Raw genomic sequence first — 264,576 nt, forward strand, 5'->3', positions numbered from 1 at the left:
AATGATCGCATTGAGGGTTTTCTAAAATCTGAGATAGATTTGGGTATTTGTTGGGTTAAGTTTGGTTATGTTAAGTTAAGTTAGGTTAGGCTGAATTAGGTTGGGTTAAGTTTGGATTAAATTGTGTATATGTTGGGTAACTTAGACGAAGGTATTTTGGTAATCATATTAGTGTAGTTAACTTAACCGTGGGGTTTAGTTAAGTTAAGCTAACATAACTAACAGCAGGGTGTTTTCTGCAAATATTAATTTAATCATAAGGCTCGATCTACAAATAGTGAAAACGTAGGGTGTAAATACAAATTTAGCTAAAAGGCAGAGTGTTATATACAAATTTCCCAAAAAATTATTTACTTCTAGGCGAATATCTAAACTATAACATTGTAACACCAAAGTTAGGGCTTTCGCGAGGCCCTCTTTTGTATCTAACACCACCGCATCTCCCATCTCTAAGTCGAGATCGACTCACTACTTCTGGTCAACATTTTGAAGGGCACTCACCTTGCTTCTCGGATTGTCTGCTCCGTATCATAATTTGTATGTTAATCGTATCAATTGAGACGGCAACAAGTCCACGGAGTGACGTTTCGCTTACTAGCTATGATAGAAATATGGGTTTTGATCTCGCATGGCAAGGGTTCTTCCCCAACCTTTTTATCTCTTTGCAAGGGAGGCGACCAAATAGTATATTTTTCTTATTTTGAAGGGAAAAAACACGGGCAAACCCTTCACAAAGTGGAAATTATAATATTTTAAATAATTAAGAGGGAAAATTGTACATTTTTTATAGTTGAGAGGGGTAAAGTGATATAAAGTAAAGTTTAGGGGAGTAAACTGTAATTAAGAAATAAAAAACAAAAGAGAGGCTATTGTTACAGTAACGGTAGGGTCCATTGAACTTTCCACTCACAGTCAAGCACTCGTCGGTGTTCTTCAGATCTGGATCTTCCTCCAAAGAAGCGCTCCGGTCTCACTGAAGCATTTCCTCGAACAGCACCATTGCAATCATCCCCACCTCACTCCCCATCGAATCCAACCAATTTTTGTTTCCAATTGGGTCGTCTCCTCCCCCATCATCATGGAAGTGCACCTCAAGGACCTCTTTGCTCGCTTCCACGAGCAGTTCAGCTCCTCCCCTGGCCTCGGCCCGAGCTCCGGCACCTGCCTCCTCAAAGTCGACGGCATCTCCAATTCCTTGATCAAATCCCTCTTCGCCGCCGCATCCGCCCTCCACCGTACCAACCCCTGGAACCGCCTCCGCCCCGACCACCTCTTCGCCGTTCGAATCGGCAAGGACGGCGATTGGTCATCCAAAAAGCAGCCTTTTTCATGTGCCCAATTCGTCGGCGGCGACGGTGGCGACCTCGGCTTCCATTTGTTCAGATGCGAGCAAGATGCTCGTAAAATTTCCTCGTTGAGGAGGGACACGAATCCTCCCCACAGTTTGGAACTCTTGAGGGTGTTATTTGTGAAAGAATCTCTGTTATTCCCATCGAACAAGAGAATGGTCGCATCGTTGCCGTTGGAGTCTTCTGGGGACCGTTGGTTTCCGGTGATCGACGTCGCCCGGTGCACGTCGAAGGGTGGGTTGCGGTTTAGAGACCCAATTCTTGAGGAGTTGAAGTATGTGTATGCGTTCATGAAGGCGGCCGCTCTCGTGCATCCATTGCTCCAATTGGGCAATGACAGTGTTCCGAGAAGAGGGAGGTTGGTAAGCTTTGAGCCATTAATTGAGACTGTCGATGTGCAGTGGCCAGTGGAAATTTCTAAGGGCGGAGATTTTGTTGCGGTTACTATTTCGCATCCGCCTGGTGAGATCCATGAGGAGAAGAAGTATCTGGAGCCGCCTCCAAAGGAGGAACTTTTACAAATTGAAGTGATGGGTAATTGGACTAGTTTGACGAGGCAATGTGCAATGTGTGAGAAGCAGATGAATGGGGATCAGTCTTTATGCTGCGGGCGATGCCGCGCTGTTGTTTACTGCGGGCCAGTATGTCAGAAGCAGCATTGGAAGGAGACCCATAAGAGTGTTTGCGGACTTTATAAAGCTATGATGGAAAGAGAGGAGGAGTTGGCTATGAAGATATTTATCTTCCCTTGCTTTGTTGACCATCCTTGCAAGTGGCTCGAGTCGATGGGTCTTCATCAGAAAGGGATGTGGAGGAGGAGCTGCAGTTGCTATGCCCACTGCCCATTTGGGCTCCTTCCTGCGAAGGCCGGTGGAATTTGTGATTCGTGGGGAGGTTTGAGTGATCGAGAGTATCCTCCTGATTCTTCGTTTCCGAACTATCTAAATGGAGTTCCAAACCAAATATTTCTCTCTGGTTGGTCTGAGTACTATAATCTTCGATCTCTCCCAGTGTCGAGCCCGGTTGCTGCGATACTTTCACACCCCTTGACGGTCTATCACATACTAACTGCACTTGTTATAAGTTCCAAGAACCAGCTTGTTAAGGGAAAGGAAGTAATTGTGCATTACCTTGGACCAACAGGGGAGCTTGACTGGATGACGGCTTTTGCTGAGATGGGTCATTTGCTTAATGGTTTGGGTAACATACAGCTCATCATGATTGGTCCAGAGGTCCCAAGTAATTTATCAGGGACGGTTTCGGGGATCAGTGGTAGGTTGAGAGTGAACTTAGTGAGGGGCGTATATCAAGAGCAAGCCTCTTACCTGACTTCTCCTCATGTTGTAGTTGCTCTAAATTGTGGTTTGGAGAGCTATGGGAGTTGGATAGGAGCTCTTGAACTGATTAAGTCAATGAATGTTCCAGCCTTCTTCACTGAAAGGTCTGAGATCTTGTGCACAAACGCCAAGCAGGTGCTTCGTGGAGCTGGACTGTATGTTACTCACCCTGTGACGCCAAATCCATTTAGGTCACCGTTAAAGGATCAAGCACCTTCAACTAATTTGCCATCATTCAGTAATGGTTTTGTTTTCGGGGTTAATACATGAATCCTTAAGTTGGACAGGTTCTCTGAAGTGTATTTGCAGCTGATTCCATCTGCTTGTTCGATCTTTAGATCCAGGAAGTAGCTCAAAGTTGTAAAGGAACTCTTATTGGACAAGCAATTCAATCCCTTTATTAGCCCCGAAAGCAAAATCTGAGATATTGTGAGTAGATCTATGCAGTTGATACACAATATATGTATTATGTTCTATTTATGTTATCTCAGTATTCCATTGCTTGTTCAATTGTCATCAATGGGTGATTTCTGATTTACGTTGCAAATTGATACAAATGAAATCTCATCTATGACTATGCAGAAATATAGAAATTTTAACTACGATGGAAAACAACTAATATTTGTCCTAATATGACAGGCTTTTGGTATTAGATTCCTAAGCTTTTCTTAAGATCTTTCGGTCTTTCCAATTTTGCTCCACATGTTACAGTAATTACTTAAGTTTTAGGCTCGTGGAATAAGCAAAGTGCTATAGGTGGCCTACCGATCATAGATAGCTTTTTTAAAACCATGGATATAGATGAAATGGTAGCACAGACTAGTTTAAATGTGGACTTGGTTAATCTATTTCCATCTCTTAGATGGATTGTTTTTTAGTCTGTTCTCTTACTAAGGACTTGGAGATTTAAGCAGGCTTGTTCACTGCTAAGTCGACTGCAACATGCTTCCTTATTAGTTACCTTTTCTACTGTGGACTTCAAGTTTGTATGAAGCTGTGAAGTTATATCTTTGGCTCCATCTCCACATGGAGCATGCCAAATCCTTACCTTTAAATCTGATCAACTGTTGAATCTGTCAATGATTTGGGCTTATCTGATGATAATGAAAATGATGCTTTAGAATTTTAGTTAAAATCCAACCCATCGGAAGGAAAATTAAGGGATCATAATATAACATAACATGAAGTGATATTTCTTTAATTCGTCGTTGTGTTGGAACATAAATTGGAAATTCTGTCTTATTGTATGACTATATTATGCCTGGTCCTACATTCTCCTGAAATCCACCTTAATACTTTTGCAGACATTGATTAATTTGATGCTTACCGGAGTATGGAGAACAAAGAGGATCATAATGTTTTATGTAGGAGAACTAAAGAAACAGGGAGAAGCGAATCTATGTGACCCCTATCTTGTAGTGTTCTTGGTCCACTATAATTTAGGCAAGATTATGAGAGTAAAAAATCAAATAGAAGAGATGCACTTAAATTTTAGTTAGAATAAGCAGTGAATGTAGTAGTCAGCTGTCGATGGTTCTTTAAATTCTTTCTGGTTGTAATACTGAACTAGTTAATTGGAAAATGTGATGACTGTAGCTGTGGTTATATCTTTTTTTTTTCTTCTTCAATATCCATTTCATTTAAGTTTCAATGACATATTCAAGGTCCTGTATCATGATTGAGAAGTTAAGTGAAGGATTCTTTTTTCCCATAAAGTCTGTTGTTAGCTCTTGATAGTGGATATCTGTTAGTTGGCCTCAGTTTAGCTTATTCAGATGACTTGCATTAGACAAGACCAGATTTATCATGGCCCATTCAAGCTTGCATCGAGTTGTCAATCCCGTTGACAAAATTGAGCTTGCGCAAAATCTGGGACATCTATGCCCTACAATGTAAGGCCTTCAAGAACTTCATAATGAAGTGAGAATTAGAGTGGAGTGAGGAAATATAGCTAGTATAGAAGGCACTTTTAATTTCCAAGACATTTTATTTTGCATTTGCTGTAACCGATGAAAAGTCCTAGAACCTTATTGTTATTTGAGAAGTTAATCAAGCCTAAGAATGCAGCATCAGCACTGGATGAACATCAGAAATATCCACACCGGTGATCTGCAAAAGGTATTAGCCATTAGGATTGCAAGGTTAAAAAAACTTTAGAGATGTTGATTCAAAAAAAATTAGATTTTACTCAACTTTTTGACTTCAGATTTAGATGAGTATAAGGCTGAGATTATATTGAGTTACAGATAGCAATATTTAACTTTTGATTTACTTTTCTGATGGGGCTTTTATCAGTAGTACACAGGAATTAGGGGCAGATAATGTCTACATTTCTGTTCCATAAATGATACTCTTTAACAGTAACAGTGGATAAATCTCTTCATTCTCTGAATGAAACTTTGGCACATAAGCTTTATCTAGGAAGTTGAAATGATCAAGGATAGAATTGGACTACGGCTAAAAGCCATTACTAAGTCCAATGAGTCCCCTAGAAACTTGAATTAGAGATGATACCTGTAACTGAAGTAATCTTGAAGTGAATAGGGTTTTAAATTTTGAATTAGGTAAACAGAGACTAGACAAAACTTCAAATCATGCTTCTAAAGAAAATAATACCAGTAGAATAAGAAACTTAAACTGATTAGGTAATAAACTAACAATGTATATTATATCTTTAGCTCGAACCATACCTCTTATACTTAGATTCATGCTTTGAACTTTGTTAGGCTCTTATTACCCCGAATATCTTCTTAACTACTGAGTATCAAGCTATGAGCATGAAACTCTATTAGGTTTGAGAAAAAAATTGTAGGATAGAAGAAAGAAATAATACATGCATTTATACGATTTGCCACCGAAAACTTTCAAAAGACGATAAATGAATATCAGAGTCATCATTATATTCTTAAAAATATTATAATTGTCACTAAATTATTTCACTTTTTCAGAATTGTTATTATTGTTAGTTTTCAGCAAAACATTTATTATTAAAGTTAACAAATACATATAAATAACTAGAATACCCTATTTATCCATGATCTTTGTCTTGCATAAAAGAAATAGTTTATCTTATGCTAAAATATTGGGGAAAATACCAAATAGTTTTAAACTATTTTAAACAATTTATACAAAGTAAAAAATAAATTTCTTTAAATATTTTAAGTTCAGTTTTAATCGTGATTAGTTAGATACTTAGATTCAACTAACACAATGATATTTTAAAAGAGCACATCAATTTGAGCTGCAATTATAATATTTTGAAAGTTTTCAGTGCCAATTATGTAAAAATACCCCTTTCTTTTGTGTTTGTGATCAAAAGGCAAGATTATTTATTGATCAAATAGAAGCACCTTAGACATCAGCTTGGGCAAGTCTGTTTCCTGTTAGCGACACAACAGCAGATCCGACTTGTGAGAAAATATCTGCCGACCAAGCCTACGTGTCTACACAAAGATCATCTCTCTCTCTCCTCTCTCTCTCTCTCCTCTCTCTCTCTCTCTCTAAAAATCTAAATATAAGTAATAAAAAATTCTAGAATCTTTATCTCGTCATGGGCCACAATTAGCATCTCGAAAATTGGAGGCTTTTTTTACCAACTAATACCTTACTCATGACGAAAGAGGTCATGCGTTCTAACTCCAGCCCCAAATAATATTATGGAGAAATTGTTTAGTAGTTGGTGATTTAGTGGCTTGACTCGATTTGGTTGATGGCTCGACAGTGCGATTAGCTTAGAAGAACAGCTTGGAGCAAGTTTTGGCAGCGTTTGATTCGAAGCAATTATTCGGCAACGCATATAATTTAAAGTCTAGACTAGACAGCTAAAAGCTCAGTGGGGCCTAAAGTGTTCCTGTATCTAGGGATGGTTGGCCTTTTGTCCAGCCCATATCTAGCCTTAAGGGCTCATGAATGATAAAAAAAAATTAGAGGATTTTAAAATTTACCCATAATCCAATGGTTTTTTTATTAATTTTTTAATTAGAGTTCATGGTATATTATATTATTTTCCTGAAAAAAAAATTCAAGAAAAGAATCTTCTTTTTATCATGATATATATATATATTATCAAAACACCTCTTCTTTCCAAATTCCTAGGCACTGTCCCAAGATATTATAATAGAGGGAAATTTGCAAAAAAGCCCCTACATTATGGGTTTTATTATTCGAAGCCTACCTTATTCCTTTTTCTAAAAAAGCCCTTCAGGAAAGCCCATGAGTTAATTTAACCCCATATTAACTTAATAAAATAAAAATATTCTGTCTTATTTAGATTAATAGTTTTAAAATTCTAAAGTTTACCTTTACGATCTTATTATGTAGAAAATGTTAAATAAAATATTGAGGATAACTTTAGAATTTAAAAAAAAAAAAGAGATTTATTAAGCTAATATCTCAAAGGCTTTTTTGAACATTTTTGATTGCTTGAACTATGGAAAAAAAACCCATAATGCAGGGGCTTTTGTACAAATTTTCCTTATAATAGAAGACAAGTCAAATAAGAGACTGTTCTTCCCATCTCTGTCCCTCTCTCTCTCTCGTCTCTCTTCTCTTATCCAAATTAATGGAGATATACCCAATTGAATCCACTCCATGGCCATTCTTTCTCTCCTTCCATTATTATTCAATTCCACCCAACTATGTGCACTGGAGTGAGACACCCACTTCCCATCTCTACACAGCCGACCTCCCTGGTAAGCTAAAAGCTCACTGTTTCCATGGTGGTTTATGTACTAAGAATTATAATAAGGGGGGTTTATTCTTGCATAAAGTTTCTTTTCGGAGCTTTGTGTTAAGAGTTATCAGAGATTTCTTCTTCAACCACTTCTTTTCCAGAGGGATAATATAATGAGGTTTATTCTTGCATAAAGTTTCTTATCGGAGCTTTGTGTTAGAGTTATCAGGGATTTCTTATTCAACCATTTCTTATCCAGAGGGATAATATAATGATCAAATTATGATAAAACTCTCTCTCTCTCTCTCTCTCTTTTATAGATCAAATACTTAGCGTAGTATTTCAATATATATTCTCTTTATAACGATTATATATTCGAATGTTTCTACTTATCTTATTTTAATTTAGACTATTGAATTTTCTTTTATCTATGGCTTAGATTCTACTTTCCTTTTTGTTGATACTAATTCTGAGGACATTTATTTCAATCACATCAAATTTTTTTTACTCTTTCATAATTACTTTTTAACATATTATTATTAAAGTTAATAACTACATTTCAGATGAGTATAAATGTTTATCCATCTGAGATAAAATAAATATTTGGTAGCTTTTAAACTAATTTTTAATAATTTATGTAAAAGTGAAATGGTTTTTTATCTTAATTCCGTTTTAATTATAAGTAAATGATTTCGGTGGCAATTATGATATTTTAAAATTTTTATAGGTAATTATATAAAAAAATTTATTAAAACTTAGATAACTACGATGCAGGCATAAGGAAGGAGGAGATTAGGGTGGAGGTGGAGGACTCACTTTACCTCGTGATCCGAACGGAGTCGGTCAACGTGAATGAGAGGGTGACCGAGGCAGAGGGGGGCCGGCGACGGCAGTTCAATAGGAAATTCCGGCTGCCACGGATGGTGGACGTCGATGGGATCTCCGCGGGGTACGATAACGGGGTGCTCACAGTCACAGTCCCAAGGATGGTTGCTATGGGGAGGTTTAGAATTGACACCCAAGAAGCCGCCCAGGCCCACAACCCTGTTGCTCGTGCTGCTTGAATATTAGTCTGGGGGAGTTATTTGGTACGTTTCTTGATGGATGAATTGATCATATGTGATGGATTAGGGTTAAGAGTATTGGTGGTGATCATGTTGACAAAATGTTTGCTTTCCAATCTCTACCCTTCAAATATAGGAAGTGGATGAGTAGCTTGAGCTTTTGAAGTTTTTCTTTTAGTAAGTTTTTAAACTAAGTATCCTTTTAAATGAGTTTTTTTATTGAATAAGAATTAATTTTGCTATTATTTAATTAATTAAAAAAGCAATGACATATATATATATATAGTAATTATGTGAAATACTTAAAATAAATGGAAAATGCAAGGATGGACTTATAACCATTATCAAACATTACATTCCACTACTAAATAGAATTTTATAGTTCAGACTGTTCCCCATATCAAGATGAATAAGTTGATAAGCCACTTGTTGAGGAGAATAGGAACCACAAAATCAAGATTTGAAGCAAGATATATTTAGCACTTGAAAGACCAAACTTACTATTGCAAGACAAATACACAATGTTGACTCTAGTAAAAACATGAACATACATAACATGCACTGGCCTCAAAGCCCCCTCTTCACATTGAGGGGCACATTATGACATACATATTACAAACCCTTCTCTTTTTTTGTTCTTTTTTGGCAAAACTCTTGATGCCTCTACTAAAATACATAATAATACATGCATTTCCAAAGTATTAGGCAGAAGATGGTCTTGTGGGCTAGCATTCTTTTTGGCCCCCAAGTACCAGGTCTTCCTATTGGAAATGTAACCTAGATGACAGAACTTCCAAGCTTGCGCTTCATCCAGAATTATGTAACAAAAAAGAGCAGACCCAACACCCCCACATAACTTGTATGTGATATTTACTACATCCGCAGAAGCCTTGAACTTATTGTCTCCATGCGTGGCTTACATGCCTTCTTTCTCGCACAGGTCTAGTAGTGACAAAGTCTGGACATATAGAACGAGAGAGAATATTAGAAATAAGAATGGATATATGAAGTAATTCATGGCGCATACAATACAATGATACATAATTCTCAACTCTCAAGATGAGGTGAGCTACTAATAACAGAGGGGAAGATATATTTATCACTGCATACGAAAAAAGGTACCAAGTAAAGATTGATGCTTATAAAAAAGGAAAGCATGTATACCTCTGCTATAGAGAGTTCAAGACGAAATTTTGGACCATCATAATGATGCAAAACTGGCCTAAAAGCATCCTCTTCTAAAGGCTTGCAAAGCTTCCTAATGCGGATCCTCACCTAATGTGTTGCAAAATGAGAAATGAGACAACTCAATACAGAAATAGAAACAACTATAACTTAATTTTCAACATTTCCCTCTACCTGTGCAGGAAATCTGGACTCGCCTTTACACTTTTTATCTTCCCAGGCAGTTGGATCAATGTTGGATCCCCCAAAACTAGCAGCCTGATTTGAAATAACAAGGTCAAGTGGAGCATGATAAGTACAAGTAAACAAACAATGCTTACTGTGGCATTTGTTCACAGTAGCGTGAAGCAATAATTTGTCTTAAATAATAACAGAAATTGCATTAGGTACTGAAATTCCATAATAGGAATGATCAAAAGAATAATAAAACACAGAGAACACTAGAACAGTTAGTACAAATCTGAGCATCAGCATCTATCTTGAAACTCAAGAAAGAAACTAATACATACCCCCCAAAATCTACACTCTGCACAACTAGAGGAAAATACTAGAAACTTATGCATCAGCAACAACTATACAAATCAATAAATATGTCAATACTAGCAGTAAAATCTGGATAACCATCCTCACCATCTAAGTGAGAGAATCAGTGAAGATGCTATAAATGGATAACCCAGAGAAATGTTATATATTAGCCAAAATCAGAAGAAATTATAATTAAATAAATAAGGAGAGAGCAATAAACATCTAAAATAAAAGAATTTTTAAATATCGTACCCTATCTTATACCTATTTTGTGATTCACACTCCATATTTAAAGATTTTGTAATCCGACCCCTCAATTTTTCCTATAATTCTCATTTAACACCCTAGATTAACTTAGACGGTACTAGAAAAAAAAATTCATTATAATATATTAAATAATTTATAAATACTTATTTATCCCTGTCTTCTTCATCCTCTTTTTCTCTTCCGAAAAACGAAGAAAAAGAAAAAGAAAAGGAGGGGGAAAATGATGAAAGGTGGTGGTCGCGGCGGCGACAACGACGGTGGAGATAGATAGAAAAAATGATGGAGGGATATAAAAAATAAGAGAAAATGATAAGAGTGTTTTAGTAACATGGTCGACGTTAGTTAGGCAAAATAACATTAGAGTGTTAAATGAGAATTATAGAACAAAAGGAGAGATCTGATTACAAAATTCTCAAAGACGGGTGTAAATTATAAAATAGGTAAAATATAGGGTGTGATTTTGAAAAAAATTCCTAGAAAAAGTCAAAGAAGAAAAGAGTACCATGCCAAAGAGAGAAAAACAATTCAAGTTGCCTATAGAAAACAATACAAAAGCCTTAAAAGTATACATGTGTTTCCAAGAACTAATTCCTTACATAAGTTTATTCAAATGCCCAACTATAAAACTGAAAGTCCGAAATTGTGATAAGTGTACACACCTCAAATATTCCATGGAGCTGATGAGTGGTATAGTTGTACAGGAAAAGTGGTAAACCTGGAGTTATTGCCCGAACAGAATCACGATACCTTGGAGGTAATCCTACAAATGAAGAATATAAGTGGAAGACACAATATTATGGAGTAGCTATTAAATGAAAAATCATGAAATTTCATGGCGACACTGCAACAAATTGGAAGCTAAGAAGTATGCCAAGATACCCTAAGAAAGAACAAGATCCAGAAAATCGGACAAATGGAACACTACTGGAGTCAACTACAAGAAAGGATACTAACTAAAACCTTCAAAGAAGAAATCTTGTAGATAAACTAGCTTATACACTTTAGAATGAGTATCAGCACTACTCATGAGCCGCTAACTTACAAATTCACATAATCTGTAAACACAACATCTAGCGAGATTCACAACATCTAGATATCTGACAGTAACACTATGTAAGAACTTCAGTATAAAATTTCCCCAAATAATAACAAGTCAAGGGCAGGCAAATAGATCTCAAAACAGGCTATCTCATTAAGCTATCCAAAGTGCAGAATGCAGAGTACTATATTCCACTGTCTTGGAGATTTAGCAATCCCAGTTTTGCAGTTATTCAGGTAAACATTGACTTGTCATACAATGGATATTTTGTTTTAACTTTAGTGAGAGCTAAAGTATAGAAATTGATGGAGGCGATTAGCATTTAGCAACTGAAATGTCCTTTGTGTTTTAACATATAGGAAATTTAAAAAATATAATGTAGACAGAAACACTGGAAATATATACATACCAAAAAGTTGTCTCTTGAGATCTTCTAGCATCGTATCATTGTTGCAGACAAAGATATAACCACCAAGAACTTCATTCCTCGGAAGCATCTCAGTTGATGGTAATGTCTTAAAACGTTTGTCCACAACAGTATTGTTGTTGTTGTTGCTATTGTTATTATTGTTACCATTGTTGTTGTTGTTGTTGTTGTTGTTGTTGTTATTGCAGGCATTGTTACTGTAAACCTCTTTTCCACTGGAATTATTAGTATACTTGTTGATGCTGCTGTTCAACTTGAAACTGTTGATATTGTTGTTGATGTTTTTCTGGTACATCATATTCATATTGTAGTTTGTGTTGCAAAGATGACTCTTCACTGGAGCCTCGTTCATTTTGAGATCTAGATTCATTAGACCAAGACTCAAATTCCCAATCTTATCGTCATCCTGATAACCAAACTTGTCCCATGATTTTGTTTGGACAGGGTTCCTATACAAGTCAAGACTGTTCATCCTTTCATCCTTTGACCTTGTGATCTCAGCCAGTTTTGAAGTGATAAGAGACCACTGATGGTCCTCTGATACCTTTGATTGCCCTCGGAACTCATCCCCTAATTGCCAGAGACCATCCATCTTGTAGAGATCTATCTGTGCCGAGAATAAGAAATAATTATAATCAGACGAAAGAAAGTGTATAAGTAGATCTATTCAGGATCGACCAAAAAAATGAGAAGTTTTCTTTTATACAAATGTCTTGCTGTTCTATTATTCTATCTAACCTCAAAAGTATCAGACTATTTGCCTACTTTCCTTTAATGCCGATGACTTAAGCACGTCAATAGCCTCAAAATGTTCACAAGTGCTAAAATGAGAGTCAAAAAACAAAACTTTCACGTTTTTCTGAAATGTATCCCCAACTGGCTTGTAGTATAATTGATAATTCAAATTTAACCTTCCAAAATTTTCTTCATCCTGCAACCATCAACTCATATCTCAACTATCTAAATCTCACACGGTCATATACAGAACCTGTTGACCAAATACCAGCATGAATGGCCTCGCATTTTTTACTCAGATGCAATAATTTGATCACATCTTCAAGCCCAAAATCAGAAAAACAGAAAGCACAAAAAGTATAAATCCCCTACTAAAGATTAGATGAACAAATTGACCAATAAAAGCGCACAAAATCCAGCTGCCAGACCAATTCAAAGAGCAACGAAAAAACCCCATCTCTAAATCTCACTAAAATACTCAATTTTTTTTATACCAAATCAAATCTGGAGGAGTCCAACCTGATCTCGAATGTAGCGGAAATGGTACTAGAGCAGAAGAGAACAGAATGAGACTCACCTGAGCCGATGCCGAAGATTGTATACGAGTATCTCGGACCGGGGAGGCTTCCAGATCGGATCAGAGAGGAGAATTTTGAAACCCTAGATTTATGGGGTACGGAAGTGGAAAAGGGAAAGAAGGCAACTCTCTCTTGCCCTCTTTTCGCTTCTCCCAGTCCACGTCTTATAGGAGGAATTTAGCAAAATGACCCCCAGCTTCTACTGGAACCTCGATCTTGCCACTACGTTTTTGAAAGTAGAATTATTTTTCATTTCAAACCCTATATTATTATGTATTTATTTCAATTTATACCCTCTATTTTTCACTCGATCGATTTTTATTATTCTCGTTGCACATTTTGCATAAGTGATGCATAACATTTTTTAGAACACTTAAATCTTTTTAAGATTTATTAGGACTAAATCAGTAAAAAAAAATTCAAGAGTACAATTTGATAATAGAAGATCTATTTCTAACAATTAAAAAAACTAAAAGATTTCTTACTGCAAATCGCTCGATCTTCTCCTCCGATAGCAATAAGGCTATAATATATTAATAAATAGTTTGAAATCTATAGCATAGTAGTAATAAATTTTGTCATTAGATGGGTCAAAAACTCTTTTATGACTCATCAAAATAGCAATAATAATGTTTGGTCAAACCATAAAAATAAATAGTCATCACATGCCCTTACCCAAAAAGTCCATTTAAATGAAGCAACTCACATGTGAATTTGTTTGGAATGAAGGCTAAGGTGGAGCAGTTGACCATGCACTTTAAAGAAAAATAAATAAATAAATAAAAAGATTGTTTGATGGAATTAAGTGATGCTTATTCTAATATTTCTTCATTTTTTAATGCCTTTCACAAGCATCCCATTAGGGTTAGGTGATTTGTACCCTCTCTCTCTCTCTCTCTCTTTCCTCATAAGAGTTGCATGATAGCAATGGTGAGATGTCACTTTTCCTCTAGTTTGTGCATGCTTTTCCTTGAGTCACACCAATGGCAATTGAACAAGGAGTGTTGTCAATTTCTCAATTTAAAACAAGTTGTTGGAGAATATTTATGGCTGCCAATCTTTTAGTATTTTGCTTTGATGTTTGATGGTTACCATTCCTAGGTATGTGAGATGATAATCTGACTCTCAAACACATAAACTCAACTTTTAACTTTCATTTACAAAGAAGCACCATGGCTCCCACCTCTCCCTCTCTTCTTAGATTATAAAATATAAAATTTATCGTTATCTAACTTATTAGATTGAAGTATCGTTAGTTCATCAGTTAATTCATATTACGATCCGACTACATAGGTTAAGTTGAGTTGGGTCTAGTTTAGTCATGTATGCAGCTAAGGCAAGACAAGATAAGTTATGACAGCCCTTAAGGCAAATCTAGTTAAGGCAAGTCTAAATAAGTCACGACAGCCCTTAAAGCAAATCTAGTCGAACTTTTAGGGCTAAGTTCAAGTATGACTCATTATACTCCACCTCTATATATATATGGGCAAGGCTTCTTTGTTATTCATCCAATAATCTAAGAATCCAAGCATTGAGAATTAATTGATTTTAGTTTTTTTTATTACTGTATTTATTATTTTATTATAGTCGTTAAATCGTCTTTATTTTTCTAGTAGTAGATCATAGCCGTAGAATCTCCAAAACTTCCAAACCTTAGCCACCACCTTTCTCCAGCAGCCACCTCACTCTACGGCCATCCACCACCACCTTTGGCCGTCCGTCACCCTCTAACGACCGCTGCAATGTCAGATATTTACTATTATATCCTATTCCGATCTTGCTCCACTATTTTAATTATATCTTTCCATCCAGACATCCAATTGATGTGAAATGAAAGTCATTAGAATTCTATCTCATGAGGTTACCACCACCTAAATTTTTATAATTTTCTTACATTCGGATCGATCCAGATCCAGTCCGTAATAATTTATGTATCAACGGTGTACTTAGCAGTTGGAACAAATTGAATCTGATAGAGTCCAATACCATATAATGCTCCATTTGATCAACTTAACTTCTCTGAAAACTTAAGCTGTTAAGCAACATACCGGTAATATATACTATATATTTAATACCATCAAACAAACAAACAAACAAACAAACAAACAATATTGCCATGGCAATGTGCACTGGTGACAGATCTTATATCCAGTTCGCATGTCAGGGAAATTTCACCTAATCACTTTCAGTGAATCCCAATTGTAAGCTTTAAGAGAGAACATCATATCAATTTCAAGTAGGATATGACATGAGATGGTTTAATTTTCAGATCAAACAGCTCCATCTGACATAGACATTTGGATGGAAAATAAGTATAATGTTGTGAAAATTTAGCCCAATTGGCCAATAGGGGCAAATGCCTTGATAGCAATTTTACCACAACTCTAAGCTATGTGCCTTACCAAATGAGAGAGACTCACCTTGATATAATTGAAGATGAACTAAAAATGATGCAAGAGAAATGCTATGAAGCTCTTGGATCAGTAGGTGAGGAGATTTAAAAGAGATGGGGTGAGAAAGAACTTTGAAAGTGATCTTAATTTGTATTTTTTTTTTTTTTTTTTTTTTTGCTTAAGCTTTTAAATTTTGTACTCTTTAAGAGCAAATTTTCTATATGAATTATTTTAGGAGAAATTATAATTTAACCCTTGCCGTCTGGCTCAATGTTAATTTGCATTTCCGTATTTCAAACTTAAAGCACTTAATTTCCCTGTGTAGTGAAATATATCGGTGCCGGTTAAACATCATTACTTCTAATAGGAACTCTAATAGTTGTAATTTAACTTGGATTATAAGAGAGTTAAGTACTTAAATTTAAAGTAGAAAAAGGTAAGTTAAAATTAAACTAAACCAGAAGAGTACTGTAATTTTGCCTATCATTTTAAATGAATTTAATGTTTAAAATCACAATTTAAACTTTCTTGCAAAGGGTTAGAGGATATAGTAAATCACAAATCAACCTGAATCCTAATATCTTTACTAATGATTGCAGAAGGTTATTTCCCTTCTTATATTAATTGCCAATAAGCTTGTAGCTAAGAGAAAGTCATGAATAGTTTAATGATAAACTGTTGATTAAAATAGTCTTCAAAGGTTCTCTTTTAGTAGGAATTTGTTTACTTCTTTTGGTTTGATTAAGTAAGTAGTTAACTAATTCTATTGTAATGCTTGAGAAATCTAGAAATCTACATATAAATATGATTGGTAATGAGGATGTTCCATATGATGGATTTTAATCATCAACCTTAGCTTGACTGCTACTAACAACCTTCGCGGGCGAATTATTTTGTTTAGTCTACGATTAGTCTACAGATTTATTATTGATTTAAAGAAAGAAAAAACTAACAATCTTCATATGTACTACATTTTTTTTTCATTTGCATTTGTTAAAAATTAAGCCCTCTAAATTAGGAATTGGTAAATTGACTATTGCACCTATATTATATCTTTTAGACTCTTTCTACACTATTAAATCATTTCCTAATCAGATTTCATGAAATTGCTTAGAAATCTCAAACTCCCCTCAATTATTAATTCTTATGGCAAGTCATGTTCCTTTTTTATATTATTAATAGAGAGATGGAGAGGTGATGCCATTAGGGTTAACAATGTTAGTGTAATTTTATGTAATAGTAAATTCGTGAATACAAAATACTTAGAAATATATTGTAGAAGAAAATCGAAGAACATAATCAATTCGAGTAAAAAAAAGTCACATTAAACATTGCTATAATGTTGCAAAGTGATGCACAGATAGTACTCAAATGGAATCTAGAGACAGACCAAATGTATTCTTCCATCCAAAAATTTCGCTCAAAGGAGCTTCAAAATTTTAACATTATATGAGGTACTATTTGAGTTCGAGTGCGAGTCAAATGCCCACTGCAACTTGTAGCACATTAGAAAGCTAAACTAGAGGCTAAGGGATTTTATCTAACTCAAGTGAATTTATAAGTAAATCATCTATATGCTCTAAGATCCCTAATAGAGTATAAGATTATTTACATATGTTCGATATATATATATATCATTATACCATTTTTGTGCTCTAAAATCTCTCACACAGTATATATTTTGTCAATTATGATGAGGGTCATTTACATGTATGTTCAATTACTAGGCTATAACAATGGTTGACCATCGAGCACCAAAGGAGTTGAAGCCAGTTGTCTACATTGCCACCGCTATAATGACACAAAAATTAAAAGTTAATTCATCGCTCAAGTGCTTACCGAAAAGAGTCGTCAGATAATTTTTATTCAAGATATTACTTAAACACTATAATATCAACAATGTGTCGGGAGGGATTATAAGTAAATTTCAATTTTAAGCACGGTTTTGGGAGGCCCATGGGCTTTTTCTATTTATATAAGAATTTATTTTTCACATTTAGAACAGTATTTCTTGTTCTTAACATACTGTATTTTTATATTTCTTTCTCCCACTTATTTTTTATTTTTTAAATATAAAATTTGATTTATTTTTCTAAATATATACTTTTCTTGTAATCAATTCACTTTTTTTTTTTTTTTAAATTTAAAAATTTATTTAACTCTGTATAATTTCACATAATATTGGGTGTTAATGAAAACTTCTCTATTGGAAATTTTCCCCCTATTTTAGTTTTAACTGAAAGAGGGGCGTAAAAGTACAACGCCTTCGCCGCTCCTTTCAATCCTCCATCCGTTCGAGCGGGAAAATCCAAAACCAAATCTCTCTCTCTCTCTAGGGTTTCAACTCGAGTTCTGAGAAACCAGTACCAATCCTTCCCAAGAACTCCTCCAACAATCCCTCCTTCGAGCTCCCTTCTGGGATCTAGGGGTTCGGCGTAGTTCTCCGGAGATACCACCGTCGGATGGGCCTCTCTTTGTGTCCGCCGTCGCGTCGTCCGAGATGACCGACCAAGAGGGGTTCGCCGGAGTCGACGACCCCGGAGAGGGCCCCACCAAGTTATTCCACATCCTCCAACCCAACCGCGACCTCCAGTCCAATTGGGAGGTCGATCTCGCCAAGAATCTTGAGGAGTACCTCCTCAAGATCTGCTCAGGGGAGATCTCCGCTGACCAGGACCATGTTCTCCACTCGGTGAACTTTGCGGAAGGTTATATTTCGAATCTTAGTTCGATTTATAATTTTTATGAATTTTTTTTTGAGTATCTTGAATTTTTGTGCCTTATTCTTTCTTTCTTTTGTTGCTTTTGGGTGATATTGGTCCAGCTGCATTGCTCCTCCAAGGTTCGGTCCAGGTGTACAGCCGGAAAGTGGAGTATTTGTATTCCTTGGTTTTGCATGCCTTGGAGTTTCTTTCACAGAAAAGGTCTGAGTGCTGAATTATGTTGTCTTACTTAATGCCATCGAATAATGGAATTTATTTCCTCTTTCTGAGTAAAGATTATTAGGGAAGGTGGGATAAAGTAGATATTTTGATTGAACTTGTTACATATTGTGGAAAAGAGAACAGAATATATGGGTTTCAACGGGAAAAAAATCAAGATTTGGTGGAAGCTTGATTGTTTGGTGAAAAGAGGGGGGGTGGTGGTGGTGGTGGTGTGTGTCCAATACCCAAAAATTGTTGAGTGCAGATACTAATGGCATACTGATTGCATCTCATTTTGACACAGGTTATTTAGGGAAAACAAAATCATCCCAGTAACATAGTTCACTAATTGAAATGAAGACAACTCAAGTTGATTTATGTGTTTCACACCTAGATCCTTGTCCTCCATAAACTCAAACAATTAAGAGATGATATGTTTAAATCCACAAATTTGAATACAATGCTTAATTCCAAATCCAATTTGTATCAAGTATGATGCTTTTAGTCAAACCAATAAATTGGTTTTGGATTTTGATTGGGTTGGTGCGGCAGAATTTCTGTTTATCTATTCTATTTCTTGTGGGTTGGATCTGGAGCAGGTTGATAGGTATGCTTTGTTAACCCTTTTATCTCTTGTACTTCCAACTTTCTTGTCATTCTATCCCTTTTTTGCTACTACTTTTGGCATATCAAGCACCTATGCCTCAAATGATAAGAAACATATAATGCTAAATCATGCCATGTTTTGTCAACTTAGTTTCATGATTATATCTTTATTATAGGGAAAGATACAATTTCAGACCCCGTGGTTAGACCAAAATTCATAGAGCCTTTATGACCTTTCGTTTATGTCACTTAACCCCTTTGATAGTTTTAACCTATATGTAACTGCTTGACAAACATTATTTTTAATATAAAAAGACCAAAATGTCCTTTTTATTTAATAACAACCAATTAAAAAATAACTTTTTTTTTGAAAATTATTTTGTTTTATGCTTCTTTATTTTCAATCTGTCTCACCTTTATATTTTAGACATTACAAATATTCCAGAACAAGATAATATTGAAGGCAAAATGGTTAAATGTTTTAACAATTTTAATAGCAAATTATCTTTATCGTTATTTTTGATAGAAAAACTATTAGTTTTACATAGATTAAAACTACAAGGTGGTTAAGTGACACAAATAAAAGTTTAGAGAGCTGTCTTGGAATTTGACCTTACTACTAGAGGGTAAAATATATTTTCTCCTAAATTTTATTATTATTTGTTAAATTAAGCACAACCCAACCATGAAGAGGGCTCTCAGTTCACATTCTTAATATGATACACTAATTCCCTTTCTCTTTCTTCATTTCTCTCCTCTCTTAATGTTAATCCGGCATATTGTCTAACTTCTAGTCATAAGTATATGGAAGCTTATTAGCCTCAAGCACAATAACTATAGATAATAGAAGTTTGGAATCTATGAAGTGCAACAACAATGCTTATTGCTTAAGCATGAAGGACAAATTTTTTTTGAGAAATTTCAATGAGACAAGACGAGATTGTAAGATAAAATTGGCCTAGGATTTAGTGTTGACCATCCTATTTCGGTAGTGGAAGTCTTATGTGGCCTCAGGATGAAAAAACACGCTGATATGAGAGCGATAAGGAGGAATTTAGATCCACACGTAACGAGGAAAGACAAGGCATCAATGAATCTCTTTTTCTACCTTTAAGTGCTTTTTTTAAGTATTTGTAATTTTGTATGGCTAGATAAATAAGAAAAATAGAAAATAACCCACTAAATCATGCGAGAAAGAAGATTAATCCACTTGGCTTATGGGGGAAGGAGAAATACCACCTAAATATGGGGGTAAACAAGAGGATATAGAAGGCTCGACAGCTTGGTTACCAGCTATCCTAAAGATATACATATGCTTACCACTCCATTAGAATAGGTGAGAAGTATTCGTAAAATTTGGCACATCGATAATGTCAAGTGGAGTCATGGGCAAGAATCCTTTGTTTTGCAAAAGCTAGATGCTTTCAGGGAAATTAGACTTTGGCACTTCTGTAGACATGAACAAAATTTTTGAAAAATTTACATATTATCCTATGTTCTAGTGATTCATAAACTTATGGGTTCAGGTTTTTAAAATGACTATAATTTCTTTATCACTCATTATTTTAGAGAAGCCAACTAAGCTGTAAATTACTAATCACGAAATTCTCTACAACAATAATAAATTTCAATTTTCCACGATTTTTTCTTATTTGTAGAACTCCCATAACTTCTTAATAAAAAGATAAGGAGATTATATCAAATTACAACTTAAATGATCTAAATCTTTTTTAATACAATCTATAACCAAACTAATTTCTTTTACCTTAAAATTTCAACCAAATTGTAACAAAACTCATCTAAAGATAAACTAACAACCAACTCTCCTAGATCCTATGATTTTAATCAGATATGACACTATAAAAACAAATCTAATTTTTGGATAAAAGATACATCTGAAATAAAATTAATCATAATCTAATACTCATGTCTTGTTCCCATCAAAGTCTCTATTTGCCGGTTTTTTCTACTAGAGGAAAAAGCAAGAGTGTATTTGAGTCTTTAAGGGCTTTCATTTTTCTAATGGTCATCTAGCTTGTTTTGCATTGACTTCTTTTTCAATTGAGCAGTCAGAGTAAGTGATACAAGAGCAATAACAAAATTACTATTCCTCTTTGGTTCTCTTTGTCCTCTTTTCTTTATTAATTTACCACAAGCCAGGTGGGGTTTCTTCTTCTTTCTCCTTTCTCTCCATTAAAAGGATGGATATTTCTGTTTTGTTCTCTTCTCTTGCCTTTCTATTCTTTACTGCATTTTTGCTCTGAAGTCTCCAATGACGCACACTCACATACCAACCCTTTGTTTGGATATTTGACCCCCTTTTTTTGTGATGAATTTAAGTTACAGTTCATGGGTTAGGTGTTTGCCTTTCTTTGATGTTTCTGCCAAAAATTGAGAGCTTAAGTGTGTTAGGATGGATCTTTATGTTTTGTTCTCTCCTCTTGCCTTTCTACTCTTTACTGCAATTTTTTTTTGCTGTGAAGCCTCCACTATTGCACACATGCATACCAACTGCAGTTTGGATGTTTGACCTATGATTTTATTTTGATTAATTTAATCTACAGCTCATGGGCTAGGTTTGCTTTTGTTTGATGTTTCTGCCAAAAATTGAGAACTTTGGTATGTTAGATAATAATTAACTCAAAAGCTTAAGTCATCAGATAATAGGCCAACAATTAATATCATACTTCTGACATGCCCCTACACTTGCGGCCCCAAAATACCACGTGGATCCATCCAGGTCATAATTGAACATATAATATGTATCATGCCATGCGAAATGACACTTCATCACACCATAAACTTGTATAATTAGTGAACCTAATGCACATGCCCATATATATTTAAGACAATTACAGATCTTGATTCTAGATGCATCAATACTAAGGCACTCAACCTTATAGGAATAAGTTGTAGTTTTCTTGTATGCAGATTTGAGGCCAGATTGACACCCAACCTGGAATTAGTTGTTACTAATATGATACCCAATCAAGGTATCACATGAATATCTAAAGAAACCTAGATGCTCACTTTGTTGAAGTCATGATATACATTGTTGATTTGTTATCTAACAGTCAGGCTTTTCAGTCTAGTTATTCAACATATTATCAACACTCTTTTTTTTTTTCCTTTTTTGTTTTTGATTGAAAAATAACGGATGAGATATATGAACTATTATTCATAAACTACTACGTGTATCTGTGTATCTCATTACTTGATGATGTTTAGGGTTAATTATATTTTACCTCCCTCAACTATTGCTCTATATAGCTTTCATCCCATTGAGAAAACAAGTGAACACATACACCCCTGAATTATCTAATTATATCACTAAACTTTCTCCGCTAATATTTTATTTAGGAATTTTGGTAGGAATAATCTTAAAAATTTAACGAACTTAATAAATGGACAAAAATAACCTTGTTTTCCCTCTATATCCTTCCATTTTCTCTTTTAGTGGTATCTTAAAAGCTTCCACAATTATTAAACTCTAAACTGATTTCTCTAATTACTTTAAAATCTACTTTAATAAAGGGAAAAGGAAGGCAAGGGTATTTTTATTCATCTAATTTATTAGTTAATTTTTGAACAATTTTTAGCAGAATTTCTTATGGAGGGGGCTTAGTAATACAATTAGATAATTTAGGGGATGTATGTGTTCACTAATTCTCTTGAGGGGTTGAAAGTGATACAAAGTGATAGTTAAAGGGGTCAAAATATAGTTAGTTCTAATGTTTAAGGAGGTCATGCCTCGACTATAATATAAAATCAATAGGATTTGGATCATTCTAAACTCAGCCATATTGTGGATTATAAAAGGTAGATTCTCCATTTAACTCTTCATTGTTGCATCAGCACAATCTGGATATGCAAGGTATCTTACATAAATTTGGGCTTTCCCTCAATTCTGGCTGTGGAATTAGTAATCATTTTTTATCTTTACTGTTTGATCCTTAGAGATGTGGTTGTGATTATTAATTTGCATATCTAACTTGTATGATACCAAATGAGGAATTTTGGTGCTCTTCTATTTTGTAAAATGCAATTAGCGGTAACTTAAATAGTTCCTCTTTCTGAATCTATTTGTCTATCTTCTAAAACCTTCTTCGCTCACTACTTTATTTTCAAGTTTCTAAAACTATTTCAGCCAGCAACCTTCAAATTATTTTATGAGAAGCCATACTGTTTTCACTGTTTTGTAGTTTGCGGTAAAAAAATGATACTCATTTATAAAATGTTTGTAATTTTCTATAGGCAAGATCAACAAGAAAAATCTGGAGTTCAGCCTGCCGGAAATGAGTCCAGTCCAATTGCTGATGAAGATAACGAAATGTTTCTGGGGTTAGATGATGTTCCAGGTGAGGATAATTTTCTATTCTTGTTGCTTATTGTTGAGCAAGCTCTCTGTTTATTCTTACTGACATAATATCTAAACTAGCAGTGGATACAAAGAATAGGTTAGATGGTGGAGTTGATAAAGATGACTCGTCACTTCAAATTAGGAAGCCCCCTGCTAATTTACTTGTACTTGAAGGAGATTGTCTGGATACCTGTGGTGATGCTGGTGAACTAGAGTCATATATGGTATCTTGATCTCTATACACTAGACTGCTGTCATTTTTTTTAAAGTCAATGCTCTCTTGAATCTAGTTTGGTCCTTTTTGTCATTGCAGTTAGCAACCTGTGACTTTTATGGTGATTTTCTTCTGTTAGACCCTTGTGATGCGGGAGCTGTTCATGATTTCTTGCAAGCAAATATTGTTGGCAAAGAACATGTTTCGCTTAACAGGGGCAGCTCAGTGAGGTCCAGAACACATCACAGTGTCATAGCTTCTCCAAGTGGAAGATCTGGCGGGACTGCTCGCAAATCCACAGCTGGAAAGAACAAAGGCATCAATTTGGGTCAAAATCTAGAAAGCAATTTCAACTTTGAAGTTGACAACAATTGTCATTGGTCCGGAGCCCATGCTGACCATGATTATTCTGATGATGGGATGTGCCAGCAGGAGGAGCAACATCTTGGATGTTCAAATGCTATGGATGGTTCTGACAATGATTATGACGATCCATGGAAGCCTTTGAATCCCCATGAACCTGGGAACTTGAAAATAAAACCTTTTAGAAAGGGTAAACCTATTGGTTTATTTTATTAACACCAGAACTCCATTTTCTTTTTCTCTTGTAAATTGAAGTGTCCTCTTGTTCGTGTTCACTTGAACAGTTAAGGCTTCTACAAGAAAGGTTATTCATACTACCAGACAGCAAACTCTTGCTTCTCAGTTTCCTATTGCGAAGTTGGATGGTGTCATTATGCCAGAGTTTGCTTCCCTTGAAAGACAACTTTCTTTGCAGGAAAAACTACATGCTTCCAAGTTACCACCTCTCTATGAAAAGGTGCTTTCTCATTTTGTACCAATTATTTGAACTAGTTGTCTGTACTTTAGCTTTAAAGACTTTCTTATATACTGCCAACTTCTTACTGCAGCTTAGGAGGTCACTTACTTCTGGAAAACAAGAAAATTATGATAGCTTTGGTTATTTTGAGGATGACAACATAGATACAAATAGCTCTCCTGATTATGCTCATGCAGGAGATGATCTAGTGAATGATATGTGCAACATGGATTCAGATTTCCCAGCATGTCATGAAAAGGTTAGTCTTAAAGATTTAGTTTCTGCTTTGTGTTTTTACTCCAACTTATGCTTCATATGATATGTGTTCTGTCTTACATTACACAGCAAAGAGATGGTCTTACTTTTGATGGGGTCGAGGAGTTTGCACAGGAGAATTTAGATTCACATGAAAGCCTTGAAGACTTGTGTCGCTCTCATCTGGTAAAGCACTCGTGCATGTCAATATATGTTTCGGTTTTGGTTGATTTCAGTTTATTCTCTAGAAAAAATGAATATTTGGCCGATATGGATCTGTTTCAGGCTTCAAGCCCCAGGTAGTGGTCTAAAGCCATGGTCAAATCTTGTAATCTTGCTAGTTTTGATCTTGAAGAACGAAATTAAGCCTTAGTTTCCAATAATTTCAGCTGTTATTGTTCCATTTCGGACACAACATTAGACTGTTTTCTGTTTAGTAACCAATAGATTATGTATCTACCATCTCGTATCAATATGAATCCAGTTATAATTTCTTAAAGCCATCACTATTGTCAAAGAGGTTTTTAAGGTTGCTTTGGTTGAAATCGGTTAGATGATGATATAGGCTGTCACGATCCGAAATAGGAATCATGACCGGCTATGCATCTCAATATGTTTGAGATACACGAAGTCTTATTAATACTTCTACATGTACGATGGCAAAATAAATAAGTAAAATGAAGATCTGCTTTATTAAATTTAAAACTAATCGCAATAAAGCATAAAACAATGTTATTCTAATCTAAAGCATAAAATCCAAAAGAGCGAAAAAGTAAATAGGTGAATCCTAAGTGGAGGTGGAGTCCGGGTACATCTCGCTCAGTTGCTTTGCTGACTATTACCTGAGATAGATAAATAAATACAAAAAAAGAATTCATGAGCCAACAACTATAGCTCAGTGAGTGGAATTCACTCAAAAACCAAATAAATTTTAAATTATATTAATGCTGAATAAAATTAAACTAAAAGCAATAATATTCATAACAATTTGCAATAGGCATGCTTTTTAAATAATAACAATGATAACAATAGAGAGTCACAACTTGTAACCTTGCATGGTTTTAACATATTAACATCTTTTCAATATTTATACTGTTATATGTCTTAATGGGTCTAAACCTTGTGGGTCCACATCAATTAAAAGTCAAGATGACGCTCGAGACTTTTCTTCATAGCTGATCGGTTAAGGTCATCAGATGGTATCACCATCTGATCAACACACTCTGTCTTTTCCTCTAACCGTTGAGAGAAGTTAGAGTCACCTAGGAAATTTCTCATTCATCTTAGGACTGTTCCCTAATCCCGCCAGAGTCACCTAAGAAAGTCATTGCAGTGATCTGATTTAGGACTTTTAGATAGATTTGAGCCACCACGAAAAATCGCAAGCGATTTATATTGAGACTGTTCTCTAAGTCGTACCAATACTAGTCTCATTTTCCTTTTCACTAAATTTAATATTTGCACAAATTATGGTGATGCACTGAATATAATGATTAAATGCACATAGAAAATATAATAATTAAATTTTTACACGGAAGGATGAAATAAATAAATTTGCACAGAAATTTTACATGGTCTGATAAAGGTACAAAATATAATAAAACAAATATGTAAGTGAACCCACTTATTTGAGTCTAGGCAAGACAACCGAAATCTCAAATCTCTAACTCACGTACTAAAAATCACCACTTTTAATAATAAATAATAATAAAATTTTTAATTTGAATAATATCAATATTTCTAAAATTTAAAAAAACTAAAAAGAACTAAAATGGGTTAAATTACCTATTGGATTGGGCTGGGCTACTGCTGGCCCGGCCTATTCCAAAAAAAAAAACTACTCGGGCTGCAGCCCATCCAAAAAAAACTGGTTCGGGTCAAGGTTCCCAGTTTCGGCCGATCCCGAGTGGGATCGGCCCTAGCCGATCCCGATCCCAGCCGAAACCAGTCGGTTGTTTCGGCCGATCCCGACCGAAACGGGTGGGAACTGGTCGGATCCGACCCGGGGGACATCAATAATTGATGTCCCCACCCCCCCACCTGCCTCTCTCCCTTTTCTCTCTCTCTCTTTCTCTCTTTTCCTCTCTCTTTTCTTTCTTTCTCTCTTTTCTTTCTTTCTCTCTTTCTCACGGATCTCTTACTCTTTTTCTCACCGGTGACTGAATAGTGAGTAGATCTCCATCTCTCCGGTGATCTCGACCCCTGGCGACGTTATCCGACGACCTCGATCTCCGGCGACCTTCGGTAAGTTTTTTTTTTTTTTCGTTTTTTTTTTTTTTCCATTGTGCGAAATTGCACACACCGCACATGCAAGCGGCTCACGCAAAGATTGCTGCCTGCCGCCGCTTGCAAAGCAAGATGCAAGATGCAAGTGCAGAAAGTGTAAAAGATGCAATGCAGAAGTGCGTAAAGATGCTATTGCAGCAAGCATCTTCCGCTGGCAAAGAAGAATGCTTGCTCGCTCTTCTTCTTCTTGTGAGCTGCGCGAGCAGAGAGACTTCTCTCACATTCTTCTTCTGTGAGAGCTGCAGCGAGAGACTTCTCTTATTCTTCTTTGCATGAGAGAGTAGAGACTATATTTTATTTTAATTTTTATTTATGTTTTTTAGTTGCAGAGCTAAAATATCAATGGCTCCAAAAGAGAAGTCATATGATACCGACATTGGGTGGCAACATTGCAGCACTATTGGGCAAGATAAAAGACGCGTTAAATGCAACTAGTGTGGAAAGAAAATGAGTGGTGGTGTCAGCCGTTTGAAAGAACATTTAGCTGGAAGACAAGGAAATGTAGCAGCTTGCACTCAAGTGTTTTTGGAAGTTAGAAAGCAGATGTTGGCTCATTTAATTGGCAAAAAGAAGGATAAACAATCTGCACAACAAAGAGAGTCAATGATTCGTGAAGAATTGATGCATAATCCTGTACACATTGATGATGATAGCAGTGAGCAAAGTGAGGAGGATGAGGACAGACAGATGAGGAGGGCAATGAAAGAGAGCAGAAATATGCATAGAGAAGAGGAAGAGATGAGAAGAAGCACTGGTGGTAACTTTCAGAGATCTAGATCAGTTAATATACGAGGAGAGAGAATATGGGGGCAAGCAGTTCTACCCATAGGACTCCTGGTGTTACAGCAGAGTCTAAAAATATTGGACCAATGGATATATATCTTCAAAAAAAAGGGTCGTACACAGACTTCAATCAAGACAGCTCTCAAAGGAATTAAAAATGCAAAAAAACACATTGGTAAAGCTATCTCTAAATTTTTCTTCTACAACCATATTCCTTTCAATGTAGCTGATAGCCCTTACTATCACACTATGGTGGATGCTATACAATCAGTAGGGCCTGGTGTTCCCCCTCCTAGTTCAAATGATATTGCTACTAAATATCTTGACTCAGAGGTAGATGAACTTCATACTTATATTGAGACATTTAAACGGTATTGGAATGAATTTGGTTGTACACTGATGTGTGATGGGTGGAGTACACAAAACAGAAGAAATATAATTAATTTCTTAGTGTACTTTGGCATGGGGACAATATTTTTGAAGTCTGTGGATGCTACTGCTTATTTCAAAAATGCAGATTATATTTGTCAGTTGATGGATGAGGTGGTATAAGAAATCGGTGAAAAAAGAGTAGTCTAAGTGGTTACTGATAATGGAGCAAATTATAAAGCTGCTGGAAATTTACTGATGATTAAAAAACCTCATTTATATTGGACGCCATGTGCTGCATATTGTATTGATATGATGTTAGAGGATATTGCAAAAGAGCCTGAAATTGACATGGTCATATGTGAAGGTCAGAGGTTAACAAATTTTATATATAACCATGGTTGGGTTCTTAATTTATTCAGGCAGATGACTGGTGGTAGGGAGATCATCAGACCCGGCGTCACTAGATTTGCCACTCACTTTTTAGCCTTGGAGAGCATCATGCGCTACAAGGATGATATTATGCGGATGTTTACATCACAGGAGTGGTCTATGAAAATTAAGAATATGAAACCTAAAGATAAATCTTTAGGTGAAACTTTGAAAAATATGGCTCTTGGAAATACATTTTGCGATAATATTACAATTGCCACCGCAGTATTTGAGCCTCTTGTCAAAGTATTAAGACTTGTAGACAGTGATGACAAGTCTGAGATGGGTTTCTTATATGAGGCAATGGACATAGCTAAAGAATCAATAAAAAAAATGTGGGCCAAAGTTATAGGAAGTGGTGGAAGATGATTGATTCTAGATGGAACAAACAACTACATAGAGATATACACGCTGTTGGTAAGCATGCTTTTAAGTTTTAAGTTTTAATTTACTTTTATTTATGAATATTTAAAAATTTGAATGCTTACAATTTACAAATTTTAAATTTCTACAGGGTATTTTCTTAATCCAAGATTTCAATTCTCTAAAAATGTCAATAATGATAGTGAAGTCTTGTTGAGGGTTAGAAAGGTAATCAGCAAGCTTGAGCCCGATATTCATAAACAAATCCTGTGCGATAAAGAAGTGAGTTATGATTCAATTAAATAATTTTATTATTATTTGTTTCAAGTTTTAACTTTCAATATAATCAATAAGCTAATAATATATTTCAAATTTCAGATGGAGAGATATAGATTGAGAGCTGGGCAATTCAAGATTGCTAAAGTTCTTTGCAGCCTATATCTCATAACACTCCAGCTGAATGGTGGTCTATTTATGGATGGGAGGAGGCACCAAATTTGACGCCAATAGCAAAGAAGATTTTAAGTCAAACTGTGTCTTCATCACAGTGTGAAAGAAATTGGACTACTTTTTCCTTAATCCACACAAAAACACGCAACCGATTGACAATGGAAAGATTGGAGAAGTTAGTTTTTTGTCATTATAATATGAGATTGAGGGAGAGAAATTTAAGAAGAAAGGCAGAAAATGAACAACTGATTGATTTAAATCATGTTTTTGATGAAGAAGACCCCTTGACTCTATGGATCAGAGAAATAGAGGACAGGTTATTAGATGACAGAGATAACCCATGGTTAGATGAAATATTAGGAGAGACCACGACGAGGGCAGAGGCTGGTACGAGTCATTCAGCAGCGAGAGATAGTATACCTACTAGTACTAGTCATAGTCTTGATGATACATATGGTGGTGAGATCGTTCCATCTACATTTGTTGAGGAAAGTCAAGGAGGCATAAGGAGTGAAGACAGAGAAACTGAGGATATATATACATATCAACGACGTCGTCATGAGATGCATTTTGGTTCCTATGATTATGGTACATCGAGTATTTCTTGTTTGGAGCCATCACAAGATCCATATGCTAGTTATTATCCTCAGTATTCTCAGGCACAAGATCCAAATGCTGGTTATTATCCTCCTCAAACGCAAGTCACACAACAAGATCCATACAATATGACTAGTATGATGGAATCACTTTTTGGAGCATCAGGTCCCAGACATCAATATTTACAAACTTATGGTGATTATGATGATGAAGACTATAGAAATTTACGAGAACCAGCTCGGTATTCAACAAAGTTTTAAATTTTGAGTAAGTTAATACATTTTTTTAAGTTTTTAGATTTCATATGTGAGTAATTTTTGTTTTCTTATTTTTTGTCATTTTTTCTAAATTTTTCTGCATTTTTAAATAATATTTAGAATTTTATATAATTAAAAAATAGTCCGATCCGATACGAACGGCCGATACGGCCGATACGTATCGTTTTTCTGGATGGTCGATATCGATCTCGATCCCGATACTGGGAACCTTGGTTCGGGTCGGGTCTGTGGATTCGAAATCCAAACCCGAACCGAACTCGAACTTAAAAGAAAAAGGGGTTGGCTCGGGTTAAACCCGAGCCCAGCCAACCCTTTCTTCCTTCTCGCGACCGACGCGAGAAAGAGAAGAATCGAGGGGGAGTGTGACCGCCGGCGGCGGTTCACGACCACTCTCCACCACTCGGCTTTCTTTTCTCTCTCTCTCTCTCTCTCTCTCTCTCTCTCTCTCTCTCTCTCTCTCTCTTCGTTGTCCTCACGAGGTGGAGAACCCACCACCGACAGCCGACTCCGAAGCCAACGACGATTGGAGCCACGAGGGCTCTTCTAGAAGGCAACCATGGCGCAAGGTCAACGGCTTAGAGCTCTTGAGCATGAGCAGCAGCAGCCCGAAGCTGCCGGTCGGCGAGAGTTGCTGGCGAAGTCGAAATCGCCCAAATTAGGTATCTCTAATTTATTTTATTAAACTGAAATTAAACTAGAGGGATGAGAGAAGGCTCACCAGGGAGGAGTGTGATGGTCCCAATTTCCTCCGGCGATGCTCTGACGGGCTGAACCCACGTCGCAATTCCGACGGTAAGAAAGTGAAAATGAAGGAGGAGGAAAGGGAAAATGAGGCTGGGGTTGAGGAGAGAGAGAATTAGGATTTTATTTATAGGGCAAAGATCCAAATCTGGAACAGATTTGGATTCGGCCGATCTCTTGCGCCTCGTCGCGTGCCGGAGAGGGAGAGGGGAGGGACTGCATGGCACCCTCCTCTCTCAACCCCAAATTAATTTTTTTTCCTGGTTCTTACATAGGCAGTGTTGCCTATCCTTTTTGGCTTTATCTATAATTAGATTAGCCCCTCCCACGCTCATCTTCTTTGTTCTCCTTCCACAACCAGGGGCTATTACCATCCCTTTCCCTCTGCTTCTGTCTTCTTTAGTCTTGTTCCTCTTAACTCCTCTTTCTTTGTGTTATTGCTCTATTTTTATCCTTGTATCTGGTGCTGCCCCTGCTGCCCTCCTCTCCTTCCCACTGCTACCTTCTATCTCTCAATTTTGTTGTTTCGCTTTAGCCTGATTCTCAAAGGAATTCTTGTTTACATGTATTGGATGCCCTAAAGTGAAGAGGAGGAAGGTTCATGATCAGCATCTACATATTGCTAAATCAAATTAGAGTTATGCCTGAAAACCTCTCACCGAAACCACTTTCTGGATTGTATTGCTTCCTAAATATTGCTAAGGTTAAATATTTGTTATTCTGATCCCTAGGAGCAAGTGTTTATCGTAGACTTTAAAAATTGTCCTCTTAGTTATTGCATGTCCCTAGAATGTTTATCATTTAATACACGTACAATTCTCAATTTTTGTTTCAGATATAATGAATGGAATTTAGTATTTGACTTGATATACATCCTTTCTGGCTCTTCCACAACTTCAGATATTAATTTAATCGTTCTTCTAAAATTTATTTGCTTAAGATGATATCAAGGCAGTTTTAGAGTAATTTGGTATCGTAGCCAGGTTTGTCCTATAGAATTGTTGTATCTCTTTCATTATATATTACATATATTCTCTTCTTCATCTTGTCTTCAATTATGCATAATCTGATCCTAATTCCAAATGTAAACAGGGCTTCTAATACCTTAGTGTAACTAAGCTTCTACTGAAGCAAATGATAGTCTTTTCATAAAAAATCCAAATCATGAGGAGATTGGACAGGAGGCTATTGCACATATAGCAAGATTTCACATCAGAATCTGATGCAATATTTGATAAATAGCTTCCAATATGTTATTAAATACACTCCAACTTTGTGCTCAATCACCTTCAAATCGTCCAAGGATATACAGAGAGTTAAAATGGACTGCTAAGCTTATGTAATCTTTTATACTCACAATTGAAAAAGCCTAAAACTCCTGAAATAATTGTGGATTTTCCACCCGTGGTAGATATTTGCGCTCTACCGCAAGTCTAGAATCAACTGGTGATGATCATGTGATTGAAGACTTCATAGTGAAGGAGTTCACAACTCATAGGCAAGTACATAAACTCAGAATCCGTTGGTGTTCCTGTGAAGGAGTCCTGCTTCCAAGATTAACCAGAAGAATCTTTTATCACCTAGCTTTCTATTTGAAAATTTGTCATCTTGAATTCCGCAAAGGCACAAACAATCCTATTAGGGAGACACTATTAGTGGAAGAGTTTTTGTGGGTCTACACCATCATTCTTGAATTTTTCCTAGTTGATTCAGATCAGGATTTTCAGTATTCCACTCGAGATAATTTTGGTGGGTCTACATGAACTGCTGTAGGGGTGAGAAAAACATTACTTATTTGCTATTCTGTGGGCATGCAGAAGATCAAAGAGTCCATTTTCATCATCACTCTGATGGTTAACTAGGATTTCTGAAGGCAAGATTTAAACCACTTTCCTTTGGTATGAGACCCTTTTGATTATCTTAATTTAAAACAACGGATCTGGATGATATTTGATTTCAGTGGCATTGTACGAACTTACATTTTTCTATTACATATTCATGCTATGAGTTCTATAATATAGGTCCAGATCATCTCTATTAACAACTACTGTTAATTTGTACCTTAAGCCACCAGTAGTTTACAATGCATTAGCTTGTTACCTCATTATCTATAAGGGTTTGCCCATGTTACCTTTTGTAGTCTGCTGAACAACTAGTTCTTCATGTAGGATGCTCTTCTTGCCAGCATAGCTGAGACTGAGAAGCAGACAGAGTTAGCTGCACGGGTTTCAACATGGACACAGCGAATTGAACATACTCTGGAAGAGCAAGTGAGTTGTAAAATTTGGCTAACAAAATATATGCTGGATAATATGCCATAATATTTTAATGTAGACGGCCTAGTTTATGTTTTTATAAATTTGACTTTCTACAGGATATGCATCCACCTTTTGATATTCAATTATATGGGGAAAGAATCCTGGATAAACTTACCTCAGAAGCAGAAGATAAGGGAATAATGTCTTTTACTAATGTTGCATTGAGCCAAGAAAGCCATGAGGTTGCAAGGACATTTTCTGCTCTCCTCCAGCTGGTATAAACCCTTTACTTCTTTCATGGTTCTATCCTGATTTCTTTTTCGTTTTTCAATTCGCACAAGTTGCATTATTGCAACGACAAAGTATGCCTAAGTACAAATTATACTTTGTGACTTATAGATCAAGTTTATTTATTTTTCTTCTCTTTTCCAGGTGAACAATGGAAACATTGATCTCCAAAGAGCCCCGGGGAGCAATGAGTTGGTATGTCATACAGCCAATAATCCATTTTATATCAGGCTAATTTGCCAGGATCAAAGAGAAGTAATGAAGAGTCAGTTGGCAAGAAAGAGAGTCAAGTCCCCTTCAAAGAAAGGTTGCAGCAAAATAAACTCTTCTGTCGTGCAAGCCACATCTCCCTTGAAATCATTGCAACAGAATGGCAAGTTCTCAGTTAAGCCAGGTAAAGGAAAGGTCATTAGGTGCACTCCTGAGGGAAAAAGAAGACGAAGGTCAGCCCGGTTTGTAGATCCATTTGATTTGCAGTCTTCTGGGTGAGTCAATACATCTCATCTTTGGAGTTTTGAATACTACTCAAAGCAGCATTCGGATTAGCAGTGCTATGGAAGCTCTCATTAACTCAATGATTGAGGTCCCAATAACATTTGTGGGAGAATGTAACTGTAATTTAAATTCTTAGGTCTAGGAAGGTATATATTTTTTAACACACATACTTGTAATTCTTGTATGTATTATCAATAACTAGATTAATGTTATAAGCTATCTGTTCTTGAAATATGTTAGTAGGTGCTTTTGAATCCTTTAATTGAGACGTATTACTGGGTGGGATGATATCTGGGATTGAAATTAAACATCCATCTAGATTTATTCCCCCATTAATTGGTTCACTGACCTATTCATGATTTGTATTCCTAAAATGCAAGATCCATATTGCAGAAGCCTGGATGGCAACTCAAATTTTTTTTTTTTTTTGTATTTATTTTGTGAGAGACATGAGATTTGATTATGTCCCACTAAATATCGATGAAAATCTGGATACTCTTATATAGCTGAGCTTTGTGCCTCTTATCTTATTATCGAGCAGCAACTCAATTGGCTAAAAGATTTAAAATACCTATTTTATTCATTCTATTCATACATTGAGAGTAAGACTGTCGTCATATTTAGAGAGACCAACATTTATAGTTTCAGAAATATTCAGTAAATGGTGAATTAGTCTTTTAAGAAAATAGTGTCTAACATTAGACTCAACTGTACAAAATTTTATATTTTGTAATATGTAAATTTATATATCTTATTTAATTATTTTTTATCAGATTTTTGTGACTTTTAGATACAGGTTGCCAACAGAGAAAAAAAATGGGAAGAAAAGGGGCAGCTATTCTAAAATTATTATTATACAACTTTGAAAATTTATTAGGACATAATAAATTTTTAGCAAAAACTCAGCCTGTTTGTTTGGAAAGTGATGAAGGTGAGGGCAATAGAATGGTAGATATGTTTAGTTGTAAATTGAAGAACCTGCCCGTGAAGTACCATAGGTTGCCTCTTCATATTGCTAAATTGAGAAACATGATTGGTAAATAGCACTGTTATTCAAAAAAGTTTAAAAAATAACTTTTGAGTGCTACTCCGTTATATTGCTTCTTTTTTCATGCCTACCCAAATGGGGTTCGCAGAAGCCTGGACATGCTATTCGCAATAATACGGTGGAAAACCTAGTAAAAGAAATAATTTGAATCTTTCAGCTCTCGGTTTTGACTGCTTCAGGCTTCATAATTGAACTATCACACATTTGGAGGAATAGAAGTTGGAAATTTTATTACCCTTGTACGAGTAATATCTCTCCTTTGATGCCTTCTCAACAATCTATCAACTGCAATTCCTGCTTACATTCATCCACTTCCCTTCTTTATATCTCATGGTTGTACTTTCTTACACTCGATATTACAGACACACACACACACACTAGATTTATCTCTATGCTTCATTTCAAAAATCTTTTCTAACTTTCAGGGACAATCCTCAAAAGAGGTTATAAGGTATTAAATTCAACAGCATATCAATGTAAGCAGTCAGATATAAGCACACTCCTCCCTTTGTCAGAGCAGCAAGCTCTGAATGCTGAGAAAGATGTTGGATATTAGCTTTCTCAGCAGTGTATGCTGTGAACAGAGTAATTGTGTAGAAAGTAAACCTTTGGTTGGGTGTTGCTTTACAGTACTACTATCACTTCAGGTATCATGTTAAGCTATCCAAGTCAATCTCTGTGAGTTGTTGTAGCTTACAATCATTATATGCATAACAGTTATAAAAGACAAGACAAACATAGATGACACAGCAGCCTTTTGACTACCCAGTTTTCTTAAAGAGGAACAAATGAGATAGCATCTGTATGTTGCATCAGTTTGCTAAAGCACCAATATCAGAAACAGTTGATGACACAGGCATTGCTAGCTCTATACTGGCAAAAACTTATTTGCCTCAAAAAGGAAAATATAAGAACACAACGGTTTTATGCTTCATTGGCGACTATCAACAATTAGAACTAGGAGATCAGTAGCCTCTCTATGCCTTTGTGCAATAAGGTCTCTTCCAGCTCCTAACCGAGCGGTCCTACATGAGAGGAGATAGCAAGGGATGAAGGATAATACAATAGGTCCACATGATAGGTTATGCACAAGAGCAGGCAGCAAAACCAACTGATATGAAATTTTTGACTAACCTCTTGTCAAGCTCCATCTTCCTTTCAAGAGCTTGAGCAAGAATGCTTAGCCTTCGAACATGGCCGTGTAATTTACGGGTAGCTTCGAGGCCTTCTTTTACAGCACAAAGTTTCTTCAGAAGATCACATGCAATAGAAAATCCATCTGTTTTATTCCTGAGGCAATAAATCAAGAAGGGAAATATTGAATGAGAAACAAAAGTGCAATAGAGATTTTATCCAGCATTGCAGTAATTCAAAGCTAACATAACCTAAAAGACACAAAAGGTGAACAACATGGCGCCTGGATATGTTAGCTGACAATGATGGATGAAAGTTGTGATGTATGTAAAATCATCCAGGAATAACCTTAGTAATTCTTGAAAGATGATTTCCACAGACTGAGGGGTGTCAATTAACACTTGTAGCAGTTTTGGGTCTTGTGATATGTTCCGCAGTGTAGAGAGTACATGTTTCAGGACTTCCTGGTCGGGGATCCCACGATTAAGTGAGTGGATTTGCTTTAGTAAAATCTCTACCGCACCAGCAGCCACCAATGTTTCACAGCACTTCTGTGAATGCTCCGAAGCAATACCTGCAGGACCAAAGTAAGGGAGAAATCTAGTTGCCAATAGATTAATGTGATTTTATAGGCTAACATCATAACAGTTCCAAGGGGATGGAAAAAAGAAATATAATCTCATGGTTTACATCTCAGAATGTAAGAACAAGTTTTGATGGTAAAATGTGTTAGGAAAGCAGCTGAGGTTACATTACAGAGCTTTTAAGTGGGGAAGTATAAAGAATTTTAATATGGTGTGCTGAATATAGTTATTTTTTGCAGCAGTTGTAACTAAGGTTTGAAAAATCGAGATCGGGATCGAGATCGGCCGTATCGATCGCTTGGATCAGATAGAATTTTTTAATTATGTAAAATTCTAAATATTATTTAAAAATGCAGAAAAACTTCTAAAAATTTAGAAAAAAAATTACCAAGAAGGAGAGATGGTGCAAAGAAGGGGCGGCTATCATCAGCTATGTTTGCATATTTGGAGGTGTCGTTGAAGGATATTTGTAGCTTGGAGGATGTGAAGGAGAGGATGGGAAGGTATATGAGAAGGGAGGGTTGCAAAGATGTTCTTTTGATGATGTATCGAGTTTGCCAGGTCAGTGGCCAAGTTACTATTTTTCCGATTTTGGACACTTTCTTCTTGCTCAGATTAATTTCATGTTTAAGAAGGCAAATTTAGCATAAATTGGAACAGAAAAGCATTAAGGTTTAAACCAAGGTTCAAAAAATTGGGATCAGCCTTCCGAAAAAACGATACCTATTGGCTTGATTGCCTGTATCAGTTACCTAGATCGGATTGGACTTTTTAATTACATAAAATTCTAAAAATTATTTTAAAATACAGGAAAACTTCTAAAAATTTAGAAAAAATTACCAAAAATAAGAAAATAAAGAAAAAGAAAATATAGTGCAAATGAAAATTGAAAAGAAAGATACCATGGTGTAGTGAAGAAGAAAAAAAGAAAAAAAATGGTGAGTGGAAGAAATAAAAAAACTGAGAGAAAAATAAAAAAATAAATTAAAAAATTATATACTGGAGCTCGCCAAAACTAGATCTCTCCGTAAGAGAAATAATGGTTATATAAAAAGGAGAGAAAGAGAGAGAGAGAGAGAGAGAGAGAGAGAGAGCAGATTGGAATCGGTCGATTCGACGAACCATTGTTGTAACAACCTATAATTTATTAAATAAATATAAATTATAGAGATAATCATTTATATAATTAGATATTTAGTTTTATCTTTCATATTATAGAGATAATCATTTGGAAAAACACATCCATTAAAAAAACTTCCTAAATAAACGTTAAAGAACTTTGCTATAGAAGTAAATAAAAAAAAAGAAAAGAATAAATTTACTTAATGTTGCACAAGTTTGTCGAATGCTGCTAATACTTCTGCAAGCAAGGAGTTGTGAAAGTGCAGCAACTAATCTGTTAATTAAGCGCGTGCCATCATCCACATTAGCAGCACATTTCTGTAGCCTGTACCGTAGGTCAGAAACCTGTTGCTTTGAATGTTTCCTAGCAAGGTAGCCTTTGCAATAAGACTGTCGACAAGAGAAAAGGTAACATGAGTGAAGCAAGGAAAGTAGCATAAGGTAAAGGTAGAGAGCATATATTTGAGAGCTCAATCAGAACACTGTTAAGCAGAGTAAGGACTAACAAATTCCAGCATGTTTCAAATTTTCCCAATAAGTAAAAATACAAAAATTGACAAATGAGAAAATTAAATTTACTTTACAAGAGCTTATATAAAGGAAGCTGCTGTTTTCCAATACATAGCAGCATTATGACTAATCCGCCTTATCCAACTCTATATGTATGTGCAGGTGTCATTCATCTTATGACAAGAACCAAAAGCAGAAGTACAGCGTGATTATAGTGAATTACGGTAGGAGGAAAAGAACAAAGCTTGAATAAGCCAAATATTTGCAGGTCTCCATCAATAATAATAATTGGTATAAAATGGATAAAATATATAATGGAAAGACTGAAAACTTCACAATGACAAACTACCATAAATTGCAAAGAGGAAGAAGTAAAACACAATTTTGAATTTGCAGCAAGTTATCATTCTTCTTTTAGCTATATTACGAAAGATGACAGGTAACAATATTTATGAGGCAAGTGGTTTACACTGGAATTTTATAAGAAAAACAAAGTGGCATTTGAATGTGTTGAACCCTAAGCTAACTACAAATATACAAATATACAATAGGTACAAATGAAAATTAAAGAGTGCACCTTCTAAAATTGTTAATACTTAAGCCCCGTTCACTTTATGAATAATGTTTTTCTTATTCTGAAATACAACTCACTATTTCAGAACAACAGCTAAACATCATAATAACCACATTCCAAAATACAAACATTATTTATCAAAATTATATCTTATATTACACACTAACTCAAATTACTAGTTTACCCTTAATATCTATTTCATCAACATACTTTTTTTAAATCAAATGATATTTATGGTAATTTTATAAAAAATAAAATACCTTTTTTCTATCTTTTCAGTTACTTTATACTACATCAAAGATAATTATTACACCATTATTTTAGAATACAAGGGAAAATAAAATAGTTATTCTAGAATAAAGACCTTATTTTAGGAATAACAAAGAGAAATACCTATTTTGAAATTAACTTTATTCCTAAAGTAAACAAGGCCTAATAGATAACACTCAAAAAAGTTTTCTAGTGCCAATACTTCTGTCTAGTGCATTCATTAGTGAAACACCAAATTGGATCATACTCAAACATCCAGAATGTCTACATCTAAGAAAACCTCAGAACTGAAACATCTAGGCAATAAAGACTACAAGTATCTAATAACTTAATTGTAAAACTACACTCAATTATAGGCACATAAAGGAGGTTTCAGATGGTAATCATATATGGGATTCTTTACTTCTTTATCAAGTGGTGCTACAAGTCCAAGATTAATATATATCTATATATATATATATGATTACATGATCTGCAACTTTCATCCTTACCCATAAATTATGAAAAATATATAAGACATTGGCAAATGACAGATTAAACACTTACTTGGATTACAACAATGCGCTTCTTTTCTCTAACCGCTGCTCTTCGAGCTATCCAACCACGCACATAAGCTTGAATAATGAGCACTGACCTTTTCTGTGATTTAAGGAATAAGAAATTTCTCCACCATCTCTGCGAATGAAATTTTTTACCATATATAGGTATGTTCCTAAGGCAACTATGCATAGTATGAAAAGAAGCCGAAAATTGACGTACTTGAATAATAGAGATGCCACAGCGCAATTTATTAGCATCTCTACGAGAAATCCAACCACGTATGGCTGATTGAATCAAAATGGCTGACCTCATTCTAGATCTGTGGGACAAAACTTGCTTCCACCATCTTTGTAACATTAAAATTGAGTGCAATACAATCTTCAGTTCAATACTTTTTATTGACCCGGCACTATATATATCATTAATTCTAAGGTGCTGCCAATCTGATTGAAGGGAATAAGCACCTGCATAGGTGAGACTCTTAATTGAGAATTTTATAGAATAGAAAATCAATGTTTAAAAAGCGCCCAAGGTATGCAGGCAATCATCTGACTGCATAGCGTCAATGCAATATGTGAGTGCATAAAAGGCTGGCGCATAATCTAGCGATAAAAAATATTAAAAATAACTTGTATATAATTTACATATCTAGTTTCTTGGATCTTTTAGCATAATAAGCTAATAAATAGGTAAAAGTTGCAAAGTAAAATATCGAGAAACATCTTCATAATATTTTAGCCACTAAGGAATGCTACTTTTTACTTATATAATCAAAATAAATATTTTCAAGTATGATAAGTTACACTAACAAAATGAATCAATACAAAATTACTATAAAGGGCTATAGATATCTCAATATTACGACATAACGCTTTCATATATATATATATGTGAGAGAGCAAATGCATATGTGGTGAATATGCAGGTCAATATGCGAGTGCGTATGTGTATGCAGTCAGTATGCAAGCACAAATGTGTATGCAGTCAATATGCGAGCGCATATGTGTATACAATCTGCAAACGCATGTGTATACAATCTGTATATGTTGTATATAAATCTACATGTGATTATACGGCATATGAAAACCGCATAATGATATGTGGGGCAGTTGACCCACCGCTACCGCCACCGCCTATGTAGCCACATATGCAGTCTATGCAGCCGCTTTCCAAAACATCTATAAAATAAATAAAAAGCATACTAATGAATCATCTATAAGTATAAATAGCTTCATGCTAAGTGAAGTACAAAACCTAACAGCTTCTTTCGAGCTAGCCACCCCCTGGCAAATCGTTGGATCACTATGGTGGCAAGATGACAACGTTTAAATGCCTTCCGACACAAAAAACATCGAACTGTAGCCTGGATTTCTATGATTGCTTGGACCTGGCTTATAAACCACCTCCTTATGGAATAACCATGCCATCGACTCTGTATTCTAACTGCAGCAGAAATTTTCTCCAAGAGAATTTTATGATATACATATCTTTTCCATGCAAGCTGTATTGTTTTAGCGGCCATAATTTTTTGACGCTGAAGGATATCTGCATCGTCATGTAAGACTAGGTGACTCTGGAACCGAGCATTCAAAGATGTACTCCTGCAGCTGGCAATCCCACCACAATTATATGACTGCATATAAGTGGATGCACATAAATTGTCTGAGAATTTATTGCTTTGTGAAGGTTCAGTTCCCTCGTTGTGCTGCCTTCTTGTTATCCAAACCCTCACTGCCTTCTGAATCAACAGAACAGATTTTTTTGTGCGCACAAAGTAATGTCTTTCCATCATGAACCTGAAATATCCATAGTAGTTTCCTGAAGTAGTAGTAAAATTTAGATGTCAGTAGTGCTAAAATGTCACCAAAAAAAAAGAATCCTGTAGACACATTTGCAAATAGTACTTACCAGATAATGCCCGTAGCACGGAGCAAGCACCATTGACAGAGTCAAATTTATTAATCAAAGTCACGGCTAACCAAGCACGGATGGCAGACTGCAGAAGAGATGTCGCAATTTTCATCTTCAAAAACTTGGTTCGCACATTGATTTTTCTAATATGGCATTGTATAACCATTGCAGCTTGTTCTGGAAGAAAGAACATAGCCCAACATTAAACAAGAAAAGGATTGAGGATATTTATAATCCGAGATGCCAATGAAATTATTAACATAAAATTCAACTAGGAGATTGTTTCTTACCCACCATAATTAAGCAAATATTGCATTCAAGATTTTATCATAGAATTATTGCCAGTGGTCCACCACAGAATACAATCAAATTTCTTTTAGTTCTGACGCCCTTTGTTATATGCTAAAACTATTAATCGACTAAACAACACCAAACAGAGCAGTTATAGAACTCCCAACAGCATTCAGTGAACTATTTCCAGTTGATCTCTTGCAGGTATATGGAAGGAGAAGTCATATTTGTTAAGCCCTTTTATTCTGTGCAAATCTACCATCTGAAAACTAGCACTAACACCAAAACAGAGAAATGCACCTTGATCGCATGAAAACAATTTTAATGCAACATCTCAGAAGTAAATGTAACAGTCTAAGGGATTTAGAACAGCTCAGCATATCTACATCAAGTAAATGAGGAAGTGTTGTATTTCAAGGTGAAATTCCAAGAAAAGGTCAGTGTAGAAAAAAGTTCTCATCAATCACTTTTTCCAGTCAAAATAAAGCTACGGACAATACAAACATGCCAAAGTTTGCTAGTAACATGATTCATAGTGAAATGAGGCATCTAAAATTGAAGATTTATTATGTAAACAATAAAGTGATAAACAGATTCATCTAAATTCAATCATGTATGACAATGAATTTCTTAGGTGAATCTCCCTTCTAGTAACTAGGGGAAAAGAATGAACTTTTAAACATATATTTACCAGACCTTCCTCTTTCTGTGAAGAAACACATTTTGGTTCATTCTTTCCTCGGGAGCTGCATCTTCTAAATGAACCACTTGAAGAAATAGGTGTTTGAGAAATAGCTGTAAGCTTAATACCTGGACTTTGATACTCTGATCGTCTAGTTATGGTCTTTCTTAAATGATCCTACAGTTTATAAAACATGAAATTTATGCACATTTTAGTAACATATGCCACAGATGGAGACAAATTAACAGAAACTTACCATTTTTTTACTGTTAATCAGTTGTGGAAATAAGAATGCAAGGAGAATTATGACACTCCTTTCCTCCATGGATGCATCATTATCCAGAATGTCACTTAATGGCAATATCTGACGAGTAAACAAAAGCATCAGAAAAGAAAACCTGGATGATGTGCAAATGATCCATATCCTACCTTGAGAAGATCACTTGGCAGTTCGCTGATCCTATGAACTGCAAGAGATTTGCAGATGGCAATAGAAGAATCAGCATGAAGACATTTGTTTAATTCTTTATTATACCTGTTTTGGTTTTCCTGATAATTCAACAAAATCCAAATATAGAGTGAAGCAGTAATGAAGGGAAAATAAAGAAGTGATAGTGAATCAGGATAGATGCCACTAAGTCAACCTTTAGTGACAAGCCATGATGGTTGATGTTCAAATAATAGTTGATCAGGCAACATATCGCATCCCCATCTAGCAGAGAAGACAGACTCTCAGCCTTTGCGCTATAAACTACCTGTAGGAGAAGTACAAGTAGACGTCATATTAAAAACAAAAAGAAAATACTAGTGTTCATTGAAGTAAGTTATCTTGCAAACTGAGAGTTCATAAATGTGGATCATAGGGCAGCCCATGAAATACTGTGGACATGGGATAAATCAGAAATGTGAAGTTTAGATGGCCATTAATCAAATGAATACTCCTGGTGTCAAATATGGAATTTAAATCTTACCAAATGGAAAGAAGCATAAAGATGTCCAAAATCTGAACATGAAAAAGAACAGAGGACAAGATAAAATAAGCTTCTTAAACATATTCACAATATTGTTTCTCCCACCATGTTAGTTCATGATGATATTTCCAGCATTATGTAGGATAGGAGAGGAGAGCTGGGCAGTAGTTCTAACTCAAGGAAAAGGGGGAAGGAAGATGAAGGAGGTCAGTCACATTTGGGTCAGACTTAATCTGAGCCAGCTTGAAAGCCTATGATGTAAAATACTAAGAAAATAGTAAGATGCCTAGGAGGTCCAGTTGGTTCCACTTACACCTAAGGTGAGTATCTAGGTAACCAGCACAACCGTTTTCTAAAACAATGGTTTCTTCTCGCTAGAAAACCCATCATATAGAATGCTAAAACCAAAGTAACATTAAATAACTCGCTTTTCTTAGATAAAATACATCTACTAGCCATTTGTTATAATTCAAATGATAAGTATTAAAACCTGCATAAGATGTTAGGGTTGCTCTTGGCCTTCCCAGCCAATTTGAGACAAAAAGTCTGAAATGAGGCATATTAGGCATTAGCCACTAGGCCATGTCAACTCATGGCTATTGCGGTACTTAGTGATTATACAACGATCTACAGTTCCTGCAATTTGGAATGAGGTTGTACTGGAATCAGAATCTGTTTCATCTTAATGCGGAGCACTATAATTCAGTTTTAGCTTTCTCCCTTAGCTTTCCAATTTGTCCTAGTATCATTTCAAAAGGGTACATTTAAGAAAACTGAAAAGGTGGAAGAGACAATAACGAATAAAGTATACAGCATACTAATTTATATGTATGATTCCTGCATTATATATTTGTCTTCCAACTGAAGAACAAGTTGCAAGGTTTTTGTTGCATAATTTGAAAATAAGGTAGCCAAGATGAATGACACTAAACCAAGGTATAATATATTGACAAAGAGGGGGTGTGCATTGATGACCAGAACAAAAAATTTGATTGTAAACAGAAGTACCTGAATCCACTCAAGAAGCAATGCTGTATGTGTCATTGTGTTGTACTTCAGGAGATCCTGAGAATCAAGATAAAAGGAAAAAGTGAAGAGACAAACCAGAGCTCAATCAGGATTTAGTATGCAAAAAGAATCAAAACTATTACTTCACTAGAAGGTAATGATTCCAGTTTGCTTCAGCAGTTGAAATGTTTGGATAAATTGGGTCATGTTATTGTTTCATGAAATGAAGGGCTAAGAAAGCTGATTCTGCTAGACAACTCAAGGCCTCTAAATCTAAATCCTTAAATAGACGAAGTTAAGTTGTGCCCTAAATCTTTGATACAACCATCTAAATGCTTCTAATTATGTCTAATAGGAGAAAAGGTAACAATAATCTTAAGTAGCCAAAGTAAGCTAATTTCAGCAGAAATTTTGAAGTACAAAGCAGAATACACACCATATCAGATGATTTTAACCTTGTTATTTCACCAACGAGTGAAGATCTCTCAACTAGTAAGGGCAACTGCAGAAGACAATCCAGCATTTCATGTATTATTTTATAATCTAAAGACAATACCCCCATAAACTTGCAAAAAATAACATTCACCATTTTTATGAGCACCTAAAAGATAAGGAAAATAACACAGCAAGGATATAAAAGAATCATCATGAAATAGAGCCTAGCCTAGTTACCGATCACTATTTTCAAGTTTGTGAACACCAATGCTAGAAGAACAGTACTCTTATAGTCTTATGAGTACCAAGCACTTTGGAACGAATAATTTTGGAATACCTTTAGGTTGATTATCCACTACTGTATTCTAGATAGAATAATTAGGTTACCTCCAGAGAGTTAGTTGCCCTTTGCAAACCCCGAATTGGCAAGAACCTAGTGCATTAGAATGCCCCTCTAATCTTCAAAATATAAAACCTTACCAAAGGATAATCTAATGCTCGCTGTTGTCTGAACCGATGCTCGACCATCGGATCAAGCTCACTGTCAGACTCGAAGTTGTCCACAGGTGGGGAAGCTCACCGGGCCCTAGCGCGCCTATCTACCTAATCAAACTGAGTCTCGACCTATCCTCCTGGTGGTCCGATCGTGGCTCCTGAGGATCGGGGAGGAGAGGCTCTCAAAAGGGAGGGCCTGTCACGATCCAAAATAGGAATCATGACCGGCCATGCATCTCAATATGCTTGAGATGCACGAAGCCTTATTAATACTCTTTACGTGTACGATGACAAAATAAATAAACAAAATGAGAATGTGCTTTATTAAATTGTATAACTAATTGCAATAAAGATAAAACAATGTTAAAGTTTTTGAGTCTCTAAACTAAATAAATAAAACTTCTAATCTAAAGTATAAAAATCTAAAAGAGCGGAAAGGTAAATAGGTGAATCCTAAGTGGAGGTGGAGTCCGGGTACATCTTGCTCAGTCGCCCCGCTGACTATTACCTGAAATAGATAAACAAATACAAAAACAATAGAACCCATAAGCCAACAACTATAGCTCAGTGAGTGGAATCCACTCACTAATCAAATAATTTTAAATCATATTAATGCTGAATAAATTAAACTAAAAGCAACAATATCCATGACGATACGCAATAGGCATACTCTCTAAATAATAACAATAATAACAATGGTTAGAGGAAAAGACAGAGTGTGTTGATCACAGGGTGATACCCTCTGATGACCCTAACCGGATAAGCTATTAAGAAAAAGTCCCGAGCGTCATCTCGAGGTGACTTTTAGTTGATGTGGATCCACAGGGTTTAGACCCATTGAGACATATGACAGTATAAATATCAAAAAGATGTTAATATGTTGAAAACGTGCAAAGTTACAAGTTGTGACATTTCTCTATTGTTGTCATTGTTATTATTTAGAGAGCATGCCTATTGCATATTATGATGGATATTGTTGCTTTTAGTTTAATTTATTCAGCATTAATATGTTTTAAAATTTATTTGGTTCGAGTGGATTCCACTCACTGAGCTATAGTTGTTGGCTCACGAGTTCTATTATTTTTTTTGTATTTGTTTATTTATTTCAGGTAATAGACAGCGGGGCGACTGAGCGTGATGTACCCGGATTCCACCTCCACTTAGGATTCACCTATTTACCTTTCTGCTCTTTTAGATTTTGTGCTTTAGATTAGAAGATTTTATTTTATTTTAGAGACTCAAAAACATTAACATTGTTTTTATTTTAATTGCATTTAGTAATAAAATTTTAATAAAGCACATTCTCATTTTATTTATTTATCTTGTCATCGTATACGTAGAGAGTATTGGTAAGGCTTCGTGCATCTCAAGCATATTGAGATGCATGGCCGGTCATGATTCCTATTTTGGGTCGTGACAAACGAGAGATGTACCTGCTTCAAATAAAACTCATTAATATTTGAATTTTGTGAATTGGTGGTTCACCTATGCATTTTGTGCATTAAAATGGTCTCCCAAGTTGAAACCTTTTGTTCCTTTCGGTTCTCTTTTGTAAGCTTATAGGTGACCTTACACTTAATTTCTATACTTTATTTTTACCCTATTTGAATATGTCACGACCCAAAATAGGAATTATGACCGGCGATGCATCTCAATATGCTTGAGATGCACGAAGCCTTATTAATACTCTCTACGTGTACGATGGCAAAATAAATAAGCAAAATGAGAATGTGCTTTATTAAATTGTATAACTAATTACAATAAAGATAAAGCAATGTTAAAGTTTTCGAATCTCTAAACTAAATAAATAAAACTTCTAATCTAAAGCATAAAATCTAAAAAGAGCGGAAAGGTAATAGGTGAATCCTAAGTGGAGGTGGAGTCTGGGTACATTTCGCTCAGTCGCACCGCTGACTATTACCTGAAATAGATAAACAAATACAAAAAACAATAGAACCCGTGAGCCAACAACTATAGCTCAGTGAGTGAATTCCACTCACTAACCAAATAATTTTAAATCATATTAATGCTGAATAAACTAAACTAAAAGCAACAATATCCATGATGATACGCAATATGCATACTCTCTAAATAATAACAATGGAGAGATGTCACAACTTGTAACCTTACACAGTTTCAACATATTAATATCTTTTCAATATTTATGCTGTCATATGTCTCAATAGGTCTAAACCCTGTGAATCCACATCAACTAGAAGTCACTTCGAGATAACGCTCGGGACTTTTCTTCATAGCTGATCCGGTTAGGGTCATCATAGGGTATCACCCTGTGATCAACACACTCTGTCTTTTCCTCTAACCGTTGAGAGAAGTTAGAGTCACCTAGAAAATTTTCTTACCTACATTCAAGTATGGTGATGCATTGAATATAATAATTAAATGCAAACAGAAAATATAACAATTAAATTTTCGCATGTACGGATGAAATAAATAGATTTGCACACAGAAATTGCAACAATTTAATTTTTTTACACGTAAGGGTGAAATAAATAAATTGCACACAAAAAATTTACATGGTCTGACTAAGATACAAAATACAATAAAATAAACATGTGAGTGAATCCACTCACTTGAGTGTAGGTAAGACAACCGAAATCTTAAATCTATAGCTCACGTGCTAAAAATCACCACCTTAAATAATAAATAATAATCAAATTTTTTTATTTAAAACAAATATTAAAATCTTTCTATAATTTATCCCAAAAAAATAATTAATTTGGGCTAAAATAAGCCCAAATCAATTGGGCTGCATTTGGCCCGCAGCCCACCCAACTATCACCTAAATGGATTGGGCCAAGGCCCAATCCAATTAGCTAATGAAACCGGGTCGAGTTCCTTGGATTCGGATCCAACCCGACCCGAATCCAAACACTAAAAGGGAGAAGATCAGGCTCGGGTTGCCCGAGTCTGTCTTCTCCAAACCGGAGAGAGAGAGAGAGAGAGAGAGGGAGAGAAAAAGAGAAAGGAAAAGAGAAAGAGAAAGAAAGGCGCCAGCAGCCACTGCGGCGAGTCACCTAACCCCGCCAGAGTCACCTAAGAAAGTCACCGCAGTGATCTAATTTAGGACTTTCCCCTGGACTTCCAGATAGACTTGAGTCACCACAGAAAAATCGCAAACGATTTATACCGAGACTGTTCTCTAAGTCGTATCAATACTAGTCTTATTTTTCTTTTCACAATTTTTCAATATTTGCACGAAGTATGGTGATACACTGAATATAATAATTAAATGCACACAGGAAAATAAAATAATTAAATTTTCGCACGTACAGATGAAATAAATAGATTTGCACACAGAAATTGTAACAATTTAATTTTTACATATAAGGGTGAAATAAATAATTTGCACACAGAAAATTTACATGGTCTGACAAAAATACGAAATACAATAAAATAAATATGTGAGTGAACCCACTCACCTGAGTCTAGGCAAGACAACCAAAATCTCAAATCTCTAGCCCACGTACTAAAAATCACCACCTTAAATAATAAATAACAATAACATTTTTAATTAAAATAATTATTAAAAATGTTTATATAATTTAACCTAAGAATAATTAATTTGGGCTAAAATGAGCCCAAAACAATTGGGCTGGGCTGCAGTTGGCCCGCAGCCCACCCAATCCAAATAGATAATGGAACCGGGTCGGGTTCCTTGGATTCGGATCCAACCCGACCCGAATCCAACACTAAAAGGGAGAAGATCAGACTCGGGCAACCCGAGTCTGTCTTCCCCAAACCGAAGAGAGAGAGAGAAAAAGAGAGGAAAAGAGAGAGAAGGAGGAAGGCGCCGGCGACTGCCACGGCGAAGGTTCGCCGGCCGCACCCCGGCGTCTCAACACCCATACGGTGCCGCCGTCCTCGCGAGGTGGAGGAGAACCCGCGAACGGCGGTCGATCCCATGACCGACGGCGACCGGAGCCACGAGGGCTCCAACGGTGACTGCCCACGGCACGAGGCCAACGGCAAGGCGCTTCCAGAGGTAGCGGCTGCGACTCGAAGCCGCCGACTGGCCAGATTTGCCGACGAGGCCGAAAACCCCTCAAATTAGGTATTTCGGATTTACTTATTTAATTTTAAATTAAACTAGAGGGATGAGAGAGGGCTCACTGGGGAGGAGTGTGGTGGGTCCAATTTCCTCCGGTGACGCTCCGGCTGGCCGATTCCACGGCGACGACTCCGACGGTGAGGAAGAAGCGACAGAAGGGAGGAAGGAGAGAGAGAAGAGGGCTGGGGGTTATAAGTATTAAGCAGAGAGAGAGAGAGAGATTAGGGTTTAATTTATAGTTTAGATGAGGATCAAATCTAATCCGATCCGGATTAGATGAAATCCCTTCTTTCCCGCTGCGCACCAGAGAGGGAGAGGGGAGGGGATGCACGTGCAGAGCACGTGCACCCTCCTCTCTCAACCCAAATTTTTTTTTTCCCTGGTCCTAACATCGTTTATGTAAAAAGTAATACAGCATCTAGCATTACTTTTATTCCCACATCATTTGCGAAACGAGAACTGCATTAAATGTCTAATGTAGAACCCAAAAAATGACTTGCAAACAAAGAATAATGGTACAAAAACACTTTAAACTCGTCAGGGTACTATTGCAAACTCAATCATCAAATACATTAAATAAATGGAAAGATACATGGCATAAATAAGATAAAAAACTTATACAAACAAACCTGTAAATGCGTAAACTTATTCCAGAGCAACGACAGTATCAGCTCTTTGTCCGCATTGGTAATGTCCTCTGCTTCTATCACAATTCCATCTCCATCAGATAACAGAACACCAGCGTTCTTGAGATATTGAAGAGCAACAGTGCAATTCTGGATTTTCTTCTTATGTGTATCACATGGAGTAATTAATTTCTGGACATGAGAAAGATACCGAATTATATATTGAAAGAAAATATGATTTGTATAACAATAACTAGGGTGGCATCAAGGGGACCATACTGAGATTAGTGATGCCTCAGATAGCAAGAGTTGAGTAGCTCTGCAAAGCAGTACGCCATCTTGAAGATCTTCAAATAAGTTTCTTATGGTAAAATCGTATTCAGAAAGAGGGAACTGTATTTGTAACAATTGCAAAAGGATAAAGACATAATACACATTAATTATAAATAATGCTTTAGACTAAGAGTAGCAACATAGCATATGTTAGTAGCATAAAATCTTAACAATACCTGCTGATAGCTTAGTTTGAATCCCAGAATTGTGAGATGGGAAAGAAGATCACCTTCTCCATGCATTACTTCTGCTAAGCACTCTGAAATACAGGAGAAAAGAAAGGCAAATGATACAAACCACAAGTATAAATTGGTTGCATCTTGATCAATGAAGATAACCTAAAGGAGATGAAATTTCTAGATCTTACCATAAATAATTTGTCGGCTTGATTTAATATGAGAATGGCAACAAAATAACGGAGCAGAACCACCATCTACACCATCAATTCCATAATTTATAGGAAGAGAACTTTCACTTTTAGCTCTGTCCAGTGACGATACAAGCAATAGAAGTCTCTTCAGTATGATATTTCCAAGAGATTCAAAATAGCCCGGCCTGTGGAGACCCTCAACCAACTTACTGTAAGAAAAAGCTTTTGCGATACCCATATGAGAAAAGAGCTGCTTCTCTATGATCATTTTTATGAAAAGATCCTCCTGCTCCCCTTTTCTTTTCTCATTCTGCAATACCGAATCACCGCCGAGTACAATATGCAACCCAATTCTAAGCCACACTGGATTGTAACACATGAGGACTCTAGTTGACTTCTCCTTCAGCCTAAGATCAGTTGCAATTGGACAAAGGACTTTCATTTTCAATCTGCCATTGTCAATGTTCTGAAATGTAGATTCATTAGAATTAAAAGTTGATTATGTCTATACAGCCTATACTCTATACACATAAAATAGGTGGTTACATAAATATTTGTTACAACCCTAGGATAGAATTCTCTGAAAAAACCCAGAGACAGGCCGAAACAAAGAAGAACGGTGAACTTGACATTGGGCACTGTGGTCTAACAGTTGGACTGATTTTGGCCAACTAGAGCTTTATAGTGTCTTGTGCCTTTTGGGTGCAAATCTGGGCTTGCCACTTGACAAGAGGATGGGTGTGAGTCTTAGTGAGAGTTGATTATGGAGAGAGCTCAAGGATTTAGCTAAGAGATAGCTCAAATAGGTGAAAGCTTTGGACTGGTCGGACTGACATCTTAAATACACGGAACAAGACAAAGATTCTAGAAGTTCAACAAATAAAGATAAAAGGGCAGTAAAACATAGGCCTTGATTCTCAAAGCAGGTACATCGCTTACTATTAGATCTATTTGTCCAGACCGCAAGATGATTGATCAAATATGTTATCAGATTCAAGGGTCAAAAAGTCATTAGGCTTTGGTTCAGGACTAGAAAAATGAAAACATGAATATAATCAAGCGATCTTGAGCTTGGACTAGCCTAAACTCACTAGAGGAATTCTAGATGTTAAACATGTCAGTGTTAATGCATACAATAAACTTAAATTTCCTAGGTATCCAATGATTTAAGTGGATGACTAGAATGTTATCTGTCAAGAATCTAAATTACTCTTTTTTTACTCCAATCAGCCACCACCTACAAAGATTTCCCTCTAACAGCTAATGCTTATCCTACAACACATGTGCCCCTTTTCATCCTCAGTCTCCTCTGGTCTCAGTCTATTGGCCTTCAGCCAATATGGCACCTACTAATATCAAATAATCACAATAATACAGTATAGATAAACAACAATTTTTGCATGGAGAGATCTAACAAACTAAGGTTATTTGAAGACACGCCTTGAAGAAAAGGAAAAAAAAACTTTTAATTTAACTAGGTTGTTATTCATGCCTCGTTTACTTTAGGTAGACGTGATCATCAGGCCTAGCCCGCCCGTGCCCGACCCGACTCGGCCCGATTTGGACCGGGCTAAGGACCCGGTTTGGGCCCGGCTCGGCCCGAGCCCAAACTACCAACGGGCGGCACGGGCCAACCCTTTGCTCGCCCGGCCCGGCCCGGAAGCCCGCCAGCCCGTTAGGCCCGCCTGCTACAGTAAAAACTAACATGAAATTTTGTACACTGTACCTGTAAGAACCAAAAAAAAAAATTTATTTGGGGTTGAGAGAGGAGGGTGCACGTGCAGCCCCTCCCCTCTCTCCCTCTCCGGCACGTGACGCAAGAGATCAGCCGAATCCAAATCTGTTTCAAATTTGGATCTTTGCCCTATAAATAAAAACCCTAATTCTCTCTCTCCTCAACACCCCCTCCCCCCAACCTCCTTTTCCCTTTCCTCCTTCTCCTTCGTTTCCTTCTCCCTTACCGTCAAAATCGCGATGTGGGTTCGGCCCGTCGGAGCATCGCCAAAGGAAATTGGGACCATCACACTCCTCCCTAGTAAGCCCTCTCTCATCCCTCTAGTTTAATTTCAATTTAATAAAGTAAATTAAAAATACCTAATTTGAGCGATTTCGGCTTTGCCGGCAACTCTCGCCGGCCGGCGAATTCGGGCTGCTGCTACTCGTGCTCAAGAGCTCAAAGTCGTTGGCCTTGTGCCATGGTTGCCTTCTGGAAGAGCCCTCGTGGCTCCGATCGTCGTCGGCCGTCGGTGGTGGGTTCTCCTCCATCTCGTGAGAACGACGAAGAGAGAGAGAGAGAGACAGACAGACAGAGAGAGAGAGAGAGAGAGCCGAGTGGTGGAGAGTGGTCGTGAACCACCGCCGGCAGTCACTCTCCCCCTCGATTCTTCTTTTTCTCGCGTCGGTCGCAAGAAGGAAGAAAGGGGTTGGCTGGGCTCAGGTTTAACTCGAGCCAACCCCTTTTCTTTTAAGTTCGGGTTCGATTCGAGTTTGGATTTCGAATCCACAGACCCAACCCGAACCAATTTTTTTGGATAGGCTGCGGGTTGGCCCATAGCCCAATCCATTATTTTGCCTAGACCTTAGCCTAGCCCGATTGGTTTCTTTTTGGATGGGCTGCGGTTGCCCCGTAGCCCAATCCATTAATTTGGCTGGGCAAGGCCCAGCCCAATTAGTTTTTTTTTTTTTGGAATGGGCCAGGCCAGTAGTAGCCCAGCCCAATCCAATAGGCAATTTAACTCATTTTAGTTCTTTTTAGTTTTTAGAAATATTGATATTATTCAAATTAAAATTTTTATTATTATTTATTATTAAAGGAGGTGATTTTTAGTACGTGAGCTACGGATTTGAGATTTCGGTTGTCTTGCCTAGACTCAGATGAATGGGTTCACTCACATATTTGTTTTATTATATTTCGTACCTTTATTAGACCATGTAAAATTTCTGTGTGCAAATTTATTTATTTCATCCTTTCATGCAAAAATTTAATTATTATATTTTCTGTGTGCATTTAATTATTATATTCAGTGCATAACCATACTTTGTGCAAATATTAAATTTAGTGAAAAGGAAAATGAGACTAATATTGGTACGACTTAGAACTGTTCATCCTAGGACTGTTCCCTAATTCCGCCAGAGTCACCTAAGAAAGTCATCGCGGTGATCTAATTTAGAAATTTTCCCTAGACTTCCAGATAGACTTAAGTCACCATAGAAAATCACAAGCGATTTATACCGGGACTGTTCTCTAAGTCGTACCAATACTAGTCTCATTTTTTCTTTTCACTAAATTTAATATTTGCACAAAGTATGGTGATACACTGAATATAATGATTAAATGCACATAGATAATATAACAATTAAATTTTTGCACGTAAAAATGAAATAAATAAATTTACACACAGAAAATATACATGGTCTGACAAAAGCATGAAATATAATAAAAATAAATATGTGAGTGAACCCACTCACCTAAGTCTAGGCAAGCCAACCGAAATCTCAAATCTCTAGCTCACGTACTAAAAATCACCACCTTAAATAATAAATAATAAAAAAAATTTAATTTGAATAATATTAATATTTTTAAAATTTAAAAACTAAAAAGAACTAAAATGGGTTTAATTTACCCATTGGATTGGGCTAGGCTACTGGTGGCCCGGCCCATTCCAAAAATAAAGCTAATTGGGCTGGGCCAAAGCGTAGCCAAAAAAGGAAAACTAATCGGGCTGGGCTAAGGCCCAACCGAGAAAATGGATTGGGCTGCGGTTTAGTCCACAACCCATCCAATTTAATTGGTTAGGGTCGGGTCTATGGATCCGAAATCCAAACCTAAACCTGAACCCGAACTCAAAAGAAAAGGAAGGGGTTGGCTCGGGTTAAACCCGAGCCCAACCCACCCCTTTTTGTCCTCCTCGTGTCCGACGCGAGGAAGGGAAGAAATTATCAAAGAGAGAGGTCGCCGATGACCCTGCCGGCGGCGGGTCACGACCGGCTCCCCCCCTCTCTCTCTTTCTACTTCGTCGTCCTCACGAAGTGGAGGAAAACTCACCACCGACGGCCGACGCCAATTGGAGCCACGAAGGCTCCCTAGAAGCTTTCGGTGACGATGCGGTTGCGACCTGAAGCTGCCGACCGGCCTGATTTGCCGATGAAGCCAAGAACCCTAATTTTTAGGTATTTTCGTTTTACCTTATTAAACTGAAATTATTTTTGAGTGGTGGGAGAGGGCTTACTAACGAGTCGTATAGTGGTCTTTCATTGCTCCGGCGACGCTCCGGCGATCCAATTCCACAGCGACGACTCCGACGGTGAGAACAAAAAAAGAAACGAAGGAAGGGAAGAAGAAGAGAGAGAAGGGGGGAAGAGATGGTTAAGCAAAGAGAGAGAGGGGATTAGGGTTTTTTAATTTATAGATAAAGGAAAAATCCTGATCTAATCCGATCCGGATTAGGCGCGATTTTGCCCTGCGCCTCATCGCGTGCCGGAAAGGGAGAGGGGAGGGGCTGCACGTGCACCCTCCTCTCTCTCAACCCCTAAATTTATTTATTTATTTTATTATTATTTTTTCTTTTTTTATTTAGACAAAAAGTCCTGAGGGTTATCTCGAAGTGACTTCTAGTTGATGTTGATCCACGGGGTTTAGACCCATTGAGACAGATGACAGTATAAATATTGAAAAGATATTAATATGTTGAAACCGTACAAGATTACAAGTTATGACTCTCTATTGTTATCATTGTTATTATTTAAAGAGTATGCCTATTGCAAATTGTTATGGATATTGTTACTTTTAGTTTAATTTTATTCAACATTAATATAATTTAAATTTTTTTTAGTTTTCGAGTGGATTCCATTCACTGAGCTATAATTGTTAGCTCATGGATTCTTTTTTTGTATTTATTTATCTATCTCAGGTAATAGTCAGTGGGGCGACCGAGCGAGATATACCCGGACTCCACCTCCACTTAGGATTCACCTATTTACTTTTCCGCTCTTTTGGATTTTATAATTTAGATTAGAAAATTTATTTATTTCGTTTAGAGACTCAAAAATAATAACATTATTTTATGCTTTATTGCGATTAGTTTTAAATTTAATAAAGCAAATCTTCATTTTCCTTATTTATTTTGCCATCGTACACGTAGAATTATTAATAAGGCTTCGTGTATCTCAAGCATATTGAGATACAGGGCCGATCATGATTCTTATTTCGGGTCGTGACAGTACCGTTTTATAATTTTGTTAGCCCCTCTCTTATCACATATCAGCCCAAGTGCAAGTACTGTTTACATTTTTTAGCCCACCTCTCCATCTCCCATCACATATCAGCCCAACATGTAGTATTTAATTTTTTTAATATACTTTCTTTTAAAACAGAGAAAAACATAAATATTTAAAAAAAATATGTAACGGTAAAAAATATTCTAAAAATAGCTAAAAATTCTAAAAATTAGCAAAAGAGGGACTCCACTTTTTTTTACCATTTTACCCTTTTAACATAAATAAACAACTAGTTTATAGAGGTATTTTGATAATTTTAACTTTTCTTATGCTTATAAATAGATGATAAATTTTCTAAATTCATCACACATTCTTAAATTCTCTAATCTCTCAAGCTCTTCCCAAATTAAAGGTTTCAACATTTTTAATCTTCAAATTAGCAAATTCTCTCTAATATGGATTCTTTTAATGATCATATAAAATCACAATTAGAGGGCGAAGATTTAATTAATCCTACACCCACATCTCAACCTCAACCTGATCTAGAAACTCTGATTTCAGCTTCATCATCAGGCAGTTCTAAGAGATTAAAGTCTGAAGTTTGGAAGTATTTTAAAAACATTGAAACAAAAAATAGCCAAAGTAATGTTATAAATTGTAGAGCTAAATGTCTTTAATGTAATCATGATTTTTCTGCATTAACTAAGAATGACACTACTTACCTAATGAGGCATATTAAAGACAAGTATAAAAAAGGTCAACTTGATATTGGTCAAATGTTGCTTAATCAAGGTGCTTCTGAAAATATTTCTAATTTTCAATTGAATTATAAAAATGCTCGTAAAGAAATAGTTAAATATATTATTCGTAGAAATAAACCTTTTGCTCTGAGTGATGATCCGAAACTTAAAGGTTGTTTGCAAAGAGGTTTTAATCCGGCTTATAAAATAAGGGTGTAATATTTACCTTTGATGTGATATAAAGTGAAAAAATAGAAAAAATTATTTATAAAATTACCACGAATACAATTTGATTTGATATAAAGTAATTTAATGGGACAAATATCAATGTTAAATTAGTAATGTGTGATAAAATATAATTTTGATAAATAGTATTTGTTATTTAGAATGAGGATATTATGGTGTTTCACTATTATTTTAGAATAAAGAGTTATATTTTAGAATAAAAAGTTATATTCTAGAATATATTCCTGAAGTGAAGGGGCTTAAAGTTAAAACCATGGTTCGTCGGATCAGGATTGGCTGAATAAGATCCCGATCCAAGCCCGATCCAAACTCTCTCTCTCTTTCTCTCTTTCACTCATCACTCTCTTTCTCTCCTTACCATATAACAATTATTTCTCTTACGGAGAGATCTAGCTTCAATGAATTCAGACAACACAAGTCTAACTCCGACAAACTACAGTATATAATTTTTTTATTTTTATTTTATTTCTCTATTAGTTTTTTTTATTTCTTCCACTCTCTATTTTTCTTCTTTTCTTCTTCTTCTTCTTCACTACACCATGGTTTTTCTTTCTTTTGTTTCGTTGTCTTCCACTCACTCTTTCTAATCTCTTTTATTGCATTATAGTTTTTTCCTTCCTTATTTTCTTATTTTTGGTTTTTTTTCTAAATTTTTAAAAGTTTTCTTTAAATAATTTTTAGAATTTTACGTAATTAAAAAATCTAATCTGATCGAGGCAACCGATATGGCCGATACATATCATTTTTTTCAGAAGGCCGATCCCAATCCCCACCCTGATTTTTCAAACCTTGGTTTTAAACTTTAAACCTTGATGCTTGTCTATTCCAATTTATGCTAAATCCATCTTCTTAAACATGAAATCAATCTGAGCAAGAAGAAAGTGTCCAAAATCGGAAAAACAGTAACTTAGCCACTGACCTTGCAAACTTGATACATCATCAAAAGAACATCTCTGCAACCCTCCCTGCTCATATACCTTTCCATCCTCTCCTTCACATCCTCCAAGATACAAACATCCTTCAACGACACCTCCAAATATGCAAACATAGCTGACGATAGCCGTCCCTTCTCTGCACCATCTCTCCTCCTCTTAGGGCCCCTCCATTGCCCACCCACCCCCATTTCCCTCTCCCCTTCCAAGCTCTCCCTTTTCCCCCTCGAAACTACATCGTCCTCCCGGTTCGTGACTCCAAGATCGCAGCCGCAAGCCCTAGGGTTCGAGAAGAGTAGATTCAGCCAGGAGGTGAGGGATCTGGAGAAGGATTTCAAAGCCTTCTCACGGCGGATCTGGGCCTTGCGGGAGGACTTAGATTGCTCGTGTTCGAGTGCCTTGAGGCGGCGCGAGGCGGCAGCGGCGGAGGAGGAGGGGCGACGGCGGAAGGTGGAGGTGGCGTTGGTGGAGGAGGTTGAGGAGGAAGGGGCCTTCTTGGAGGCGGTGAAGAAGAGGGGTAGAGGAGAAGGGGAAATAGGGTTAGGGTTTCGGAAGGATGGGTAGGGGGTTTTGTAGTTGGAGACGTCGCGGAAAAGGTTAGGGGAAAGAGAAGGAGAAAGAGAAGGAGGGGAGGATGGAGGAGATACGGCAGCGTTTCGCCGCGCCGCCGCCGCCTCCGGCGGCGTCCGGCGGCGTCGATCCATTGGGTCCGGAGAAGAGAGAGGAGAGTGGTGTCGGAAAGAGAAGGGCTCTTTTGGAATTTTATTGGGGAGGAGCGGGAAATGGGATAGGGTGTTCGTTCGAATTGGTGCGTGGATTGTCTGTACGTATGATTGTTGGGATTACTACAATTCATTACGTGGCTTTCTTTTATTGGCAGCTTAAGTCGGAGATACGAGAATAATAGAATCTGGTCATGCCTCTTCGAAATTTTTTTTACTGAAATAAACTACTCTTAATTCATGTTCCTATTGTTAATTTATATTTTTATATCGCTATATGCATCTATAAGTATTTATTCAAATAAAATTATTTTCATAACTAATAAAATAATAAACTCTTAGGACAAAGCCCAGACTTTCTTTACGCCATGCGAAACAACATGGTGGAACAATGGCTATGGCTAGAAGCCAATATCGAAATTCTCACTCTTTGTTACGCCTATGGTGTTCATAAATTATGGATCGACAGCAAACAAGTTCATATTCATCAATAAAATTATTAGTTCTTGGTCGCTGTCCTCTATGACCAGAATTTTTGGGAGGAGGAATGCGTTAAGAGTTAGCAAGAAAGAAACACAGTTTCAAGCTTGAGGTGTTGAAGGAGTAAGTAGGAAAGATTGATGGCGAGGGCAAGCATCATATTAAGATGAATTTGATTCATCATAAAAGGGTTATGTTTTATCTTTATTTCTCTTTTGCTTTTCAGTACTTTTTAATCTCAGCTATTGTTGTAGCTAGTCTTTTATGATCGGATGCTGTTATTACTATAACAATCATTGCCATCATCATCATCATCATTGTTGTTATCGTCGTCGTTGTCAAAGCCTTCCCTAATAGGTTTCATGGCCAATAACGCTTCTGGACATTAACTTGCATGCTAGAATATCTCTTCACGTAGCTTTAGAAGAATACCTTGCTCCAAATGTATAATAAGAAACTAAGATATAGGAGGAGATAATCTAGATGCCAGTGGAGTTAACTACCCATGGTCCAGAAGAGATAGAAGAAAAACATTTCACATGAGACTTTTCATTACGCATTCAAATTCCAAAGTACTTCATAAGAATCCTCCTTTTGTAAGAAGACATGCCATTTGTATTGCTCTATAATAAATAACTAATTTAGAGCATGAAGAGATTGCTAAGAGCAAGGCCTCAGGTTATGTCCTAGCCTGGGATGATCTAAGCTTGCTAACATGAAGTATGCATGCCATGGAGACACTGAGAATGATTCCTCCACTGTTGGTAGCTTTAGGGAAGCTGTTAGAGATGTCAAATTTGAGGGAAACCGCATATCAGAAGGGTGGCAAGTAAGGGCTCAACACTTGAAGGAGTACTGGTTAGTGAATTCAAATAATTTCTATGTAATGTCTCTTTCTATCTTTAAAAAGTTGGATAGTGTGTTCTTCTTATGCTTTAGGTGTTCTAGGACGCAAAGCTCTTGATCATGTGTGATTCGAGTCTTCGGTTTCGACATATTCTTTTGGCTTTGTTTGAGATTAAGCTCCGAATTCGATTAGTTAGTCTTATTTTTTAATCTTAATTTTTTTTAAGAATAAACTTGATTAGATATACAAAAGATAAAATAATGTTTAGTTACTGAACCAGTTCAGGAGTTCTTAAACCAATTCAGAAGAGGTTTCTAAACTCAAAGCAAATAAGGCTTAACATTTGGGGCAGAGCCAAGAGTCTGTGTCTAGAAAATGAGTTTGCAAGGGTAGGAGTTTGATGATGATGCACTAGCTTGTCACACAATCAAATGGAAGCTATGTTGCAGAGGAAATATCTTTCAGAGAGATCCGTTAGCATCACCTCCACAGGGACTTCCTATTGAGCTTGAGCCTAAGAATTAAGTTTTACATCTGCTCATGGTTGATGATAAATTAACATGAATAGGTGAAGTGTATGTCATACTTTGATGTAGTATGTTCCATGAACATGAAAATTAACAATATATAGTATCAGTATCCTCCTTCATTCTGAAGTGCAACTTCTCTAAGAATTATAGGTTTGATTACTCCTCTGTAGATATTAGAGTTGATATTTAGTAGATTTTCTATTACAGTATTATATGCGTATAATTTGACTATTCTGACTAACTATATTAAGAGAATTGACTCAATTGTTTAACATATATATTGAAAGGACTAGGCTCATAATCTGGCCGAATATTATTTTTATGTAGGGAAAATTTAAATAACATTCTATCTTTTAATAATTTTATGGTTAAAACTCATCTTTGAGTGTTCTTTACTCTAATACCTTTGTTCTATTATAATTTTCATCCGATATTTTTTGATAATTTAAACCAACAATTTCTAACAAAACAATATCAAAATAGGAATATACTATTAGAGATGCAAAGATTAACTCTAAAAATATATAAAATATCCATATGACATAGTATATATATAATTTTAAAAGAAGTAAAAAATTTAATAGTGAAAATTGAATGATATCCTAGTTAAACATGTATAATTAGACTTGTATTGCCAACAAATATGATGCGAACCAGGTCAGATTGGATCACATCAAAGGGAGATTAGGTTCAATGGATTGAGTCTAATTATCTTATTTGATTATTTGATTTAATTAGAGTCTTAGTAGGTTATGATTTTATTTAATTAGCTAAATCTAGCTCTGTGCAGTTTTGGGAAAATATTCTCAGAATATTCTTTACATATCTAAATAATATCAAACTACTTGAATAAGGTCGCCAACCTCCAGATCTACAACTTTGATATTCATGACTTCTCTAGATTTAGAATCTACGATAAAATGAAAGCTTAATCCGAGAAGATAAGCAACGAAACAAAAGGTTAATCCGAGAAGATAATTGATTTAGTTGGTTTGTTACGGTTTTAACTTAGTTGTTGGTTTGTTAGGATTTGTTAGAGTCGTTTGTCTTAGTTGATGAGTTCCAAGGGTGAGCTTTTATAAATATGTAGAGGAAATCTTTATTGGAGAAGAATCTTGGATAATTGAATTCGCTTTGGCATTTATCTCATTCTTTACTTGTCTCTAGCCATTGACACACTCTCCTTCCTCCCTTCTTCCATTGCTTAAGTCTTTGATCGGCTTCTTTTAGCTTCTAACCCCCATCTTCTATAATAACTTCTCCCCCTTCACACCAAGAACTAAACATAGCATCTATCTAGCCATTAGTGAGCTATCAAACTAGGATCTAATTGACCTCGGCCATTGTTTGGTCGATATCTTAAAATCTAACCGTCCGAATCTCATGATCTTAGATTCGTTGGAAATCTCTCTCTAAGAGCAACAACATATCCAAAATTTAGGGGGATTCGTTAGATTGATTGTTCGCAGATTTTCGTAAAAATTACATGCTTCATGGAGTCTAAAATTGTTACGGATCGGATTAGGTCGATTCGTAGCGAAATATCTCATGTTATATATCTAGAGACATATGCCTATGGACAAAATAGTATCAATAAATATAACTAAAAAGAAGATTAAATATATTTTACTTTCAGTACTTTAAAAAAATTTCAAACTAGCCACTGTATTTATGATTAAATTGATACCGTTAATTTTTCTATCAAAGTTAATAGAGCACGTTAAAAAATTAAAACTTAAAAATAGAGGGAATTTAACTCGACATTTAATTTTTAAAATTCTTTAGACACACTCCATTAATTTAGATAGAAAAACTAGTATAAAAACTGGTTTGAGATTTTTTAAAGTATAAAAATATTTTTATCTATAAAAAATAAAAATAGAGGAATTTAACTTTTAATCTTTTTAGTATATTGACTGATTTAATAACTGTATTTAAGTACAGTGTATTTAACCAAAGAAAAAAAAAATTTGGCGCACGCTCGCCACTATTCTTCTTCCTCATCCTTATCGGAGACGGATTTAGCGCGTTTTTCCCAGCATTTCGCCGGAGAGATATCGGGGTTAATCCGATTAACCTTCCCCCATAAGAACCCTCCAGGTCGTCTCTTCTCGGGGAGTCTCGTCGCCTCTTTATTCTTCTTCTTCATCGCCTTCAGTCTCGCCAAAGTAGCGTTGTCAGTTTCGGACTGTCGGAGCGTCGCCGGAGCAAGCTAAGATCACTCTTCAACTCGCTGGTGAGTCATCCTCCACCTCCGGAAGTTAATATCAGTTTATTTGAGTATGCAATTGTGTAGCCTTGTGGTTATACCTTCGGCTTCGTCAGTGAGGTTCCGCCGACTAGTAATTAATTTTGGGTAATCGTGTGGAAGACCTCATGCTATGAGTAATCGTCTCGGCTACTCGGGGTTCCGAGGGAGGCTACACGATCTCTCGGCATGGTTCTGGCCATCGCCGCCGCCTAACTAGCTAGTCGTTCTTCTCTCCATGAGAGTAATGTGTCGATGCCCTTTAGTTGAGCTCTCGTGGCTCCGTTTGGGAGATCGGCTACCGCCATGGCCGCCGGCCATGGACGACGCTCTAATCGTCGCCAGTCGCCCCGATCGGCTTCCCTTCACCTCCTGCGCCTGGCCTCTCGGCGGCAGTGACTGTCGGCAGCTATACTCCGTTCTCGTCGGGCTCCCTTTGAGGGAGACGGTGTGAGCTATATCCCAACCCGAGTTGGGTAAAGATTGTTATATTCTTGTCTCTCTTTCTTTAGAGATTTGAAGAAAAGAATGGCTTACAGCTAAGGGTGAAAATGGATCTGATAGTGCTCAATTCATATTTGGATCCATATTTTTAGTTCCGATACGAATTCGGATACGAATATTGGACGGATAGCAAAATTTAAAACCATATTCTAACTAAACGGATACGAATAATCTTCGAATATAGGATCAGATCTTAAACGAATATTGATTGAATTTTAAACGAATTATAATATTTTATTTAGATATAATTAACACAAAAATATTAAGATTTTTACAACAAATACATTTTTTGTATGTCAAATATGTAAAATTAGAGAAATTAATCTCTATATATAATATATAACGTATTATTAATAACAATATTAATATTTACTATTTAAATAAGTAAACTAAAAATTGTAAATCATTCAAAAAAATATACGAGTAAACGGATATCCAATATCCATATCTGAATCGAAAAAATATATCCGACCCATATCGTATCCGATTTTTTTTTTAAACTTTTACCTATTTCCGAATCTGTATCCGAATCAGATATAAATTTTTTATCTGTATCCTATTCGAGTTGGGTTGGATAACGGGTCCGGTTGAAGCTAATCCGACCCGTTTTCACCCTACTTACAACTAATTTAGATAACTCCGACCCGTTTTCACCCCTACTTACAACTAATCTAGGGTTAAGTGATTAATTTAGGTCTATGAACCTAACTCGGGTAAAACTAGCCCTTGTGTTCGATCAGACCATCTAATTGACCCAAATAGTGTTCTGATTAAATCGTAGCTAATCTATGTGAGTCATAACATCAAAATTTTCTGAATTAGACTCAATTGAATCTTATCTAATCTACATGGCAATTGGGTTTTAGATCTGACTACATGATCAAGACCGCAGGTTCACTAATCAACCTGCCAGAACTTCGTGTCACTATTTGGTGTCCTAATTGAACCTACTCGAAATAAACACTTTACCCCTGCATTAGCATTTAACCAAACATTAGAAAGATAAAGTAATTGGTAAACTTATACAGCATTATGCTACATCTATAATCATATTAAATAAAATTGTTCTCTAATTCTAGTAAAAAAAAGTTTCATAATTGAAGAAATTTTGAGTTATTGCAAACCAATTTCTAATAGAGGTGCTCAAAAAGCCTGTTAGTCTGAAGCTCATCCTTCTCCAACCCAATAAAATAGGCTAAAGTTTGACCTAATCAGAAAGTCTATTGAACCGACTCGAGTTAAAGTGTCTAATACCCAACTCGACTTGAACCCGTAGTGTCTGGCCTGTCCATTGAGGCCTACCTCTATTTGCTCAGACCATGTCTATTAAGTTTAAATTCTTCAAATCCTATTTGAATTCGTTAAATTCCTTTAACTTATTTAATTTCCTTACTGGAAAGCAATGGCTACTGTTGACTTCTTGAGATTGAAAGTGTGGCACATTCATTTTTGTAAAAAAATTTATATGAGGGATCGATACTTAATGTCCAACAAAATATGATCAAATTAAGGCTCTAAATATACTAAAATCACATTCATACACTGAATCCCATATATCAACAAATCCAAAACTATTGTTTACGTAATTTCAAAGCTCATATTAGAGAAGTGTAAAGTAATTTAAGAAATATAAAAATTATCATTTGAAATGGATAAAATATTCTACTTTTTATTGCATCGCATAGGTGCTTATTAAATTAATCTTAACTCAAGGTGTTTACTTAATATTCTTTTGGTAAATAAGTGGCTTTATAATATAGTGAAACTGTAGTGTCTACTTGTAATTTTCTCTAAATCATTTTAAGTAAATACATTATACCATAATTCAAAGCCAACTGATTTATTGTCTTTTCTCAGTAGGTATCTCTGGTTTCCACAACTTCTTAGATACTCATTTGCTATCTGAACATATAAATCAAATTATCTTTACCTGTTTATAAGTACCTCCAATCATAGGCTTCACTCCATCCTGAACAAAAAACAATGACTACAATCATCTTCTTAGTTCTTCTCCTTGCCTTGCTCCCCATCTTCCATCTTCTCACCAAATCTACCACCAGATCATTTCACAAGCTCCCTCCTGGATCTCTTGGCCTCCCTCTCATCGGCCACAGCCTTGGCCTTCTCCGCGCCATGCGCAACAACATCGGCGAGCAATGGCTAGAGGAAAAGATCAAAAAGTACGGGCCGATATCGAAACTGTCTCTTTTTGGGACCCCGATGATCTTTCTGACCGGACCGACGGCCAACAAGTTCATATTTTTCAACAAGGCATTAGCCCTTCAGCAACCAAGATCAATTACAAGTATACTTGGGAGGAGAAATATGTTAGAGTTAGTAGGAGAGGATCATAAAAGAGTGCGAGGTGCTGTCATGCAATTTCTGAAGCCTGAAATGCTAAAGAAGTACGTTGGAAAGATCGATAATGAAGTCAGGCATCATATAAAGATGAATTGGACCGGGCGGCGGACTGTCATGGTATGTGTATCTCATGTTCATTTAAGTTTATACAAGCTATTGCCACCCTACCATTTGATAAGAGAATTCATGGCATGCATATACTATCAGAAGAATATGTATCATTTCAGAATTTTACAGTCTCGTAGCATGTTCGTAGTTTGTTGCATTTCTCTTATATTTATTTATTTATTAATAATTACAATGTGCATGGCTTGCATCTCTTCTTTTTGAGATTCTTCATAGCAGTAATTTATTTTGCTTTCCATCTGATGATAGATCTTCCTAAAAATTTAAGCAGATAATACACCAAGTTATTATCTATCATTGAGAATTTGCACTGCAACTCAAAGATCAATGTTATGATCTAATATCCAATCTTTGTAATATACACAGGTATTGCCTCTAATGAAGAGTCTCACATTTGACATCATATGCTCCCTCATATTTGGGCTAGAGAGAGGAGAAGTTAGGGAAGGTCTAGTTAAGGACTTCGACGAGATGGTAGCTGGAATGTGGGCAATTCCGGTGAACTTACCGTTTACCGCCTTCAATAAGAGCCTGAGGGCGAGCTCTAGGGTGCGGAAGGTGCTCGCCGGAATTATTAGAGAGAAGAAGGCCAAGCTAGAGCAAGGTCTCTGCTCTTCTGATAAAGACCTCATCACTTATTTGTGTAGCTTAGGTGGAGCATTAACTGAGGAGGAGATTGTTGACAATGCCAGGCTTGTCATAATTGCCGGCCATGACACGTCATCCGTTCTTATCACATTCATGATCCGCCACCTTGCTAATGATCCAGATACACTTGCAGAAATTATTCATGGTAATCAGCAGATTTTATATAATTTACTGTAATCTAGTTAGCTTTTTATTTATTTATTTTTAGTACAGAGATGTCTATGCTGATACTGAATTTAATGCTTAGTATAAGAGCCGCAAATTAATAAAATAAGAATCTCCTAAATAATATCAAGTACTAGTGATCATCAATATAACAAAAAGAATTCTTCCGTATAGTTCTGTACTAAGTTTCCATCTAGAAAATACTATCAAGAATGGAACATAAAAGGAAATTCCAGTAATTAATCTCTAGATATCAGTGCAATTAATATTCATCCAGAAAAAATAAGAACAGTAAATTACTTAAAATTGAGTCATCCTCTAGGCAAGTATGCTATTTGTACTAAAAGATCATCATAGAAAAATGAGCCAGGAATGATTGCATCATTGCATATTATATTTTCAGCAAACATATTTGAAAACAGGTGTTCTAAGTATTTTACAGGAACCCTTCTTCTGAAGAACCATTACCATCTTTTGCATCTCAATTACTCTCACACCTCATCTTTCTTCTCGAGTCCATGTACCTCACAATTCCTATTTCTTTGAAACAAATAACTCATTACTAATTTGTCATAAATTTTAGAACAAGAAGAGATTGCCAAGAATAAGGCTTTAGGAGATGCTCTAAATTGGGATGATCTGGCTAAGATGAAGTATACATGGCGCGTCGCAATGGAGACACTGAGGATGATTCCTCCTGTGTTTGGTAGCTTCAGAAAAGCTCTCAAAGATCTCGAGTTTGAAGGGTACTCCATACCAAAAGGCTGGCAAGTAAGATTGAAATACCTGAAACTTTAATTACTGAAACTGAATCTCAAGTTTACAATTTTGTTATTTTGATACAATAATCTAGGTCTTTTGGGGATCAAGCATAACACAGTTGGATGCAAAAAATTTCCATGAACCAAGAAAGTTTGATCCTTCACGATTCGAGAACCAGTCTTCAATTCCACCATATTGTTTTGTGGCGTTTGGAGGGGGGCCAAGATTATGTCCTGGAATTGAGTTTGCAAGGATAGAGACATTGGTGATGATGTACTATCTTGTCTCACAGTTCAAATGGAAATTATGTTGCAAAGATGATACCTTTAAGAGGGATCCAATGCCATCACCTAAGCATGGACTTCCTATTGAACTTGAACTTAAGAAATGTCATGCAAAAGCTCATGTGTGATATTATTTTTGCATCAACAAAAGAAGAGTCTGTATTATATTATGATGCAAAATTATTATGTAGAATTATGCTATCAGCGTTTGTTTAACTATCCTTCTATGAATGACAATGAGAAGTATTTTATTCCAATATGTGTACTCATGGAAAAGTTCTTGAATCCTATAATAGCTGAATAATCTTTTTTTTTCCCTTGGCAGTAGAAGAATGGGATTCTTTTTTTGACTAGGGTATACCTCCTTTAAATCAATTGATTAGTTGACTCACAGTGTTGGCATTTTTTTTGTAACATTTGTATTTAATATTGTGAATTGAGTATAAAGTTCTGTTTCTATTCTTGTTGGGCCAAGAATATCACACCTAGATACCTAAGAACCTAAAAATTTATAAGAAAAACCAACATATAAATTGTAGCAGAATATAAACTTACATTTCTTTCTTGAAAGTAATTTCTTTTCTCCTTCAGTGATATGATATCTTTTGCTCTTAGCAATTGCTTCTGGAATGATGACAGATCTGGTATACTACTTTAATGCTCTCAATACATCCTATGATCCTCCTGTTTATAATAACGGATCTGATTTTTGAACATTTTTATTTCTCTTATATTAACTTAATTTGTTCTACTGCTGAAGATTTAGAGTACCAAAATTTTAGTCCAAGTATAAATCAGACTGGTTTCAATCACCAAATGACAAGTTCATATATATATGGAGTAACAAGTATCATCTCAATGCATTTGACCATTTATTACAACTGGAAGCCAGTGATCAATAATTGAGGCTCTTAGATTCCTGCAACAAGCGAGACAATGTGCAATTTGGGACGACGGAGAACACATCGCCGGTGTTCAGCAACGTGTCGGCCCGGAGAACCAGCCGCGGTCCTGAAGGGACCCATGCCAGAGTTCCTTGCTTTCCGTGCCATGACCTCGTACACCGCCCAAGGCTTCCGGTGGACCTCCATGAATCCCCCAGGGCGGATGATCCTAAGCGCCTGCGCACGGCCAGCGGCTATGGCCATGGTAGTGCACACCCTCTGCTTAAATTTGAACTAAGAAGTGGAGGGAATGCATGGAGTCCTAACTTTGCAGTGGTTCTTTTATAGGTTGAGGTGGGCAAGTTAAGACAAGTGAGGTTACATTGGATTTCCAACACATTGGCTTTGTTCAATGAGACTTACAAGGCTAAAGTTTCAGGTGATTAGGTTTTATCCACAACTTTGTAACTATCTATCCTAGATTTGATAAGCTTATGATTGCATTTGTGTCTTGGTTGGATTGGCTCTTTTGTCTTCATCATGATTCTGGAAGCTAGCCTATGTATGATATATTTTGAACGATCAAATTCTGAATATTCTCATCCTGAATTCATGGAATGAAAATAAATTAATCATGAATAAATGTATAATGTGATTTTAATCTGGAATAGGCAAAGAAGTTGAAGCTTAACTACTTACTGCAATAAAGGTGATGAGTATATATAGTTGGCAATACATTATGCCATGCTTATCAAGCTTAATTCCTGCATATAAAAAGCTTTAGCTTCTACAGGGTCATATATAATTCTGATTAAGTAAGACTCATGCAACTTCTCAGGACCAACAATTCCGTAATCTATTCTTTTGAAAAAGAACACAAAAAGAAGTTATTGAAGGAGAAATATATGCAAGACATGATCAAGCCAAAGAGACAAATGAAGCATGTTGCAAACCAACATTAGCACAGCTGAACTGATTTATTTATTATATCTGCAAACTTAATGTAGTAATCTAAATACAGTTTTTCTAATAAGACAAATTGTAGAATACATAAAGTGATTGAGAAACCACTGTGAAAAAAAAAAATCCATACTTGCAAAAGAAATGAACTATAGTTAGTGAGGACCTCTCTCCTTAATGGCACTGAGTACTAATGTTCATAGTTGAAATGGAGCAAGGCCACTTGAAGGTATCTGTGAGCATCCTAGGAGTGAGGGTGATCGCTTTCCACGGCCCATGGTAAACCCACGCGTTCCATCAGGCATTCTTGGACCCTGGTGGAGTTGTTTGTTGCTGAAATTTTCAGACATGCCCAGGTTTCCTGATTGTGGAGAATGGGACAGTATACCGCGCCCGTTGCAATTCTGAATTAGTCCATGGGGCTTTGCACGACCCCGTCCCCAACCCTTCTTCGCGCCACTCTGGTTATCTTCCATCTATCAACACATGTTCAATGATATCTGTTTAGATATTGCGAGCAAGTCGAAATGATTCTACCATAAGAGGGAGGTAGTAAAGATTATGATACATTACATACGTTTTGCTGAAGTAGTTGTTCGATTTTGCTGTAGCCTACTGCTGGCGAGGAAGGTGATTGATCATCGTCAGAGACCATATCGAAATGATCAAAATCAAGCCTTTTGTTTCTTATGACTGATCTTGGCTGTAACAAAAGAATTCAGAAAGTTTACTATCAGAAGATTGATGAATTATTGCCTACAAAATAGAAGTCATGTATTGAATGGAACAGTTTCCTAACTCGGTCTATGCAAAAGGATGTTTACAACTCTAAGCAGGATAAGTCAAAGATCGGCTAAGGGGTCCTTTATCAACCTACCGTGCGTCTAACCATTGTGCGAACACGAAGACCTTTTCGCCAATTCCTTTCATCATTTAGCTTCTCAACCTACTCGATAATAGATTCACAAGTTATGTGCAATTAGAATAATCAGAAAGATTAAAAAAAAAAGAAGCAGACAGAACAATTAACTTTCTTTAGTTTCAAATAGTTGACTTACAGCCTTATCAGCTTGTTCTGATGTCTCATACTCAACAAATGCGTGCAACTTCGAGAGTATTAAGTTATGAAAAAAATGAAGTAGTTAGTGCATATGCTGACAGTTACAATTATACACTACATTTTTTCAGACCAACATTAAATTATGTAATTAAAGGTAAAAGATTAAATTCAGAAAGAACTGTACCTTGTTGCTTATTGGCACATCACCTTTTGAAGTCCTTGCAGAATTTGGTTCCTGTGGATGGCATATCCGGATGTTCTTCACGCTGTTCAATGGACAACAGATCATTGCTTAATACCACAGTACAAGTTTGATCTATTTAGAGGGCAGAGACAAATTTATAAATGGTTATTAACCTCCCAACGGTACAAAATATCTTTTCCAGATTTTGCCGAGAGTAATCCTCAGGAAGATTTTCTACTATGACTGTTCGAGACTGCAAGTGGCAGAAAATTTTAGAAGATGATAAAGATGATAGTATCTGAGATGGCAAAGTAAGTATGATTTCTCGGTTAAGAACCTGAAGTTCCTCTTTTTCTCGCTCGGTAAAGGGCTGCTTGCGCCTCACCTTCTTGCCGTCATCACTGACAACCTGCAGTAGGACAAGAATTAACTGCACATTTCAACAGACATTGAAGCTACACATTGTAGAGCTCTCACCACAAATAAGTGAATAACTTGACTGTCCTACTAAATGATAACAAATTGATAGGAAATATAGAGATTGCTTACAAGTTTTGTGGAGGTTCGGAGTGCCTTAATAAGCATATGATTGCTAACACCAAAGGACTTTATCTTCTTCCAGGATGCGATTACAGACATTGGTACTGTAGAAAAACGTCATATGTTGGACTGTAAGAGAAACTATAGCATCTTTTATATTTGCTATGTATCTGAAAAGAAAATCATCACTTTTCTTAATTCTAAAGATGCGCATCAAGGATCTGCATGTCGATGCATTCTTAAGTTTGTTCAAATTATTCCCTTACCGTAACCTTCAGGCTCTTTGTTCATAATCTTCGTTAGAAAATCACTTGCAAGCAAGTTTGTGTCACTGAATTGATATTCAACCTGCAAAACAAGATGCATATTATGCCATGCTAAAACAAAAGCTAGAAAAGAACAAGGCTGAAGAAGAGCAACTGAATTATACTTGCTTCACTTCCTATGACAAAATGAATTAATAAATAGCAAAAGAAACAAGAGAAGAGGTACATCTAGCTATTCTTTGATCCATAAATATATAATTATAAGCAATTTAAGGACATTCACCATTTCCATTTTCATGTACCATTTGAAACACAAAGGTACCAGTATAAAAGCAAGAGTACATGGTGGATCTAAATACATCAGAAATTATCATCAAAAGGTATGTACACTGTAGCAAATAAAGTTATCTCCAAGAAATCCCAATGGCATTTTTGTTGCAGAATGCTGACCCATAATTTTATCTAAAAAGTGGAAAATAAGAATGTTGTGGATATGCCAATAACCAAATATTGCGTTTCAGGGTTGAGCTAAAAATTCCTTCCAGTAAGCAGAAAGTAAGTAGTATCGATTTCAACTTGAAGCTTTCCTGTATACCAAGATATTGAGAAGTATCAAAACGTTAGTTAATAATAAAACCATAACACTGATCATGTTCAGACTTCTACACTAACCACACCTTATGAACCAATTAATGTGGAGTGTATGAATGTTAATTGTTAAAAATTTCAAAGAAACTGTAAAATATCGATATATGATTTCATCTTCATAGTGAGGAACTTAGTTCGACCCCTTAATCTTATAAGCATTATGACAACCACCTTTCGAGCATGATAAGAGTATGTAGACTCAAAAATTATGAATCTAATTACTGCAAGAAACTACATTTCTGAAGCCAAACCTGCTTGACAATCTTCTGAATGACATCTGCATTGCTCTTGAACTGACCAGGGACCTTGGCATGGAAATCAGGCAAGAAACAAATTGGCTCACGCTCCGCAAAGTAAATCCAATCTGACCCGACCCCAACTCCGCTGTTCCCCGGAAACTGGAGGTATGGATAGTAGTACCCCGACATCGACATCGGCAGCATCTGGCAAACGGATCTCGGCACGAATTCTGGTGCATCGACATTGAATGTAAACCTAGCTGCAGACCCATTAGCCTCTGTTTCCTTATTTGTTCCCTTAATTTCTCCTTCTTTGTTCTCTTGAGACATCTCTCTCTCTCTCTCTCTCTCTCTCTCTCTCTCTCTCTCTCTCTCTCTCTCTCTCTCCTTCCCCTCCTTCACTAACTCTATTAGAATTTCTCCGCTATCCAACTCTATGTATCTATTTCTCTGTTCTCTCTCTCTCTCTCTTTGTCCACTTCTTTCTCTTGTCTTGTGTGGTGAGAATGTTTCTTGCTAACTGTTTTCCCTCTCACTTGACTCCAGCTTTCGCGCCAATTCGACCGTTGGAGGAGAGCACGTTGACCAAGAACTGGGGTCTCTGATCCCAGACGCATTAACAAAGTCATATTTCCCTAAATTCCCAAAATACCCTTCTTCTGCGGATTATATTCTGGATTCTCCTGTTGAAGATTCATTGCCACCCACATTTTCAAGTATTAATTTTTTTTAGACAAAAAAGTTACAAGTTTTATCAGATGCAAAGTTATAATAACATATAGAATTCCATTTGATCCCGTGCAGGTCAATTCTAACGCGTTGTTAGATACACGCTAACGCATCAATTACGTGCATTCAGTTGTTTATGTATCCTATATTTTTATAATTTTTTATATTTAATTTTGATCATGATCAGAACTGTCAACTATGCGTGATTAATATCCTAAGATGCATAAAGTGCACAGAAATCAGAATCTTCTTCTTTTCTCATAGCCCGACTCTGATCAAACTTTGCCGGAAGTGTACTTTGGATCATATAAATCACATTTTAAAGGCTCAATTTGATCAAAGACAAAAACTAGGATCCACCGTGCAAAAGCAGTTTAAAAGGGAGTAAGAAAAAGAGAGATGGAAAAAGGATCAAACTAGTATTAGTTTGAAACCATGTTGAGTCTATTGAAACTCAAATTCACCCAAATACAAGCACATCTCATAATCCCATTGTAAGTAAACAACACTTCTGGTTCACTTTTGGGTTTACCTGCACATCGATTCTTGGCGATATAAAAGAGAAATTGGACAATGGAAAAAGGTTACAGAATATGTGTATTTCTACAAATCAGTAGTCCATGGCTCCATATATTCCCCCTTGATTTCATTACATGTGCTAATATATGTTCCCAAGAACAAAGCAAACAAAAAAAAATTTAAAAACAATTAGCAAGTGACACACCCATCAAATCGTCTAGGAACCTAATTGATAAGCTGCTGTAAATTTATTCCCCATGATGAGGCTAACTGTGTCAATATCTGGTCCGGCGTTGCCCCTTCCCAATCCTCCGGAATTTCAACAGCAGGAGCTTCATGAAGGTTCAGCAAGATCTCTCTCTTCCCTTCCAGGGGGATTCCGAGGAAGTTGGCTCCATTCTCTACAACCAGATCAGTCAACTGCAAGAAAAAGAAAGATGTGCAAAAGTTAAATGACAAGTTCAATACGTGCATATATTCTGATACCACATAGATACCGGATGAGTTCAACTTGGCATGCACACTGTTTTGACATAAAGGCTAAAGATTTAGTTTTATCCTCTTAAGATAAAAAGTAATAATATGATATACAGCATTATCTTTTGTACTTTCATGCTTCCAAACTCCAAAGCAATGACTGTTCAAATCATAAATTCTGAGAGCACAAAATATATAAACTAAATTATTACAATCCATTTAAGTTCGACGGCATTGGTCACAACAAGCTTAAGGCCACCTGGGTAGCAGGAACTTCTTGATAGTTGATTCCTGTTATTCAGAAAAACTACAATTGATAAGAACTGCCTTCCTTTTCCACTTCACTAATCTTGCTATTCCACTTCCTCCCTCAACAGATATTCTTTAAGACGTTCTCAAAACTTTTCTTCAAAATTTCTGACAAGTGTTTAAGATTTTCAGAATTTGTTTTCCTTAATATGCAATCATGGATGAGAAACTTCAAGGATCTCTGGCATGCAATAGTTGCTTAAAGGGCATTAAATATGACATTAGATATACAATTTTTTCCTCTTCCTTTCTATTGTTTTCCTCATACTTTCAAGGATCTTTGGCATCTATTTTGCTCTTCCCTTCTATTGTTTTCCTCATCTTTTATACCTCAAAGCATTTCAACAAGAATCACAATAGAAATGAAGTTTTCAAGATTGTACTTGATTCTACTATAGCTATAGCCTCCTGTTCAGTTATAGAGTAAGCCTATTTATTCTAGTGTAATAACTAAACAACTTACTTACTTTAGTCGAGGTAGTAATTTATCATTCTCTCTTATCTTATACCATTCAAACTTTACAAAATAATTTAATAATAATTCGTAATTATTATTTTGCTCCTAATTAGATAGTATTTAATTATATATCACCTCAGCTACGATTGAGATTTCCTCACTATCCTCTATCTTTTCTCTTAAATATTAATTATCCTAGCTTTTTTAGTTAAGATTTTTTTTCTTATCTTTCTCTTCTCTTAAATATTAGTTATAGCCTTGCACTGGTCTAAAATTACCCTACAATGTATGATTATTTCCTTGTAATATTAACAAATATTATTGCAGTGTGGAATTATTTTCTCAGTGTGGACTTATAACTACGTAATGTAGAGTTATAACCACGTAGAGTGGGGTTATAACCTTGCACTAGTCTAAAATTATCCGCAATGCATGATTTCTTCCTTGCAATATATGGTTATTTTACATACAGTGCAAAATTATTTTTTTGCAATGCGAGCTTATAACCCTACATTACCTCACAGTAAATAGTTATTTCCTCGTAGTGTGGATATATAAAGTATTTTCAGTCTGTAGTTGTAATAAAAAATAGTATAATTTTAGATAAATATACATTACTATTACTACTTTACATCCAATCAAGGGTATTTTTGTCATTTTGTATAAAACATCACCAATTCTCAATACAAATTTATTAGTTTTTCAATACATTAGCATTAACTTTATACTACATTAAAATGTCATTATTACTCCTTATACTAATATTGAACTAAATATTGATATAGCTTATACCGATATTAGCTCTCTTCTTTTAATATTAAAAATTAGAATACTTATTGAATAGACCTTATTTCACAAGTGAACAAGGCCATAAGGTTTTAAGTAACAACTACAAACTTAAGGAAGCTACAGTTTTAACTTCGGTTCTAATTTGTACAATTAACACTAAATATTATCCAATAATTACCAAAGTTGGTGTGTACAATATTCTATCAATCTAAGTTTAGTTAGCTGAAGCTTGAGGTATTGCCGCTAAAGTCATACGAATCAATGCTCCTCTAGGGCGAATATTAGAAGGCCAAAATGGTTTGCTACAGTGCACATTAAAGGGAAGTCTTCAACTCTTGATGCATTGCGAACCCATCCACTCCAAGGTCGGGGGCAATAGGGGAAGGAGCGGCAACACAAAGCAATCTAACCATATTTATTGGAGAGGTTACTGCTGCAACTTGAATTGTGCCACCCAAGGATTGGGATAAGCCTTAGTCATTGCATAGAGTGATGCCTAATGGGTATCAGATTCAAGACTAATAAAGATTGAACACATCAATAGCCTCACATAATGTCAATATGATGGTAAGTCTTGACTCTTGAACCAAAGTGCTTATGTGTTTGAGCCACCGAAATTGCCTACCCAGTACTGGGGAAAGGCTGCATACAACTAGCTCAACATTGCACTGGCAGTCTCATGCATTGGGATGGATGAACAAAAAAATGATGCAATTCGCATATTAACATATTAGCATGTGTGTTTTCTCAAAAAACATGTTAGCAAGTGTGGAAGTAAATTATAAGCGGCCTACCTGTTGAAGCCAAGACAAAGATATGTCAAAGAAGCTCTCTTCCAAGAGAAGTTGCCCAACTGCATGTAGAACCTCGTTTGCAATCTCACTAGAAAGTTGATCGATAACTGGGCCAGTTTGCTCCATCAATTTCACAAGTAGCAGAGCATCACCAGTTGAAAGAACCTCAGCAAATGCTGAATCCACGTCACCAACATGAAGTGAATCCATTGCATGGGTCCAAGATGCCCAAAGTGCACTCCTTTCTTTTCCTGTATTATCATCAGTCAGTGCTTCACCATCAAGTTCAGGAATAGCTGCTCGTGTTGCAACCCTAGAACTTCCATTATCTTCACCAGCCACTCTGATGGCTTCCAAGGTTGCCTCATCCTTGGAGGCTTGCCAAGCACTTCTTGCAGAGGGACCCTCACCAAGCCTAAATGGTCCTTGTCCCTTGTCCCATGCTCGTCTCGTGGCAAATTGTTCACCGTCACTTTCAGTTCTAGGTACTCTACCTTCAGCTGAAACAGAACTTAAGCCTCTCCTAACATTCGCTACTCCATTTCTAGGGGCAGCATATCCATATGAATCCCATGCTTCGGGTTCTGACCTCCAAGAAGAATCTCTTCCTCGTACTCCAGAAACCATACCATCTGATGAGAGATACCTATCTGCAAATCCACCACGCCCATCACTGCCCCTCCCAAACTTTGAGCTAGAGTACTCATGAAAACCATTATATTTGCTTGTGGATCTACCAGGTGATGATTCAAAACCCAGCATAAAATTACCACCTCTCCTTCCAGATGATAGTGTCAGATCTCTTGCCATCTCCTCGACAATTCTCTCAAGGCCCCGCACTCTGTTTTCTAGAGTAACCATGCTATCACGGGATCCTCCCATAAAATCCTGAAATTTGTCAAGTGTTAAGGTAACGGTTGAATGTACGTAACACATAAATTGTTATATAAAAAGAAAGAAGCATGAGCGCATAACTCAAAAAAAGATTATCTTTTTATTCACCATAAAAAAGGATAATCCTTTTATTCTCAACCTAAAAATTTACATCAGGATGATTTATAAAATGAAAAGAGAACTTTTCTTGTGAACAGTTTTAGCAGTGCGGAGAACAAAGCCATCTGAGGACATGCAGCATCAAGTTTCAATTGGTGATAAAGGAAAATGCTTTTTGGCTTCAGCAATATTTATGTACTGCTTGAAGATCTTACTCAGAAACAAATCAGTGGACAGTTTAGACATAAGCGAGAAGTGTCAACATGCCAATGTTCAAAGATTTGTGCAAAATTACTCTTATAGGGGAAATATATGAGGAATTCAATTTGGAATATATAATGCAACCTAGTGGCAGCTAAAATTACACTGCTCCTGATGAAGTAAATTTCAAGTTGCCTGATGGATCAAATGGAGCAAGGGAGTCTCCTGCCTCCTTTTATGGTAAAGAAAGCCGCACATAATAGATATCAATTTTTTCTATATATAAGCCGCATGGTCAGGTCCTGATACATTGACTGGCAAGCTACATAAAATTCAGCTGCTAAAAAGTTGGAATGATTTGCACGAGTCACACTAAAATAGCCATCAAATATTCTCACCATGGATAGATTCTGAGTCATAATCTCAATCAGTAAATTTCCATCAGTCTTTGGTCATCAGCATTGCATCATGGACACTTCAAAAGAGTCTGGGATGAAACTTGCAATGCAAAGCAACATGTGGGCTCAAGATATTGCAATTAGGTGGTTAGACTGATTTAGAAAGATAATCAGAACTAAATCCATCATAGCAGTTTCTGTTTTCCTAAGACAAAGAAGATGATCATCTATAAAGAATTGTGTCCAACATTCTTGAAACAAGACCTTGACATGTCATGCTCAACATTATTGAAACAAGACTTTGACTAGTATCATAGCAGCATCAGAAACATTGGCATGCAAAATGAAACATATGATAAAAGGATTTAAAAAAATAAGAAAAGTAATACAGTTGATGAAAGTAAACTTATGATCCACTGGATCTACAAGAATACCTTCTTTTCCTTTCACTCCTTTAATGAAGAAAATTGGTATGTCTGAAAAAATTGTAATGGGAGCCATAAACCTCTTCTCCATATTTTACTCCCAAAAAATGCAACTATAAATGTTCCTTCAGTTCTAGTTCTAAGGCATCAACTAAATCTCTCTTCTTGTTCAATTCAGGTTTACAGTCAAGTAACTTTGTAACATGTGAAGCATGAAACATAAAGAATTTAATAGCCCAAGAATCATGCCTATAAATCTTATCATTTATCAGCAACGCTATGGTAAAATAACTGAATCAAGCAAACGAGAGAGGGAGGGGAAAAACACTAATCATATTTGGATTGCAAGGTCATCATGCCTCTATAACATCACCAACAATGAAGTTGATCAATCCACCCTAATTCATAAAAGGAATGGAGATTAAAATGAGATAACAGACCTGCAGCATGTTCATGAGACTAGCTTGCTGCCTCTCTAATTGTGATAACTGCCTCTGAATGGCCAACCAATTGCCCCTGTTGTTCACAAAGGACCCTTCTGCCTGGCCATCAGATCTAGAAAGACTTGCACGTGCAGCAGAGGGATCTTTAATGCTAGGTTCAATCTTATCATCAACATCAAATAACCTTGCTTTTGAGTCTCTGTTCCTAATTCCTCTTTGTTCTGTCCACTTATCTCGAGAATAGTCATCTGCAGTTTGCAGCTTATTATACAGCCCTATTCTTTTCTCAGCACTCTGATAACTAGCACCCACACGCCCTGGAGTCTGATTTAACTTCCGGTCTACTGATTCATCATGGTTTGCTGGATCCCTTGAATCACCATCTGTTGACTCTGGTTCTTTGCCACCTTGTGATTGAGATGACTGAGTAGCTTTGCGAGGTACTACCACTTCTACAAGCAATTCGTCAGAATTCCTTGTTTCTAGCTGTTGAAAAAATTCTGGGTTTAACTCTTTGTCAGTTAAAGAAGGCACTCTTTTCTTCAAAAGAACTGCTGCTTTTTCTTGAATGCAACTGCCTTTTTCCTTAGATGCAGCACCATTTTTGGTAGGTGATGAACCAGCTGATGAGTCTTTTGACTCTGATTTTCTACTGCTGGGATTTGACCTCTTGGAATCTAGATTCTCTTCAGTATCAGCTGATTCACAACCTTTACCATCTGCAGCATAGTGCATAGATCTAAAGTAAACTGATGGAAAATAAGCCAGGAAAAATATCTTATACAAACTATACAAGAATGATAAACACCTTTTGGCTCTTCAGGCACTGCATCTTCTCCTGAAATCTTTTTCCATAACTGCAGTGCCTCTATCATGCTATCTCTAACAGGCTTCACCTGAAAATGATTTAAACAAGTGAGTAATCTAACATGATGTCCAAAGCAAGATATTAATTCCAGATGAATGTTTTGTAGAATGCAAATCAATATTATAGTTTCACTCTCCAACACATGAACTTACAAGAATCCATAGTATAAGGTGTAGGACGCATAATCAACCTTGGAAAAAGTAAAGTGCTCATACCTTATCAAAGCGACAAGCTTCAAGACTAGCTACTGTTGAAGCAGCCCCATCACCAACCAAATGACTTGAATGAGAGGACAAAACACACAATGTATCAGCAGCAGCCTTACGGGTAGCCCAATCATTACTCTCAAGACAATCATGAATGCTTTGCAGCACCTGTTGCATATGCTGCTGGCTAATTGCTCCTACCTGAAATATATTTACAGCGTAGAGATAAGTTGAATATAAAACCAACTTCGTAGATGATTCAAACTAACTTTGCCCCAATCAAAATAAAAAGTCAAGATCAATTCAGACCTGCAATTATGCTCAAAACAGAACTTGAAAACAAAAGTAGACCTTTACAGGAAAGATCTAGCTATCCATCTGTCTCCTATGATCAGGACTGTTTCCTTCTAATGTGCTAGAGCAAATGAAACTTGGAACTATATAAAGAATGGAGAATAATATCAAAGTCCTCTTAAGCATGAATCTAAATATTTGCAGTATTTCGATTCTGAAGATTGACTTGCCATCATTTGTACCATGTCCTACGAAGCTAGATATCTAAATCAGCACACAAAAGTTAAAACTTCATAAAATCCAGACACAATCAGGACAAACATCAGATCCCATTGAACAGCACAATATGATTTATTACCCATATTAGCAACAAAAAACTGCTAAAGATCATAACTTTGAACTTACAATCACAGGGAATGTTAATAAGAACATAATTCCAGACCTGAGCCAAGCTAGAGATTACTGAGAGCAGCGCTCCCTTCGCAAGAAAACTCTGCCCTCCAAGCATCTTACAGATCCGAGGACACAGCCTCGAAAACATTGAGCTGCCGGCAGATCCATGCCCTCCTTCCCCACTCTCTCTGGCCCCGGCGCACTCCACCACCTTTGCAAGACACATTGCCGCGCCCGCCTGCGCCGCCTTGTTCTGCTCCCCCATCGTCTCGAACAAGGGCTTCACGAACAGCGTTACCACCGGCGACGACCCACCGCCGCCATCCCCGCAAGCAGCCGCCACAGCAATTGGGCGGAGATAGAGCGCAGAGAGCGAACCCGCAGCGTCTCGGCAGGCGTCGCGCACGGAGGAGTCGGACGCCGGGTCTTTGAGCCGGCGGACGAAGTGGGCGACGATTTTTGGGAGGTGTGTCGCGGCGGCGTCGGGGTGGAGGGCGCAGAGCACGGCGAGGAGGCGGAGGGACTCGCGGCGCACGGCCAGCGGCGGATGCTTGGAACTGGGGTCGGGGGCCGGGGGGTCGGCGATGAGGGAATTAAGGAGCATCGGGACGCCGTCGGCAGGGAGGGTGCGGATGATCTTCTCGAGGTCGTCGATGGCGATCTGCTGCGTGTCGCGGTCGGAAAGTTTCGAGAGAGCCGCAAGAACCCGCGATTTGAGCTCCACCATTGCGAGATGGGAAGAAAGGGAGGACGAAGTGGCAGAAGAAGAAGAGGAGGAAGCAAAAGACTTGGGATTGGAGGTGGGTGAGGGTTGGGTTGGGGATTTGGAGAGCCTGGAAGAAGGTTTCGAGATGGAAGTTGCCATCTTGGCAAGTATTTGGGATATGGGTCTTGGAAGGATTGGAAAGGAGGGTTTAGATTAGGGGGAAAGATGGGATTTTGATGCACATTTTTACAAAGATTTGAGATGGGTTTTGGTTGGAGAACGAAGAAGAAGAAGAACGAAAGATCTTTGAGTAGGGATGCAGGGAAATGATTGGATTTTAGTAGAGAGGTGAGAGAAAATGGAGATGGGATGTGATTTTGGAGAGAGAGAGAGATGAAACTTGGGAGCAGGAAGAAGAGGAGAGAGAGAGAGAGAGAGAGAGAGAGAGAGAGAGAGAGAAGAGAGGGAAAAAATAAAATAAAAATTAAAAATGGAGTGGGTCACAAGGTAGTGAGAGCCCACAATGTGCTGAGAAGGTAAAACCATCAAGGAAGAAGAGATTCTAGCACTAAATTGAAACCTAGACAATTTTAGTAAATAATAAAAATTAATATCAATTTTTTCTATATCTATATATTTATTTATTTAGTAGATGAATTGTTTTGTTATTCTATAGGGTTAAATATATTTTACTTCTATACTTATGCTCAAAATTACTTTATCCAATGTATTTTAAAATGTCTCAAATCAGTTCTTATGCTTATGACTAAAGTAAGACTATTAGAGACTGTTTGATTTCTTGTATTTAAAAATACATATACATTAAAAAATATATGTTTCACTAGATATTATATCTAGAGAAATAAATAAATTATTTGGCTGATTGTATTTTATAATACTGTATTTGTTAAACACATGTCTGATTTATTATATTTGATAAATAAGTATTTAGTTGTTGTATTTTATAATAATATTTTTACATTATAATTATAAGTATTTTGTTGTATTTCTTAGAATCAAAAGATTGCAACTGTATTCTCAACTAAAAAAATAAATAAATTTTAGTTGAAATAGAAAATTAAATTCTAATTGAAATGAGAGAAGAGAATGAATCAAGTTAGGCTAGTCTTTTGGCATCCACTTGGATCAAATGGGTGCTAAAAAATTTCGTCTAACTAGTTTTTAAAAGACAATTTTTTACATTTGTTACTCCAAACTAAACAATGGTTTTTGGATTAAATACTGTATCTCTATTAATGCAACATTTATAAAAACCTCCAATCAAACAGCCCCTTAGTTTTTATATTAAATTTAACCGAGTATTATAACTATTGTGGTAATTTTGCTGCATTATATCAAAATCTGTATATCTTCTCTAATAAACATGATAAGAGCATTTTTGTTATTTTGACATTATTTAATTAAGTTTAACGAAAAAACTAACGGTTTCACTTTAATCATAAATATAAGAACTTATTTGATATTTTCTAAAGTACAAAAGATAAAGTGATTCCGAGTATAAGTACAGAAATGCAAAATATATCTAACCTTATTCTATATCATAACTTTTCTCATGTAATTTCAAAACTTTGTTTTCTTCAAATGACCTTTAACTAATTAAAAAGATAAAATTAATATATACTTTTTCTATATCACCACCTGTATTATTGTCATTTTATGACACTTCTAATAAAGTTTTTCTTTTATTTTTATTTATTTTTGCATGAAAATCCTAGATGTATTGTGAAGCTAACGTGCTCCCAAGTTCAAGATCAAATCATGCTGATGGAGAATAAAAAAAAATAAAGATTTATTATGCTAAGATAGTTGCTGTTGAAGTTTTATATGTTTATAAATATAGTGCAGAAAATGATAATATAATATCTTATTAACTCTTAATTTTTATTTATCCACAAGAACTTAGAACAGGCAATTCTTTTGATTAAAATATATTTTGTTTCTTTTTTTTTCCTTAATCTTGATTTACTATCAAGAGAGAGAGAGAGAGAGAGAGAGAGAGAAAAGGAGAGTAGTCGATTAGAATAAAGATGGTTTATTTGCAAAAGAAGACTAAAAGGCCTACAATAAGATACCATATTTCTTCAAGAAAGCTATACCATTCCTGCAAAGTTAATTTAGGCAAAATGAGTGCACATTTGGGTTTAAAGATGAGGGGGTTCAAAAGATATTTTGAACTTTTAGAAGGACATCTTGGCTACATTTTAAGGACAAGACCTATCTAAAGATGCAACCATTTACATCAAATTAATCTATTTTATAATGAGTACTACTTACTTTTAGTTACTGAAATTCTTAGTATAAAATGTATATCGATTATAAAAAAATATATACTCCTAAATATTATATGCTAAATTTAAAAAAATTAAATATAATTAAATTACAAAAACCTCACTCTGGAAGGGCTCATCTTGCATTTTGGAATGTACTACAATTTGGATTCTCTATATAAAGAGTAACTTTGTAAAGGTTAATTTTTTTTCAAATAAGGACCGACAATTTGGGTTTTTGGGTTTATTGCAAAAAAAATAAAAATAAAACCCCTCTCTTATGAATATATTTGTAAAAATATTAGCTCAGCAGATATATAGTGGGAATATTCTATATATTTTGCAAACATATCTTTCAAGAGATTTATTCATAAAGGACAGAAAATAAAATGGAGAAAGAAATAAAAAAAAAGTGTATGTTTGTCCAAAAATAAAAATATGCTTTATGAGCTAATCAAACGTGGTTATTTGTATTTTAATATCTTTCTATGACAGGCGTAGGTTATATTTAGCAAGTCGTCCATAAAGTAAGACCAGATCTTTAAATACAGAAGTACTTAAACTCTACAAAGCTATAGCAAACACAATGAGCCGCTTAGTCTAAGCTTTAAGCTTGTCATACTATTGCTCCAACATTCGCATTGTTGAGACATTGATCTACACCACCTACTTCGATTTAAAGACCACTGAGACATTCGCTACAAGCCACTGCACTGCTCCTATAAGCCGCCACACTACTTTTTGAAGCCACTGCACTGTCGAGCCATCAGTCGATTCACCAAGCTATCAAATAATTTTTTACATAATAATTACTTAAGATTAGAGTCGGAGAGATACTTATTGACTGCTAAAGTTGGTTGATCAGTTTAGAAATATTTAATACAAAGGTTCAAACTATAAAAAAAAAAATTTAAGAATGAGATAAGATGAACAGCTGGAAAGGTTGTTGAAGCCTGTGAAGTTGTTAAAAAAGAGGTTAAAATTTTACAAATTACACCATAATTGTTTTATATATATAGGACCACATATTTAAGGTTTGACGTTGCTATCATCTCTAAGGTCTCCATCAAACCATTATAAAAGCATATATAAGATCTTCATATTTGAAACTCTATTACCAAAAGATAGCAAAAGATGTCAAAAGAACCAAAAGGAAAAGGGATTAACTAAGTAGGCAATAGTGATAAAGGTAAGTTACATATTCACTCCATGAACTATCACTTAGTATTTATTATATACATTTTTTTTTTGGAAAATAATATAATCGTTGAATTTTCTAAAATATTATAATATCTATACTTCAGTATATTGTTATATTTTCAGTAGTATAAGAGACGAATTGCGTGTTTTTATTTCTCCGAGACTTGATATGACATTAGGTTATCGAAAGTAGTAGAAGTGTAATTTAGCCGAGAGATTATGTATAAATAAACTAACCATTATCAAATTAATTTTATGTATCATCTGTATTTTTCTTTTTTTTTCTTTTTTTTCTTTTTCTGTGTGTATAGGATCATCTCTTGTATCGAGCTCTATCAAAAATAAGATTGGCCCAGATATCCAACCTATGTATCGATAACGGATGAATTCAATGAACTCGATGGCTGATTAGCATTTAATGCCGATCGCTCTAAAAAATTTATAGTACTAAAATATTAAGTCATCATAAATATGATGTTGGAGACAAAAGAAATAATAATAATAATAATAATAATAACAATTTAGCTAAATCAAGATTTAATAGTCTTCATGTTTATTTTAATAATAATTTTTTGGTCCTTTGATTTTATGGAAGAATCTAAACCTAAAATCTTTTATAAAATATTTTTTTGGGAACTGCTTTGCAAAATGATATTCTATTTGTTTGACTAATTGGAGGTATTGAGAAAACTAAAGAATCCTAAAGTTATAGTTTTACATGACAAATTGGACCCTTATTATTAAAGCAACAAGGCAAGTTGGTTAGTTTGTTTCATAAAGAGAGAATGCCTACATTTTAAATATTTCATAATTTTTTTTTCTTACAAAAAACAATTTTTTTTTTTGTTGTATACTATGATATGGCTTAACATTAGATAAATTTAAAACTATTTTAGGGAATTCATATAAGGGCAAACAAAACGGTTCTTTTTAACCTAAATTTAGTTTTAACAGTGAGTAGTTAGATTTATTAATCGGCGAAATGGAATTTCTAAAGTGTAGCGATATGTTTTTTTTAGCGACAACTATGTCAAAATCCCTCTTTTATTTTCACATTGACAAGAATTACTACATCTAAGTAGACATGGATTCAAGGTTATGGTAAATGGGAAAAGTTTGATTCCTTGTTCATTTGAGAGACAAGGTTGGAGAAGTATATACATCATCAATAGCTGTTTCCTTTGTATCTTTTTGGGACAAATTAGTTGTGATATATGCTAGTAGTGGGTGGCACATCCTAATAGCTTAGCCCAAGGACACCTTAACTTAGATTTGAAATGTTTGGTTTTGGGCCATAATGAGGTCATTGTCATCAAAATCACTCTTAAAAGTAATACTTAACATCATTTTTACTTGCCCATAATTATTTGAATTCATCAATCAAAATTCAAGTATTTAAATAGAAAATAAAAACACCCTACTTTAAAGGTATTTATTTTTTCGATCCTTAAAAACACTTCGTCGTTAATATTTATAAGTTTAGTATTATTATTTCTTCGAGTATATACTTTAGATGTATTAAAATATCAAACAATTTCATTAATAATTTTGATTTTTAAAAATAAAATGCAGGAGTCGAATGGAAAATACTTATATGATAAGATATATATACTTTAGATGTATTAATTTTATTATTGTCTAAAGTAACAATTTCATTAATAATTTTGATATTTTTTATTTTTAAGATAATAAAAATAAAATGCAGGAGTCGAACGGAAAATACTTACATGATAAGATGTTTCTTATAAGTTCTCTATAATATTATTATTATTATTAACCTTAAAAATAAAGTGCATGGGTCTAATGATAAATACTTACATAAGATGTTAATGATAATAAAATAAAATTATAGTGTGATTTTTTATAAGTTCTCCAATTATTATTTTTTATATAATTTCATAAAATTAATTAGAAATTTATTTACTGTTATGCAAAGATAATAAAGTTTTTTTTTTTTTTTGTCGTTCTTCATAGCATGATCACATGCTGAAGTACGTCAACCCATGAAGGATGTCTTATATGAAAATGTACACCTGGCAGTCCCAGATTATGCCACGTGTCACAGGTGATTATAGAATTATTAATTATATGAACGTCCAAGTTATTTTAAATTTATATAAATTATTACATAAATATATTCGTATTATAAAAAAAATATTCAATTATTTGAGTCATAATTAGATTATCGTATTATAAATGAGTTGGTTGGTTATGTCATAAATAGGGTTGAAAAAATAAATATAAACATAATCTGTTTAATAATTGAGTCAATTAAATCAACTTATTTACAATCCGAATAAAAAAATAATAATATATAAGAAAATGATGATTATTATTTAAGGTAAATAATTAGGAGTTTTTGACCAGACTAATTTTTTTTTTATCGATTATCTGTTAAACTTATTACCAAATGGGGTCTAATTTACTATAACCTTAATAAAAATATAAAACTAATTAGCATTTTTAAAAACGTTAATTAGTTCAGCATTTTTATCCTTACATAATTTTTTTTCTTAACTACTGAAAGATTAAGTTAAAATAATTTATGTATATAAAACGCTAAACTAATTAGCATTTTAGGACAAGACAAAAACGCTGAACTAATTAGCGTTTTATAGTTCAGCGTTTTTATTAGAGCTACAGTAAATTAAACCCCATTTGGTAATAAGTTTGAGGGATAGTCTACTTCCGTAAAAATAAATTGGAACATGGCTAGTTTGGTCAAAAACTAAATAATTAGTTAGAGACAATCTAAACATAGTAACATTTACTTTAATGTTAGCTCCAACATGGTATTAAAGGGAAGAATACAAAGGTTGGCATGTCATAAATAGTCTCACTAATGAGAGAGATTGATAATGTTACATGAAGTAATGATACCTCACTAGTAATTGATGCTAATATTTAAAGTTCTTATGACCATATGCATAGAATATTAGTTACATCACATCTCTTCCTAGTTGCTTGTAACTTAGGAAGTGAAATAATATGAACATCTAACTTAGATTGGAGAGAGTAGCTCATATTATTTTCTATATTTTCTAGAGAAATAGGTAAAATTATTTTTGATAAGAGTTATTCAATATGTTAGTGATTCTTGGATACTCTCTAGGTGTTATTATCTATTAGTTATAAGATTGTCATTATGCATGAAACCAACAACATTTTATTAAAGAAAAATTTATTGTGCATAAAAAGTTCAGAATCAATTAGAATATATCTTTAATAAGAAAAATAAATCTCTTCTTATTCTATTTTTGATGTGAATTATAGGCCTATATAGCAAAAATAAGAGTAAAAAAGGAGCCAAAAACTTTGATTCATTCAATAGTTTCCAATTTAATTTGGGCTTTTCACTAGCCATCTCTAGGGAAGCTTAATAGACCATCTCTTCCTCTTATCAATCTTGTTAGCAATTTGGGGATCTAATTTGATAGAAACCAAGATTTAGGTCAACCTAGAAAAGGATGACCATCTTATAAACTATGGAAATTTACATATAATACTATGTCTTTTAACGAAATTGTGGTTTACACCCTATATTTTTATTATTTATAAATTTGAGCTTTATAATTTAACGAATATGTGTCACTCTATTGTTAGATTTGTTATTTAAACTTAACTAAACATTTGGGTTAAGTTAATTATATTAAGAAAATTATAAAAATACCCTCAACCAAGTCATACAAAGGGTATTTTAGAAATTAGAGCATTTTAGTCATTTTAAAAATAAGAGCATTTTAGTCATTTTAGAATTAGGGTATCTTGGTCATATTAGAAATAAAATATCTCTACTTAATTGTTACGGTGGCTTTTGGTAAAGATGAGTTTCTATCTGAATTGATAATCTGGATAAAAATCAGCACGAAACTTGCTAAGGTAAATGAGATCAATATCGTTGGATTAATTTGAGATTTGGATATGTTGTTTATCTATGTGTCAGGAATCCAACGCAACCGGATGGATGTGGAATGCATGGTTAAGGTTATGGAAGATGATTATGGTATGGTGGATGGATTAGTGCTTGGAACTAGATGAAGGGGGAGAAGAGAGCTTCTAGGTATAGCTAGTCGTTAGAGGGAGGAGAGAGATAACCTTGGGTGTAGACGATAACTTGGGTTGGATACTAAGAGGGAGAAGGAGGAGGGACAAGATGACTCAAGCATAGATGAAAACCAATTCCAATGATCAATAATTAATAGAGTATTCTTTTTCACATATATAGAGGCTAGCTAAATATTCAAAAACTCTAAACAAATTCTATCACAACTCAACTTGTTTGTCGTGTGTTCGAACGCACCGCGATCGCGTTCGAACAGCCAAAACGTGTTCTCTGTATGTACGAACGTGAATCAAATGTTCAAACATTATCCATTTGCATTCGAGTGCACCTATCCAAAACTATTTTATTTTCCTAAAATATAAAAAGAAATTGATACAAATTGAAGTAGTCTAATTATGTTCACTTTGCACCTAAATCAAGAACCACAATAATCCATCACGCTTCCCTCACCTTATTCTCAAGGTACAAGGTGAGAAAAACGATCCATCAAGTCATCCTTCATCTTTCACGTCGCCTCGTCGGTGATAGTCATGGTACTTGGTTAAATTTAACAGAAAAATTAATAGTCCTACTTTAGTCATAAGTACTGGGACTAGTTTGAGACCTTTTGAAGTAGAGGGAGTAAAGTGATTTTAGGTATAAGTATGAGGGTAAAATATATTTAACTCTTTGCTAAACCATACGACTCAATTTGCAAGTAGTAAAAATATAGACTATAATCTATAATTTCATTAAAAACCAAGGTATTATATATAAATTTTCCTATAAACTAAGCTTGTTTCCTTCTTCTTCTCTCTATATATAAATGATACAAAGAATCATGTTGCAAAGGAGGTCTCATTTACCAAAGAAAAAAATAATGTGCAAAGTTTTAATGATGTATTGGAGACAAAGGATTCTCAAAACACTAAATAAAAACAACAAATGCATGTGCAAATGGTTTGTGATATTTTGTAGTTATCATCGTGCAACCGTTAGTTCTTTCATCCAAACTAACAACGAAAAAAATTAAATATTATTTTGCCTTTATATTCTATTTTTTGTTCGAAATGTTTATAATATCCAAAATGCAATAATAAGAAGGATTTGAGAAGAAAGAAATTTAATGGTTCAATTGATGCGTAAAAAGGGCATTTTAGTCTTCTTACATTAAATTAATATTTATCGGATAGTTATATTTTACCTACTTATGATTAGGCCAAGATTTAAAATGAAGTCCAAAAAGTGTTAATAGAGACATAAAAGGATTATAATGCCCTTAGGGCAAAAGTTAGATTTGATAGATGAGCCCCAAAAGAATTATAGTGCCCTAATTAACATAATTAAGGATTCCAATGTTTTTAAATTTGTTAGCTTTAATTTTATGGTAATACTATAAGAAGGGAATTTAAAATATTTAAAATTATTATTTTATCTTCCTTCTATCGGCAACCTAATGATTGCACTTTAGTCTGAACCATAGAAATATTAAGTGCTTATGTTATGTACCGGATCTGGATGCATGTAATAAAATTATGATATTTTTATGAGTTGTAGCTTTGTAGGCTTGTAGCCTCGTGAGTTAGAGTTTTAATGGCTTTCGTTCTACGTGAATGGGATGAAAAATTAAAAACTAAAACAATAGAAAAAAAAGTCAGAATTAGATATATTAGTAATTATCCAATATTGTGGCGGTAGTCGAAGGGTGGCGGACGACCAAGTGTGATGTTGGACAGCCGTAAGGTAGGCTGGCTCGTGGAAGTAATAATGGCTAGGGTTTGGAGGTAGAATTAGGGTTCTAAGTTAAATCTACTTTTAGATAAATAAAGATAGTTGGATAATTAAACAAAGCAGCCCATCTCCTTTATATATAGAGGTCGAGTACAATGAATCTTACCCGGACTAGTCTTAAAGGCTTATACGACTCAAACTAAGACTTGTCTTAGAAGTTTACATGACTTAATTAGATTTGCCTTAGAGGGTTACATTACTTAATTGGACTTGTCTTAGTGGCTTACATGACTAACTAGACTTGCCTTAAGAGCTCATATAAAAGATAAACATAAATTAATTAAAAAATAAATAGACTTGATATATCGAGCTCAATGTCTTCATGATGTGATTCAATCTGACCACCATGCCCCTAAGGCATCCATGGTGATTTCCATATCTTTCGTTGCTCTCAAACTGCATATCCTTGATTTTCGTGTAACTCCCATCTACCATGTGAAAGAGGGGCTAGCAGTGGGTTCTACTCTAGTGCCCACTTGTTCAAGCTAGTCTGCCCTAGCTGCAAGTGGCCAAGTCTTAGCCACTAGTGGTTCGAGCTAGGGTCTTAGTGCATGCGGTTTGAACCTTAGTTTCCACCACGTGCGAGGAAGAAGATCTTGGCCCTTGTAGTGGCGGTTGCTCCGACACAGCAGCAACAGTTGTGAGGCTCTATAGTGGTGGAGGGACCCCCACCGTCGTCGTCGGAGGGGTCGAGGCTGCAGTTTGGGCCGGCTTGTCCCCTCCCTCATGACTTGGAGTTGGTGGCAGCGGCTAGCTGGTTTCCGCCGTGTCTAGTAGTGCTGGTGGCATGGGGTAGCCGTGTTGGGTTAGGAGAACCGTCATTAAGGCTTGGATCGCCTTCTTGATCCTATTGGAGCTTTCTGTGGCTGTCTTCAATGATTCTATCAATGCATTCACCCACCTGGATGGTTCGTCGTCAGTGATTGCCGGTGGTGATGGTGGCACAAGGGAAACACTCACAAGATTGGATGAGTTCCTGGTCCTCCACGGTTGCTCCTTCCTCATTCATCTTCTTCGATCTCGTGCTAACCATCGACCAAGGCATGTTGACTTTGATACTACTATTACAAACTAGATCTGAAAAAAATCTAAGCATAATAAAACTATGATATTTTTATGTGTTGTAGCATCATGAGTTAGGGTTTTAATGGCTTTATTTTCACATAAATCAGATGTCGAAATGAAAAGTTAAAATTAGTAGAGGAAGGTCAAAACTAGATAGATTGGTAATTATCCGACATTGCGGCGGTCGTCAGAAGGTGGCAGATGGCTAAGGATGGTGGTGGACTGTTACGAACCAGATCTAGAAAGATTTGGACATAATAAAATTGTGACATTTTTTATAATTTGTACTCTCGTAAGTTAGGGTTCTAATGACTTTTATTTCATGTGAATTAAAGATTGGATTGAAAAGCTAAAAACAAAATAGTAAGGAAGGTCAGAATAGGATAGAACTGAAAATATCTGATATTGTGGCGGTTGTTGGACGGTGGCTGATGACCAAGGATGGTGGTGAACGACTATATAGTAGGGTTGCTCATAGTAGTGATGGTGGATATGGGTTGGAGGTAGAATTATGGTTCTAAATTAGATCAACTCCTAGGAAAATAAATGTTATAATTAATTTACTTCTACTCCTATATTCATCTTACTCTTTACTCCTAAGATAAACTCAAAGCTAAAATAATTTCTTAATGTTTGAAGGCTTGGATGATCAAACAAAGAAGCCTAGCCTCTCTATATATAGAGGTCGGGTATAATCAGTCCTACTCGAACTAACCCTAAAGGCTAACATAACTCGAACTATGACTTATCTAATAGGCTTACATGACTTAATTCGCTTTGCCTTAAAGGCTTATATAACTTAATTGGACTTCACTTAAGTGCTCACATAAAAAATAAGTATGAATAAATTAAAAGATAAATAGACTTAAATATGCGATATCCGATTCTTATAAGCTTAAATTAAAAGTAGTCATGCAATTAGGTCAAACCATGGGAATGAAGTGCAATGATATATTTATTCCTAAAGAAAAAAACTAGGAATAACATTACTTTTGCTATGAATTAATCCCAACAAGACAACAAGACAAAAGAGGAACAACTTTTAGCTCTCCAACATAGAAATAGCTCTGGATACTTTGTTCTCATATGCATCACAGTAAAATGACAGTTGCATAGTTATGCCATTACTTTTCTTTTGTCAGGCATGTCCAAGCAACTCAAGTAGATTGAGTAGGAAATATTTTTTAAATGTTCTCAATGGCATCATCCCCTCTATGGAGATCTGGATCTAAACAGTTAAACTTCTTGGCTTAGTACCCAAAAAATAAAATAAAAAATGATTGTTTTTAAGAAGAATTTTTAGGGTTTCACAAACATGTGGAATAATTTTCTTAATTTTATTTGGTCTCAGAATCTCACCCCAAGATTAAAAAATGTTGATATTACTCTCTTTCTCTCTCTCCTCTTTGTACATATTAATGACAGTAAATATGTTAAAATTATTTCAAATTGACTTAAATACATTTCACCCTCCTGGATATTAGATACAAATCTAATCCTATGTTTTGACTTAATTATAATTATTAATTTTTTTTTCTAACAGTGTCGTTGGTTTTTTTTTATTGTAGAAAATATTATATTTCTATTGTATGCTAAGCCACTCAGAATCATTCTCCTAATATGTTTTATGAGGTTTTTTTTTACATAATTGCAAAAAAATTTAAAATATTATCCTAAATATTTTTGTGCTGTTTTAAAAATAATATTTGATTAGTAAAATTTAATTAATCATAATTAGAACTAAACTTAGATGTAAGGAAAGAAAAACATAGTTTGCCCTTGCATAAATTATTAAAATAGTTTAAAACTATCTAATATTGTACCAGTATTATAATATAATAAAGTATATCTTTGTGAGGCAAAAATTATTGATAACTATTTTATAGTCTAAAGTTTAAAAAAAGGAGGTATTTTAACCCTCCACGGAACTCATGCCACTCTTCAACTATCACTATTTTTTATATACACTTCTTAGAACCTTTTATTATTTTTATAGATCCTCTAAACTAAAGAAAAATATCTATATAAACCTATTAAGAAAATATTTATATTAAAATTAAAATGTTAACAAGTTTAGTATTTTATTTTTAGATAAAAATGGCAAAAATTTGTTTTATAAAATGCTATATTATTCAGCGTTTTATATTCTAGGTAATACTAAACAGTTCATATTTTATTAGAAAAAAAATATAAAAAAATATAAAAACAATTTAGAGAAAGTATTTTTTTTATATTTTGAGTGAAGTTTACTACGAGGAATCGATATGTAATTATTATTTTTTCTTTTAAAACAAACATATTATATTAATCATCTTGTGGGAAGTAAATTTTGCTCACATCAACGAATGAAAGACGTATAAGTGGGAGATGGGAAAAACCTTCCAAGTCCAACATAGAGTTCCTCTCTATAGCTTTACGATAGTATTTTTTTTAATTAAAATAGATAAATGAGCACAAACTTTCGATGCTATAAATTTTTTCTTTATATTTTTATTCGGATGATCGACGAAAATTAGTAACTCAATATCTTAATAAGACGCTAAATAATTTGATATTTTTAGTAAGAAGACACTTAACTATTTAATATTTTATATGTATCATCTTTTCTTAATAAAGTGTTTTAATAAAAATGCTCACTTAGGAAAATACTGATATGGTCAATATTTTATTTTTAAATGAGTAAAATATTTAGCAATTCAATGTTTTATTTAGAGGAGTGAATTTGATATTAAGTTCAGTTTCGTCTATATTATTCAATAAAGCTTAGAAGAGGGTTAGTTTGGTAAAAAAACTCCTACTTTATGCGTAGTAAAAAGTTTGATTAAAATATTCATCCCATCATTAGTACATGTTAAGAAAAAGAGTTCCACAGGGACAGAAAATGATACGTACAGGCAGACAGTGGAATGAGTATATGGGAGGCAGAAGCACGAATTCCACTCCACGAGACTGAGATGAGCTTGACTGCGACCCTGCGCTTTTAACATTAAATACTGATTTTTTCCCTCTAATTTTTCTCCATTTCTTCCTCACTTCATTAAAGAGCTCAGAGTTTATGTCAGAAAGAAGAGACTGAGCTCAACTTGGTATGTCTCCAACTTCACCTCTTTTTTCTTTTCTTTGGTGATCTTGGTGCTTTATTTGCTGAGGATTTGCTAATGGATGGTTTCATGTGCAAGTTTTATGGTTTTGGGGAGATGGGTTCTTTTTTATTCTTTCTTTTTCATACTAGGCATCAAGTGAAAAAGGTAGGTCTTTTTTTTTTTTTTTCCTTCTGGTTTTCTTTCTCCTTGGTTATTGCAAAGAGTGAGATTTGGGGTCTTTCCATCAGAATGTGGTGGTATATTGTTGCTCATTTCTTAGTAATTTTGCCAAATGTATGCAATGATCTTGTTTGAAGGAAGAAGAAGCCATGGATAATGGGTACTTGCAAGAGATAAAAGAAAAAAACTTTATGCGTATGAACTTTGGTGTTGTTTATACATTATTGTTGTCAGATCTTGAAAATTACTATTGCTAGTTTCAGATTAGCCATTCTATTTTGTGTTCAAACAAAAGAAGTGAGAAATCTCTCTCTCTCATAGTTTATCTAGCAGTAGGGCTGAAAGTGATTCAACGTATTGTTCATCTAATCCAGCTTTCATATCCTTAGTTTAGCTGGATCAGTATTTGGAGAATGCTACCCGATGCACCCAAGGATTCATATAATTTATCCAAATTCAGATCTTCTTACATAATGCCCAAGAACATAAAAAATAACAAGATAGTAGTCAGTAGTTGCTGCTTGCTTCATTTCTTTAGATGATAGGGATTTGCAGCTATGTGGACTTTTCCCTGCATATTTTATTTGATGACATTTCTATGCTTAATGCTACTGGCTGCTCATTGCGTGAGGTTCTCACCAATGTGGATTTTTGTAGGACGATCTTAGGCAAGATTGCGTGGAGTTTCCGTTGAAACAATTGAGTATGCATCCCAAACTTATTATAGTGTGACTTAAATTGTAAAGGCATCTTGCTAATTCCTTTTCTGTCTCTATACATCCTAAAACCTGAAGCCTTTTGATTCAAATGCTTCTTGATCTGTATTTTGTCGTGTTGGTTGACAAATTTTTGGTTTGATTAACTTTTATAGTTTATGTAAAAATCTTCTCTGAAGGCCTCTTTGTTGTTAAGCATGTATCCTTTAACTGGTCATGTAGGATCCATGGGAAGCCTATTCTCTAGTGAGATTTCCATTTGCAAAGAGGCATATGGTAATTATAGATCACTGATGTAATGGTGATAAGATACAGATCGTGAAAATTGAACTTTAGTATCCAGTTCCTACTTGCATTCTCTTTAGTTCTTGTTCACTGACCTTTTGGCTGAAATCGAAGTAGTTAAACTTGCAACCTGGAAAAGTTCTATGTCAAAACTATAACTCACGGCTTACTTCTATGTCCTGGTCCTTTGTTTTTATACCAGAATCATGGCCTATATAGAATTGAAGCAACTTATATTCATACATCAATTCATTTGTTACCAATATCTGAATTACTCTTTTCTTTTTAATTAAGAACAAGACAATGCCAAGCACAGCAGAACCTGTAATTGCAAATGGAGGCTCAATAAAAGTGGGCAGCACTGGCACAATTGGCTCTCTTATGTCAAGGGAATTGGAGAACATGAAAATTTCACCCCAAGCAGCTTCCTCTTCTCAAAGAAGATATCAAACAAGCCCTGTTTCAGTACCTTGTGGTGCTAATCCTAAGAAAGCAATCCAAAGGAAGAATCCACCAAACGACTCTGGCAACAGCAGCAGCAGCAGCAGCAATGGCAGCAATGAGCATGGAAACCCAGGAGATACCCATAAGCCTAAAAAAAGCATTCGGAAAAATGGGCAACGAGTTCCAACACTACGCCCAAATGATGTACTGACAGATAGAAATCCTAACGCAGATGAAGTGCAAAAGAAAGGACACGCTTATGTGGTGGAAGTCGTAGATCTTAAGTGCAGCAACCCCATGAGTAACCGGCTTAGGAAGCTCGGCTTCTCTAAGCTCTCTGAGTCCATAGCGTAGCCTTGAGGTTGATCCTTCCCATCTTTTTTCAACTTTTTATACCTAAGCCTTGTGATCCTGTCATTCTGGTTGGTCTCAGTTATCTCAACTGCAGAGCAGATGCTCGGCAAGAATCCTCTACTTGCTGCTATCTTCTTTTTCTTCTTTTTCTTCTTCTTAGCTCTATTTGTACTTGACTTCTGGGTGGAGTTTGCAGTAGTGAAGGATGCATCTCTCATAACTATCTTCTGCTTGTTGTGAGAGACATGTTTGAGTTCAAGCCTCTTGAAGTACTCAATTTCCTGAGAGATCAGGGTAGCAAAGGTCCCTCGTGTTCCAACCTTGATTGGATCCGGAGTTGCTGCCATTTTCTTGAGGCAATTTGCTGGTCATGGTCTTTGGTTTTATGGCATGATAATGGAGAGTGATGGTGGAGTAGCTTTGAGGGATGCTCTAAGTTGGTGAATTGCTTTTGTTCCTTTAAAGTAGGGAGATGAGATAGGAATCTTATCTTTGTGTCCCTATCATGCAAAGGAATTCTGCCTTAGAAAAAATATAGTGGAACTTAGTGCCAATGTATCACCTTTTCTATTTAGCATTTCCTCTTGAAATATTTGCTAATGTCTTCTGTTAGATGGATTCTGAATCATTTCCTTCTATTGATCAATTGATTGCCTATTGTTAGGTGTGGTTGCATGGATCTTATCCTCTTTTTAGAGGGAGAAATTTACTATAAATCTTCTGTTGATTTGTTTAAAAGGGGTAGATTGATGAATCTGAACATATAAAGAACATCTTGGATGGGCAAAATATACAGCTTTAACCTTATTTTGCCATTTTTCAATTGGATGCAACTTTTCATGCTTAAGATAGACATTACCTACAAAGCTTTTGTAGATGGGTCTGTGGCAACTTGATCAACAAGTTTATTAAAGATGAAGCAATCTGGTATGAGATTAAAAATGCTATTTGATCATGTAGTGCCAAAATTTCTTGCAATGCCACTGAGACTTTAACCTTTAAAGACTGGAGGCAGTCTGCAATTCCAAGCTATAGTACTTCACGTTTGTCTTTGCTGATATCTTTTGACTATTAAAAAATTGTTCAGAGTTCTGTGTCAAAGAGAGAAAAATTTCTAGAGATATGTGAAATGTAGTGATAGTTCTAAGGGGTTTAAATGTAACTATTCCAATAGTTTAAAAGTTATAGTGGAGCAAACTGTATGTTGCTTGACTAACCATTGCTGCTGACAATAGTAGATAAGAATCCTTAATAAAAGAATAGTAGCCAAAAGAAATACCCAGATGTAAGAACAAGATGGACATGCTAGTAACAGAATAAATTGTTCTTCTCTTCACAAAAAAAGAAAAAAAAAGTTCTTGCATGAGTCAATTATCATTTATTTCTCAGCTTCCACAGCCATTTGCAAACATAACAAGAAAAAAGTGAATCCTTATCCATCACTCAGAACTTGGTTTGAAATAGTCCTGGAAATCTTTCTCCCATAAACATTTCCAGTCTTCATCTCTTATACATCATATAAGAGGCTGAACTTCATAACAACTGGAGTCAACAGTATAGCAGAACCCAAGGCAGCTCCAAATATACGGTGCGATATCGAATATGTTGCGCTCAGCTGTGGTTTCTTTAGAGGTAGATGAGGTGATAATGGCCGATTTGAGACGGCTCCTTTAGAAGGGGCAGATAAGATCCGGCTCGAGTGCAGGGATCGGTTTCCATTAGGAGATATTATTGGCTGGGCAGTCTTTGAAGGAATCGAAGCGTAAGGAAACCTTGTCTGAGTTTTGTAGCCCCTAAGTTGCTCAAGGCTGGGTAAGGGCCGACCAAACCCATCTATACTGCTCCTACCAAGGCTACCTGAAGTATATAACATGCTGTTAGTAAATTAGTAAGCCTACTTATAAGAAAGAGCAGATGACCACTTGGTGAAGTATAAGATATCAACATGTAAATCTACAAAACTAAGCAGTCAGTGGCCCTGTTCCTTAATTGGGTGATAGGAGCCAGGCACAGTGCTAGCTGAAATCAGTGGAAATATTTTAAATCTTAAACACAGTAGGGTTGTCTCAGTGCAGGAGTAGCATATAATGTTGCAACTTATCATGGAAACTGACATGTATAGAACTCAAAATGAGAGGCCCAGGGTGATGAAAATTAGCAACTTCCATGAGATGCCAGTATGCCACCAAAGGGATTAACCGACTATAGAACATACAGTCAGATATATCTCTAGACAGAATTCGAATATGTTGTTCAAGAGGGTCTACTTATCTAGTATTCATCAAGACTCGATTTTTATCTTAGAAAAATAAGGATTAAACTCATGAGAAGAATATGTTCCAGGTAAAAGAAGAAATAAATTTCTCACCGCGAAGTGCAAATGGAGCATCTCTCTCGAAGGCAGAACGAGCATTCATCTTAACCTTTTCTGCTGCAGTAAAACAAAGGAATCAAGTCATAGTAGTCAGTTATGAATTGAGAGTCAAAGAAACCTAGGCGTTGCCTAGCATATTATATGACATTATGCTACGAGAATCCTCTCAAACTTCAAATAATAAAATTAATTATAGATATCCTCAAAATGATAGCTTTTAATGGTTTGTTCCGTTTTAGTAGTTCGTAATACTACAATTCCGTTTTAGTAGTTCGTAATACCACAATTCTTCGCCATTTTGGGTTTTCGTGCATTAATTCTCGAGGGGCCTATGCTACCCAACTGGCAAGTAGGCACTAAATAGTCCCTCACCACCAGTCCATTGGCCTACAATCTCCAGTGCTTTGCTTTATCAAATGAGCATGGCTCGCTATCTCAAGTTTTCACACTATGGGAATGTTTAGTTACAGGGAAGTGAGAGAAGTGAAGTTCATAGTTTCAGGAACTGTCTCAGTTTCTATTGTTTACTCGCAGGAAGTTCCTAACTTGTCTAACTTCCCTAAATCATATGAGTTCCTATTTCTGCCTAACCCGCTTCCTCTCTAGATGAGGAAGAATCCACTTTCCAACTCTAATTTACACTCAATGCTTTGCCATGTGACCACTAGTTGCTAATAATTTATATCTCAACACATATTATTTATTTATTTATTTCAATTTTTTTCCCTACATGTATCTCCTTCTAAAATCTCCTATCTATATGTAGATCCCTCTAAAATTAATATTTATGTTTATATCCTTTAAAACGTTTAGTTTTATGTGGATACCTTTAAATTTTTTTTTCTAGGTATGAATATCCCTCAAACCTAAAGGATATTCATCTGCATGTGATTCATCCACCAAGGATATTGGCCATATCCCTTGCCACTGTTCAGATACTCTACATCATCTGGAACAGTTGTTTTGTCATCTAAAAATTCCTTCTGTTGAATTAGCCGTAATATTCTTAAGTCTAAGGTTATGTTCCGTAATTTCCTTAGGAAAGGGGGGAACTAGTCAGCCTTAAGCCCAATAATATCCCATGGGATAACACATCCAAAGGGATCACTAGTGCTCTCCCTTAATTCATTGTATCTTCAGTTTCACTAGACTATATACAGGATAATCAAAAGGGAGGAAATTATTCATATGAAACAACAGATTCTGTCATTCAGATTTATGCCAAGGATATGAATAGTTACAGAAAAAATTAGGGCAAAATAAAAAATTCCTTATCCACTCCCTCTGGACAAAGAGTACCACCCTCCTCATAGGATGCTATATCCTCACTTTAGTATGATATAGCATCTGGTTTGGATTACATACATGATGCACCATCTTTTTCATGCCAAAGATGATATATGTGAGATCTACCAGATTGATACTCCAACTGCACCTCCCATCCCAAACAATCGAACCAAATTAACATAACTACATTTGATCCACTTAATACCATAACTGAAGTTGCTGCTGCAAGGACTAGTTTCAATTCTACTTGACTACTTGAGTGGCTTTACCTTAAGCAAGGAGACTAGGAGTTCACTGAAAGAACTAGCAAATTACAAGCTCTTTATTCATACTACAATTCAAAGCATTCATAATTTGTCAGATAGCCCAATAGCCCATCAAACATCTTTGCATTAGACTTACTTCTATTGCATATAATACGAATCAATTGCTCTCTATGTCTTCTTTATTACATCTACTTATAGCTACCAGTGGCACTCAAAATCGTATTATTGCTTTTAGAGGTTGTCTCCTATTAAGCAGTGGCATATATCATATTCTAGTATAGTCTTTGTTTGGCGGATATGGAATGGGAGGTTGGATTATCGATTTAATAGGCCACACGTATCTTATAATTGAGACAAACAAGATGAATGGGATATGAAATCCAAATTTTATGCCATGTCCAAAGGATAGGGGATATAGCAACCCATGGGAGAGGTAGCATTCTATATCCAATGAGGTAAGAAACACGACTTATTAATAAAATGGAGCAGCTCAGAAAATAAATACAGTAGTTGCTGAACTTGTGTAGCTACAATGTTAAAGCGACATCAAACTTCTCAGCAAAATGAGACAAACTGGCAAACCACAGTATTCAACTAGACTTCATTACAAAGCATCATTTTACTTTCCTACTTCCCAATGTAGCCTTTTTGATGAAAAGGATTGCAGATTCACCAACAACTCAGTAACAAAATGAACAAAGAAGTTCCACAAGATGGCCTTAAAGAAGGGCTTTCACTTTTAGCACAGATTTGAGTTGTTAATTGTAACAATTTAAGATAAGAATCTATAAGCCATGTGTCTAATTAAATCCAAATCAATGTACCAAGCCCAACTTAATGTAGGAATTAAGAAATTTCAGATTTCGAACTTAGACCCAAATTCAACCTAATAGCTAGATCATGGATCTTAGGTTCCGAATCAAATTATAAGATATACTGTCAACTCTTTCATGTGTAGGGATTAAAAATTATCTTCCCTCATACATATTATAAAAATACTCGATAGTCATGAAAATAGTGCCCTCTACGACTACATATACCAGATTAGTGGGAGCCTCGTGCACTAGGATACCCTTGTATGGTTTAACATCAGACACATGCTTAATTGATCTGAAAGGTTTACCGTCATCTATCAGGCAATCTTCCTTGACATCCAGCACAGATTACTTATCAAGAACTTCCTGATTGCGAGGAGATTATCACGAACTTCAACCATGTACATCTAACAAATATCAGGCAACAAATAATGGTATTCAAGCATTTTTCCAAAAGTACCTCTAAAGAAAAGGTTCTCATAAAATTAAGCCATAAACAGGGAGAGGATTCATCAAGGATACCAAGCATATAAATCAAAATCAGTTGAAAATCAGGTCTTGGGATCATATCACACTCATCCATAACACACTAAACCAATTGCATTGACAGAGAAAAAAAAAATCAAATCAGAACTTCACACAAATCATGGTCCGTTCTTACCTTCTGCCATCATAGCGTTCATTTGCATCGCCATCCAAAAAGACCTACCAGAACCTGCAACAAGAACTCAGGTATAGACTAATATCCCAGCTAAATCGAGGATTCGCGATGAGATCTAAGGTTCGGATTTTGACCTACGTTGGCAAAAACCTCGTTTAGGAGCAGAGCAGAGCAGCCCACAGGATTTGTGTTCTCTTTTTCCCTGTAACTTGAAAATGATTTGTATTCCAAGGGCCCACAACCTGTTCGACGAAATTCCCCACCGGACTTCATAGTAAACGGTTCAGGATCCGAGAAGGCCACTCGTGAGTCGTGACCTGACCGGACCAAAACGTGGGTCGGGTTTGAGTCTTCAACCCGACCCGTTTTTTAAGCCCAGTTACTGTTTAATGACTCATGAGGTCTGAGTATTATGCGCAAAAAGCCCTTTAATTTTTTAATCAGCAGAAGAAATAGGTCCTCTATTTATTAAATTATAATTTCAGATTTTTTTTATTAATTTAGCCCTAATAAATTCTCAAAAGACTACTATGTCTATTATACAAAATATACGCTCTAATTTTTAAAAAAATATGTATCGAGATTAAAAAAGAAAGGTCACGCATCACTTATGTAATTTATACGCATCGCCTATACAAAAGGTATGCTCTAATTTAAAAAGGAACGTCATGCATCACATATGTAATATAGATGCACCATTTATGTAAAATGTACGTTATAATTTACAACGGTGTACGCATCGATATTTTTAAAAAGATGTCACGCATCACTTATGTAATTTATAAGCATCGCTTATGTAAAAAGTACGCTCTAATTTTTAATAATATACGTATAAAAATAATAAATTAGTCTAAATCAGTAAAAAAGAACCCAAATTTATAATTCAATAAATGGAGGATCTATTTCTACTAATTAAAAAATTAAAAGATTTTTTGCTGTAAATTACTAAACTAATTTTGGACGTAAGAAAGAAATATAATCATAGCATTAATCGTAGTCGAAACTTTATATTAAAACTTTGATGAAAATGCCTCTTGCAATCCAAAAGGAGTAAAAGATAAATAGAAACTTTTACAAAAAAAAATATCATTTAACACCATATACATCATGAGAGAAAATTACAAATAGCACCCTACATTCTGACTATATTATAAATAAAACTCATTTTCGTAATATTTATAAATAAAGTCTCATATTTGTTAAAAATATTGAGCAACACTTGGAGTTAAGTTTCACAAATAAACATACGTTGGAATGGAAAAAAAAAGTGAAATATTGTGCCCATTTCAAATAATATTTTTATACTTTCTAAGTTATTTTTATCTCACTCCTCTGACATAACATTTAAGATTAAACAACAATATATTTTTTTAATCCATTGATCTTATGAGATTGGGTATTAGGATAAACTTTTTAGATTCTAAATACTTGATTTGATCCTATCTGGTTAGAAATTAGTGTTTTAGTCTATCTCAAAATTATTTTTGATTCTAAATTTGGTTATGTAATTAAGTTAATCAAGTTAAATAATATCTACAAGGGTGTGGCAAGCTACTCTATTTGTAAATAATAATAAAAGAATTTTATTTATAATATAGTGAAAATATAGAGCATTGTGTGTAATATCTTCTAATATTAATTGCATATAACTTATCTAATAATAAAGAAAATATTCGTATAACACTCTATCTCTAATGAAATTGTAGTTGACACCCTACGTTTTTACTGCTTACAAATCGAGCTTTATGATTTAGCGAATATAAACGGAAAATATAGATCAGTTAGTTAAACTTAACTAAATCTATGAGTTAAGTTAACTATATTAAAAAATTACAAAAATACCCTCAATCAAGTCATATTAAAAATAAGAGTATTTTAGTCATTTTAAAAATAAAAATATCTCTATTTAATGGAATATTCTCACGATGGTAGTTCAAATCTAACACATGATATTTTTTTGCATATATTTCCTAACTTATAGGACCCGATTTATAAATAGTAAAAATATAACGCGTACGTTATAAAACAATGTGTTATATACAAATTTTCCAATAATAAAAGAAGGGGTTAGGGAATGGGCCAACTTCTTCCAACATCCAAATACTCTGCCCACATTCTATGCTACACCTTGAGACTTCGGGCCGAGTCGAGTCGGGTTCGGGCCGAATCTCGTTCTTTTTCTTTTAATAATTTGTCTATAATCTTTTTAAATTTTGTATTTATATGCGTAGAACTATATCTAACATACCCTAGTATAAGCCGATACATTTATTAGACATTTTGTCACAATTTACTCTGTAGTTATTATACATAATAAAAATAGGTGTAGAATTACTCTATATAGTAAGTGCGAATTTGAGTTTTAGGTAAATTTTAGTATCAAATGTCATAAAAAAATATACTGTATTAGTGAGTATATCTCGTATATAGGTTTTGCATATAATAGTAAGTGAGGATTGAGCAAAAAATAAGTAAATTTTTTTTAGTATTCATGTGGAGAACCAAATTTAATGCAATCTACCTTATCCCATCACATTTGAGATCAAATTCTTTGGTCAAATAAGAAATCCTGTGATTATACTATGTCAATACGAAAGAAAGAAAAAGTATAACTATTACCCACATGTAACAAAAACATTCGAAACCTAGTATCAGATTCGATGTGGGTGAACCCAGTTTAACCGTCAATTGAATGTGCATCAGATCATCGCACTAATATTTGCTCTAATTCGTCATTGCTTTATGTATCTCATTTAGAATGTGATCAGAGCTGTTGGATACAAATGATTTAAATGAGCTAACTCGAACTAAATTAGTTCTCAGAAAATGTGTTTTGAAACCTTCAATGTTTTTTTTTTTTTTTGCCAACCAGGAGCATTAAGAAATTTTCAAATTGAGTGACTTATCACCATGGGAGAAGTTATCAAGAAAATTCTCAACTACTACACACAACCAGACAAGTAAACTTGATCTCAAAGCATAAGCATAGGAAGGGGATAATGATAATCTATTGTTCTTTTTTTTTAATTATCATCCATGCAAATTCTAGGCATCATTAGTGCATCCAGGATTTATAAAATATGCTAATTAAATAATCATCAGTGACCATGACTTTGAAAGGATGTTCTGAATGTTGAAGTCTTATATATTTCTTGTTTTGTGTAGTGCTAAAGTCTGACTAAATATGATTATGATCATTTGTAATTTTTCTTAGGGACCAAACTTTCTCTCAATATTTTCTTAGTTGCTTTTGGAACTAAATTTTCTACGTAATAATGTATATCATAATAATGTATATCATGGCTTTAACATGTCTCCTTACATCTCTGATATCGTATGTACACAGATGATAAATAACAGGATATCCGACTCAGTACAGCGATGTTAGAAAATAAGAAGTAAAAAGAGCTAAGAAGATATAAATCTAAACACACTAGCTATAATATAATGTATATCATATATTTAACAAATAATACAAACAACTCCATCTTTTTAATGTCAGAAATCAAAGTTGATGAGATTGGTGATCATTCTTTATCAAGTAGTGTATGATCACTTTTCTGTGCAAATTTAACTGTTTTATAATTTGATGGTTGGCAGGAAGAGCACATCTCCAGTTACTTTTGTTCTCCTTGAATTAATTCAAGTGGCCTAAATGTCCTTATCCAATCCAACCTCCATTTGGCCCTTAAAATGTAGTCTTCTTCATGGTGTTGAAAGAATTAAAGTACCCTTAATTAGCTTTCATAAATTGTTTATTATAGCTGAATGGAGCATGTACATTGCATACAATAGAGATATGCCTTATACTAAACTATGGAATAGTATATCAAACTTTGTTCTTGTTATATATATTCTATTCAGCTTAGAGCATTTAGGTATGGGTTGATGATTGTGATGCTAGATAGTATATCTTGAGAGGGAAATTTTCTAACTATATAAAACCTTCTAAATATTCTTTCCATTACTCATCCATTTATTATTATTTTTTTGTTAAAAAATATCACGCGATCAATTTTAAACTTTGTCCATACCGTTTTATTTAGTATTAGAGATAAAATAATTATTTAGCATTTTCCATTGATGACACTTAATTAAGATGCCAGTGTCACAGAAACTAAATAAGAAAGTTAATATGAAAATGAGCAATAGTTCGAGTAAAGGTTTTAGATGTAATTATCCTAATCCATGAAATATTCCCAAGAAGCACACTAATTCAATAACAAGAACTTGGTGCTAGCTTATTGAAAATGTGTGCTTCTATTTTCTCATCAACTATTTGAGTTGATATATATTAGACAAACTTGAACCTTAAAAACTTCTGAGTAGATTAATGAACATATCTTGGTGAAGATAATTAATACAACTTATGCATTACAAAATAGGGTGTTTAATTCATGATAACATAATTTTTTTTCTGTAATATGATTCATGAAAATGACCTAAGAATACTATTTTATTTATATATGTAAAACTTACCTTCCTCATGCTTTATTTTTTTTAATAAAAAGGTCAGTCTAATATATTGCCAATTGTGATTCTTTTGATGCTACTTTTTAATCAAAGGTTTAATTAGTTGAGCTATGTGCATGCAACTGGAGCTTTTGGGTAAAGCTGCAACTTCCTGAGTTGATGTAGATGGCATACAACTTTCCTTTTATCTCTATCCAAGTTGTAAAGAACTTTTGAGAGGGAAATCAATGCAAAGCTTTCCAACCAGTGCCCAGAATGAACATTGTGAGTTGTAATTGTACATCTCTGTTGGCAAAACAGTGCAAGGTGTAAGTACTTTGGCACAAGGAAAGAATAAAGGTTGTCTTGTCAAAGGTTGGCATAGTTGGACTAGGAAAGCTGGAAAGGTATGTTCCAATGGGTGGTGGGTATTGTGACATCCTTGTAGAGTGAACTATATATATATATATTAATTGCAGTTGTGCAAATTTCTTATAGGAGCTATAGTATAGCTATACTCATTTGTTATAGAGTTATTATAGTATTTCTTTATAAATTAGTATAGTGTTTAATAATTATATTTGATGTGATATAAAATTAAAATGATAGTTTAGCATATGAGTAAAATAGTATTTATTTATAGTAGATTGAAATGATATCTTTTCAAATATAACATAGTAATTGGTAAATGTAAAAATATTGGATGGAAGAGGATACGTGAGTTAAAGGGTGAAAACGGGTCAGATTAACTTCAACCTGATCCACTATCTGACGTAATTCGGACTAGATTAAAAAATCGAATGTGGATTTAGATAGGGGCAAGAAATTTGAATATGGATACGAATACGGGTTAGATATAATTTTCTAATTATCGGATATCTATTTACAGAGATATTGTTTGAATAATTTATAGGTTTTAATTTTCTTATTCCATATAAAATGTATAGGAATAGCACGTTAGGGTTAATGAACAATTAGCTCATAAACCAATTCAATCAATCATGAATCTACATAAAATATAAGTAGGAATGCAACTAAGACAAATATCATATGAATTGCATCTTTGATAATGCAACTAATTAAACCTATAACATAGTAGAAAAAGAAGATCAAATCATACAATCTAGATTCTTTGAGGTTTTCAGGTCAACATTTTAGGTTCCAAATTTCTCCATGCTTGGATTAAATTAAGCTAAGACTACAATATCTTATTCTACTAGGGAATCAAATCTATGACTAATTAGACAAGGGTGATGATTCATGCAAGAGCCAAAGAGACTATTGTAGAATAAACACAATTCATTCTAAAATAATAGCAAATGGGCTATTGCTTCATCTTGTTTCACTCCTCATTATTGCACCACCTCTTTATAGGAGTACTTTTGCCACTAAAAAAAAAAAAGAGATAATTTCTCAAGCTTGAAATGATCATTTTGATATACCCTAGTCATCATAATTGATCTTTACAAAATACATTATTTGGTAATTACTATCCACTAGTTGATCACCAATAGACCTTAATTGAAGATTAGTGACAAAGATGTTAGAGTGATATTTTAGCTAACAACTTGCTCCTTTATTTGCCTTCCTTGCCATTTTCCCTATGCCAAAGTCCTTTAAACTTTCAACAACTTTCAACTTTATCTTTTTCCTCTAACCCACTTCATGAGAGGCTTGTGCTTTCTATATGCATGAACACAAGTTCTATGGCTTCTTAAAGAAATGGATAGAAGTGGGACATCTTAACCACCAAGCCAAAATACACAAGCCACTCAACCCAATGTATAAAGTATTGTTGTTGGTCACCTATTTGTCCATGCCACCAAATCAATTAAAAATCAAGGATAAGGATAATTGATTGAGCATTAATGACACCATCCTATTGAATTCATATGGCTTGCTAAAAGAATGCAGTTAATTACATATGCATCTCCTGAACTATAACTCAGTCTTACGAAACATTTCTTAACGACTTAAACATTACAATCTCCGCCCTTAGATAGTATAAAGCGTAATTCGCATAATATTATATCAGGATGTGTAGTGTGATTATGATAATAATGCAGGAGGTAAAAGTATAATTGACCCTTTCTCTTAATTATGATTTATTTTCGTCTGCCGACGGCTAGTTTTAGCATCAATCGAGATTATTAGTATTCATTTAGGAGATAATTGAGCAGGGATTCCTAATTTGCACCTAGCAGCTGGTTTGGCCTATTAAGCTACTTTGCTAATATCTCTAGCTTTGTCCTAAGCATTTGCAAGACAATTGGCTTCCAACCTTGCAAATTTTGTGAGCTTAGACATGGCTACCTATTTGTTTGGTACAAAAGCAATATCAAAAGCTAGCATAAAAAAATTTTAATTTTTTTTACAATACAAAATTCTATAAAATATATGCCGTCAGTTATCTAACAACTTAAGCTTGCGACCAGCTATCGAAGTTTCCAAGATTTACAGTAGGGACAGGGAAATACTAATTGTTTCTCGATAAAATAGTAAAAACTATTTGTAATCATAAAGAAAAAGACATTCTTAACCTACCTATTCCTAGTGGAGCATTGTATGCATTTCCTTTGATTCTATCTAACCTCACTTTGAAGATACCACCAAATGTTGACACCCTTGATCTGAACTAACTCATAGCTAGGTGAGCTAGGAGCATGAAGAAAATAATTGTCCTTATATAAGCCTCAGAGGACCAAAATTATGTACAATTATTATAAGAAACCAAAAAAATTCTAACCATAGTGATACACATAAATATATCCTTTGAGATTTTTCCAAGGAGTCATTAGGTCTTCATTCCCTTGAATTATTATTCTTTGGAAATTTCTCATCAAATGTCTACTTAGAATGAGTCCACTTGATTTATTTGAATTCAACCTATTTCTCTTTTATAGGTCTGGAATTAGACAATTAATTAGATACTATATTTTGGCACTTGAATTAATTCCATCATCTCTCAAATCTGGTTTACTTTACATCAAAATAGGTTTTTTTTTAATGGTGAAAATAGGAGAGGAAAAAAAAGAGAATTAAATATATATTTTTTAATTAAAAAAAAGGATAAATTGTATAATTAAGCTAAAAAATTTAGACACATTATAAAATCGTCTCTATATAACATATATTATAATTTACCCCAACGTAGTATGATCTGATTTTAACTTATTTTTAGCTCTGCGTGCTTCACACGGTGTGTTTGGTTGATAGAAAGTAAAGTTTAATAAAGTATTTTTTTTTTCATAAAAAAATAATAAAATTATTTGTAGTAAGTAAAAAAAAATTTTAATTTATTTTTTATTACTAAATATAAAAAATAGAGAAGTCGTATAAAGTGGATACTTTTTTCTCCAAGTTTCTAATAACTGAACTTAATTTGCGGCGTGTGGTTCAATATTTTTGCAGGGGTAATTAAGTCTCCTCATATTATGATAGCATTCTTGCAGGGGTAATTAAGTCTTTTCATATTTTCGAGCTCGAAGAGAGTAAACTATAGGTAGATAATTAAATTTGCATTGTAAATCGTAACCAATGCTTTAGGATAAACGCCAAAGCGGGTTAGCATGGGGTGATTCCAGATAGCCGGCATTTTGGACCGACCAATCCCATCTCTCCACGTGCAGTCAACTACCCCGCGCCAAACCCATTCGTCTCCCTCCTCCACAAGCCGTCAATTTCGTACCATCCGGTCGTTACCACCCCCATCAACCAACGTCAGAGAGAAAAATAAATTAAAATTAAAATAAATAAGTTATAATAATAAGTACCTAATTATGCCATCACAAGGAATAGTTATATTAGAGAGAGAAAGAAGGAGAGAGAGAGAGAGAGAGTAGTGAGAGAAATCAAACACCACTACCTCCGCCTCCTCTGTAGATGGCCCGGCCGAGATGACTCACCTGAGTCGGGTCATCGTCCGGGTCGACCTCCGGTGGGCTCGCCTCGTGCGCCGATTCTTCCGCCTCATCCTCGACCGCTTCCTTGCTTGCTCCGCCGGCCGCTACCGCCGCCTCGGCTCCCGCAGCTTGTCCTCCCCGGCACTTCTGGCCGTCGTTGACGACGTCCCCGATGAACCACCGCCGCCCTCCTCGGTGTCCGCGCCGCCGCCCTGCTGCGCGGATAGTGAGGCGGACGCGGCCGCCGCCGACCTGGTGTCCCTGAAGGTCAGCCTCCTCGGCGATTGCCAGATCGGCAAGACGAGCTTCATGGTAATTATCACTAATCATCTTGTGCTACTCTTGGTTAATTATGCCGATTAGACATTAATTAACGTAGTTAATTTGCGTTAAATTGAAGGTTAAGTATGTGGGGGATGTGGAAGAACAGAGAGGGCTAGAGATGACAGGATTGAATTTGATGGATAAAACTTTGGTGGTCAGAGGAGCAAGGATTGCATTTAGTATTTGGGATGTTGGGGGTATGAGTTTTAACCTCTCAAATCCATTAATTTGATCATCTTATTGTAGATTAATAACCTATTAATCTGGATTAATTTCATGAAGGTGATAGTAGATTTCTTGATCATGTACCAATTGCTTGCAAGGATGCTGTTGCAATTCTTTTCATGTTTGATCTCACCTGCCGTTGCACTCTAAATAGGTTAGTTTTTCTTTTCTTTTTTTAATCTTATTCAGAATAGTTCAATGAAAAACTTATCAATGTGGTGATTTTTTCTACTTGGCTCAGTGTTATAAATTGGTATCAAAGGGCAAGAAAATGGAATAAGGTAAGTTTATTTTCCATCTATTTTTCACTATTTCTATGTTTGAGTTATATAATACTTAAAACTATTTTTCTCTTTCTTTTTTCATATAGGCTGCTATTCCTATCTTAATTGGAACAAAGTTTGATGACTTTGTTCAGCTTCCTCTTGAGATGCAATGGACTATTGTTAATCAGGTAAACTAAACTTTATTCCTCTTTGAAGCATTTATCAATGAAATTATTATTATTGTGCCTTCTAATAAGTTGGATATATGTGAGCATAGTGTTCATATTTGATTCCATTTGATTTATTGTTCTGAGATTTATTTAAGCATCATACTAGATATTCTAGTTGTTGTATGGATATCAAACTTGGTGAATTGAATGCTATCTAATTAGCTCTTGCATTTAGTGGGAGCCATAACTTCTATTGCAGATCACATCAATAATAGACATTGATGGAGACTATGTGCATTTAATCATGATTGATTCTTTAATGCATTGGGGAATGGATGAGTAGCTACAATAAGAAATTAAGAATGTGTAACCTTTTCTTCTTGCCACTATATTCTTTAGGATATTATAATTGTTACTAAAATCTTTTGACTCTTTCAAAATTATCATTACGGTTAAAGTTTAACAAAATATTCTGAGAATGTTCCTAATTGATGTTTGTTAAAGTCAACAAATACTTGCAAAGGACTAAAATACTATCGTTTCTTAAAGCTTAGGGTGTAAACTATTTATCACAACTTTTTTATTTTATTTTCTTATACTATAATATGGTTAATATAAAATATCTTTAGTACCAATTTAAATAAGTTATATAAGGACAAAATGGCCTTTCCATAATTTATATAAACAATTTCAAAAATATAGCAGCAATTATAAATAATATTTTGAAAGTTTTTCAGTGGCAATGATATGAAAAATACTAGCCTACCAACTATTTGGACTATGAACATTTCTGCATAGGAAAAATAAATTTGATATTATTGCATATGGCTATTAAAGTGAAGTAGTGGTCCTCGTTTAGTCATGTAGGCCATTTAAATTGTGGTATTGGGAAGTAGAATACTCAAGAAATTCTATTGAAGGGGTCCATTCTGGAAATAATTGAGTCACAATGTGTCCAGAGGAGTCCAATTTTGATTGCAACTCTTTTCTACACCATAATTTGTATCCAAGTCTATCATTTATAGCTACTCTTTGATCTCTCAACTTTCCATTTTGATCATTATAATATAATAGAAAAGTATATGATATGAGAATATTGAGAATGATTTTATGTATATGTCCATTTGCAGGCCAGGGCATATGCAAGAGTGATGAAGGCAACTCTCTTTTTCTCAAGTTCTACTCACAATATAAATGTTAACAAGATTTTCAAGTTCATCACAGCCAAGCTCTTCAATCTGCCATGGACTGTAGAGAGAAACTTGACGATCGGAGAACCGATCATAGATTTCTAGTTTCCTTTCTTTTTTTCTGTTTCCTCTCTTTGATTTCTCTTGCTGATGCAAGATTGTATATAGCGAAAGTTGGGTGATAAAAATCTCATGCACTCCTCCCTTGTTCGTCATTTTTTCCTTTTTCTTTCTTTTTTCGCTTTTGGTTTTGGTTGATTGGGAGGGGAGGAGGTGGCCTAGAAGTGGATAGATATAATCCATTTGTGTACCTTCATATTCACAGTTTTCGAATAAAGATATGTATGAGGACATATTTCTCAGAAATGCATATGGAAGTTTCCGAATATATCTGGTAGATATTGATATAGATATGAAGTTATCATGGTATGTAGAAAAAAAAAATGCTCTTAAGCATGTGTGTATTAGATACAGAGAAATTCAACACTAGAGTTTACAAAAAGAAGATATCTGCATATGATTAGTTTTCTTCATACTTCTGTTATGATATGATACGATAGAATTGTCTGAATTTTCCACAAATTTACAAGAAAAGAAAAGAAAAGAAAACAAGCTACCAGTCAATAAGAAATCTTAGTGGTCCTCAAGATCCACTGCTTGGTTCTTCTAAGATGCGGCGAAAGGCTGACTTCTCACATCAAGCCCTGAAAAGTAGGAAAACTAAACTTTCTGAAATCATATAGCTAATATATTTAATTCATTTCATTTGTAATTATAACTGTGAATAAAAACAGTCTCTAGAAAGTGTTTCAGGGATCAGACAACCAAGAAATCTACTCATATCTAGTGTGACCACAAAGGTGAATTAGAGTGTAATGAGCTGCACATAAATTTTTCTGCGAAATTCTCTCTGAATATAGTATAGTGTGCATAAAGTAGTATCTTGATCTCTGAAAGTGATATGCTACAAAAAGTATGAAACAGAGAACTGTTTCTGTTAAATTCGTTCTGCGCATAGCGCAATTTCTAGATCTTAATTGCAGGAAAAAAACTTAATATGGAATTAATTTGGTATTTGTCAGTATAAATGATCTAATTGGAGTAGCAGATACCCCAAAATGAGGAGCAAACTTTTACTGACTATATTTGATATTAGATTTCTGTTGCCAAGTTCCCTGGATTATGGGAATAATGCAATTTTTTAAGATGTTCTAAACTAGCTATTAGAGGAATATCCAATAAGGTCCTCATATTTCTTAATTAAAACAATTACACTTTTATACACACAAGGCAATCAACTATCAGATGTAGACAACCAATTAAATCTTGTACTCTCAACAAGCTAAGATCATTTAGCACTCCAAATAACACCTACTGCAGCATGCCAAAAGTGATGGAATAATAATCAATCATTAAAGTTGAAAGCTAATAAAATAATTGGAGAACAAGAGGAGGAGCAAGAAATGTCTACTGAGTTGAAAACACATCTATAATGTGCTATAATGAGTATGTCATACCTTAGAATGCTACAGCTTGATGTAGGGAATGTGACAAATATTTGGCCAATAAATTCCCTCCTCTGGACGACAACGTTGGACCAGCATTCCAAAAGGCATGGAATAATAATCAATCATTCAAGTTGAAAGCTAACAAAATAATTGGAGAACAAGAGGAGGAGCAAGAAATGTCTACTGAGTTGAAAACATATCTATAATGTGCTATAATGAGTATGTCATACATTAGAATGCTACAGCTTGATGTAGGGAATGTGACAAATATTTGGCCAATAAATTCCCTCCTCTGGACGACAACGTTGGACCAGCATTCCAAAAGGCATGGAATAATAATCAATTATTCAAGTTGAAAGCTAACAAAATAATTGGAGAACAAGAGGAGGAGCAAGAAATGTCTGCTGAGTTGAAAACACATCTATAATGTGCTATAATGAGTATGTCATACCTTAGAATGCTACAGCTTGATGTAGGGAATGTGACAAATATTTGGCCAATAAATTCCCTCCTCTGGACGACAACGTTGAACCAGCACGTCAGAACATCTGAACAGATGCAGTTCTTCGAGCATTGATGGCAAACCGTACTCCGGAAGCGAATCAATACAAGGGCAATTACTCAGAGTCAACTTCTTCATAGAGGAAAGGCTTGCTAAGGTTGAAGGAAGGCTTCTGAGATTGTGACAGTCGGAGAACTCAAGCTCTTCCAGTGATGTGAGTTGCTCGAACCATACCTCATGCTGCGCTGAAAATTCGACAATATCAGAGCACTTACAAACCTTCAAACTCTGCAGTGAGGGAAGTTTTCCTAGCATGAGAAAGAGGTTGTTGGCAAGGAGACTGCTATCAGTGCAGAGATGAGTGAGACACTGCAAGTTCTGCACCTCAAGTAATTGATCACCTATAAACTCTACGGAATTTAGACCTTCCACAGATAAAGATTTAAGAGCAGAGAGCTTCCCAATAGGTGGAAGAGTTGCCAGCGTAAGGCAATTTCTGAGATGAAGAGATTGTAGATTGGTGAGATTTTGTAGTATCCAAGATGGCAAGGCAGTTCCCTGATATCCATCAATCATCAACTCTTTTAGACTCATGTTTGGTTGCAGACCTTCAATTACCTCCATGTTCTTTCCAGATGCAGATTTGGTTTTTGAATTCCATCTCAATGCCAAGGTATCAAGGTGTTCTTTATTCATTAGTTTAGCTTCAGTTGCCTCTTTTTTGCTCACCACCTTTTGAAGATTCATGATACATAGTTTTCTGAGCTCATTCAAATCCTTCAACTCTCTTATCCTGTGTCCCTCCTTATTTCTAACACGGAATTCTTCGATTTCTTGGATGTTAGTTAGTCTCCCTATTCTGGATATCAGAGAGATAGTTGTGCCGTCCGCGTACAAATGTCGCAGGTTGATCAACTTGGTTATACCCTTGGGCAACTTCTTGAACTTACACCCTTGCAGACCAAGAACTTGTAAATGATACAAGCTACAAACCGACTCTGGTAATTGTCGAATTTTAGTGAAGGAGAGATCCAAGAAGCAGAGATGCTTCAAAAGACTGATAGACTGAAGAAGTTCTTTCGTTATTCCCATGTCGATACCCGATAAATCCAGCACGCGCAGGCTCGTCGATTTCTTTAGAAATCCATCAAGTTTATGATCATAATGACCCATGAGAATCAGAGTGCGGAGATCCTTGCAATCGTATATGTTGCCAATCGCATTCCCCATAGTATTCTGAACAGCTAAGTGTCGAACAATCTGCAAAACTTGTATATCCTCGCTACCAAAGTTAGAGAACTCATCTGATGAAACAGAAAATGCCAATTCTCTCATCAGATCATGCATTGTGTACTTGCCACCATCAGAGGTTGGCTGCAAGAAGAACTTCTCCTCTAGTTCATCAAACCATTGCCTTCCAATGTCCTCCAAACTGATCACTAGGTGAGTGCTATCTTTTGATTGAACAAAGCCTTGGGCTATCCACATCTGAACTAATTTATCCTTTTCAAATCTGTAACCTTTAGGAAACAATGAGCAATAACAAAAGCACTTTTTTAGCCCTGCATGGAGTTGCTGATAACCATATCTCAAAGGAGACAAGATGCTGTATGAACCTTCTTTCAATTTGCAGATATCAGACTCTGTGTACTTCTTCCACAAATTTTCGTCGAAATTTCGAGCCAAAATTTTCCCAAACACCTTTGCTGCTAAAGGTAATCCGAATAGATTCTTGGCTATTTTCTCACCTATGGGTAGTAATTTCTCTTCCCTGCTGCCGATTTCCGACCCGTAAAACGCGTAGTACTTAAACAGCGACCAGAGGTCATCCCATGGCAAGACACCGAGGACTACCGGAGTCGTCGTCGCCGTCGTTCTCGCAACCTTCTTGCTTTGAGTTGTGACTAGGATTATGCTTCCGGGTGCTCCTTGAGCTAACGCGGGGAGTAGATCACTCCATGTAGAAATTACCACTTCATCCCAAACATCGTCGAGAACAAGAAGATACCTCTTTTTGGCTAGATGCGCGGCGAGGCGCCGCCGCACCGTGGCGTAATCCGTCACGCCGTCGAATCTGCGCTCAAAAGACGCGACCATCTCTTCCATTATACTGCCGGCGTCGGAGTCTCTCGTGACGTGGATCCACCCCTGCAATGCGAAATATTCCTTCACAAACGGATCGTTGTAGACCAACTGCGCAACGGTCGTCTTACCAACACCACCCATCCCGGCAATGGCGATAACACCGAGATCCGTGCCACTGCGTATATAGCGTAAGATCGTATCCAATTCTTTCTGCCGACCAAACACCATATGCTCAAATACGAAGGAGATGGTATGTCTAGAATCCCATGACGTCGTCGTCGTCGGTCTTTCGATAGCATCGACCATGGCGAAAAGCTTATCGAGCGTGCGTTTGATGCGGTCGTCGAAGAGGAGCAAACCCCGGACGGCCTCGAAGGTTCTCAGATCATGATCGCCATCGGACGAGCAGAGCAAGTAACAGCCGAACTTGCCGGTTTCGAGCTCCAAGTCTTCAAGAACGTCCTCAGCATCATAAGCAGCGTCCTTTAGTTGCCGCAGCAATCTCCTCATGGCGATGACGTAAGAAGACTCCGACCCCGATTCTTTGAGCTCTCGGATCGAGATCGCCTCCAGCTCGTCGGCGGCCGCCGTGATCCGAGGGAGCAAGAGCTCCAACTCGTCCAGGAAGTCGAGTCCGTTGGGACGATGAATGTAGTGGTTGTTGCGGAGAAGAGAGCGCGCCATGGCGACCACCTTGCGGATGAGCTCCGTTGCACCATCCATAGCTTTGCCGAAGAGAGCAAACGGGAAACGAGGGAGGAGGGAAGAGACGACGATATATACTTTTCCTTTTTCGGTACGTTTCTTAGTCGGAGACGAGAGTTGGTATAATTCGACAAATTTAATCTAAAACGGGACTCTTTTTACCAGTAGAATTATTGAAATAATTAGTTAGTCCGTCCATTTAACTAGTTAATTAGATTAATTCCCTAGCCTAGAATTTAAAAATAATTTAATATTAATGCTTTGGTTTCGAGATAATCTTAGTCTTTCTTTATTGTCTTTAAATTATAATAAATTTTTAGGTGTTTTAGATGTAAGAAATCAAAGAGTTATATAATATAAGTAAGAGTTATGTAAACTATTATATATATATATATATATATATATAGTTTATCTTATGTAGCGTGAGCAAGTGAAGTAAAAAAGTTTAAAATTTTTATCCACTTTATATTATGTTAAATATGAAGGGAATAATCTTCTCCTCTTGAGTTTTTCTACTACATTCTTCTAAAAAAAATTCGTTTATAAGTTGTAGTTGTTCAGGAGTAAAAAGGTAGATAAAAAAATTATTAGAGGGATATATAAGGGTGTAATCAAATCTAGCTATATCTAAACAAATTCTGTTTTAAAGATTGAAATTAGTCTCAAGTCTAACCTAAAATATCAGGCTTGAATTATTTTGAGTCTAATTTAAATATCGGCCCAGGTCAAAGCCTATTTCAAATGAAGCAAGCATAGTTCGAGCTTGAATAATAAATCTTAAATTAAATCTTGAACGTTATACACTTAAATAAAATAAAATTAAATATGTAACCAAATTAAACTTTCTTTGTTATTTATAATATATATTAATAAATATAGATCGAGTATTATTGAGTCGGTATGCGCCTAATTTTGAACTTGATCTAATTGATCAAACTTGACTTCTTTTTAAATATAGAGCCAAACTGAGTTCGAGCTAAACGCCCTGATGTGCAAAGAAAATAAGTTTGAGGCATAAACATGCGATGATACCTTTTGATTGTGGGTTTTTTTGATGGCATCGACTATGCAAAAAATACGTTTTTTTTTTATAAATGACCACCTATATTTTAAAAAATCTCCTGTGTTCTACATATTCACTTAAGACTTCAAAGAAATAGGGGCATGAAAAATTCATAATAGAGCAGCAAGAGAGAAATTTCTTATTCACTTGAATTCAGAGTAACAAGGGCAAAGGACAGTCATAACTCATGACAGAGCAGCAAGGGAGAAATTTTTTATTGTCCATGAAAGCTTAAATTCAATGGCAACAAGGTCAGAACAAATACCCAAGTTATATATAAGCTTCATCATTCATTAGGAAGAAGAGGCAAAAGCAATGCATCAAGCTTGTAATATAGAAAAGGTTCAGTTGCAACATCAGTACAGTAGTAAAGTTCTGAGTCATGTATTTGCATAATGAATACAAATAGACATACAGTACAGTAATTCGTAGTCTTAGTAAACAGAAGAGGTATCCAAAAGTAACTAAACAATCAGCTATCTTTCATAAGATGATACATTAGACAAACTGATGTTTTGATTTTGAGTAAGAAAGCCAAAATGATTTAGCAAAAAGAGCATAAGATAAGGCCATCAATCACTAAGAAATATTTGTATAACGTTTCGCGTATCTGCTTCTCCAGCATGAAACGGGGCCAAGGTTATAGTGTATGGAAAGACACCACAGACATCCTCATCACGAAGAGTCGGACAAGCAACTCTACTCGTTGCGCTTGCAAAATGGTATGCAAGCAAGTCACCAGGGGAATCCTCATCCTGGAGGATCACCAGGTCTTGTGTTGAATCATAAGCAAGTAGTGGATAACAATTCTTTGGATAATCCTTGGATGCTTCTCTTTCCAAGACCCACTTCTTCTTCCCTTCCAATCTCCAGCATGATATTTTGCACTCTTTGTCTATGATGAAGTAAACAGACCCTCCTGATCCCACCATATTACCACAGAAGTCTCCTCCCTTGTCTGGTGGCACTTTCGTGCTCCACAACTTGTCGGTATCAACCTCATAGCCAAACACAAGCTCGTATTCAAGATCGTACCAGCAAATTGCTCCACCTCCAATATTTAGAAACTGATAGCGATCTGAGTAGAACAAACAAGCGTCTCCCCATGCAAGGGCAAATTCCGAGGATGCTCTCCATGAGGACATCTCTGAGGAGAAAATATAGAATCGAATGCTATCATTATCATCACCATCATCAACATGACCATCATCATCATGAGGGACTTCATCCTTAATTCTAACCATGATGTAGATCAGCTTGTAATGGAGAGACTTGGCTGGCTCAAACATGAGAACATAACCATGAGAGAAGTCATAAGGCCTCCGAGAAACATCATGTTTAGGTAAAACAGACCACTGCGAGGTTGCCGGATTGCCCACAAGCAAAACTTCATCTGAATGGCGGTAGAGACATACAAGTCCATTAGAGGAGGCAACAACCGAGAACCCTCGCGAAAAGAGCCGTGAGGTGGTAGTAGAGATTCCCGCAGCATTGCCAAGTAATGGTTTGAGACTCTCTGGCGCTGGATTAAGAAACCACCTGATGAAGACGCCTGAAAAGGACGCAGGGAGACAAGAGTGCCGACGAGCGAAGAATGGGTCTGCAATCAGCTTATCCCAAGATTGGCACACCGTCTTGAACCTTAACAGGGACTTGGCAGGGAGACAGGAGAGGATTCTGAACATGATGTCATCGTTGAGATGGGGTCTTGCTGTTGCACACTTCATCTTCCGTCTCTCATACATATCGTCAAACACCTTAAGGGCATGACATTCTCGCAAAAAACAATCACACCCGCCTTCGCCCCACTCCACTTCTACAGTACAGTGAAAACAAACTCAAACAAATAACAACAACAACAAAGATAATATTAGTCTATTGGTACTACACATGAAGAATATACTGCTCTAATTTCCTAAGTACGGAAGTATTGAATTCAACCCAAGAATCGAATTTGTTGACCTTTGCAGTGCAAATCAATGGCTAGGGCAAGAAATGGTGCAGAGCAGCAGATGCAAAATTGCAAATTGATAGCGACCAAGTTTGGAGGAAAAGAAAGTGGGAGGAGGACGATGGATTGCTTTCGTTTTGGTATTTTATTAGGAATTCTAATCCATGACTGAAGAAAATTACAAATAACACCCTTACTTTTGACTATATTAATAATAGAGCTCTCTTTATTTTTTACAGATAGAACCCTTTATTTGCTGAAATAAATAAGTCACACCCCATAGTTCAGATTTTCGCTAGGTTTCTTTTTACCAAATATGAGGATCTATATATAAATAATGAAAATTGAGAGGTTTTTTTAATATATAGTGTTATTTGTAATTTGTAATTTGCTCCAAAGGTTAAAATACATCTTACAAGTAACACCCCATAGTTCAGACTAACTATATCCCATGGACTTTCTTTTGTATTACTTAGCTTGTTTATTAGTTATCTTATAGGGTTCTCTGTGCAAAGAATGTATTAAAAGGGCATAATACATAAACGGTAGTGTTCCATGTTATCCGCTTCCGGGATGGAACACCGCTGGCCTTAGAAAAGATAGGAAAGTTTCCCTTGGAGCAATTTATGACCTTTACCTGTTCGAAGTATTGCCCCAATGGCTTTCTCCTCTGCTCTAAAATGCCATCCTTGTGTTTTTGCTCCCAAAGCAACCTCGCCATCTCGTTCTCTACCACGGAAGCCATCGATCCATGTTCCATTTGCATCTCTACCATCTCACCGAGAGCTCTCCACAGCAATTCCACCTCAAAAAGACCTCCTTTCCCTTCTCCGCAGCCAGAAAGATGCGGAATCGTCTCTCCGCTTACTTGACTGGGCGTTGGAGAAGAAAGACTTCACACCCAATTATGCTATCTACGAAGAAGTTCTTCGCCAGCTCGGGAATTCCGGAGCTTTTGAGCAAATGAAGGGTCTCATGCAAGAGATGCAGCTCTCAGGCTGCAACATTGAAGTCGGTGCTTTTCTCATCTTAGTTGAGAGCTACTCAAGATTCCAACTTTTTGATGAAGCTGTGGATGTAGTTCTTAATCAAATGCAAGAATTTGGAGTTGAAGCAAACACAGATGTTTACAATTTTCTGCTTAATGTTCTTGTGGAAGGAAGCAAGATAAAGCTAATTGAGTCTGTGTATGCAGAAATGGGCAGTAGAGGGATTGCACCAGATGTTTTTACTTTTAATATATTGATCAAGGCTTTGTGCAAATCTCATCAGATTAGGACTGCAGCTTTGATGATAGAGGAGATGGGTAGCTACAATTTGGTGCCTGATGAGATAACATTTACTACCCTGATGCAGGGATATATTGAGGAGGGAAATATGGATGGTGCTCTGCGAGTTAAGGCAAGGATGCGGGAGATGGGATGCTCTCCAACCAATGTGACAGTGAATGTTTTGATTCATGGGTACTGCAAGCAGGGTAGAGTTGAAGAAGCCCTTGGATTTATACAAGAAGAATGTGTTAAGGGATTCAATCCTGATAAGTTCACTTTTAACACTCTGGTCAATGGGCTGTGCCAAGCTGGGCATATCGGGCATGCTCTTGAGATCTTGGATGTCATGCTTCAGGAAGGCCATGATCCTGATGTCGTCACTTATAATACTCTGATTGCTGCTTTGTGTAAAAGTGGAGAAATTGAAGAGGCTAGGGGAGTGTTGAATCAGATGATACGTAGAGATTGCTTGCCAAATATGGTCACTTATAATACATTGATTAGTACAATGTGCACGGAGAATCGGCTTGAAGAGGCAATGGAACTTGCCCATGGACTCACACTTAAAGGTCTTTTACCTGATGTATATACTTTCAATTCCCTAATTAGTGGTCTCTGCAGGGCGGGAGACCATGCTATTGCTTTGCAAATGTTTGAGAAGATGAAGGATAATGGATGCTCACCTGATGAAATCACGTACAATATATTAATCAATCACCTTTGTTTCCATGGGAAGTTACGGAAAGCTTTGAGCTTGCTGAAGGAAATGGAATTGAATGGCTGTGCTCGAAGTGTTGTGACCTATAATACTCTCATTGATGGGCTATGTAAGAACATGAGAATTGAAGAAGCAGAAGAGGTCTTTGACCAGATGGAATTTCAAGGTATTTCAAGAAACTTGGTCACCTATAATACCCTTATTGATGGCCTGTGCAAGAATGACAGGGTTGATGAAGCTATGGAACTTATGGATCAGATGGTCACGGAAGGATTGAAACCTGATAAGCTCACATATAATTCCATGCTCACACATTATTGCAAGCAAGGAAATATAAAAAAGTCAGCTGATGTAGTTCAAAGTATGACATCAAATGGCTGTGAACCTGATATTGTTACATATGGAACTCTTCTGAGTGGTCTGTGCAAGGCAGGCAGGACTCAGGTTGCATGTAAGCTCCTTAGAACCATACAGATGAAAGGGATGGTCCCAACTCCAAAGGCTTACAACCCTGTGATACAAGCACTTTTTAAACAGAGAAAGACCAAACAAGCCGTGAGGCTCTTTAGGGAGATGATAGAGAATGGCGAGCCTCCAGATGCTATCTCACATAAGATTGTCTTCCGTGGCCTCTGTCGTGGAGGAGGACCTATTAAAGAAGCTATTGACTTTTTGGTGGAGATGACAGAGAAGGGATTCGTGCCAGAGTTTTCATCCTTTTCGATGCTATCTGAAGGTCTCTTATCTTTAGCCATGGAAGATACTCTCAACAACCTAGTTGAAATAGTCATGGAGAGAGCTGTATTCACAGAAAGTGAAGTTTCCATGGTAAAGGGTTTCCTTAAGATCCGAAAATTTCATGATGCACTGACTACCTTTGGCCGTTTCCTAAATAGTAGGAGGCCTGAAAGGAGTTACAAGTGAGGCTGCAAAAAAAGGAAGAAAAGGTAACTGACAATTATGGAAGTTCATCTCCGTATATTGAAATGCTTTATCTGTTGAGAATTATATGCGGCAGCACCGCACGGTGATGGTGCAATCTGCACACAGTATTAGGAAAAGCATCTGAATGTAGGAGGAAGATTTTTGGCTGTCAAGGTCTTGAAATTTGTTGTTCTAGGAGTCTCTTTCTTTGCCATTACACATGAGGTTGTCAATTTGAATTAGTATATCTCATCAGAAATTTCCTGGAGAGTAGGTTGATTTTTTTAATGATCTATTGTGGGTTCCTATTATGCTATCATTGCTTTCTAGTTGTTTATACTTTATAATTGTTTATACTCAGGATCATACTCAAAATATGAGTATGATTTCGAGTGAAAATGGAATGTGGGAACTCTTACAGTTCCAGATGTTGAATTTTTACAGTATTTATGAGAACTTTCTTTAGCAAGTGCATCTTGAGCAGGCCCATTTGTACAGAAAGTACCTGATATTGCTCTAGATATACAAGTAGATTACTGGCTGACCTGCTTTTCAGTGTATATGGTCTCTTTTCTTGATAACCTGCTGCGAGTTTTGCGGCCATGGTTGTCGGATCTTCACTAACAAAGAACAACCCTGAACTTCTATAAAAATCCTAAACCCTAGTGACACGCTCTTCTCCTCACGCTGCCATCATATTCTTCTTCATCCTTACTTCACCAATACTTGAATCCTCAGATCCGGCTGTCAAAGCATTGCTGGAGCAATCGGAGACCACCTGTCAACTCACCAATGAGTCCTCATCTATTTCCTACATTAAATTTCAGTTTAATAGAGTAGATAGTTGTGTGCCTGTGTTTTATTCATAAACAAGTTTATATTTTAACTTAACCGCATTCGTCTCACAATATTCTGTGAGCAAAAGCTCTATGGTTACGAAGGACAGGAATAGCCTATTTTCCTTCACTGCCGATTCTATATGTTACTGACTTATTTCACTGTCTATTCTATATGTTATATAAGTGCAATTTCAGTGAGTTCTACCTTCAATTATCATGATAATGGGCGCAATATCTTTTTAGATATGCTTCAAATTGGTTTTCAGTGGCCTCACAAAGGCAACTCACATATAATTATCAAAGTAGATCTTAATGTGAGATATGGTTAAGTTTGGTCTTAGAATGTACAGATCTTTTATTACTTGTTTGGGACTTTCAAGTGAAACCTAGAAAATTATACTAGTGAAGTAGCACAAATTTCAGTTTGTAGGCAGAACAGCCAATAAGATCGTGTTGAAGCTGAAATGTCAGATCTGCAAACACTATCCGCAGCATCTGATTTTTGTGTCTAAGATTTTATGCTATTTATTGACTTTCTAACATTTTGTCTTCTTATTTTTCTAGTAATTAGTCATATTGGAATTCTGTTTTGCAGAGATGCAAGCATTTTATGGCTGTTAGAGACAAGAAATATGAAAGGGCATCATTTGCATAATAACTCTTTTTTATTTCAGATTCAAATCCATTTCAGTTGCTATTGAGCTACTTTCTCTCTGAAATGTCCAAAGCATGGTTCGAAGGATCAGCTGGGATCGCCGAACCTCTTTCACCCTTTCTTTCTCTTTCTCTATTTCTCATTCTCGCTCTTTTAGTATTTCTCTCTCATTCTTTTTCTACCATAGCTATTGCTTTTATGACACAGAAATCTAGCTTCGACAAACTCCACCAATACAGATTCAACTATGATGACCTCGATTATGTGATTTTTTTTTTAAATTTATTTCTCTCTATCTTTTCTATTTCTTCACCGTAGTTTCTTTCTTCTCTTTGGCGGCAGAGTTTTTTTTTTCTCTTTTCGTTTCTTCCACTCTCTCTCTCTCCTTCATTACAGCAGTTTTAAATAAGTACTGTTTATAGGTTTTAGGCGTTATATACGAGTAACTATTATTTTCTATTTTTCTTAATTTTTTAATATTTTTAAATAATATTTTAAATTTTATATAATTAAAAATAAGTTGATCAAGTTTAGAGAGGTAGATTCGGATCCCGAATTTTCGAAGTTAGGGTGTGGACTGCTTTCACAATATTATGCACTTCTTAATCAATTATGCACTGCATATAGAATAGAGTGCAAAAGATAAAGATAGTTCCAAAGGGATTTATTTTGCATAAAATCTTCTTTATAATACATTTAATATCCCAATAATTTTGATAAAAGAAGACTGGGAAAACTATCAAAATTGTTATCAATTATCATATTATAATTATACATGTAAAATTATTGACTTTAATCGTAATTTGCTTTCATAAAAGCGGTTTAATCTATTTCTCTAAATAGTTTGGAATTTCGTCTATTTGTCTAATAAGTTTGAAAAATAAACCTATTAATATGCAAAAAAAGTTCACAAAAAGTCACGAGGAATAAATATTCTCTCTCAGCATGTCATATTTTACTCAAATATATTGAATATACGAAGAATATTCATTGAGAAAATAAATAAATAAAGAGATGCTCTTTTTATTTTTATTATAAATGTAACATAAAAGTGGGAATTGATAGCCTACAACAATCTTAATATCTTTAACTTTTTCTCTCTTTATTTTCTTTAAATAAGATAAAAACGTAATGAACATTTGGGGGTTTTATATATAATTGAGACTATCAAATGTCATTAAAAAGAAATTGAGGGCGTTTATGAAAAATTAGCAATAGTTTTTTTTTTGGCAAATGATTTAATAACAACTATATTAATTTCTCGGTTGAGATTAAATAATACTAAATAAAATTAATGGGAGATATGAACAGAGTAAATTAGTCATATTTTATTTCTCTCTTTTATCTATATATATTTTTTTATTAAAAATAAAAAAAATAATAATTTGGTATATGTTTACGCTCTTATTATTAAGAAAACACAGTTATAAAAATAAACTATAAAAAAATAATTAAATTTTAATATTTTTAACAATTAATCTAGTCCATATGTTAAATGTCTTATATACCCTATAATTTTTTAACAAATAAAAATTATTTTTATAACTAATTGGGTGATATCGAATCATTTCTCTTCAATTTAAAGGGTCGATGTGTAATTATCCTTTTTTCGTTAGTGTCATTTTCTTAATAGGTAAGGGTAAAATAGGGAATATACGACCTATTTGAACCCTAGCTAATAAAAGCCAGAATACTTCGACCCACTCCGATTAGGGTTTTCGGCGGCTTGCTCAGAGAAAGGGGAAATCGTAGGCCTTGGAAACCCTAGCCGGACTTGAAATCATGGTAATTTTTCCCTTCGATCCTTGGTCTCACCTTGCCGATTGGAAATGAGAGAAGTTAGAACTCGATGTATTGTTTCTTGCGATCGGATACTGTTAAAGGAGTTGTCGTCTGCTAGAGTTTGGATCTGATGGCAAAATTAAGTTTCCGAGGTTATTGCATGCTTATAAGGGATCTGAGATATTGATCATGTATTTCATATTTTCACGTTTGGTCTATTAGAGCTTGGATCTGATGCGAGCGTGACTCTTCTAACTATTTTGAATGCAATTGAGTATATTTTTAAGAAACATCTGAGACTTGTTCTGCCTTTGTTTGTTTTGCTCAAGTTTTATCTGTGTTGATACAAGCTTCTTGTGTTATCTATTAATTTCTTTGTTTTGAAGCTGAATGAGATTGTACTGTAGCTTAGGACCAGGAAGAGACAAGTAAGATGTACTGTTTTTATTTATTTTAAATTATCGATTTTGCTGTGAAGAGACATGACGACTTTACTAAAAGTTATCATTTATGTTAATTACATGTATTGTTTGGTCATGAGACATTTGGCATTATAATTAAACTTATTCAGGTACAAAATCTGGTTATGTTATAACCTTTTATCTGCTTGCAATCTTTTCTTAAAGAGTTATGTCTTTCTTATTGGTTTTCCTCTGCCTAGAAATGGCTCGCTCCATGCTTACCAACCATCGTGATAGTATTTGATAATATCATCATAATGAGATTAACAATGAAATCCAACTTATAAACTATAAAGTACAGTACTGAAATGGTTTCAATATGGTATGTTAATTAAACACACTTTGTAGACAAGTGTATTACTATATTTTGATATTAAATTGTTTATTAGGATAAAATGCACACGTCAACTAAGAGTAGTTGTTTGATCTGTTGTTGGGTTAGCAATAACTGGCCTCCTATACGAACAAGATACTTATCAGAGTGTTGGAGTCATATTTAGACATCTTGGCTCTAGGGTACAGGTAACAGTGACTGGCTATAATTTGGGTTTAGGTTGTCAATTGCGTGCTCTTACATGTAAGGTTGCCTGGGAAATGGAAAATTTCCATGATAAGAGATACTGGCAAGGTTTGGAACTTTGTACAAGTATTGGTGGCATGTCTAGCTTACAAAGAGGTAGGAAGTTATTGACTTATTCCTAATAGTTATTTGATGATTTACAAAATCAAATTGGGAAACTGCTTTTATGCTATTAAGAGTTACAGTCAATTGATTTGTAAAGGTTTTGAGTACATTTATATGTCTTAGTATTTCTGAAGTAGTAAATAATTATTGTTTTGAGATAATATACAAAAAATGTTTGTTAGTGCATAATGCTTCATTGCAATATCAACTTGCCAATCATAAATTCAGAAATGTATGGTAAATCCTTTGGCCAAATATTTCTTTGGTTATAGCTGGTTACAGTATAGCCAAACAACATTCTAGCGGGAAGAAAGAACAAGAATAGAAGAGCTAGGGCTTAGTAAAATTAGATTGAATAGGTTTTGACTTTCTATTTTGTATTGGGTAAGCATGTCTTGTAGGTGAAAAATATTGATCAGTGTGCAATTAACCATTAGCTGTTATTTAAGTTTTTTCTATTGAATAATGTACTTTTACTGATGGTGTCCCCTGATTTGTTTTGTAGGTGAATGTTCCAAAGACAAAGAAGACTTACTGCAAGAATAAAGAATGCAGGAAGCACACTGTCCACAAGGTAACTCAATATAAGAAAGGTAAAGATAGTCTTTCTGCTCAAGGAAAACGTCGTTATGACCGAAAGCAGTCTGGATATGGTGGACAGACAAAGCCAGTTTTCCATAAGAAGGTAATATTTCCTGTTCTCTTATGCTTTATGAATGAGTGTTCAGTACATTTTACGTTTCATTATCTTTTAGGAAACTAATAGTTGATGCAACCTATCTACTTGATTCTTGTTTGCATTACAAAGAAGAATTTAGTTCCTAGTGTGAAATATGGTTAAGTTTGATGTTAGGACTAACATTTGGTTTCATTTCTTATTTGATCATCATTATTATACTTGTGTAGCATAACAATTTTCAATTTTGCAGGCAAAAACCACCAAGAAAATCGTGTTGAAGCTTCAATGCCAGAGTTGCAAACATTTTTCACAGCACCCAATTAAGGTTACGATCTTTATATGTTATATATTACTTTCTAGTATTCAACTACATTCCTGAGAATTTATTCATTTTGGATCTTTTTTCTTTTCACAGAGATGCAAGCATTTTGAGATTGGTGGAGACAAGAAAGGGAAGGGAACATCACTTTTCTAATTTGCTTCCATTTTATTGCTTGTATTGCTTTGCTTTTTCTCAGGACTTGTTACAAGTATTAGAGAAAGTTCTCTTTAAGTTTTTAGTTCGTTATCCTGGGTTGACATTTTCACATCATCATGTACTGAACGTGGCACCTGTTCTCAATTTTGTAGCTAAAACTTTGTTATCAACTTGATGTTTGTTTAGGTACTGTGCTTAATTCCTGGTAACTCCTGCTCCATCTCAGTCATTGATCATCTGGACAGCATTAACTGGCAACTTAATTGAAGGCATCGATGATATTGCTTGATATTATCTAACTCAACTTTTGTTTTTAGTTGAGAAACTTTATGTGGTTGAGATAGTATTTTAGCTGCTGTACAGCTCGTTTTTCTTTTCTTTTGATGAAGACTATCAATATTTTACTAAATGCAGCTATCTCTTGGGGATGCTTTTTGAAATCTGTTTATATGATCTTCAACAAATGAGAAGTACCTCTTTGTACAACATGCTATTTTATAATGTAGAATTCACTCTTAGTGTTCTATAATTTTTTTTCTTCTAAATTGGGGGCTTATATGGTTGAATTTTTCAGATTGATTCTTGATCAATATCTATTTCACTTGTGTCATCCTTTAAACCCATGTTAGGTTAAAGACCTTCTTATCGTTCTACTTGTGCTTTTCTGAAAAAAAAGAAGAGAAGATTTGGTCACTATTTTTTGTTTGATTTCTGTATACTAGAACCCAATGCTTAGCATCCCCTGTATGTCAGCAAACTTTCATAAAATACCCTGAGTAGGTTATCTTGATTTAATTGATGCTACTGGGGCCCAGTTAGAAATAGTGAAAAGAGGATTTAGTCACAATAAATGCATAACCAGTGTTTTATTTGATTCTATTTTGGATACTTTTTGGCTGGTGAATTTTGACCTAGGATTTTTACACGGTATCCAGCAGATAAATTGTGTAAAAGAGATTAAGTTTGTGAAGAATTTTTTTTATTTTTTTGCCTAACATGTTATGTTTCACAATCCTTGCTGCAGGAATTTCTTGCAACTGAGCTACTTGCAGATTTATTAGATCAGGCCAAGATATTTTACTATTTTACTGTACAGTTGCTGAGTATCTATCTCATTGATAAAACTTACTTCAAAATAAAGAAAATATAATTGCTATAAAAAAATCTTAGGGATAATTAAACCTAAGCTTCTGAACTATTATTCATTTTTATATAGATCTTATCATATTTTGTGGCACATTGATCCCCTTTACCATTTGTTTGATATCTGCATAAAAATGTATCAGAAAATAAATAAGAGGGTATATGTGAAGATAGGCAATGGTTTGATGGGTTTGGTATAATTAACCCAAATTATTATAGGACACAGACGACAAGAGTATTCATATCTCTGAAAAATTCCAAGATGTCTAGTAAACATATTCCCCTAATGAAGTAGAAATTTCACCCAGAGCATCACTGTATCTTAATCCTAGCTTAAGACTTTTGAATTCAGTTCTCTACTTGGCTTATTTTACAGTGGGAGATCCTGCCCTTCACTGAACATGGACCCAGAAATCTCAGAACTAATGTAGCCCAGATACAGCAACAAGTAGCAAGAATCCAAGATGAGATCCATCAAATGGATTGCAAGCAGACCAAACACCATAATCTGGACAAGTTCTCCAGCCTTTCAATTAATGGCAAGGCATCTCATGCTGCTTGTCAAATGCTAAACAACAAATCATCCTACTAAACCTAAGGGTCCAAAGTTTATCCCTTACTCCATTTCTCTGGCTGTTCCCAGTGAGGTAAGGACAATTAGTTGTGTCTAAGCCAATACATTCTGCGACAAGAATCATTCATTTTGAGGACCACAAGATCTCAAGTGTTAGACAACAACTAGGTTTTTATTTAATGCTTCTCTTCACAGGAAACAATGAGAATAGATATGTGCCTCTGGACACTAATTACATAAAATATGCGCTAAGGCTTTGAAGAGATAATATCTGTGTAACATGCTACAGCTATTGCTCGCTATCGCTAGAGCTCACAAAATTGGTTCTGCCATGAACAATCTGCATAACCTACAAGGAATACATATCGGACAGAGATCTTCGCATAGCATCTTCCAGGTACCTGTGAAACTTTACTGCTTTGCCTGCAAAAAGATGAACAAGATGTGATTAGTCACTACATAGAGTATTATTGCGCAGAATCAGAGGCAACAAGAAAACTCAGATGTTGAACACCAAAACTTTAGTAGTAAGATAATGGCAAGGCTGTTCTGATTTAACTTTCAGATGACTATTTAACAGAAGTATCCTTAATATCCATCGAAGTTGATTCTTAATAATACAACATAAAGAGTGTGAACAAACAATAAACTGGTTATATAGTATATTAGGATTATAGAAAGTAGAGCCACAAAACACAATCATTTTAATTAGGTCCTTTAATCAGATGTGGCAGAAGAGTGACATTAGCATATGCTTCATCAATAACAATTCAAGTAAATGATGATCACTTAAGTTTATGTAATCCCAGCCTGGTTTCTATAATCATTCGACATCCTGCATCATATCTCATAAAAATGAAGGAAAAACACCACCTCTTAATTTTGTTTAGGAGTTCAAAATTGATCATAAACTTCAGATGCAATGGAAATTTTACATATAATGATTCTCAGAAAATTAAAGATCTGAAATTACCTGGGAATAGAGGAATGTTCCAAAAATTGCAATGGCAGCTCCGAGGGCATTGATGGGTTGGACAGGTGTATGGAAAATTATGATCGATGCGACGATGACGGTTATGCGCTTCATTGTGTTCCCAATGCTAAATGTCAAAGGAGAGATTTCATCCAACGACATGTACGAGACCTGGTTGTACAAATGGTAAAATACACTTTGTGCTGCTACCCACCTGACCATTTGGAACCCATAAATGAACTCAGGTATTGAAATAGAAATGTAGTCCAGAAACAATGCATTCTCACATCAGTGATAGCTAGATTATATCTTGTAGATGTAAAATTAAACTAAACAGAAGCACAACCAAAAGTATCTGATCATCTTATGCATGCTATATCTCACAACTATAACCAACAGGAATGATGAGCAAGATAGGTGGTGAATTCTGATGATTTCATCACTCACCAAACAAGAAAGCAAACTATTAGGAGAAATTTCTCACAAAAGAACCAGTTGTTCTAGTCTCTTTCTATTCTCTGGAGCAAGGATAAAGTACAAAAATTGAGCCAACATTGTAAAAAAGAAATGTGAACTGCAAGAACTCATATTTAAATGGCAAGAGTAAGGTGTTTACTTTTTCTCCTAGCTAGTAACAAAACAATGAGAACTCCAGAGAAGAGTGGCATGATTACCAGATGAAATTGGGACCAATTTGAGAAACAGCCTTCTCCCATCCAGCTGCCCACATCTGGGGACCCTCAACAGCAATCGCAAATGGGGTGAGAATCAACAAAGAGAGCATAGAAAGGCATGCATAGTAGTTCATCCCACTAACTGATTTGCCCTTCATCCCTTTCTTTGAAAATATATTGCGGAAAACAAATGCGAGGTTTGATATCATGGCTCCCATGAATCCTGCATGTAATTAGGAAAAAAGATCAATAAATATTTCACCCATCTAATGCCAAGTTTTTAATCCAAATAACTATAATAGTAATACGAATAATGACTAACATCTATTCTAATCAAGAATCTCCTGCAAGGTTTGACAGGATTTGAACGAAGAATAGCGAGATACTTATCCCCCTCAAGTTTCCAAGCCAGATGCATGCCAATTAATGGAAATACGTTTAGACTTATCAGGTATTCACTCTTGTAAAAAAAAAAGAGTTATCCTAATCTTAAACCAAACATTATAATTTGGAACAGTTAAAAACTCATCATTTTACCATTTAATTTCTAGAATGACAAGAGATGAAATTTATCCTATAATGCTTCAAATGAAACAGACAACCACTTCTTAACTCCTAAATCATAAATCTCATCAAAAGTCAAAAACATATGAGAATTCAGCAAGTAAAGCATTAAATTTTTTTTGTTTTCCTCTTCATCTACCGTGCTTACCAGTCATGTTAAAGTTCAGCTCGGTCACCGCCGTGAGAGCACACCCCCCGATGATCGGCAATAGCGACAAATAAACCGGCACTGGAAACCTCTCGCCGAGGAGAAATCTCGACACCAACACACTAAACGCCGGCTCCCCGCTCTTAATTATATGTGTAAACGAGACCGCCACCTTCGACATGCTCACCGTCGCCGCCACATGCCCAATCGTGTGCGCCACCGCCACCTAAGCAGAACCCAAACAATTTAAAACAAAAACATCAAGGAAACCCCCAAAAAACCTCGAATCCGATCTAAAACTCAAATTTTTTTTTTTTTTGATTTTTACCGGAGCAAGAGCTTTCCAGAAATTGGGATCAGTTTTGGGCGCCTCAGCGATCCTCGTAGCCCAGGAGACGAGCATTATGAGGGAGCCGGCGGCGAGCGAGAGGGTGGAGGTGAGCCAGGGGTAAGGGAAAACATTTAAAACCTTCTTGTTGTAGATGTTAAACACCACATTGAGAGCCCACCAAGTCGCGAAGTAGATCCCAATCTTGAGCCTCTGGGCCGCGGCCTCGGCGTCTGGGAGAATAATGCCCTCAGATTGATCGGCTTCATAAGCTCGAGTCTTGACGGACACGGCTCGAGACTTAGAAGGCGAGAAGAGACCATCTTGGGTTTGGACGCTGGAACGCTCGACAGGCGTTTGATATAATGGCTTCAGAGAAGAAATAGAAGTGCGAGCAGCGAAGGAGGTAGGAGGAAGAACAGAGGATTGCGGCGGCAAAGAATGGGATTTGGGTCGGGTAAGATTGGAGACGGCAAAGGCCGACAAGGATTGTTTTACGGAGATCATGGTCGCCAATTGAGGTTTGCTTTGGCCTGTGAGGACGACGTCGAAGATGAGAGAGAGAGAGAGAGACGCAGAGAGAGAAGAGAGCTCTGTTTCTATTTATAGGAGGAGGGAGGAAGCTGGGGAGGGTAAATTTGGAATTTCCAATATTAATTTTTATTTATTAATACGAAACTCCATAAATATTGCTTTTAACTAAACTAGGTGTCGTCATCAAACTAACCTAACTCCACAATTTAGTGCCACTTTAGGCTACTCTTGTCACATCACATATCATTTTATTTATTATCTAAATAATCTTAATTTATATATGAATTCTAATTCCATGAGCAATCTTTATTGAACCAAAATTGCAAATCTTAGATATTTCATACTTCATAGGGGCTGCTTCAACTCTCCACTTAATAAAGGCCAAAATGGAATCAAATTGCTATGATAAGTGGATTTGGTTTTTAGCTAATATATCAAACCCAAAGATCTTTTTAGCTATAATACAAACAATAATCTGGCCCACTGCTATTAGAATAATATGTTATTAGTTTCATAGAATGCAATTGCAATTCCCTCACTTTATAAGTTTGAAAATTTTGAGAATATGAAGGTCAATTGCAAAAAAAGGTTTATAAATTTTTGGGAGAAATTATTGCACATTTGGTTTCACTTATTTAAAACAAAAATAATGTACTAGAGTGAAGTCATTCCACATCCTAATTTTTTTTTTCACAATTTAATAATTTTTATGCAGCCAATAGAAGCTTTCTACAATATAAATTTTATAGAAATTCCTTACATTTTTGCTTTTTTACTCTCATTAACATTTTACTAAATGAATCTATACATTTTTATTATATATATATATTTTTTAAAAATTTCAAATATTAGGAAAATATGTGAAATTTCCCAATTAAATAATAATTCTTTCATTAGGTGTTCTTTGTTGCTTTTTTCACATATTGCTTTCAGGAAAAGTATTTTAATTTATTAATATTAAAATTTAGAAACTACCAAAATCTTCCTATTTTGCAGGACTATTTTAAAATTACTATCTCAATTAGCGATTTTTTAAAACTTAAAAATAATTTTAAAATTACTATATAAATTCGATTTAGTTTTAAAGTGCGCTAAACTCTAAATTTTTTTTTTCTTTTTAAGTGAAGTAGTAATCAATCATCTCATTGTAGGAATATAATTGAATGGTTGAGTTAATATATATATTTAAAGCAAGTTAGCAACGGTTCAAAATAGGCGCCGTACGGACCTTTCAATTCCCCACCGTTGAAGGGAGCTGCACGTGTCGGAACGTTGGCGAGTCGGGTCACCACCAAAACCGGGGCTCCGGCGTTGGTCACCGCTCGCGTTCTCTTCTCCGGGCCGTCGCTTTCTCCGGCCCACGCGCGACGGCCCACCACCCGAGATCGGTGACCGTCGCCATGCGCACTCACGGGTCCACCGACCGGTCCGCGGACACCGGGGCAAGCCCACTGTTATTTCCCGGACAGCAATGATAATTTGGACCAACGAGAAACCTCCGCGTGGCTTTTGTACGGTTAAGAGGGAGGGAGCGCAGGAGAAGCTGGCTGCTGTTCGGATCTAAACTCAGGCTGAGTCCGGCAAAACAAAGGGTTAGGTTGAGTGGGACTACATGAAAATTGTTATATTTTATTGGACGGTTATCCTAACTCGTGTACTTAGGGCTGTCAAAATAAGCCGAGCCGAGCTTAATCTTGAAGTTTATATTCGAAATTAAATTCGAGCCTAGCTTGATCTCGAGCCTGCTCAAACAAGTTAGACTAGATAAGACTCGATATATATATAATGTTACGAATCAAATTTGGAACGATCTAGAGATAAAAAAATTATAAAAATTTATATGGAGGTAGCTTCAAAATTTAGGGTTCGAATGGATCTAGTTTTATGAGAATCCAACTTATAGATGAAAATAGCTCAGCTTCTTCTTCTCTTTATAGTTGAATTAGGTTTTATTTTAAGCTTCATTCAGGCTTGATTCAAGCCTAAATTAGTTCAAGTTTACTCAGGCTCGAAAATAATTTGAATTGATAATGCTTGAAATTGCTAATTGAGCAGCTCATTAAAGCTCGAGCTCAGCTCGAATTCGAAATACGCTCAAATTAAAATGATTTTAATTCAAGGTTGATCATAAATCTAGGCTCAAAATTTATTTCAATTTAAGCTTGATAAAAGCCAGGCTCAATCAAGCTCGGCTTCATTCACACTCCTACATGTTTGTTTAAATATTAAATGTAAAATTTTGTTATAAATCATGAGTTTGTAACTAATCACAAGCTTGGATTGACAGGGTTGTAAGTATTCATTGATGGATTCGTCTTCCCAGATAATTTAAATTTTAAATGCAAATTTCCATCGTGCTAAGGTACATATGCACTTGTTAAATACTAAATATATATATGAGATCAGATGATAATAGAAGTGATACCATTCCAATGATTGGGCACCCAGCATAGCCTAAGGGCGGAGCTAGGAACGAGATTCGCTGATCCAAGCTCTCCCATTGGATCGATCTAGCTCGATGAGCCTCTCGGGCTCGATCTAGATTTAGGGGTAGCAATCAGGTCGGGTTAACTTGATTCAATCTTCTTCTCTATTTTAAAGTTAATGGCTTAAACTCCAAATGTAGTTTAGATCAAACTATAACTTAGAAATTTTCTCATTTAAAATTAACCGTTCAAATACCGAAAATAATAGGGTTCGTTGCCATCAATATTTCTCGCTAAATAACTAAATTATGGAGGTAGTTTAGTCTTCCGATCCTACGCCTATTTAAGTCAAGCTCTAAATTTTGGGTATATCAAAATATCTCAAATCTAAAAATAAAGCGAGATATTAAAATATTAATTGTTAAGTTATTTTCTTCTAATAACTTATACTTTTAGACTAGTCGATGAGTTTAACGCGTTTATATTTGAAAGAAAGTAATCCCTATTTTTATTTTTATTTTTATTTTTTTGAGAAAGAAATCCCTAAATCTTATGTGATCACCAGAAGCTTTGACATGGTAGCAAGGAGGTTTCCAATAAAATTGCCATCTTTCCCCCCCTTTTTTTTTAATTACTAAAAAGATTTTTCCACAATTATAATACTACTTTCCTATATTATTCATTTTCATGTGTGAATAGATAATATAAGTATGTATACTAAGGGATATCTAATATAAAATTATAATGTGTTGGATAATTGCACAAAATCTTTATTCAAGAAAAATTGAAGAAAAATAATTCATCAATGAATTGGAGAGCACTTATCATCTAAGCATCTAATCCATTTTAAATAGGAATGAATTCTTTCATTTATTCTTCGGTCTTTATCGTATTAATTTTAATTTAATCAACATAATTAAGTAGGCAATCTATCTCATTTGTCTAAGATTACATATATAGTTGTTTTGTTTTAATTTATTCTGAATCCAAATATTGATTTAGAAATCAAACTTCTCATGGGTTTGGATTGGGTCATCCATTGGATAATCTATATCTTATTACAACCCCAGGGGTATCCCTTTTCATTAATTTATAAGAAGTTTGATGACTCATAGTAAGATCACAAAATGGTATAAGAAAGATTAATACTTTATCATTTTATCTTAATCATCAATCTTTGCCACTTGACTAATGGGCTATTACTGGGTTAGAAATATCTTAGATCTAGGGAAAGAGGATTAATTAAGAGATTTTGAATGACTTAATTAATGATTTACATAATATATATCTACTGGTTCTTAATATGGTCCTAAGTAGTTTATTTAATATCATATTAACTTATTCATAATCGAAGAAACTAGCATACATTTTGTTATTTCTTTGAGAAATTTGATTTGGTAATGTTCAAAGAGGATATGATAATAGAGAGATTAGTTGATATAATGCAAGTATACCTTTTCTTAATTTGTGGGCACACTTTAATGTATACAAATAATAAATAATATTTGTTTTTCAATTTTATAGCTATAATAGCTAGTATTACTCATAAGCGTTGTACTTTTTTCTAGTTAAATAAGCATTGTACGTACTTTTAATAGCTATAAATATATGATTATCAATCTAAACTAAGTTCATTATCCTGAATGTTTTATAGATCATATATTAACTACTCTTTGAAAAGAACTAATTTATAGAATCCACTTCAACTTTAGCACGAAGAGAAGTTGCCATTCTATTACAATATCTAGAATACCATTCAACGTATCAAATAATACCACTATATATTTGATGTAATGCAAGTTAATCACACCCTTAATGAGCATAATTCTCATTTATGTCATCATGTGTCGGATGGTTGTGATGTCATTTTCTTTGAGAATGCCAATTCTTCTCTACAAAACACAGTCTTAAGCATGCTTCTCAATTAAGAATGAGACTAATTTTAAGTATTTTTCATATCAAATATTTGAATTTGAGAGCGCACGTTCGAGTAAATTATTATAATTTTCTTGAGTGAGGAACAAGTTCTTTGATTCCAATACATTTTCGCAATTAAAAAGCAAGAATGAAGGATGATGGTGCGCGAATTCTATGTATATATATATATATATATATATATATATATAGTGAAGAAAAATTCCTTACAGGATAATTTTTGCAAGACATGGAGGCCACAACTTCCTATTTTTAACTGTAATAACTGTTCAAGCAACCGCCACAATGGCGACTGAGGTCATAACTTCCAAGTCTACTTCTATGTTGTACAAGATAAGGGGATGATGGTTTTGGTGTAAAAATTTCTACAACTTGTTGTTCAGGTCAAAGCATCCCATTGTTTCTTATATTTTCTATGCAGCTTATGATTCCAACTTCCTAACTGCCTATACACCAATATATAATAATCACTATTATACTTTTTCTTCTCTCTCTATTATCTCATCTGGTATCTTCTATAAATATCTCAAGAGACACCATCTTTAATGTGCAATATAACTTTCTCAAAGATCTGGAACTAATGGAGGAATCAGCTAACTCTTCTGTCTACAGTGGTGTTTGTTCCAGTGGGAGCCTAACTTCATCTGAGGAGAGTAGTTGGACCATGTACATTGAGCACTTCAGAGCATCAGAGGAGAGGAGAAGAGCTGCTATATCTTCTAGCGATGTCGAAGACTCTGCCATGATCTCGTATGCCTCTTCATGTGCTTCGTCGATCAGCTGCAAGAAATTAAGGCCACTAAAGAAGAAGAGGGGGTTGGGGCCTTTAGATGATGAGGAATTGGTGGATACTGCTAGCTCTCCTGTAAATAGTCCTAAGGTTGGAGGAACCAATCTTTGTTTCGATGTTTTCTCGAGTGAGTTTTATATAATTGGTTTGGTATTTGTTTCTGCTTCATTTGTTGTAGGTCAGTGCTTTAACTAACATGGATGGCAAGGAGATGCCTAAGGTAATTTGTTTGTGTTCAATTTTCAATTTTAATTTTTTTGTTTGGTTTTGAGTTTTGTTGTCTTGGCTGTAGGAAGAGAAAGTGGATCCAATATTGAAGGGGAAATTTGTGCATGAACTGGATCTAGTTGGTGGATGCACAGAACTGAAGAAAAGGGGGCTTTGTTTGATTCCTTTTGCAATGCTACTGAATCACTATGGTGGATAGCTTTTGCAATCAAATAGTACTGTCTGTTCTTGGTGTGGATGGTTCATATATTATGTGGGTTTTCTTCTAATAATTTTACTCCATGTTATATTATGTAAAGGATTGCTTTAGTTGCATAGGAATCAAGCAATCCTCAACATGGAGAATTCCCTCTTGAGCAGTGCCACAGTGAAGCCAACTTGTAAGATAATACTAGTAGTTGCCTTGTTAAAAGCGTGAAAGCTTAGTTTCTGTACAAATGACTACACAATCATGCATATAGAAGATGACATTTCCTTTGTTCCCCTATATTCTTGTAATCTTGTCGTTTGAGTTAGTAAAACTGAAAGTAAGATCATGGTAGTGTTAATCAGATGGTACTCAGATTGTTAGCCTAATGGCTTCTGCAAGTCTGACAAGTCTCTGATCAGTTGTTTATCTCCTCAGCTTGCAAAAGTAGGAGATGATGAGTAAACAAACAAGAATATAGACAAGTATTATTATGATTAGTTTGTAGAATAACTTATAATCTTCTTTATTTCTGTTTTGATAATTAATACCTATAGTTCATATGAATTCCTTATTGTCAGGTATATCTCAGCCAAGAAGTAAGCGTTCACACTAAACTTCTTTGTCGAATCCTAGTCTCTAATACCTAACCGAGAAGATGCACCCAACCATTATAATAAGATCCAAATTTATATATTAAGAAAATCCAAAGAGGATCTGATTTGATAATGTGTGCAAACGGCGATATTTGGAGAAAACCTGGAAATAAAAATAACAGAAAACTGCATGTAGTACAGATTGTGATCGTAAATTACGCCAATTGGAGAAAACTAGTACTCCTTATAGAATGGAAGGTTGATTTGTTCAGAATCAGACCCGTCTATTATCAAATATCAGATTATCTTTTTCTATGTTGCGATATATTCTTAGCGGTGTTGAGGACCAGTTTGGGCTGCCCATTATGGATATAAAACCACCTCCATTCACAAATAACAATATAATTAAGATAGAACCTACAATGAGACATAATATAGTAAGACTATTGCAGGCCTTGCATAATATAATTATGTATAAAAGATTGCTCAAGATGATACCTCTCCATGTGCAAAGAATAAAGGTAGGTGCATATAGAAGACTCCATGGTCTTAAAACTTGAGAAAATTAATTAGATTCGAAGAGCCCCTTAAATCCAATTAAATTCAACTTGTATAGAAGGATAGGTGTTACTAACAGTGACCCATGAATGCATCTAGCTTAAATCTGATGAATAGTCATAGTCCTGTGATGTGGACCTCAGCAATCAATGGCACAAGTTAGTTGGGATGTCATGTTGCTATGGTAGATATAATAACACTTTATGTCTCTATCTTCTCTGATACAATACTCTTGAGCGGTAGATTAGATATGTTTCGCGAGACAATCCTCGATAACCAAGAGATGAATCAAGGATTGTTAAAAGATCAACCAATCAGCTAACAAGAGAGAATTTTACCTATTTCACTAGGATTCATTCAGGTCTTAAGGTTAAACCAACTGGAATAAAAACAGTGACATCAGAAATAGTTCATAACAGAGTGGATTATCAAATATTCATACATTTAGTAGATAGACTCTGATTGATCTGGATGACGTTTCCTGCCTCTTTTAGGTGGAATATTGGTTACATATGTATTGATGCTCGTTTCGCCTCACTTTTCTTGTATCAAATTTTATCGTCGTTAACTAGATCATGTCATGTCAATTACTAGGAAATTAGACATTTCATTAGACCTGGCAGCCTGCAGAGTTATGCTTTATTTTAAAAGTAGTCGGTGTTATTAATATATTAAACATGAAGCTATGTGCTTGCCACAAATCAGAACTTCTATACGATTTCTGAAACCTAATTTTTGTGATTACACCTGACAATATATCTAGTGATCATCTGAACAGGCCCTCTTCAAGTGTCAAATTTTCTTGTAAGATCTTGTATGAAGAATGCATCAATGCAACAATATTGCTCTCTTTCGCTAAAATCAATGGCAATAATTGTTACAGTAGGTAACAAGGAAAAAAAAAAATTACAATACAGTAAATAAACTTCAGAAGATAAAATTCAATCAATCATCCTTATTTCCCATAAAAGTAGAAGTAATCCACTGAACCCTTATTTCTGAACTTTAAATTCTGAATTGCATGTCGAAGTGCTAGTTGCAGTGAAGATCCAAACACGCGAATTACACTCTATTTTAGCCGATGCGTGTAACTTAAACATTCCCAAAATGATCACCTTCCCATCAATAGTTGTCGAAGATGTAAAATCCAATCCCTTGGAAACATCAGAACGGAAGGAGCTGCTGGCCATCACCTTGGATGCTAGAATTTCCACCGAGGTGCTAATCGTCTCTGTCTTACGTGCATGAATCATGCCGGCGTTGATAGGTGCAGAGCCAACAAGATCTCCATGGTAATAGATTGTAATCATCGAGCTGCCGTACTTAAATCCTGCAAAGTTAGGATTCTTGATGACGATCTCGACCGCGAGAGTGAGGTTGAATGTGAGGGGAACGAGAGTGAAATCTACATGCTGGACATTCACAACAGAAGCAGTGGCTTCTGGCGTCTTTGGTTTGAAGACTGTGAAGTATAGGATGACAAGAAGTACAACAAGGAGGAGGATGACAATTGCTGTCACAATGCTGCAGATCTTGATACTTCTTTTCGACATTGATGAAGAAAGTTAGAGAGCAAACGAGATTAGGGATGTTAAATTGTGTGCTTGTGAGCTATGTTTGGGAAGAAGGAAGCTTGTGGTATTGGAGTTTTAATTTTTGAGTCTTTGTGTGTTGGAAGAGGAAACCAAAGAGGTTTGAGGTCAAAGGAAGGAAAGAGTTTGTGGGTCGCAAGTCGCAGCTAGCCGTTTGTTCCGCGCCAGTAGGTTATTCTTTTGGGTTGATCATTTGCAAACCAGAAGCTGCAGGAACTTCCCTGCAGACACTGTAGCTGGCGCCTCTCGATTGGTTCGTTAAAGAAGTTGGAAATTCCTGCATCCTGGGATGTAGACAATCTGCTTGCTTGCTTATTCTACCTAAAAAGACTCCCCGCCGGTTTCCAACTAACTCTAACTGAAATGGAGAGTGCCATTTCTACCAAAGTGGATAAGGTTATTATCCAGCTTAACAAGAAGCACAAACATCACGGTAGATATATAGACATGTCCAGGTTAAGCTTTTGCTTGAAGTCTAGACTAGACAGCTAAAAGCTCGGTGGGGCCTAAAGTACCTCTGTATCTAGGGAGGGTTGGCCCTTTGTTCAGCCCATATCTAGCCTTCGGGCTCATGAATGATAAAAAAAAAAAAAAAGATAAAACTACCAGGTTGAGGATGGGTTTGCTGGGAGGCAAATCGTCGCCGGCGACTACTGGTGGACAAGATGTTCAACAAAGGAGGGCTTCGTTGAGGAAAGGAAATCTTGGGCCTTGGTGGTGGCAATAGCAAGATTCCGGAAGAGATACTTAATAAGCTAAAGGAATAGACGGATGACTGTGTGATAATCGACCTGACCATCTTGGCCAAGTGTAGAGAACGTTGGCGACTAACCCTCTTTGGAAGATTTCTTCGATCATATATTCCACTATACAAGCTAAAAGTTAATATTTGCTCGACTGTGGAATGGAATTGATGGGTTTGAAGTCTCAGACATGGCGGATTCTATGCATTCAATTTCATCAAAGAGGAGGATATGCTCTACGTTATATCCAACAGACCATGGACGATAGGAGGGAAGGTGCTAAACCTCATAAAGTGGAGGAATGACTTTCGGCTAACTGCAGCCGCCTGCACAACTGCCCCGGTATGGACTCAACTCCCAAATCTACCTAAGGAATATTGGGAGCTAGAATCACTCATACCAGTAGCGGCCTTTTTAGGCAAGCCATTAAGGGTGGATGAGACCACGCTCGACCATAATAGAAGCCGATATGCTTGAGTGTGCGTGGAGATTGACCCTAGCAAACCTCTAAAGCAAATAGTTTGGCTTGGCCCAAAGACCAACAATGTGGAACAAATAGTGGTCTATGAAGATATACCAAGGGTGTGCTTCAGTTGCGAAAGGCTTGGACATGAGAAATCCTCTTGCCCGGAGCGCAAGAGGTACTCATAGTGGAGATACAACTGCAAAACAGATAGGTAGGGAGGCGACATCATTGGTGGACGAGTCGGACCTGTTTGGGCCATGGCTAAAGGTGGCCAGAAGATCAAAGATGGCTAGCCAGGGCTGGAGAATGGATAGTCCGGTAAGTCAAGGAAGCGGTGGTCCAGCAAAGGGTGTAATCGGCCAAACTGAGGCAACCTAGGGAACCTGGTCAGAGGATGGCCTACGGCAGCAAGTTTTGAGGAGGCAACCAAGGAGTGGCAAAGAGACCAAGGAACGAAACAACGACCTGAAGCAAGCCAAAACAAGGAAAGAAGACAAAGGAAACAAGGAAGAAGAACAGTCAAAGAAAGCTAAGAAAGGCATGGGGCATGTGAGCTTTGATCGTAAGCTTGGGAGTCAATGGGAGAAAGGAGAGCCATCACAAAAAAAATATCAACGGGTTCCAAGAAGGGCAAAAAAGACAGGCCTAGAGACAGATTCGCTATCAGCTTCTAGAGACGGGGCTTTAAATGCGACAAGATCTGATAGCAAGTTGTATGATATGAATGGAAGGATCGAAGAGAACGAGGTGCAAAAAAATATCTCTCGTAGGATGGATGGCACCAGTAGTGAATCGTCATGTTAGAGAAGCAAGTCGGTTCTAATTGGAGGGTTCAACATACATATGGGTGATGGAAGAGGTAAAACCACATCCTTAGCTTACGTAAAAACCATGCAAAATCTTAAAACTAATTTTTTTTCCTTGGAGGCTGAGTTCCCTAGAGAACTGATAATTGAGGGGGTAGCCTCAAGTTGCTCAGCTCTTAATGGACATGAACAATAGGATCCACCGGCTGAGCATGAATGGGCGGTAGCTCGGTTGAAGGGTAGTATCACCTCCGGCAAAGAGCTGATGGATACGGAGGAAATGGAGCATGACTACCAAAGCTGCAAAGCCCTGGTGCTGTGCGATACGTGTAGTACGCTAATTATTGGATCGATTGATAGTGCAACAGACCATATGGAGGACAAGAGGGTCGATGAGGATACTCCATTGACGAAGAGAGGAAGGAGAGACTGACTCTCCAATCTACTGTATATTAGTGCTTATGTTTAAGATAGTAGTTTGGAATTGCTGAGGAGCTTTAAAGAAAGAGGCTTTGAATCGGTGTAGGGACCTAGTAAGGGAACACAAATTGGAAATGGTGTCTTGCTGAGACTCATGTTAGCTGAAGGAAGAGCAGTAGTGTTGGTAGAGCCTTGGGTCATGGTTGGACACATTTTTGTGTCCCAGCAATGGGCGCATCAGGTGGCATAATTTTGCTTTGGAAGCCCTACATTGGATAGGTGGAGGTGGTGGCAATATCTAGATATGCTACGCATGCAATTATCACTACGCTGAATGGAGGAACCTGCATGCTATCCTTTTTTTTTATGCCAGCAACTACCACTATGAACAAGTTAAGCTTTGGAGTGAATTATCCAGCATTGCTACGACTGATCTACCTTGGGCAGTGATGGGAGACTTCAATGCCATTCTATCACCAAAAGAAAAGAAGTCTGGGGTGATAGCCAGGCTATGGGCGAAGGATAAAGCCTTTAAGGATTTTGTGGATAGGGTTGGACTTTGCGACTTGGGGTTTGAGGGTGTTCCTTACACCTAGTGCAACAACCGACCTAGCATGGATTGAGTCTGGGTCTGTCTCGATAGAGTACTATTTAACTCGGAATGGTTGACACAGTTCAACAACTGCAATGTTTCTCATTTGGATAGAACTGCCTCTGACCATGCGCCACTCTTAATGACCTTTGGTGAGGATAAGAGGCATGGGGTTAAGCCTTTCAGGTTTGAGCATATGTGGATAGAGTATGAAGAAAGCAAAAGTCTAATGGTCCAAATCTAGAGTAGAGAAGGCTGTTGGGGATTCATGCATAGCTTCTCGCACAAAATCTTTGCCACTCAGAGGGCCTTCAAGGAGTGGAGCAGAGGATGCGTCGGGAATGTGGAAGCCAAACTCCAAGCGGTGTAGTTTGATATTGCGAAGCTAGAAGAAGAGGATGATGTAAGGGGGCTAGACCAGAACTGGATAGGCCTGCTTAGAAGTCTATACAACTTAAAGAGCACATTAAGTATACAGATAAATCTTAAGTGGCTGTAGTAGTCTTAGCTTCGGTGGGTGTTAGATGGGGACAAGAAGACCTCCTTCCATCTCATGGCGAATATTAGAAACCAAAGAAATCACATCTCCGGCCTGACGGATGATCTTGGAGTTTGGCACACTAGTTAGGAGGCGATAAGGGCGATGTTCCAAGCCCACTACTCTGAGCTATGGGGGCCGATGGTTGAAGAGGAGAATGTTGATGAAGCCTGAAGGCTGCTACCCACCATCCCTTTCTTAAGTGAGAGATGCTTAGAGGCTAGTTGAACAGATCATCTCAGAGGAGATTAGAGCCATCATCTTCGTCATGCCTCAAGGCAAGGACCCAAGTCCTCGTGGCCTCTAGGCAGAGGTGTTCACCACATATTGGGAGGAGAAGGGGAGTCACCTCTATCAAACTGTGTCGAAATTCTTCAAAAAAGGAAGGATGCCGAACCACTAGGGATGAACCTTCATTACAATAATCCCAAAGAAGGAGAATTCGGTAAGAGTCAAGGACTACTGGCCAATCACGCTTTGCAATGTAGCCTACAAGGTGATTGCCAAAGTACTTGTTGAGTGGATGAAGCCGCTCCTACCAAAGCTCATTGGGCAGGAGTAGGCAGCTTTTGTTTCAAGTAGGACCATCCAAAACAATACACTAGTGGTGCAGGAAATAGCCCATTCTATGGCTAGCGGCCGGACTTCCCCATCGATTATGATGGTCAAGATGGATATAGAGAAAGCGTATGACCGACTGTCGTGGGAGGCAATTATGAGAACTCTGGAGCTTATGCATTTTTTGGTGAAATAAAGGAGCCGGGTTCGAGTACGCATTGCCTCGCCTAGCTTCGGGTTGCTAATCAATGGGTCGCCGAGGGACTGGATATCACCTCATTGAAGCATCCGATAGGGGGATCCCTTGTCATCTTACCTATTCATCTTTTGTTCGCAGTTATTAACATCTATTATCAAAAAGAAAATGGATGATAGGCAGATTGATGGAGGACTTTGGAGAAGGGAAGGTGGCGCATATGCTATATGCAGATGATCTACTACTAGTTACCAGAGCGGACCGGAATAATACTGTGGTGCTAACCGAGACTCTGGAACAATACTCCCATCTCACGAACCAGAAGGTCAACAAAGACAAATCAGAGCTCTTCATCTCGAAGTAGATGGCAGAAGAGGCTAAAGAGGAGATCTACAAGCTGATGCAGATCAAAAGAGCCAAAATGCCTTTTATTTATCTCGACATCAAAATATTTGGACACCGAATCCTAGTTCTCAGTCACTGAGACCTGGTGGATCGGGTTCGTCAAAAACTGGCTGGTTGGAAGAGGAATGTATTGTCTTTGGTGGGGAAGTTAACTCTAGTGAAGTCAACCTTGACAACCATTTCGTACAATTGGATGGGATCAACTTGGCTGACAGACTCTACCCTCGACAAAATTGTAAAGAAAGTAAGGACTTTCCTATAGGAGAAGAGTGCTGAGAGGCACGGGCTTCATTTAATAAGCTAGGAACCTATCATAAAGGAGAAGAGTGAAGGAGGGCTGGGGGTAAGAAACCTCTAAGTGGCAAAATGCACTTTGTTTGGCAAGCATGTCCTTAGTGTACTTAGGGCAGGCAAACTCCATGAGTTGTAATCACTAGGCACAAGTATGGCTAGCTTCGGCCTTGGGAGACGAGGCCGAAGGGGGGATGCTCATGGTTGTGGAGGGCGGTCTATCAGGTGGTGAATTAGCGGAAGAAGGGTCTCAAAGTAACCATTAGTGATGGGATGATGACCTGGATCCATGGCTCAAAAAAAGACCGATAGTGAAGTGGTCGTGCACTATTAATGTGGAAGGGTTTGACATTACCTCTTGGGTAGTCAATCTCATGTAAAATGGGGCTTCGATCAATACTAGGTTGATAAGGGGTTTTACAATGATATTACCTTCTTAATTGCTATGATACCGACATGTGGCCGGCTAAGTGATGACTTATTGGTCTGGGCTTTGGATGCAAGTAGAGAAGCAAAGGCCAAATCTATTTAAAAAATTTTTAGGAAGCCCGAAGAGTGAGGCTGAAAGGGTTGGTCAAAGTTGTGGTGCATCCAGACGGCCCCATGCATCAAGACCTTTCTTTGGACTGCCTTTTGGAACATGATTCCTACTAGAGTGTATCTTTATATTTGCCACTGCAGATCGGAGGGTAATTGTGAGCCCTACAGGCTACACCGGGAGACCGTGGCACACCTATTATATCAATGTAGGTTTGTGGTAGAGGTGTGCTTGGATTGTGAAGATGGCGAACATTGAAGGGCTTGGTGGGGGCTAGCTTGATCAAGAGTGGGCCACCAAGGATTGGAGCAATGACCCAGCTAAGGCAGCCTAGACCAAAGCAGTTATTGCGGCTTCATTATGGGGTATATGGAAGGAGCATAATAATATAATTTTTAGAACTGCAAGGTCCACTCTAAGGGTGGTGGCCATTTAGGTAATAAACCTAGCCCAGAAGTATAGAAGTCAGATAAGGAAGAACCACCGGCGGGGCAGTTCAAGGCTGGTTACAAAATGGCGCCCCTCAAGTGGATGGATCAAAGTCAATACTAATAGGTCTTATGTGGAGAACGAGTACCAAGAAAGAATTGGCTTCATTGTGAGAGATGTAGTAGGCCAAGTGTGGTTAGCAAGGTCAGAACCTTCCAGTAAAATCTCTACCGAGTTCTGCGAGGCCAAAGCCATACAAGCAGCACTCTGAGTAGCTCAGGGAAGGTGGGACAAGATCATAGTGGAAATGAATACAGAAAGCATGGTATATATATATATATTCCAGAATGGGAGAGGCGCACCATGGTGCTTGAGGGGCATTATGAATGAATGTTGACAAATGTTGGTGTCCTTCATGAGTGTGACGTTCTTACACACACACATAGAAAGTAATATTGCTACATATTGGCTGGCTAAGGGTGGTCGGACGATAGGGACTAGCCACTGGTGGGGACCGACAGATCATTGGCCTTCAGAGCTTAAGCATATTGTTGTATGTGATAATTGCAGGATAGAAATAGTTGTAATCACTAGATGAATTCCTGCTCTTTGTAATAATTAAAAAAACCCAACCAACTCTAATTGGGATGAGGCCTTGGTGGATCCGAACTGTAATGGAGGAGTGTTTTGTAATGTTGAGAGGTTTTAGTGAGGTTAGAGTTTCCCACATATTTAGGGAAGCCAATAGGGTGACAAACTAGGCTGCACACTAGGGGTAGTTGGCTTCCCAATTTTACTTGTTGAGGTCTACTGACAAGCTCCCTCAACTATTGTGTTCACTCCTCCTTTTGATAAATATTCTAATCAAGCTAGCATAGCTTCTTACTCTCAAATAATAATAATAATAATAATAATAATAATAATAATAATAATAATAATAATACTAACCAACTATACTAGAGTTAGTAGTTATCTTTCCCATAACTAAGGAGGTCATAGAATTGACTCCAACTCTAAATAATAGATTGTGTAGAAAATTATTTGGTAGTTAGTGATGATTTAACTCAATGACTTAACTCGGTTGATGACTCGACGATGTAGTTGGTATGGAAAAGCAACTCAACAGCGTGATGGCTTAGAGCAATGTCTCAGTAGTGTTTAGTTCAAAGTAATAGTTTAGCAATGCACATAATTTAAAGTAAAAAGTAGGCGGCTTAGTATATTAGCTAAAATTTGATGAGCTTTAAAGCTTTTGAGCGTTAGTTCTTTGTCCGACCCATATCTAGGTTTCGAGCTCTTGATATGATTTAAAAAAAAAAATCTTCCCCTATGAACAAGAACTCTGTGTTAAGGTCTCCGTTTAGCTAGTGCATAAACATCTCATCTTATATGGTTTCTTTTTGTGGAGTACCTCTCCTTTTTCACTAATATGTTACAGCAGTTTACAAGAAGAAATTCATCTGCAATTATCAAAACCCGTATTTAAATAGACTTCAACATTATACTGATCATACAAAAGCAAAAGCCAAAGCCAAAATCCACTCATTATCCGTATAATCTCCCATAAAAACACAAAAAATCCAATGACTGTGTGTGTGTGGCTGTGAACAGTATCACTCAACTCTTATTATTTACTAATTGTAAATGCTGAATCGCACGTAGAAGTTCTACTCCCGCTAAAGATCTGAACACGCACATAACACACTGCCTCAGCCCATCCATGCAACTTGAACAATCCAACAATTATCACCTTCCCGCCGAAACTCGACGACGATGTAAAATTCAACCCCCCCGAAGCGAGATCAAAGGGGAAGAAACGGCTGGCCGCCACCTTCGATGCCAGAATTTGCACCGACGTGTGAATCGTTTCCGTCCTACGTGCATGGATCATGCCTGCTTCCATCGGCGCAAACCCGACGTAATTGCCGTGATAACTGACCGTGGTCGTCGAGCCGCCGTACTCGAACCCAGCAAAGTTGCGGTTCTTGACGACGATCTCGACCCCGAGAGTGAGGTTGAATGCGAGGGGCAGGAGCCTGAAATCTACGTACTCGACATTGACAAGAGAAGTAACGATCTCCGGCGTCGTTGGTTTGAAGACCGTGTAGTATAGGATCACGAGAATTGCAACGAGGAGAATGATGAGAATTCCCGTCACAGTGCAGCAGATCTTGATACCTTTTTTCGACATGGGAGAAGAGAGATTGAAGATGTTAGAGATGGAAGGGAAGGGGGGGAGTATAAGGAATGGTAGGAGTTTGAGTGTCATAAAGAGGAAGCTAGCCTTTGGTATTGGTGTGTTAATTAAGTAATTCTCTTTTGTGTATTTGAAAAGGAAACAAGAGTTTGAGGTCAAAGAAGAGAAGCAATGCGTTTGCAACTCGATTAGCCGTTTATTTCACGCCTACGGTTATTAATTCTTTTATTATTATCTTGTGCTCGTTGGATAGTATTCCATGTCCTAAAGACCTTTGAAACTTTCTGGGTCTGATCGTTTGCAACCCATGGCTGCAGGATCTTTTGTGCATATAGGAAATTCTTGTCGTCAGGGATCAGCAGCTGCTTTACAGCTTTAAGTCTTCTACTTAAAAGAAGGATTAAGAAAACTAATGATGAATAAAAGACTAATTTCTGCTCCTATTAACCTATCCGTTTCAGCTAAGCAAAGAGGATTCCTGCTAATGACAGCCTGCTAGTAGAAAATTATAATAAAAACCTTTGTTTATCTGGTACTGCGGTTAATCTGAACCTTGTATTATCGCTATCACACCAGTTGTTATGCAGCATAAATCTACTTTCTTTGTTGCATTTTATGTTCATAGAAGTCAACAGCAAAAAATGATAACTTTTACAAATTGCTCTATAAGATTAAGCTGATAAAAAATAGTAGTTTTTATGTTCAATACTCTAAAACATCATTATATCTATAGTTGAGACAAAGATAAAATTGAGTATTAGTCGCATTCGTACTTCGTAAATAACATTACGGAATATTAGAATCAGGAAAATTTTTGACTGTAACACTAGAATTTTTCAGATATTACATCAGAGGACTTATCTAGTATATGCAAAATTACTTTGCTTCATTCTGATGTAATTTGGAAATTAATTTGTTTCATCTTGTGCTGTTTGAACTGGCAATGTTATTTCCTTCTCATCTATCTAAGATTTCCCTTCATAACTCTTACCCCAGAGGATCAATGAAGTAGCAGTAACTCATTCAGGTGCATTAGCATTGTGTTAGTTAAGAGTATTTGGTGATTAGAAAGCACCTTCCTAGTTTAATTTCTTCTCCTAAAAGAACACTAGATAATGTCATTGTTATGAAGGTTGCGACATCGCAGGGCCCCTCCTCTGAATTGCTCATGAATTGCAACTAATACGCAACTCTACTCACCATGACAGCCTGAAATTTTATCAGTAAGAATCCATGTTATTCTTGTATCAAATAAAATCATATACAGTTATGAACTTAACTGATAACAGTATTCTTCTTTTACGTATGATATCTGAATTGTAATCTTCTGAAATCCATCGTTTCACTATAATTCAGCGATTAGCAATTAATCTTGACTCGAATGATGCTAATAAATATAAGACTTTGATTAGTATCTATCGTCGTAATGATATATGAACAAACAAAGACAATAAATTCTTTTTTAGGAGGATATGTGAGGAATATGTTGGAAAATATGCATAGATAAGTCTGCTTGAATAGTATTTACTTACTGAATAAATCATTGAGATAAGTAAGGCTCACATCCAAGTGCAATTTACAACCGTGAAAAATGTCCCTCACAGTGACTACAGCAATGAAAAAAGCCCTGAATGGTGCTAAAGAGGCTTTAAAAGAGTAGAATTAAGCAGCCTAGAAGGGAATTCCTCCAACATAAGTCCGTACAAGAAACTAAGGACATTCATGAACTGATCTCAAGTATAAGTGTTAGCTTTCTTCAGAAGGATTTAGAATTTTGGAAAGAAAAAGAAGTGCAAGAAGCATAAAGACCATGATGAAGTGGGCATGGTTACTAGGAAAGCTCCCTAATGCCCATCTCCTCTTAGAATTGGTACAAACTCCATGTGTGTGGCTACTTACATAATCAAGAAGGTGATGGTGGTTGAATGATTTATACTTTGATCCATTGTAGAAGGCTAGCATCATGACGTCTGCGGCCCCGAGCACAATTCCTGAAGCTTTTGCGATCCCATGGAGTCTCCTTAACTTCAAAGTTTCCATCCTTTGCAGTAAATTCGGATTCATTGATTAGTAGTATTGCTTTCTTTGTCAAGAAAGATATATAAGCACGTAAACATACTAGGAATCCATTTTTGCCATCCTTGGCTAGCTAGATGCTTACATCAGAATAAATTTATTCTAATTCACATAAGTAATATGCGGTTGCATTGTATTGATTATAACTTCAAGGTATACAAAGCGAGTTATGATGCCCTATCGAAATTTAGTTGAAACCAAAGTATCATTACAGTTCAAAGGTATCAGCGATGCAGTAGTAAAATATTAGGCCAAACTCGATTTTATCCACTACTGAACAATCCTCAAACTTATCCACTGTTGGATCGATAAAGACAAATGACGACACCTCTTTGATCTTATTCATTCTCTTCTAAATATCTAAGAAAAATATTTGTTAAGGTAACTTAGTAGCTAAATTTTTTTGGCTTAAACCCACTACTTATATGTTATCTAAAGTTTGAGTAAGTAAAAAAAAGTGAGACTCATCAAGATAGTTTTTCTATAAGTGTTGGTGAAGATTTTCTCACTTTCTTATTTCTATACTGACTTTAATTTAAGGTTTACTTTATTTTGTAAAAATATTAAAAATATTAAGTTCGTGACAAGATGCTACTTATGCTGCATTTGTAGAAACCTTTATGATGCTATCTCTTTGATAATATTGGAATCTAATAAATCTTTATGATTCATCCCGTATAAATATCTATCAATTTCAGAGTTTTTGACTATTTTAAATTTGCTCATAATTTTTTTATATGTCTAATTTATTTTAAAACTTAAATACAAGCCTAAGTGTATGCTAAAGTTATTGACTAAAATTTCTAAACACAAGTCACTGACTCAGTCAACTACTTATAAATACAAGTCGTTATTTATAAATATTTTCGGCTTGCAAACAACAAGTAAAACTGGACCCAAATATTTCCATCATTGCTGTAATATAATTTTATGGCTTGACTTTTTCTTAAAAAAGACAAAAGAAAAAGGCGATTTAGTAATTTGCCATTGAATTTTTTAATTTGACAAAAGAAAAAGACAAGAGAAAAAAATCATATAATACTGAATATATGAAGCTTCCATCTCGCCACGTAGGCTAAATTTTTTTAATTTTTAAATCTTATTTTTATAAGCCTTTCTTTTTTTTTTTGGACATATTTGGATATTATTTTCAGTATTCTCTATTTTGACTAAATAGTCAACGAGTGGAAGGAAAAAAAAAAGGGTAAAAACTAACATAACTACCCAAATTCCCAACCAACCGAGTTGGTCGGCATTGGAATTGGTCTCCTTGTCCCTCTCCTCATCAAACTCCTCCCAAGCTCACAAATTTATTAATATTTAAGAGCTAAAATAAATAACCATTTCTACGCGGAGCCATGAACCATTCCAACCCGAGCTATTTACGAAACTAGCCCTCCACCTTCCCCTTGCCCCCTCTTCGCCAAATCCCTCGCATATCGATCTCTATTCCTTTGGGTCTCTTGACTCACGAGAGAGGAGGAGAGAGAGGGAGAGAGAGAGAGGGAGAGGCTAAAGGAGGAATCTTGGTGGGTGGTTTAGGTGATTGGGGGATCTATCTCGGGCCAGGGGGCAGGTGTGGTTTGTTGAAATTTGTGATCTTTTTGGCGGATTTTGGGGATTTGAGGAATTGGGTCTTGGTGAGGGATGTGGAGGGATACCGGAGCTCCGGCGGATTCGTTTTACGCTGCTCGACCTGAATGCGGCGATCTCCCGAAGACCAAGTTTAAGATCAAGGTTTGGTTTGGATTTCTGTGATCTTCCTGATTGGTTCCTTCAATACATTGGATGTATAGATAGTTGGCGACAACTTTGGCATGTATTGGATTTCTGGAACAAAAATAGATTAATGCACATTAATCTATTAGCATCTCATTGGATGCATTTCTTTTTGCAGCATGAATGATGCTAGGGTCGTGGTTAATGATCTTTACATTAAATATGTATATGGATTAATATGAACAAGTGGTAATAGGAATATTCACTGTTTGGGTTTCAAATCTATTCTTGAGTGATAAGTGAAATATAAGGAAGCTTTCTTAATCCGGATAGTCAATTTTGGAAGTATCTGTTTGTCTGGTTGGAAAATCTTGTTTCAATCAACCATAACTATAAGGAGGTTTTCTTCTATTTCTTTCGATATTATTTGGAGCTCATAGTTGTCTAACTCCGAAATAAGGCATATATTGAGTAGCATTCATGTTGTTACCTCTTCATGCAGGCTGGGAAAACACTGAGCGCACGGAGATGGCAGGCTGCATTTAGTCCAGAAGGGTACTTGGACATTGGGTCAGTCCTTAGCAGAATACAAAGAGGAGTAAGTCAACACCTACTATTGTCCCTTATCGCGAATTTTTTTCTCTCTTTATGGTTTATTTCTAAATATTAGTTGCATAGAATTATACTTACACCTTTTCCATATTAACTAGCTTTTGCTCAATATGCAAATATATTATTCTAATCAATTAACAAGCACACTCTCCTTCTTTTCTACATAGTTCACAAATATGTGGGATTGTGACATCTGAGCCTATGATGAAAGGTTTACTCTTCGAAGTTAACTATTATATGAACTATCAGGACAGTTTCTAGAAAAGCTTTACAAAATTGTAAAGTTTCTTTTACAATAGTGCTCCATAGAGAAGAAGAAATATTTGTGCAACTGTAGCGCTCCTTTAAAAAGTTGTATAAGTTGTGTCTTCATAAGAGGAACAGGCAAAAAGTAAGTTTATTTCTCTTCTTAATGAACTAGTAAAGAGGTAGGGCCCTATTGAGGAATAATCTATACGATTTGTAGCAAATCGATTAACTTCTTTCTTCTTGCTAGTTGTGTAGGAAACTTCATGTGGCCATTCATTAAGAACCCAAACCCAACCTCTTCGGTTGTGCAACTTTTGAGTGCATTTGTTTTAACTTGATTCCCTTTGACAATCTTTGATTTTCTTTTGTCGGGACAAGATGTACACACATGCTATTCGAATCTTGATGAGCAACTTCTTATCAGTAACTTTATTGTCCTATATGTAATTTTAAAGCAAATTTCTTAGAGGAAATAATTGATTCCTATGATTTTTTTAGGGTGTCCATCCTTCAATTAGAGGAGAGGTTTGGGAGTTTTTACTTGGCTGTTTTGATCCTAAGAGTACCTTTGATGAAAGAGAGCAGCTGAGGCAACGACGGAGGTATTTGCCTTGCTAACAGAAACCTACTGGTATACTCATTCAATACTGCGTCCTTTGTTCATCATCATTTCTATTTCTCTTTCTTTTATATTGTTGATGAATGGAAATATGGTGGTGACATTTGATGCATCCTAACTATTCTTTAGAACAAGTATATGGTTTTGTTTCTATTTGTATGATGCATATTCTATCTATATTAGAAAGTAAGAAACACGTTTAATATCAATGCAAAAAATATGTATCTCTTCCTTGCACTTTAGCTTATGTGTCATGAGTTAGAAAGCACCCACACTTCGAATATCATGTTGTGTCATTGTCCAACACTTGTTGGATACCAAACACGTGTTGGGCACTTCGAAGGAGTACCTGATATTTAAACAAATATAAAATAAACTTGAACATCTGTTGGACATTTTCAGACATTCTTGAGATACATTTTGGACACAAGATATATCATATGTTGCAGAAATTTATAGTAGAAATCATCTATTGCAAGAATTTTACATATGCTCTAGAAATGTAATGCAAAAATCACAAGTTAGTGCATCCAAGAAAATTAATATTAGCATAGACGAGTGCAAAAATTATAGATTTGTCAATTCCATCCGCTATGGTAGTAATTTGCATCTAATAACCTATAAATGTAATATGCAAAGGAAAAGATCATGTTAGTTATTTATTCTCATAATATTGAATTGTATTGTCATGTATTAGCGTTATTATTTTTGACTTGTTATGATATCTTTGTGGTATTGTGCACACTTTGATTTTCTCTCGTGAGTAGATTATGCTTTCTTGTGTATTTATATTACAACTTTATAAGTTAGCAAATTTTTTTTTTTCTGTCATAAACGTGTTCGTGTCCTATTTTTTCAAGATTTGTTGTATTTTTCGAGTATGTATCATGTCATATCCATGTTCCATGTCCGTACTTCTTATTCATGATATATGCCATGGTTCAAGGATTCCTATTATGCATTTCATTGCAACTATGTATTTCCATAATTATGACGGTAGAATAGCAAGATGATTATTTGCTTAAAATTTTGGAGAATAAGAGAACTTGGACAAATGTTTGTCACTAAATTTCAATTTGTATATAAATCTGCTGCGAACCCTCTGAACCATCTAGTTTTCTTCTTTTTGAGTTATGCAGATTGCAATATGCTATATTGAAAGAAGAATGCAAGGAAAAAGATTCTCATGTTGGTAGTGGTAGGATAATTACGGCTCCAATTATTACCGAAGATGGTGAGCCTATTCAAGATCCTTTAGTCATCCTTGAAGCCAATGAAAACCAAGAGAATTCACATAATTCTCTTAGTTCTAGCACTGGAACTAGAGAAAAGGGAGAGACCTCTGGGGAACATATAAAGTTGGATAAGCAAGTTATCGAATGGAAACTTACACTTCATCAGATTGGTAATCATAAATACTTACTTTTTCTTATGTGTATTTTAAATAATTCAAAATCATTACAAATATCATTATAACTGTCATCTGATCTCATCCTTCATTCTGTTCGGATGGCTAATTATTTTATTTTGATAACTTCCTCTTTTAAGTCAATCTAGAGTTGTGACACATCTATTCTCATCTTAAGTTTTATAAGCTAACTAATTGGTAATGGTATGGCAGGCAATATTTTGGTAGTGAATGTCACACCACTTCACTTAAGTACATAAATTATGAATTGGGAATTCTACTTAGACACAAAGCTAGTTGAACTCTGAATAATCTTTTACCTCTCTAAGCTGTTCTGTTGAAATTGTTGTATTTAAATATATTTTTCTCATGAATTGAAATTATGTTAGGCCTTGATGTGTTACGCACTGATCGGACTCTAGTATTTTACGAGAAGAAAGAAAATCTCTCGAAGCTGTGGGATATTCTAGCTGTTTATGCATGGATTGACAAAGATGTTGGTTACTGTCAAGGTGCCTGGAGAAAACCATCTCACCATTTATTTTCTATGATGGAATTTACCAAAAGGGTTCCTTAAAAGTAAATATCTATTGATGTTTTAATATGTATAACTTGAACAGGAATGAGTGATCTTTGCTCTCCGATGATAGTGCTTCTAGAGGATGAAGCCGATGCATTTTGGTGCTTTGAGCGTTTGATGCGCAGGCTGGTATGTTTTATAGAAGTCAATTGATGATTTTTTAGATTTTCTGCCTCTCTTTCTTCCCTTCATAATATCCACTTGATACTTATTCACTTTTAAGTTGGGGATGATTCATTTTGTGCGAGAGTAAGCATTCATGGAATAATTAACCTGCAGTTGTATAATGTGGTTAACGAAATTGGGAAATTGTCAAAAAAATTGAAGTTTGCCACTTTTAGTTCCTCTCTATAATTTCTTACAATCTATGTTGGCCATTTTATGTTCCAACTAGTATTTCAATTTTGGGCCTATGTTAGTATTTAGTAACCCTTGCCATTGTCTACAATAGTCAAACAGAAGCTAGCTAAACCGTTAAAGGTTATATTGTCATTCACCTATTTTATCTAAAACTCCAAAATTAAGAAGGCCATCATATGACTTAGTAGCAACTAGTTGGCTCTAATGTTGGATTGCCATTGAAAGTCTGTTGAAGTGTTTGATTCTTTTGCTTCATCAAAGTTCTCAATTCCTAAATGGTGGTCATCTTAATAATAGACCATATAAAATATCGTAAGAATTTTCCCCATTTTTTTTATTTTCCTAGTAAGTGACCCAAACTTTAGAGTTTAGGGCTAGGCACCTTGGTATTTAATTTGCTTCAACCTGAACAACTTGGGGCATTAAATATACCAGGATATTGCACTAAAATGACTAATCTTATTAGAAGATATTCAAGTATAACCTGAAGAAAAGCATTTTTATTCAACTCTAAGGTTGGGTTAATATCCTTCATCCTTTTGGAAGTAACTAAAATTTGTCCTTTAAGTATGACAAGAATGCCAATTTCTCTTAATGTTAGGAGTTTATTCTATTTTTAAGAAAGTTCTCTTCTATATCTCCTTTTAAGGAAACAATGATTGTTAAAGGTATGATATATGTTGTTGTTTCCATTATCTAGCAATTTAAGCTTTTGGGTCAATAAGTTATTTGTCATGTTTTCATGAACTAGTTTTCCTAGAGGTTATGAATTCAAACCTTGGTAAGACTATTTAATCCATATCTATGATTCAATTATCTATTCTTTTATAATGTAAAAGGTGTGTGATTCCTATTATCTTTCATTTGTTCATGTATGTCATATAGAGGCTACACACGGTGGGATTTGTTAAAGGCATAAATACATTATTAGATCATTATCTAACAACTTAAGTTTCTAGGTCAATCGGTTATCTAACAATATAGTAAGAAATTAAAATGTTTCTTTGACCATAACATGCTAAAATATGTTTCTTGAAAGCATAGCCTCTAGTTCCATATCTTACATAATTTCTCATAAAAAATGTGTCAGCATTAAAAAAAACTCACACTTTATTACCAATATCTAATTTTAGGTTCCCTTGAGATCTTGTGCATCTTCTTCAAGCAGGTAATCTAGGTTCATCAGGCAGAAGTGCATCCTTGATCATATGACTTATTTATTCTCTTCTTATGTTTTTAATGACTTAGTAGTAAAAGTTAGTGTTAGAATATATATAAAAACACCATTCTCTAACAACTTAAGTTTTTAGAATCATTGGTAAGTTAACAATGGTCTTGGAACAGAGATCCTAGTCCTGCTAGGCTCTTATGTTATTTAATATATAAAATTTTCATCTATTTAAATCAAGTCCACTTTGTGAGCCTATCACAATGCTTGAGCTTATCATAATGTCTCAAGCTTAGAGGTAATGGAGAATGTTAATAGTACAAAACATAAAAATTATCGTTCTATAACAACTAAAGCTTTTGGAGTAGTTAATGAGTTGATAGTTACTATATGCCAATAAGATAGTATTTTGGGTTTCAACTTTCAACATGTTAAGAACAAAGATTTTCTAACACAAACAAATGTGTCAACCATGACAACTTTAAGGTGGATTTGGGTGGGGGGACTTCACACCAAGTCATATCAAAGGGAAAGAGAACTACTTAAGAATTTATACATAGCTAAAAGAATGCCTCAAATATCTAGTTACTAGATAAGGCCCATTAATTCTTAAAATGGCATATCAAGCAGCAGCTAATTAAACTAGCTCAGAAGTGCAACAGAGTATTCCCAAATCTGATCCCTTTACTTGTCATAGAAGTAGTCTTCATTATTATGTTCAATATTCATATTCTTTTTACTTGGATGTGCATCTCTAGTTTTAGTGCTCTCTATCTAGAACAATGCTTAACGACATTCCTTATTGACCTTTGCTATTCTTTCCTTGTTTGGTAGCTTGTTTCATGAGTTTAGACTTTCCACTCTTATTGTTTGTAGCTCTGCTCTTTTCCTTCTCATTTATGCCTTTTGCGTTCTAAGAGTTCATTTTTTCTTGGCAAACGAGCATGTATTTTCTGAAAGCCCTGTGATAGATTCTACCGTACCAAATTGATAGGCTCTAATACTAATGATAGGTTACAGAACAATTTCTTTAAGATTTGAATTTATTGCATGAAGCAGTCCGCGCAACCGAGGGAAAATATTTACCAAATATTTTTTCGTAAAAATTACGAAACCAAGTGGAAGCGATCAATAATTACTTGATCTACGTTATTCGTATTTACGCCCTTCGCAGATTCGAACTGCAACTTGAACGAAAGTACGATTTAGTGCGGATGATGGTGGTAGTGGTGACGGATGGAGTAGAAGTTAGGGTTATGAATGATAATGAAGATGAGGGTGGATGGGTGGTATAGTTTAAAGGATATAGACGAAGGGGAAGAAGTGGTTGAGATCCCAAAGAAGACGGAGGACTCGATAGTCGAGAGAGATTAGAAATTAAGAGAGACCTTACCAACGGTGGAGGTGGTAAGTTGGTGAAGAGGAAGGAGAGATATTAGAGTAGAGAGAATAGAGAGAAGATAGGAGGCAATAAATCAATAATCCAATAGCATAATAAATTTGGCTGCCATCCATACCTTTATAGAGGCTAGCCAACAAGCCCCAATAATAATAACTAACCCTAATCCTAGTGCAATCCTGCCGATCGCATTTGAACGCGCCCGATCGCGTTCGAACGCTCAAAAGGCGTTCTCTGTATGTGCGAACGCGATGCAAGCGTTTGAACGCGCCCCACCGCATTCGAACGCATATTTCGCGTTCTCTGTATTTGCGAACCTGATGCAGGCGTTCGCAAAGTCGTTCGAATGCGACCCCTTCTACGTTCGAATGCGACCTATAGAAATTTTATTTTAATAAAAATAAACAACTAATGCAATAAGAAAAAACTCTAACAAGGTGTATCACCCTGAGCTTTGAAATATTTATTTGGCGAAGTGTAGGTCCCTGAATTCATCATTTCCCTAGATAATTCCCTAGCAGCCACAAGAACATTTCAGATGGTCTGCTTCAAGGTCACCAATCAAGATTAAAGGGTAGCTGCCCATATCACTCTCCTATTCCATGCCATGAACCATGAGAAGGGTGCCCCATGCATGTCAACACAAATCTTTGTTGCCTTTCTAAACCCTTAATAGGATCTATTCTTGGCTAAGATCCAGAAATTTGGCAAGTTAACCTATAGTTCAAGGATGACATGTCAAGCTGATACGGATGCTAAATTTTCATTTCATTGGTTTGTCAAATGTGACCTTACCTTCTTACTTCATGAAGAAATAAAACCATCAGCTAAGAAATCAATGATCTGTTGCTCTGAACTCTGGAGTTTACTTAGGCATCTCTATGTGGTCTTTAGTTCTTATTGTTTGTGGAAAAATGAGCTTGCTTCAAATACTGTTTCATGTCTTTAAATGCCAGACCATAAAGATATTATTTTCGTCATGATTATTTTTCTACATACTCATTGACTTGCTTCTGATTACCTTATGTTTGAAATTTTAAAGCGAGGAAATTTCAGATGCACAGAGAGATCTGTGGGGGTTGAAAACCAACTGCAGAGCCTAGCATCCATAACTCAACTGCTTGAGCCAAAGCTTCATGAACATCTAGGTTCATCTTCAATATCTGCTACTCTACTTAAATAACAACTTTATTATCTAATTCTTGACAATTTATCAACTTTATTTCTAACTCTTGACAATTTATTAGGCAGTAGCATTATTTTGTTTCAGATGTGCTTTGCTTATTTCTGGATACTCTCTTATCTCATGTTTCTATTATTACTAATTATCTAGATAGCTCTTACCTCATAAGGAAGCAAGGCCTATAGAGCTTGAAGCATTCTGCATGGCAAATATTTGAAGAAACATATGTTGTATTCTATGTATTATAGGATTGGAATCCTCCTTCTCTATTGTAAGAAGATTCTTACAAACTTCATGATAATTTAGAGAAATCTTACGATCCGATCACATGGGTCAAATCGAGTCAAGTCAAGTTAGTTAGCTTTACCTTATTGTTTGAATTTCAAATAAATCGGATAATCCGCATGTGGATCCGATTCGCTAGGAATTTTTACTGCTATAAATAGGAATGGATATGTGTTGATAATTATCATGAAAAGAATCATTGAAGGAATATGAGTTTAGCCAAGTTATTATTTTCGTTTACCATAGTCGTTGATTGTTTTTATCTTCATAGAAGTAGATCATAACCGTAGAACTCTTTCAAGTATCTAAACTCTAGCCACCACCTTCCTTCATCAGCCACCTTATCTTACGGCCGTCCATCACCACCCTTAGCCGTCCGCCACCCTCCAACAACCACCGCAACGTCGGTTAATTACTATTATGCCCTACTTCGACCTTGTTCCACTTTTTTAACCATAACTTTCTATCCGGATATCTAATTGACTTCATTCCAAAGCTATTAGATTCGGAACTTCCGAGATTGCTACTTCTCAAAATCTCAGGATCATCCTACGAACGGATCATTCTAGATCTGGTTCATAACAAGAAATTTGGTAAATAAACATGACATTAGAGCAGGAGCTCCTGATTTTGAAGCTAGGTAGGCAAATTCATCATTTAGTATATAAAATCTCTAACGTATTTACTTCAAATACCTCTTGAGCCTATTAATACGTCTCTAGCCCAGAAGTAAGAGAGTGTTAGAATATAATGAATTAATACTACCATTCTCTAATAGCTTAAAATTTGATTAATTATTAAATTATCATGGTATTAGAACTAGTTTTCGTAGAGATCATGAGTTTAAATCTCCTCAACTTGCTTTTGTTCCCTAATCCCTATTTTCTATTATCTATCATGATGTAGCTTGGGTCATACATATAGTTTTCTCTATCCGTCCTTGTTTAGTGTGTAGGGAGAGGGGAGCGTCAATTGTCGTTCTATTACCTAAAAGCTTTTAGATCAATTGATAAATTGATATAGTATCAGAGTAGGAGGTGCTGAGTTCCAAGGCTGTCAGGCCTATTGATCATTTAATATACTCAATCTCCACCCATTTAATTCAAATCAAGTTCTTGGACCTACTAAGATGTCTTGAGCCCAAGAGTAAGGAGGTGTATTATAGTATAAAAGATTCAAACTACTGTTCTCTAATAGATTAAGCTTTTAGAATAATGGTAAAATATCAGGTTTGTTGCACCAATAGTTGTAGCTTTGATGCTTTTCAAAGGGACCATCACCATGATCCTCTCCTATATTGGGCATCATGTTCCCTCTATCTGAAAAAAAGTATCAGAAATGTTTAGGTTCTAAAATAGCAGCAAATGGAACTTTTGTTTCTACTTTAGATCATAGATACTGGAAAGAAGTATCTTAGTTGTAACTTATTTGTATTTGATGAGTACCCACTATCAGGTACATGCATGCCTATTGCCTAGTATGTGGAAGCACCTGCTGTTATTGTGACTTATTATAAGATATATCGAGTAGTGTTGGCAGGTGACCTTTACAATATTTATAGAACATCAAGTCTAATATCAGTGGGGATGCTAACTGAAAAAGAGAAATTTGTGAAGCAAATGCTTAATATAAATATAATGCAGGGGCAAACTCTAGTCTTTTTAGAAGCTTGAGAAACAGAATCCCAGCTGACACTTTCACACCTTGGAGGTGCTATAACAAGTTAGAGTGGGCCCTATGTACATATGTTCCATTAAGATTTAGCTATAAAAGCTTCCCTTACTTTGTTGCAGCCTTAGATAATAATCTTTTCTTTCAGTTCTGAAGAAAATTATCTAAAATGAAGTACATACTTCTGAAAAGGTGCTTTTCGAATTGGGAATAGATTCAAGGCAGTGCTTCAAAGAAAATACATATATATTATTGTGCAATTACTATGACCTATAAACTATTCGATGTATAGTATCCTCTTCAAGATTGATATCCATTTTTCTCACTCTATTAGTTTCTATTATTTTATGCACTAGTAGAAATACATGTAATGTATGATGAAGTATGAACTATAATTTGTTTCCATATCTTTGGTTTCTATCATACTTGCAGATGTAGTAATAGAATTTTGTTTTATTATAAATGCAGAAACACTAGGTGGAGGTGATTATCTTTTTGCATTTCGTATGTTCATGGTGCTGTTTCGCCGAGAGTTATCATTTGGAGACTCTTTGTTCCTTTGGGAGGTAAGAAACCTCCACTAGAACTTCGAACACTAAGGTTTCAAAATCTTGGTTTACTGCCCAAATTTGTTTGTTTCCTGTTCCAATGATGACTATGTATTTCCATGATGTCTCTATATCAAGCTCCCTCTTCTAATGTCAGCTCAAAGCCATAAAATTGCTTCCTTTATGAAGTATTTGATTTTTGTCTTGGTTAAGGTTATGGCGGTAGTAAAGACTAATTAGTCCTTCTGTTTACATGTTATTCCTTACCTTCTCAAAAATTGTACAAAGATGCTTTAAGTTGAACGGGTTGGACAGGACTATTTGCAATGAACTGTGCATTCAGACCATCACATGCCCTTTATATGCTTCCTTTATGTAATGCTTATAATAATAGAAGAATACACAGACACAGAAACAGACATACACTAGCACATTTTGATATTTTCTTTCTTTAATCTGTTTATGGTATTTTCTGCTCTGATGCTTCATATTCAAATATATTACAGATGATGTGGGCTCTAGAATATGATCCTGATATCTTCTCCATGTATGAAGAACCAGGGGTTGCCACTGATAAAAATGAAGGATCTAAAGGGAAGGCAAAGTCAATTCGCCAGTTTGGAAAGTATGAGAGGGAGAATTTGAAGAATGGCTCTAAAAGCTCAGATGCTCCCCTCCCAATTTCGGTTTTTCTTGTTGCTAGTGTTCTGAAGGACAAAAGCTCAAAGCTACTGCAGGAAGCACGTGGCTTGGATGATGTTATTAAGGTAAATAAGAAACTAGGCTATTCACCTTTCTTTAAGGATATTTCATTTATATTTTGTGCAAATTTGGTTAGATATAAGTAAATTGACTTAGTTTGCAGGAAAAAAGATTTATAGATGCCTATCTCTGATGGCACAAAGAATCATTGTCATCTTTTCACAAGCTTACATGTATAATAGGACTTAGAGGATAGGGTATAAAGGACATATCTTGGCTTTTGTGTTTTATGATCTTTTCTTGAAGTTCTAACATGATTTCAGAGTCACCATGTACCTTTCCCCTCAAATATTGAGGATCTGCTCAAACAAGCAATACAATTTTTTATTTTTATTTTTCAATTGATAAATAAATGTTTTCTTTTCTTGCAGATTTTAAATGACATGACTGGAAATTTAGATGCCAAAAAAGCTTGCAGCGGAGCAATGAAACTTCACAAGAAGTACCTCAAAAAAGTAAGGATTTTTCTTTTAGTTCTCATGATTTTCTTTCTATTACATAGTTTCTGAGTCCTCATGTTGGATTGATTCCCTTCGTTTAGTTTTGGATGTCAGAGATATGAAAATCTTTATTAGCAAATGCAAAATACCTTTTCTAGGTTCTTATACGCACCAACAGATTTATGGAATTTATAAGTTATAAAATTTTATAAGTACCTTTTAAATATATGTCCATAACATTACTCTGCTCGCTTGGTGTCTAATAGTAACAAGTGGAGGAATGATGAGTTTAGTATTTGACCTGTCGTTATGAAGATGACATGTCAACAATTTGAGATAACATCTGCTTATTATATATATTGATTATGGTTGTGATTTGGGGCATGCGAATTTTGAAATCCTTTACATGACCTTCCAAAATTATTTTTCTTAAAAGGGAAAAGAGAAGAAAAGAAAGAGAGAAAGTTAATGAAGGCACAAAGGAGGGGTTGCCTCAAAATCAAGATGCACATTATAATTCAATTAGGAAGCTATATGGTTCCAATTCCAGCTTGGACTGCATTCACATCTATTATCTTAGTCAATTAGTCATATCTCCCTATCAGCTAATACGATTTCTATTCCTTAAGAAGAACTGATTCTTTTCAGCTATCATGGTTTCTTCTTCTGCCTATTGACATTACCAAGCATGAATTTCTCCTGCAGCATAGTAGATAAAATACCTTGCGCAAGTTCATAGCAATATAAGATTATCTTGTGTTGCTTCTTTATCATTGTAGTTGCTCTAATAGTGAATTCTGCATTGGATACTGGATAATTATCATTTCTGCATGGCTTCTACTTATGGTTGGTGGAAGCCATGGAGCTTCATTTTTCATATTTTCGTTTGAAGTATCTTTGCGGTGAGACCTGATACGATCATTTGTCCTCTTTGCACTTGCAGGCCAAGAAAACATAGTATTCTTTGTAACATACTGTACCACAATGAGAGTTGATTTTCTACTATCCCCGGCATACTACATATTAACTCATGATTTGGCTGCTCAAGGTGCTTTCAGATATTCATCATCTTTTCCTATACGTGGTGGAATATTATTTATGAGTGTATGATAAGAGATTTATATGCGCGGATGTTGTATTCACTGCATTTGTTGTATAAACAGAGAAGATAACTGTTACGAGAGCATGTATCATTTGAATAAAACATATCATTGATGGTTTATTTTTTCAATAAAAGTTAAAAGACAATAATGTGACCCTGAATATTTTCTCATTAGGCTAGTTATGAAGTTCTAGTTACAAGTTGGGATGTAATTCTTTGCTCAGGTATTAGATTGTCTGCTGTCCCTACCGCAGGAATTCTGCCTAGCAGTAGTCCTGGCAAACCCGGAATGAAAAAGGGATACTAATCTTCACCTTCGCTTTCGCCATTGCTGTTGTCAATCGCTGCTCATCTTGCATCGACGACGGCGACAGCAATCGGCAACAGATAGCTTGACGATGAAGTAGATGATAAGCGGCAAAACTATTAGGAGGGGTACCGTGCGGTACTTCTCGTGCCAAGTGCCAATATGTTACGCGACATTCATGGTGATTCCATTCATAATCTAAGAAATGGCAAAATTGACAAGCATATTACTTCTATTGAGTTAAATCACTGTGGTTGCATAGAGAATAAGAAATGCAATGTCCTTTTGATACGAAGATACAACTCCTCGAAACAATTACCTAAATTACATCACAAATGTTTGAAGAGAGTCAAGAAAGCAGACTTGTGATCATCATCATCCCATTCCAATCCATCCGACCACTCCTTTTCACATTTGATCTCCTTCAACTCTTCTGCAGCCAACTTCAGCTTCTTAAACTTGGGGCAATCGGCCACTTTGAAGCTCTCCAACGAGGGGAAGGCCAATAAAATCCTTGCACTGCTTAGGCTCTTAAACTCTAGTAGGCTATGGAGATGCAACTCCTTGAGGTTAGGGAAGGGAGTTATCATCCTACATTCTTCTTCTTCTTCTTCTTCTTCTTCACTGAATGCTTCAATCAGGTGCTCCATTCCAGTGCAATACCAAATGAACAAGGACTGGAGGTATTGAACACACCCACCTTTCCAAACAATCCTAGCCTTGTGAAGCCCTTGGAGGATTATACTCTGAAGACTAGGCAGGACCGGCAACTCGTCGTAGGCGACGTTGCCGCGGCCCTGAACGACGACACTCTGTAGGTGGCCAGGCAGAGCCGGCAGCTGACTACCACCTTTGCTGCTGTCTATGACCACCTCCTCTATGTTGCCACAATTGGCAATCCACACTCTCTTCAATACCGTCATGTTCTTCCAGAGATCAGAAGAGGGTAATTGGACTGTCACCAATCCAGAGCAGCCTTTTACCAGTAGATTTCGCGTCGATCCGGCGAGGCGATGCGACTGCGAGAGCTTCTGCAGAGCAGTGACAGTTTGAATGGTTATGTCGAGTGCCTTGAGCTTCCTTAAGCTCTCTAACTCTTGCAACTCCACCCCTGTGCCATTGGACCCAACCTTCCAATCTCCGTAGCTGAGGTCCATGTACAGCACCTGCAACGCCAGCAGGCCGCCGATCACGCCTCTCGGGATGCTCTCGAGAGGCATATGAGAGAGTAGTAGAAATTTTAAATTCGACAGAGATCCGAGCTCCCGCGGTAGCAGCCGGATATTCGTGTTGTAGAGATCAAGATACTGCAAGCCGGTCAGGGATCCGATCCCCGACGGTAGCTCGATTATGGAAGTATGTGAAAGATCCAGGACTCGGAGAGATGGCATGAATTGAAAGAACCCATCGCATATCTTCTCCAGTCCAGGATTTCCTTGAAGCATCAAGGTTCGCAGATTCGGGCTATTGGGTCTCTCGTCCAGTTCATGTATGTTGTTCCTCATCAGCGATATCCTCTCGGCTTCGGTCCATTTCTCGGCCCCCGGTGCTTGCTTCAGCTCGACGCCGGCGCGGACTAGCCATTTCGTCTCCTTGGCCCCGAATTCCGACGCAATCCACAAGGCCATGGCTCGGACCATGGGGTGCATCTTGATATGGTCCTCATCTTCACCTCTTTCGAGCAAGGACGCGGTCTTTAGCACACCAAGAAGGTCGTGCCCCTTGTTGTAGATCTCATCCATCTCGGTGTAGAGATCATCTACGAATCCTTCGCCGATGCAGTACCCTATGATCCACTCCTTGTAGATGGAGAACTCCTCGGGGAACAGAGAGCAGTACAAGAGGCAAGTCCTCAACTTGTCGGTGGGCAAGTTATCGTAGCTGCGTTTCAGATGATTGAAGACGTCAGTCTCCATGCCGAGAAGTTGCCAAGGTGCGATCTTTAGCACAGTGATGGCATGCTTCCACTCCTTTGCAGTCCTCTTGCTCGCCATCGCCCTGCCGACCGTGATGAGCCCGAGGGGTAGTCCGCCGCACTTGGCGGCCAGCTCCTCCGCGTGGCGCCGGATCTCCGAGCTGGAACGGACTAATGCCTCGCCGACCTTCTCTTGGAACAACTCCCATGCCTCCTCCCACGCCAAGCACTCCACCTTGATCTTCTTCTTGACATCCATCCGATCGCAGACGTGCTCGATTCGCGTCGCCACTACGATCTTGCTCTTCGATTGCGGCTTCGGTATCGGAACTCCGAGCGTTCGAAGATCCAATGGCTCCCATACATCATCAAGAAGGAGCACGAAGTTCATCTTGCTTAGTACCTTGTACAAGATCAGCGCGCGTTCTTTGATCTCCATCTTCTTCTCCCACGACAAGCCGAGGCGATCTCCGATCGCCCTCTGGATCTTGTCCATGTCGAAATCCTTGGTGACCTCGATGTAGATCGCCAGGTTGATCTCCGCGGCTTCCGCGAGGATCTCATTGTTGAATTTGTTCAGAAGAGTGGTCTTACCCACCCCGCCAATGCCGTAGATCCCAACGACGCCTACCTCGTCGTTCGCGAGAGCGTCGCGGAGTTGGTCGAGGAAGGCGGCCATGCCGACCACCGGCGTGCTCGGCATCTCCTCGAAACGGACTTGGACTAATTCATCAGCCACCTTACTGAAGCCACATTTGTCCTTCAAATTACACGCCTCGGTGAGCATCTCGTCGGCCTTCTTGCTGAGCTGATAAGTAGACAGCACGCGTTTCGATTGGTTCTCGGGGGCAGCGAACTGCTCGCGGAACTCCTCGTCGACCTTGACGGCTTGTTCTTCCAGCGCCGCCACGCTGTCGAGCCACCACTTCACTTGGCTCGTAGGCTCCATGCCGCGCCGCTCCGCCGCATCCACCATTCGCTTCACATCATCCCTCTTGCTCTTCAATTCGTTCATCTCATTCTCCAGCGCTTCTACGTAGTCTTGGCAAGAGACGACGTAGCCAAATGTTCTAGCAAAGAAATCTTTCAGTGGGCGAAATATGTTGTCAAAGATGGACGCTAAAACCTCCATGATCGACGAGCAAACTAAGATCGAAGAGGGAAAGAGATGAGAAAAGATTGGTTAAAAGATCTGGACAGTTTCTTGTGAAGACTTGAGAGAAGGCAAGTTTGATGTGAAGACTTCCATAAACCAAATATTCGCCTTGTCTCCTCTCAAACTCATTTCAACTACTTGACCTGAGAGATGGCAAGTCAACTATAAGAAGGTTAAGTAACACAAATACTTCAAATTTTAGCCTAGCCATATAGGTATAAATTATATATATTTTTTCCTAAAATAATCGTAGAAGGTATAATGTTAAGAAGTATATGCATGAAGTTGTTGAATAATTTAGCGAGTCTACATCATCCTCTATGTAGTCTTGGAAGGACATGGCATAGTCCAACGTTCTAGCATAGAGATCTTTCACTGGGAGGCATATGTTGTCAAAGATGGCTGGCTAAAAACTCCATGATGAGACAAACCAAGAAGAAGATTGTGGAAATTAATGGGCAGGATACAGAGGAAGTACTAGAACTAACAGGGATTAGAGGGATGAGAAAAGATCGGGTCCAAGATGTGGATAGTTTTGAAGAGAAAAGAGTTTTAATTTGGTGATGAAGAAGACAATCCAATGCAGAGTGCAATCAGGTGCAAGACTTGGGATAAACCAAGTCAATGCAATTAATGGATAGCTCACAGAGGGGTCCAAATTTTGGGTTATATTAGACAAGATATCTTTCTTGAGATATGGATTTGTTTAGCTATTATGAGGAAGGTGCCAAGGGTAGGTGAAGACTTTGAATACTTCTTCTTCTTTTTTTAATATTTATGAACGACTTGGGTTGTTGGTAGAACTGAGGAAGGAAAATGTAAGAAGAAAATTATATTTTAATGGTTTGAAAGCATAGTTCAATCTTACTCAAAACTAATTTCGAAACAAATCAAACTTAAATCATTTTCCCATCTTTGTGAAGAAAAACAATACAAACGGCATTAAGAATTCTCTGAAGTGGAAAAGTTGCTTTTGTTTTGGGCAAATGTCAAATATGACAGAAGGATGAGCTTTTCTACAACTAGTAATTGATATGAAGAAAAGTGACACAAGTATTTTCTTATTGAAAGAATTAAATCGTAGATACATCAATCTCCCAGGCAATAATTCAGCTGCTCAAGTCTCATATGTCGATGTATATAATCTCTAATACAAACATAATTCATCTTCTTTGTCTCCGCATTACAATGCAAGTATATCAATGGATTAAGTAGAGGATGGAAGCATTGCATCAAATTAGCATCACAGTCTTCTACCACCTCCTTCTTGGTTTGTTCCAGTAGCTACATTCGAAGTGCCAGTCTTTTAGGAGATTAGTTTGATTCAGTAACTATTTCATGAGCTACATAAGTACACTCTTCTATGAAGCTCACAATTGTGCAAGACTGTGACACCTATCAAAGATTTAATCGTCCTTCGGCATTCAAATTGTTCATCAGCACAAGAAATCCATAATAGGCGCCAAGACAAGAACGACGACAATGATTACTTGCAGAATTCCAGGACATGATCTATATGATCTATATCCATCTCCCGATGGTATGCTATCCGGTAACGCGCATTCTTCGCCGTCAAAATACACCCTCACCGGAAAACCGTCGCCGCCTACGATGTCTATACCTGGTGTCTTCTTCTTTGTGAATGAAACAACTGACTGCTGCTTCCCGGGCACTCTAGGATCAACTAATGGATCCTTGCCGTCTTCCTCTGGCACCAAGAAGTTTAGGCCTTCTAGTCCTTGGAAGAAGATGGTGTTCTTGAGTTCTACCGGCTTCGTGCCGTTGAACGAGTACACGTTCTCGAAGCCGGCGTACGCTTCGGCCATCTGGATTGCGGTGAACCAGTCCTTGAATGTGTAATCCCCCCAGTTGAACAGAGTGATCCTTGCAGTCCATCCATTCCTGTAGTTAGACAGTATGTGCCAGTTGATACTAACACCGCAGTTATCGCCGCAGGGCAACGGGTTAGGCACCGCGCGGTGTTTGATCTTGGCCCAGGCCTTCGCCTTGGCGGTTCGGTTCTCGAAGGGGATCAAAAGAGCCTCCGGCGGCAACAGCAGCGGCCGAGCGTCCGGGTTGCAGGACACCGAGTCAGAGCAGCCACAGGAACAAGTGTTGCAGGGCACAACTGAGTCATTGTAGTAGGCCGAGAAAGAGACGCAGCACCGTGAATTCTTGCGCTTGGGCCGCGTTATGTTGCAGGCTACTTGCCAGCTAGCCACCGCCGTCGTCTCCGACATGAGCCCGCTCGGGTCCGGGAACTCCATCGGGCTAACTCTAATGGGAGGGCCACAGACATACTCTGGATTCAGGTAGCCATGGATCTTCCAATTCTGCGGCGGGTATAGCGCGGTCCGGTTGAGGTCCGGCGGGAGTTTATACACTTGTAGCTGGAAGATAGCCTTGGACTGGCTTGCATCCATGGTTGGAGGGAGGAGGGTGCCGTTCTTGCAACAAAAGGGAAGGTTACCAATGTTGTTGTCCTTGGCTCGCTCCGGTGGGAGGTCGACGATGACCGGCTTCTTTTCGCAGCTCATGACGGGGCCGAAGTCTAAGTCTTGATAGTATGTTGCGGCGTCGCTGTAGATGCAGAAGGAAGAGTCCTTCTTCAGGGTGTAGGCTCCCCTCATCTTGTAGATGAACTCTCCCCTCTTCCACTCCCATGTCAGGTTCCAGTTGTCCAGGCGGCCGAGGGGGTTCCAGTTGTCGATCGTCACCTGAGCCAGGTAGTTGTTGCCGTATGCCTCGATCACGTCGTAGGCGAACGTCAGGTCGGCCTTCTGCCGCGGCAAGTATCTTGTGCTGTTCGTCGTCTTACTCTTAAACTTGGGGTCTTTGACACAACATACGTACATCTGACTTCCTGCCATATATATTATTGATCCGTTATCTAACAATTTAAGTTTTTAGTTGGAATTGTTTTGATTCATATGGTCACCTTTATGATTTCACCATCGATTCAAATTGTTCATTCTAATTGATATTTTGTCATAATTTAAACAATGAAACTGGCAATGAGAATTACGTATATCATGCATTAATATAGTTTTTCGAGTTGATAATGCTGACCTTTACGAGTTGCGGCAGGGCATTTAAATCCATCGTTGAGCAGCTTGATCGTCTTCGGCATCGGGACTCCCGGCGGCTTCACGCCGAACTGCGTCCCGGTCAGATCGATCTCCACCTGAATCTGCGTCATATCGCCTGCAGTATCGATCGCGTTCATTAAATCCGTCTGCGGGAACCCCGACAAGGACGTGCCATTCCCGACATGGGCCGGGAAGTCTGTGCCGTCGGTTATCACCGCCCCCGACGCGGACACCAAGATCTCGTCGTGCTGAAACCCGATAAAGATATTCCACGACTTGAGGTCCACGCTCATTGTGTTCAGCACGGTGGCCGTCGACTTGAAAGCGTACGCCTGCGCCGTCGCGTTCTTGACGTGCGGGTACTCCTTGGAGCGCTCGATGAAGGTGTAGGTGAGGAAGACGCCGATGCAGCTATCTTGAGCCGGGGTTGCCGGCGTACCGTCATCGTCATAGTCTTGCGCTCTGACGGCGGCTGAGGACAAGACCGAGACGAGGAAGACCGCGAAGAGGAGGAGGAGGGGTCTGGGCGGCGACCACGGCGGCATTGGCGCCGGTTTTTTTTTTTGTCGTCTCTTGATCCAAGAGGATGTGTGGGTATGAAGGTTAAGGAGTGGAGTTTATTCTGAGATTCGTCGGGATCTTGGTGTGGGAATTTGGAGTTCGGATCGATGATGGAGGGAGAGAAGGTGGTATAATTAGTAGTGGATCAATTGTGTTTACGGTGCGGAATTTGATGTTCTTATGTTCTTGGATTAGATTTCGCGGGGGAGATGACCCAAATTTGGAGAGGAGAGGGAGTGGAATGGTTGGAATGAAAGACGGAGTCAGTTCAAATCTCTGACGCTGCGTTTGCAACGGAATTGGCGGGAAGTGAGGAGGCAACGGTCACTAACCTCCTAAAGGGCTGTCCCTTCTTCTAAATATCTAATTAGGAGGGTAGAATGGACCCGATAACCCTGTTACCAAATCACAGTTGAACATTTTTTTATTTTATTTTTATTGGGGGTGGATATATATCATACAAGGTGGATGGCACGAGTTATTCAGATTTATGTAAATTATTTAGGTTATAAACAATTTTTTTTAATGTTATAAATAAGTACTTTTGTATTATATGGATCAATTGGTTCTTAAATAGGTTAGTTAGGGTATAAATACGGTAACCATGTCACAAGTATGTTGATGAATGAGTTAAGATAATAAATACGAATGCAATTCATTTAATAATCGGATTAGACGAATTGACTCATTTATGATCCGGAAATTTTCCATTTCACACCCGTATTTTACATTTATTTTTTTTGCAATTTTTGTAATTCAAGCTTTGCCTTTTGTTCAGATAACTCACAGAAAAGGCTCTACTTAGGATGTTTATTGAAAAATTCAATAGAAAATATAGTGGGTTATGTGCATGAAAAAAATGCCTTAGATTTTAGTAATCATAAGATTTTGTTCTTGAAACTATATGCGTTCAATTTTTATATAAATAAATGTGTGTAATTTATGTAAAAGATATGCACAATAGCTCAATTTTACTATTTGAAAATTAAAAGATTTTTTTTTTTGTGTATAAATACCCGCAAATATAAGGGTTTGAAATGAAAATGGAAAAATATATGGGAGAAGTAGGGAAAGAGGGTGGTTTGGTCTAACAGATTAAACTGCACTTTTATTTCCCTCTAAAAAGAATGGTATTTATACCATATACACTACCACGTATGTGACTAAGGCCACCGTCTTCTTTAAATAATTTATATTTGTCCTAGTTGATCCTGATTCGACATTAGAAGTATATTGATTGTTCCTCAATATAAATTAATTCATCAAGTTGATGATAAAATTCATGGCCCTTCTAGTGGACGTTACGCACTTATTACACAACAACCCCTTAGAGGATGGGCTAAGCAAGGGGGACTGTTAATATTAACACCCATTAATTGCATTGATCTACCCAACCATCTCAAAGTCCACTTGCTTGTAAACATGATAGAAAGAAAATAAAAAGTCTTCTCAAAGTCTTCATCACTTGATGGAACCACTTTGTCTTAACAACCCATCTCTTCTTATACAGAGAGGATCCATTTAGCCTCCATCTGAACTGATCCTTGTTACTACTTCATCTTCTGTACCTGTTCATTTACTCCTCCCCCCTACTTCCTTGCAGCTGTGACTCCTCTTGCTCACTATGGAGTTTTTAGCATCCATCTTTGACAACATATTCCGTCCACTGAAAGATTTCTTTGCTAAATCATTTGGCTACGTGATGTCCTGCCAAGACTACATAGAAGCTCTAAGGAATGAAATGAATGAGCTGAGGAGCAAGAGAGATGATGTGAAGAGAATGGTGAATGCAGAGGAGCTGCGAGGCAGGGTGCCTACGAGCCAAGTAAAGCTGTGGCTCGAGAGAGTCGCGGCGCTCGAAGAACAAGCCGCCAAGGTCGACGAGGAGTTCCGCGAGCGGCTCACCGCACCCGGGAACCAATCGAAACGCGTGTTATCGACTTATCAGCTCAGCAAGAAGGCCGATAAAATGGTCACTGAGGCATATGATTTGAAGGACAAAGGTAGCTTCAATAAGGTAGCCGATGAATTAGTCCAAGTCCGTTTCGAGGAGATGCCAAGTACGCCGGTCGTCGGCATGGCCTCCTTGCTTGACCAACTCAGTGATTCTCTCGCAAACGACGAGGTAGGCGTCGTAGGGATCTATGGCATGGGCGGTGTTGGAAAGACCGCTCTCCTGACCAAATTCAACAACGAGATCCTCGCTGTAGCGGAACAGATCAACTTGGCAATCTACATCGAGGTAACGAAGGATTTCAACATGGAGGAGATCCAAAAGGTGATAGGAGATCGCCTCGGCTTGTCCTGGGAGAGGAAGACGCCCAAAGAGCGTGCACTGATTTTGTACAAGGTATTAAGCAATACGAACTTTGTGCTACTTCTTGATGATCTATGGGAGCCTTTGAATCTTCGGAAGCTAGGAGTTCCGATACCGAAGCGGCAATCGAAGAGCAAGATCTTATTGGCGACAAGAATCGAAGACGTCTGCGATCAGATGGATGTCAAGAAAAAGATCAAGGTGGAGCGCTTGCCACAGGGTGAGGCATGGGAATTGTTCCAAGAAAAGGTTGGTGAGGCATTAGCCTGCTCCAACTCGAGCATCCGGTGTCAGGCAGAGGACGTGGCCGCCAAGTGTGGCGGTCTTCCCCTCGCACTCATCACAGTCGGCCGGGCAATGGCGAGCAAGAGGACTGCGAAAGAATGGAAGCATGCCATCACCGACCTCAAGAGCGCCCCATGGCAGCTCCTTGGCATGGGGACTGATGTCTTTGATCATCTGAAACGCAGCTACGCTAACTTACCGACCGAGCAGTTGAGGACTTGCCTCTTCTACTGCTCTCTTTTCCCTGAAGAATTCTCCATCCATAAGGACTGGATCACTCATTACTGCATTGCTGAAGGATTAATAGATGACCTATACACTGAGGTAGATGAGATCTTTAACATGGGGCATCATCTCCTTGGTGTACTAAAGAGAGTTTCCTTAATAGAACAAGGTGATGATGAATACTATATCAAGATGCACCCCATGGTCCGGGCCATGGTCTTGTGGATTACATCGGAATTTGGGGGCAAGAAGACAAAATTAATAGTGCAAGCCGGCACCGGGCTGAAGGAAGCACCAAGAGCTGAGAAATGGACCGAAGCTGAGATGATATCACTAATGTATAACGACATTCGTGAGCTCTACGAGGCACCAAATAGCCCTCATTTGCGAACTCTGCTGCTTCATCAAAATCCTGCATTGGAGAAGATATGTGATGGATTCTTTCAGTTCATGCCATCACTTAGAATCTTAGATATTTCTCTGACTTCAATAAGCAAGTTGCCATCGGGGATCGGCTCCTTGGCTTGCTTGCAGTATCTTGAATTCTGCGCGACCAAAATCACGTCGCTGCCAAGGGAGCTCGGATCTCTGATAAATTTAAGATCTCTACTACTCAGTAGGACGCCTATCCAGACAATCCCGAGCGGCGTGATAGGTGGTCTGTTGGCATTGGAGGTGTTGTACATGTACAAAAGTTATGGAGATTGGAAGGTTGGGTCTAGTGACACAGGGGTGGAGTTCCAAGAGTTAGAGAGTTTGAGGAGGCTTAAGGCACTTGAGATAACCATAAAAACTGTCACTGCTTTGCAGAAGCTCTCACAATCGTATCAACTCGCAAGATCAACACGACGTCTACATTTAAATGGCTGCCCTGGACTGCTGACAATCCAATTGCCCTCTTCGAATCTTTGGAAGAACATGACTGGATTGAGCTTCGTGAGGATTGATAATTGTGATGACTTAGAAGATGTGATCATTGATTGCAGCAGTGCAGATGACGAGCTGTCAGTCCTATCTACTCTTCAGGAACTCATCCTTCAAGGGCTAAAGAATACTAGGATTGTCTGGAAAGGAGGTTGTGTTCAACACCTTACAAACTTAAACATTTGGTTTTGCAATGGAATAGAGCGGCTGATTGAAATATTGAGTGAAGAACAACAAGAACTACAAGAATGTAGGTTGATTACTGCCTTCCCTAACCTCAAGTGGTTGTATCTCCACGGCCTGCCAGATTTGATGAGCCTAAGCAGAGGAAGGACTTTATTGGCCTTCCCCTCATTGGAGATCCTCAAGGTGTTGAAGTGCCCCAAGCTCAGGACACTAAAGCTATCTGCAGAGAAACTAAAAGAGATTAAAGGTACCATAGGATGGTGGGATGGAGTGGAATGGGATGATGATGACCACAAATATGCTCTCTTGCCCCTCTTCAAACAGCTGTGATGGATGATGACTTTGTACATCCATAGTGTTGATGTCTATCTCGCTTTCGTAAAATAATTGGCATCCTCACATGTGAAATTTCCAATCCAAGTTGTACAACAGAGTTTATTTGTATCTTATCTTAATTTTACTTGAGCTATTTTTCTTTTTGCTAAAAAATGGTTCACAAAGAACTCAGAGGAAGTGCCAATTCCCTATGTGAAATATAAGATCTCCCGGATGCATATCCTCTTTCCAGGTTGCCCATCACAATGACTCCCAAATTTAAATCTTTCAAGCACTGCCCCTCCGACAGCAACCCATTCAACCTAACAACTTGTCGTTCATAAGGAGAATTTGCGAGTAGGAGATAGACTCCCTTCTACTTGTAGCTCACTGTTGGAGTATTAGTAAGAATTTTGAGACTATAAATGAGTTTAAAATATACCAAATATATATGTATATACATGTTGGAATACATGAGCATATCTCAAAGTTTAGAATATACCAAATATATCCTAAAATTAGTTTAAAATATACCAAATATATGATTATTAAATTGGTTATATTCTGTTTATTATCTCAACCTGATTAATTTGTTTATGAGCCAATTAATTAGTCTACAACCCCAAATAAACTCATAAATGATGTATAAAAACTTGAATAACTTGTGTTACTTGATAACCTTTTTATGACTCATGTGACTCTTTTAATAAATGAGTGATATTTTAGATTATTTTTTTAGAATAGTTGATCAGTTGTAAGTTTAAGGATGTTTTAGGTTTAATTATTTTGTGTTTCTTATCTTTGGATTAGATTGAATTAAAGTGACTCTTATAATATAAAATTATCATATTATAGAGTTAATAGAGCATAATCACTTATTTTAACATTTGATATATGTATTATCTCTAAGTGTCTTATTTACTCGATACTCTTTATACTTTAAAAAAAAATTGATTTGTTCGTCACCTTAAAAAAGACAAATAAAAATTAACTGCATTTTTGGTGTAAAATTTTCTAAATTCTATAATGATTTTGGAGGGTTTATTCTCTTTATTTGCTTGATCAAATTAGTAGATGGAATTTTAATCAGTTGAGTAGACCCAATTAATCTTGGTTTCACCTTCATCAATTTTGAACCACTCTCCTTGGTGTACTCGCTACAATTGAGAGTTTGGTTCTTGTTCTCTCTTATTCCTACAATAAAAGGGAAAAAAGAATAAGGATTAGCAAATGGAACCAAACAAGGAATTTACTGTGCCTTATTTTAAAGCTCTAAAAGCTTTCTTTGCAGAAACTAAATAAAACCTTGTCTTAAACTCTTAGTTAAAGAAATTAAAGAAACAAGAAACTGTTAAAAATTGGCTCAAATTCAGTTTTCAGCAAAAATTCAGCAATGTTCAGCTTTTCTGTGCCGCGCGTTCGAACGGGCCCTGAGGGCGTTCGAACGCGGGCTCAGAGAGAGAGAGCAGTCTGAGAAGCAGGCGTTCGAACGGCCCCAGCCGCGTTCGAACGCGAGCCAACCCGAGAGCAGACTTTCTACAGGCGTTCGAACGGGCCCCAGCCGCGTTCGAACGCGAGCCAACCCGAGAGCAACATGTTCTGCAGGCGTTCGAATGGGCCCCTCCCGCGTTCGAACGCCCCTTCAGTTTTGCAGTATGAATACTGGGTGCGTTCGAACGCGACCCTGAAAATCCCCTTTTCTGAACCTGACTATAAATACTAAAGTTAGGTATTAGGGCTTGGTAGTTGGAAGAACATTAATGAGGGTTGAGCCACCATTGTATTGAGAGTGATTAGAGTTGTTAAACTCTTTGTAAGTGAGGGATTTGCATAGTGAAGAAGATTGCTCCGCCCGTGGACGTAGGCACATTGCCGAACCACGTAAATCTTGTCTCTCTCTCTCTATTGTCTCCATTATTGGTTTTGTTGGTGCTTGCATATTTTAGGGTGTTAATCCGTGGTTAGAACTTGCTTATGGCTTTTCTAACACCATTAACATTCCTATTGGAGTATTTGTATGCTTTGCATTGGGTGTTTTTTCTCTATTCCCATTTAAACATATTTGGGGTTGAAGGTCTTGCTTCCGCTTCCTTCACCCATTTGGGGTATTTGCACAACAGAAACGAGTTCTAAAACTTGGTGGGATACCATAAAGTTCCCATCTCAAGTCCTCGCCTGCATAGGTTGACTTCTTAACGCAATCTCTTCTCATGTTCATCTTTTTAAAATGGTGTCATTTTAAATAAACACCATTAGTCTTCATTATCGCCCAACCAAACCTTTGTCAAACTCTATATATCTTCTTGGCAATCTCTTCTCATGTTCATCAAGTTCCCTCCCACACACCGAGAATTCATTTAGTTTCTTCTGTATCTCGGCATCCGTGACTCCTCTTGCTCATCATGGAGTTTTTAGCGACCATCTTTGACGACATATTCCGTCCTCTTAAAGATTTCTTTGCTAAAACGCTTGGCTACGTGATGTCCTGCAAAGACTACATAGAAGCTCTAGAGAATGAAATGGATGAATTGAAGAGCAGGATCGATGACGTGAAGATGATGGTGGATGCAGAGGAGCGCCGAGGGAGGGTGCCTACGAGCCAAGTGAAGCTGTGGCTCGAAAGAGTCGCGGCGCTCGAAGAACAAGCCACCAAGGTCGACTTGGAGTTCCGCGAGCGGCTCACCGCCCGCCGGAACCAATCGAAACGCGTGTTATCGACTTATCATCTCCGGAAGAAGGCTGATGAGATGCTCATCACTAAGCCAGGTGATTTGAAGGACAAAGGTGGCTTCAATAAGGTAGCCGATGAATTAGTCCAAGTCCGTTTCGAGGAGATGCCAAGTACGCCGGTCGTCGGCATGGCCTCCTTGCTTGACCAACTCAGTGATTCTCTCGCAAACGACGAGGTAGGCGTCGTAGGGATCTATGGCATGGGCGGTGTTGGAAAGACCGCTCTCCTGACCAAATTCAACAACGAGATCCTCGCTGTAGCGGAACAGATCAACTTGGCAATCTACATCGAGGTAACGAAGGATTTCGACATGGAGGAGATCCAAAAGGTGATAGGAGATCGCCTCGGCTTGTCGTGGGAGAAGACGACGCCGAAAGAACGTGCGCTGGTCTTGTACAAGGTATTGAGCAAGATGAACTTCGTGCTAATTCTTGACGATCTATGGGAGCCTTTGAATCTCCGAATGCTAGGAGTTCCGATACCGAAACGGCAATCGAAGAGCAAGATCATATTGGCGACGCGAATCGAAGACGTCTGCGATCAAATGGATGCCAAGAAAAAGATCAAGGTGGAGCGCTTGCCACAGGATGAGGCATGGGAATTGTTCCAAGAAAAGGTTGGTGAGGCATTACTCTCCCCCAACTCGAGGATCCGATGCCACGCAGAGGAGCTGGCCGCCAAGTGTGGCGGTCTTCCCCTCGCGCTCATCACGGTCGGCCGGGCGATGGCGAGCAAGAGGACAGCAAACGAATGGAAGCATGCCATCACCGTCCTCAAGAGCGCACCATGGCAGCTCCTTGGCATGGAGACTGATGTCTTCGATCATCTGAAACGCAGCTACGATAACTTGCCCACCGACAAGTTGAGGACTTGCCTCTTCTACTGCTCTCTTTTCCCTGAAAAAATCTCCATCTGTAAGGACCTGATCACTGATTATTGCGTAGGTGAAGGATTAATAGATGACTTATACATTGAGGTAGATGAGATGTATAACATGGGGCATCATCTCCTTGGTGTACTACAGACATCTTCCTTACTAGAAAGAGGTGACGATGAAGACGTAACCAAGATGCATCCCATGGTCCGGGCCATGGTCTTGTGGATTGCATCGGAATTTGGGGCCAAGAAGAAGAAATGGATAGTGCAGGCTGGCGTCGGGCTGAAGGAAGCGCCAAGAGCTGTGAAATGGACCGAAGCCGAGACGGTATCACTAATGTATAACGACATACATGAACTCTACGAGGCACCCAATAGCCCTCATCTGCGAACTCTGATGCTTCAACGAAATCCTGCATTGGCGAAGATATGTGATGGATTCTTTCAGTTCATGCCATCTCTTACGATCTTGGATATTTCTCATACTTCAGTAAGCACGCTGCCATCGGGGATCGGCTCCTTAGTTTGCTTGAAGTATCTTGACTTATGCGATACCAAAATCAGCTCGCTTCCATGGGAGCTCAGATCTCTGGTGAATTTAACTTTTCTAGCATTCTCTGATACGCCTATCAAAACAATCCCGAGCGGCGTGATAGGTGGTCTGTTGGCGTTGGAGGTGTTGTACATGGGCCAAAGCTATGTAGATTGGAAGGTTGGGTATAGTGGCACAGTGGTGGAGTTCCAAGAGTTAGAGAGTTTAAGGAGGCTCAAGGCACTTGGCATAACTATACAAACTGTCACTGTTTTGCTGACGCTCTCACTATCTTATGGACTCGCAGGATCAACACGAGATATAATTTTAAACGGCTGCCCTGGATTGGTGACAGTCCAATTACCCTCTTCTGATGTCTGGAAGAACATGACTGGATTGAAGAGACTGTGGATTGCTAATTGTATTAACTTAGAGTTTGTGATTATTGATGGCAGCGGTGCAAACGACGAGTTGCCAGCCCTGCCTAGTCTTCAGATACTCATCCTTCAAGAGCTAAAGAATACTAGGATTGTCTGGAAAGGAGGTTGTCTTCAACAGCTTACAAACTTAAACATTTGGTTTTGCACTGGAATAGAGCAGCTGATTGAAACATTGAGTGAAGAAGAACAACAACAAGAAGAAGAATGTAGGATGATTACTGCCTTCCCTAACCTCAAGTGGTTGAATCTCCATGGCCTGCCAAATTTTAAGAGCCTAAGCAGACAAAGGACTTTATTGGCCTTCCCCTCATTGGAGACCCTTAATGTGGTGGAGTGCCCTATGCTCAAGACGTTAAAGTTATCTGCAGAGAAACTAAAGGAGATCAAAGGTGCCAGAGGATGGTGGGATGGATTGGAATGGGATGATGATGACCACATATCTACTTTCTTGCCCCTCTTCAAAGAGCTGTGATGGATGATTAGTTCGCTCATCCATCGTACGTCTACCACGTTTTTTGAAACCATTGGCATCTACGAATGTGTAACAGTAGGCTTGCCAAACCAAGTTGTACGAGAGAGTTTCTTTGTTTCTTATTGTAACCTTACCTGAAGTATTTTTCTTTTCGCTAAACTAAGGTTCACAAAGAACTCTCTCAACGGAATTAGGGTAATCACATATGAACTATATATATCGATGTATATAAAAAGACCTCCCAGATACATATCTTCGTTCCGAATTCACCATCACAACTCCCAAGTTTTAGATCTTTCGAGGCTGCTCCACCGTCACCGCCCCTCTAACAGCAATCCATTAAACCTAACAACTTGCCATTCACAAGGATCAGGTGAGTGAATTCATTTAGGATTTGCAAGTAGGAGATAAAATATCTTCTAGTTCTAGCTCAGTGTTGGAGTATCAGGAAGAAATGAGACCATAAATAACTCATATGTGTTAGATACATACATACATACATACATACATACATACATACATATATATATATATATATATAAAAGACATCTCTCTATTTCCTCTCTTCTATGGCTACACCTATGTGAGTGGTTTTAACCTGAGTTGATTTGGATGCACCAATCGTTAATTGTGCACACCCATCAGTCATGATCGCATTCAGAATAAACTATAGGATGTCTCTGTAGGAGGTCTATTATTATTATGTCTTACGTGATCATGGTCTTCTAATGCGGGTGTGATTCTTTCGTTTATACAATTGCATATAAGCCAATCTCTTTTTTTTCTTTGATTTTCTTTTATTCCTTCTCACTCTTTTCACATGCAAACTTTATGTATATAAATATGTATCCATATATATATAGGTTTGATTGGATAAGAGTTAATATCTTCTAAGGGCCTTTTCTTTTGAGCTCTAGCGATTCTAAGTGCACCTTTCTTACTCTCGCCTTCTCTCTCCCCTTCTCTGGCGACCGCCTTGCTGTTTCCTCCTCTTCTATTCTCCCTATTGCTAAGCATTAGCCTGCTAATTCACCGTCCTGGGCCCTTCTAGCTCTGCTAGCCTATCATTCTCTCTATAGCTAATTCTATTGCTAAAATCACTAGTGATATTTTTTGGGATAAAGGGTCGGATAAGCATGTTATGCATTATATTAGATGGGATGTTATTACCCAGTTTAAGGTCAATGGGGGCTTGGGCATTCGGGCCTTAAGAGCTGGCAGACTTGCCCTTATTGCTCTTAAGCCTTCGAAAATACTACATAAAGACAAGCCTGAGTTGATTGCATAAAGTATGATGTCTTTCATTCATCCTCAGAGACCTTCTATTCGTAAGAAGAAATGCTCCCTATTTTAAAACATCTAGTGCATACTCTTGTTTCCTTAAGGGATGGGTTTAAAAAGCTTTCTATTATTCTGCATGATGGCTTTTCAATATGCGTCTAGCTCTTTAGCCGACCTACATTAATATGCATATCTATATTAGGAAGAACTTGGTCGCTCAGCTTATCACTAGAACACTAATCGAAATAATGAGTGGTTCGGACCGATTATGGTTGAGGCTATCAGGTAGATTATTCTCCCTATTGATCCAGTAGATGACCATTGGATCTGGGTCAAGGACCCATCATCTAGGACGGTTCGCATTAAAAATGCATATGAGTTCTTCAATCCAATTTTTAAAGCGACTTCATCCAATCCAATTCTTAATACAACCTATAAAAGATTATCAAATATGGTGACCGTTCTTCTTTTTTTTTCATATAAGAAAGGGTAGAATCCAATTATCTTACAGATCACAGAGATAAATGAATAAGCTGAGAAAAAGAATGTGGGCTCTTATCGAAGTAAGGTTTGTACTTACAATTAATTTATCAACATGTAGTTCACCAACAAACCTACTTTAGCGAACAACATCTGTTCATAATGGGGTTAAACTTAGTGCCCAAAAGTCTGTACCTAAGCATGCAGGAACTGTACTTGGGAACTAAACAGCTGAATAGCCATAGAATGGGTGGAAATTGAAGATAATTTATACATAAACAAATATACAGTTAAGGTGGTACAAGTAAGCATAACTTGCCTTCATATATTTTGGTTCTGAAGAACACAATAAAGCTGCCTTTTAGACTCACAAATCTAGATCTGATGGTGGACATTGAGACCTTCTCAAAATACAATAGAATTTCCCTTTTAGCATTACAAGCAACAAACTCACAAATCTAGAGCTGGTGGTTGACGATAAGAGCTTCTCAAATAAAATAGAATTTCTATTTGACAAAATAATAAAAACTCTGCTTATAATTTTTTTATAAAAGAAATGGTCATGTGTCACCTTTGCTGATTATGAAACCAAGCAAGTGCAATGTAAAAGACAAAGATCATTTTAGTATTATAAACAACAAAATAGTAAAGACTACTTATAAATTTAAGAAAGTCGTGGCTCACCTTAAACCAAACAAGTCAATATAAACTCTCGAGACGTAGTTCTTTCAAATCAAATATAGATGCATTAAGATGAGAATAATTCAGCACATTTCGAATACTTTGATTTTAAAATTAATTTTCGCCTTAATATTCTTAATTAAATATCTCATATCTTATGCATATGCTCATACATAAAATTTAGACACATTACATAAATATAAATTATATTTTAAAATATAATTTGTTAATTATATAAGTATAAATAAAACCTAACAAAAAATATGTTATAAATACATGTTGAAAACATGAGCTTATATATCTCTTTCCGTATATATATGAGAAAACTTTGATCAGATAACAATTACGTTATTCCTTTTGCAAGCCAAGACCTTGAGGGCCGAGCTTGGAGCCGGTTCAGCAAAATTAATGAATTTATGAAGCAACTCCATCCACTCCTTAAATACAACCTATTATAGATTGTCAAATGTAAAATATTTTATGATTAATTTATCAGCATATATTTCACGAAGTCTATGTTAGCAAGTTGAGGGTGATGAGGAGTTGAAGGTTTTGGGGGTAGAAGTGAATTAAATGTAATTGAGCAAATTCTGAGTGAGCATCAGTTTGATCGAACTTGATTTGAAATTAATTTCGAGCCAAACCCGAAAGGGGTATGCTCATGCTCGAACCAGCTCGAGTTTTAAAAGAGCTTGGTTCAAATCTATTTCAATTCATGCTAGTTTTATTCAAACTGGTTAAAGTTATATTAAATAAGATTCGATAAAGCTAAGATTAGATTAGATCAAACTAGAGATTAAAAAAGAAGAAGAAGAAGAAAAAAAAAAGGAGAAAAAATGTGGGCTCTTGTAATTAATTTATCAACATGTAGTTCACCAACAAGTCCACGTTAGCAAGCAACGAATGGAAATTGAAGATAATTTAGACAACACCAAGTAAGAGAAAATTTTCTTTTGAATTTCATTTTGTAAGGATAAAATTTTATCTTCTGAATTTATACATTTTTTTATATATTTCTCTTCAAAATCAATAGCTCATATTGAGTTCTACCTCAGTATTCTACCGAAATTATTTTTTCTCATGGTATTATACCTCATTTATGATGCTAGAGAGGAAAAGTTTGGAAATAATTTTGTATTTATTTTAGTGAATAGATTAGGTTTAATAGTAGGTATTCGACTAGAGATTGGTTTGTTTCTATGAAGGAAATTAACGGCAACGAGCAAGAGTTGATTTAGATAGATTAAAAAAAATGAATGAGTCGAAATAAATATAAGGAAAAAAAATGAGGCGAAATAAATTTTTCCTTAAATATAGGATTTTCATGGAGAATTCATTTTTTTACTCTCTTCTTTTGTCACTGTACCTTGAAAGAAACTAAGGTGCTGGAATATTAAACTATCTTTTTTGACTAGTCAATTAAATTAATTAGTTAATTTAAGAATAATAAGTCTTCTCTATGCCTTTGAATCATACTAACTTTTTGGGCTCTCAAAGGTATTGAAAATCAAATAGTCATGTAGTATATCTAAGAGTCACGAAGGATAGATTAACTAAGAATCATATAATTAAATTACTATATATATAGTCTTGTCTTATGTATTGGCAAGCAAGGGAAGTAAGAAAGTTTTTTTTTTTTTTATCCATTTCATCTTGTGCTAAGTATCAAGAGAATAATTTTTTCTCTTAAATTTTTTACTACTTATTCTTAACAAAGTGGTATTAAAGTTAGCTTTTTTTTAAAAATAATGACTTCCAAAAATTTGTTGCAACCCCAACTTCCTCGCTTCATCAGAAAGAATTACAATTAATAGAGTATCTAAATGAAGGTTCTCTATGGATCTTAAAATCTATAGGATATCGTAGAGAATAGTTATGTTGAGCTGAAGACCAAGTTTTTACTGTTCACAAATTAATAGGTGTTAAATGGATCTACAAGATCAAGTTGAATGAAAAAGTGAAGTTGAGAAGCACAAGGCTCGATTGGTAACGAAAGGCTACAATCAAAAGTATCGTGTCGACTATAATGAAAGTATTGCCCTTGTTGTTCAACTTGGATATTTTTAGCTTCGGTGGCTCAAAATAGATAAAAAGTGTATCAAATAGATATCAAATCAGTATTTCTAAATAGTATTCTTGAAGAGGAAGTTTATATTGATCAACCTTCAGGCTATGTGAAAAAAAGTGAAGAGCATAAAATATACAAATTGAAGAAAGCCTTGTACAGCTTAAAGCAAGTACCAAGGGTATGGTATAGTTGCATCTATAGATATTTCTTAAAGAATAAATTCAAGAGGTGTCATACTCTTTACATCAAAGAAGGTACACATTGTGAGTTTTTCTTAAAGAATAAATTCAAGAGGTGTCATACTCTTTACATCAAAGAAGGTACACATTGTGAGTTTTTCTTAATTACATGCATTTATATTGATGATTTAATCTTCATCGACAATAGTCCAAATTATCTTCAAGCTTTCAAGAGAAGTATGATGCATGAATTTGAGATGACAATCATAGGACTTCTACATTTCTTTCTTGCATTGAAATTAAACAAAGTGGAGACAAAAATTTTATCTCACAAATTAGGTATGCAACATATCTCTTGAAGAGATTCTAAATAGAAGGTGCTTCACCTATAATTACACCTATGGAGGTTGGCTTGAAATTAAGCAAGCAAGGTGATGATAAACTTGTTGGTACTATTCTTAATTTATAGAAATCTTTTTGGTACTCATGTACTTAAGAAGTACATAATTAGATATATTGTACTCTGTCAGTCTTTTGAGCGGATTCATAGAAACACTAAGAAGATGTCATTAGAATCTGGAAAAGAATTTTGAGATATATTAGCGGTAGATGATAGCAATAGTACTTTCAGCTATATTTTCAATGTCAGGTCCCATGCAATTTCATGGTCTTCAAAGAAATAAGATGTTGTTGCTCTCTCTACTGCGAAAGCGGAGTATATTTCCTTGTCATTAGCAAATTGTCAGGCATTGTGGCTAAGGTGAATTTTGAAAGAACTCAAGCATCCATAAAAAAGGCACAAAATTATTTTGTGATAATAAATTAGCAATTGCGCTCACAAAGAACTCGATCTTCCATAAAAGCAAGCAAATTCGAGTTAGGTATCATTTTATCTGAGATTTGGTCAAAGATGGTGAAATTGAAGTCATGCAAGTATTGTAAGACTCAAGATCAATTAGAAGACATTCACCAAAGCTCTCAAGATGGATACCTTCACCAAATTGAAGAAGAAGCTCGATATGGAAATGGTCAAACTTAAGAGGAGAATGTTGAAATATTAAGGTAGCTCATTTGACAAGTCAATTAAATTAATTTGCTAATGTAGAATTCAAGAATAATTTAATATTGATTTTTTGGTTTTGAGGTGACTTTTAATCTTGTCTATACTTTTGAATTATATTAACTTTTTAAGTTATTTAGATGTTGAAAATTAAATAGTCATGTAGTATAATGTTATGAACCAGATCTAGACTTATTTAGACGTAAGAAAATTATAAAAATTTAGATGGTTGTAGCCTCGTGAGTTAAAGTTCTAATGGCTCTAGTTTCATATAAATCAAAGGTCTACATGAAAAGATATAAATAAAATAGTAGAGAGAGGTCGAAATAGGGCACAACGGTAAATATACGATGTTACGGCGGTCTTCGGATGGTGATGGACGACCAAAAGTGATGGTGGACCACTGTATAGTAGGGTGGCTACTAGAGGAAGGTGGTGCCTTGAGTTTGGTGCTTAGAAGGGTTATACGGTTCTGATCTACTCCTATGAAGATAAAGACGATCTAACGGCTATAATAAAAATGATAATTGCAATAATAAGAAAATAACTTAACTCAATTATTTCTCAATGCTTTTTCAATTAGGGCTACACTTCACATATGTATAGAGGCTGACCCTACACCAACTGTTATTAGAATTTGTCTTATTAGTTTACATTAAAGATAAACATAACATAGAGATAAACATGACTTAGATAAATCAACGTTACTTATTCTTCTCAGAGTGTTTCTTCGTTCTGCCACAGATAGAGTCTAAATCTAAAGAAACCTTGAATATAAAAGTTATAGTCCATGATGTCTGCTGAATATCTGTAGAATATTTTTTTGAAACTATGTAGAAGTTAATCAAATTGAATTTAGCTAATTAAATAAACTATAACCTACTTAGACTCTTAACTAAACTACATAAGTAAAATAAATAAGATAACTAGACTTGATCCATCGAGCCAATGTCCTTATGATGTGACTCGATCTGACTCGAATCGCATCATATGACTAAGAGTCATGTAATATAACTAAGAGTTAGACATGATCATTAGACCCGACCCCCTTAAACCTGCCCCGAACCCGCTTAGTCTTAATCGAGCTTAAGTTAGGGCTGAGCCTGACTTTAGGTTTGGCCAGACTCGAGATGGTAGTGGGCGGCATAGGCTAAGCCTTTACCCACCTGGCCCGAAAGCCCGATCCACTACTCTCATCTGTGGCCCGACCCATAATGCATGCATATTCCTATAATTTTTTTAGTCCCACATTGGATATTTAGTAAACTATATATCAATATATAAGTATGTTCTCATAAAAGATAACTAAAATATCTTCATATAAGCCCATTAAACTCGACCCAATAAGATATAATATTTTTTATATTTAACACATTATGTTAGACCCATTATACCGAGCTAGAATGTTTTAGCCCGACCCGAGTGATTGGTGGGGCTGGCCGTGAATAAATATTTAAATCCTATTAGCCCGAAAAGCCCGACAAGCTCGGCCCGCTCAATGATCACGTCTACTAAGAGTCATGTAAACCACTATATGGTCTTATAATTTTTAAACCACTTCATCTTATGTTAAGTATCAAAAAGATAATCTTATTCTTAGTTTTCTACAACCTTTCCTAAGATTCTTATAGGTTGAGAAGAGCAGGTTGATGCAGAACCTAATTTTGAGCCAATCCTAACATAAAATTATGGCACTGCCACGCCATGGTCTCTTTGAATAACATATTTTTCTTCATTCAAAAAAAAAAACATAATTTTCAAAATACGGATTGTTTATAATAACAACCATTAATTGCACTAACCTAGGCAACCAACCATCTCATCAAAGTCTTCTCTTGTCTGTTAAAAAAAGAATCCTCTCTTGTCTGACATTGAGTTGTCTTCTTCATAACTTAATCAAACCAATTTTTCCTCCAATATTTTAATATAATCTAACCAATCTCTGATCGCTTCAATCAAATTCGCTCCTCCTTGTTACTACTACATCTTCTGTATCTGTTCATTTACTCCTCTCTGATTCCTTGAAGCTGTGACTAGTCTGGCTGATCATGGAGTTTTTAGCATCTATCATGGACAGCATATACCGTCCACTTAAGGATTTCTTTACTAATACATATGGCTACACCACGTCACTACGTAGAAACTCTGGAGGATGGAATGAATGAGCTGAAAGGCATTAGAGATGACGCGAAGCAAAGGATTGATGTGGCAAAGCGGCGGCGCATGGAGCCTACGAACGAAGTGGAACTGTGGCTGAAGAGAGTGAAGAAGCTCGAAGAACGGGCCGCCAAAATCGACCAGGAGTACCATGAGTGGCCTACCGCCCCCGAGAATCAATTGCAACGCATGATATCCACATACCGGATCAGCAAGAAGGCTGATGAGACGCTCAATGAGGCACATAATTTGAAGGAAAAAGGTTGTAACTTCAAAAAGGTGGCCAATGAATTAGTCCAAATCCGTTTTGAGGAGATGCCGACCACGCCAGTTGTTGGCATGGCCTCCTTGCTCTGCCAACTCTGTGATTCTCTTTCAAACGACGAGGTAGATGTGGTCGGCGTTTACGGTCTTGGCGGCGTTGGTAAGACCGCACTCCTCAAAAAATTCAACAATGAAGTCCTTGCCGATGCGAAGGACATCGACTTCGCGATCTACATAGAGGTCACGAAAGATCTCAACCTGGACGAGATCCAGAGGGTCATCGGAGATCGCCTCAGCTTGTCTTGGGATAAGAAGACGCCTAAAGAACGTGCACAGGTCATGTACAAGGTATTAAGCGACATGAACTTTGTGCTACTTCTTGATGATCTATGGGAACCTTTGAATCTTCTAAATCTAGGAGTTCCCATACCGAAGCAGCAGTCGAAGAGCAAGATCATATTGGCGACACGAATCGAAGACGTCTGCGATCAGATGGATTCTAAGAAAAAAATCAAGGTGGAGTGCTTGCCACGGGATGAGGCATGGGAGTTGTTCCAAGAGAAGGTTGGTGAGGCATTAGCCTGCTCTGATTCCAGGATCCAACGCTACGCAGAGGAGCTGGCCGCCAAGTGTGGTGGTCTTCCCCTCGCGCTTATCACAGTCGGCCGGGCTATGGCGAGCAAGAGGACTGCAAACGAATGGAAGCATGCCATCACTGTGCGAAAGATCGCACCTTGGCAGCTTCTTGGCATGGAGATTGATATCTTCAATATTCTGAAATGCAGCTACGATAACTTGCCCACCGACAAGTTGAGGACTTGCCTCTTCTACTGCTCTTTGTACCCTGAAGAATTCTCCATTCATAAGGACTATATCACTGATTACTTTATAGGTGAAGGATTAATAGATGACCTATACAGTCAGCTGGATGAGATCTATAACATGGTGCATCATCTCCTTGGTATACTAAAGACGGCTTCGTTACTAGAAAGAGGTGAAGATGAGGACCATATCAAGATGCACCCCATGGTCCGGGCCATGGTCTTGTGGATTGCATTGGAGTTCGGGGCCAAGAAGACGAAATGGATAGTGCAGGCCGGCGTGGGGCTGAAGGAAGCGCCAAGAGTTGAAAAATGGGCCGAAGCCGAGATCATATCATTAATGAATAACGACATACATGAATTCTATGAGACCCCAAAAAGCCCTCATCTACGAACTCTGATGCTTCAACGAAATCATGTACTGGAGAAGATATCTGACGGATTCTTTCAGTTCATGCCATCTCTTAGAATCTTGGATATTTCGCATACTTCAATAAGAAGGTTACCGTCGGGGATCAGCTCCTTGGCTTGCTTGCAGTACCTTAATTTTTGCCATACCGAAATCAGGACACTACCAAGAGAGCTAGGATCTCTGGTGAATTTAATATTTCTACTATTCTCTTATACGCCACTCAAGACCATCCCGAGCGGCGTGATAGGCGGTCTGTTGGCGTTGGAGGTCTTGTACATGGGCCAAAACTATGGAGATTGGAAGGTTGGGTCTAGTGGCACAGGGGTGGATTTTCAAGAGTTAGAGAGCTTAAGGAGACTCAAGGCACTTGACATTACTATACAAACTGACGCTGCTTTGCAAAAACTCTTGCAATCGCATCAACTCGCAGGATCAACACGACAACTATATTTAAACGGCTGCTCTGGATTGGTAATAATGCAATTGCCCTCTTCGGATCTATGGAAGACCATGTCTGGATTGAAGAGAGTGACGATTGTCAATTGTAACAACTTAGAGGATGTGATCATAAATGGTAGCAGTGCAGACGACCTGCCTAATCTTCAACGTCTCTTCCTCCAAGGGCTTCAGAAGGCTAGGATTGTCTGGAAAGCTGGTTGTCTTCAACACCTTAAATACTTGGACATTTCGAATTGCATTGGAATAGAGCAGCTGATTAAAATTTGGAGCAAAGAAGAAGAAGACGATGATGATGGTAATGCAGAAGAATGTAGTATTATCACTGCTTTCCCAAACCTCAAGGTTTTGTGTCTCTATAACCTGCCAAAATTTAAGAGCCTAAACAGTGGAAGGACTTTACTAGCCTTTCCTTCGTTGGAGAACCTCAAGGTCGTAGGGTGCCCCAAGCTTAAGAAACTAAAGTTAGCTGCAGAAAAACTGGAGGAGATCAAAGGTACCACTGGATGGTGGGATATATTGGAATGGGATGATGATGACCATAAATCTGCTTTCTTACCCCTGTTCAAACATTGTGATGGATGATGATTTCCTACATCCACAGTGTCGATGTCTATCTCGTTTTTGTATAATAATTAGCAGCTGCAAATGTGTAACCATTGGCTTGCCAATCCAATTCGTACAACTGTCTCTCTCTATCTTATTTTTGACCTTACTTCTAAACTAAGAATTTTGCAATTTGGATTCAGGAGGACAGTAAACCAAAGAGGGTGATAAAGGAGGTGTACATGGCTAAGCATTGAAGGTATGGACATAGCAGCAACATGTTGGACACTATTTGTAACATAACTTTAGTTTATTACTTTTCTCAAAAAGTCCGTGTTATAAGAAAAAATGAAACTTGAAATCTAGGCATTAAGTAAGAATGAATAAAGCGGTACATCTTATTCTAACGTCTGGTTATGGTACATAAATATAAACATCCAACTTCCTGTCAATTTTAAGATTGTTTCTCTTGCCTCGGCCTTCCCTACTTTCTGTCGATTTTTGACCCCTCCCTTTGGGGAACCCCTTGCTCCTGGTGATCTCTCTCCTCCTCATCCCACCTTCGGGATCTTCTTTACATTCTTCCACCTCCCCCCTACTTGATGACCCCTTTGTTGCGCCCTCCTCTAGCGTTCTCCCAGCTGTTTATCCTTAGCCTCCTAACCAGACTTCTTGGGTCCTCCTAGCTCGTGGTCAATGATGGACAATTAATTAGTCATCTTGTTAGAATATAAAATATAAAATTACCGTTCTCTACAACTTAAACTTTTAGAGTAATTGGTGAATTAACATGGTATCAAAGCCAAAGGTCATGGGTCAAATCCTACTATACTTATCTTTTCTTGAAAATATTAAAGTGAGGAGTGTGTTAGAATATAAAATATAAAAATCGTAACCTTAAGCTTTTAGCGTAATTAATGAGTTAACACTTCTTCATTTTCAATGCCAACTTGCTAAAATTCAGTCTTCTACTAGTCGAATTATCTTTGACCCTCAACTTGTTGAATAGAACATTTTAAATGGCAATTTGCTTAGTTAGGCAAGTTCTCAGGTCGTCCTTTGCCTTTGAATATTGTTCATTTAGCTACCTCCAAGCTTCGAAAAACTTCATAGATCATTCATACATATGGTGGGGGGGTTTTCGCCTTCAACTTCAACAATATGAGGACATGCTGAGGATTCTTACTAAAGGCCCCTGAATGATTCGTGGCAAGGCTTTGAACTTGTTCAAGTGGAAGCCTCGTTTTCGTGCCTCATAGAAGGATCTCATCTTTACTTTGATATGGGTTTACCTTGTTGATATGCCTCTCAAGTACTAGAAGCATCCCTTCCTTCTTGCTAAGGATTTTGAGATAGTCTCTCCCCTTACCCTAACACTAAGGGTCCTTTAGGGTGGGGCGTCATGCCGCAATCACAGTAGTGGACAACGGCTCGCAATTGCCTAGTTGCCTCCTATAGTTCGATCAAGGACTTCTTTTGAGTCAAAGCCTCCAATTCACTCGTTAGTAGGCGGCTTAACAAGCCTGGGGAGCATGGATGAAGTCTTTGAGGCCACTCGTGTGGAGGCTCGCATAGCCGGTTATGCGTCCACTTTGAGACCCACACCCAACTTGGGTCTACCTCAACTTCCCCTAATGAATCTCTAGACTAATCCTCTCCCCTGTTTAATCCCAATATAGGCCATGCCTTGCCTATTTTCTCTAAGAATGGGAAGTTGCCACATCGCAGACTTGAGGTTTCTCTGGATGGCAATGAGATCTTGTCTACCATTTACTCTTCTTTGTTGCCATGTGTTAACATTTATCATATTCATCCTTTGGTCATCAACTCTCATCTTTGAACCCTTCTGATCAATGTATCCTAGTCCTCTCCTCGAGCTCTCCGTCGAACTCCTCAAGCCTACCTCCCTCTCACCCATTATCGTATCTATCCTCATCCCCTTATGCAACTACCATTTCTTTTCTTCGGAGGAGGCAAACCATCCTTACCTCAAGCAGTCGACCCCCATTTTGTATTATGTTATTCCTCTTTTTTTCATATCTAGGCCTTACTCGTGGGTCCTCCTTGTATGCTAAGGTCTCCTCTGTTTTAGAGGTCGTAGGGTTGCTGCCACCGGTGGTTGACCCATTCTTGTGCCAATCTCGAAAGGACCTACCCGACCTTCTAAGCGTGGTCAAACTCACGAGGTCTCCTTAAGAAGGAAAAATGGTGTATCGCTATTAGATAGTTGTACTCCATTGTATCTTACGATGATTTATATTATACATGTCAGATTATATTGTACTTGTGTATTAGTTATTTTAGTTTATATCTTGATGGATTGTCGTGGCCTGTGTGGATCTTGCTAGATATGATTAGTATAGATTTAGATATTTATATGTTAAAATGGTTATTTTGAGATGATAATATGATTTATTTTGAGGTGGATATGTAAATACAGGTGTATCTCCGTACACAGCGGCTCCACTTGTCCTATCGCATGCGCCACCCGTGCCGTATGGGGCACGTAGGCAAGCCGGACAGGAGCGTTATAATTCAAGTGGTATTAGAGCCTAAGCTTAAAGGTGATATAGTAAACCATTAAGAATATTAGTTGTCGCTTTATTCTAGGATTATGGTAGTAGTCGATCTTTACGAGTTGGATATTGTTTAGTTGAGATAAATGTCTAAGTGGTAATGTTGAGTTTATTAAGTATTGATATTTGGCAATGTTGATAGAAATAATTTGAGAGATTTGCATGTTGAGAATTTATTTGGGCTACTAATGGATAGGAAGAAGTATTTCTTTTCATCATGCATTCATGCACTATAGAGGATATATATTGATATGTTATAATCCTTGAAGCATAATATTGGAGATGTATACATATTCATATGATTTGATAAAGTGTAGAAATTTGTAAATAGGTTAAGATATTTATTGTAACAACTTCTTCCCCTTCACTCTAAAGAAATTAACTTAGCACCTATCTAGCTATTGAAAGCTAACAAGCTAGGGTTCATCCGACCTTCAACCACTTTTCAATCAATATCTCAAAATCTAGTAATCCAAATCTTGTAATCTTAGATTTGTTGGAAAGCTCTTTTCAAGGACGACAACATATCCAAATTTCAGAAAGATCCAAAGGTTAGATTATCCGTAGTTTCCTTCGAAAGTCACGTCATCAATCTAGTCCAAAACCGGTACGGATCAAATCAAGCCAGTTCGTAACAATATACTAGTTAGTTTAGTATCATTGATTAATTTCAGTAAATATAAAAAGCAGGAGTTAAAATAAAAATAAGAAGAAAAGAGGGGACGAAATAAGTTTTTCTTAAAATATAACATTTTCACAAAGAATTCATGTATTACAATGCCAACTCTCTTATTCTATCACTGTACCTAGAAAGAAACAAATTCGGGCCGATAGGTTCTAAACCCCAAGCCGGCCCTAAGCGCAAATAACAAATAAGATTCTTATCGGTCGAGAAGAGAAAGTTGAATGCAGAACCTAATTTTGGACCCATCCTAACAATAACTATGGCACTGCCACGCCACTGTCTTTATGAATAATATATTTTTTGAATATAGATTGTTTATAATAATAACCATTAATTGCACAGACCAACGCACCAAACCAACTCAAAGTCTTCTCTTGTCCGTTAAAAAGGAAAAGAAAAATCCTCTCTTGTCTGACGTTGAGTTGTCTTCTTCGCAACTTAATCAGACCACTTTTCCTCGGAACATTTTAATACGATCTAATCAATTTCTTCTCATTTCAACCAAATTCGCTCCTCCTTGTTACTACTAGATCTTCTGTCTCTGTTCATTTACTCCTCTCTGATTCCTTGCAGCTGTGACTAGTCTTGCTCATCATGGAATTTTTCGATTCTATCATGGACCACGGACAACATATACCGTCCACTTAAAAGTATTTCTGTGTCTTCTCGTCTGTAAGAAAGGAAAAAAGTCTCCTCTTCTCCGACACTGAGTTGTCTTCTTCATCACTTAATCAGATCAATTTTCCCATACCCATTCTCTACTCATTTGAATCAAATTTCCTCCTCCTTGTTACTACTACCTCTTCTATATCTTGCTCATCATGGAATTCTTCGAGTCTATCCTGGACAACATGTCCCGTCCACTTAAAGATTTCTGTGTCTACACCACGTCATGTCAATACTACGTAGAAACTCTGGAGGATGGAATGAATGAGCTGAAGGGCATTAGAGATGATACCAAGCGAAGGATTGACGTGGCGAAGCGGCGGCGGCGGCGGCGGCGCATGGAGCCTACGAACGAAGTGGAATTGTGGCTGAAGAGAGTGCAGAAGCTCGAAGAACGGGCGGCGAAAATCAACCAGGAGTACCAGGAGTGTACTGCCCTGGGGAGAAAATTGCGACGCATTATATCCACATATCGGATCGGCAAGAAGGCTGATCAGACGCTCAAGCAGGCACTTAATTTGAAGAGAAAAGGTTATAACTTCAGAAAGGTGGCCAATGAATTAGTCCAAGTCCGTTTCGAGGAGATGCCAAGCACGCCGGTCGTCAGCATGGCCTCCTCGCTTGACCAACTCTGCGATTCTCTCGCAAACGACGAGGTAAGCGTCGTAGGGATCTATGGCATGGGCGGTGTTGGAAAGACCGCTCTCCTGAGCAAATTCAACAACGAGATCCTCGCGGTAGATGCAGACATCGACTTGGCAATCTACATCGAGGTCGCGAAGGATTTCGACATGAAAGAGATCCAGAAGGTGATAGGAGATCGCCTCGGCTTGTCATGGGATAGGAAGACGTCTAAAGAACGTGCACTGGTTCTGTACAAGGTATTAAGCGAGATGAACTTTGTGCTACTTCTTGATGATCTATGGGAGCCTTTGAATCTTCGGAAGCTAGGAGTTCCGATACCGAAGCGGCAATCGAAGAGCAAGATCATATTGGCGACACGAATCGAAGACGTCTGCGATCAGATGGATGCCAAGAAAAAAATCAAGGTGGAGTGCTTGCCACGGGATGAGGCATGGGAGTTGTTCCAAGAGAAGGTCGGTGAGGCATTAGTCTGCTCCAACTCCAGGATCCAACGCCACGCAAAGGAGGTAGCCGACAAATGTGGCGGTCTTCCCCTCGCGCTCATCACTGTCGGTCAGGCGATGGCAAGCAAGAGGACTGCAGACGAGTGGAAGCATGCCATCACCGTCCTCAAGATGGCACCATGGCTGCTCCTTGGCATGGAGACTGATGTCTTCAATCATCTGAAACGCAGCTACGATAACTTGCCCACTGATAAGTTGAGGACTTGCCTCTTCTACTGCTCTCTTTTCCCTGAAGAATCCACCATCTATAAGGACAGGATCACTGCTTATTGCATAGGTGAAAGAATAATACATAACCTATACGGTCATCAGCTGGATGAAATCTATAACATGGGGAATCATCTTCTTGGTGTACTGAAAACAGCTTCCTTACTGGAACGAGGTGATGATGAAGACTATATCAAGATGCATCCCATGGTCCGAGCCACGGTCTTGTGGATTGCAGCATTAGAATTCGGGGCCAAGAAGACGGAATGTATAGTGCAGGCCGGAGTCGGGCTGAAGGAAGCGCCGAGAGCTGAGAAATGGACCGAAGCCGAGACGATGTCACTAACGCATAACGACATACATGAACTCTATGAGACACCCAAGAGCCCTCATCTGCGAGCTCTGATGCTTTCAAAAAACCCTGCATTGGAGAAGATATGTGATGGATTCTTTCAGTTCATGCCATCTCTTAGAGTCTTGGATATTTCAAATACTTCAATAAGTGAGTTGCCGTCAGAGATAGGCTCGTTGGCTTGCTTGCAGTATCTTGACTTGTGTAATACCATAATCAAGTCGCTACCAAGGGAGCTTGGATCTCTGGTGAATTTAAGATCTCTGCTACTCTCTAATACGCCTATCAAAACAATCCCGAGCGGCGTGATAGGTGGTCTGTTGGCATTGGAGTTGTTGTACATGGGCCAAAGCTATGGAGATTGGAAGGTTGGGTGTAGTGGCACAGGGGTGGAGTTCCAAGAGTTGGAGAGTTTAAGGAGGCTCAGGGCACTTAACATAACTATACAAACTGATGCTGCTTTGCAGAAACTCTCGCAATCACATCAACTCGCAGGATCAACAGGATATCTTCATTTAGAGGGCTGCCCTGGATTGGTGACAATCCAATTGCCTTCTTCGCATCTCTGGAAGAACATGACTGGATTGAGAGTCATGCGGATTGATAGTTGTGGCGACTTAGAAGATGTGATCGTTGATGGCAGCAGTGCAGATGACGAGCTGCAAATCCTGGCTAATCTTGAGAATGTCACACTTCAAGGGCTAAAGAAGGCTAGGATTGTCTGGAAAGGTGGTTGTGTTGAACACCTTACATACTTAAACATTTGGTTTTGCATTGGAATAGAGCAGCTGATTGAAACACCGAGTGAAGAAGAACGTAGGATGATCACTCCCTTCCCAAACCTCAAGGTGTTGTATCTCTATAGCCTGCCAAAGTTTAAGAGATTAAGCAGTGGAAGGACTTTATTGGCCTTCCCCTCATTGAAGATCCTCAAGGTGGTGGAGTGCCCCAAGCTCATTGCACTAAAGTTATCTGCAGATAAAGTAAAGGAGATCAAAGGTACCAGGGGATGGTGGGATGGATTGGAATGGGATGATGATGACCGCATGTCTACTTTCTTGCCCCTCTTCAAGCCGCTGTGATGGATGGTGACTTCGTTCATCCACAATGTTGATGTCTATCTCGTTCTTTTCAAAATAATTGGCATCTGCGAGTGTGTAACTACAGGCTCGCCATTGTACAAGAGTTGTTCTGTATGTTATAGTAACCTTGAACTATTTTTCCTTGTGCTAAGCTGAGGTTCACAAATTCCCAATCAAAACAATTCCCAAGTTTAGATCTTTTAAGGATCATTCATAAGGAGGTGAGTGAATCCATGTAGGATTTGGGAGTAGGAGATAGAATCTCTTCTAGTTCTAGCTCAGCGTTTGAGTATCAATAAGAATTTAGACTCTAAATAACCCATTTGGCCTGACATGTACTAATATGTATCTATATATATAAGTGAAGTTTAATCGAATAAGAATTAATATCATAGACTAACTATTACTTGGGGACCGAGCATGCAGCTGGTTTAGCAACACTCAGAGAGAAAACTAGATTCTTTAAAGCAATTTCATCCAATGCAATTCTTAAATACAACCTATTAAGAACCCAATTATGTTAGTCTAGAGGGAGAAATATAGACTGCAGAGATCAGAAAAAGCTGAGAAAAAGAGCAGGCTCTTACCAGGGAAGTAAGGTTTCCATTTTCTCAAATAAGACGGGTCTTATAATTATTTTATCAGCACCTAGTTCATTGATAAGTCTACCTTAGCGAGCAACTTCTGGTCATAATAGGGTTAAAGTTAGTGCTCAAAAGTTTGTTACTCAAGCATGCAGCAAGTGTATTTTGGGAACTAAACAACTGAATAGCCATAGAATGGGTGGAACGTGTAAAGGAAATTGAAGATAATTTATACGACACCAAGTAAGCATAACTTGCCTCCATATATTTCCGTTCGTCGAACACAATAAAGCTGATTTTTAGACTCATAAATCTATTTCTGATGGTTGACAATGAGGCCTACTCAAAATACAATAGAATTTCCCTTTTAGCATCATAGGGACAAACTCAGAAATCTGGAACTTACCAATGAGAACTTCTCACATTATAAGCGACAAAATAGTAAGAACTCTGCGTATAAATTGTAAAAAATCATGGCCCACTATTGCTGAGTATGAAACCAAACAAGTGAAATTTAATAGAAAAAGGTCATTTTTTAGTATTATAAATGACAAAATAGTAAAAGCTACGCTTATAAATTTTAAAAAGTTCATGGCTCACCTTCGCTGAATATGAAACCAAACTGCAATATGAAAGAAAAAGGTTTTTCCCTATTACATCTCAACAGCCAATTGATACCGAAACACCATTTCTGTAGCCACATTTTCTGGAAAAGAAGGAAATCATATTAGATGTTATATATAGATTACACATGTAAAGGTTACAAAATAGCATGCACTAAAATTAAGGATGCTTCATCTTATAGATAATGCAGCCATTAATTTACAATACAGTAAGCATGATACTCCACGTAACAATTGAAGTATTCAGCGAGCATAATATAACCACATGACAAGCAAACTATAAGGACCAGTGTGAAATTTAATATAAATGATTTACATAAAGTGTGACCTCAAAAATGAACCTCTGATTTAACATGGAGATGTCAAAGAAAAATATGAACAAGGGGAAGTACCTTAGCATATTATCTACCAAGCATTAAAATGTAATAAAACTCATGTATAATTCAAATGAATACTGAAGACTCAAAGTCAATAAGAGCATTAGGTTTCAAATAGTTTTCCTTTTTTTCCTTTAGTAGAAGAGTTGTAGCCAGCTACTTACACTTCATTGGGGTTTCACAGCCCCAGAAACATCAAAGTACAAAAGATGTATCAGTTCTTGAGAGTATACAATCCTCTATCAATTTTAGCCTACCTGGCTAACCAGTTTGTCATGGCACAGTCTTTGCAACAGGTGTGTTGGAACACAGCCTCCTCAAGAAAGTGGAGCAGGTGAAAACTATCTTCTACCAAGTTGCAAATATGTCAGGGTGGTATGATTGTATGGTAAGTTTTTTGTGGAAACCTATTCCTATTGAAGCCATTCATGGGATAATGGCAAACTTTTGGCCGTTGTTGGCTCCGTTTTGGCTTATCATATACCTAATGGATTCTATCTCTTCCGACCTGCGTTCGAGGAAGATATGACCAGGGTGCTCACTGAAGAGTAGTGGTCTATTAGAGGCCAGATCCTTAACTTGATTCCATAGAGGCTCAATTTCATGGCTCCGAAAGAAATCATTAAATCTACCTTCACATTGAGATTTCACATTTGAGATTCTAACCTCTATTGCGCAAAGCTGGGCAGGCCTCTCTGGGTGTATATTACCACTGTGTCGCGTGCTTGGAGTTGCTATGCTCATGAGTGTTGATTTGGATTTGGCGAAACATTGCAAAGAGCAACGTCAATGAGGTTGGTTATGAGGAAGATGCAGGTCAAGTTCACCTACGAGTATCTTTCGCTTGTGGCTGGGTTGGTCATGCCGTGGGAGAATGTCTAAAACCGCCGAAGCGGAAGACTCTAACCACCTTTAATAACAGTGGGATCAAAATCCCCATCAAAGCAAAGGCAAGTGAGAAGGATGATAATCATATTGGGGCTAATGTCATTGTGCAGGTCGAAGATGATGCTGTCCAGCAGGCAAAGATGCTGTATGGTCCATTGTTCCATATTGATTGGAGCAAAAGGAGGAAGGCTAGGGGCAGGCCACATATGGGGATCGTGGTGGCAGCATGACAGAATGTGATGCACCTGGTGGATCGGATCCTAAGCAGATTCTCAACTGCAACAGTTCGATGGCGAAGGAATGTGATGCAAATGCGGTCTCTCCAACCCATGTAACTATTAGAATCTGGCGGATCTAGATGGGAAGGAGGATCCTGTGGTGTAGAATCCTATTAACCTGATGCAGGCTAAAGCTAAAGAGGGTGACGTGGCATCAAGGGCGATCATTGGCTGCCTTGTTGACCTCTTTATAGGAAGTTCGAATGGCGTGGCCTACTCAAAATGGCTCCCTATCAATTTGCCTGTTGCAGTGAATGGAATGAAAGAGCCTCAAGTAATGCACCCTGTCTCAAACAGCTCCCGTATCACTTTACTTTCTGTAGTGGAGGGGACAGAAGGGCCTCAAGTAGTTTACCCTATCAGGATATTAAATGCATTAAAAATCCCCGCATCCTTACATCGTGAGCCCATCCTCCCATCCTTTTGTGTCTCCTTGAGGTAGGGTGGCACTTCAAATTGGGATTGACTAGGGCCTCGTGTAAGTAACCCTATCAAGGCATTAATGGCTAATAAGACTCTTGTTTCCCAAACCATAAGCCATAAGACTCTTGTTTCCCAAACCATAAGCCATACGACTCTTATGGTGAACCGCCCCTCTTTGGTCCCTAAGGGTAAGAGATTTGGGACTTTGGTCCTATGACTTCGTCCTCTCAGACAAATGAGAGGACAACGCCATTGCCAAGGTCTCGATAGGAGATATCACTATCTTGATCCCAACAACTAGGGGATCTCTTACTATTCTAGATACTCGCCCTCAAATACCGTTGTCGCGATTGGGTTATACACTTGTTCAAGTCTGACCCTTGGTGGATAGAGGGGTTGCAACACATGGTCATGCCGTCTTTGATCATCCCTCTCTCATGGCAGTGTCAGCCCAAACTCACCCCGGTTCGGCCAAGAGATTGCGACTTCCTCGGGTCCAAAATTCTAGCCATGTTGCAGGTCCAACTCGTCTCTGTCTAGCCCATAGGAAGCTGGAGGGGGCACCCTCAGATCAGAAAGGACAAGTGGTTGGTCCTTGAGTGGCAAAACTGCAGCCCAAGCCGAGGCCGGCCATCATGGTGGTGCGGGTGTCGCGGGTGGCTCCTACTCGTGCACTCGGTCCAGAGCTGGCCATCGGCCTATCTCTCCTTCCTCCAGTCCAGTCGGGGTTAGGGGAGGTGGTCTTAGGCCGGTAGTGCAATAGAGAAGGGGTTCCATCGGTCCGTTGGCAGTCCAGGTTGCACCAGGGTGTGGTGGGGGCTCCGATACTCTGCATGGCCCTTGTAGCTGTCCGGAGTGCCAATTGTCTTTGCGGCTGGCCTCCCCTTCTTTTGGCCCAAAAGAAAAGGGAAGGGTTGTCCTCAGGCCAGGGGGTGAGGTAGGAGAGGGCCGATCGGGGTTGCGACAACCAAGGATTCTAGTTTCGGCCGATCCTGAGTGGGATCGGCCGAAACGGATCGGGATCGGCTGGTTTCGGCCTGCAGCAGGCAGCTGCAGCAGCTGTCACACACACACACAGAGAGAGAGATTAAAAAAAAAGAGGGTGAGAGAGAGAGAAAAATGAAGAGAGAGTGAGGGAGAGGGAAAGATAAAAAAAAAAGAGTGAGAAAGAGAGAGAGAGAGAGAGAAAGATAGAAAAAAAAAAGTATGAGAGAGAATGAATATTTTAAACTAACAGTTAGAGGGATAGGAAAGAAGAGAGGGAGGAAGAGAGATTTTTATTTTTTAGGCTTTATATGTAAGTAATTATTATTTCTTATTTTCTTATAATTTTTTCTAAATTTTTAGAAATTTCTCAACATTTTTAATAATATTTAGAATTTTATTTAATTAAAATAGTCCGATCCGATACAGGTGGCCGATACGTATCGTTTTTCTGGACGGCCGATCCCGATCCCGATACCGATTTTTGGAACCTTGGCGACAACCCTAAACAAGGCTAGAGGCGGCGGCAGCTCCACCTTCGCCGACTGTCCCTAATCACGTCCGATGAGGGATAGGGCCCTCAAGTCTTCTCTCAGCCCTCGCATCTCCAACTTGGACCGCTCTTGCAACTGCAGCAGTCTCTAGAGAAGGAGCGTGGTGAGGGGCTACTGCGGTGGAGCTCAGTGCACTTGAGAAGGCTTCGGAAGAGCTTTGGCGGCATGCTCAACGAGCTCGAGAAGGCTTCGGCCTCAATCGACATAGTAGCGTTGGTGGTTGTGGTTGGGGGCTCTCCATTCACTGGCGCCTCAATACCGGCCCTTCGACTAGCCATTGCTCGTGTGGTGGTCATGGCGGAGGAAGGAGTGGCTCTATACCATTGTTGTGGTTAGCAGTGAGATAGGTAGGAGTCAAGTTGGTTTGGTAAAGAGATGGTGGCGTTGTTTGTGTGTGGCTCGAGAGTGGACATAATTACGGTGAGTGTGGAGCTGAGGTGGGTTTAGCTCGGCGGAGTGCGGCGGTTAGAGCTAAGGAGGCTTAGTTGAGCTAAGAATGAAGAAGATAGGCTAGTGGGGTGGGATAGGATAGTCAGCTAGTGGTCTCGGTTTGGGCGCCGCCAACTGAGAATAGAATTTGAAGGGGAGAGAGAGAAAGAGAGAGAATGGAGGAAATTATGGTAACTTTTCTTGATTCCCTTGAGGTACTAACTATACCTCATTTATAGTGATTACCCATTTTAACTGACTTGCCTTCCAAGCAAACTTAGACTAGACTCAACTCAACTAGACCAACCAAGCAAGTGAGTTCATGACTCAACTAGACCAACTAACTCTAGGCTGATTCACAACACATTAGCTCAGAATAAAACAGTGGATAAAGCCTTGGGTACGGCTCGCCGAATGAAAAGAAACGGAAAAAGAATTCCCCAAAACCTTAAAGGAAGGCAACGAAATCCTGAAGTGAGGACATTATACTGGTAGTGGGTCGGGAACCTCATGAGTGACTAATGTCAATTATCATTTCAAACTGTAAGGGATCAAAGAAGGATGTCGTTAACCAATGTCGTGAGTTGAGTTCTAAGTTCAAAATCTTTTTATTTATATTATAAGAAACTAGAATTGATGCTACTAAAGCAATGTGCTTGGGATAGAGCCGGAAGGCAGAGGCATACCAAGTAGAGGATTCTCAAATAGGATTCTAATGATGTGGATATCGGATGAACTTGCATTTCACGTATCTTCTCACATCACCAAGCCATCCAGGGTACCATCTCAATGAGAGGAACAACCCTAGATTATTGCCAATATTTATGCTAGCACTAATTACGTTGTTAAGAAAAATCTTTGGAATTCTTTAGCTCGATTGCTTTCTATGAATGCTCTGTGTTGTTTTGTGGGTGACTTAACTGTGATTTTGGTTGGATGTGGAGGAGAAGAAAAGGGGTAAACCTTTCTCCATGAACTCGAAAGTACGAGATATTTGTAATTTTGCTGATTCTATGGACCCCTATTTACCTACACTAATAGTAGGATAAGTAGGTCTAGAATTTGGGTTAGGCTTGACGAGGCCCTGGGTGATAAAGCTTGGTTTCATGCCTATACTAATAGCTCCATTAGGCATCTTGAAAGAACGGGTTTTGATCATGCTTCACTACTACTTCCTCTGTTTCATTTTGTTTGTACAGTCAATAGTCCTTTTCATTTTACGTATTTTTTTTGTTTGAGTATGATAATGTGAATGTCATTGTTAGAAATGAATGGTCTGGGTCTTCTATGAATCATGTGAATGTTGTTACTCATAATCTTAACTAGACTAAGCATAAGTTAGAGAGTCATCTTACTTTTCTTACTACTTTGATTAACAAACTTAGGAGAAAACAATTGTGCTAGGAATCTACCACGGGGAAGCTGCAAGCCTTCATGATCCCCTGCAGTTGCAAGTGAAGCCCCATGGCACTTACGCTTACATCATATGTTTCCTCTTGGGTTGTTTGCCAATCCTCTCTATCTCTCATTATTTCAGAGAAGCCAACTAGCCTGTGAACTGGTTGGCTTCTCTTGGTAGATCTTAGGAATTCAGCATACACCTCTAATTATCTAGTGGTGGTTTTTTCTTCTTCCAGTATCGGTCCTTATATGTCTTTTTTTAGGTTAAAAGGTAAAAATATATTACCTCAAAAAAGGGCACAAATATCATTAAATGGAGAACAGGATCCAAAAGAGAGGGAGATGATGAGGAAAAAGAATTAAGAAGGGAGGGGCATGAATTGACCTCTAAGAACCAATCTTTTTACTAGGGAGGTCCACTGGATTAATGGTGCTTTGATTTGAAGGAGAAAGGGGCAAATTGATCATTCTAAGAAACCTGGGTAATTAGTCAATTGAAAGTGTAGTGTCTGCTTCTGCCAAAGGGCTTGGCAGAATCTGGAATTACTTGGACATGCTCCGACACAAGACGAAGGGATTATGTAATAACTTGAACATAACCTGATATAAGCTGCTCGACTTTGGGCAGTTAAGGAAGTGTTCATGAGTCATAAATAACTAAATGTTAGTCCTAATAGTTTAGTGTACGGGAGATATGGGACTTTCTCCCACTGCAGAAGAAAAATGGCCTAACTGTTGTCATAATTTATGGAATGATCTTACATCACATAAAGTTCACAATTACTTTGCTCAAACACAGATCTAAGGTTAAAAAACCCAAAGAAAATGAAAGTTGAGGAAAGAAATTCACGATTCTATATATATGTATATGGAAATGTACCTTCAAAGAAAAAGGAAGGAGGAATAGACCGTTGCTCCATCCACGCCCATCACCTCCAACTGTTAGGCCAGAAGGCGTGAATGCTATACCCTGTCTTCCAATTATCCAAATATACCACCTTGTTCACAGCCCAGCAAGCCACCACCATCACCACAAGCATGCACATCCTCTGTGTCGCCAAACTCCTAACCTTCACCAATCCATGCGTCACCACTGCGATCATCAACCCAACGATCGTGTACAGGAATCCGACGGCGAAACCCTCGGCCCCGAGCTGCATCCCGGAACCCTGGTAAAAGAACACCATCCGATTCGGATCATTCCGATCGGACAAGAACATGGGCATTCCTCTGATGATATTGTGCATCGCGCCAGACACGCTGAAGAAGTAAACGAAGATCGCGGAGCCCATCCAGACGTTTGGATCGTGCAGAATCGTATCACCCTTGAGAATTCTCTTGATCAAGAAAGGGGAAAGTATTACCAAAAGAGCAATCAAGATTGCAACTTGGCGGCCGGAGACGGGGGGCGGGCGGGCGATGGGGCCGACGGAGAGGCCGGTGCGGGATTCCACGAATTCCGCCATGGACTCGGCGAGACGGGAGAAGTGAGACTGGTCCATGGGGACGGAATCGCGGAGGGATGCATCGGCGGGGCCGATGAGGCGGACGTGGGGGAGCGAGGAGACCTCAAAGAGGGAGAAGGAATGCTGGGATTCCTTGAACTCGATGTCAGCAAAGAAGAGATCAGAGGAGGAAGGATTGTAGGACAGGAAGGAGGCGGACAGGAGGGCGAACTCTGAGCGAAGCTTGGCGAGGTGGAGGTCGGGGTTGGAGCGGAGCTGGGCGGCGTCGAAGAACACGAGGAAAGAGTAGGGGCGAGGGGAGGGAACGGAGGAGATGAATCGAGAGACTGCGGCGTCGTCGAGGTGGATCACGCCGGAGGCCGAGCGGGATCGGAGGGCAACCAGCTCCGCCACCAGATCGGATGAGTGACCAGCGGAGACGTGGCCGGAGAAGATGGCTGTGAGGAGGAGGAGCAAGAGGAAAAGAAGGGGGTTTTGGGATGCCATTGACTAGGGTTTCGGAGATCGGAGAATGAGAACGTTTCGTTGGGGAAAAGAGGAGGAAGAGAGACCGATGCAGAATATTTTGGGTTGGATCCTCTCCAGTAACAGGAGAAATCAGTAACAATCCAACGGTAGAGATTTTGTTTTATTGTACGCTCAGATCTTTTTTATGCACAGCTCGTAGGAAATTGCTACAACCGGGTAAAACTTAATGAAAAGCTAATGCCCAGTAGGAAACTGCCACGACTACTGATCTTTATGTCTAGCATAGTTCCCGTGCGCTCTCCCACTCAACGAAGTCAATTGCTTCTCTCCCTTACTCCAATATATAGCTACGGTCTTCTTTTGTCTTTGAATCGCCTACTTTAAGCCCAGGATCTTCTTCTCTCCCTCAGGTTATATATATATATATATCATGTGAAAGGGCCTTGGATGATTCATGCTAAAGTCTTAAATTTCATTCTATATAGGTTGGACTTCAGAGCCTCCTATCCATATGTTGGGTTTATTTAGCCAAGTTGGTTTGGGCTAGCCCCATGAGGTGACTTACTTGGCCAATAATTAGTTAAGTGAGACTTTTGTTAAGGGGTACTTTTTGCTCATGCCATTTTAGTAAAAAAGAAGACAAGAGAAAATGAAGTTTTTCTCTACATACAACAAGGGTTTGCAACTAGAAGATTTCTTGGTTGGGATCAAAGGCACAAGGATTTTTTTCTTCACATCTACAAGGGTTTTCTTACTTCAAAAAGGTTTGGGTTTCTCTATTGGAGGTGTTATCTAAACTTATTAACTTGAAGCTAGGGTTATTGGTTTCTTGTGGATGGCATTCTTGTGACTTTAAGAGACTTGTTGTGGTGATCTTCTTTGTACCAATTCTTCTCTTGATAGTGGATTCAAATTCATGCCCCGTGAGTTTTCCCTTTGAGAAGGGTTTTACACATAAACATGGTGTTCTAGCTTTCTTTAGTGCTTGGTGTTGTTAATTGCATATGTTTCTTAATTGGCATCAATTTTAGCTTTCATTGTCATAGATCTCTTGGGTGGGAAAGAGAGCTCCTTTCCAACACCATCACTCTAGTTTGGGACCTCAAAATCCTGCAAAGAAATCTTCATCTTTCAGCTCACAGGTCATGTAGGACGGTCTCTGATGGTGTGTATCTAGCCATCTAGGTTGATCTCTCCAAACTCCTCAAACAAAGCCTATACATTGGACTAGAGGAGAAAAATCAAATGGTCTTAGATTGCTTGTGAAAATCTTTCATGTGACATGGTGAGACATTGCATCCTTCATTGTCCTATGATACAACCCTTCCTACTTAGCCTTAAAAGAACAATGAGGTCTAACCCCAAAGGCCATTTAGAGACAATCATTTTATCTAATAAATTGTTCAGTCCTTGAATTCAAGTTCAACGACGAAGCCATCTATCTGGCTAGCTTTCCATGGCGGTTCCCATTCGGGCCCTACCCTAGAGGACATGGTGGAATGTTTTTCTCTTGCAAAACTTCCAATTAATTATTCATATGTTTCTCTTATTGAATTATGCTTTCCTCTTGCTAAATACACATTGTTTATCTCACGTCTTCCTTCCGGTGCCATTAATATAATCCCTTAACTATATCTTTTTCTTACGCAGCAATCAAACACCACTTTTTATACAATATTTAATCATCTAAAAATGTTATTCAATTATAGTCTAACAAGTGAAGCACTATTTCAGAATCATTAGTCATTTGGGATGAACCATGAAATATTCATTCAAAACCAAGAAATACCAAATACCAACATAAGCTGCCGAGAGAAGAGAGAGAGAGTTCTCTTTCACTCAACAATTGATCCATTCCATCAATCAGAGGCTTAACATCAAAAACAGCTAGCCCAAATCCCCTCAATTGAAGTTATTACAACATATCAAATTTATTATTCGCATATATCCACTCATGACATGCACATGAAGAGGACTGATGACACTCTTGTAAACCAAAGAAAGCTTTGTTCATCTTCCCAGAGCCTCTCACATTCTGGACTTGGCAATGATAAGACTTCCTCCATCACTTACGCCGTCAGACCCAGGCCTAGTCCATGTCTCCTTGAATTGATCCTCAGTAACTCCTGCAAACCAAACATCAAACAGTTACGTAACATATCAATAATATATGTATATGTCTTTCGAAGAACTATATCTATATACTCCTATGAATTACTTCATTTTGAACAGAGTTATTATGATATGGATCAAGAGAATTAAGTGTATGTAAATAAGAATATAACGAGGAGGAGATGAGATGGAAGGACTTGCCTTTGCCCATGGCTGCAGTAGAAGAGATCCCACCTTGGACAGTCTTGAGCACCCGATCGTAGTAATTAGCTCCAGACCACTTCTGGTGAGCCAACGTCTCCACCCCATTGTTCCTCTCCTCTCTCTGGATCCTCTCCACGTACGCCAACATCCCCCTCCTTGCGTAATCCCTCGCGAAAGTATCGACGACGAGCGCGTCGGCGTGGAAGCCGGCGAGGGTGATGAACTGCCAGCAGAACCCGAGCCTCGCGATCCGCGGGATGAAGTCGCGCATCTGTTCGTCGGTCATCCCCGACGCGTCCCAGTTGAACGACGGCGAGAGGTTGTAGGCTAGCATGACTTCGGGGCACGCCGTCTTCACGCCGTCGGCGAACATAGTGCACTCGACAAGGTCAGGGCTGGACGTCTCCATCCATATCAGATCCGCATGCGACGCGAAAGCCCGGCCACGGACGACGGCGGCCATGACGGAGCCTTTAAACCTGTAGAACCCTTCTCTAGTCCTAGGCAAATCCCAGTCCCAGAACAAGTTCTTAACCCCTAGCCGCTCAGCTATATCTCTAGCCTGCTCATTAGACAAACACTTTTCGTAGCTAGAATGAGCCGACCACTCTTCGAGCCTCCTTTGCTTCTCGTTCTCGGATATATTCATGCATTTGATCGCATCGGTGACGCAGTCGGAGAAGGTCTTCAGTTGCGCCGCGGCGAGCCACTCGTCCTCGATCGCCTGCAGCTCGCGGCCGTTCTTGCCGACCGCCATCGCCTCTGTCAACACGGCGGACAAGCCCCTCCCCTTGAGATTAGGATTTGTTGCCCCGAGGATGAACTGGTGATCCCTGGAATCCACGTTGGTCTGGATCAGGTTGGCGGCGACGGCGTCGGTGCGCGCCACCAGGACGGTCTCGACGCCCATGACGTCGAATTGGAGCCGCGCCGCCACGAGACGGTTGATGTGCTCGGCGACGGAGACGAGCACTTTCCCGGCCATGTGGCCGCATTTCTTGGTCATCGACGACTGGTCCTCGATGTGCACGCCGGCGGCGCCGCGCTCGACGAAGAGCTTGCAGAGCTTGACGGTGGCGGTGGCGCCGCCGAAGCCGGTGTCCCCGTCGGCGATGATGGGCTTCAGGTAGTCGACGTAGGGAGTGCGGGCGCGTTCTTCTCTGCTCATGCTCATGCGAGCCTCGCGTTGCTTGCGATCATGATACTGTTGAGCGAAGAAGAGGTGTTCGACCTATAAAAAAAGAAATCCCCAACTATTTAATCCAAAATCCACGATATATAACAATATTTCTGTACTATAACAAATAAATGATAAATAACAGCTTAAGTTTTAGAGAAGTAATTAACACTTACTTTGTTGGGGACGGTGTCGTAGGGGTAGTCGGCGAGGTCGGGGCCGGGCTCGTTGGTGGTGGTGTGCGTCGACGAGCACTGCCAGCCGGAGACGTAGATGGTGTCGAGGTGTTTCGCCATCATGGTGACCTGGACGGGGTCGAGGGCGCCGAAGGTGCGGGAGGCGGTGCCCTCGGCCTGGTGGGTCTTCAGGGTCCGCCACAGCTTCTTCGCCAGCTCGCCGGACGCGTACGACTGCCGGAGGGTGCCGCGGAGGGAGACGACGTCGCGCGCGGTGTACGGCCGCTTTGTGAGCTTGAACCTCTCCGTGTTCCACCACGCCTGCACCTCCGCCACCTCCGCCTCGAACCTGCCTTCTTCCTCCATGATCTGCATGCATGCAAATTGGATACCATCATTCATACAAATATCAGACGGATAGCAAATCTAATTACCATATTCGCTTAATATGAATACAAATATGCATAAATTATATGAGAAATATGGAATTACTCAACTAAAAGATTTACTTAAAAGATTAAAAACAAGTTTTATTCTATTTTAATTTCACTGATATAGGGCAGATAAACAAATTGAGATCTATATCTGACAAAATTCTGATACTAAGTTAGGTCGGATTAATTGGATATTAATATTCTGCCTATTTTTACACTATCAATAAGTTAATATGGTATTAGAGGCAGAAATTCCTGAGTTTGACTTGCTCTGAGCCCTAGTAATTAATTAATTTTCAATTCTTGTTTTTCCTGTCAAGTAATTCATGTTAAAACTAAATTAGAGAACACTAGTCATTTTATTTGTAGAATATGAGAATTGACCCAAAAAATGGGTGTTGTTTGATTAAAAATTTACCAGATCATGCTTCAAAAGAAGGAAGAAAAAAAGAATGTTAGCTTACTTCACAACTAGAAATTGGTCATGATATCATCATATCATGTAGAAAAACCTCTCAAATAAATAAATATACACAACATTAAGGACCAATAGTTTCATAAAATCACCAAGATTTGAGATGATCTCAACAAAAACCTATAGGTTACAAGCCATATCAGCACAGGGTTGAAGGATGATCTAAGTCCATCCAACCTCCTGCAGTTTCTGAAACATGCATTACTTATCCTAGAACTAAAGCATTAAAATCAATTTCAGGAAGAAAAAGAAAAGAGGAGAAAAGATAAATTGCATGCACAATTTTCCTTGGTAGCACTGTTTCATTTGGGTATGCATGTTTACAATGCATGAACTAAGTTTTGAAGGATCAAAGATAAACTTTAGGAGCAAAACTTTGAGATGATCTGACGATCCAAATGAGAACTAACCATTGAAGGCACTGAGAAAGAGGAAGCCATGGGAGAGAAGGAACCCTGTGACAGAGGAGTTTGAGTACTGCTGAGAGACTCTACAACAAGTGCATGCAAGTCTCCTCCCCTCCACTTCTCAATTTATAAAGAAGCTAATCCATATCCTTTCATGGAAGGCCAAGTTGCCATGGTAACTTCCCTATTATTCCCACCAAGATAACAACAAAATGTGGCATAAATTTCATCTCTTATTCCTATATCTTTTCTGGTGCTAAGAACTTGCCACATTTATCATCGTAAATAGTTCATTGAATGCAGTAGTTATCTCCTTGTGATGATCAGCTGAAGCTAGCAGAGCTGCCAAAAAGCTTTCAATACTTGGAGGCTCTCAGCCCATGCAAGCTGACACATTTAAGGTCATTTCTGCATCTCCCTACCTATCTTGTAACAGATGAGCTTGGACATAGTAGTTACCCATTAGATCATCAGCCGCGTGTACCGAATCGGAAATTGACGGCAGATAAATTCTAAATATACGACGGAATGTTAATTCACCTATATATTTGGTCGGTCGATCATGATTCGTATCATAAGACGAAAGATACATCTTTTAATGTAATTTTAATTAGTACAAAATATTGCTCCTACCAACGTAGGATTTGAGAAGGACAAGTTTTTACGTTAGTGAATGACAAAGACTTTAGAGTTTGAGCCAATTGTCATAAGGAAATGTCATTAGAGTTCAAATACGAGAATACTCATACAATTATACAACCCTTTAACTATTTGAACACAATTCTTTTGGCGATCGACTTTATAACATTCGAATTGAACTGATTTTAATGATTATATATCTATCAGAATGTCCATGCCTTGTTGGATATTAGAAGAGAGAAACAAAAACAAAAACAAAAAAGATAAGAGAAGTCAGTGAGAGTGACAAGAGTTCATCTATTCTTCTCTAATCTATCCCATAACTTGTTTTTTAATAGCCATCCATTTTCATCATATAACACATCTCGATGCTGATCCAAATGTATGACCGAGTTCAAATGGATCCAAAATGTCAAAGAAGACAAACCTAAGTTATCTATTGCGTGACTCATGCAACTGAAGGTATGTGGAAGGAGATTTACTAATTACGTAACACCAATTTTTCATCAAATTTATATACAAGAATAATTGGATAGTGATATACTGATATACAACTTATCCATTCCTTCCTTTTATGACTTCAACTCCAAACATAAGATGTTACAAGTGGGCAATTATTAGGTGTTATTCAAAAGTAACTACTATTTTATATAATTTGTTGACGACTTAGTTTTAATAAGGATTTTTTTTTTCAAAAAAAAAAACCTCTCTATATTATGTAGTTTTGTGTTGTTGGAACTTTACCTTATAGTTTTTTTTTTCTAAACACTTCATGTCTGTTATGCAAAAAGCCTATTTAACACCCTACTATTACCATCACAAAAAATTAACTTTAATACTCATTGACATTTGAATAATTTGAGATTGGAAAAGGTTATAAGGTAGGGTTAGAAACAAAATAAACGTAATTCACCGGCGATAAGAGAATATAAGATGACAATATTTTCACATGAGCAATTTTCTAAAGTAGGCTGAACGAATTAAACTTTGTTTAGCTTCAAATTTTCCATAATTTACATAGCAAACTTAATCTTGGAAGATTGGAAAGAAGGATTAATTCACAGATAATTTTTCGAAAAATTTATCAAAAACACTCTGCTATATAGATATTAATTATTTAACTTTTATACTATGTCTTAATGCCTTAAAATAACTCCGAGTTAATTTTACATAACTAAAATATTAAAAAAAATCTTTTAGGTATTAAGGTAATTTCATACTTAATTGTCAATTTAACTTATCTATGCAGCAATCGTTAAGAAAACCTTTTCTAATGACATGCTATTATTTTAGCATTAAAAGTAGAATAGTTAAGTGTGAATAATACTAAAGGTTAAAATTTAGATTGTTTTTGATAATTTTTTTTATTCTTAAGTTTATTCAAGATAATGTTTTTTAGCAAACAAATAAATGCGGTATAAAGGAAAATATTTTATACCATTATTGTCTTCATTCGTTATCCGTAGTTTCCGGCGTTGGATGAGTTTATCCGTGACGATGGAAACGGTTAGGAGGCACTGCTCTATCGAGATGGATAAGGCCGAGGATATGCAAGTCTTATCCGTCCACGCAATAAACTATTCTCATATGCTATCTAGAAGCTGACGTGTCGTGCCTCGGTCTTCGTGCTCGGCTCGCTAATCCATGCACGTATGGGATCTTATCAGCATCTACGGATAAGGGATAAGTTCACACGTACAATTAGGAGAATACATTGGTGCTGAGGATCGACACGTAGCATAGCTCCCCACTGGGGGGAGTATTTTTTATGCCCACGTTATCTAACCAATAATGTACCCCGTTGTGGCGAAGGGGATGAGGGTAAGATGGGAATTTCCTATGTGATCACTAGGCTCCCTCAAATAAATTCTGGGTCTAATTAGAACTATGACTTAACTTGACTTGACTTGACTCGATTCAGCTTAAAATCATAACTCAGCTTGTATCCGACCCTAGGCTCATAGTCGGACTATAGACCGGAGAAAAGAGGCGGATCAAGTTCTAACATATATAAACAAGTCGAACTTGAATAGCTTATCTTGAGCTCAGGCTCCTCTTAATAAAATAGAGTTTGGTGGGCGGTGCAGTTGACTTGGAACAAGTCTCGACAGTCTTTAGTTAAAAGCATCGGACTTTTGAATAAATAACCAAAAAAGAAAAAAAATGCTATGTATAATTTGAGCCCAGACTCGATCAAGCTCGGCTCGTTTACAACCCTTCCCCGAAAATGTTAGTCTCATCAGTTCAATCCAGCCCAGCACGGCCCAATAAATGTTGGGCTGGATCAGGCCCACTTTGTGGTCACTTTGAAGCTAAAGGAGCCCAACTAGTATAACTAAATGGTAACGTTTAAACAATAATAAACACAAATTAAAGGATTCTATTTATAAGGTTTAGAGAATTTATTGAAACACACTTAATTTTTTCTTCTTGTTCACATATTAGCATATGGATATTTATCATGCACCCATGCATTTTGTTTTGAATGCCACAAAAGTAGTTTGGGATTAGTTTTCTTGATGGACAATTAGCATATAGATAGTTAAATAAACTATATATCTCGGATTAACTTTTTTATGATCCCAATTTTTCCCTACAATTTATAGGAGCCATGGAATGCCCAAATATATATTTTAGCCCGTGTGTGTTTAAGTGATATTAGAATTAAACTAAACTAATATTTCTTTTATGAATACAAATAGACAATGGCTACTCCTATTTATGGGAGTAGAGACACGATGAGTCTGACCCAATTCACCCAACTAGACTTACATATACAAATTATCTATTTTAATTCAAAATAATATGTAAAAGCAATTAATTAGACTTGACTCAATTTAGCTGACTCGATTCTCATGATTAGATTGCAATACATCCTTCGATATCGTTCAATATCTTCTCATAAATATTAGACTTAACTAATATTTATTTTATGAATGTAATAGACAGTGACCACTCTTATTTATGGGAGTAGAGACTCATTATAAGTCTGACCCAATTCACCCGGCTAGACTTTCATACGAGGATTATCTATTTTAATTTAAAATATTATGTAAAAACAACCAATTTGACTTAACTCAATTCTAGTGGTTGGATTGCAGTACATCCTTCGACATCTTCTCATGAATCAATTAGATAAATTTATTAATGGAAAACCAACCAAAATTGTAGCTCTATTTCTTTTCGTTTTGTTAGATTAAAATGCAATATAAGAAAGCCATCTGCTCAAAATACAATATAGATGATCTAGGAAATAATAGCATCCTTCGCCAAAATAAATTGGAAATCGGAATTCCTGTACCAATCTCACAAAAGAAAAAAAAAAACTACTACATTTGCTAAACTTAGCGGGCCAATTTATAGCTTGATTAGCTTCATGATAAATATATTTTAAGTTAAAATTATCAAACTTCTTATGGTCTTGCTTGGATGAATCCTTTTAATCTTTGTCTTGGAAAAATAATAGAGGCTAAGCGGACTACATTCTATATCCCTTATGGATATAGCGCTTATACCGCGGACTACATTTTATATCCCTTATGGATATAGTGCTTATACCTTGAGCGGAGAAATAATAATTTTATTACTATATTACCCTTATATAACGTTCTGAACCACATGAAGATTAGGGTTGAGCTATAAATTTAGATATATAATTAACTAATTAACAATCTTAATAATTTAAGTTTTATTTTTTATTTTAAAACTTTTTATTAACATTTTAAACTTCACATTTATTTATATTATTTCTATACTAAAAAAGCTTTAAATTCTTTTATTTATTATTTATTATTTATTATTGTTATACAATTTTATATTAACTTTAATTTCTATTATTTTATTAATATAAATTTTAATTCTAATTATTTTGAATCGAAATGTGATTTTGATAATTAACATTTGTTAAAAATAAATATTTAATATAAACTATTTATTTTTTATTTAAAATATAAGATAATCTATTGTAACAGTATAATTTAAGTTCTAAATAATTAACACCGGTTTAAAAATAAGGGCATTTTACATAATTGCCACTAAAAAATTTCACATTGTTATAATTGTCATTAACATTGTTTAAAATATCATAATTACCATTAAATTATTTGACTCTTTTAAAATTGCCATTATCGTTAATTTTAACGAATTATTTCTAATAAAATGATGCTAAGTTAATAAACACATATAAATGACTAAAATATCATTTTCTCTTAAAGTTTAGGGTATGAAATATTTATCAAAGATTTTTGACTTGTATAAAAGAAGATATTCTTCCTGATATTATAATGTTGCCTAAGTGGTTGATAGCATTTTGAACCATTTTAAATAATTATACAAGGACAAAATAATCTTTTTATTTATCAAATTTAGTTTTAGTCTTGATTAATTATATTCAACTGATGAAATGATATTTCTAAAGAAGTACAAAGATTTCAATGGCAATTATGATATTTAAAAAAATTATTGTTAGCATTATTTGTTTGTTTTATTATAATTTTATCTAATTATCACATTCATAGTCTTATATAAATTAAATAATAGAGTAAAATTAAAATATGAGATCAATCATCTCTAGGAATATGTTTATCCCTTCTTATCTATTTGCAATCGAAGGCATCCTAGAAACTTGTTTCTTTGATGGATTGGATGAATTAGCATTTGAGAATCGATTTCCACAACCACATTGCAAGGACCTCCTCCAACAATCAAAATACAAGCACTAGTGTATGAAGATCCACCCTCTCCTCCCTTTCTACTACTTAGGGGTGTAACCAAGCCGAGCCTAAGCGAGTCGGCTTAGGCTTAGGCTTAGGCTCATGCTTGACTTGAAATTAGTTTCGAGCCTTAGAATTGGGCTCAGACTTAACTTAGCTCAACTCAAGCCAAGACTGAGCCAAGCTTGAGCCTGGATTGAGCTTATTATCAAGCCAAGCCAGATCGAGTTAGATCGAGCCAGATCGAGCCCAACCTAAGCCACAACCTATTTTAGCTTAGATAAGCTTGAAATGAGCCTATTCTCTCTCATCTCTCTCTCGTAGCATCTTCAAAGACTCTCACCGTGCAATGGCTCCCTGGCCACGAGGAGCCGATCGAGAAAGACTACGCCATCTACAATATGGTCCTCGGGACCCACACCGCCGATGACGAACCCAACCACCTCATGCTCGCCGAGGTCCAGATCTTGAAAGAGGATGCTGAGTTCAACGCGAGACGGTACGATGACGAGCATGCCAAGAGCGACAAGTTTGGGTACCCTTGTGGAAAGGTTAGATCTTGGATTTTGATGATTTTGTTTTGGGTTTGGGGATGTGAGTGTTGATTGATTTGTAGAATTAGGGAGCTCTTGTTAGGTAAAAGGGCAGAGGTTTCTAATTTTGGTTGGGTTGAAGAGGAAGTTTAGAATTAGGGAGCTCTTGATAGCTTAAGATGTTTGTGAATTAGGGGTTTTTCACCCCTTTTATATTGAGCCTATTGAGTCGAGCCTAAGCGAATCGGCTCCATCTCAGGTTTGACTCGATATTAATTTCAAGCCAATTTCGACGGCTCAAGCTCGGCTCATCTCTAACCGAGCTAAGCTGAACTCGAGCCACTCGTTTATTTTGATAGCACTATTTCTAGTGTTCAATTAACTCATCTTCTTTACTACAAGAAGGTAACTCCATATTCTCTCTTCCAGTGTCGACTAAGGCCGTTCCAAAAACTGCACCTGTTATCTATAAACTCTTGATTTGAAAAGAAAAGGGCAAGATGCCAAAAGACAACAAATTCACACCACTGCACCACTGCATATGGGGGATGTCAGATGCTTTTAGCTTTCAAATTGGACAGCAAGTAGATGCCCAACCCTCCTTTTTCTAGCCCTTTAACCATTCAAAATTCAGCTACAGCACTTACTTCAAGCAACTAAAACAATGCCCAAAGACAAGCACAAAGAAACACTTCCCTTGACCCAAGGCCACACTGCTGTGAGAACCAATGGAACCTTCCCATTATTATAACATCCAATCATTTTACCCTTCTATCTCTTTCTCTCTCTCTCTCTCTCTCCATTCCTTATAACTATTCAAGCATTTACACACAACAACATACTGTCCCCACTTGCAACTGTCTGACATTGGCACAATCTCTTTAGCCAGCCCATAGCAGCCTGGATTTCCACACCTCTCTTTCTCTCTAGATCTATGATACCCAACTTGAATAGTTGAATGTGATTCCTCCACACTCAACCTCCTATTATTAACACTTTGATGGGATTAGGTTTTGGCACAAGTAAATTCAGTGTGGATCAATCTTTGCACATCGTCGAATACGCATCAATACATAGATTGATTGACCCATCAAATGCGTACGATCAATACATTGACGTGTAATTTAGACTGACTTAATATGGGCAATCCATGCACCAGTTTTTTTTATTACATTCATAATTAGGAGTCCACATTGTTCAGCATATTTAGCCTAATCAATTTAGAAAAGAAAAGGCAACCATTGCTGCATGTTTCCATCAGAACAGCTCATTAACAACTAGTGGTATAGTCTTAAATCCAAATAACAAGAATCACATGCATGCTACATGGCCTCCTATTAGATGCTTATTTACTCAAACATTTCATGTGAGCAGATCATCACAAACCAAGTTGGTGTGGTGTCCTACTACACCACATAATAATTTAACTTCCAGTATCAGATCTAAAGTGTGACAACTGATGCATTATCTATATGCCAGAGTCACTCCATAATATGTGAGAAAAACAAAGAGGTACTATAAGCTTCAATCTACATTCTTCACTTCTTCCCATCTGTAGCTCTAACAAAAGAAGATGGGGTTATGGCTCTGCCCATGGATCCTTCTTCTTCTACTAGCAGCAAGCTCTATGGCTCCTTCTCTCGCTGCCGCTGCGGCGAGCAAGCCGAGCTCCTTCTCGTTCAAAGATAACTTTGATATAATGTGGGCAGAAGACCATTTCAGAACATCTCCTGATGGCCAAGTATGGTACCTTTATTTGGACAAGAAAACAGGTAGCTTGCTTAAAGATCTTCTTACTGAACTTCTTTGTAGTCTTTGATTCTGAGTCTCTTGAATTCTAAAAGCCAATGCATAAATGCACAGGCTGCGGGTTCCAGACGCGGCAGAGATACCGGTTTGGGTGGTTCAGCATGAAGCTTAAGCTAGTCGGCGGCGACTCTGCCGGCGTTGTGACGGCCTACTATGTGAGACATTCACTATAATTATAATTACTTCTTCTTTTTTGTAATGGATTTGGATTGAGATGTTTTGAGTTTTCTTTTGGACAGATGTGCTCGGATTTAGGGGCAGGGAAGGAGAGGGATGAACTGGACTTTGAGTTCTTGGGGAATAGAACAGGGCAGCCATACACAATCCAGACCAATGTGTACAAGAGTGGAGTAGGAGGGAGGGAGATGAGGCATATGCTGTGGTTTGATCCCACTGAGGACTTCCACACCTATTCCATTCTTTGGAACAACCATCACATTGTGTAAGTCCTTCAATCCAATCCAATCCAATCCGATCCGATCTAATCACCTCTTTCCTAGATTTAGAATTACTAACGTGTTTAAACATATATCATGCATGGCAGGTTCTTTGTAGACAGGGTGCCCATTAGAGTGTACAAGAACAATGGCAAGCCGAACAACTTCTTCCCCAACGAGAAGCCGATGTACATGTTCTCGAGCATCTGGAACGCCGACGACTGGGCGACGAGGGGCGGTCTCGAGAAGACCAACTGGAAGAATGCACCGTTCATGTCATCCTACAAGGACTTCAATGCGGATGGATGCCAGTGGAAGGATCCTTTCCCGGACTGCGTCAAGACGACGACGCAGAACTGGTGGGACCAGTACGAGGCGTGGGGGCTCGACGACAACCAGCACGAGGATTTCAGCTGGGTGGGGAGGAACCTGGTGATCTACGACTACTGCAAGGACTATGAGAGGTACCCCAAGATGCCAGAGGAGTGCAGTCTGTAAGGGTGAGAAGGGAGCACTGGCATTTCGTCGAACATATGGTGGGCCTTGAGGTAGATGATATTGGGAACTTCTGGTATTTATTCATTTGTCTATGTATCTATTTGGGTAGGTGTGAAGATATATGATAAGGACAAACTGGAGTTACTAGTGTCCTGGAATTTTTGGTCTAGTTTTGTATTGGTGGGTGGAAATTTTAGTATTGCTTCTCCTCTGATAGGAGATAGATCTTGAATCTTAATATCTCTCCTTAAAAAAAAAATTAAGGACGTTTATTTGTTAAATATTTTTTATACCACTATTTTTTAAACTTGTATGAGAGAATTTATACGAGTTTAGATATTATAATGTCTAATTATAATCAGTATACTACTATAGTTATTATGTAATAAGAATACCAATTATATTAGATAGACGGATAGAGAAGAGAAAAAATAAATAAATAAATAAAGAGAGCGAGAGAATAATTAAAAATAATTAGTTATTATTAAATTGATATATATATATTATAATAAAAAAATTAATGTATATAAAAATATATAAACATAACAAGAGAAAAAAAATATTTACTAATAATTAATATTGAAATAAACTATTGCTTAGATATATACCATTATAAAAAGACTTATAATGGAATAAATTTATGCGTATAAAAAACCTTAGGTTCTATAAATATTTGAGGAATTATATTCTGGTTTAGGTTAAAATAAACAATGTCTATGATTGTATTGTAGAGAGGAAATCAATTTTTGGTGTAAAATGAGTTTAGATAAAATATAAAATACAAACAGTGTTGAATGTAAATTTACTTTCTAAAAAAGCATTAATAAGTTAAAATCCAACCTTAAAATGCAATAATCCACAATCGAATAGAGTGGTGCATGGGCTTTGATATGCATAACAGATGTAAATTATATGCACTCTAATATTAATATAAAAAATATATGCCTTTTAGTTTAATATGCTAAATTAAAATATCAAATATAATTAAATCCCAAAAGCCCCAACTTAGTGATATAAATAAACGCCATGGAAAGCATCATCCCCAAACAATAAACAAGCAAACATAGTAGAATAGTGAGTAAACAATTCAATGTAGAATAGCCAAGGTAGCATATTTTCTTAAAATTACCATTGTCCCACAAACAATCCATCAAATAAATGACAAGATCTACTACAATCTTAAAGAAGATTACACACACTCAAGCAAACAGTAGTAGTACAGTAGGCCAGAGCTCAGAAACCATGAATTTTGATGTGTTCCTTCTTCACAATGCCAGCCTGTATGCAAAACAATAAAAAGAATTTAAGTTATGCATTCATATGCATCAGCAAATTATGGAAGTTATCCTTGCTTTTCTAAAATGCAAACTTTAAAAACGTGCGTGCAATTGGCTACAAGTTTTATAATAATACAAGCCATAAAATCATAGTTATCAGATCAGTTGAGTCATTAGATTATTGATTTAAACGATATTTAGAAATATTTACATAATAGTTCTAAATTAATCCTCACAAGCAATATTTGTATTTCTTTTATTATTTAGCTATTTTTTAACTAATATTAAGGTTCATCAAATCATCTGACTTATACAAAATTATATCTTAATTACATTTTAATTTGTTTACAATATAATTACTTTCCATTTTAAGACTAAATTAAAATAATAAAATAATTGAACATTAAGGATAACTAGGTGATTTTTGAAAAAAAGAGCAATCCTATGCAGAAACTCATGCAACAATGATCACTAGTTTAACAATCAGGTCGACTGTTTTTCAGAGTCAATTGTACTTTCTTGTCTTGTAACAAAATGTGAACCAGTCGGTTCACCAATCTGAACACTCAGATTGTGTCCGATTCTATAACTATGCATAAAAGGCCTTATAGTTTGATCATGGATAGCTCAAAATGCAAGGGTTGCAGAATGGAAATTCTATCCACAAAAAGTTTATATCAGAACATATACCTGGACAAGGAAATTTGAAACATTCTTGCGCTGATCACCTTGGAGTTGAATGACCTATAATCACAAGTACTGCAGGTGAGTAAGGGATAATAGATTTGCATAAAACATCCAAAACGAAAGCATCAAAGCTTGCATAAATATTACCTGGCCCAACTCTGGGTCCTGGACAACAGTACCATTGCAGCAAAATTCCTTCTTTAGATCCTTCAAGATCTTGCTGTAGCTAAATTCTTTCTTCAATCCTTGCACAGTAGTCAGACTCTTCCTGCCGTTCCGCTGCTGTATGCGCACATGCACATACTCCTTTGTTCCAGCACCAGAGTCGTCAGCATTTGCCTCAGCGAAAGGGTCTGCAGCCAAATAACAAAGAAAAATTCATTTACACCCTTGACGGAATGCCAGACCTCTAATCAGTATACTAAATGCTTGAAAAAAAAATTCAAGAAAATAATCAATCAAAATTGCTGTGTCAAAAGCATTCAAGAAAACATACCGAATGCAGTTGGGATCTGAACGTCGAGATCAGACATGAACACTTGGCTGTGAAGAATGAAAGGAATAAATGAGGAAGCAATCACTGACTTGCATTCATACCAAATGCTGATAATGTCAAAAGCATTCATACAGTTAAATTTAGCAAACAACATAGAGGTAATGCTAGACACAGTGAAAGGAAAACCTTCCAATGTCTTGCTCAACCAAATAAGAAACACACAGTCATAGTATATTCAACATCTGTTGCAAAGTCTAGTATACTACTAAAGGGGATATTGTACAACTTTCAAACAGGCTATTTGTTGTTTAAGTGAACACAATCATACCAACAGATTAGGCAACTACCACTAGGATTACTATGACTAAATCAAGTATGTATCAAGGCCCAAAATATGGCGGGATGAACATCTTACTTATCAGGCAACAGGTGATATGATGTTCCAAGACATCCATTTTGACCATATTTTGAGAACTCTATGTACCAAACCTACACTTCTGGCGAGAGATTCACTCATCTCAGGGATGTATAACAGACTCAAAGCAACACACAACCTTTCCAATTTACAATATGAAAAGAAGCAATTAAGCACGGACTATCACAAAGATTGTATTTCTATCTTCCCGAAAGGAATGATAGAATTCCTACTTCCTCTTCCTCGTACCGACCATAAGAAATAATTCAAAATAAAACAGAAAAAAATAGTACAAGTGTACAACACAATTAAATGACAAATCCAGGCAGATGGCCTAAGCCTCATAATTCTTCCACGCACATGATTGTTTAGATCAGAAGAACAACAAAAATAGGAGCCAAAAGTTTTAACACCCAACAAATCAACATAAACTTAAGGCACAAAACCAGCATGACAACACCCAGATGATTTGAGTTAAAGAACATTCCAACTTCAAACCAGACATAGAACTTCAATTTATCTCAGGTAACTATCAAGCTAGCTTTCCAGTATTCAAAATGCTTTCTTTTTTTTTTCTTTTTTTTTCTCCATCCCTCCTTCCATTCAACCACAAGATTCAAACTTTTCAGGAGGAGGGATCTTGCACTTTCTGGTTTCCTGGAATATTTACTATCGTAATAAAGATATCCTTTTCTAATATAAATTTGAACAAATTTCTAATAATATTCCCGAAAGGACTTCCTCATCTTCTCAGATAAAGAAAAAGTATTCAACAATAAATTTCAAATAAGAACTTAAAAGATTGATCTTGTGAACAAAAATATACCAATTAAACAAGCCAACAAACAGAAACTTTCTCTGCAGCCACAAGATTCTCCTAACGGAAAATCATGCCCTTAATCATACGAACAAAAAAAATAAAAATAAAAATAATTTCCAAGCTTCCGAAGATGAAGATTCAACCAAATAAAACAAATTCCATCAAATCCATTAAAAAAAGAACAAAAGAATCTCCCCACGATCACCGGTATAAAAGGAAAAAAAAAAAAGAACTCTTAATTCCAGAGAATGGAACTCCTTCATACCTGAGAGGAGGATTAGCGAAAGACCCAAGAATCAGCGAGAGAGGAGAAATCTTACTAAGTCTCCTCCCCTTCAGACAAACTTCTATATATAGACAGAAGAGAATTCGTGGTCCTTTTCGCTCACACTTCCCCTGACCACAAAGGATCTAATACTACTACCCCCTATTATTACTTCTAAAGCCTATCTATCCAAAGAATAGGATATTCCAAGGATAAGGGACTCGATAACAGGGACAAGAGAGGAGAGCGTTTGGCAATACCGCGGATAACTTATTCGCTCTAGAATAATCCGTGGTTGCTGTCGGTTAGTGGGACCCCCCCCCCCGCCCGGCGGCCTTATTCACGTTGTGGCGAAATCAACGGCTGAGATCGTCCGGAAGGGATTGTTCGAGAGAGATCGGCACCTCACGTGCCACTCGCGTGCCGGTTTTGCGTGAGAAGAACGCAGACGTACAGTGTGGTATCGTATTCGTATGGCCCTCAACGAGTTATCCAAACTTTTTCATAGCACATAAATTATTAAATTATTAAAAATATCTCAAGTATGTAAGTATAAATTTACTAAAATATTCTTACCTTCTTAGAGGAAAAAAATATATATATACTTAGATTTATAGAAAAGAGGGTGCTAGTAGTGTTAGAACTTATGCCAAAGATTATAGCAAAGCTGTATATTACACCCACTTTTGAGTAATTTTGCTCTTCAAATCCTAAATCTTCATTATTTGCATGAATGCAATAGTAGTTAGTGATTCTAATCCAGGAACATTAAGATTAAAGAGTAGGCTGTCAAGTTCTCACCATTTATCCATTTAAGAGAGGGGTATATGTATGTGTTACACTTAAGGTGCACATTAGATAAGATCATATGTGAATTTCAAAACTAAGAAGTAGAAAACCAGCTAAGAATTATCATAGAAATTTTATCCTTTTAACCTAAAGGATACAGTAGTGAAGTGGATTGCATCATGGAACAAGGCTAAGATTCTTCACTTGTATATAGCTGCACATGCCGCGGCCAAACCTGACCATACACATCCTTCTTCGTATATCTCCGGTCCCATGACCACGGAACGTCTGATAGGAAAAGATCTCCACAATCAAATTTATAGGAAATATAAAGCAAGATACATTTGATTTTTATCTTGAGTTTAGAAGGAATGACCTTCGGAGGCATATGGTTGCGGAGGAAGTTGGTATGGTATGGGTAATTGGATTACTGCTGAAGATGAACCTGTTCCTTTATTTCCATTCCAGCAAAGAGTGACCAACTTCGCCTTGAGACGACCGTCAATTGGTGTGGATGACTTGCGATCAACCTAGGAAGAAAAGAAAATAGAATTTCCAACGGAAATTTTATCACACAGGGTCATGAGAGGTCCATAATTAATGGACAAGGATGTGAAGTAGAAAGATTGTAGCGGACCATTTTCAAATTATCATTTGCTGTGCATGAGAATACTGGTCCATGGTGAATGACAGAAGGCAAGAATAGTACTCCCAACTGGAGAAATGGAAAAGGATAAGAAGTTAGGGACAAATAATAGATGATAACAATGAGTACTGAAGACTAGTGTCTACTGTGAAAATTTTGCCAGCAAAAGCAGCTTCCATTAAGTAGTTCACTATCATCGTCCATGTCCTCAAAATAGAGATGTGTGAGGTTTAACCTATTCTAGAGAATTAGGTACATCCTTCAAGTCATCTTTCTGGTATAATGCACATCATAGGATTTAGTGGTTGAAATAAACATCACTAGTGCAAATAATTCATTTTAGATATATAGTTATATGCCCTTCTATACAAGTGCACAAAAGCCTCGTTACTGGAGAGGAACAAAATTTATCTGTGGTCAAGGGGTTCTCTTAGAACTGTAAGCATGAGGTAACTAAGGCCAGTAGTGTAAACAGCGCAGGGAAGTCCTAGGCTCTAGCAATGAAAACAAGTTAATGCAGTTCTAAAATTCACACCAATCAACTAACTGGATTTGACATTGAGGTTGGTTAAGTAAATTACTAAGTAGATAGACATTCTAATCTTGGGTAAGGCTAGTTGCACTAGGTAGGCAGATGAAACTCCATGAGGATCCATTTGGTGCGACATGAACCTTGGAATACGAAAATCAGGGTGAAATTTTTTATATATGGAAACAGAAAGTTCAAAGCAACCTTTTCTTTTCTACTGTTTTGAACAGAATAAGCAAGTGAAAACTTTTGTACAGTTGTTGTGATCACATTTTAAATCCTACAGGAGATTTGAAGAATCAGTTTTTCAGGAAGGTTTCTACTGTTACAATGTCGGTCATTTCACATTTTGGTTCCAATACCAAATGAGTTATCTCAAAATTCTTAAAAACAGAAAGCAAAAGAGAATTTGAACAATCAAGAAAAAAATCACATTGCAAATGATATTCTACATTAACTTCATGTAAAGATTAGGTGTCTTGAAGCATGAGACCTAACAACAGTTAAAAGGAAATGCTAACAATAATTAAATCAAATCGAATAATTAACATTACTTTTAATCAAAAAAGACCAAAAATGCTCCTCTTAGTTATAATAACCACTTAGGAAAATGGATCTATTTGTGTTGAGCAATTTCTTACAAAGCTCTCTCATTTCTAAATTTTGGGATTGCAAACATCCAAAACCCGAGAGAAGATGAGAGTAAAAAAAAAGTCAAAACTTTGATAATTTTCGCTGGACTGGAAAGTAACTATTGCAATAGATCAACACCACAAAGGAGTTAAGTGTCACAAACGGAAGTTTAAAAAGTCGCTCTGAATTTTGACCAAACCAAAGTGGAGTAATACATATTTTCCCCGTTAAAGAACAATACTAAATACTATTCAAAAACATGTGTTACGGCTACTTTTCAGCATGTTTACTCATATGTAATACTTCAAAGCAGAAAATAATGTGGCTCTTGCTAACTTTAATAAGTTCAACCTGAAGCTAATATACTGCTATGACAAAGCTAGTACAAGTATTAACAGATGTTAGAGATTTACTGCAAGAAAGATACTAACATAATAGCTAAAACATTTACCTCATAAGAACGTATCATGAGTTGTGTGTTGTTCTTCTGCAGTGCACCCCAAGCAGCTTTGCTTAAGTTTGCTGAAGTCAGCAGAAACCATCTGGAATGAAGAACCAAGTATCTCAAAAAATGAGGAAGTACTAGAAGAACAAAAACTTCAAAAAGGATTAAAGGACATTTCAGTTCTGTGATAACTGACAAATATAACCCAAGTAAAGCCTTACGCAATGTCCTGACCACTATGGCGTGTATATGTTTTTATATGAGGCATTGCACGACTGCGATATAAAAAGATCAGGATATTAGTTCCAAAAAAGAATTACTAAGAACATTAATAATCACCAACTAGAAATGATGAAGACAACAACAAATCATCGAAAATATAAAAGAGATTTAAACAAAAAATTGGCTAACTAATCATGTACACTGAGCATGACAGAAATAATTTACAATAAAAAAGAAAAGTTAAATAAGCTTTATAATGCACCCAACGAGAAAGTAATGCAAAATAGTAACCCCCTCAATATAACTTGTCTTTTATTTTCTTCAAAAGTTTCAAGATGCTATCTCTCAATCTTCAATCCAGGATCTCTCTTCAAATATAATTGATGTAACTTAAGCTCTACAAAGGGATGTACAACTGAGATAAAGGTTCCTCTAGATATACATAAATCTTCAAAGATACATGTGAAACGATATTAGGCTATTAGCCTTTACCCTCGATTGGGTTGAGGGAGAAGAGAATTTTGGCGAAAAATGTTGTCTTGTGAAAGAGGGGGCCATGGCCCTCTTTATACAAAACCACCATGTATCCAAATAGATAAATAAAATAATGACTCTAATAATATGTAAGAGAGGCATATAATCAAGAAGACCTGTGATGTCATCAACTTATCATTACAAAATTAAGTGGAAATATCTCCTGAAATCTCATAGGATTACTCCATTAGTATCTTATAGCACTTACGAAGTATATCTGGATGTTCCACAAAATTGCATCTTATGTTCGAACAAGTTATGTATGTTAATGAAGTGAAAGAAAATGAAAACGTGACATGCTCGTGTGATTCAAAACGTGGCAATTCTATAGTGGTGACGAATTCTTCTTGTCCCTTATTGACAGTGGTCTCCTCATGTGATTCAAAACGTGACGTGCTCGTCATGTGTCGAGCTTTGTAGAGTTTAGGTGTTCGTGGAGCAATCGATTGAGTGAAGAGTAAATGCAATGTGACGTGAAATCCGGGAGGCGGAGTGTCCATAAATTAGGATTCATCGCTCTAATAGCAAATATGATGCAAAACAATGTGATGGAGAAAAGAAGAATGCAATAAAAAATCATTTCACGCCAATTTCCACAAAAGGAAAGCAAATAAAAAATCTTCATTAACCTAAAAAAAAGCACAATAGGTCTATATATAGACCTACAATGAGAATAAGCAAAAGACACCCTAGACCAATGAAAATTACAAAAATAACTATAAATGTCACATAATAAATTAAATGGCACAAACTCTCAATCAAAATTAGATCCCTACAAGGAGATCATCAAATGTTAGTGCCTCTTGCACTAGTACACACGTCATTATATCATGTCAGTGATATTAAAAACGTATCACCTTGCTTTTTTGTATGCCTAACCACCATACTCAACTCCTTGTTGCCTAAGGAAGTGGTTGTTTGACTTGTTTCCCCTTCATCGGCGACTGGATTAAACTTCTAGCCTACCTTCGAATATTCAATCAAGAACATTTCTAGTATTTTTCCCCTGTGCTTCTAAGTCACAAGTTGCTTAATCAAAAAGAATACCCACCTTCCTTCTTATGAGGAATTGGATTTTGTGATAGGGTATGAAACTTGATCCGGTTAGTGTATCTTTATTGGTTGACTCTTGCAGGCCCATCAAAGGAGATATGATGACAGTTTGCAAAATTTTAGCAAAATTTCTGATTAGCTCTAAATTAAGGTACAAAAAATTGGACAACAGGAGTTGTGGAAAAAATATTACTCGATGCCAAGTAACAGACAGTGGTTTTATATGGACAAAATATTCCAAGCATGGATGCATGTATCATATCTCCAACATATTCATCATGTCATTAGAGTACAGACATACCAGCGGCCTACATGGTCTGCTTTCCATCTTGCCCAGTACTTCTTTAGGAACTCTTTTTCTACATTCTTTTGAGGGCTTGGAATGGCATTACCAGCTGCATACCCCTAAAATACAACAAAAATGTTAGTTAAAGAATATAAATTGATGTCAATGGTAGAAAGAATCTTGTGATGAAGTCGATATATATATATATATATAGTTATCTGTCACTTGAATAATTTAGGGGAAAGTGAAAGCAGATAAATGCTTGAAGACAAATACTTTCATTGCCTTGAGAGATTACTGGGCAATTCTTGGAAAACAGTAGATTTGCAATTTTGAGACAGTTATAGTTTCTCAATCATGTCAGAGATTTTAATTTACCATTTCTATGATCGAGCAATTGTGAAGTATAAATTTATAATGAATGCCTCAACATAAAGAATAGATTTATTTGGCTGTACACAGTTATAACATAGACAAGACATGCTACATACATATATAAGTGAATTAGAGAGACAGAATAGAGGTACAAATAGTATGCTGGGAAGTCCCCAAACTTCTTGAATCGTTGGGGTCAAACATATGTATACACCACATGGTCCACATCTAATATTGAGGGAAAAAATATGCCCCAAAAAGAGTTGCCTATCATCTAAATTCAGTTGAATCACACATTTCTAGGAATTATTGATCTATACTATCTTAATGCTTCTCATCAACCAGAATTATCCTCTTCGTGTCTCCATTAGCCTTACCAAGTCCCTCTTCTCATCACTCTTGCAACTTACATCCCAGAAGTTTGTTTTCGGATCACAGAAGGACAACATGAAGTTAAAAATACTGTCGTGTTATTAATGGTGCGAAAAGGGAAGAGAGAAAAGACCAAGGATGGGAAGAATCAGACGTTAGAAGTGAATCTTGCTTCTACCATTTTAGTGAAATAGATTGGACCGTGTGTGATTGGATCTATGATCTTTTTCTCTCTTCAGTGAGAGAGATTTTTCCACTTTAAAAAAATCGTGTCTCAGTTTTTGGCGTGTTCCATACTCGGGCTCAGTTTTCTCTTTCCATATCTTCATCTAATTGAATTTGGATTCCTATCTCCCCCAAAATTTTATTTGATATCAGAGTGGGTTCCTCTTATTAAAGAGAGATCTATTTGATATGGATTTACCTAGAGAGGGTCAATCAACCATTAGACCTCTTGATGGTTCAAATTACCCATGTTGGAAACCTAGGATGAGAGCCTTCCTTAGTCCTATCGGGTGAAAAAAAAAATTCACCATACTAACAATGTTACCTTGTCGTCACTCAAAGAATCAAAGAGAGACTTCATTTCTGACAAGAATTGTTAGTTGATTCAACTCAAATCATGTTTCTCACTTATCAGCCTTGGTACTCAACAGTCTCAAAATATATGTAACAGAAATATCATCTGGAATAGCAATAATTGATGAAGAACTCCTACAACTATAAAGATTTTTATGCAGTTTTGTTTTGTTACCTCTAGAGAGGATCTAACGTCTTCGACAGTAGGCCAGATAATAAGGGGCTTCCCTATTCCCAAAGGTGATCCATCATCTGAAGTACCTGAAGACATTGATGATGCAAGCTCATTTAGCCACTTTTCGTCCAATGAACCTAAGGAAGAAAACTGCAAACAAGAAAATGCATGTTATATGCTCAGTTGCAGTTGCTATTGACAAGTTATGTAAGAGATTCCATAACAGAATCTAAAGAAGTAAATCTGCATTTGTCTTTAAGGATTAAAATATCATTAGTTTATAGCAAAAAAGAGGTCCAAAAGATAACATGATTGTGCATGGAATTGTGTATCCTTGAAGAGATAGATACTTCATAATTGAAGAAACAAAAAGCCACAAGGCTTATACCTGGTAAACAAGGGGAGATTTACAAAATTCTTTATCAAATTTACACTCTTCCAGAACACTTCTTAATTTCATATGGCCCCACTTCTTAAGATTGGTACCCATATGATACCCAGGAACAGATGCAATTAACCTGACCTGGTAATGAAAAATGTTAGCAGCTATAAGTCATACAAGCAAGACCAATTTGAAAAATAAGCAGCAATATCAATAACAACAAGAACAAATGTATAGGTGTCAGAAAACTCTCAGATAATACATAAAAACTGCCACAGACAAGTGTGTTACCCTAGATGCAGGTTACCGTATGTTATCTGTAAGCAAACAGCAATTGTGAACTGAGTATAACAAGGGCAACAGGAGAAGATAAACTGGTTCGAGCTCCTAAAGAATAGGGAATGAGAGACCATTAGTCGCTTGATTGAGACCAAGAATCATCCGGTAAACCCGTCTTATTGTAGGTCGGTCATCTGTTCAATCTGGAATTCCATCTCAGGTTTTTTTTATACAGACAAAGAATGGAGTCCAACAGTAAAGGGATGACTGGTCAATTGGATTACATGAGACAATGAATGAGAGAAAGCAAGGGTCTCGGTTCCATTCCTGGGTGCTTCGGAATAGTCATACGGCAACCACTGGAACATTACATAATGATCTACATGTAAAATATTCCGGTTTTGAGAATCGGTCAAGCAGAATATTGATCAGTGATGCACTGACGAAATATGTAGAATTATTATCTAGCACACTGTCACAGACTAAGTCTTTGAGATTGACAAAGACCGCGCGGCACTCAACTTTTAAGTTGCAAAGTTAAGTCAGCCGTTCGCTTCACAAGCGATGCACCCATTTTGGATTGCGATAAAGTAAAGACAAGCAAAATACAAAGATTGGCAAACAAGATTGCAATTCTCTATTAATTGGAAAAGAAGTTACAAGACATGCCAACGACAAGAAATTTAAAGGAGCAAGATAGCCATCGAGGGCAAAATGAACACCATTGAACCAGTGGCACTTCGGTTGCGAAGCTAGCTCACTTAATGCTTCTCGATAGTTCTCCTATCCTACTAAGTATGAGCATCCCCAATTCTGCAACTCGAGAGGTTCAAAGGTCTTGTAGAGTGTTACGTTTTGAAAGTAAGCCCTATTTGGGTTTTGTCCCATGAGTTTTATAGGCATGTGCGGGGAAAATCCCAAACTAGTGTTGCGACGACATTAATTTGTGATCCCAAGATTCCTTTGCAAGGAGCTCTTGAAGGAAACCAAAAGACACTCAAAAACATGCAAAAGACATGTGGTTGGCATCCCATTTACAGACTCAAAAAACGGTAAATACAATAGGACCGACATTGCGAACAAAACGGTCCTAACAACATGGACCATTTGCAACAACATAAATGCCTTGCACTTCTCTGATGGAAGGTTTGACTCCAAACCTAGTCTAATTGCACTAGCAATTAACAAATCTGCAAAGATATACTATGTGAGGAGGCAAGGTGTAAGTTTTCTAGAGTTGCTAAAAAGCTAAGTGGTAATATGAAAACAAAAGGAAGCTCATATGAATGATAAAAATCAAACAGGGGTAATAAAATAAGTAACAGAGTCCATACTCAGCTAACTCCGCAAAAACTGGTTGGCATACTGACATAAAAACCATAGCATTGAAGAATTAAAATCTTATACAGAGATACAAAGGTCTTCATAGACCAAGGCTCTAAGAAATAGGAACATTATTGCAAGATAATCAACTATCATTAATCATAAATCACCGATATATTATTCAAGTCATCCAAATAAGCATCCAATAAGAAGCAAATTCACAAAACAGAAACTTCTGATATTAATCCAGCGAACTCCGACTCTAAATAATGCAACAATATCACCAACAGATACCCTTCAAAAAGAACTAGCAACTCATCAATCAAGTTAGACTTTAGCATAGACTTGGTATAATTCACAGGCAATTTCTGACAGATAAAGATACCCATTTGCTCCGGTTAGTTTTCTGGTCTTCTACTGTCAGAGGGTCCCATTTGGATTCTTTAAGCTAATTGGGACTGTTAATATTCATGTATCCTTATACTATGCCTAGGGGACAATATACCCTTGTATGATGTATATATACATCTTTTACTGAAAAATAAACCTATCTTATTACTCGTAACATGGTATCAAAGCCCAACTAGTGTTTTGATAAAAACAGGGGAATCCTCGTTGCCAGTGAAGAAATCATCACCGGAAGAGAAGTTGTCATTGCTCAGAGACGATATTGCCTTTGTGTTTAGTGGGTCTTGTCTCCAGCATCATTTTGATTTCTCGTACTAATCGACGAGGACTTCGTCGGTAAAACAACAACCTCGTCGTCGATCTCCTTGAGCCTGTCGCTAATTTCTTCAATCCCTTGCATCGTCGTGGATGAAGGAGTCGCCAACTGCGATCGTCGGCGGAACAACGACCTCGTTGTTGATCTCCTCAAGCCCGTCACAGACATGGTGGTGGAGGAGCCAATTGCCTGCAGCTGATCCTTTGCCTCTACAACTGTCGTGGACGGAGGCCTCCTCTTGCCATTACTTTGGCTCTATCTCTGTGATTTCTCTACAGAAGTTTTCTTTCAAGCAATTAAGATCTTTCAATCAATTTATTGTTGATTGCAGCCTTGCGTGCTTTGGGTGCTGCATCAAGTTAGATCTAGTTAGATCTAGTCAGAGCAATAATTGTTGAATTTTATTGCTTTCTTCTCTTTTGCTGCTGTCAACATATTGCCAAAGAAATTTCTGTATCAAGTCACATCATAGTAGAATTTGTTATCCAAAACTTGAAAATATGGCTAATTATGATCCAACACGTGATCATCTTTCACCTTCCGCTGAGTTTATACATGTATCCACCGACGATTGGCCATATTGGTCTGCACGGCGAAGAGTACACTCACTGGTCATGATCTCTCTGATCAACTTGACAAATCCAGTCTTGTGTCCTCCGATATCTCCAAAGAATATGCTACTTGGAAGGCTCGTGACATCATGTTCGAGCATACTTGATGGCCTCCACGACGAGGCCCTTCATCCAGATCTCATTCGTCTTTCCACTGCAACTGATCTTTGGTATCACCTTCGATCATGTTTTTTGAGTAAAGTAGATCTCAGGAATATCATCTTCTGTCTAGTGCCCAAACTGCTCAACAAAATGAACGAACCATCTATTATGATTTATGGGTCTTTGATGAATTTCATGAACCAAATGAAAACTCGGGGATTCAGGGCGCGATAGAAGAGGTATAGTCAAATGCAAGATCTGTGGCATTAGTTGCAGGTATTAGAGCCTCATATTTCTTATTCTGTAGATTATGAGGCTTTCAGAAAACACGGTCAATTCTATCAGTTTATGTATGATCTTTGTCCGGAATTTGCCCCTCTAGTTGGCACATTGGTTCCTCGTGGTACCTTGCCAAGCCTAGAGTTTGCAGTCTATATATGGACTTATGCAAGCACCTCGTGCTTGGTCTAAGCAATTTCGTCGTGCAATCATTGAGATTGGTTATGTTGAGAATGCTCATAAGTCATAACCACTATGTGTTTGTAAGGTCATTACCTCATGGGAGGGTTATTTTCTTACTATATATAGATGACATAATAATTACTAGTGATGATTTGATTTTTCTATCAGGTCTCTACAGAAGCACTTATCTCAGCACTTTCAGATGAAAAACTTGGGACTTTTATGTTATTTTCTGGTTCTTGAGATTGCTCAAGATGAGAGAGGTAATACTTCTATCTCAACAAAAACATACTTCTGGTTTGTTCAGTAGAGCTGCTATATCCGATGATAGGACAATCGAGATTGGTCAGGCCAAAAATCTTGCTGACTGGATGCTCCTACCCCACACGATGGGGGGAGCGAAGGAAGGAAGCTTAGATAAGAGAAGTACACTGCTTGAGCTTCATGTGAAGCTCCATCCCACAGATCGTGTACCATTGTCGGATCCAGCAAGAAAACGATAGATTGTCAGTCAGTTTGTACACTTATGTATCACCAAACCAGATATCTCACATGTAATCAGCATAGTCAGTTAGTTTGTGGCACCTCCTCGATCTGTTCATTATGCAGCACTTCTTCATGTTCTCGGATACGTGCGGGCAACTATTACTCTCTTTTGATGTCTGTAAATCCATCTCTTGTACATCGAGCTTACTTTAATGCTGATTAGGTTGGAGATCCTACAACTTGTTGTCACACTACTAGGTTTTGTTTGTTTCTTGGAGACTCTCTTATCTCTTGGCATAGCAAAATACAGGATGTTGTCTCACTCTCTAGCACTGAAGCATAGTATAAGGCTATGTCCACAACTACTAAGGAGGTCATTCATCTTAGACATCTATTGGATGACATGAGTGTGTTAAACCCTATGCCTACTGTTCTTTATTGTAATAACATGAGCATTATACAGACTGTAACTAATCATGTATTTCATGAATGAACCAAGCACATCGCCGACTGTAACTAATCATGTATTTCATGAATGAACCAAGCACATCGCCAATATCAGTTTTTAGCTGGCACTATCAATCTTCCTCATATCTCTTCTATTGAGCAAATTATCAATCTATTCACCAAATCGCATTCAGCTCCTCGTCTTTAGTATCTTATTGGCAGTTTTAATCCACCTTAAGTTTGAGGAAGGGTGTTAATATTCATGTATCCTTATACCATGGATGGCTATGCCGGTGGCGTATCGGCACATGGCACGAGGGGTGCCGCACGGCACCCCTTCTAATAGTTCGGCCGCTCGCCGTCGACCTCGTTGTTGAGCTACCCGTTGCCGATCACCGTCGCTGTCGTCGTTGCCGTCGGGTGGATCTGGATCTGCAACTTAAGTTTTAACTGATCTCTCTCTGTCTCTCTCGATCTCTCTCTCTTAGTTTCTCTCTCAGTCTCTCTCGGTCTCTTCTTCTCCCTCGGGCTAGGTCACCCGACGGCGACGGTGGCGGCGACGGCGAAGGTGAGTATCTATTTTTTTTCTCTCCTCTTATGGCACGGCCGACAAGTGCCGTGGCACGTGCCGTGCCGTGCCGTGCTAGCCAGTGGTCGGCACGGTCCGTGCCTGTGACACGGCCATCGTTGCCTTATACTATGCCTAGGGGACAATATAACTTGTATGATGTATATATACATCTTTACTAAGAAATAAACCTATCTTATTACTAGTAACAGGGACGTTAAACAACAACGTAAGGAGACAAGCATATCCTTCCTTTGGACCAAATATAGAAATGAGGAGAATTGCATTCTAAAAGAAATTAAGAACAACAAATGCAAGTCGAAAAGGAAATATATGACAGCAAGACTAATATGAGTATTAAGCATAAACATAAATGGTTCCAGAAGTTGCATATATCTAATTAATAGTAATTTCTGAATCTTGAGACCTTGAGTAAAAATAAAATGCGGATGTACTCATATTCACAGTGATGAGATTTATTTAACATTATTGGAATAGTATACAGATTGGAGGATACCATTGCACTGCTATAATCAAACTTCTTAAAGAAGGCAGCATTGATTGAGACATTCCCAACAGGAGGAATTTTCACAGAGAATTCAGGCCACTGCATATTCACTGACAAACAAATCAGTCTACTAGCATTATTTTTTTCTTAAGAAACTAAATTTCAGAAGTTAAAATAAGATATTTGTTCTTCAGAGAAGTAAATGACAGAAGCAATAAAGAAATTCAAGTAGGCAAACTTGCAGATAAAAGTTGGTACTTAGCATATAGTAATCATCAAAATGGCCTAAATAAGCACTCTGCTACTAAAATACTGCATGCAAATAAGATCCTAGCACAAAGCGGACACTTGGAAGAGCAGAATTATCACTACCTAGGTAAAGCATTTCAGAGTAAGAGGTTTCTCCTACTAGCTCACACAAACCATGAATCATTATGGATCTATTTCAGGAGTTCATGGACCATGACATAGGAGATGGTAAATAAATTAGTGTTCGGCTATGAACTTCATTACCTATGAGATCAAGCAGTAAACAAGAATGTTTCATTCTCAAGTCTCAACAAAATGAAGAGAGACACTTGGGCTTTGAGGTGGAAATCCAGGTCAAAGTTAGTCGACCAAGGATGACAAAAGCCATCTTTTGAGCCTAGCCTATCTTAACAGACCCAAGTAACAAATCAGAAGGTATCCATACCAACTTACCTCCAAATCACTTAATAGTATTCTTTTCCTGCATTAACATCAACTTAGAATCTTCATTCAATCCTCCCAAAAGCTGGAAATAGAATATTCTGCTAACAGTGACAGATAACATTCTTACCAAATCAGACATACCCTTGCTGGACAAAAATATTACATTAAAATCATAGGTAGCATTATAAAGTTCATCAATTACAAGTACATCAAATATTTGTCAAATGAAAATTCAAGGCCTGTTGCAAAACTCAGTTTTTGCCAATGCCGATCTAACACCATTAGATGCTATCGTGATAAATTCATAGATAATTGGTTTGTCTATATTGCTGCAAAAATCAAGTTTCTAAGACAATTCGCGACCTCAGTTGTCTCATGAGGAAACATATGATCCCCTAGTTGCATCATTTGAATCATCTTATGATCCACGTGAGAAATAAGTAATAATCTACACTATTGCAGCACATCTCTTGCCATGCAGACAACTGGTCAACATGGGCCACACTAGTGGCACAATAATCCTCGGACTCATGTGCCAAATTGATCAACAAGTTACATCGTACTAAGCATAACTACAAAATCCTCAATAAGCTAGTTTATAGATCCCAATATACTACTTGACATTATAGTTATAACCAAAATCTAAAGAAAGCAGAATGCTTTAAAGGAACTTAAAGATATCCAACGAAAAAAAATAAGTAAAGGTTAGATCAAGAAAAAAATAAGTAATATATGGAACATGGACTTATGTGCTGCCGACACTACACACATTGATTGGTACATCCCATGTTGACAAGCATCACCGAATACCCAACATAGTATAGGGAGAGAGGGGACATGATTTGGGGATCAAAGAGAAGAGATGAATTGATGATGAACAAGAAGAATAAAGGATCTGGGCGAAATCAAGCATGTTTTGACACATCAGAACCCAAAATTCCTATTAATGTAAGTTAATTGGGTATGGAGTCCGATCAGGTCGGGAAGACACCTGAACTAGACCAAAACTCTACAAGCATATGTTCATAGGACTTTTTGGATGGTATATAGTCAAATCAAACCCATCCTCTATCTTACCCGGCACTACGGACTGTGCCTTTCTCATTCTCATGTCCTTAGGCCATCGGCACACTAGGTATCGTGGCACTTAAATCCTTGCTATGGAATAGAACTACATGATAATTTAAGTCCATATTTTTTGTATCTTATGTAACTAATAAAATGGCATAATTTTACTTTTTCCTGACAGTCCTACTAAGAGTGACATCCTTCCCACACAAGCTTAGTATGCCTATACAGAAAGAGTGGTTATCAAATGTTAAATGCCAAAGTTACTTCTGTCACTTATGTTGTGTAATAATATTGTTACTCTATTCTCTTGTACATACAATGCAAAAGAAAAGAAATGAACAAAAAGGCTGAAAGCCTGAAACACATCGGACTTGGTGCTAAATGTTAGAAAAAAGACTTGAAGATGTCCAACAACAAAGTAAGACACAAATCTCCATCAGCAGAGAATATGACATATTAACTATACCAAGTGCAGAAGAACCAAACAGTTGATATAGTATATAATGAAGAAGGTTCAAGTCCACTAGAACAAACTGTTCTCACAAAGGGCTACAACTTTTAACATGAGAAACTGTAGAGGAATAAACACTGAAACAGGGAATAAGAAATAGATCAAGATGATGATCAGCATTATGTCTCGACAAAATAGAGAATATTAAAGGGTAGACTATTAGGCTGTTACCTTTAGTGTTTTGAGATAATCAACCAGGTCATTCTCAAAAAAACTCCCCTTATTCGAAATTTTATCATCTTTCCAAGGAAAATCTTGCATCCATAAGCCTTGGGTTTTGTTGTTCCAATCAACATAGATCAAATTTGCCGTGTGGACAACAACCCGCACCCCTTGAGGATATACAAGAAGCATGGCCTTTGAATGGTGTGTTCCATACGAAATAGGAAGTGGAGGCTTGTGCAAGATCCAATTTGCAGGCTTATTTTTCTGCCCTCCAAAGCAAAACAGATAATAGAAAAAGAGAAAGTTAAAGAATAATATACATTTAAAAAGATATAAGATAGATACCTTTAAATGCTCAAAAGAAGCACCAGTTTCTCCATGCACAACAAGGACATGAGGAACTTTCCTCAAATTTGGGCATGCTATAAGAATAGAAATATTTAGTGTTAAAGCATGCTGCAAATTACAATAACAATAAATAAATACAATTAACACAGAGGAACAAATCACAGTACAAACTCCAAAGTTGTACAAGACGAAGTGAGCAGCAGGTACAGTAGCAATACAAACATTGGCTTATAGTGAACTTCTCTATTTCCTTAAGATGGATGCAAAATAGTAGAAAACTTCAGGACCAGAGTCTTAATATGCAAGAAACTTATGCAACCTTTTCTGCCTACAATAAAAACCGAATCCTATATGAAGTTCCAATAATAAAAGGTTAAACAAATCAAACCCAAAATAATCTGGCAATTTGAAGGAGGAAGCTTGGCATCTTGCTGCTCAGCAGAAATAAACTTTGAAAATCTCCACTAAGGGCCAAGGAAAGAAAAGGGAAGAACAGGCAATGAAGAGAAGAAACAAATAATACATTTCCATATAAATCCTACAAAAAGAGGTTTGCTCATACTTCATATTTTAGAAGAAATTATCCAAAGGCACTCAAGCAGGTTTCTCATATGATATCAAAGTAATGGTCAAGGAAGTAACACATATAAGTATAGACTGAAACAACAAACGGAGCAAGTTCACAAGAAATCAGCCATTTCACTGTATAGATTGTAGAAAAGGAAGTTCTCTCCAAAACAAGTAGATTCAAAATGAATTAATATTACACATGACCATGTTTGCACTTTACACCAAGTGACCAAGGTGACTACAGCTTTCATCTCAGAGTAGGTACCAAGTAAAATTTGTGGACCTGTTATTTGGAGCACAGCAGGTCTAATTCGAAGTTTCAATCACACTAGAATTATGAGGGTAGAGATTTACATAGGTCCTACATGGGCACGATAGGATGGCTGGTTATTACATATGGGGTCAGGCTAATTTGCCAATTTCACAGTAATAGTTGTATTGGGTAAAATAATACAAGAACTTCATAATGTTTATATGTGACACTGTGCTCCTCAGTTAATTTTATTACTCATTGTCTGTTATTCAATATTCACCATCATTAACTGGTTCTTGAATAACTTTGCATTTAGACTATAAAGTGCAAGATGATTTCAAAAGGTTTCATCATGATCAAAAGGGTAAATGAATTAAATAGGGAATGGCAAATATGGCCCCAACATGATTGCAAAAGGTTTCATGCCACGGACTTATGCCTTATTACGAAATTAAAACAATTATTTCCTGTCATATCAATCTAAAAGTTACTTGTATATTATTGCAGCATGCAGGGATAAAACCCTCCTCCTTCCTGTTTAGCAAACAAAAAGACTGTATCTCCCTTTACCAATCATCTAAATTTTTTGCTTTTATATCTTTACTAATAGCGGCATAAAAATAAAGTACATAAAGAAACAGGAATACCAAAACTCAAGGTTGCCAAAAGTTGAGCATTAAATAGCTGAAATGACATACCAGACATCAGCCAATCAATGTCCACCATATAATTAGAAAGGACAGCAACAGAAATGTTCCCCTACTAATACATTGAGACACGGAAAATTAGTATGATCCTGAATACAAGTAGACAAACCTATAATGTAACAGAATCTGAAGGATCAGAAAAATGCTATAACCAAATAACAGATACCCTAGAGTATTCATTAAACATAAATTTAAAGGAACAAAGGAAGTACATAGAACTTCTAGGAAAGAGTAGGATGTATTCATGACAAAAAAGATCCAACATTTCTTTGTTAGCATTAAATGCCATTTTCCTTCCACTATTGCTTCACAATTCATAATTTGCACAAAATCATTAGAAACTACATGAAATCATATAAGAAAAGAATTCTTTTGTAGAAGAAGAAATGTATTATAAACAACGATGCCGTGTTGGTTAGCATAGGCTGTGCCAATGGTATGCTAGCATATGGCAAAGGGTTATGTCGCTCCATGCCAAGGCGTGTTGCCCCCTTATCGAGTGGTATTACTCAGTACAGTAAGGTATCGAATGGTACCAATGGCACATACCAAGTGCCACCCGATACTCTTTTGGGGGCCTCTTTGTTGGTATGCTACTATCCCAAACCAAAAAGGAGAGAAGGTGAAGAAGAAGAGGAGGAAAATTGATCAAAGTTTGAGAACTTCAAATCTCATCAATTGCAGTTTTTTACCCTCCTTGTTTTCTTTGGTTAAGAAACCAAATCCTAGATACAGCAAATTAAGTTAGATGATTTCTCATATTATAATCGTGGAAAGTTATTAAGTTCATAATTTTTGAAATTTGTGGCAAAATTTAGGGATAGTCTAATTTTCCATCTAAATCCTTCATTTTGAGTAGTACATGACATAATTTTACACTAAAATGCTAAATTTATGTAGAATGACTTACATATCTGTCGTGATTTTTCAAAATGTAGCTTTGCCTATTAGTGGGATTGTCAAGGGACCCTCAAATCATGACCTTCCATTCTTCTGCCTTTTCAAATCACAACAACGAACTGCTATGCTCTAATGTTATGGGATTTAGGAGCTCTCCGACTTTGATGAGAGATAAGGTAGAAGTTTCCACGATTATAACATGAGAAATCATCTAACTTAATTTTGCTATATCTCGCGACTTTCTCTTCTTCTGCCTTTTTGAATCCCAACAACGAACTGCTATGCTCTAATGTTATGGGATTTAGGAGCTCTCCAACTCTGATGAGAGATAAGGTAGAAGTTTCCAGTACTAAGTCCAACATGAATGGGATGCAAGAGGTTGTGTTATGGTTGAGCTAAACAAGGTTACAAGGATTGTAGGCTGTTGACGAACGGCCAAGGGATCATATAGCGCCTAAGCGCTGGGTGGGTACATAGGTCAGTGTTCATTATTCAAGACAGTTCAAAAATAAACAAATAAAATAAATAATAGTTACAGAAAAAGTTAAAATTAAAACATACAGCCGGAACCTAAGCAGAGCCTAGTGAACCTGAATGCTACCTTCTGCTTTTAGTATCGTTTACACAATAAACTTTCAAATATAAACTAGCTTGAACACATTAATAATAGGCATCAAGCAGCCTCACCTCTTCTTATCCAATGTTTCACTCTGAACAAGACTAATTATTATTTCTTGAGAGCCAACTAGTCATCTTATTACTTAAAATTGTCACTACCATTCAATGTCAAAGTAAACAAGCAGTTAATAAAGCCACAATTTCATAGATGATACTTCATACCTCTATCACATCTTGAATAGTGACTGACGAGGAATTAGCCCATGTTGGGAGACCTTGGACTTGCATCAGTCGAAAGATCAGAGGAAGTTCATCTCTAGTGACATTAAAATGCTGCATAGCCTCCATTTTTGAAGAATCAAGAATGTTAGTTGTTGCCAGCTGAGAACCACTGGACAGAATAGAAGTTGCTGTGCTATGTCGTGCCAAGTTGTCCTGATCATCACATACTGATTATGCAATGAAAAAGTATTCCATGCACATATTTCCAGGTTTAAATCAATTGATCCATAAAAGCAGAAGACCAACATATAGTTCATCTTATTTCTTCCTAAAGAAAAAAAATCCAGCTTGCTTATGATACTTTCATGATAACATTTGGCGCAGAAAATAATTGTGAATGCGGAGTAATTAAATTTCTTCCATAAAGCCCACATAGAGCTGCATCAATAGGTTAACATCCATCCTGGATCTAATTATACTTGGCATATTGCATCAAGGAAAAAAATGCAAATGAATTTTTTCTATGTTCCTCGCTTCCTTGGTTGTCTCAGTGTTTCTAAATTTCCAAATTAATGATGCAATCAAAACTACAAAATTGAGAACCAAAGCTGAAGTTCAAATAAGAGCTTGATTCTTGCTTCAATGAAATTGCCTGACTCTGAATAAAAAAATTACAAGAATCGGTGTTTGGAACCAGTTATTCCAATTTCCAAGCATCTTTATTCCTCTAACAATGACCCAGTGCCTAACCATCCATACAAGAAGATTCATGCCTTGTTGACAATAATAGTTCAGACCAACTCATCTTATCGTATTATATTAACTTATTCGAACAAAAATAAACAATCCAACTGGAAAATGTAAGTCAATAAGAATGAATAGCATCAAATAAGAATAATAATAACAATTCAAAGGCAACACGTGGCTAAGTGAGTGACTCTAGTTATAGGACTTATACAAGAGACATCTACCCATAAAGAAAAAGTATCTACAGATGAAAATATCAGGGTAAGATACCTGCAAGGTTCTTGCAAAAGCTTCATCTTCGAGAATTTGTCTATTCCTTTTGGTAGACAGACCAACCTCTTCACCGTGTCTTTTTCCTTTTCTAGAGGAGCTAGAATCTGTTGTTGATGAAAAAGCATGCTCATCGCCAATGGTCGCATACTTAAATAAATAAGTACCAGGAATCAACTCCATCACATCACCATTAACAATCATGACTTTCTCCTGGGAACAGATCTTCCTTCTATGACCCTCTGATCTGATAATAACAGGATTTGGTCCTTCCTAGACCATCCAAACCAAATCTTAGAAGCCTAAACGTTTTCATCAAAGTCCACTTATGTGTGTAAATTGTATACTTATATAAGGCCCGCCTAGTACATCAAATCATAAATTCAATTACAATACTACCTAATAGTTAGCATGATGTAAAACAACAAAGCAACATAACACAAAAACTCCACAAAAAATATAATTTGAATTTGATAAACAGTTACCCACCACAAGAACTTCAGCTGAACCATCACCAGATGCATGCAAACTTATATGCTTGCGGCTAACTCTTTTATCAGAGATTGCCAGATGATTGCGACCCACAACATTAGCTCCTTCAAAAATTGGTATTCTTGAGACCGAGTCATTCACCACCAGGTTACTTTGAAGAGGAACCAGAGCACCAATCTTTACCTAAGAAGTTGCCAAGTTACATTTTAGGTTGCCTGAGTCATGTACACTTACATGATGAATCATTCTTCTCTTAATCTCATTAATTGCATGTTGATGGGTCAAAACTACTCCAAACATATCTACTAAAAAATTTCAAACACATCAGTTTTGCATATGGAACACTCTTGTCACGTAAAATTACAAAAGACTAGAATTGTTTATTTTTTTGCTTATTTCTGAAAAAAGGCCTTTCAAGAATCATCCCCAAAAAGACAAAAAAACAAAAAAGAAGAAAAACTCCATTTATGTGTTTGATAATAGAATATGTATCCCTCCCCATTCAATTGACACAATGCATCCATAGGAACTAAACAAGCAAGCCTTAAGTTAACACCAAATTAACAAATGCAATTGAAGGAAACCTACAGAACTGCCGCCAATTCTTGGATTGCGGGAATCATCCCCGCATCAAGAAAAGTAACATTCTTGGCGCAACAGGTGAAGAAAATCCAAGGAAACTCACCCGAGAAGCAGACATAGAGAAGAGGGTTGTTGCAAAAAATAAAAACCCTAGCGCTCGCGAGAGATGGAAAGGGGAGTGAGGTTTTTGGAGTTGAATTCGAGGAAAACTCCTCGAAGATTGGAGAACGAAGCCCTTCTAAATCGGCAATCGGCGAATGCCGGCTGTCATTGTATTACAACTTTCGAGATGCAGACTTCTCTTGTAGAGGAGAACCAAGAGAGTCGGCAACCGCTACCTAATTACGCCGAGAGCTATTTATTTTAGATTTTTAGCTACTGGTTGCATGGAATGATAGAATTACGATTAATATCTCCCATGGGGCTGTGGACATTATTGCCAGGGCTGTCAAAAAAAGCCTGGGGCCTCGGCTCATTAAGAATTATCGAGCTGAACCGAGCCAACACTTGGTTCACTCAGGCTCGACTTGATTAAGCTCGTGTACATATATATATATATATATATATATAAGATATTTATAAGGTTTATATCGATTGGTATTGATCTCTATAAATAATAATAAAAAAACTTAGCCTTGCTCTAACCTTCATCTCCCTATGGGCAGCCGACCGTCCTAAATCCTCTCCATCGAAATTAAAAAAGCCAAAACCTACCTCCAACCACCATCTATTTGGAGATCACTCTTGTTTCTGGAGGAGTTGGAACTTGTTGGAGCTAAAGGGGTTTCGGATGACTCCTTGAATCTTTTTCCTTATGATGTTTAAAATCTTTGTTCCTTTGAAATGCTTTATTGTCTTTTGAATAAAAAAATGCATTATTATCTTAGATTTATCAAAAGATTCTAATGTTGGCGGCTGATGACTCTCCCTCTTTACCAATATCTTATTTTTCGTTTCGAGCTGTTGTCGGGCTTGTCAAGGCCCGAGTCGAGCCTTGTCAAGCTAGGCCCGAGTCAAGCTGAGTTAAGTTTTTTCAACTCATTTTGAGCTCAAGCGAGAAAAAACTACCTATCGAGCCGAGCCGAACCCAGCTCGCTCAAGCTCTTATTAATAAACTTTTTTATTCAATATCTTTTTAATAAAATATATATTGTTATAGTAAATTCAAAGTATTTATAAATATAAATTTCTCTCTCGACAGCCATTATAGCACTTACCTGTCTACCCAAAAATACTGAAAGTTTCAGCATGGAATATACTAAAGTTTTACATTTATTTATATAAAATATTTACAAATATTTAATGTTTTTCTATGGGTACCTACTTGAAATTTTAACATTTTTAGGAGAGAGTAGAGAGAAACCTAAATTTATTAACACTTTAAATCCGCCATTAAAAAGCCTAGCAAGGTTCGAAAAGCCAATTAATGAAGTGTTAATTTATTTTATTTTTAAATTTTTTGGTAAAGATAAGTGTTAGATGGGTTTCTCTCATCTATGATAGTACATCATATCCTCATTTTGTTATATAAAACGCATTACTAGAGATCGATTTATAAATTAACTTTCCTAAAAGTATTTTATATAGAAATTAATGACTTTCTACCTCTTGGTGTATTAAAAAATTCCACTAACAAACACGGTTTAAGATGGCGAATTCCCACGCGGTGTTAGCAGGCAAAAGTTATAGTAGTTTTAGAATTAGTTTAAATAATATATTACTTTGAAACATTGTTTCTTGTAGTAGTGACCAAAAACTCTGAGCGTTGTTAGAATATTTATTTTCTATATTGTTATAATATTTATAATCACCTTAATATAATATTACATTTTGGTTAAAAATATACCTACAAGATAAAATAGAGTAAAAATGAGTTTAGCCCTCTTTTTATTTTTTTTATCAAAATAAACTATCTCTCCAACTGTTAGGATCCGACCACACGAGTTAAATCGAGTCGAATCAAATTAGTTACTTAGTTTTATCTTATTATTTTAAATTTTAAATAAATTGAATAATCCGCATGTGGATCCCATCTGCTAAGAATTTCACTCTTATAAATAGGGGTGGACATTGTTGATAATTATCATTTAAGAAATTTGAGTTTAGCCATGTTATTATTTTCGTCATTATCTTTTATCGTAGCTACGACGACCGGCACAACGTCGGATAATTATTATTCTACCCTTCTTCGATCTTGCTCCACTGTTTTATTTTTAACTTTTCATTCCGACTCTGATTGAAGTGAAATGAGAGCCATTAAAACCCTGACTCGCGAGGCTACTACCACCTAAAATTTTATAATTTTTTATGTCCCGATCAGTCATATTTGATTCGTAACACAAACTTATTACCAAATGAGATCTAATTTACTATAGTCTAAATAAAAATGCTAAACTAATTAGCATTTTTAAAAATACTAATCAGTTCAGCGTTTTTATTTATAGATATTTTTTTCTTAACTGCTGAAAAATTAAGTTAAAATAATTTATATACATAAAATGCTAAATTAATTAGCATTTTAAGACAAGACAAAAATGCTGAACTAATTAGCATTTTTACTTAGAGTTAAAATAGTTCAGTATTTTTATTAGGGCTCCAGTAAATTAAACTCTATTTGGTAATAAGTTATACTTTTGGTAAAATTAAATTCAAACAGGACTATTTTGGTCAAAAACTCGAGTAAAAAATGCCATATAGTTCAATTAATAAATATACCGACATAACGTGTTCTAGAAATGTTTTATAAAACAGGTAAGGTATAAATAAAAAATACATGAAAATATAAGGTGTTAATTATAAATATCCACAAAAAAATATAAAAAAATACAACACGGACTAACGATTGTAACTTAGAATAATCCACTTCTCTCGTAAATCTCCCATGTTATGTCTAGATTATGAATAAAAACTAAACAAGTGATTGTATTATGTAATAGTTTTCCGTACCCTCATAATGTACTGTGATAAGCTATTAATCATATTAAATGACAGATCCTTGATGGCATTGGGGGCTCTACTGCCACAATTAAGTGCACACCCACCAACCATCTATAGGAGAAAAAAATATATATATATATAAAATAAATTATACTATATATTTTATCTATTTTATAATTCACGATTCGTGTTTGTCTTTACGATTTTATAATCCAACCCTCTTTTTTTTTATAAGAATATAATTCTTGTTTAACCCCTGATATTATTTTGACTAACTAATATCGATTAAATTACTAAAATATATTCATTATTATTTTTCCTCCTCTCTGCTCCTCTTTTAAAGAATACATGAGTAATTTAAGTATTTATAAATTATTTTATATAACGGAATATTTTTTTACTTGTACTATTTAAATTAACGATAGGGTTAAATAAGAATCGTAAGAAAAAAGTAGGCGTTGGGTTACAAAAATCTTAAAGACAAGGTATGAATTTCCCAAAAAAATTTCTCTATTTTTAGAGATGAAGCAGTTTGTCCAGAGAGGTTATGAAAGACTGATTTAGTAATATTGCAGCTTAGTGCAGTAGCTCGATGAGATAATTAGTCTATATATATATCTAGCTTTAATGTTTATGTATTTTTGTATTCAAAGAGGGATGAACTTTTATCCCGTCTATATTAAACTTACTAGCTCTTGTATGATAAAAAAATATATTTAATTGCATATCAAATTGTTATTGCAAATATAAAATTAACAGGAGGTTGATTAATATTAACCTACGAGGCTGCTACAAATGTCATGCCGCCCCAATATGGAACTAATTATCTATAATTTGTGTTCGTAAATTATAACCGTAGTTAAACATTGAATCCCATAAAATTAACAAATTAAAGATTAATTTATTTTAATTCAAATCTCATATTAGAGGAAGAAATACAAGTAATTTATGATATATTATTAGTTACACTCTTGAACTATAGCTTATTTTTCGTATAAAATATCTTATTTATTTGCTGCGACACTTTGAATTTATGTAAGTACGAGTAATTTGCATATAACATCCTATTTTTTAATAAAATTATAATTTACATATTTTATTAATTAAAAATATTTTATTTTTAAATAATTAAAATGCCCTTTTATAAGTTGAATTTAGCTGAGTTAGATTTAGTTATCTAGTCGGTAAAAAATAAGGTGTAAATTGTAATTTCTTAAAATTCAGGGCGTCATATGCAAATTTCACTAAGTATAATTATCTCTAACAAATATAAAGTATTATTTGAAATTAATGAAATATTCTAGTTAATTAACTTCATCTCATTTTATTAAGTTAAACTTAACTCAAAGAGTATAGCTTAATATATTTTTAACAAAGTGAAGAGTTAATTTATACATAATAAAAACATACGGCTATTAGTGAAGAGATGGAAATATTAGTCAATTCTGGCGGCTTATCTTTTTAAAATTACTACCTGTCTCCTCGTTTTAAGTGCAGAGACCGACCAATGTTTAGTAAAATTAGTAGATACATCTTATACTACTAAGAAGATGTAGAGTGATTTATATTTTTACTGTAAACTTTACTTAGGAATAAACGTGAATTTATACAAAGTGGGATCGGGAAAACTCCAATGTGGTGTTAATAGTGATAGAATAGCAATAAATAAATTCTAATCGCGTATTAAGCATCTTAATGCAAGTAATTATAAGAATGTAAATAATAGAGACAATAAAGAGAGATAAGATTTATGTGGTTCGATGATGTGCCTACGTCCACGGGCGGAGCAATCTTCTTTCACTATGCAAATTCCTTAATTACAAAAAGTTTAGCAACTCTAATCACTTTTAATACAACGGTGGCTCACAATCATAGATGTTCTTCTAACAATTAAGTCCTGAAAAACTCACTTTAGTATTTATAGGGCAGGTTCAGATTGGAGCTTTTCCGCAGGGCGTTTGAACGCCCGTAGGGCGCGTTCGAACGCGCCCAGTAATAACACTGCGAAACTCAAGTGGCGCTCGAACGCAAGAGGGTCTTGTTCGAACGCTTGCATCAAGAATGCTCTTGAGTTGAGATTCACGTTTGAAAATGACTGGGCTGTTCGAACGTCTGCATCAAAGTTGCTCTCAAGTTGAGATTCACGTTCGAACTCGGCTGGGTCGTTCGAATGCCTGAATCAAAGTTGCTCTCAGGTTGAGATTTGCGTTCAAACGCGGCTGAGCCGTTCGAACGCCTGCATCACACAGCCTTTGTCTAGAAATTGCATTCAAACATCTCCAGATCTCGTTCGAACATACTGACACAGAAATACTGATATATACTGAAAACTTGTTAAAATTGAATTTAAACTTATATATATATATATATATATATATATATATATATATATATATATATATGCCCATTATTTTCTCTGAAGTCGCCTACTTTGGGAAAAAAAAATCTTAAAAGAAATAATAATAAAAAATCTTCTTAAGAAGTCAGATGTTGCCTACCACCGACGTCTCGAGATGAGCTATTTCTTATCCTCCTCCCAGGTGACAAAGAAGACTGACAAGTGACACATGACATACGGCTGCACTCACCGTGTTCGCAATCCGCGGCTGCATGTCAAACAAGCAACCATCTACATTCCAAACCTAACCCCACCTCCATCATCTATTCTTATTATAAACAATATACTCAAATATATATAAAAATATTCCTCCATATCAATTCATTTTATTTGTATAAACTACTAGAATCAACTACGGGTCATTTATAATGTCCCCAAATCATACACTAATACCCCTTAAAATAGTAAACTAGTATGTTAAGAGGCTCATTACTAGGTACCTACACCATCACTCAGCTCCTTAAAAGATCAAAAAGAAAGGGGAAAAAAAAAAAAGAAATCCTAGTCGGTGGTTTAAATACCTTGACGGAGCCCTTCTCCAAGGTTAGAACAAAATGTTGGGATCCGAATTACTCCCAATGCCCCTCGTCTTCCCGTTCCTCGCCGATGAGTCCCCGTCTAGGGCCGCCGAACCCGAACCCGAACCCGAACCCGATAAGGTCCAGAAGCCGCCATTGAGCCGGTCGAGCTCGCAGCTCGACCGGTGGTCGAGGGGGCGGGCGATTCGGTCTGGCCGCCGGATCGAGTGGCCGGCTATGAGGGAGAGGGCGACGGCGCCGCCGCCTTCCGTTCCAACTCGGTCGCCCTCTTACTCTTCCTTGTCTTCTGTTTCTCCTTCTTCTTCTCCTCCTAGGAGGGAGGTGGAGGAGGAGGGGGAGGAGAACGGCGGAGTGACGGAAGGGAAGGAGATCTACATGGTGTCGGACGGGACGGGGTGGACGGCGGAGCACTCCGTTATCGCGGCGCTGGGCCAGTTCGAGCATAGCCTCGTGGATCGGAGCTGCCCAGTAAATACCCACCTCTTCTCCGGGGTAACTTCGTCTTTTCACGGCCCTACCATCTTTCCCCTCCTCTACAGTACTCTTCGGTCTTCTCTTTTTATTAGCTTAAGCATAGCTGCATGAAAATATCCGGGATATTTTTATTTTAGTCCCTACATTATATGTTTATTTCACTGTTTTTTAATTCGACCTTTTGCTTGCCATGCTTTCTTTGAAAATCTGATGACATATATAAGCGAAAAGATAGGGTGTGAAATAAAAAAAAAGATCCGTGTGTTGAGTTTAGAAATGTTTATTCATAAATAAATGATTTTACGGGGGTATAGACATAAAAGTTCTCTCCTTTTCTTATTCTACTGCTGTCCCAAATCCTTCTTGTACAAATATTGCGAGGAAAGAATTAGAAGCTCCTTATTTTAGATTCTTTTGATGAGATTAGTGTTGATTTTCCGCTAATTAGTGAACCCAAGAATGGCTTCGCTTTGTTGCACGATTTCTAGTAATCATTATGCAAGACCCGATTTTGTGAGAGCTTCTAAGAGTAGAGAGCGTTTACCCACTTCGTCCTCAGAATATGGGGTTCTTCTCCAGTCCTGTATTGATACCCGATCTCTTGAACAAGGAAGGAAGCTCCATTCCCAGATTAAGGAGGCTGGGTTTGAGAGGAACCGAGATTTGCTGCCTAAACTAGTTAAATTATACTCTAGTTGTGGTCGAATTGAAGATGCCCGAGTACTGTTCGATAGAATGATCAAGAGAAGGTTAGATGTGTTTGTTTGGACATCAATGATTTCTGCATATGTTAAGAATGGGGACCCAAGTGAAGGGATAAAGCTTTTTGTTGAATTGCTTAGATATGGCAAAGAACCTGATTCTTACACCTTTTCGGCGTTGTTGAAGGCGTCCGCTGAATTGGGATTCCATAGGCTAACGATGCAGTTGCATTCGATGATTGTTAAATGCGACTGCATCTCTTGTCTATCAGTTGCCAATTCTCTTATTTATGCATATGGGTCATTTGGAGACATAGGTGCAGCACACAAAGTGTTTGATAAGATGGAGCTTCGCGATATCGTTTCATGGTCCTCAATGATTCAAGCATGCACTCGTGTGAAAAGCTATGCTGAGTCCATGATGCTGTTCTGTAGAATGCAACATGAGGAGTGCCTCAAGCCCAATGAACTTACTGTTGTCTCCTTGTTGCCTGCCTGTGGTTTCTTTTCTTCTTTGAGAAGAGGACAGGCTATCCATGCTTATGCTATAAGGAATGGATTTAGTGAGAATCTTATTGTCGGTTCTACGCTTGTTACGATGTATTCCCAATGTGGGGAGCCTGATGTTGCATACAGGGTTTTTAGTAGTTTAGAGAGAAAGAATGTCATTCTATGGACCTCAATGATCAAAGGGTTTTCATTGAATGGAAAACCTGGTTTGGCATTGAATCTGTTTCAGATAATGCAGAGACAAGGATTAAAGCCAAATCACATCACCTTTGTTGTGATCCTGATGGCCTGCAGCCATGGTGGCTTTGTTGATACAGGCTTGGAGATTTTTGAGACAATGCGGGAGAAGTTTGGAGTAAAGCCTAGGGTCGAACACTATGCATGTGTTGTGGATATGCTGTCTAGAGCAGGAAGACTAAATGATGCTGAAAGGCTTATAGAGAGAATGAGTATTAGGCCTAACGGGAGTGTACTTGGATGCCTTCTTGGAGCTTGTCAGGTGCATCGCAATGTAGAACTTGGTGAGAAATTGGCTTATAGGCTTTTTGAGCTTGAACCAGATAACACTGCTAATTATGTGATATTGTCTAATATTTATGCTTCTGTGGGAAGATGGGATGATGTTGGGAAAATAAGACAGATGATGGCTGCAAGGGGACTGTTAAAAGAATGGGGATGTAGCTGGATCGAGATAATGGACAAAGTGTATGTGTTCGGAGCACATGATAAATCCCATAATGAGTCTGAGAAGGTCTACAAGTTGTTGGAGGAATTAGGTGATAAGACAACCAAGGCAGGTTATGTGCCATCAACAAAGTTTGTGCTGCTTGATGTCGAAGACGAGGACAAGAAGAAGATGCTTTGTAGCCACAGTGAAAGACTTGCTATAGCTTTTGGTTTGTTGAAAGCTCCTCTGGGTGTCCCTATAAGGATTGCCAAAAACCTCCGAGTTTGTGGGGATTGCCATGATGCAATCAAGCTTATATCCAAAGTCACATCACGGCAATTTATTATCAGAGACACAAGTCGATTTCATCATTTTTCACAGGGAGCCTGCTCTTGTGGGGATTATTGGTGAGGTAATGTAGAGTTTGACTGAGGGTAAAGTTAGAAAATTACCAATAGAACTAAGAGGTGAAAATTATTTGAAGAGAATTCTTGAGGTAACATTTACAGCACAATTTGCTGTGTCAATGCCAGGATGGTTATTTATTCAATGGTGGGCATATCAATGTACATCTTGTCTTTGGCAAATTCTTCTTCATGATTGGAAATGCAATGTTTAATCAATCATAGAAGGAATTTGATCATAACCTTTTTATTAGAAATTATCTCTCAGATGGAATGCCACGCATATGTCTTATATCCATACAATGGTGGGCATATCACTGTCCATCTGTGTTTTCTCTTATTCTTTTCATAAAAAGCAAATGTTGTGTAAGCATACATTTATTAATCAGAATCATTCTACCTAATTATCTTTTGCCTCCAATGTTTTTCAGATTGTTGACATGGATATACTTCTCGAAATCATAAAGCAAGCTGCAAAAGAAGGTGCACTATTCCTATACACTCTTGCCGATCCCTCTATGGCAGATTCAGCTAAGCATGCATGCAAGCTCTGGGGTGTCCCAGCCACGGACATCCTTAGACCCACAACTGAAGCCATTGCTGCCCATCTTGGTGTTGCCCCTTCTGGCATTCCCCGAGGTGCTCCAGGCCGAAAGGGTCAACTTACTGATGAGTACTTCCGACGCATTGAAGCTATTGATTTCAGCATCAAACAAGATGATGGAGCTCAGACTCAAAACCTCCATCATGCTCATATCGTCCTTGTTGGTGTCTCACGCACGGGGAAGACACCATTGTCAATATATCTAGCTCAAAAGGGATATAAGGTAGCAAATGTTCCAATTGTGATGGGCGTGGAGCTGCCGAAGACCCTTTTTGAGATTAATCAAGAGAAGGTGTTTGCATTAACTATAAGTCCAGTGGTTCTGCACGCTATAAGGACGTCAAGGGCCAACACTCTAGGGCTCCGTGATCATGTTAGGACTAATTATTCAGAGATGGACCATGTGAGGGAGGAATTGGAGCATGCCAATCGAATCTTCGCGCAGAATCCAACCTGGCCAGTGATAGGTAAGCAATTGTTTATTATGTATCATGATATGCTCAGTAGGTTATTAGTTATCTGTTGTTACCATTGCTAGATCTTTTCATGCAGATGTAACAGGGAAAGCCATAGAAGAAACTGCAGCTGTGGTAGTGAGAATATACCATGACAGGAAACACAAAGGCTCCATGCCACGTATTTCAAGACGATTCCAGCATTAGAGGTTCTAACTGCCCCTCATCTTGTACGTAATGTATGTTGCTTTCTGTAGTGAGATGTTTGTCACAGAACTGTAAAAATTAAATACTCTCTGTGCAATATGCTCATATGACCTTTTGCTATATCACTTTGCCGTAGTTTATATCAGACAAAAGTTACTGTATTATTGCTACCTCATCTATTTTTTTATTATATCCATCTTCTTAATCATCAATTCTTTACTATATCCATATTCTTAATGTAACAAAACCATGTATGCGGCCAAGTGCTCAAATAATATTTTCTTAAAAGAAATGAGAACTTAACGGTGTCCTAGTTAAATTGATGTCATTGGGATAGGATAATGTTAAAAGGAGCTCATGTTGAATCAGTATACTTAGATTCAAATCTCAATGGACCGATTTATCTGGGGGCAATATTAAGTTCTTGTTTCACTCGGGGAAAAAAAAACCATGTCCACCATAACTCTTTTGGGTTTCTTAGCAAAATTAAGAAAATTAAGAAAGCTTTGAATTCTTTTTGGCTTGGTCTATAAACAGGTCAAGCATGAGTGGATCAAACTTTGAGAAGGTTAGTCAAATTATGTAGTAATCTCATTCAAATACTCCATATGCATGCCATTTTTTTTAGAGTGACTCCATATACACGTCTTTTTTTTAGGTACTATTAGAAAAAGGTTGGCATCCCAACTAGTATTGGCTCACACTCGTGGCTTGTGTTGTACGTTAGTACGCTACTGATTAATTTTTACTAATCCGTATCATAATAAACTTGAGTCTATGAAAGTGGTAAAACTTTAGCATCTGGTTGATGGTTAGCTTCAAAACCACTTCTTAATCTTGAACGGGTTTAGAAAAGTTGGATGTTTGATTATTATTAATCGGGTTACTGTCATCATTACTATTAAAATTATTCCGTAAAATTAGTATAATAATACCTTTGATTTGATATAAAAAAAGTTGTCCTTAAATTAAAATAAGAAGTGAGTTTAGATGATATCTTATGTCAATTGTATAAAGTACCTTTTGTAGTGGAGGAATTAGATATATTATTAAAAAAAGGCTTTTGAGGAAAGAGAGGAGAAAATGATTGAAACTGACACTTAATTAAAGTGATGTCAAAATAATAATTTAAAATTAGTATTAAATTAGTTTAACTTGGTACTCTAAATCAGGTTTAGGGAGTAGTAGGTATGGGATAACCATGTTTTGAGAAAAAAAAAACTTGGTGTTTGGTGTCAAAACCAGGTTAGCAGAACACTAACCTGGTTTAAAGAAACTTAAACCCAGTCCAAACGAGGCCAGGTTTTTGGGAGAGGTTATCCTCTATAGTTTGAGAGAAAATCACTTCACCCCTTTGAATTTATAAAGGTATGTTTGGTTGGATGATGACACAATGAGAGACAAATCTTTGAGTGCTTACTTTTGATATTTGATACTTCGCTTTAATTATAGTTAGTTCCATATGTAATACAGTTAAGTAAGAGACTTGTTCTTAGTATCGAGTTATAATAGTATGATTGAAACTAATGATATAAATAAGTCTGTGGGCTTTTTTCTTAAAAAAAAAGAAGAGAGATAAGTCCCTAGATTTATCTCGAGGGATGACATTTCTGTCCAGTTGATTAATCTCATTTTTTAATTTTAAACCAAATATGATGACTAAAATCCTATCTTCTTCCAATTCTAATGAATTGTTTGTTTGGTTTATACGTAACTATGGATGGAAACATGGAATAACTAAATACAATAATATTATTATCATTATACAGAAAACTAATAAAGCTGAAACATAACATCACACCTCTCCAATAAATAAAAATAATTGAGATTATTAACCTTCCTTTTGGGATATACCATCACACCTCTCCAATAAATACTATATCCCTTCTCTACAGAATATAACATCTGGTTCAGATTATTAGTTTAATCCATTATTTTCATACTAAACATGAGAGATATTGGATTTATGGATTATCTAATCCAATCCAACCGCTAGGTTTTCTGATTAAAGATAACACTAAACTTTCTCTTTTAATCCATATTTATTTATTAGATGCATGATTATATACAGTGGTATCAAATTCTGCTGTTAATTCGACTTGTTTGCACAAAACTTGTTAGTCCAAAGAATATATATATATATATTATCACAGTTGTTAAATATCTAATATTTGAATTAATCAACTGCTCACTAATCGAAATATTGTTTCTCTAATAATTTAATTTTGCTACACCTAACATAATGTGAAGCTTAGATTTGGCACTTAGCAATCAGTGAAACAAGTTTTTAATAGTATCTCACATACTATATATCCACAAAAATTAAATAACTCCCTTTAGAAGAGCAAGAAACAATTAGTAGTAGTGGAAGCCTACAAACAGCACTCTAAGCCAAACTTCTCCAATGCCAAAAAGCAGCAGCAAAGCAATACTTGAAAACTTGACTACAAGATATAGAAGAAAAACAAGTGCTATCCACAACATACAAAAGGCACGACTGCATCTACCTTCCTTTCCTCTTATCCATATTCTCACCTTCCTACTAAAATAAAATACTATTCTCCTCAAAATACCCTCTTATTCCTCTGTACAACCCTACAACTCTTCTTCCACTGCCTATTCTTTTCTGGGCTTTCATCTTAGTGCTACTAACTTTTCTCCATTTCTAAATCAAAGCATAATGAGAAGCAAACATTTTTCTCTTCCAAAGAGAAGGTGGAAAACTGCAAGTGGCCATAGAATTGCTTGCTTGCTTGCTTATGGGGAGTGCATCACTGGGCATTACTACTATCACTACTATCACTACCAGCCATCTTGCCCATGGAGAGAGTGAAGTACAGCAGGATCAATGTCCCCATGCTGGACCTGCATATATAGATAAAGTAAAGTATGGCATTAGTTAAGTATACACTAAGTTTATCTTCCACCATTTGGATATTGATAAAGGTTTGATTACAGCACTATATACAACTTATAATTACCTAAAATTGTGTGTATGATACTACCCAATAAAGGCATGATTAATTGCAGAATTCTTTTTTTTTTTTTGGTGAAGTTAATGGATGGAAAAAAGATTAAAATTTTTTGAAGAAGGTTTAAGTAATTGTTTATCTAGAAGCATATATATATATATATATATATATGTAGACTTTATCCATCTATATAGGAGACTAGAGGGCGGAATAGTGTTCATACATTTGGATTTATACAAGACATACAAGATCATGATACCATCCTTGCGTCGGACAAAAATACACGTACCCCTCTCAACAGCGAATCTGGTCCCTCCTCAGGCAGATCACAACAGTGCACGTGGCTACGTGCCACTACCCAATGGAATCCCCAATGAACAGAGTTATACAACGTACCAGTAGTGTAATTTGTAAACGATCCCAGTCCACAAATACCTTAGAATTCACCCACGTGTCTCCTCCCTTCTACTATAGCCCACCACGTATCTTCGCCCATCTCCTATAGGCCCACTGCCGGTGGTCCCTACGGGTAACATCACAAAGTCACACCTACCACTAATCGACGCTTAATTTTATTCTCCTTTGGCACATTATCACATACCATTGGAAAACGTGACCATCTAACTAATAGTAACAGGGGTGTAATTTGTAAAAAAAATATTAAAAAAATCTAGTATAATATTTTGAAGGTTTTCATTGGCAATTACGTAAAAAATACTTCTTATTGAAAAGAAAAGAAAAGAAAAAAAAAAGCCGTAGGGGTCATCAGGTTCCGGCCACAGGAGGCAGTTGGTGGGCCCAATCTAACATGGCCCACTAAGGATCAGCATCCATCGCCCACCGGCCCACTTAGTGGTCCCCAGATAACTTATTTAGATAATTACAGTAAGACCCCTTAAATCTACCGCATATTATATATCCCAACTTTATTTAGGCCTTTGAGATAAGAAAAAATAAATAAAAAATAAATAAATTGTGATTATAGTAAAGTACCAGGGGCAATTTGCAATTTGGTGTCGTTAGGAAAACTTACAATGTGGCGAAGACGAAGAGAACCCTCCTTGGGTTGAGCCACGACGACGGACGCCGGCCGACTCGCCTGCACTTCCCCCACCCGGATGTTGGGGTAGTCGTATGAAAATTCCTGCTGTGATCTCCATCCCCTGCCACGTGTACAGAAACTGTGGCCTTCTCGCCGGACTCCCCCCCACCTACGCATGTATATATTTCATTCAGACTACAATTTTATGACTATTATTCACACACTGTTATAAATATAAAAAATCCCTCAACTCGCCGTTTCCAAACCGTCCGACTCCGACGAGTCACAAACCGAGTCGAATAAAACCAAAAGAAATAACAAAATAAATATAAATATAAATCAACTCAACTCACCGGCCGAGTTGGTCATTTCTCCTTCCGCCGCCCTCCTCTCCCTCTCTCCGCCGCTTCTTATCCGAGACAAAGATTTCAAAACCTTCAAAGAAAATCGAATTAAAACCCAAAATTTAAAAACTAAAAATCATCACAAAAAACCCCAAGAAGTCGTAGATAGTGTTTACAGATACGGGTTGACTCGGCGTGGGCTCGTCCTGATCGGGGTTGACCTTCGATAAGGCTCCGATATCGAGAGCGACGAATTCGCCATGTTCGACCCCGCTTATACTGAGAAGCTGGAAAAAAAATGAAGGAATAAGAATAAGCTATCCAGGTAGTTATACAACAACTCGATACAACGGTATCAAGAATTAAGTTAATATAAGGAATTAATACTCACAGGCTCGAAGTTATCCGCCATATGCTCTTCTTATTCCTTCCTTTATCCTCCTCTTCCCCAATAGATGGTAACAAAAGGCAAAGCTAAGAATTCTCTCTCTCTCTCTCTCTCTTACGATTTCTTCTCTTGAAAGAAGAGAATAATAGTTAGGAGTTGAGGAAAGGAGACGCTTCTATGCCCCGATATTAATATAGACTATAGAGAGGAGAGGAGGAGAGAGAGAGAGAGAGGGAATTAAAGCATGGGAAGGGTAAAATGGGAATTTCGATATTGGAGAAAGGGTAGTTCTGGAAACGGAGAGGCAGCCCACCTTCTGTTGCGTGTTTGCCTGTTTGGTCTTACTTTAGGGTTTAATTATACTTTAGCTCCTTTGAACTATTTTTTTTTTCACATAAACCCTCTTAATTTCTTTTATTCAAATATGTCTGGCTTAAAAAAGTTCTTAGTAAATATAATTAGTTTATAAGAAATTTCCAAATTACACCTTATATTTTTATCAATTCTAACATAACCTCTTATTTTTCGCTTTAAATCTAAATGAGAGGCCAGCAATAAATAAGAGATAATCTTTCAAATATCCAAATTAACTCTGAGTGGGACATGATAGGGTAATTACATTTAGGAGGGGATTTTTGATTTAATAATATTCTTAATAATTTAATCTGTAGAGTAATTTGTAAATCATAGATTATAGTTAGTCAAAATAATAATAGGGTATTGTACTATTATATAAAAATTATAGAGACACAAAATTTTAATTATAAAATTCTAAAAAATAGGGTGTTAATCGAAGATAATCTTGGATTTTAAAGTTAATTAGATTTATATCCTTGAATTATTGCCTCTTTATTTACATAGACCCATTTATTTAACTAATATCTCTCCTTTAGTGATGGTATTAATAAAAAATATCAACTATCTTATCTTAAAATTTTATATATTTTAAAATAATAATAATAAATAGTTATTAAAACATTTAAATTGTAATAAATTAAACAAACAATAATAGCTTTTTAGAGATTCTATATAGATATAATAATCTAATTCTTATATTTACCAATATGATAAAAGAAATTATCTCTTTGAGTTAAATAAATTTTACCCCATATATTTGTACCTCAAATTATTTTATTCTTTTTTATAAAAAAAAACTAATAACTAAAAGGAAATTATTAGAGTTTTCATCAAAATTAGCGAACTTCTGAATTATTAAAATACTCTTTTTATATAAAATATAATAGATTATTAAAATGTCCAAAATATTTTTTCGCTAATTTGTCTAATAAATTTAATATATATATATATATATATATATATTTTAGTAATTTGGGCGGAACTCGGTTAAGTGGAAAGAAACTCTAACAATTTTATTTTAGTTATATTTATTTTACTTTAGTTATAAAAATAAGGATTAATTTATTATAAAACATTATATAAAGATAAATAATTTTAGGCATATGTACGTGCGTAAAATAAAATGCATTTATCCTTATTTCTTTCCTTATATTTATACCATATGGATTCATTCTTTTAACAATAATATTTACAAACGAGTTGAAATATTAAACAAGAACACAAGTTATTTATTAAATATATTAACTATATTTTTTGAGTGATGAACAAATTTATCGAATGATAAATAAGGTAATCATGTCATAAAGAGATTAATCGAGTCATAAATATAGTGGAAGACCTTAAATAAATTAAACTAATAAATATAAATAAATTCACTATATTAAATTCAAACTCATTCAAAATTCTTCTCGGTCAATAAAAATATTACCAATTTACTCTTCAAGAGAAATTTACATATAACACCTTATTTTTTTACTATTTACAAATTGAACAATATAGTTTAGCAAATATATACAGAAAATCTCTAGATTAAGTTGATTATACTAAAAGATTATAAAAATATCTTCGCAAAGTTATATAATTTTTACTTAATGGGTTCGGATCTAACACAGTGTTAATCGAAAAAAGTGGGAATATAAAATAGAGCGTTATATGCAAATTTTTCTGTTTCCGAACTATTTATATACAGTGCAAAAACAGGAAGAGGGATTCAAAATATTGATAGTATCTAAAATGAGTCATCCCCTAAATGATTGGCATTCTTGGCTGTTACACGTACTTTCTCCTTCAAATGACAACTTAAAATAGGAGTCCAATTGGTAATGAAATGAGATTGTCTTCTCCTCTCTTGTTTTGTTCTCCTCTTTATATTCTAGACAAGAATGTTTATTATCACTTCAAATTAACTAAGATTTGAGAATTTTATCAAAAAAAAGTACATTTTATCTTTATTATTATTATAAATTATTCTACCTTTTGAACTAGTATTATTTTTATTATCCCTGTCTATCTCTTTAAACTAGTAAAAAATTAATTATACGAATAATTAAAGAATGTAGATGGTAAAATTTTTTTTAGAGAATGTATGTAAAAAATAATGATAGTTCAGAAGGTCTAGATATAATTATTTCTTATTATTATTTATATTCGACTATATAGATATGAGATCTTTACATTATTGCCTGTGGATAAAACATATTAAATAACTATTTAATATGTTTTGTCTTACTATTGTATTGGTATAGCTCTTAAACTATTTTTAATTTAAATTGTGTTTTAAATTATGTTCAGTTATATTTAATCAACGAAATAATATTTTTGAAAAGGTACAATAATTTTAATAGCAATTATGACATTTTTAAAAAATTAAAATATTTTATATTTCTATTAACTAGTAAAATAAATTAAGGAACTTTATTATTTTTTTTCTAACAAAATTATATT

At 36.8% G+C, this 264,576-nt stretch overlaps 32 protein-coding genes across 42 annotated transcripts; 15 read left to right on the plus strand and 17 right to left on the minus strand.

Moving 5' to 3' along the window:
- Positions 1-900: 900 nt before the first annotated feature.
- On the plus strand, positions 901-3,196 carry LOC140796270 (uncharacterized). Its single transcript, XM_073149223.1, has one exon. It carries the CDS (start codon positions 1,079-1,081, stop codon positions 2,954-2,956), a length of 1,878 nt encoding a protein of 625 aa, XP_073005324.1. The 5' UTR covers positions 901-1,078; the 3' UTR covers positions 2,957-3,196.
- A 5,701-nt stretch (positions 3,197-8,897) lies between these two features.
- Positions 8,898-13,379, minus strand: LOC140796271 (uncharacterized). Of its 2 annotated transcripts, none has more exons than XM_073149224.1 (6): positions 13,178-13,379; positions 11,848-12,472; positions 11,059-11,159; positions 9,782-9,865; positions 9,587-9,697; positions 8,898-9,380 (listed from the first exon to the last, which is right to left on the minus strand). In XM_073149224.1, exons 2-6 carry the CDS (start codon positions 12,455-12,457, stop codon positions 9,339-9,341), a joined length of 948 nt encoding a protein of 315 aa, XP_073005325.1. In that variant the 5' UTR covers positions 12,458-12,472; positions 13,178-13,379; the 3' UTR covers positions 8,898-9,338. The 2 variants fall into 2 exon arrangements, with proteins under 2 accessions (XP_073005325.1, XP_073005326.1); XM_073149225.1 differs by having other exon boundaries at positions 11,848-12,468; positions 13,178-13,318.
- A 4,458-nt stretch (positions 13,380-17,837) lies between these two features.
- On the plus strand, positions 17,838-34,322 carry LOC140796528 (condensin-2 complex subunit H2). The gene is made up of 11 exons (XM_073149572.1): positions 17,838-18,279; positions 18,396-18,495; positions 23,356-23,459; positions 23,543-23,685; positions 23,775-24,228; positions 24,323-24,495; positions 24,587-24,754; positions 24,841-24,936; positions 33,218-33,319; positions 33,424-33,582; positions 33,740-34,322. The coding sequence occupies exons 1-11, from the start codon at positions 18,072-18,074 to the stop codon at positions 34,082-34,084; spliced, it is 2,052 nt and encodes a 683-aa protein (XP_073005673.1). The 5' UTR covers positions 17,838-18,071; the 3' UTR covers positions 34,085-34,322.
- Positions 34,323-35,771: 1,449 nt separating this feature from the next.
- LOC140795938 (uncharacterized) lies at positions 35,772-58,971 on the minus strand. Of its 3 annotated transcripts, none has more exons than XM_073148764.1 (19): positions 58,186-58,971; positions 51,061-51,529; positions 50,870-50,952; positions 50,640-50,753; positions 50,364-50,552; positions 45,172-45,237; positions 44,736-44,792; positions 43,401-43,511; positions 43,186-43,305; positions 43,013-43,120; positions 42,771-42,933; positions 41,781-41,960; positions 41,127-41,690; positions 40,092-40,336; positions 39,879-39,971; positions 38,179-38,368; positions 36,621-36,846; positions 36,273-36,428; positions 35,772-36,163 (listed from the first exon to the last, which is right to left on the minus strand). In XM_073148764.1, exons 1-19 carry the CDS (start codon positions 58,900-58,902, stop codon positions 36,070-36,072), a joined length of 3,945 nt encoding a protein of 1,314 aa, XP_073004865.1. In that variant the 5' UTR covers positions 58,903-58,971; the 3' UTR covers positions 35,772-36,069. The 3 variants fall into 3 exon arrangements, with proteins under 3 accessions (XP_073004865.1, XP_073004864.1, XP_073004866.1); XM_073148763.1 differs by having other exon boundaries at positions 39,879-40,007; positions 58,186-58,964; XM_073148765.1 differs by lacking the exon at positions 45,172-45,237 and having other exon boundaries at positions 39,879-40,007; positions 58,186-58,967.
- A 3,783-nt stretch (positions 58,972-62,754) lies between these two features.
- LOC140797045 (cytochrome P450 716B1-like) lies at positions 62,755-68,132 on the plus strand. Of its 3 annotated transcripts, none has more exons than XM_073150319.1 (5): positions 62,755-63,013; positions 65,387-66,007; positions 66,383-66,809; positions 67,413-67,600; positions 67,683-68,132. In XM_073150319.1, the coding sequence occupies exons 2-5, from the start codon at positions 65,513-65,515 to the stop codon at positions 68,001-68,003; spliced, it is 1,431 nt and encodes a 476-aa protein (XP_073006420.1). In that variant the 5' UTR covers positions 62,755-63,013; positions 65,387-65,512; the 3' UTR covers positions 68,004-68,132. The 3 variants fall into 3 exon arrangements, with proteins under 3 accessions (XP_073006420.1, XP_073006422.1, XP_073006421.1); XM_073150321.1 differs by having other exon boundaries at positions 65,590-66,007; XM_073150320.1 differs by having other exon boundaries at positions 62,874-63,013; positions 65,390-66,007.
- Positions 68,133-69,717: 1,585 nt separating this feature from the next.
- LOC140796674 (la-related protein 6C) lies at positions 69,718-73,265 on the minus strand. 2 transcript variants are annotated; one of them, XM_073149747.1, is made up of 10 exons: positions 72,669-73,265; positions 71,770-71,851; positions 71,513-71,607; positions 71,301-71,372; positions 71,137-71,216; positions 70,964-71,045; positions 70,778-70,825; positions 70,597-70,665; positions 70,297-70,422; positions 69,718-70,195 (listed from the first exon to the last, which is right to left on the minus strand). In XM_073149747.1, exons 1-10 carry the CDS (start codon positions 72,984-72,986, stop codon positions 69,917-69,919), a joined length of 1,251 nt encoding a protein of 416 aa, XP_073005848.1. In that variant the 5' UTR covers positions 72,987-73,265; the 3' UTR covers positions 69,718-69,916. The 2 variants fall into 2 exon arrangements, with proteins under 2 accessions (XP_073005848.1, XP_073005847.1); XM_073149746.1 differs by having other exon boundaries at positions 71,137-71,372; positions 72,669-73,088.
- A 720-nt stretch (positions 73,266-73,985) lies between these two features.
- Positions 73,986-81,958, minus strand: LOC140796692 (microtubule-associated protein TORTIFOLIA1). The gene is made up of 6 exons (XM_073149774.1): positions 81,001-81,958; positions 80,274-80,465; positions 79,999-80,086; positions 79,188-79,909; positions 76,731-77,618; positions 73,986-74,324 (listed from the first exon to the last, which is right to left on the minus strand). The coding sequence occupies exons 1-6, from the start codon at positions 81,814-81,816 to the stop codon at positions 74,130-74,132; spliced, it is 2,901 nt and encodes a 966-aa protein (XP_073005875.1). The 5' UTR covers positions 81,817-81,958; the 3' UTR covers positions 73,986-74,129.
- A 13,188-nt stretch (positions 81,959-95,146) lies between these two features.
- LOC140796606 (uncharacterized) lies at positions 95,147-97,768 on the plus strand. The gene is made up of 2 exons (XM_073149669.1): positions 95,147-95,291; positions 96,602-97,768. The coding sequence occupies exons 1-2, from the start codon at positions 95,202-95,204 to the stop codon at positions 97,103-97,105; spliced, it is 594 nt and encodes a 197-aa protein (XP_073005770.1). The 5' UTR covers positions 95,147-95,201; the 3' UTR covers positions 97,106-97,768.
- Positions 97,769-98,391: 623 nt separating this feature from the next.
- Positions 98,392-102,781, minus strand: LOC140796000 (succinate dehydrogenase subunit 3-2, mitochondrial-like). Its single transcript, XM_073148838.1, has 4 exons — positions 102,643-102,781; positions 102,509-102,562; positions 99,474-99,536; positions 98,392-98,962 (listed from the first exon to the last, which is right to left on the minus strand). Exons 1-4 carry the CDS (start codon positions 102,779-102,781, stop codon positions 98,613-98,615), a joined length of 606 nt encoding a protein of 201 aa, XP_073004939.1. The 3' UTR covers positions 98,392-98,612.
- Positions 102,782-110,744: 7,963 nt separating this feature from the next.
- LOC140796757 (septum-promoting GTP-binding protein 1-like) lies at positions 110,745-113,425 on the plus strand. The gene is made up of 6 exons (XM_073149852.1): positions 110,745-111,174; positions 111,263-111,383; positions 111,469-111,565; positions 111,653-111,692; positions 111,782-111,865; positions 112,978-113,425. Exons 1-6 carry the CDS (start codon positions 110,857-110,859, stop codon positions 113,140-113,142), a joined length of 825 nt encoding a protein of 274 aa, XP_073005953.1. The 5' UTR covers positions 110,745-110,856; the 3' UTR covers positions 113,143-113,425.
- Positions 113,426-115,005: 1,580 nt separating this feature from the next.
- On the minus strand, positions 115,006-117,855 carry LOC140796001 (disease resistance protein RGA2-like). The gene has a single exon (XM_073148839.1). The coding sequence runs from the start codon at positions 117,853-117,855 to the stop codon at positions 115,006-115,008; it is 2,850 nt and encodes a 949-aa protein (XP_073004940.1).
- A 1,405-nt stretch (positions 117,856-119,260) lies between these two features.
- Positions 119,261-120,994, minus strand: LOC140795957 (F-box protein At5g07610-like). The gene is made up of 2 exons (XM_073148785.1): positions 120,863-120,994; positions 119,261-120,716 (listed from the first exon to the last, which is right to left on the minus strand). Exon 2 carries the CDS (start codon positions 120,643-120,645, stop codon positions 119,473-119,475), a length of 1,173 nt encoding a protein of 390 aa, XP_073004886.1. The 5' UTR covers positions 120,646-120,716; positions 120,863-120,994; the 3' UTR covers positions 119,261-119,472.
- A 413-nt stretch (positions 120,995-121,407) lies between these two features.
- Positions 121,408-124,052, plus strand: LOC140795925 (uncharacterized). Its single transcript, XM_073148747.1, has one exon. The coding sequence runs from the start codon at positions 121,509-121,511 to the stop codon at positions 123,762-123,764; it is 2,256 nt and encodes a 751-aa protein (XP_073004848.1). The 5' UTR covers positions 121,408-121,508; the 3' UTR covers positions 123,765-124,052.
- A 2,878-nt stretch (positions 124,053-126,930) lies between these two features.
- Positions 126,931-129,528, plus strand: LOC140797079 (large ribosomal subunit protein eL42). Its single transcript, XM_073150364.1, has 4 exons — positions 126,931-127,043; positions 128,692-128,871; positions 129,116-129,190; positions 129,281-129,528. The coding sequence occupies exons 1-4, from the start codon at positions 127,041-127,043 to the stop codon at positions 129,338-129,340; spliced, it is 318 nt and encodes a 105-aa protein (XP_073006465.1). The 5' UTR covers positions 126,931-127,040; the 3' UTR covers positions 129,341-129,528.
- Positions 129,529-131,213: 1,685 nt separating this feature from the next.
- Positions 131,214-134,320, minus strand: LOC140797078 (glucose-6-phosphate/phosphate translocator 2, chloroplastic-like). The gene is made up of 5 exons (XM_073150363.1): positions 133,748-134,320; positions 133,420-133,645; positions 132,708-132,930; positions 132,034-132,247; positions 131,214-131,483 (listed from the first exon to the last, which is right to left on the minus strand). Exons 1-5 carry the CDS (start codon positions 134,252-134,254, stop codon positions 131,472-131,474), a joined length of 1,182 nt encoding a protein of 393 aa, XP_073006464.1. The 5' UTR covers positions 134,255-134,320; the 3' UTR covers positions 131,214-131,471.
- Positions 134,321-138,898: 4,578 nt separating this feature from the next.
- On the plus strand, positions 138,899-140,147 carry LOC140796581 (vascular-related unknown protein 3-like). 2 transcript variants are annotated; one of them, XM_073149640.1, is made up of 4 exons: positions 138,899-139,025; positions 139,255-139,522; positions 139,611-139,652; positions 139,725-140,147. In XM_073149640.1, the coding sequence occupies exons 2-4, from the start codon at positions 139,307-139,309 to the stop codon at positions 139,857-139,859; spliced, it is 393 nt and encodes a 130-aa protein (XP_073005741.1). In that variant the 5' UTR covers positions 138,899-139,025; positions 139,255-139,306; the 3' UTR covers positions 139,860-140,147. The 2 variants fall into 2 exon arrangements, with proteins under 2 accessions (XP_073005741.1, XP_073005740.1); XM_073149639.1 differs by lacking the exon at positions 138,899-139,025 and having other exon boundaries at positions 139,157-139,522.
- Positions 140,148-141,993: 1,846 nt separating this feature from the next.
- LOC140796002 (uncharacterized) lies at positions 141,994-142,554 on the minus strand. The gene has a single exon (XM_073148840.1). It carries the CDS (start codon positions 142,552-142,554, stop codon positions 141,994-141,996), a length of 561 nt encoding a protein of 186 aa, XP_073004941.1.
- Positions 142,555-150,202: 7,648 nt separating this feature from the next.
- Positions 150,203-150,766, minus strand: LOC140796003 (uncharacterized). The gene has a single exon (XM_073148841.1). The coding sequence runs from the start codon at positions 150,764-150,766 to the stop codon at positions 150,203-150,205; it is 564 nt and encodes a 187-aa protein (XP_073004942.1).
- Positions 150,767-154,146: 3,380 nt separating this feature from the next.
- LOC140796467 (rab GTPase-activating protein 22-like) lies at positions 154,147-167,114 on the plus strand. Of its 2 annotated transcripts, XM_073149511.1 has the most exons (11): positions 154,147-154,585; positions 155,070-155,165; positions 155,927-156,030; positions 157,187-157,452; positions 157,845-157,967; positions 158,076-158,164; positions 162,005-162,110; positions 164,570-164,667; positions 165,156-165,416; positions 165,783-165,866; positions 166,795-167,114. In XM_073149511.1, exons 1-11 carry the CDS (start codon positions 154,496-154,498, stop codon positions 166,807-166,809), a joined length of 1,332 nt encoding a protein of 443 aa, XP_073005612.1. In that variant the 5' UTR covers positions 154,147-154,495; the 3' UTR covers positions 166,810-167,114. The 2 variants fall into 2 exon arrangements, 1 of the variants encoding a protein (XP_073005612.1); XR_012110454.1 differs by lacking the exon at positions 166,795-167,114 and having other exon boundaries at positions 165,205-165,416.
- Positions 167,115-167,466: 352 nt separating this feature from the next.
- Positions 167,467-170,509, minus strand: LOC140796466 (probable disease resistance protein At1g61300). Its single transcript, XM_073149509.1, has one exon. The coding sequence runs from the start codon at positions 170,305-170,307 to the stop codon at positions 167,590-167,592; it is 2,718 nt and encodes a 905-aa protein (XP_073005610.1). The 5' UTR covers positions 170,308-170,509; the 3' UTR covers positions 167,467-167,589.
- An 872-nt stretch (positions 170,510-171,381) lies between these two features.
- On the minus strand, positions 171,382-174,113 carry LOC140796612 (COBRA-like protein 10). The gene is made up of 2 exons (XM_073149676.1): positions 173,401-174,113; positions 171,382-173,194 (listed from the first exon to the last, which is right to left on the minus strand). Exons 1-2 carry the CDS (start codon positions 173,963-173,965, stop codon positions 171,768-171,770), a joined length of 1,992 nt encoding a protein of 663 aa, XP_073005777.1. The 5' UTR covers positions 173,966-174,113; the 3' UTR covers positions 171,382-171,767.
- A 1,346-nt stretch (positions 174,114-175,459) lies between these two features.
- On the plus strand, positions 175,460-178,387 carry LOC140796056 (disease resistance protein RPS2-like). The gene has a single exon (XM_073148899.1). The coding sequence runs from the start codon at positions 175,606-175,608 to the stop codon at positions 178,246-178,248; it is 2,643 nt and encodes an 880-aa protein (XP_073005000.1). The 5' UTR covers positions 175,460-175,605; the 3' UTR covers positions 178,249-178,387.
- A 2,248-nt stretch (positions 178,388-180,635) lies between these two features.
- Positions 180,636-183,284, plus strand: LOC140796004 (disease resistance protein RPS2-like). Its single transcript, XM_073148842.1, has one exon. It carries the CDS (start codon positions 180,636-180,638, stop codon positions 183,282-183,284), a length of 2,649 nt encoding a protein of 882 aa, XP_073004943.1.
- A 7,797-nt stretch (positions 183,285-191,081) lies between these two features.
- LOC140796006 (disease resistance protein RPS2-like) lies at positions 191,082-193,728 on the plus strand. Its single transcript, XM_073148843.1, is given in 2 exon segments — positions 191,082-191,164; positions 191,166-193,728. Coding segments are annotated over 2 exon segments (2,646 nt in total).
- Positions 193,729-196,991: 3,263 nt separating this feature from the next.
- LOC140796646 (probable disease resistance protein At1g61300) lies at positions 196,992-200,540 on the plus strand. Its single transcript, XM_073149719.1, has one exon. It carries the CDS (start codon positions 197,772-197,774, stop codon positions 200,403-200,405), a length of 2,634 nt encoding a protein of 877 aa, XP_073005820.1. The 5' UTR covers positions 196,992-197,771; the 3' UTR covers positions 200,406-200,540.
- Positions 200,541-201,483: 943 nt separating this feature from the next.
- Positions 201,484-209,022, minus strand: LOC140796647 (probable dolichyl-diphosphooligosaccharide--protein glycosyltransferase subunit 3). The gene is made up of 2 exons (XM_073149720.1): positions 207,827-209,022; positions 201,484-201,695 (listed from the first exon to the last, which is right to left on the minus strand). Exon 1 carries the CDS (start codon positions 208,896-208,898, stop codon positions 207,876-207,878), a length of 1,023 nt encoding a protein of 340 aa, XP_073005821.1. The 5' UTR covers positions 208,899-209,022; the 3' UTR covers positions 201,484-201,695; positions 207,827-207,875.
- Positions 209,023-210,626: 1,604 nt separating this feature from the next.
- Positions 210,627-213,959, minus strand: LOC140796728 (isocitrate lyase). Its single transcript, XM_073149808.1, has 4 exons — positions 213,869-213,959; positions 212,550-212,918; positions 211,194-212,427; positions 210,627-211,006 (listed from the first exon to the last, which is right to left on the minus strand). Exons 1-4 carry the CDS (start codon positions 213,896-213,898, stop codon positions 210,909-210,911), a joined length of 1,731 nt encoding a protein of 576 aa, XP_073005909.1. The 5' UTR covers positions 213,899-213,959; the 3' UTR covers positions 210,627-210,908.
- A 7,167-nt stretch (positions 213,960-221,126) lies between these two features.
- LOC140795946 (probable xyloglucan endotransglucosylase/hydrolase protein 8) lies at positions 221,127-222,731 on the plus strand. Its single transcript, XM_073148773.1, has 4 exons — positions 221,127-221,521; positions 221,613-221,713; positions 221,798-222,000; positions 222,103-222,731. The coding sequence occupies exons 1-4, from the start codon at positions 221,323-221,325 to the stop codon at positions 222,491-222,493; spliced, it is 894 nt and encodes a 297-aa protein (XP_073004874.1). The 5' UTR covers positions 221,127-221,322; the 3' UTR covers positions 222,494-222,731.
- An 855-nt stretch (positions 222,732-223,586) lies between these two features.
- Positions 223,587-226,693, minus strand: LOC140796095 (protein translation factor SUI1 homolog). The gene is made up of 5 exons (XM_073148964.1): positions 226,454-226,693; positions 224,954-225,000; positions 224,605-224,810; positions 224,461-224,514; positions 223,587-223,771 (listed from the first exon to the last, which is right to left on the minus strand). The coding sequence occupies exons 2-5, from the start codon at positions 224,988-224,990 to the stop codon at positions 223,727-223,729; spliced, it is 342 nt and encodes a 113-aa protein (XP_073005065.1). The 5' UTR covers positions 224,991-225,000; positions 226,454-226,693; the 3' UTR covers positions 223,587-223,726.
- A 542-nt stretch (positions 226,694-227,235) lies between these two features.
- Positions 227,236-247,511, minus strand: LOC140796094 (tyrosyl-DNA phosphodiesterase 1). Of its 2 annotated transcripts, none has more exons than XM_073148961.1 (16): positions 247,236-247,511; positions 246,548-246,733; positions 246,059-246,331; positions 245,042-245,254; positions 243,293-243,353; positions 241,769-241,845; positions 241,430-241,687; positions 238,993-239,082; positions 233,480-233,614; positions 233,092-233,241; positions 231,606-231,709; positions 229,717-229,770; positions 229,502-229,592; positions 227,880-227,957; positions 227,619-227,772; positions 227,236-227,530 (listed from the first exon to the last, which is right to left on the minus strand). In XM_073148961.1, the coding sequence occupies exons 1-16, from the start codon at positions 247,248-247,250 to the stop codon at positions 227,433-227,435; spliced, it is 2,037 nt and encodes a 678-aa protein (XP_073005062.1). In that variant the 5' UTR covers positions 247,251-247,511; the 3' UTR covers positions 227,236-227,432. The 2 variants fall into 2 exon arrangements, with proteins under 2 accessions (XP_073005062.1, XP_073005064.1); XM_073148963.1 differs by having other exon boundaries at positions 245,042-245,161; positions 247,236-247,461.
- A 5,254-nt stretch (positions 247,512-252,765) lies between these two features.
- LOC140796080 (probable pyruvate, phosphate dikinase regulatory protein, chloroplastic) lies at positions 252,766-257,240 on the plus strand. 2 transcript variants are annotated; one of them, XM_073148940.1, is made up of 3 exons: positions 252,766-253,498; positions 256,194-256,833; positions 256,919-257,240. In XM_073148940.1, the coding sequence occupies exons 1-3, from the start codon at positions 253,022-253,024 to the stop codon at positions 257,026-257,028; spliced, it is 1,227 nt and encodes a 408-aa protein (XP_073005041.1). In that variant the 5' UTR covers positions 252,766-253,021; the 3' UTR covers positions 257,029-257,240. The 2 variants fall into 2 exon arrangements, 1 of the variants encoding a protein (XP_073005041.1); XR_012110402.1 differs by lacking the exon at positions 252,766-253,498 and adding an exon at positions 253,815-255,770.
- A 2,185-nt stretch (positions 257,241-259,425) lies between these two features.
- On the minus strand, positions 259,426-261,984 carry LOC140797052 (uncharacterized). The gene is made up of 5 exons (XM_073150331.1): positions 261,778-261,984; positions 261,563-261,673; positions 261,396-261,477; positions 261,034-261,211; positions 259,426-259,893 (listed from the first exon to the last, which is right to left on the minus strand). The coding sequence occupies exons 1-5, from the start codon at positions 261,796-261,798 to the stop codon at positions 259,800-259,802; spliced, it is 486 nt and encodes a 161-aa protein (XP_073006432.1). The 5' UTR covers positions 261,799-261,984; the 3' UTR covers positions 259,426-259,799.
- Between the last annotated feature and the right edge of the window lie 2,592 nt (positions 261,985-264,576).

This window comes from Typha latifolia, chromosome 10, assembly GCF_019914945.1.
Source record: "Typha latifolia isolate L0001 chromosome 10, TyphaL0001v2, whole genome shotgun sequence".
Classification (NCBI taxonomy): domain Eukaryota; kingdom Viridiplantae; phylum Streptophyta; class Magnoliopsida; order Poales; family Typhaceae; genus Typha; species Typha latifolia.

Bases quoted from the DNA above. Each gene is read 5' to 3' on its own strand.
- LOC140796270 (XM_073149223.1), top strand. From the start codon at position 1,079: ATGGAAGTGCACCTCAAGGACCTCTTTGCTCGCTTCCACGAGCAGTTC.
- LOC140796271 (XM_073149224.1), bottom strand. From the start codon at position 12,457: ATGGATGGTCTCTGGCAATTAGGGGATGAGTTCCGAGGGCAATCAAAG. The intron at 11,160-11,847 runs GTATGTATATAT...CTTCATTTGTAG, and splicing joins TCTCAAGAGACAACTTTTTG to GATTACCTCCAAGGTATCGT. The intron at 9,381-9,586 runs GTATACATGCTT...CTATATGTCCAG, and splicing joins TTGAACTCTCTATAGCAGAG to ACTTTGTCACTACTAGACCT.
- LOC140796528 (XM_073149572.1), top strand. From the start codon at position 18,072: ATGACCGACCAAGAGGGGTTCGCCGGAGTCGACGACCCCGGAGAGGGC. The intron at 18,496-23,355 runs GTCTGAGTGCTG...AATTTTCTATAG, and splicing joins GAGTTTCTTTCACAGAAAAG to GCAAGATCAACAAGAAAAAT. The intron at 23,686-23,774 runs GTATCTTGATCT...TTGTCATTGCAG, and splicing joins GTGAACTAGAGTCATATATG to TTAGCAACCTGTGACTTTTA.
- LOC140795938 (XM_073148763.1), bottom strand. From the start codon at position 58,902: ATGGATCGACGCCGCCGGACGCCGCCGGAGGCGGCGGCGGCGCGGCGA. The intron at 43,512-44,735 runs GTACTTCTGTTT...CTTCTCCTACAG, and splicing joins TGCTTCTTGAGTGGATTCAG to GTAGTTTATAGCGCAAAGGC. The intron at 36,847-38,178 runs GTAAATTTATTC...TTGGTCCTGCAG, and splicing joins ACAAACTTGTGCAACATTAA to GTATTGCTTCGGAGCATTCA.
- LOC140797045 (XM_073150319.1), top strand. From the start codon at position 65,513: ATGACTACAATCATCTTCTTAGTTCTTCTCCTTGCCTTGCTCCCCATC. The intron at 66,810-67,412 runs GTAATCAGCAGA...CATAAATTTTAG, and splicing joins ACTTGCAGAAATTATTCATG to AACAAGAAGAGATTGCCAAG. The intron at 67,601-67,682 runs GTAAGATTGAAA...ACAATAATCTAG, and splicing joins CCATACCAAAAGGCTGGCAA to GTCTTTTGGGGATCAAGCAT.
- LOC140796674 (XM_073149746.1), bottom strand. From the start codon at position 72,986: ATGTCTCAAGAGAACAAAGAAGGAGAAATTAAGGGAACAAATAAGGAA. The intron at 71,373-71,512 runs GTAAGCAATCTC...GTCCTACTGCAG, and splicing joins TCCGAACCTCCACAAAACTT to GTTGTCAGTGATGACGGCAA. The intron at 70,666-70,777 runs GTAAGTCAACTA...ATTATCGAGTAG, and splicing joins CAGAACAAGCTGATAAGGCT to GTTGAGAAGCTAAATGATGA.
- LOC140796692 (XM_073149774.1), bottom strand. From the start codon at position 81,816: ATGGCAACTTCCATCTCGAAACCTTCTTCCAGGCTCTCCAAATCCCCA. The intron at 80,466-81,000 runs GTCTGGAATTAT...AATATATTTCAG, and splicing joins TAATCTCTAGCTTGGCTCAG to GTAGGAGCAATTAGCCAGCA. The intron at 77,619-79,187 runs GTCTGTTATCTC...GACAAATTTCAG, and splicing joins GTCTCATGAACATGCTGCAG to GATTTTATGGGAGGATCCCG.
- LOC140796606 (XM_073149669.1), top strand. From the start codon at position 95,202: ATGGATGGTTTCATGTGCAAGTTTTATGGTTTTGGGGAGATGGGTTCT. The intron at 95,292-96,601 runs GTAGGTCTTTTT...TTTTTAATTAAG, and splicing joins CTAGGCATCAAGTGAAAAAG to AACAAGACAATGCCAAGCAC.
- LOC140796000 (XM_073148838.1), bottom strand. From the start codon at position 102,781: ATGAAGTCCGGTGGGGAATTTCGTCGAACAGGTTGTGGGCCCTTGGAA. The intron at 102,563-102,642 runs GTCAAAATCCGA...TTCTTGTTGCAG, and splicing joins CGAGGTTTTTGCCAACGTAG to GTTCTGGTAGGTCTTTTTGG. The intron at 98,963-99,473 runs GTGAGAAATTTA...TATATACTTCAG, and splicing joins TGCTCCATTTGCACTTCGCG to GTAGCCTTGGTAGGAGCAGT.
- LOC140796757 (XM_073149852.1), top strand. From the start codon at position 110,857: ATGACTCACCTGAGTCGGGTCATCGTCCGGGTCGACCTCCGGTGGGCT. The intron at 111,384-111,468 runs GTATGAGTTTTA...AATTTCATGAAG, and splicing joins TAGTATTTGGGATGTTGGGG to GTGATAGTAGATTTCTTGAT. The intron at 111,866-112,977 runs GTAAACTAAACT...GTCCATTTGCAG, and splicing joins AATGGACTATTGTTAATCAG to GCCAGGGCATATGCAAGAGT.
- LOC140796001 (XM_073148839.1), bottom strand. From the start codon at position 117,855: ATGGATGGTGCAACGGAGCTCATCCGCAAGGTGGTCGCCATGGCGCGC.
- LOC140795957 (XM_073148785.1), bottom strand. From the start codon at position 120,645: ATGTATGAGAGACGGAAGATGAAGTGTGCAACAGCAAGACCCCATCTC.
- LOC140795925 (XM_073148747.1), top strand. From the start codon at position 121,509: ATGGCTTTCTCCTCTGCTCTAAAATGCCATCCTTGTGTTTTTGCTCCC.
- LOC140797079 (XM_073150364.1), top strand. The intron at 128,872-129,115 runs GTAATATTTCCT...TCAATTTTGCAG, and splicing joins AGCCAGTTTTCCATAAGAAG to GCAAAAACCACCAAGAAAAT. The intron at 129,191-129,280 runs GTTACGATCTTT...TTCTTTTCACAG, and splicing joins TTTCACAGCACCCAATTAAG to AGATGCAAGCATTTTGAGAT.
- LOC140797078 (XM_073150363.1), bottom strand. From the start codon at position 134,254: ATGATCTCCGTAAAACAATCCTTGTCGGCCTTTGCCGTCTCCAATCTT. The intron at 132,931-133,419 runs GTAAGCACGGTA...AATTACATGCAG, and splicing joins GCTGAACTTTAACATGACTG to GATTCATGGGAGCCATGATA. The intron at 132,248-132,707 runs GTAATCATGCCA...CCAAATGGTCAG, and splicing joins ATTGGTCCCAATTTCATCTG to GTGGGTAGCAGCACAAAGTG.
- LOC140796581 (XM_073149639.1), top strand. From the start codon at position 139,223: ATGGAGGAATCAGCTAACTCTTCTGTCTACAGTGGTGTTTGTTCCAGT. The intron at 139,523-139,610 runs GTTGGAGGAACC...CATTTGTTGTAG, and splicing joins CTCCTGTAAATAGTCCTAAG to GTCAGTGCTTTAACTAACAT. The intron at 139,653-139,724 runs GTAATTTGTTTG...TCTTGGCTGTAG, and splicing joins ATGGCAAGGAGATGCCTAAG to GAAGAGAAAGTGGATCCAAT.
- LOC140796002 (XM_073148840.1), bottom strand. From the start codon at position 142,554: ATGTCGAAAAGAAGTATCAAGATCTGCAGCATTGTGACAGCAATTGTC.
- LOC140796003 (XM_073148841.1), bottom strand. From the start codon at position 150,766: ATGTCGAAAAAAGGTATCAAGATCTGCTGCACTGTGACGGGAATTCTC.
- LOC140796467 (XM_073149511.1), top strand. From the start codon at position 154,496: ATGTGGAGGGATACCGGAGCTCCGGCGGATTCGTTTTACGCTGCTCGA. The intron at 156,031-157,186 runs GTATTTGCCTTG...TGAGTTATGCAG, and splicing joins CAGCTGAGGCAACGACGGAG to ATTGCAATATGCTATATTGA. The intron at 158,165-162,004 runs GTATGTTTTATA...GAAATTTTAAAG, and splicing joins AGCGTTTGATGCGCAGGCTG to CGAGGAAATTTCAGATGCAC.
- LOC140796466 (XM_073149509.1), bottom strand. From the start codon at position 170,307: ATGGAGGTTTTAGCGTCCATCTTTGACAACATATTTCGCCCACTGAAA.
- LOC140796612 (XM_073149676.1), bottom strand. From the start codon at position 173,965: ATGCCGCCGTGGTCGCCGCCCAGACCCCTCCTCCTCCTCTTCGCGGTC. The intron at 173,195-173,400 runs GTCAGCATTATC...TATATATGGCAG, and splicing joins CCCTGCCGCAACTCGTAAAG to GAAGTCAGATGTACGTATGT.
- LOC140796056 (XM_073148899.1), top strand. From the start codon at position 175,606: ATGGAGTTTTTAGCATCCATCTTTGACAACATATTCCGTCCACTGAAA.
- LOC140796004 (XM_073148842.1), top strand. From the start codon at position 180,636: ATGGAGTTTTTAGCGACCATCTTTGACGACATATTCCGTCCTCTTAAA.
- LOC140796646 (XM_073149719.1), top strand. From the start codon at position 197,772: ATGGAATTCTTCGAGTCTATCCTGGACAACATGTCCCGTCCACTTAAA.
- LOC140796647 (XM_073149720.1), bottom strand. From the start codon at position 208,898: ATGGCATCCCAAAACCCCCTTCTTTTCCTCTTGCTCCTCCTCCTCACA.
- LOC140796728 (XM_073149808.1), bottom strand. From the start codon at position 213,898: ATGGCTTCCTCTTTCTCAGTGCCTTCAATG. The intron at 212,428-212,549 runs GTAAGTGTTAAT...CTTTTTTTATAG, and splicing joins ACGACACCGTCCCCAACAAA to GTCGAACACCTCTTCTTCGC. The intron at 211,007-211,193 runs GCAAGTCCTTCC...TTTGGTTTGCAG, and splicing joins TACTGCAGCCATGGGCAAAG to GAGTTACTGAGGATCAATTC.
- LOC140795946 (XM_073148773.1), top strand. From the start codon at position 221,323: ATGGGGTTATGGCTCTGCCCATGGATCCTTCTTCTTCTACTAGCAGCA. The intron at 221,522-221,612 runs GTAGCTTGCTTA...ATAAATGCACAG, and splicing joins TTATTTGGACAAGAAAACAG to GCTGCGGGTTCCAGACGCGG. The intron at 222,001-222,102 runs GTAAGTCCTTCA...CATGCATGGCAG, and splicing joins TGGAACAACCATCACATTGT to GTTCTTTGTAGACAGGGTGC.
- LOC140796095 (XM_073148964.1), bottom strand. From the start codon at position 224,990: ATGTCTGATCTCGACGTTCAGATCCCAACTGCATTCG. The intron at 224,811-224,953 runs GTATGTTTTCTT...ATTTGGCTGCAG, and splicing joins TCAGATCCCAACTGCATTCG to ACCCTTTCGCTGAGGCAAAT. The intron at 223,772-224,460 runs GTATATGTTCTG...TTTTGCATACAG, and splicing joins TTTCAAATTTCCTTGTCCAG to GCTGGCATTGTGAAGAAGGA.
- LOC140796094 (XM_073148961.1), bottom strand. The intron at 233,242-233,479 runs GTATAAGCCTTG...TCTTGTTTGCAG, and splicing joins AATCTCCCCTTGTTTACCAG to TTTTCTTCCTTAGGTTCATT. The intron at 227,958-229,501 runs GTAAATGTTTTA...CCATTTCTCCAG, and splicing joins TCATGATACGTTCTTATGAG to TTGGGAGTACTATTCTTGCC.
- LOC140796080 (XM_073148940.1), top strand. From the start codon at position 253,022: ATGTTGGGATCCGAATTACTCCCAATGCCCCTCGTCTTCCCGTTCCTC. The intron at 253,499-256,193 runs GTAACTTCGTCT...AATGTTTTTCAG, and splicing joins ATACCCACCTCTTCTCCGGG to ATTGTTGACATGGATATACT. The intron at 256,834-256,918 runs GTAAGCAATTGT...CTTTTCATGCAG, and splicing joins TCCAACCTGGCCAGTGATAG to ATGTAACAGGGAAAGCCATA.
- LOC140797052 (XM_073150331.1), bottom strand. From the start codon at position 261,798: ATGGCGGATAACTTCGAGCCT. The intron at 261,674-261,777 runs GTGAGTATTAAT...TTTTTTTTCCAG, and splicing joins TGGCGGATAACTTCGAGCCT to CTTCTCAGTATAAGCGGGGT. The intron at 261,478-261,562 runs GTAAACACTATC...TTTTCTTTGAAG, and splicing joins CGCCGAGTCAACCCGTATCT to GTTTTGAAATCTTTGTCTCG.